General features: G+C 43.9%; 2 protein-coding genes across 3 annotated transcripts; one reads left to right on the top strand and one right to left on the bottom strand.

Annotated features, from left to right (window-relative positions):
- Positions 1-20302: 20302 nt before the first annotated feature.
- On the bottom strand, positions 20303-165058 carry NF2 (NF2, moesin-ezrin-radixin like (MERLIN) tumor suppressor). 2 transcript variants are annotated; one of them, XM_044275279.1, is made up of 18 exons: positions 164976-165058; positions 144187-144493; positions 141729-141854; positions 141518-141640; positions 141347-141430; positions 130708-130776; positions 129181-129263; positions 129024-129099; positions 128527-128661; positions 118064-118138; positions 114571-114684; positions 81241-81363; positions 78137-78354; positions 77486-77591; positions 61544-61677; positions 55673-55820; positions 54958-55004; positions 20303-23781 (listed from the first exon to the last, which is right to left on the bottom strand). In XM_044275279.1, the coding sequence occupies exons 2-17, from the start codon at positions 144298-144300 to the stop codon at positions 54981-54983; spliced, it is 1752 nt and encodes a 583-aa protein (XP_044131214.1). In that variant the 5' UTR covers positions 144301-144493; positions 164976-165058; the 3' UTR covers positions 20303-23781; positions 54958-54980. The 2 variants fall into 2 exon arrangements, with proteins under 2 accessions (XP_044131214.1, XP_044131213.1); XM_044275278.1 differs by lacking the exon at positions 54958-55004.
- Positions 165059-207175: 42117 nt separating this feature from the next.
- On the top strand, positions 207176-262209 carry NIPSNAP1 (nipsnap homolog 1). The gene is made up of 10 exons (XM_044275281.1): positions 207176-207333; positions 221340-221467; positions 223905-223950; positions 226221-226315; positions 226381-226451; positions 226654-226794; positions 232664-232695; positions 240720-240814; positions 258785-258868; positions 261940-262209. The coding sequence occupies exons 1-10, from the start codon at positions 207251-207253 to the stop codon at positions 262002-262004; spliced, it is 840 nt and encodes a 279-aa protein (XP_044131216.1). The 5' UTR covers positions 207176-207250; the 3' UTR covers positions 262005-262209.
- Positions 262210-275747: the final 13538 nt, after the last annotated feature.

Genomic DNA, 275747 nt, shown 5'->3' on the forward strand with positions numbered 1-275747 from the left:
TGTATTATTTTTTATTGATGAAAATTAATAAAACAAACAATTATAAAAAAAAATATATATATGACACTATATAACGATTATATAAACTGACTAGGGTCTCTGCTACACTGTACCATATTTTTCGCCCTATAAGACGCAATAAGCATGGACAAGACAAGTTAAAAACTGGTACAGCAGGAGAGAGGACCCTGCCCACCGGAGCTTACGATCTGCAAGGGATGGTGGATTAATCCAGGAGCAGAACGGAGGATAGATTGGAGGGGTGAAAGAGTGCTAGATGGGAGGCCACAGACAATAGTCTAGGTGGGAGATCATGAGGGCATGTTCAAGCATTTTTGCAGACTCCTGGTAGAGGTGACAGGTGGAAAGGGCTTGGGTGTGCACTTGGAAGGACAGAGCAGAATCATAGATTACCCCAAGGCAGTGGACTTGTGGGACTGAGGAGAGTGTGCAGCCATTGTCTGTTCGGGGGGATAAGTGAGATAGGGCAAAGATGATGAATTCTGTTTTATACATGTTACGTTTTAGAAAGCGAGAGGAGAAGAAAGAGGATATAGCACATAGACTATCTGTATTATATATATAAGCTAACTAACTATCTGTCTAATGTAATGACACAGTAAAGCACACAGCACAGCAATGACACTGCTCTCTTTCTCAGAACTGCAAAAAACTGCTGAAAATGTCTGTTGGGGAGGTTATAATATAGTAAGGGGGTAGGCAACTTTCCTATTGGTTGCTAGGGATGTTGCTGAGCTCAGACACAGATATTGCAGCCTTCTCATTGCCCACAAGCAAGAAGCAGGGAGGGATCATGGGTTCAGATGAAAAAAAATCTAGAATTTTTGCAAATACGAATATATAGGACTATATTCTAAATATTCGTAAATTCTCGAAGTGGTGATATTCGCGATTAAAATTCTCAATTTGAACTTTCGTGCCCAACAATAGTCGATGGTATCAAAGGTAGAGGACAGGTCGAGGAAGAGGAGGACAGAGCAATGTTGTTTGGCTTTGGCAGTTAGCAGGTCACAGGTGACTTTCAGAAGGTCAGTGAACCGGAGCATTAATTGACAGGAAATAGCACATTATCACTTACTAATAGTTATTGTTTTTTGTTTAATGTCCCATTTTCCTGCACTCCATTGCAGTCACGTGACAATTTCCGCTGTGTCGGTTCCCTATCCTGATGACATTTCATTGACACATGAGGCATGGTAAGCCTTGTATGGCTCTGCCCTGTCGACACACCAACAATAACCTTGCTTCTGAGGACTGTGTTCGGCTCATTCTCCTGGACCCTATAGATGTGATGTCAGCAATTATACTGTGTCTCAGGGTTGGATTTTTCCATACGGGCTTCAAGCAGGCTTAGACCTGTGATGTTTGAGCTGGGAGGGGAAGGAGAGGCACAGAACTGATGCTATAGAGACTCCCTGTGAGTCTTGTCCTGGGATGTGAACACAGGGTGCAGGTCATAGATTGCAATTATGCTGGAGGAGTCAACATGCACTCAGAATTTCATCATCTGACTTATAATGCAGTAGGATTAAATGCTGATCTTATTTAATTATTTTGTGTAACTGGAAAATCCATTTAACCATGGAACATGGTCCAAGGTTTCCTGAAACACAGCAGTAAGACCTGATAATTTACTGCACAAAATTCCAGTGGAAACAGAACACGGAAAATGTGAAAGAGGTCAAATGAGGTAGGAATAGATTTTTTGCATGAAAAAAAAATACATTTTAAAATGGCAGCTTTTTTTTTATAATCATATTTTTGTGGTGTTTTGTATTTAGCATAATTTTGTACAGGCACCACAAACCAAAGCATATTGGATGTTTACTGTATTACGAGGAAAATTTTTAAAGTCAGTTTTGCAGGATTCTGTGTTGCTCTAATTTGTGCCTAATTTGGTGCATCCTCGGTGCATTTGATACATTTGGTGCATCTTTCAGTCTAACCCTTCGGCCTTGAGATGTTACTCTACTTTCCATGCTGCTCTTTTACTGGATTAAGATTCAGACATTTTTAAATAGTCACAGTTGATATATCTTGCTTAAAGTGGTATAAGATTGGTGTTCCACATTGGTTTTAGGACATTTGGAGAGTTTTGCAATTTTTGCTTGCCATTTTTTAGAGAAAAAAAAAATCTCCAGATATTGCATGAAAGTCTATGGGAAAATGTTTTTTTTTTTTGTTATGCCATTTTTTTTGTTGGGGTTTTTTCTGCCCTTCGTTAAAAAAATGCATGTGCAATGTGTGTTGGTATTTTTAATGGTGTTTTTACAAGGCATTTTATTGTACAAATGTATTTTCACTGCTCGCTAATATTACAAGGGGTACATACTTTTCTACAAAATAAAAAAGCAAAACATGCAAAAAGCACAAGGTGGTAAAATACTACATCGACAATAAACACCTATAAAAAATGTGGTGAGTAATTTAGATGTTTTTAAAGCCTTTATTTAGCTCCCAAAAATACACAACACAAAACAGTGTATGGTAGTACACTAGAAATGGAAAAATGCTGCATAAAAAAGTCCAAAAACGCAGATCAGACACGGACCAAAATTCCAGTCATATGCATGAGGCCAACATGCCATGTAAAATGCCGTGGAAACATGGCTTTTTTAAGAAAACGAATGTTCCTGAATCTAGCCTTAGGTATGTTTTGCAGAGAAAGTATAATTCAGCTATCTCCATAGCTGCGGATGAGTTACTGATTTTGTGCTTTCCTCCTGGGATCACACAGCATATCTAAGCATCTTACTTCTGGGATGGCCCTGTGATTTTCCTGTAGTAAAAAGAAAGTCAAACACAAGAATTTTGTAAGAAGAAGCTATAAGGGTATAAAGGGGATACATAAATCAGACTAAATAATGTAACCCTTATTTGCAGGTCTTTAATCTGTGAACATATCTAAATAAAGGCAGGTTACATGCACTGTAATAATCTTCTCACCTAGTATATGATCCTGGTAATCTAACAGAAGGTCATAGGACTGTGAAATATCTGCATAGATTACATTAATATCTGAAAGGTTATCAGTCTTTCTAATGACACAGGCTATATTGACAGCAGAAGAGATGTGCTTACTCATGACAAGAGGTATTGTCCTATGGTGAGTGGCGAGGGTACATTAACCTTATTAATAGTGTCAGATAGCTGATAGGTAAAGTGCTGAACAAACAGAATATCTACAAAAGCATTATCAAACCACAAGCTGTTGTCACTTAAAGGGAAGGTCCACCTTGGAACATCATTGAACAGGTTATTGATACGCATAAGATACATCATGTATTTTTCACTGTCTCCAGGTTATTGCATCATTGACCATAATACACTAAGACACATAGTTTTTTTTTAAATCTGCAGCTGTAGTTTCCTGCAAAAGAACAGAGTACAGTAACTAGCGAAAAGAGGACTCTTAGGGTCCATTCACACGTCAGTATTTTTATTTTCCAGATTTCCATTCCATTTATTGGGGATCTGTGTTTCCGCAAAAACCTTCTGTTTTTACCAATAGTACATCCCCATCCGTTCCATTTTTCCACAAAAAAACGGAAGCAGGAATATATGTTGCTATGGTACAAATTTTTTTATTTTTAATTTTTCCTGGAAAACAGATCCGCAATTGCAGATTACATATTGATGCATTCTGCATGTCATCCGCATGTTCGTGGACCCATTGGCTACAATCGGACCACGGACCACATTTTTCAGACAATAGTAGGACAAGCTCTATTTTTTTTGTGGATCCGCATAACAGAACGGAATGGAACACCGGATGCGGATAGCACACTGAGTGCTGTCTGCATTTTTTGCAGGGCCATTGAAATGAATGGTCCGCATTCCGTTGCACAAATTTGCGGAACGGATGCGGATTACAAAATACTAACCTGTGAATGGACCCTAGGCTGGGTTCACACATTAGTTATTTGGTCAGTTATTTCCATCAGTGATTGTGAGCCAAAACCAAGAGTAAAGCCGACACAGAGATAAGGTGTAATGGAAAGATTTGCACATTTTCTGTGATTTTGACCCACACCTGGTTTTGGCTCACAATACGGGCTCATGCACACTGTCTGTCACGGATGAGGTATAGGAGGAAACACTAAACTGACAACAAGGAGGGAAAGGGAAAGCCACTAGGTCTCAACGCTAGGGACAGGAAAAGGTCACCTCCTACTAATCCTACTCCTGACTCCTAACCGTATGGGCACCCCTTGAAGGTAGAAATGCCCATACCCTGTAATCTGGGACCCTAGAGAGCCCTAAGAATATTGTCAGGGCTGAGGCAACCAATTCCTTCCCCAATGAAGGAACAGACGTCTCCCTGAGGCCTAGTAACAACAAGCAAGGAACAGAAAACAAAACACAAACTCGACACTTAACTTCTCTAGTGATGGACAAACCGGAACACCAGAGACGACCTCACACCAGCTCAGCCAAACCCAAATGAAGCTATCTACCGCACAGTCAGAAAGGTGGGGCAACACTAAATAGGGTAGAGTAATGAGGTTGCAAACACTGAATAAAGAGTAATCCAAAAGGCTGTTAGATTCCTCCACGCTCCGCCAGTCCCCTTGATCTCCTGACATCTGTCACAGAAGGGACTGTGACACTGTCTTAGCCACTTTTGAGGTCTGCAAATTGTGGATCCGCAAAACACGGAAATCGGCTGTGTGTATTACGCATTTTGCGTCCGGCCCATAATAGAACAGTCCTATCCTTGTCCGTAATACTGACAAAAATAGGACATGATCTATTTTTTGCGGTGGTGCTGCGGAACGGACATACGGATGCGGACAGTACATGGGTGAATGAAATGAATTCGACCCGCATTCGACCAGCACGGTTGTGTGCATGAGCCCTAACTGATGGAATAATTGGCCAAATAACTGAAGCGTAAACTCAGCCTCAGGGTGCCACCCATGCAAATTGCGGTCCCCAATGCATGTGCACCGTCAACTTGAATGGGTCCTCGATCTGTCATCACGGCAAAAAAATAGAATATGTCCTATTATTTTCCGCATTATGGACAAGGACAGGACTGTTCTATTAGGGCCAGCTGTCCTGTCTCGCAAAATAAGGAATGCACACGGACGCCAACCGTATTTTTTGCGGATCTATTTTTCTGCAGACCGCAAAATACATAGGGTCGTTATTAGGAGCTAAAACTAGGTCAAAAACACAAAACAGGTGCAGATCTTTCCATTATACCTTATCACTGTGTAGGCTTAACTAATGGTCTTGGCTCACAATAACGGATGAAATAACTGAAGTGTGAACTCAGCCTTCGGGCTCATGCACACAACCGTATGTATTTTGTGGTCTGCAAAACACGGATACGCAAAATATACGTATGATGTCCGTGTGCATTTCGTATTTTGTGGAATGGAACTACTGGCCCTCAATAGAACTGTACTATCCTTGTCCGTAAAGCGGACAATAATAGGACATGTGGCTGCTGTTGAGGTCCCATTTTATAGTGGCGGGGCACTTGGCGGGGGGGCAGAATTAAGGGGTGGGGACTGTGGAGTTCACTGTTAAAGGGGTGGGGTGCTGTAGAGGTCACTGTTATGGGGGATACTGTCAATATCTTTTATCGACACACAAACATCAAATGAAATAGATGAAATATACCCGTGCGAAGCTGGGTCCTTCTGCTAATATATATATATATATATATATATATATACACACACACACACACACACACACACACACATACAGGTTAACCATGTCCCCCCTTAGATATCTTTTTTCAAAGCTAAACAAATTCAGTTCATTTAATCTATGCTCATAATTAAGATCTTCCAGGCCATTTGTGAGTTAAGTTGCCATCATCTGTACTTTTTTTTTACTCCAGGGCATCTTTTCTATGGACTGGTGCCCAGAACTAACCGCGTATTCCAGTTGAGGCCGCACCAACGCTTTGTATAGTGGTAATATTACATCCCTCTCCCGCGAGTCCATACGTCTTTTAATACAAGACCACATTTTGTTGGCCTTAGAGGCAGCTGACTGGCATTGCATTCTGTTATTTAGTCTATGAGCTACTACTACACCCAGATCCTTCTCAACAAGTGACTCTCATAGTTTTACTTCCCCAAGGACATATTCTGCATACAGATTATTAGTCCACAGGTGCATAACTTTACATTTATCTATATTGAACCTCATTTGCCAAGTGGAGGCCCGAACAGTAAGTTTGTCCAAGCCAGCTTGTAACTTAACATCTTCCATAGACTGCAATGCATTACAAAGTTTGGTGTCATCTGCAAAAATAGAAACAGCACTATTAATCTCATCCTCTATGTTATTAATGAATAAGTTAAATAATAGCGGACCCAGCACAGAACCTTGGGTTACACCACTTATAACCGGGGACCATTCAGAGTATGAATCATTGACCACAACTCTTTGGATACGATCATGAAGCCAATTTTCAATCCAATTACAAATTATATTTTCTAAACCAATAGACCCATTAGTCGTCTGTGTGGACAGTATCGAACGCCTTTGCAAAGTCCAAAAACACAATATCTACAGCCTTTCCTTTGTCCAGGCTTCTACTCACCTCCTCTAAAAAACCAATCAGTTTAGTTTGACAGCTTCTGTTCTTAGTAAAACCATGTTGATTATCACTTATTATATTATTGACAGTTACATAATCCTGTATGTAGTCCCGTAGAAGGCCCTCAAACATTTTTCCCAAATCTGGATCTGAGGCCATTTTTTTTTCAGCATATTAAGGGCCATATCTACAGTCGGCCAGGTAAGTATGCTATTTGAGGTATTTACACCAGTGGCACCACCCTCATGAGATGCTCTCTCTTCTTTTGTAAATGCAGAGAAAAAAAAAACATTTAGGAGATCTGCCTTCGCTTGATCCCCAGTGATCAACACCCTGTTACCATCATTTAGGGACTATACATGTTCTGACCTTTGTTTGTTTGTGTTTATGTATTTGAAGAATGTTTTGGGGTTGTTCTTACTTTCTGTAGCCACCTGCATTTCATTGTGTATTTTCGCTGATTTTATAACCCCCTTACCCAATTTATTTACTTCTTTATACTTTTAAAGCTTACAGCTGACCCCTCAGATTTGCATTTCTTAAAGGCCCTCTTTTTGTCATTTATTGAACTTTTTACACTATTTGTAAGCCATGTGGGGTTTAATTTTTATAATGCTTGTACTTGTTACCTCTAGGAATGTATTTAACAATATACTTATCCAAGGTAGCTTTAAAGCACTCCCATTTAGCATTAGTGTCATTATGTGACGATAGTTGCTTCCAGTCTACGTTCTGAAGTGCAGCGCTCAACCCTGGGAAATTCGCCTTTTTGAAATAAAGAGTTTTTGCCCTACAGAGTTTGTTTTTTACAGTTTAGTTGGAATATAATTATACTGTGGTCACTGTTACCAAGGTTTTCATGGACAGTGACATTTCTCACAAGCTCTACATTGTTAGAAATTACTAGATCCAGAATAGCATCACCTCTAGTAGGATCTTCTCCAAACTGGCCCATAATATTATCCTGCAAAAAGCTCAGGAATTTTCTCGCTTTTGCAGTAGAGGCAGAACCATGTTCCCAATCTATGTTTGGATAGTTAAAATCTCCCATTATCACTACTGTACCAGCCTGTGCCGCCCGCTTCCATTTGCACATACAGTAGATCTTCTATCTCCTCAGTGATATTGGGGTGTCTATAGATCACACCAAGAATTATTTTTTTCCCCTCTGAAATTCCACCCACAAGGTTTCAACATCCTCACAACCTTCATCCACAATTGTTTCTTTCACACTTACTTTCATATCACTCCTGGCATACAAACATACACCACCACCACCTTTGCGTTTAGCCCTATTGTTTCTAAATAGTATAAAACCTTGAAGAGTCCAGCCATGTCTCAGCAACACCAACTACATCAATATGTTTCTTTAGTACTAAGGCCTCAAGCTCTCCCATTTTGCTTGCTAGACTTCTGGCATTTGTGAACGTCATCAATTTTTTTTAATGATCATTTTTCCTCCTTCAGAGTTGGTTTGCGGCTGACAGATCTCATTATCCACTTTTCTAATGCTCCCCCACCATTCTATTCTGACCCCTCTCTAACCTGTCTGCCTCAATATTTATAGCCATATCCCCCCCTCATCCCTAGTTTAAATGCATTGCCATCCCAGACAGAATTCTCTCCCCCAACACAGCAGAGGTACAAATTTGGAAAACAGTTTGTACCCCAGTGAAAAGTCAGCCTAGTGGCCTAGGAACCCAAACCCTTCTGCTCTACACCAAGACTTAAGCCATGCATTTACCTCTCTAAGCTCCAGCTGACGGCCCTGTGTAGCACATGGCACAGGCAGTATTCCAGAGGACACTACCTTGGAGGTCCTTCCCTTTAGCTTGGAGCCTAGTTCTTTAAAATTATCCTTAAGGACCTTCCACCTACCATTTATTTTGTCATTGGTACCAACATGGACCACGACATGTCGCGTCATTAGCTATTAAATAAAATGTATCTGTATAGCCCCATTCTTTTATTTCTTGTCCACCTCACTGAGGTAGCGGTACCATAATGGGGTACTTTTTTTTCGGGAAATAAGTTACTGTAATTACTAACACTGTTCCTCAAACTGTGAGGTGGGCCTCACTGACAAGACGACCATAGTTATTGGGTAAGGTGCAGTCACACAAGCAGAGTTGACATAAGTGATATTTATCCTGAAAAGGCCTTTTTTGCCCACAGTAATCTCTGGTTTAGCAACGTAATTGACTTTTCACTCCACATTTTAATGTTCTACTGGGTTCAGAAGATAAATAGAGATCATTTTTTTGTTTACTTAAGGATTTGACCATTGGTGTGTTAAGAAGTCCTGAGTGTACTTTCCATTATTTGCTTGTTTGAGCTCCAACCAGAAATTTGGATTAAAAAAAAGTCCTGTTCTCCGTTCTTCAGATCTTGACTGGAAGCAAAAGAAAGACAAAACATTAGCAACTGCACTAGACTGCAATGACTGATGAGGGGTTGGAACAGTCAATTAAATGGAAACAGCCACGTAATGTGTGTTACCTAAAGATTGTGTTCTTACAGGGAATGTGCCATCAGAAAAATGATCTAGTGTTTAAATAAAAATGATAAAGAGAACCTGTCACCATGATGATGCAATGTACACTGCACCATGTTATCTCCTTGAAGAGCGGGACCATTTTCATTTTGGTATTTTTGATTTTTCCTCCCCACATTCCTATAGCTATAACCTCTTAAATTTTCCATTCACATAGCCACATGAGGGCTTATTTTATTTATTTTTTGTGGGACAAGATGCATTCTTTAATGGCCCCATTTAATTTATCTTTTTTTTTAAAAATGGGAAAAAAAAACTGAGCTAAAATGAAAAAAAAATAAAATTCTGCTGAGGTTTTTTGGGCTTTGATATTACAACCCTCATTGTACGCTAAAAATGACATGATGTCCTTATTCTGCAGGTCAATACGATTACGGCGATATAACATCTATACAGTTTACAGAAAATAATCTTTTAAAAAAAAAAATCAAGGTTTTCTCTGCATCAGCCTTTGTTTGGAGGGGGGGGGGGGGGTGTGACAAGGTGACAAAAAAAAATGGTGAATCACGTTATTCAAATTTTATTTTTATTTTTTTCCATTATGGTGATCTGCCTGTGATGATAATGAGATGGCTCAGGACATAACAGGAAGTCACAACATATTATTAGGCCTAGTAGTTAGTGTGAAAACCAATCGTTTTTTTTAAATGCGGATAGTGACATGGAAAATTTAAACCAAAAATACAAAAAAAAAATGTTAACGTAGTTTTCGCCCTATAAGACGCACCGGTTTTTGCGGAGGAAAATAAGAAAAAAAATTTTTTTTTACCAAAAGGTGTGCTTTTCGTGGGTTTTGAACTAATGGTGGTCTGTGGAAGACACTATTATGGGATGATCTGTGGATGACGGAGTCACTGTACTCTAATACACCGAGCGCTGCCGAAAGTTGCTGGCCTCCAGCCCCTCCTCGCTGATCAGTGTTAGCAGAGTCAAAATTTCAGCATTCGCCCCCTAAGACGTTGGGGCATTTCCCCTCCACTTTTGGAGGAAAAAAGTGCGTCTTTATAGTGGCGAAAATACGTTAACCTAAAAATGTGTGTAAACAAGAGGTCATTTTCTAATGACACATACCCTTTAAGTAATAGCAGTGAGATATTATTCCTTGTACAAAGATGTTCTCAGTCTGCATTTAACTCTACTTGCGTGAATCCCAGATGATGACATGCTCTCAGGAATATTATTTGACTGTGTAATACCACATATCAATTTTTCTCTTCGTATGTTTGAGCTCATTAAGGATTCAATGGTAGAACATTCTCCTGTGATACAGGGAATCAAAAAAATCTATTTGTAAGAAACAAAGCAGGAAGGAGATTTTACATTCTGCCCAGCAGCCACAGAGGAATTGTTCCAGGACATAAATTAGATTAAATAAGGGCTATTTATATGGTGATGAGGGGACCCCGTTACTTCCAAATTAAGGATTGTGGCAGAGTAGGCAGTGAACGTCTCTCCTTCAAACCTCCCTCATACGCTTGCTTGCTCTCTCACTTTCTCCCTCTGCTGTAACTACATGTTCAGCCTGCAGATTAAATAACCGACAAATGTCCCCAAGAGGACATTTTAAGGTTAACTCCCTCCTACCCTGAATGAGGCATACATTTAAAGAAAAAGGAAAAAAAAAAACAATTTCAACAGGGAAAGAAACCGCAGTCTTAGAAGAACAGAAACAGCCTTCTGGATCCCCTGAGCCAGGCTGGTATAAAGCACCTAATTTCAACGTGCCATTGTCTAAACATACAATCAATTAGATTAGTTCTTCTGGTTTCCAAGCTATTGTATCACCATAAAGAAGCAGTACAAGCCACCAGTGATCACGTTTAATCTGAACACAGCATTTTATCATATTTGGTACATTATGCTGTCCATTCTTTTTTTTTTCATCATTGCATTTACTTTATTAATTTCTGTATAGATAATGAATGTTATTTGGAAGGAATCGCCCCTCAATGAATACACTTTGATAAATAATAAAATCTCTATTGCCTAAGGGTATCTATTGTTAACAGCCGTGCAATATTGCCCAGCGGCCATTAACAATGCAAACCAACGAATGGGTTAGTTAATTAGAGCCTGTTGTGGCTCGTACGGTCCCAGGCTATTCCACCGCAGCACAGCCATGTCGAAGCCACTCCATGTGGTCATACCCCAAGGGTCCTTTTAAATGGCCCAAATGTGGGGCAATAACAAGACCTGACTGAATAGCAATCTTTAAAAAGGTGTTCCTCAACTCCAGTCCTCAGGGACCACCTACCAGTCATGTTTTCAGGATTTCCTTAGTATTAAGCAGGTGATATAATTAGTGTCAACGCATCAGGACTTACCTCAGGTATTCATTTTGTGGGATATTCTCAAATCATGACCGATAGGTGGGCCCTGAGGACTAGGGTTGAGGGACACTGGTTTAAAGTGAAGGGCCTTCACACAGGCAGATGCAAAATGCATTGGAGGAGAACTATTAGTATAGTCGTTCATCCCCCATATGGGTTTAATATTGTTGGCAGCACATCCCCTGCTTAAACAGAGAAATATACTGCCAGCGAACTATAATGGATCTGTTCAGGATTTACGCATTTGTTGGCAGAAGATCCTAATGCACAGGGTTCAAAGGCTAAATACTGACCAAACACATTAATGTCCATGAACCCTCTCATTACAGGGCGATTGGTCAATTCTGTAATGTATCGGAAGCACCCCAATTTCAGCAATCCCGGTACCGACCGGTAAAAGCCAGTATACCACAAAAAAAAGTATGACATAGTGAGATAGCATAGCATGCTGCACTATACTGTAAGTCTTAGCATAAGGTATAGCAGCGTTTCAATTTTTTTTTGCATACATTTTAAAAAATCTGTTAATGTATAGCACTACAGTATGGCTAAATCATAGTGTGCAATAAGCCTACTGTGCGCTGTAACAAAAAATGTTGTGTTTAGAATCTGTCAACGGGCAGTAAAGCTGTTGCTGACTGATCTTATTATGCTTAACTTCAGTTTTCTTTACCTTAATATGCCCTGCAGCAAACATTCAAATCATCTGCTTAACATTAATATGTAATACTTACATTGGGTATTGTAATGAGCATTGCTACAGAGAGTAATAACTCCAGGCCTTGCATAACTTTACGTTCATTAAGCCCCAACAGGCTATGATAGGCTTTGAAGTCAAATGGAAATGTATAAATCCTCTATTTCAGGGAGACCACATGATGCATTATGCTCAGCTTCCATCTCGTAATGTTTGCTGAGGCCTGGGAGGAGCTTAGTTGTCAAATGACTGTAGGAATCCGCTGACACTTGCATAAGGGAAAAGTAACGCATATCTGCAATAAATCAGAGCAGATTCCTCTGCAGGCAGCTTGTCATTCCTGGTTAGGGTAAAATATTCAAGTTATTTTTGCTATATCTCACCATCTAGTCTAACTTACAGTCACTACCTATCTCACAGCAGGGAGGAAGTAAAGTGCTTTATCTACTCTGACCTACACTGAACACTGAAATGAATGGAACATTCATACAGCATAGTGCAGTAAATATTTAGAAGCATTTAAAAAAAAAAAAAAAAAAAAAAAAAAAAAATTATATATATATATATATATATATATATATATATATATATATATATATATACACACACACCGTATTTTTCGCTTTATAAGATGCACCTAGGTTTTTCTGGAGGAAATTAAGAAAAAAATTTTTTTTAACCAAATGGTGCGCTTTTGAAATAATGGGAGGTCTGTGGATAGCGGTTATAGGGGATCTGTGGAGGACACTTATAGGGGGATCTGTGGAGGACAGCGTTATAAGGGATCTGTGGAGGACAGTGTTATTGGGGGATCTGTGGTGGACAGTGTTATTGGGGGATCTGTGGAGGACAGAGTTCTAGGGGATCTATGGATGACTCTGTTATGGGGGGGATCTGACCACATTATATTGGGCCCCAGTTATAGCAGCCCAGCCATCACATATAAAGTTTATGCAGCAGCACCTAGCAGTGCTGCTTTGCTAAACTAGCAGTCATTGCTTATCTGCAGTACTCACTATGCACGCAGCGGGCAGGCTGGTAGCGCATGTCACAGGCCGGAGAGTGACAGGTAATGAAATAAACCACCTGGAGTTAACCGCTTAGTCGGAAAATAAATGGGAATTTTTATTTGGGAAAATTGATGAGTGTAAGAAATAGTAAAACTGTATTGTATAATTTTTTTTATCACTTTATGGTTTGTATGTTAACTTTATTCAAACATTATAGTATATGCCACTTTTATGTGAAGAGAATACAGGGAGAACTTGTGTTGTCCTAGAGGTTCTGTCCTAGATGCTATGGAGTGTGCAATTTTGTGTGATACTTGTATATGAGAGATGACAAGACAGACAGGCTGAGGCTACATCACATAGGAAAACATGGAAACCCTGCAGTGTGAGGGGACAGCTGTTCTGTGTCACAACTGCCCTCACACAATGCAGTGTGGTGAGACTCCGCCACCTCTGTCTCTGCAAAGCCAGGCATGATGGAAATGTAGGATTCATCAGGAAAACCTTATCTGAAAGCAAGAATGAATCAAGATGGCAGAAAAGCCACAAACTGCACATCAAATAAATCAGGTATACACAGAGCCTCGATCTTAAAAAAATAAAAATAAAATAATAATGGCCTATCCTGCACTATATAGGCAAATAAAAAAAACTCTGGAGTGCATCTTTAACAGCCTGCTGAAGATGTATAACGCAAATGTGAAACCAGCCTAAAATGGCTGTTAAAGTATAACTGTCATATTATTTTTTGGAGTATTGGATTGTGGTGATTAATATCTCCTTGGTGGCCCTATTTAAACTGTTCACTGTGTATTCAATTACCCCTTAATTCCACAGTTTTGTTCCCTGTACTGCCTACTTTTACTTAGGCTTAAAATAGTGTTGCTAGGCAGGTCCGTCTATGTGTTGAAGGACGGAGGATGCAGAAGCAGGCAGCCATGCAAGGTCAGATTACTGACAGCCAGGGACTGTAAGTAAATGATTAAAGCCAGGTCCTCCCCAGCAGCTGATAACAGTGCCTGGGCTGCGTGCACTTCTCCCTGTCCCTGCGCTTGGCAGACGCTCCCTCACTCAGCAGAGCTGGAGAATGCAGAGTTGGTGCAGCGCAGAGCAGGGAAAGGAGAACTGCCGTCTGCTCAGTGTATAAATGAAAGAAACATGTGCTAAGAGGACCCCTTTGTGCTGCAGGAGATTAACCCTTTAGGGGGAGGGCTCTGGTTACTGACACTTTTGGGGGGCTATTGTTACTGGCTAGTGAGGGCAGGCGGGATTAGCCTCAGGGTGAGGGCAGTGGTGGCCATCTTAACTGAATAGTGAGATTGCAGTTTTATGCAGACTGGTTGCTAAGGGCTGAATCTTATTAAATATGGGGTAAGTCAGTCTAATAGTAACTGATTCTGGAACATTATGTTATTAGTAACTACATATATGAAAATTGAAATTAGGGTCTAAGTGTGACAGTTATCCTTTAAATGTGAAAGAACTACAAATAAACTAGGAACATTTTGCAAGATCTAGGATCTGTCTTTTTTTTGTCCTTTTCTTTACTTTCATCATGTCTGGAGTTGCTGGAAGGGGGGGGGGGGGGGTGTAAATGGATTTAATTGATCTGTACAGGTTTTGCATCTATATGTCTGTTTTTCACTCCCTGCTTTCCTGGAGCCATAACTTTATTTTTACATTCACATAGACGTTTGTTTTTTGCAGGACAAGCTGTACTTTCTAATGGTACCATTTCATATGATGTAGTGGGAACCTGGTAAAATAGCAAATAAGCAATTCCACTATAGTTTTATGGGTTTCATTTTTATGGCATTCCAAGTGTCGTGAAACTGACCTGTTATTATTCTCTGCGTCAGTAATATACCACAATTAATGTTACATTTTTATAGTTTTTCTTGTATTTTAATACTTTAAAAAAAATTGAAAAAAAAATGTTTTTTCTTTGTATCACTGTGTTCTGACCCCCCTAATTTTTTTATATTTACTTGTGACCATGGCTGCACACCCGGGGCCCGAACGGCTTCCCTGTGCGGAGATTGGGGAAGCCGTTCATTCTTTGTAATAGCCTGGGTTTCTATGAGGAAACCCATGCTATTACAAAATGTAGTTCCCATGGAGGCCTTCAGGTGTCAGAGCTCCATACTAAAATAGTGAATCTCCCATACACTGCAATGGTAATTCATAAAAATAAAAGAAAAAGTTTTTAAAAATATAAAAAAATTAAAATACAACAAATCAAATCTTCTAATAATAATAATAAAAAAAAATATATAAATTAAGAAAAATAAAGATCATAGGCATCACCTTGTCCCAAAATGCATGTACTATTAAAATATAAATGTATTTATCCTGTATGGTAAACGCCGTAATGAAAGAAAATCAAAATGACAGATTCGCCATTTTTTGTCACTTTAGTTCCCCAAAATGGTATCATTGAAAATTACAGGTCACCCTGCAAGAAATAAGCCAAGACATTTTTTTTTCCTAAAGTTAATTTTTTATTCAGTATTAAAACAAAAGAAAAACTATACAAAGGTGGTATTGCCAAAATCGTAATGAACAAGAGAATGAAGGGAACAGGTCGGTTTTACTGCATGATGAAAGCCGTAAAAATTAAACCCATAAATCTGTGGTGGAATTACGTTATTTCCCCAATTCCACCCCATTTGGATTTCTTTCCAGCTTCACACAACAACGTATGCAGTATTAAATGGTTCCATTAGAAAAAACAACTTGTCCAACAAGTTGATTAGTGGGGGTCTGAGTCCTCAGACCCCCACTGATCGCTAGAATGAGGAGAGAGAAGGGTTCGCATAGCGTGCTCTCTATCCTGGCAGCAGGAGACCATCGAGATGGGCCCTTAGACTTTCTATTGAGTCTATCTCGCTTTCTCTCCTGCAGTGAGAAAAGAGAGCACGATATGCAATCCTTTCACTCTCCTTATTCTTGTAGAAATCCTGAACACAAGTGTTAATATCCTGCTGATCTTGTCCATCTAATGGTCCCTTTACACGGGATGATGATCTAACAGATTGTTGGGAAGGAAGCGATGATCTGTCCAATTGTAGGCCCTTCAGGCTAGTCCTGCAGACAAGACACAGCAGTAAGACTGCTGCTCTAGCCAGTTGTCTTATAGCCAGACACCTGACAGTAAGGCGGACATATATCGGTCTTAATTGTAATGAGACAAAACACAATCAAAGGAAAGCAGGAAATGAAGGGATGAATAGCTGGGATTTTATTTATTTTTATACTTTTTTGTGCACTGTGTTTAGTGTTTCTTTAAGCTTTAGACATGAACGGAGGAGAAATCAACATGTAGAGAAGGTGTTTTACATTGTTTTCTCATCTAGCCCACCAGGTTTTAATTGTGAAATGCTGGTAAAGGAATCTCCCACCATTAAACTATTTACAATTATAAATGTAACTTTTTGCAGACTATTCTGTGAACTGATTTCTTGAACATTGGTATATTTGTGTAGCTAGAGTATTGTAGACAGGTTTTTTTTTTTTTAACATTCTATACCAACTCAATAGTTTGCATCTTATATACTCTGCTGGCGATTTTATGTGATGTTAGAACTGTTACAAGATGCTCATCTGTTTTTGGAAACAATACCCAGATCTTTAATGTTTTATTATAACTACAGTACCAAATGAATAATTCCCTACTTTAAACCTAAGAGTAGTTGTATAGATACATAAAATATACATTTAATATCTTATACCAGATTTATGTGTCTCATACGACAGAACAAGCCTCTTCATGTAAAAAAAAAACAAAAAACCACACATTTCCATTATTTTTCTTTTTATTTAAAATCAACACTTTGTTTTAACAAAACAATACTGAAATACTCCCTACACCAGTCAAATAACCTCAAGACTGGGTAGGAAGACATACGGTATATATAAAATATACATATAAAAATACTGCAGTTTCATTTTTTTTTTATCCATCAGAGAAACCTGAATTAGGTCAGTACAATTTCATGGCAGCAGCCTCTCTTCAAACAACTCCCTCTGTTCTCTTCTCAGTCCCCCGCCTCACTTGCAATGTCACAGATTTAGAAAATGTTACTCATGCCAAATTGTATAAGGCTGGTGAAGAAAGAGAATTAACAGGACTTTGCAAACAAAAGATTCACCTGTCAGTCATGTGAGGGAACAAGGAATGGTACATTTAGACCCATTTCATCACACATTGGTATCACATCCTCACTCAACATACGGGTTGTCCCACAAACTGTGGTGGCATTGCCTGCAACCGCTGGAGCTGCAGTGGTACTGTAGTTGGGACTGAAGAAGACTGTAGTTGTATAGCTAGCTATGGGAGATAAAGCAGCAATAAAATAAGCTAAGAATACAAGATGTGGTCATACAAAAGAAGCATTTGTAACAGCACAACTAGAAAATATATGTTTGAGTCCAGAACTAGGGTTCTCAACAAAATAAACAAAACCGAAGCAGATAATAAAAACTGGGTGGTGGTTTCATTGCAGTTAAAGGGGTCATCTCACGCATCCTGCAATCCAGCACCAGTGGCTGTGCTTGCTCACTACAGAAAAAAATGCAGGCTTTTGTGCACTACCACGGTACTGGCTGGCAATTTCTCCAATGGTGTGCAAGCACGGCTACCGCTACTGGATTGCAGGGTGGTCGTAACCATGGAAACAAGCAGTGTATGAGGAGATGGAAAAATGAATCCAGCCAGGAAAGCAGGCAATATGGACAAACACATCACATTAGTAAGTGCCTTGTATTAACTTTCTCTACATAAATGGTATTTGCTGAAGTGATTAAGCCCAATATTGCGGAAACAAGGGTTTCCGCAATATTGGGTTTATCAGCTGTTTGAAGAGGCTGCGGCACTCCGGTGAGTTATGTGGGCTTCTCTCGGCCTCTCTGTGGCCTAGGTGCAGTTCAGTCCCATTCAAGTAAATGGCCATCACAGCCGCAATCCACAGCTGATCCATGGGGTGCTGGGGGTTGGATCCCCAATGAATGGTCATTATTGTTAAACACCTGGAAAAACCCCTTAAGGTATCAACATGTCTTTGTCCACAAATGGCCTTTTTATGTCTGTAGTCTGTAACCATTAATACCCATGTCTGTGTAAAAGACGTCTACACATAACAGGATATTGTCAGTCAAGACTATATGCAGTTACTTTATTTTTATTTTAGATGCATTCAATAAATACATTTGGTTACACAGACAACATATCCTTTAAGGCTGGCGTTGTGTCATATGAGCTTGGCTTACACAGGAAAACTGTATAATAAACCACCTAGTTTTCATATAATATCATTTTGTACAAACATTAAATACGTTAACTGTTAAACTTAATATTTCAACAGTAAAATGAATCTCAGAACTAACTGGAAACAGGAAATGAAAAACATTTGCTAGATATTTTCTAGCAGAACAGAGCAATCCCATATCAGTTGGAAGAAAAGCCATAAAGAACATGGCCTGCCACACTGTAAAGAGAAACCACCCCTCAAACTTTATTCGCCATAGTCAAACACAGAAAATAATGATTCCACCTTTCATTTTCCAAAAGAAATGTAAAAAAATGAAAGGTGGAATCTGATTGCTTGCTATGGGCAACTAAGGCTACTTTCACACTAGCGTTCGGGGCTCCGCTTGTGAGTTCCGTTCAAAGGCTCTCACAAGCGGCCCCGAACGGATCCGTCCAGCCCTAATGCATTCTGAGTGGATGCGGATCCGCTCAGAATGAATCAGTCTGGCACCGTTTGTCCTCCACTCCGCTCAGCAGGTGGACACCTGAACGCTGCTTGCAGCATTCGGGTGTCCGTCTGGCCGTGCGGAGGCAAACGGATCCGTCCAGACTTACAATGTAAGTCAATGGGGACGGATCCGTTTGAATATGACACACTATGGCTCAATTTTCAAACGGATCCGTCTCCCATTGACTTTCAATGTAAAGTCTGGACGGATCCGTCTGAGGCTACTTTGACACTTTGCATTATATTTTTAAAAAATTCTGACGGCTCCGTTCTGAACGGATCCACCGTCTGCATTATATGAGCGGATCCATCTCAGACGGATCCGCTCTGAACGCAAGTGTGAAAGTAGCCTAAGCCAGTTCTACTGTACACTAGTTTGATAAATGACCTCAATACTGTTTTCAGAGCTTTTACTATCAGAACTATAGTGAATATAAACTAGTGATGAGCGAATTGGTTCGTACTGCTACATTCAAATCCGATTCGTTCAAACTAATTTAACTGTGGTAGAGGCACTTTCCTCATCTGCCGGTAAACTGCATTATTCCCTATGGGATCAGATAAAAATGGCCTTGGGTCTTGATAGAAAATCTTATTTTTGCGCATGTGCCATTATTGTGAGTAGCTGAGCATGCCCGAATATACTCAATAACGAATCTGAACTCAGTATTGTGGCACATGCCACAATCAATTACAGATCCAGGTTCATCATTGAGTATCTTTGCGCATGCCCTGCTAATTACGGTAATGGAGCATGCGCGTGAATAAGATTTTCTGACTGCAAATGGAAAAATGCAATTTACCAGCGGTAAATTAGGCCTCATGCACACGACTGCTGTTCTGGTCCGCATCTGAGCAGCAGTTTTTGCGGCTCAGGTGCGGACCCATTAACTTCAATAGGGCCGCAAAAAGATGCGGACAGCACTCCGTGTGCTGTCCGCATCCATTGCTCCGTTCTGTGGCCCCGAAAAAATATATAACATGTCCTATTCTTGTCAGTTTTGTGGACAATAGGCATTTCTACAATGGGCCGCTTGTTCCATTCCGCAAATTGCGGAAGGCACACAGGCGGCTTCCGTGTTTTGCGGACCGCAAAAAACGGAACGGTCGTGTGCATGAGGCCTTAGGCCTTTTTCCGTTTTGCGGTCCGTCTTTTGCGTTCCATATAGGGAACCATTCATTTCAATGGTTCCGCAAAAAAAACGGAATGTGTTCCGTAGGCATTCCGTTTCCGTATTTCCGTTCCGTTGAAAGATAGAACATGTCCTATTATTGCCCGCAAATCACGGTCCGTGGTTCCATTCAAGTCAATGGGTCTGCAAAAAAAACGGACCACATACGGAAATGCATCCGTATGTCTTCCGTATCCGTTCCGTTTTTTGCGGAACCATCTATTGAAAATGTTATGCCCAGCCCAATTTTTTCAATGTAATTACTGTATACTGTAAATGCCATACGGAAAAACGGAACGGAACCACAACGGAAGCAAAAATACAGGAACAACGGATACGAGAAAAACGGACCGCAAAACACTGAAATGGACATACTGTAGTGTGAAAGAGGCCTTACTGTGATGAATGAAGTGGATTCGTATGTACCAATTTGCTCATCACTAATATGAACTCTTTTTGTGCCAGGCATTGCCAGTGTCCAGTAGGCGGAGCTTCACTGTGAAGTGAGCACTTGCAGGAGGTAACCTGACAGAATAAGCAGAATAAAAAGTCATATTTGCACTACTCCTGATAATAAAAGCTCTACAAAAAGGTAGCCCTGTAAAGCAGACCCTACCTAGCAATGTCAGCAGTTTTGCAAGGTCAAAACTTCTGTCAGGCTCACTTTAAAAGGGACAACATCAAGTTCATTGTTCATGTGACTGCTGCAGGCAATCACTGACTTCAGGTGCCATTATTGTACATGTGACCACTGAGGACAGTGATTGGCTGCAGCAGCCACGTGAATGAAGTATGGCAGTACCAGTGGGGACCGGAGCAGTGGAGACACAACAAGTGGTGGCCATTAGTTTTTCGGACAATTAAAAAAAATCTTGGGCAATCCTTTAAATTTGGTTCTGAATTGAATTATCAGGCACTGCAGCAGACTTTATTGCATATATAAATAAGAGTTAAAAACGCTGTCTGACTTTACAATGTACTGCACCAGCAGAGCAGTGAAAACTGACCAATTAAAATCAATGGGTTTATGCTAATGGTCGTTTTTTTTCCACTCAAGATCACAGGGCATGCTTTCAATAGCTTTTTTTACACACACAGGGCTCGCCTATTCAACTCAATTGGTCAGTGATAAAAAGAAATGAAGCATTCTGAAGAACAACCTGTTTGCCACTAACGATTGCTAGAAGATGCTGTCTCTTGGCATCCTAGCAAAAAAATGCAAGAACGTAACAGAATTGCAGAAAACACTGAAGCAAAACTAAGGGAAAACCATCAGTTTGCGCACATTTAAAATTATTTGTTAAATGTCTTAACATTCAGTGCAGAGCTTTAGATGGCTTTCGTACGAGCAGCACTTATGACCTATCCTATAGATAGATGCTAAGTGGCTGATCATAGGGTGACCCACCAATTATGAGAATGGGGCATAAGTTGGGCATACATACTGCTGCTCCGTTCAATGTCTATAGCACTTACAAAGCAAGCATATTACAGTACTCAGCTATCTGTTGTGATTGAAGGGGATACCAGTGATCAGACACTTCTGACCTATCCTGTGGATAGGTTTAAAGGCTATGTACATCTTTGGGGGCATTTTTTTAAATTTATTATTGCATTGTACTCATTTTCAGCAACCCAAAAAATTCTCAGTTGGTCTTTATTAAAAATTTTGAACCACTGTTTTTGTGCAGCTTTGAGTTTCTCTAGTAGCAGAATCTGAATTTTCACTCTGTTCAGTCAGACAGCTCAACTGACTGTTCCTCATCTCCGATCTCTCTAAACCCTACCGATAAGAATGTGGCTGAAATAAGTGTTTATGACCTTTAAGGGTTAATAGTTTACAAGCACAAAGTAAAAGTAAAATGTTCAATTCAGCTAGAAAAACTTAACCCTTTGTGAAAAAATGGCTCAATATTTTTAACAAGCAATTGAGAAAAATAATTTTAGCCCAAAATGAGTAGAAAGCAACCATAAAAATAAATTGCCCCCGAAGATGTACATAAAGTGTTAATTGTAGAAAAACCCTTAACAAGTTATTATATAATAATAAATGATAAATATAATAAAATAAAAAATTAATAAAGGGAATCTGTCAGCTCATTCTGACACTTTGCTCCCATAAACCAGCAGCAACATGCATTAAGGGGGACTCCTCTTTGAGTCCCCTCCATTTGAACACGGGAGTCATATCAATGGTTTGTTGGAGCACAGCGTCGGAATCCAAAGGAGTATAAAAATGAAAATGACATAACCAGACTCGGCACGGCTTGCATTATACTCTGTTTACATCGGTTTGGGTGTTTCGGAGCTGACAGATTCCCTTTAAAACATCAAAACTAGGGTAGAAGACTGATACAATTCAACATTAGGATACTAAGGACCGTCAGCAGTTCAGCAAGATACAGTCTCACTTTCTGTGCACTGGCAATATTTTTGATAAAAGATGTCAATCAAAACTTCAATATCTAAACTGCATGAAAGTTTCATTAGTGTAAAAAGGGACAGTGGTTTAGTGTCAGACAGCTTCTCATTGGCATTTCACTATTTTTGTCAGAAAAGGAAGAACTGGTCAGCCAGAACACCATAGCAATTCATATGACACAATCTGTCAAATGTTAGTAAAATAAAAGCTGACAGCAATTTCTATTACAATGGATATTTTCTTCTGTGTGTGTATAAGACTATGTTACCACATATTTAAAGGCAATCTCTCATCAGCGACCTCCCTATTAAAAATGTTGGCATAGACACAACTGCGGTTCACCTGATTAAAACGCTGTTTGGCTTTTGTTGATCCGCAGCTCTGTTCTTGAGTTATACTTTTTCTTAATATGCAAATTAGGCCTTTGGTGCAATGAGGGTGACTGTTGCTCCACTCCTTTCTGTGGTCAGCTCCTCCTTGGCTGCTTTGATTGACAGGACCAGACAGTGGCAAAGCAGCCAGGAAGGAGCAGAGCTTAGGTACAACAAGAGCAAAAGTGAAGCCCTCATTGCACCAAAAGCCTAATTTCCAGATTAAGAAAGAGAATCATAACTCGGGAATGGAGCCTCGGATCAACAAAAGAAGAACTGCAGCTATGTGTCTATGCAAACAGCAGGATATGAAGTTCCCTGGTGACAGATTCCCTTTAAGCCACCTGTTTACTGATGCAAAACTAGCTGCGTTGCTTCTTCTTCATGTCTTGCGCCTTTATCAAGGCGAGTATAGCAGAACATCAGAAAAACACATTCTAGACCATGGTGAACAGAAAGAGTATAAGGATGGGGAAGGGTATACATATACATGTAGTGGCAAGTATGAGTATATTGCATAATCCAAAATGAAAAACCCTTTGTTTTAAGTGTATAGAGAAATGCTATTAACACCACTTTATTTGAACTACTATATAATTGTAGACTGCAATACTTTCCATTATAAAAAAAAAAGGCATCGTTGTACCTTTTAGTGTTAACCTTTTAGTATGTGGTAATGCAATATATCACAGAGGAAGTTTACAAAATAAAATAAAAAAGCTGTTCCAACACATTTATGAAAATCCCTAGTTACAGGCGCGCCGATGCTTCGATGTGGCCCTTCCCATCATCTTGGAAGAACTTTCGACATTCGCAATGTACCAGCGATGGATTACAATTCTTCAAAGAAGGCTACTCTACATTGCGTACTCTGTAAGGTGAGCTGGAAGAGACAGAGAAAAAGCTGATGTTATAGAAGGAGGCGTTACAGCTACAATAATTCAGAACATGTACAACAACCACAGCAACTATGGACACTTTCCTTGTACTTTCTAAGAGATAGTAAAACAAAAAACACACATTTTGTTTGAGGTTTTCCAAACTGGTGCTAAGGAAAACTGGCTTAATTTCCTATCGCAACCAATCAGATTTTTCCTTTCATTTTTCCAAAGAAGCTGTGTGGGCAACTAAGCCAGTTTTCCTTAGCACCAGTTTTGATAAATGTCCCCCATGCCGGAGAACAGCTATGCTAAACCAGTTCTAGAACGGAAACTGGCAACACTCGATTGACCCTGCTGACTTTTATAGGGTCTGGGTTCTAGTATTTTTGACCGCCCAACAGATGCTACTAATGCTAGCATGAACATTTGTTCCAGTGCTGGCTGGAGCTCTGGTCTTTGTTTTCAGAGCTGCGGCAATTACGTCTTTGACTACTCTAGGGGATCACTACTGCCAGTCACAGGCCTCAGTCAGGTACGTCATTGCTCTAGCTTAGAAAACAAAGACTGCAAGAGTGGCAGCTGGAAGGGGACTGAGCAGGTTAGTAAGGCTTTTTTTTTCCTAAACATTCCCTGTTTTGGAAACATTGGGGGGAGGGGCATGTTATAGTGGAACCCCCACCAATTCCTGGAACAACCAATGCCAGGACAACAATACTGAGCAAAGCGCTGTACACTGCTATCTTCAGCAGTCCACAGAGGTGACTGGAAGGGCAGTCAGTGTACATCCCCAACTAGTTTTTAAATTCTTATCGGGTGTAAGGGGCTTGTGTTCTTCTAGGGGTCCCTGCATTTACCCCCTCCCCAAATCGAATAGTTCTTTTCTGTACTGTCTTACTGGAATACCACTTTAATCAACACAGACCTTTAGACCTAAAAAAAAAAAAAAAAGGAAAAAAAAAGGGCAGTCTCACCTTGAGTATGTAAGGTTTTTTTATTTTAATTCTCAACAGTCATTTAGGGGTCTGGAAAAAAACAAACCTGTTCCTGACACAGCAATTTTCTATTTATGTGTATTTGTTTTTCACTACCTGAGGCCATGACTTACGTTCAGAAACATGTGTCACACATCGGAAAGGAGCATGGCAGAAATTGAGTCTTTTTTTTGGAAACACAGTAATTTCTTTGGTATATGCTCAGAGGTAAAGTCTATTGAACATGTCTGCCACTGTGGAAGATTTGAAGGAAAACATCCAATGTGAAACTGCTTCTATTCCCCCCTATATGCTTGGTGACACGTTCAAGAACATGGAGTGCTGCGGCGAAAAATGTCTGGCTGAAAACGGAGACAACTTTCTGCATTGCATGTAATGCAATCAATTACACATATGTCAAGATATGTAGCGTATTATAATTTTTTTGTTCAGATTCAGACTGATTTATCATAACAGAGTTAAAACAGAATATTCAGGGCCTCTTTCATGTGAATCTACCTGTACTACATACTGGTGAGTTTTCCTGTCAGGCTGCTCAGCCATGATGGAATATCATAGGCAGGATCGCATCATTACCATCTATTGCAGAGCAATGTAGTGTGTACTGAGCCCATGCCCCCTCACCCCTTAGGCAGCTCGGCAAGTGGAAGCAACCAGTCCTGCTCACATCCTAGGACAGGTTGCTGGGGGAACCCCTTTAAACTGGATACCAATTAAAAGACAGTCTATGCTACCATAATTCCCCCCTAATGACCCTAGTATGATGTGTTTGTGCTCTATGTTCAGCTTACATGCCTGGAAAAGCTCCTGGGGTATATAGTAAATGTATCTGCTGGCCTCAATTTATATGACGGCGTCTGCCCACCATCAGACCTGTATGTGTTGGCATACCATTTTCTCAACTGTATATGTAAGAACTGCAGACTGTCATTTCATTACTGTCAATGAAGGCTATCTGAAGCCCCCACTACTCCCACCCCCTCCGTATACTGGGGGTATATTATATATATTTTTTTCAATGGGACCCTATGGGTGACAGATTCCACTGTCTGGCATTGTGTCACTAGCCTACATTGACACATTTATCACAAGCGTATACTGCCTAACACATACTTAAGCTTCGGTGAGATCGGCAATATTTCACTGACAACTCCTGTCCGGGGTAGTGCCCTGAATCTTATCCATCATCATTAATCCTCCCTTATCCAAGGCACACAATTTGTACACAAAACTGGCAGCTTGATTATATATAAATGATTTCCAAATCACGACAAAGATTTGTAGCAGACAACAGTGGCAACCACAAGCAAGTCGCCACTACTTTCTTAAAAAAAAAAAAAAAAAAACAGAACAAACAGTTAACAGACCTTGGGCCAATAATCTGCATTGCACTGAATAGTGATCTAGGAATGTTCTTTCATTTCTGGTTACTGCACTGTGCGCGGTAAAAAAATGATATCTCCCGCAATAAGTCGCATGCATGAAATGCAGCACTTCATCTTAATAAATGAAGACCAACGGAACCAAATGAATGACTGCCCATGTAAAAATGGATCAGTTGGGTCCCCCAGAGTGGGATTCTGTTCAAGTAATGCACAGTCCTGGGCTATGCTTGCTAGAGGAGGTTTTAAATCCCCAAGCCTGCTTGACTATAAATGATTAATGCAGCTTGACCAAGCTATAGACTTTACAAGGAGAGGTTATCCTTAGAAACTGACAGCCGGCAGCCCTGCGTGCGCTGTCCATTTACCAAGGCTTCCCCTAACCTCAATTAATCTTCACACATGCCAGGCAAAATCAATTCAGACTCCCCTATGACCTTCCCTGGTCAGGTATTAGAGAGTACTTCTGTCACCAGATTTTTATTCACACAGTAAGGTGGGCGGCAACAGCACTGAATGGATGGCAAGAGTACATGGAGGCTTGCATTCACAAGAGTGTTTGTGTATATATTACATACATACATACAGTGGGGAAAATACCACATGTATTTGATAAACTGCCAATTTAGCAAGTTTTCCCACCTACAAGGAAGTCACATTGTATGATTTTTACATAATTAATTTGCATTTTACTGCATGAAATAAGTATTTGATCACCTACCAAAAAGTCCGGTCTCCTAGCTGTATGAGGGCTTATTTTTTGCAGGACAAGTTGTACTTTCTAATGCCACCATTAATTATAGCATAAAATCTGGTGGAAAGCAATACCTCCACTGTTTTACGGGTTTTGCCCCCACAGCGTTTTGTTTACGGCCAAAAATGACCCATGCCCTTCATTCTCTGGGTCGGTAAGATTACAACGATACCCCATATGTATAGGTTCTTTATGTCCAAATAGTGTAAAAATAAATGTAAACTTTTTTTATCACCATATTCTGACCCCCGTAACCTTTTTATAATTATGTCTACTGAACTGTTTATGGGCTCATTTTTTGTGGCACAATCTGTACTTTTAATTGATACCATTTTGGAGTATGCGTGACTTTTTGATCACTTTTTTGGGGGGTAAGAGAAGCAATGAAAAAATGGCAAATCATCCATTTTGACCCTTTTTTCAGTTACGCCATTCACCATATTGGAATTTGTTTTTGTATTTTAATAGTATGGGTATTTTCGGTTACGGTGATACCCATGATGTTTATAGTTATTGTTATTTAGGTATTTATTTTTTAATTATATGGAAAGGGGGGTGATTCAAACTTTTATATTTTTTTTCTATATTTTAAAAAAATATATACAAATTTTTGTGATCATTATGTGCCTCATATATGAGCTTATTAATTTATATATTTTTTGGGTTTATCATTTATTATTAGCTTATTTTGTTCACTTCTTATCCTGGCCAAAATAAGAATTGCAGTTTGAATACTGTTAGCCTACTTAGTAAGGCTACCAGTATTGAGCGCAACTACATATGCCCAGATTAGACACCCGGGGCAAAAGGTAGAAAGCCTGGAAGCGTGAGTTTCTGGGTTTTTGCGCATTTAGGTGCCATGATCTCACTTGATCACGGCATTTAAAGCATTTAATTACCGCAATCGGCATTATTGCCGGTCACGATAATTAGCCGCAGGTCTGCCGGCCATGACGCCCGCTGCACGTGCGTCATGTTTACACATCGCACCAGCCTAAGGGTTAAGAAGCCCTCCTACTCTGTACTCATTACCTGTATTAATTGCACCTGTTCGAACTCGTTACCTGTATAAAAGACACCTGTCCAAACACTCAATCACAATTCAACCTCTCCACCATGGCCAAGACCAAAGAGCCGTCCAAGGACACAAAACTGGGATGGGCTACAGGTTAATAGGCAAGCAACTTGGCGAGAAGGCAACAATTAGAAAATGGAAGAAACACAAGATGACTGTAAATCTTCCTCGGTCTGGGGCTCCATGCAAGATCTCGACCCTTGGGTAAGGAGGATTCTGAAAAAGGTCAGGAATCAGCCCAGAACTACACAAGGGGACCTTGGTCAATGACCTGAAAAGAGCTGGGACCACAGTTTCAAAGATTACCGTTAGTAACACTACACCGTCATGGATTAAAATCCTGCAGGGCACACAAGGTCCCCTGCTCACACCAGCACATGTCCAGGCCTGTTTGAAATTCTCCAGTGACCATCTAGACTGTTTGAAATTCTCTAGTGACCATCTAGATGATCCAGAGGAGGCATAGGAGAAGGTCATGTGGTCAGGTGAGACCAAAATAGAACTCCACTTGCCGTGTTTGGAGGAAGAAACAGGATGAATACAACCCCAAGAACACTGTCCCAACCGTGAAGCATGGGGGTGGAAACATCATACTTTGGGGATGATCTTCTGCAAAGGAGGAAGGACGACTGTACCGTATTGAAGAGAGAAAAGATGGTACCATGTATTGCAAGATTTTGGCTGACAACATCCTTCCCTCAGTAGGGTCGTCCCTGGGTCTTCCAGAGTGGTTCCATAAGAAGCATTTCGAGGTCCTGGAGTGGCCTAGCCATTCTCTAGACCTGAACCCAAACGTAAATCTTTGGAGGGAGCTGAAACTCAATGTAGCCCAGCGATAAGCACGAAGCCTGAAAGATCTGAAGGAGATCTGTATGGAGGAGTGGGCCAAAATCCCTGCTGAAGTGTGTGCAAACTTGGTCAAGAACTACAGAAACGTCTGACCTCTATAATTGCAAACAAAGGTTTCTGTGCAAAATATAAAGTTCTGTTTTTCTATTGCTTCAAATACTTATTTCATGCAATAAAATGCTATTTAAAAATCATACAATGTGATTTTCAGGATTTTTTTTTTAGATTCTGTCTCTCACAGTTGAAGTGTACCTATAATACAAATTACACACCTCTCCATTCTTTGTAGGCGAGAAAGCTTGCAAAATTACCAGTGTATCAATCCTTATTTTCCCCACTGTAAATACACGCACATGTAAACACAGAATGATCCATCACAAGGATAGTTCATCAATATCAGGCTACATTCACACGTCCGTATGTGTTTTGTGGTCCGCAAATTGCAGATCAGCAAAAAAAAAAAATGGATGACGTTCCGTATGGCATCCTTTTTTTTTTTTGTGTGGATCCATTGTAATAATGCCTATCCTTGTAAGCAAAACAGACAAGAATAGGACATGTTCTATCTTTTTTTGCGGGGCTACGGAACGGACATACGGATGCAGATGGCACACGGTGTGCTGTACGCATTTTTTGCAGACCCGTTGAAATGAATGGGTCCGCATCCTATCCGCAAAAAAATAAAAACTGAACGGACACGGAAACAGAATATGTTCGTGTGCATGAGCCTTTAGATTGATGGAGGACCTATTCTTGGCAACCCAACCAATCAGACAATTAAAGGGGCCATGTGCTCCAGCAATTGCTGCATCCGCTTCATTGTTTACCAGTACAGCTCTGTTCTTTTATTAGTGGCTGTACCTGATTGCAGCTCTGTCTTTATTCACTTGCATGAAACCAGACAGTTCTGAGTTGCAATACCAGACACACAAACTAGTAAAATTACAGAGCTGCTGCTGATAAGCAATCAAAGTGGCGTGGCGCTTGCTGGAGCGCTGTGGACCTTAAAATTGGCTGAATGGCATGGATGAGGGGAGCAGAACCCCTACCGACTTGCTATCTATTTTTTAGTCCTGGTGAACCCATTTAAAACCACTGACAGGTAAAATAAATAAGACTACTTTGACACTAGCGTTTTTGCTGGATCCTGAATGATTTAGGCAGCAGTTCTTGAAGTCAATGTGTTAGGAACAGGAAAAATATGCAATCTAAGGTGTCAAAACACAAAGGGCATGGCTGCTTGCTGCATAGTCAGAGTGCCCATGCCATGACCACGTAGCAGTAGAAGAAGGTGGTCTAGTCATAAAATTTTCTTTAATGTTTTCCTTTACATCATGTGGACAGCTGGGAACGTCTGTACTTACCTGGGGAGTAGAGAGGACCAGGAAGAAGGCAAACTGGTGGAGGAGGGGTGATATTCTGCTAGGAAACTTTGGATCCTAGCATCCGCTTGCTGGTTAGTTTGACACATGCAACCTACCTAAAGTATTATATATATATATATATATTTTTTTTTTAAATAAAACTCATTTTATTGACACTGGTGCCATACAAGCGGACTTCATTTAGAAGAGGCAGACATACCAAGCATGGCAGTTCCGCTTTCTGCCGGACACTGCCCCTTAAATGAGAGTCTGGACCCAGGAATTTCATCAGAGGATGACGTCACTCACCCCTTCTTTCTTTGGCACCAGTCACAAACACTTAAACAGTGCCATATACAATTGCAAGAAAAAGTATGTGAACCCTTTGGAATGATATGGATTTCTGCACAAATTGGTCATAAAATGTAATCTGATCTTCATCTAAGTCACAACAATAGACAATCACAGTCTGCTTAAACTAATAACACACAAAGAATTAAATGCTACCATGTTTTTATTGAACACACCATGTAAACATTCACAGTGCAGGAGGAAAAAGTATGTGAACCCCTAGACTAATGACATCTCCAAGAGCTAATTGGAGTGAGGTGTCAGCCAACTGGAGTCCAATCAATGAGATGAGATTGGAGGTGTTGGTTACAGCTGCCCTGCCCTTAACAAAGACACCAGTTCTGGGTTTGCTTTTCACAAGAAGGATTGCCTGATGTGAATGATGCCTCGCACAAAAGAGCTCTCAGAAGACCTACTATTAAGAATTGTTGACTTGCATAAAGCTCGAAAGGGTTATAAAAGTATCTCCAAAAGCCTTGCTGTTCATCAGTCCACGGTAAGACAAATTGTCTATAAATGTAGAAAGTTCACCACTGCTGCTACTCTCCCTAGGAGTGGCCGTTCTGTAAAGATGACTGCAAGAGGACAGCGCAGACTGCTCAATGAGGTGAAGAAGAATCCTGGAGTGTCAGCTAAAGACTTACAAAAGTCTCTGGCATATGCTAACCTCCCTGTTAGCGAATTTACGATACGTAAAAACCCTAAACAAGAATGGATTTCATGGAAGAATACCACAGAGGAAGCCACTGCTGTCCCAAAAAAACATTGCTGCACATTTACAGTTTGCACAAGAGCATGTAGATGTTCCACAGCAGTACTGGCAAAATATTCTGTGGACCGATGAAACCAAAGTTGAGTTGTTTGGAAGAAACACACAACACTATGTGTGGAGAAAAAGAGGCACAGCACACCATCATCAAAACCTCATCCCAACTGTGAAGTATGGTGGTGGGGGCATCATGGTTTGGGGCTGCTATGCTGCGTCAGGGCCTGGACGGATTGCTATCATAGAAGGAAAATTGAATTCCCAAGTTTATCAAGACATTTTGCAGGAGAACTTCTGTCCACCAGCTGAAGCTCAACAGAAGATGGGTGTTGCAACAGGACAACGACCCAAAGCATAGAAGTAAATCAACAACAGAATGGCTTAAACAGAAGAAAATACACCTTCTGGAGTGGCTCAGTCAGAGTCCTGACCTCAACCCGACTGAGATGCTGTGGCATGACCTCAAGAAAGTGAGTCACACCAGACATCCCAAGAATATTACTGAACTGAAACCGTTCTGTAAAGAGGAATGGTCAAGAATTACTCCTGACCGTTGTGCAAGTCTGATCTGCAACTACAGGAAACATTTGGTTATTAGTTTAAGCAGACTGTGATTATCTATGGTTGTGACTTAGATGAAGATCAGATCACATTTTATGACCAATTTGTTACGATATCCATATCATTCCAAAGGGTTCACATACTTTTTCTTGCAACTGTATCTGGGACTAGGCTCCATTCTTGCAACACCTCATCTCATCTATAGTGCAGCATAGCCCTCATACTTAACTTAATTACATGTAAAACTTTATAGAAAGAGAACATAAAATAAGTAGCAGTTAATCTAAGGTTGCATTCCTTGAGTCTCTCCTCTCATACTAGGTTCAGATCACAGCCACATATGGGCATTTTGTATCTCTAGCATGTACTATAGGTTCATTAGTGCGTCACAATGTATATACCTCCCTGATGGCTATATTTTTATGTATACTCAGTTGACAAGCAGAACTTGATTATTTATTTTATTTTGTTGACTCCAATGTCTAATGAAGGCTATTTAGGCTGAAAACGTTTATATTAACAATTTCTTGAATAAATCTCATGCGTTTTGCAAATGACTTTTTGCATTGCAGTCTTTATATTACTGTACAGATAAAGCATGCTTAGTACATTTCAAGGTGTTACATTCAATTACACACAAGACGGTTATAAGCACAAAGTATGTGCATACATATTGTTAAGAATTCCAGAATTATCGTATTGTTACCAAAAATCTGAAATACAAGGACTGTAACCGTGAAAGAAGATCACAAACCCTTCACTTTTATAGGTGAATCAAAATTACAATAAGCAGTGGTGGCAACATTTAGATATATATCCATCACACAATCAGACCCATGTGCTTGATTGTGTGATGGAAGGATTCTTGTCACAAGACCACTCTTAAGCAAGCGGACCCAATTTCTAAGAGTTGGAAGACCTTCATTCTTCCAGTGTGGTGCTATGTGATTTCTGGCAAGGAATAAAGTTTCTCTTAAAAAGATTTGGGTATGGTATCGCCATACCCACATGTGGAATTATATACATAACAAAAAAGTGTGAAGCAACTGAAAATATGTCATATTCTAGGTTCTTCAAAGTAGCCACCTTTTGCTTTGATTACTGCTTTGCACACTCTTGGCATTCACCTGAAATGGTCTTCCAACAGTCTTGACGGAGTTCCCAGAGATGCTTAGCACTTGTTGGCCCTTTTGCCTTCACTCTGCGGTCCAGCTCACCCCAAACCATCTCGATTGGGTTCAGGTCCGGTGACTGTGGAGGCCAGGTCATCTGGCACAGCACCCCATCACTCTCCTTCATGGTCAAATAGCCCTTACACAGCCTGGAGGTGTGTTTGGGGTCATTGTCCTGTTGAAAAATAAATGATGGTCCAACTAAACGCAAACCGGATGGAATAGCATGCCGCTGCAAGATGCTGTGGTAGCCATGCTGGTTCAGTATGCCTTCAATTTTGAATAAATCCCCAACAGTGTCACCAGCAAAGCACCCCCACACCATCACACCTCCTCCTCCATGCTTCACGGTTGGAACCAGGCATGTAGAGTCCATCAGTTCACCTTTGCTGGGTCGCGCAAAGACACAGTGGTTGGAACCAAAGATCTCAAATTTGGACTCATCAGACCAAAGCACAGATTTCCACTGGTCTAAACATTCCTTGTGTTCTTTAGCCCAAACAAGTCTCTTCTGCTTGTTGCCTGTCCTTAGCAGTGGTTTCCATGAAGGCCTGATTCACACAGTCTCCTCTTAACAGTTGTTCTAGAGATGTGTCTGCTGCTAGAAGTCTGTGTGGCATTGACCTGGTCTTTAATCTGAGCTGCTGTTAACCTGCGATTTCTGAGGCTGGTGACTCGGATGAACTTATCCTCCGCAGAAGAGGTGACTCTTGGTCTTCCTTTCCTGGGGTAGTCCGCATGTGAGCCAGTTTCTTTGTAGCGCTTGATGGTTTTTGTGACTGCACTTGGGGACACTTTCAAAGTTTTCCCAATTTTTCGGACTGACTGACCTTCATTTCTTAAAGTAATGATGGCCACTCGTTTTCCTTTACTTAGCTGCTTTTTTCTTGCCATAATACAAATTCTAACAGTCTATTCAGTAGGACTATCAGCTGTGTATCCACCTGACTTCTCCACAACGCAACTGATGGTCCCAACCCCATTTATAAGGCAAGAAATAGCTGTTTCATCTGGAGGGGTAAAAAACCGCGTATATCACTGAAGAAATTACAACTGGCTAGAGAAGATGGCGGAGTTAAATCTCCCAAATATTCGGAGATATAACATAGCGAGCAATTTCAGACATAGTATAGACTGGATAACACAGTCGAGTCCCTAATCAAATTTTGACGTGGAATCGCAATTGGCTTACCCATGGTCATTAGCAGCCCTATTACACACGAAATTCGCAAATCTACCTCCATTGTTAAAAAAAAGTACCCTCATAAAAGATACAGACGGAACCTGGAAAGCGGTAAATAATGAATATGGCCTCTCCTTCTCTTTATCAAAGTACATGCCTCTTTGGGCCTATCCAGAATTTGATGAGGGGGGGCAGAATAGGCAATATACTGAATGGAAGGTCAGGGGGATCAGATTGGTGAGAGACATGGCATGAATCGGAAAATAGATATCTACCTCTACACGAGGTGTGTTCAAAGTATGGACTGACCACCAAATGTGGTGGTCAGTCTTACAGGTCATAAACTTCTTAAAAGATAGATTGAGGGACCTCTCACAGGAATTTCCGTCCAATCAATTTGATTCCCTGAAATTATCAGGTCATAACTGTCTCTCACTATCTGATTTTGCTCTTCGAAACTTCATTCCGGATAATGCATAGGGCAATATATGGTATCCACGACTCATATACATTAAATCAGGAAAGTAAGATAACACACTGCCCAAAAGATGGTGTAAGGAGACACTGAAGGTAAATTTGCCGTTATCAGCAGAAGTAATACTATTCCATAGCCATTCAGACAAACCATCATTGTCCCAAATGATACATCTGTGTCTCTTGGCTGCTAAGAGATGTCTGTTATATTACTGGTTGATGCCACATACGCCCAAAGTGTCAGATATTGTAGCACAAGTAAAAACATGTTTGAGAATGGAATTTATTATTGTAAAACAGACAAAAGAGAGCGGGATAATGAAATCCAGTCGCTAATGTCCCAATTTAGAAATACATCTTGGTTCTTAAAAGAACAATTGAAGGGTACATTAGGAAGATTAGACCAGTAAGAGAAAAAGGGTAGGAACCTGGATCGAATACGGAAGGTCAGGATGAATATAGGATTCAAGAGAAGAGAATGAAGGGCTAGGAGAACGAGATCAATAGGATACAAGACATTGGGGAGGAAAAAAAATGTAATTGAAATGTAATTGTATTTTCATGTGCTGAGAGTTGTACATTGCTACAGGTCATGATTCATGTTTCTTCACGCATTCTGTAACAATAACTCTGAATATATGTAATATTGGAGATTGTTGTACTGGCTTTTAGTTATGTTAAAACGAATAAAGTTGTGTTTAAAAAAAAAAAATGGACTAGGGGAATGTAACTCAGCCTGTAGTTGAAAAAAAAACAGGACATTTTATTGAAAAAGATTGCCCCACACATTGGATAGCTTAAGACATCCAAAATAAAGGGGATGAGTGGGTAATGGTGAAGAATTGTGCCAGAGGTGCATTTCAACATAATATGGGAGTAGTCCATTACCTTCCCGGTTTGTCTCCAAATTGAGTGGGCCAATTTATGATACAGTAATAATTTAGAAGGAGACATCTATGTGAGTAGCTCTAATAAACCCATTAAGTATGTACTATCAATTGCATGTGCTAAATAGTGGTCCAAATTAGGAAGATCAACATTAGGTATCCAAAAGTATGAAGGGTTATTGTGTGTCAAATTTTCAGAGTGCTGATCCTGGAAATAAAAGTCACTCATTTGCTTCTGCTGGTCCTTTCAGCACTAAGAGACCTGTCTGGCTCCTTAAAGGGGTTGTCCTATTAAAGATATTCTACAGTTTTCAAACCAGCACCTGGATCTGAATACTTTTGTAATCGCATGTACTTAAAAATATGGTATAGCCACTTAGTTATGCAATAAAATATATCTGTATAGCGCCACCTGCTGTTTTTTTTTTTTCTTATTTGTCCAACTCACTGAGACGGTCAGATTCATCCTTTAAATTTGGAAGTGACTGGAGATAATGACTTGTCCCTAGGGTCTATTTCTTTTAATCAAAATGCATTAGACTTTATTGATGATACTGGGGTTGGGCCCCAAGAATAATTTTCCAATGAACCCCCGTCCTGGTCATGTGCACTGCTGTGGCCAATCATTGGCCTCAGCGATTATGTGTCCCCAAGCTGCACATCATTGCTGGAAGACAGGCTGCTTGGGGACATGTCACTGCTGAGGCCAGTGTGGCATACGTGACCCTGCCCAAATTAGGGTTATTGCGATACCAAATTTTGATTCGATTTTGATACCATAAAAAATTATTGCTATACTCGATACCACGAGAAAAAATAAATAAAACAGCTCTATTAGGGTGAATAGGACTTCACACTCTCCCTGTGGTCCTGTGCATAGTACACACAGCAGCAGGAAGATTACCATGGCAGCCAGGGCTTCAGTAGTGTCCTGGCTGACGTGGTAACCGATCGGACTTCACTGCTGGGGTTCCGATCAGAACTGCCACTGCCACTAATGAGAAAGAGGGGAGGGGACCCTGTGTCCACTGCCACCAAGGATTATAAAACTGTGGGGGTTGGGGGCGCGCTGAGTCATCTATGTTTTTAGTACTGGGGCCGAGGGGGGGGGGGGGGGGGGGCACTGCGCCACCAATAAAGATAAGTAACCTTTTAATACAAATACAGGAGGCGGCTGCGGGTGGCAGAATCACATAGCAGTCACCGACCTCTATGACAGGGCGCTGCGATCCGCAGCAGTTAATTCCTCAGGTGAGGCACCTGAGGGGTTAACTGCCGCGGATCGCAGCGCCCTGTCAGAGGTTGGGTGCCAGCTATGTGTTTCTGCAGTCGGCACCCGCCTCCTGTATTCGTATTAATGACTCACTTATCTTCATTGGTGGCGCAGTGGCCCTCCCCTCCTCCGCCCCTATCTCTTCTCATTGGAGGCAGCGGCACAGGGGGGAGGGAGAGAGTGACTCCTTCTCCCCTGTGCTGTTGAAGAGAACATGGAGTGCGCTGTCAGCAACGTGCGCCATGTTCTCTGATACTACATTGCGCAGTAGCGCAGCCTAGTATCAGTAACTGTCAAATCAGATATCGAATCGGTACCATACAAAAGTATAGATTGGGTATTTATAATTCGATACCTGCTATAACCCTAGTCCAGATGTGTACAGGCCAGGGACCAGAAGGAGTGTACTAAACCATCAGCACTGGAATAGAGCAGGGTGCAAGTGAGTTATTTTTCTTTTCACTTTAGCATCAGCACTCTAGTGGCCAAATTGAAAAGTGACATAAAAGCAGGAAAAAACACTTTACGACAGCCCATCAACTATAAATGTCCTTGGGATGGTCGTTCTGGAACGTCCATTCAGAGATCACAGCTGCACGCTAATCGTGCAGTTGCTGCGCTGAGCTGTCAGTGATAGCAGGGCACCCCAGAGAGAAGGCAGGGACCGTTCCTGAATGTCCCTGACTTCTAGAGCACTGTGTACACAGATCAGAAAGCGATATGCCGCTTCCTGTCCCGACCTGGCGGACATGTGATCCCTGGGGCCGGGTGAGTGCAGGAGCTGTCGAGTCTTCCATAGACCACGATCAGCCCTGCACTATGGCTGTACAGCGCAGTATTATGCTGTACAGCCTATCTGGGGGGTGTATCTCCCCTGTAACTGGGGCTACTATGTCAGCCCCAGTTACAAGAGAAATCAATAGTTAAAAAAATATATATATGTTAAGTTACGGTAAATGTCCCCCAGAGGTCTTGTATGACCTTATGGGGGACAAAGTGTCAAATAAAAAAAAATGTAAATAAAAAAATAAAGTGAAAATAAAATTAAAGTTTCACATTAAAACAAAATTAAAAAATTTCCCCTTCCAATCAGTTATTTTAAAAATGTAAAAAAAAATTGAAGAAAAAAAGTATAATGACATATTTGGTATAACCGCGTCCACAACGACCGGCTCTATAATATCATCCTATGATCTACCCAATCAGGTGAACACTGTAAAAAAATAAACATTGCTCCAAAACATATGACATATTTGGTATCTTTGTGGTCACTTTTTGGGGGGTCTTTATTGTGGGGTTAACTCAGGGCCTCTTTTAAATGCAACACGGTGCCCAAAAACCATATGGCGCTCCTTGCCTTCTGTGGCCTGTCGTGTACCCAAACAACGGCATACGACCATATATGTGGTGTTTCTGCAAACTGCAGAATCAAGGTAATAAATATTGAGGTTTGTTTTGTTAACCCTTGATGTGTTCGAGGAAAAAATTCATTAAAATGGAAAACCTGCAAAAAAAAGTAACATTTTGACATTTTACCTCTATTTTGCTTTAATTCTAAAACCAGTTTTGAATAGTTTGAGGGGTGTCATTTCTAAAATGGGGTCATTTATGGGTTGGTTCTATTATGTAAGCCCCACAAAGTGCCTTCAGAACAGAACTGGTCCTGAAAACAATTTTCTTAAAAATCAAAAAAATTGCTTCTAAAATTCTAAACCATCTAGCACCCCGCCCGCCTCCCCTTGAAAATTCGTTGGTGTACAGTGGTATACCAGAGTGTCAGCACATTGCTGACACTCTGGTATAAATGGCTGACATCTGTGCATATGTCAGCCGTTTAAACCTTTCCATACCGCGGTCCGTACGGACCGCGGTATGGAAAAGGTTAACTGTCAGGGTCAAGGGGCTCCCTCCCTCTCCCATCGGGGGGCTTCTTTGCCTTTGCAGCCCCCAGACAGGATGGGGTGACAAAGGGAGGGAGCCCCCGTCCTTACCCTTCCCCGTCTGCGCAGTTCTGGCCACTACTGAGCAGACGGGGAAGGTTCCCATGGCAACAGGATGTCCTGCTGTCCATGATGCTAAAGGCATAGATCTGTTCAGACAAAGTGTAAGTAAAATACAGTACAAAACACTATATAGTGTACTGTACTGTATTATACAGACATCAGACCCACTGGATCTTCAAGATCCAAGTGGGTCTGGGTCAAAAAAATGTAAAAAAAAATGAAAAAAGTTAAGATAAAAAAAAAAACATTTATCACTGAATAAAAAAAATATAAAAAAAAATACACTACACATATTAGGTATCGCCGCATCCGTAACGACCTGATCTGTAAAACGGTCATGTTACTTTCCCCGCACGGTGAACGCCATAAAAATAAAAACTATGAGAAAATTGAAATTTTGCCCACCTTACTTCCCAAAAAAGATAATAAAAGTGATCAAAAAAGTCGCATGTACGCCAAAATAGTACCAATCAAACAGTCATCTCATCCCGCAAAAATCATACCCTACCCAAGATAATTGCCCAAAAACTGAAAAAACTATGGCTCTTAGACTATGGAAACACTAAGGCCTCTTTCACACGACAGTATGTCCATTTCAGTGTTTTGCGGTCCGTTTTTCACGGATCCGTTGTTCCGTTTTTTGCTTCCGTTGTGGTTCCGTTCCGTTGTTCCGTTCCGTTTTTCCGTATGGCAAATACAGTATACAGTAATTTCATATAAAAAATTGGGCTGGGCATAACATTTTCAATAGATGGTTCCGCAAAAAACGGAACGGATATGGAAGACATACGGATGCATTTCCGTATGCATTCCGTTTTTTTGCGGACCCATAGACTTTAATGGAGCCACGGAACGTGATTTGCGGCCAAATATAGGACATGTTCTATCTTTAAACGGAACGGAAAAACGGAAATACGGAAACGGAATGCACACGGAGTACATTTCGTTTTTTTTGCGGAACCATTGAAATGAATGGTTCCGTATACGGACCGTATACGGACCGCAAAAAACGGCCCGCAAAACGGAAAAAAAAAACGGTCGTGTGAAAGAGGCCTAAAACATGATTTTTTTTGTTTGAAAAATGAAATCATTGTGTAAAACTTACATAAATAAAAATAAAGTATACATATTAGGTATCGCCGCGTCCGTATCGACTGGCTCTATAAAAATATCACATGACCTAACCCCTCAGGTGACCACCGTAAAAAAATAAAAACCATGTGTAAAAAAAGTCATTTTTTGTCATCTTACGTCACAAAAAGTGTAATAGCAAGCGATCAAAAAGTCATATGCACCCCAAAATAGTGCCAATCAAACCGTCATCTCATCCCGCAAAAAATAAGACCCTACTCAAGATAATCACCCAAAAACTGAAAAAACTATGGCTCTTAGACTATGGAGACACTAAAACATTTTTCTGGTTTTAAAAATGAAGTCATTGTATAAAACTTACATAAATGAAAAAAATTGTATACATATTAGGTATCGCTGCGTCCGTGACAACCTGCTCTATAAAATTACCACATGATCTAACCTGTCAGATGAATGTTGTAAATTACAAAAAAAAAACGTGCCAAAAAAGCTATTTCTTGTTACCTTGCCGCAAAAAAAGTGTAATATAGAGCAACCAAAAATCATATGTACCCTAAACTAGTACCAACAATACTGCCACCCTATTCTGTAGTTTCTAAAATGGGGTCACTTTTTTGGAGTTTCTACTCTAGGGGTGCATCAGGGGGGCTTCAAATGGGACATGGTGTCAAAAAAAACCAGTCCAGCAAAATCTGCCTTCCAAAAACCGTATGGCATTCCTTTCCTTCTGCGCCCTGCCTTGTGCCCGTACAGCAGTTTACGACCACATATGGAGTGTTTCCGTAAACTACAGAATCAGGGCCATAAATAATGAGTTTTCTTTGGCTGTTAACCCTTGCTTTGTAACTGGGAAAAAAAAATATTAAAATGGAAAATCTGCCAAAAAAGAAATTTTGAAATTGTATCTCTATTTTCCATTAAATCTTGTACAACACCTAAACGGTTAAGGCTACTTTCACACTAGCGTTCGGGTTTCCGTTCGTGAGCTCCGTTTGAAGGAGCTCACGAGCGGACCCGAACGCAGCCGTCCAGCCCTGATGCAGTCTGAATGGAGGCGGATCCGCTCAGACTGCATCAGTCTGGCGGCGTTCAGCCTCCGCTCCGCTCGCCTCCGCACGGACAGGCGGACAGCTGAACGCTGCTTGCAGCGTTCGGGTGTCCGCCTGGCCGTTCGGAGGCGTGCGGATCCGTGCGGATCCGTCCAGACTTTCAATGTAAGTCAATGGGGACGGATCCGTTTGAAGATGCCACAATGTGGCTCAATCTTCAAGCGGATCCGTCCCCCATTGACTTTACATTGAAAGTCTGGACGGATCCGTCCCAGGCTATTTTCACACTTAGCTTTTTTTTGCTAATATAATGCAGACGGATCCGTTCTGAACGGAGCCTCCGTCTGCATTATTATGAGCGGATCCGTTCAGAACGGATCCGCCCGAACGCTAGTGTGAAAGTAGCCTAACAAAGTTTGTAAAATCAGTTTTGAATACCTTGAGGGGTGTAGTTTCTTAGATGGGGTCACTTTTATGGAGTTTCTACTCTATGGGTGCATCAGGGGGGCTTCAAATGGGACATGGTGTCAAAAAAACAGTCCAGCAAAATCTGGATTCCAAAAACCATACGGCGCACCTTTCCCTCTACGCCCTACTGTGTGCCCGTACAGTAGTTTACGGCCACATATGGGGCGTTTCTGTAAACGGCAAGTTTCAGGGCAATAAAGATACAGTCTTGTTTGGCTGTTAACCTTTGCTTTGTTAGTGGAAAAATGGGTTAAAATGGAAAATTAGGCAAAAAAATTAAATTCTCAAATTTCATCCCCATTTGCCAATAACTCTTGTGCAACACCTAAAGGGTTAACGAAGTTTGTAAAATCAGTTTTGAATACCTTGAGGGGTGTAGTTTATAGAATGGGGTCAAAATTTCAAGATTTGCTTTTAAACTTCTAAGCCTTGTCACATCCCCAAAAAATAAAATATCATTCCCAAAATAATTAAAACATGAAGTAGACATATGGGGAATGTTAAGTCATCACAATTTTTGGGGGTATTACTATGTATTACATAAGTAGAGAAACTGAAACTTAGAAATTTGCTAATTTTTCAAAATTTTGGGTAAATTAGGTATTTTATTATGCAATTTTTTTTATTTTTTTTACTTCATTTTACCAGTGTCATGAAGTACAATATGTGAAGAAAAAACAATCTCAGAATGGCCTGCATAAGTCAAAGTGTTTTAAAGTTATCAGCACTGGTCAGATTTGCAAAAAATGGCCAAGTCCTTAAGGTGAAATAGGGCTGAGTCCTTAAGGGGTTAATGAGGCATCACTATCAGTCTTAAAAGCAGAGATATTGAAATTTAGAAAACAGTGAATTTGTTCACATTTTCATTAAATTTTAGATTTTTTTTATAAATAAAGGTAAAACATATTGACTCAAATTTACCATTAACATGAAGTACAATGTGTCACGAGAAAACAGTCTCTGAATGGCTTGGATAAGCAAAAGCGTTCCAAAGGTATTACCACATAAAGTGACACGTCAGATTTTCTAAATTAGGCCTGTTCAGGAAAGGGTAAATAGCCCGGTCTGGAAGTGGTTAAGGTAAATACTTAAAAGGGTTTTCCAATATTTATTTTACTGATGACCTATCCTCTGAATAGGTCATCAGTATCTATTCGGTGGGGGGTCCAACACCCAGAACCCTGTTGATCAGCCTTTTTGAGAATGCACCAGTGTTCCTGTGAGCGCCGCAGCCTTCTCACAGCTCACCAAGCACAGTGTTGTACATTGTATAGCGGCTGTGCTTGGTATCGCGCTCGGCCCCATTCACTTCTATGGGACTGAGCTGCTCCTAGGCCAGTGATGGTGAACCTTTTAGAGACCGAGCGCCCAAACTGCAACCCTACAACCCACTTATTTATCACAAGTGCCAACACAGCAATTTAACCTGAGTACCAATATAGTGTATCTTCCATGTACTTTAACATTAGCTATAATAGCCTGCCTACATTCAGTGCGCTGCCTGTGCTGTTCATAGTGCGCTCTGCACTGATGAATGGCAGGAAAAGTCTAAAGGCATATTGGTACAACAGACTTTTTCCAGGGTGCGGTTGCCCACAAAGAGGGTTCCGAGTGCCGCCTCTGCTATATGTTTGCCACCAACGTCCTAGGCCATGTGATCAATGAACGTGTTGTCATTGGCTGTCATGCCCTGCTCAGGCTACGTGCGGAGGTCTGCCTGGTTAGCAGCGCGTGTGTAGCCTTTTTGTTTTGGAATTGAGCTATATCCGCCTCCCTTCAGGTGCACTAGGTGGGGTCGTTGGTTTGAGTTTAAATTACGCCCACTCCCAGTGTCCTGTGCGTGTTATAGCTTCTGTCTGGCTCAGGGGAAGGAAGGATTTGCTGTTCCTGCTCAGTAAAAGATAAGTTGGTTTTGTTTTCTTGTGGTTGTCTGTCTAGGCTGTTAGAGAGACGCCTGTCCCCTCCAGGTCCTGAGGGAACAGACTGCCTCTTTCCCCCTTTCACCATCTTAGGGATTCTAGGGAATCTTCAGCCTAGGCACGAGGACACATTATTCCCATCTTCAGGGTCTGAACGTGGGCAAAGAAGTCTAGGGAGAGCTGGTAGGGATTTGTCAGTAGGTGACCTCTATCCCCAGCTTCTTGCCTAGACACTTGTTTGTTTATTTCCTGTGTATCTTGTATCCTGTCTGCCGTGACACTGGCCTAGGAAAAGTAAAGAGGAGGCTGTGCTGCTCACAGGAGCGCCCCTGCATTCTCAAACAGCTGATTGGTGGAGTCGGTCAGATACTGATGACCTATCCAGAGGACAGGGTAGATCGTAAAAATCAGGTAATGCAGTACCACTTGAAATTTGTGGTCTCTGAAGGGTAGACAATTTCTATTTGGGCATAGAGTGGTCCTATATAAAGGGACAGAGTAAAGAATGAATGTTTTTAACTCCTCCCCCCTGTATGCATTTTGGGCGTTAGTCACCAAGCAATTTATTTCATTGTCACCTTCCAAAAGCTATAACTTTTTTATTTTTTCCACTAATGCAGCTGTATGAGGGCTTGTTTTTAGCTGGAAAAGTTGTAGTTTTTAATGGTACCATTTTGGGGTACACATAACTTACTGAATAACTTGCATTAACTCTTTCTGGGGGGATAGGAAAACTGAGGCGCAATTTGAAGATAGCACTGTCCCAATAGCAGAGCCAGTTGTGAAGCTAAGATGTGTAGACCCCCTGGCAGGTAGTACACTCCACTTCCATCCGCCTGTACTCTGTGGGTACCACCACAGGCCACAAACTTCAGGGAAATGACACGTGCCACATCTGTTTTTATAGGACACAGAAAGATTGAGATGCTAGGGCGGCGATCCATGCTTGGTCCTAAAGCCCACAGTTCTTTCACTATACAGCAAAGATTTTGAGCCTTACTTAAAATGCCCATTATTATCTAAACCAGATTGTTGCTTGCATCCTTTGATGTTTAAATCATGAACCACAATGAGACCAATTAAAGCAGCATGATTTTGCTACAGTAAAATACTTATTTACAAACTAATTGTCTAAAAACCTAATACCTAAATTACCGGGTTTATCCCATTCAGGCATTTATGGAATATCCACAAGATATGCTGTAGGTGCCCTCTGGGACCCGCTCTTATCACAAGAATGAGGCCCCGTTGTAAGGCACTGGGAATGGAGAAGCGGTCTCGCATGTGCGTCTCTCTCCATTGCAAGCTAAGACAGTCTTTGTGGGGCACCATGGTCCGGAGGATATGCCAAAAATGTCCAGATGGGAAAACCTCTTCAAATCTTCAAGGCCACAGCTCTTTTGCACAGATTGTTTTTGTCATTCTGAAAGCAGTAACTATGTCATCAGAAAACAGCTATGTTGACGGTTTTATTTTTTGCCAGACAAGCTGCATTATAAATGGCATTATTTGGGGTACATAGAGCTTGGTAATTAGCTTTTATTGACTCATCCTAGTTTTTTCTTTTTTTATGTTCTTACATTTTGCAGTGTTAAGCATAAGGTATAATTAACATATCTTCATGCTCAGGGTTAGTACAATTATTGGGATACCAAAATGATGTTTTATGCTTTACATTGCCAGTACAATAAAAAGTTTGTTGAAAACACTTTCTTCCCATTTTTGGGTCACTGCATTCCATGGCTCAGTTTTATTTTTCAGCTTACAGAGCTATATCAGGACTTCTGTTTGTGCTACAATCTTAGGCTACTTTCACACTAGCATCAGGGCTGGACAGAAGCGTTCGGGTCCGCTTGTGAGCCCCTTCAAACGGAGCTCACAAGCGGACAGCCGAACGCTAGTGTGAAAGTAGCCTTACTGATCACTTTTTTGTGAGGTGGGATGAACAAAAACCAGCAGTTCTGGTTATTTATTTTTTTACAGTCTTTACCTTCTGGGATAAATAGCACATTAACTCCTTCCTGACGCAGTGATTTTCAGTTTTCTTTTTTTACTCAGTCTTCCAGGAGCCATAACTTTTTAAATGTTTCCTGTATGAGAGCGTGCATTTTGTGGGCCAAGCAGTGCTTTCTAATGGCATCATTTACTATTGCATATGATGCAATGGAAAGCTGGAATAAAAAACTCTAAATGCGGTGGAATTGGAACACCCCCCATTACGCCATTGTTTTATCATGAATCATCTTGATTCTGTGGGTCAGTATGATAACAGTAATACCATTTTTTAGAGAATTTTGTGCTGGAGAGTTTATTTGTTAACATTTACCAGTGAACTATTTGATCGCACGGTGAGAAAACATTGCTATCTACAAAACACGGTTACATGCCTTACACATGCGCAGTTTTTCTCAGTGAATGCCGGCATCAGCGAGAAGAGGACAGCGATGTTAGGCTACTTTCACATCATCGTTTTTTGCGGATCCGTCATGGATCTGCAAAAACACTTCCGCTACAAGGGGGGGGGGGGGGGGGGGGGGGGGGAAATCGGTTTTCTATTGTGTCAGAGAAAATGGATCCGTCCCCATTAACTTACATTGTGTGTCAGGACGGATCAGTCTTGCTCCGCACCACATCACAGACAGAAAAACGCTGCTTGCAACGTTATTCTGTCCACGATGGGGAAGCAACCAAATGGAACGGAATGCATTTTGGTGCATTCTGTTTCTTTCAGCTCAGTTTTGTTCCAATTGACAATCCTATGACGTATTTCAATAGCGGAATTGAAAACGCTAGTGTGAAAGTAGCCTTAGCTAGTACAGTGAGTACTCCACAACAGCGGAATGTGCATATTCACATTAAGTGTAATGTACACAGCATTGGACTAACAGAATGGTTACTAGTAACTTAGGCAACTTTCACACTGGCGTTTCTGGGTCCGTCTGTAAGATCCGTTTCAAGGCTCTCACAAGCGGCCCCAAACGGATCAGTTTAGCCCCAATGCATTCTGAATGGATAATGATCCGTTCAGAATGCATCAGTTTGGCTCCGTTCTGCCTGAAGTCTATGGGCGGGAACGCGTGACAATACGCCCCAAAGAAGCTCCTGTACTTCTTGGGGAGTAGGGCGTTTTACAGCGCGTTCGTACGTGCTATAAAACGCTCAGGTGAGAACCATGCCCATAGGGAAACATAGTTTTTTGCCTGTTGAGCGTTTTACAGCGTAGGAACGTGCAGTAAAACGCTCAGGTGTGAACCTAGCCTTAGACTAACAGCCCTTGTATGCTTACAATGGGACTTTCTATCTCTATCAATTAATGCCTATTACCTTATCTCAAGGCGTACTGAAGTGATATATTCTGCAAGATACCATCATAAGGGACATAAGATAAAAAATCCAATATTAATCCACAGCCTTTATGTGGTGATGATATCACGGAATATTATATGAATTATCAGTAGAGATCATTTTATGATTTCTTTTTCTGCATGTACTGTATATTGTCAATTTTTATCCACATCTGAGAAGCAAAGCACCACTAAAAGCTAATGCAAGGAGATGTCTGGCTTACAAATGGGGTAGGTTCACGCTTGCATTTAATGGATTTGGCAGGCTGCTCAGGCAGAGAACGGCCTACCAGAGCTCACCGGATGCAGCCTAGCTGGATAATGCCTTTCACTATTGGTCCCCATTGACTATAATCCAAATGCTTTCCGGCACGAGTGCCAGTTTTCAGTCCGACAAAAACTGATGCATGTTACACCAAAGGCGTGATGTTTGTAGTCTATTTGCCATGCAGTAAGCTATATGTTAGACCAGTGTTTCCCAACCAGTGTGCCTCCAGCTGTTACAAAACTACAACTCCCAGCATGCCCGCACAGCCAAATGCTGTCCGGGCATGCTGGGAGTTGTAGTTTTGCAACAGCGGGGGCACACTGGTTGGGAAACACTGTGTTAGACTAGTCCACACATAGGGAACGCTGCAAAAATAAAAACCATAAAACTATGCCGCAGTGGTGTCTTTCTTTTTCCAATTACACTCTATTTTGAATTTTTTTCCAGCTTCCCATTGCATCATATGCAATATTAAATAGTGCAGAACAACTTGTCCTGCAAAAAACAACCCCTCATACCTCTATGTGAACAGAAAAATAAAGTTATGGCTCCACGATGGGAGGGAGTGAAAAAATGAAAACTCAGTGTCATGAAGAGGTTAAACTGGGGCATTTCAGTATGGCTAATAATTTATGCCTATCTTATACTTTGTGTATAAGGAAATATTTCCCCATTCTATTTGAAGCTTTTTTAAATAGATACATGCATTTACAATGAAGGTATTAGGTCTTTATACATTCATATGTAAACACGCCCTTTACAGTAGCTAAATTATGACCGCTCTAATTGGTCTCATTGCGGTTAAATAATTTAAACAAAGAGGGATACAAGCAACAATATAGCTGAGATACTGAGTAACGCTCCAAACCTCTGCAGTGCAGTGAAAGAACTGTACGCTTTAGGACCAAGCAATGCTCTCAGCATATATAAATGCAGAAGGGATACCACACCATCACTCCAAGCGTTTCTCCAAGCGGTGCTGGATTTGGTGGCCTGTGTTGTTGGCGTAATACTAACCACGCAGCCACACTAAAGGGTTTCATATGCTTTCATGAGGTAATAAAACAGGAATTGAGGTCACATATTGGAGAAATGTTGTCTATTGTATGAAATGACTGACATGTCCTCCATGGGCACCTCACGTTTACTTCACAGTGCAGGATATGAGCTTCATTTCCGGTAGCAGTGATGTCACTCAGCCACCCATGGACATGTAGAAATAAGTGGACGGCTGCTGGTTAATCTATTCTAGTTGTTGCCCTATGCAATATATTTATATGGGATTGTCCTACCATTACTTGATAGATAAAAATGTAACTATTACTCACCAACATGTTGTAAATGTGAAGCACCACCTCCACCGGATATGCTGCTGGGGGTTATTGTATTTTATTTGTATTGTATATAGTCCTATTTTACCATACATTCGGTTATCTCACTAGTACTAAGGCTACTTTCAGACTCGCGTTTGGTGCGGATGTGTCATGGATCTGCATAAACGCATCCGTTTAGATAATACAACCGCATGCATCTGTTCATAACAGATCCGTATTATCTTTAACATAACCAAAACGGATCCGTCTTGAACACCATTGACAGTCAATGGAGGACGGATCCGTTTTCTATTGTGCCATATTGTGTCAGTGAAAACGAATCTCACAAATGGAAAGCCAAAACGCCAGTGTGAAAGTAGCCTTAGTCAGAGCCCATAACCCAAAAATGCCCCTTTACTGTTCAGAGACTTCCTAGCGCCTGGATTCACACTGATGTTATCTTCTAAAGTCTTCAGTCTCTACATCCAACAATACACTGCACTCCCCGCATAGTCTTTATATAATAAATGAAGGCGGGTTGTCCCCGGCCAAACTAAATTTCTTATAATATAAACAGCTCGTTTTGCTATAATCCTGAATTCAGCCCAAGATGGTTTACCTCTCCATCACTTACTTTCTGGAGCATTTCATGTATTACAGGATGTTACATTAGCATCCAATCACAGGGATACCCCGATCTTTGCAACTAAGCACATCGTGGGAACGGTAAGCCAATTGTATCACACATTGAATGCATTACAGATGTATTATAAAGGAGCTGAAAATAAATATTTCAATGGTCAAACACAGACACAATACATATTTTAGACGGTGCTGAGCTCATGGCGGAGGCCCATGTGACAGAAATGTGGTTAAGGATTCTGAGTGGTTATCGCAGGCAGCTGGAGCACATACTAGATAGAACTCAGGGTTTCCGCTCTGGTGCACATCGCAATCTGAGCAGGGGAGGGGGATTCCCTTGGGGCGCCTCCGGCTGCCCCCATTCTCTCTGTCGGCCAGCTCGGCTCTCGCATCCAATTAAGAGTGAAGCAGGGCGGCTGGCTTCCCCTGGAATATGGGACGCCTCGTGTGTGAGAAGAGGAGGGCGGCATGATGAGACAGATTTGTGGCAGAGAGGGAAGCCCTGTGCAGAATGGGAAGGGAGATCACCGATTTACACTGCAGCTAAAAATACCGGTTCCAGAGCTATGTTTAACCCATGGATCCCCAAAATATGGGTGTCTGTATTTAAGGTGTTACATTCTCATGGAAAAGCACATGGACACAGGCTTCTCAAAAAGAGCCTTCAAATAGTCTTGTAATATTCCTACCTATTACACAGTAACATCATTCCTTAGGTACAGCTGTTGAAGAATGGTTTGTCACTGAAGTGTAATGTCTGGCTGGACCAGTCACAGTTTACAGTTACAGGGGTAACTGAAAGTATTGGCCAGTAGTTTGAGCTTGCCTATACCTGTAAGTTTGTAATATACTTTATTTACCTGTGAAGTTCCATTCACTATATCAGAACGCCAGGCACGTGATCCCATCTGCTGCACCAGATGCTCCTTCCGCTCACGTCCACGGCTCTGCTCTACAGGTGCTCTGTCTAATGCGTCTTAGAGTGTGTCATCAGCATCGTAATTTGCAAAGGCGGTCTTTAGATATTCCCAAACTCTATCCCTAATCACTGCTGCATCCGTGCCGTCTAGAGTAACGATAGCGCCGGATAGAGTGCATGCGCCAGAGCTTAGGGATGGATTTCGGGAATACCTAAAGACTGCCCATGGAAATTAGGATGCTGATGGTGTGCTCTGAGAATCTCTGGACCTGAAGACTGCAGAGCAGAGCCATGGATGTGACGTGGCTGGAAGGAGGTTCTGATGCAGGGGATGGGATCACGTGACTGGCATTCTGATAGAGTGGCCCAGCAATCATGGTCCATGTAATAGCACCCTTTGATTAATGAGCTTGCATATGCTAAAAGGTCTCCAAATGTATTGAAAAATTCTTAAAAGAGAACCTGTCACCATCGAAATGCAGTGTCTACAGGCAGCATGTTATAGAGCAGGAGGAGCTTAGCAGATTGATATACAGTTTTCAGAGAAACTATTCAGTATACATTAAAATCTCTGAACTTCGCATCCAAGTGGACAGTCTTATCAGTGATGAACGTCCTTCCTTGCACGAGTATACAATATACAGAGATAGCTGTCAATCACTGATAAGACTGCCCACATGTAGCACTCCAGATGGTCGCCAATGCGCCTTAAAATTTGCAGATTACGACAATACTTTTTAGCCTTGTCGCCATTTGCGACAGGGCTGCCGCTCTGTAGCTGAATATTATGCGGCGGGGCATGGGAGACAATAATTCCTTGCCCCGCCACTGATCACCTACGCTACAGGCCTGAGGTCTATTTGGTAGTGAAATCCCAGCGCAGGCGGGCACTGGGGGACATTAGTTGCCGGAAGGGGGGTACTGGTTTAAATTACTAGCCATAAGGGGGGCACTAGAGGACAGTATGGGGGGGGGGGGGGGGGGGGGGAATTACTACTGTGGAGCATATTTCTACCGTGGAGAAGTGGGGGAGTAATTATTATGTGTGGGGAAATTACTATATGGGGGCAGTGTGGGAGAAAGTTACTACGTGAGAGCAGTGAGGGGGAAGTAACTACTGTGCAGGCAGTGTGGGGGGAAATTACTGTGTGGACAGTGTGTGTGTGTGTGTGTGTGGGGGGGGGGAAATTACTATGTGAGGGCAGTGTGTGTGTTTGGGAAATTACTATGTGAGGGCAGTGTGGGGGGGATTAATCTAAGGTTTTATTATTACTGGGGGCACTCTAGGTGGCATTTATAATTGCTGTAGACACTGTAGGGACATTATTTCTAGTGGGGTCACTATTTTTCAGCAGTATAGTACCTGGGGCATTGGGGAGCACCACGGGCACAGTATTGGGAATGGCAGCAGGACTACATTGTTGGGGCACCAGTTGATGGGAAAAAAAAATAATCTAACGCGTCTGTAACAAACTCTGTAGAGACGAGATGCGGCTGAAAGAATTTGTCATGGAGGTCTGGGTCAAACGGAGGAGAAGAGGAAAGAGATTGTCTAAATGACAGGAGAAGTCACTGGATGTAATAGGTATGTGGTGCTGTATTCTGCTATTACTGTGACCCGCTTCTCATCGTCTCCAAGTCTTATTATAATTATATATATTTTTTCAATTTGGCGACTAAAAATTTTATTTGGCTCCTAAATTTTTTAGTTTAGGAGCCAATGGCTCCTGTTTATTTATTTATTTTTAGTCTGGAGCACTGCACTTGGCTATGCATGCCCCCAGAAGAAGGTTTCCACTGAAACGCGTGTCGGGGTGTGCGGTCTTCATGTGGAGATATCATTCTCATAAACGGTATGTGATCACTTATAGTTATATCCAGGCACTTGGCACTTTATTGACTAGTTGCCCATCCAATAGACTTACCTTAACATGCTCCTCTTTATGCCATACCTATTACTTATATCTCAGGGTTGTACTGCACTTCTTGATATTGATACATTTGTCATCCCATATTATATGTCTTTTTAACATGTATCTCAATAAAATTCATACTTTTGTAGCTAATTAGTCTCAGTGTTCGCCTATAGGTCTTTTTAAGTATAGAAAAAGCATGGTCATAAATGAATAAGATACAAGTACTGAATCATTAATTAATGAAATATAAATCAATCAGCTCCACTCCTCCTGCTCTATAACATGCTGCCTGCAGACTGCACTGCATTTATATGGCGACAGGACCTCTTTAAAGCTGTCAGGTCAATCTGTGTGTATGGATGGGATAAAGAAGGACTCATTGTTTCTCCTAGGTGTTCTGTCAAGATTTACTCTACTTTATACATTAAAATCCTGCATGTCTTATCAATGACAACAGCTATCTCTATATACACATAAGGCTGTCAGTCACCGATACTGCCCAAGTGACTTTTCAGCTTAGGGCAGCGATTTAAATTAATAAAATACAGATTATACTGAATCTTATCCCAGAAATATATAGCGTTCGCCTGCTCTATAACATGCTACCTGCAGATTGACTTAAGTTTCATGGTGATAGGTTAAGCAGACCTCCTGTCTGTGAAATAAAATAAATACATATTAAAAAAAAAAGGCTTTATTATATTTTTTAACGTGTTCATTGCCAAAAAATCCCTCCAACACCACACACATGTACAGGTTTAATAACTGGTATCAGTAATGGCTAACCTCCGGCACTCCAGCTCTGGTGAAACTACGACTCCCAGCATGCTCCATTCATTTCTATGGAGTTCTGAGAACAGCCAAGCAAGTGTGCATCTTGGGAGTTGTAGTTTTACCACAGCTGGAGTGCCGAAGGTTAGCCATCACTGAGTTAGACAATGAGTTTCCTAAAGTGCATAAAACACTCAATCCATCCACCCAGTTGGAATGAGTGTCTCTTGACTGTGTCAAACATCTTTCTAGGTAGTGGATGATTGGTACTGCAGCAATAATTCTTGTAACAGAACGGAATGCCCTGTAAAGGGAAAGACGCAGAACTGGGCACTTTCCTCCCTCCTACAGTCTGGGATGCTGCAGGTATTTGCATTAGACTGAGGGGTCCCTATAAACCTGACAGGACTGTTAATACTGGAAGTTCCTTTCATCACATTTACTTTAGGCAAGAAACCACAGGATTTGTAAAATAAAAAAATTAAAAAAAAACACAAACTTTAGTAAGTGCAGATTGTGCTGTACATACCAATCTAAAAATTTTTTTTTGAAATACACAAATTCTGCTCTTACAGGGGTGGTCCCATCTGGATAGGCCACGACTACATGTTTGCATAAAACTGAAATAAAAGTTAAGCATCTAGAAAAATTGCAAACTCTTCATGAGGAGCTAGGCATCAGTTCCTTAAAGGGAACTTGTCAGGTGAGTTCTGCTGTTCTATCTGACAGCAGGATATGAGGGAGAGAAGCAGTGTTCTCTTATAATAGGTGTATATGAATTGGAGCAAGATTTTTGAGTAAAAGCAGAGTCAATCTTGACAGGACTTCTAGGAAAGACAATGGGGAAGATTTATCAGGACCGGCATTCCCATACGCCAGTCTTGATCTCTGTGCACAAGGATAAGATGCTCCTAATTTATTAGGCAGATGCATCTCAATAAATTATTCTCATCTCTGGCACTCTGTGCACCAGAAACGCAGGTCCCTAACTGGTGTAGACGTGAGCTAAAACTTGTATGACTTTCAGGTGTAAGTTATAGTCAACCTGGTGGATCACACTAAGCCCCTCCCCTTTTGTAGCCACTTTAGAAAAGTGGTGACAAATTACGGTGCAAATGGCACCACACAATAGGACTCAATGTGTCCCGATTACCCTATACCCAAAGGATGATTGACAGCCTTCTGTGTACACACGCCGATACAGGGAGAGCAATCAATTATTCTGCGCAGGCAGTAATCAGGACTCTTACAGCCTCACATATGAGTCAGGAGTCATTCTGCTGTTTACTTAGGCCTGCTCCGAGTCATATAAACCTATATATCACAGAGCCTGGCTTCTTTTCCTTGTCCTATAGAGGGCAGCAGAAGTCATCTGACATGTTCATTTCCAAGAGGATCTGTCACCAGAGGTTGCACTACAAACTGCATACATTGTTAAGTAGATCTCTTAGACCTGATGAGACTGGTGTACTTACAATGGCTGCATTTTTCATTCAACTAAAAAATGAAAACGCTCAAGCTAGTAAAATACTCATTTAACTATCAGGTAGGAAAGCTTGCAAAAATGATTATCCAGCTATTTTCTAAGTAAGTACACCAGTCTCATCAGGTCTTAATTCTATAAAGTATGCAGCTAAGGCTACTTTCACACTAGCGTTCGATCAGATCCTTTCTGAACGGATCCGATCATAATAATGCAGACGGAGGCTCCGTTCAGAACGGATCCGTCTGCATTATTTTAGCATATAAAAGCTAAGTGTGAAAATAGCCTCGTACGGATCCGTCCAGACTTTCAATGTAAAGTCAATGGGGGACGGATCCGCCTGAAGATTGAGCCATATTGTGGCATCTTCAAACGGATCCGTCCCCATTGACTTACATTGTAAGTCTGGACGGATCCGCACGCCTCCGCACGGCCAGGCGGACACCCGAACGCTGCAAGCAGCGTTCAGCTGTCCGCCTGTCCGTGCGGAGGCGAGCGGAGCGGAGGCTGAACGCCGCCAGACTGATGCAGTCTGAGCGGATCCGCTCCATTCAGACTGCATCAGGGCTGGACGGCTGCGTTCGGGTCCGCTTGTGAGCTCCTTCAAACGGAGCTCACGAGCGGACCAGCGAACGCTAGTGTGAAAGGAGCCTAAAATTGTAAATTCTAGGGTGGCCTTCTAAGAGAGTTTTCACAGAAAATGAAAATGTCAGAACAAAATAAGTACAGAAAAGGATTAAACATTAAGTAAATTTAAAGTGTGGGATACTGTAACTTGGTTAGGGGAATGTTGAGCACTAATTTGGAATAAACAGCCCTTCATGCTGTAGGAGAGTTGCTCTCAAATACACACACGCAGGTTAGTTACACAAAGGTTAACATGACATGCACACGCACATACACAATACCTGGCACACACTATGCGTCACTCTCAGATGCAGACTGCTCTCCTTCCCTGACAGGAAAAAAACAAAAATGCCATCGCTTGTGAACATGATATTATGCAAGCAGATAAAACCAGCATGGCTGTCTCATACAGGCAAAAACAAAAATGAGTCATTCATTTCAGCTCTGGTCTTCCTTATGAATTCATTCCCATCTTCTATGACAGGTTCCTTGTGTGATAATTAAAAATTTAACAAAATTAACCATAACACAGCTTATGCTTTATAATAGAAGTGTGAGCACATCTGTCTGTCTAGGGATTTTCAAACTTGCCTGGTTTGGGAAAGAAATCGGATTTTATCCATGTTCCAAAGTCACTGTCTGCCCACACCTTTGGTCCATGTCTAAGAAAGTTGCAAGTGAACTTGACCAAGGTCTCTTGCAATTTTTTTCCAATGCATTAACACTGAGGTTTTATGGTGATCGAACGGTGACTTAATTTCATCACGTTTGTCTTTGCAGAAGGACACGTCAATCCATTTTGTGGCGTTAAATAATTAGGTTCCACTGACCTGATCTATAGCTGGTGCCCACATTGTAAGTGTGGAGTATTGGAGAAAAGTTCAAAAATTGTGAAAAATACTGAGAAATTTTTCAGAAATTTATAAAATCTGTTTTGCATGGTGCCAGCAGCCCTTCCCGTCACATAACTCCTAACTAACCCCCACTTTATCTCACCTTTTTGATTGTGTTCTGCTTGCTGCCTGCATTTTCATGCATTATATCCATTGCACTTTCACGTTCCTTCAATTTGAGGGATTCAATTTCCGTTTTCAGCTCATTCAGCTGTTCCTGTAAGTGCCGGCTTTTTTCCATGTACTCCACCCTGAGGAAAATCATATCCTTGCATGACAGGCTGCACATTAACATGGGAAACACTGTATAATAAGAACTTTTTAATTAAATTTCAATACGTCTATTATGGGGATACCTATGACTTCATTTTGCATTCATATTAATTTACCCGAGGTATAATTTATATAAAAATGTTAATTGAGTGAGTTAGATATGGTTGGGATACAGAATATATGTCCTAATTCCACAGGATAACGATGTACTTTTTTAGTGGTGCAAGAGATCTTCCAATTAGTGCAAAGGATAACCAATCATGCAGAAGGCTACTTTCACATCTGCGTTTTTGCTGGATCTGTCACGGATCAGCAAAAACGCTTCTGTCATGACAATACAACCGTTAGGAACGGATCTAGTAGTATTATCTCTAAAATAGCCTTGACGGATCCATCTTTAACACCATTGTAAGTCAATGGGGGACAGATCTATTTTCTTTTGTGCCAGAGAAAACGGATCTGTCTCCATTACCTTACATTGTGAATCATAACGGAGCATTCTTGCTCTGCATCCCAGGACGCACTCAAAAACGCTGCTTGCTGCATGGGAACGGAATACATTCTGGTGCACTCCGTTCCCTTCAGCTCAGTTTTGTCTCCATTGACAATCAATGGGGACAAAACTTAAGATGGATCTCAACAGCGGAAAGGGAAAGAGTAGGTGTGAACGTAGCCAAATACTGCTAATTTTCAACAAGGATACATTTTGACGCCTTCACCAGTGCTCTGCTCAACCAGATCTTAGGGTTTTATGGCAATCAATTCAAAGGAACTGTGAGATGTCTGGGTGTTATGTCCACTAGATAAGCGCTAAAATGTGTGACCATCTCGGCTGCCAACTAAAAATCTAACCATCAAACAATTGCTAATTATCTTTTGATTATGAGACTAAAATGTTTGGTTCCAACTAATGAAAATCTGTTCCATCATTCAAAGCAAATTGAGGTTTGATAATTTTTTCCATTGTCTTGAATGATTAAAAGGCCATATTTATTCTGTTATCAGACAAGAAAGTATATACAGACGTGGACAAAATTGTTGGTACCCTTTGGTCAATGAAAGAAAAAGTCACAATGGTCACAGAAATAACTTTAATCTGACAAAAGTAATAATAAATTAAAATTCTATAAATGTTAACCAATGAAAGTCAGACATTGTTTTTCAACCATGCTTCAACAGAATTATGTAAAAAAATAAACTCATGAAACAGGCATGGACAAAAATGATGGTACCCCTAGAAAACACAGAACATAATGTGACCAAAGGGACATGTTAATTCAAGGTGTGTCCACTAATTAGCATCACAGGTGTCTACAACCTTGTAATCAGCCATTGGGCCTATATATATGGCTCCAGGTAATCACTGTGTTGTTTGGTGATATGGTGTGTACCACACTCGACATGGACCAGAGGAAGCAAAGGAAAGAGCTGTCTCAAGAGATCAGAAAGAAAATTATAGACAAGCATGTTAAAGGTAAAGGCTATAAGACCATCTCCAAGCAACTAGATGTTCCTGTGAGTACAGTTGCACATATTATTCATAAGTTTAAGATCCATGGGACTGTAGCCAACCTCCCTGGACGTGGCCGCAGGAGGAAAATTGATGACAAATCTAAGAGACGGATAATCCGAATGGTAACAAAAGAGCCTAGAAAGACTTCTAAAGAGATTCAAGGTGAACTTCATGCTCAAGGAACATCAGTGTCAGATCGCACCATCCGTCGTTGTTTGAGCCAAAGTGGACTACATGGGAGACGACCAAGGAGGACACCATTGTTGAAAACGAATCATAAAAAAGCAAGACTGGAATATGCCAAACTACATGTTGACAAGCCACAAAGCTTCTGGGAGAATGTCCTGTGGACAGATGAGACAAAAATCGAAGTTTTTGCCAAGGCACATCAGCTGTATGTTCACAGACGAAAAAATGAAGCATATCAAGAAAAGAACACTGTCCCTACTGTGAAACATGGAGGAGGCTCTGTTATGTTCTGGGGCTGCTTTGCTGCGTCTGGCACAGGGTGTCTTGAATCTGTGCAGGGTACAATGAAATCTCAAGACTATCAAGGAATTCTAGAGAGAAATGTACTAGCCAGTGTCAGAAAGCTTGGTCTCAGTCGCAGGTCATGGGTCTTGCAACAGGACAATGACCCAAAACACACCGCTAAAAACACCCAAGAATGGCTAAGAGGAAAAAATTGGACTATTCTAAAGTGGCCTTCTATGAGCCCTGACCTCAATCCTATTGAGCATCTTTGGAAGGAGCTGAAACATGCAGTCTGGAAAAGGCACCCTTCAAACCGGACACAACTGGAGCAGTTTGCTCATGAGGAGTGGGCCAAAATACCTGCTGAGAGGTGCAGATGTCTCATTGACAGTTACAGGAAGCGTTTGATTGCAGTGATTGCCTCAAAAGGTTGCGCAACAAAATATTAAGTTAGGGGTACCATCATTTTTGTCCATGCCTGTTTCATGAGTTTATTTTTTTACATAATTCTGTTGAAGCATGGTTGAAAAACAATGTCTGACTTTCATTGGTTAACATTTATAGAATTTTAATTTATTATTACTTTTGTCAGATTAAAGTTATTTCTGTGACCATTGTGACTTTTTCTTTCATTGACCAAAGGGTACCAACAATTTTGTCCACGTCTGTATGCCAGAACGAACATGAACAAATACGCACAGCATGGAAAACCATTACACTCAATGTAAATATAAATATATATGATCATCCATTTAGGTTAAAAGCACACAATCATGATCACATGCAACCCGCACCATAGGTCATGCACATTATATTGTATGAGAATCTGAAATTCTCATGTACACGATGCAATTTTTTTCTGTGCAGGTTTTGACCTGAGGTGCGGATTTTCAAATCAGCAGCATTTCAATTTATTTAATTTTTACTAACCGGATGTTCTACATTCACTTCAATGGAGAAAGTAAAATCTGTATCAAATCCGCATGTAAATCCGGACCAATTGATGCGGATTGTCCGCATGGATTTTCCTGCGAACACTGCGGATTTAATTTTGGATTCTCTGCACATAAATCCTGAACGTGTGCATTTACTTTTAACAAGATTCACAACGTATCCTCAGATCTGATCCCAGCATCCCTCCAATAAGCTGTTGGAAGAGGCTGCAGTGCAACTGCAAAGGCATGTAGCCTTTGTGCAACTCACTCCCATTCAAGTGAAGGGAACTGAGCTGCAATACTAAACACAGCCACTGTGCTTAGTATACTATGACATCATCCGATACTAATGACCTGTCCTGAGGATAGTTCATGATATTAAATTCCAGAAAAAAACCTGTATCATTACAGTAAAAATGATAAAAAGTGCCACAATTTATGGCCATAGCTACACAGAGCTAATTGCTTACACTGCTCATCCTTGACAAATCAACATACTTAAAGGGTTTTTCTAAGATAATCTGCTGGGACATCCTTTGAAGATGCCAAAGTAGATTTTAATAGTGAGATAGTACTGCATGACCAACTCACCAGAAAATTTAAAGGGACTTTCGCTGCTAGAAAAGCATCTACTGTACATGTGTCTGAATGTATCAGAAGTAGAAATTCTTAAAGGGGTTTTCTGAGATTTTTTTTTTTTTACTGATGACCTATCCTCTGGACGTTGTGACAGGGATCCGATGGGTTCGGAAAGGGAGTCCTCTGTCTCCACAAACTCTGTGCATGCCGCGGTCAGCACTGACTGCGGCATACAAATGGTTAATGAGCTGGCATCGGTGTATTCACCAATGCCAGCATATACAACAGAGGCTCAGCTGTCAGGAACAGCCAGACCCCTGCAGGTGATTGAGCGGGAGCAGCTCATGCATCCGCCTGATCAGTGTACCGTACCTGTATGATGGCTGTCAAGACTACTGAGGGCAATATGGGGTGCCATTTATAATACTGTGGGTACTAGGGGGGCCATAAATTGGAATAAGAAAAGTCAATGAAATTCATCAGTTTTTAATGGTTGGTTTCAACATTGTGGGGGGTTAGCTCTTCTCCGGGGGTCATTCTCACAGGTTACTTCACCAGACACGGATATACTGTCCAAACTTTGCATTTATTGTGCAACACAATCACAACAAATACACCTGCCCGGCTGGGCTCTAACTAAACATAGGGTAGAATCCCTGACCCATAGAGTGCTGTTCAGACACGGTCATAACTTGCGGCTTTCTCAGCTAGCCCAGCAGCCTCCAGGCTGTAGCAAACGCAAGTCCCTTTGGGGGATTGTGATCCAGCAGTTCTCCCGACTTTGACCTTGTGGCCCTTGTACCGCAGGAGTCACTGCGTCCCCCAAATTCCAGGCTGTCACTTAGCCTCATGGTCCCTCAGCCTAGCCCGGCTGAGACCACACAGACAGAGCCTCCAGGCCTCTGTCTACAGGTAACACACTCCCCCCTTTCTGACACTCTGGGAGGTGCCTTATGCGAGGCTGATTACCTCCAGCTTGTCTCACCTGTGGTGGAACAGGGATGTGGACCACACTATCCACCCCTTCCTTGCCTCCAACCTGCGTGAGACCTGTCACTGTCTCACAACATCCATTAAAAAGTGAAAACGGCCATTACAAATAAATAGACGGCCAGAAAATGGATGCACACAATGATTCAAAATTGCTATGAAAAACTGTACCATTAAAGGGGTTGTCTGGTTTCATGATAGTGATGATCTACTTTCCTCAAGATAGGTTATCAATATTAGTTTGGTGGGGGTCAGACTCCCAGCTGTTTCGGGGATCCGCTGCATTCGTGCAAGCGCTGTGTCCTCTTCAATGTCTACCTGGAAGCTGTCTATCCCGTTTATATTATATAACATTTATATAATAAATAAATGTATGTATATTATTTTAAATAAAAGTTGTACAGCTCTCCTCAACATTTTAGTTTGCTGTCAGTCTTCTTTACATTCACAGGTTAGTCCTGCTCTCGGCTAAGAAGTGGATACCATTGTATCCAGTCTAGACAATGCCATTAACAAGCATAATCACCTGGTGGCCATAATAATAGCACTTATTCAGCGCCATACTTCTACCTACATAGAAATTACAGTTTGCTCAGGTCCTGTTAAATAAACTGTGGGGAAGATTTATCAAAACTGGTGTAGTTGTCCATAGCATTCAATCAGATTCCACCTTTCATGTGGAGAAATAAAAGGTAGAATCTGATTTGTTTCTATGGGCAACTAGGCCAATTTTCTGTTGCACCAGTTTTGATACATCTCCCACAGTATGTGCATGAGTAGTCATATCTCAAAATCCTCCAGAGTCATAAGAAATGTACAGCCCTGATAAACATACCCAGCATACAGATGTTGCAGCATGGCACTTCTACCTTGCAGTACTAGGGTCTTGGTTTAAAAGCTGTCCAAAAGCAACATCTCTGGGATTTTGTAGGATTTCTCTCGCTTGCAGGTGTTTCTATTGGGCAATTTGGCATCCGTTACACTCCATAATAAAATGATAACTAGTTTGTGATACAAACTGGTCCTAGTGTGTGTATGTTTGAGGTAGGGAAATTAGTTTGTGATCCCACTTGCATACACACAGTGATGACAATCGGTGTAGACAACTGCAGAATATGCTCGCCCTATATAAGTAACATGAAATAAAATTAAGCAGACAGAAACTAAAATCTACTTAAAAACACATACAAACAGGTAAGACAACTCTTACTTTTCCTTTTCAATTTCCATAGACAGGCGCTTCATATCTGTGTCCTTGAAATCATAGGGCAGGCTGTCACTGAGCATGCTGAAGCTTGGCACATCAACAGGGGGCACGGAGCTACTGGTAGTTCCTGCTGCTTGCTGGAAAAGTAATGACTTACGGTTAGAAAAATTGCATGTTTTAGAAAAGAACAAAATAAAGCAAGAAACTACACAAAAACTGCAACTCTGAAATCTTAAAGTGGTTGTCTAGCCAATATTTTAATTCATTTATTTTTTTAAAGGCACACAGTACTTAAAAAAAAATTAAATAAAAAATACGACTTAAAGAGACCTCATAGCCTGGCTATGAGCTGTGCGCTGCGATTGGCCAGTGCTGCAGCAAGGGACACGCCTCCTACAAAAAATCAGTCCAATACAACAGACGGAGCTGAGACACCGGAGTCTATACCGGGCGAACAGAGCGGCGCCCAGGCATACTAGTAAGTGCGCCGCTCTGCCCACAGATAGAGTTAGTTTTTAGTTTGTATACGAGTGAAAGGTCCTCTTTAAGGTTCAGGCACTGCCATGTGAGGACGCAACACTCAGAGCTCTCCTGCAACGCCGACAGTCTTAGCGCCAATACAGTGCGACTACCCAGCTAAATCCTCATTTGCCATGGGGAAGTACCACCTGGAGACTGTCCCCTTACTACATGGACCGCTATTTGTTGAGGAGCGGCCACAAATCCATCAGATCACAAGGATCTGCCACATCTCCCTCTTCCCGGCCCGACAAGATGGAGGAGAGTTCACCGCTATTGCTGCACGAAGACAGCTCTCAGGAACCCCTGATCTCGGTGGGAGGCCCGAAATAAATTGATTACAAGAGGCTGGCCATTGAAGTGGCGCTACGCATCTCCCCAGACATTAAGAGAACTCTGGAGACAATTTACAGTCCTACTTTACTGCACTACAGGAGGAGGTAGGACAAAACAGTTTAAAAGTGGACGAGTTGAAAGAGGTGCACTCCCTTCGATTTAAATCAGGAGACATGGAAGACACTTTACAGGCCTAACAATGCACCCTTGAACTCCTGCGCAATAAGGTCGAAGACCTGGAGAACAGGTCTGGCCGTAATAACCTAAGGGTAGTAGGCCTTCCTGAAATGATTAGGCCATCAGAGCTGCTAGACCTTTGCGAGTGGGAATTACCAGAAGCGCTGGGCCTTAAAGGGTTTCTGCACTTTGTTTAAACTGATGATCTATCCTCTGGATAGATCAGAATCTGTTCGGCGGAGGTCCGATACCCGGGACCCCCGCCGATCAGCTGTTTGAGAAGGCAGCAGGGCTAAGCTCTGTTCACTTGAATGGAGCTTAGCCCCGCCCAGGCAAGTTGATACTAGTCGTGACGTCACTGGGCCGACGGTAAACAGTGAGAAGGCCGGAGCGCCGCTTCCTTCTCAGAAAGCTGATCGGCGGGGGTCCCGGGTGTCGGACCCCCGCCGATCAGATGCTAATGATCTATCCAGAGGATAGATCATCAGTTTAAACAAAGTGCAGAACCCCTTTAACTTTTTTTGCAGTCTCGAATGGGCCCATAGAATTGGCCCAGATCCCTCACTGCTGCGGAACCCTGCTACCACTGGGTCCCCCCCCCCCCCCATCTCATAAAGAGAGACCCCGCCAAGTAATCTTAAAGGTACTGAATTTTAACGATAAAGTAGCCATACTGCGCAGTTTTCTGAGAAATCGACGTCCGATATTCAGCAGGGGCCATAAGGTCATGATCTATGAGGACTATTCCACAGAGGTGGCCAGGAAACACAAGAAAAATATTTGGTTTCAACTTCTTTACCCGGCTCTCCTCAAGGTTAACCTAGCCAAGGGGCCCTTCCTTGTTTGATAAACCAGGGGCGGCAGAGGAAGCGTTAAATTCTATACTCAAAATAGTTGACTCTGTCACCTCATCGCCGATACGATCCCCTTTGTGCTCCCAAATGAAGATCACGAGGCGACAACGGAGAAGTCGCTCGTTGAGAAGATCGACTGGTCGTTCCAGGAGCACCAGGAACATGGCTCCAGAGTCGCCTGACAGGTTCTCCCGTCGTTGATTTATCAATAGTAGAATGATTTTTACACTCAGGTCTTATAACGAGAGACTTGCCAGCATTCTACAAAGTTGTGGACTTTCAGTGTTCAGGCTTGGTTACCTCCTTTTGTTTAGGACTGGATAACCACTAATACTAGAGTATTGAGCATTAGCTGAGAAGTTTGCGGAAACTCTGCGTTGGTCGTGTATATGGTTTCTCAGCAAAGGACAACAAATCGGGTGTAATAACCTTGCTTCATAAAAATTTCCAAGGCACGGTACTAACTGAGACACATGACGAGGAAGTTAGATGGCATAGATTACTCTTGGAATATGAAGGTACCAAGTATAGTATACATAATGTTTATGCTCCCAATGGTGACAATAGATCTTACTTTGCCATCTGGAAAACTAGTTACATTTAGATGAGGTCCCCAATAGGATTGTGGGAGGTGACTTTAATACAGTAGCATCAACTCATGAAGATCGTCGTAGAGTGGACAGGGTAATGGGGCGATAATCCCCCAGGTGCCTCAGATGTCTCAACTCACTGGGAGACTGCAAAAACTGTGCTAAGAGGAAGGTTAATAGGATATATTAGTAACTTACGCAAAACAGTTTTGTTAGTGCAACACTGAGAAAAGCGTACACTAAATTCCTACAGACTGCTGCCAATGAAGATAGGGAAACCTGGTTACAGGCTAGAAGCGATTATGAGTTATGGGCAGATAGGAGAGAAGCCATGTACAGAACGTCTTTCCAGACAGATCTTTTTCGTTTTGGAAACCAATTTGGCTGTATGTTAGCGAATTTAGTGGAGTTTATAAAAGGACGGTCGGAAATAGCCAACATCAGAAGGGTATTGGCTACGCTGGATTGAGTCGGGCAGCGCCCCCAGCCAGGGAATGCTTTTGATACCATTAGATGAGACTGGTTGGGGGCGGTGCTGGACAGATTCCAGGTCTTTGGCAACATACGTACCTTTCTAAATGGTCTTTATACGACCTGAAGGCAAGAGTGCACACAGGAAACTTTTTCTGTCCCCTATCCTCCTCCTACAAAAGGGTACTAGGCAGGGGTGTCTATTGTCCCCACTGCTATTTGACCTCGATCTTGAACCCCTGACCAGACTCTTAGAAGATACGGATGTTTACTCTGGCATTAAGGTGGGCAAGAAGGAGGTCAAGCTGGCATTATTTGCGGTTGACCTGTTAATATTTATGGCTAACACTCAGCAAAATCTTACTCCTTTAATGGACCAACTAAATTGCTTCAGCTCCCTATTAGGTTATCGCATAAATTCCGTCAAAAGCAAAATTCTAGAATATAAACTAAAAATCTCCAATCCTTATGGTTGAGGAATGGCTTTGTCATTTCAGCAGTCAAACAACACATAACATACTTAGGATTGAAGATTGGCAAGCTCCCTAGCTCATTACAGATCTTGAACAAAACCTAGTGGATCCATGAGGTTTGGCATCTTGTCTACATTCTAACTTAGCTGCTCTACCTCCAGAGGTAAAAAAAAATAAAAAATCAGTGTTAATACGGGACACAAAAACTATTAGCATTTGGACTCCCTCACTCATTGTCCAAATGGATGCCGTTATAGAATCATCCAAGTTTTCCCCAGGGGGATACATGAAAGGTTCTCGGGTGACTGGGAATCAAGGGGCATAGTCAGGGCGGAGCATCTGATGCACATGGGGGAGAAACGATAGTTGTCACCAAGTGAACTGAAGGAAAAACGCCAATTAACGGATTCTCACTTTCTGCATATTATGCAGGTATTTGGATTCTGCAAACCTAAGATTAGAGATCTCTCTAAGGAAGCAATCACAAACTCCTTTGATGATGTTGTGGGTAGCTCTCCTCGTATGGTTTCGCTCTCAGATTTGTACAGAGTCATGTCCGGAAATTTCACAAAAGCTATATCCTTCAAACTTTTAAGCAAATAGGAACGAATCACGATGGATAATAAGATCCGGGACAAAATCCTAGAAGGCTGGGCGAAGGTTTGTTCCTGTGTCATAAATAAGAGGTGGCGAGAATCTAGGATTTAATTTCCCAGCATCTCCTAACTTCCCGGACCGCATTACCCATTGTCCTAAATGTAAAACGGTGGCCACTGATTTTTGGCGTGGAATATGATCCTGTCCCCAGGTCTCAAAATTTTGGGAAGGCCTGATAGTCTATATTAAGAAGCACTGGTCGATCTCCCTCCCCCTTGAACAACAAACGCTTTTGTTTCACTACATCCGTTTACCTGCACACAAAACATTTTTATCTTTCTTCACTCAATTATGCTGGTGGCTATGAGAGTCTTATTACATTACTGCTCTCTGATTGCATGCCGGATATCTCAGTGGTGGTCTCGCAATTGCGAATATTGCTCAAGTATGATCGAATTGAGGCAGAAAGGCATAGAGAAAGTTCAGCCGAGAAATTCTTCCGAAAATGGAAAGTCGTTCTTGTGGCACACTTCAGCGCCTATGAAATATCGGAAATAGTCAAGCCTTTCCGATATATTTCCTGGTACCTTGTTTCCTCTCTGAAGGGTAGTTTAGGGGCCCTTCAAGTGTAACATGCTTTGTGTGAGATGTCCCCATCCCCTCCCTTTTATTTTTCCCTTTGTTAAAGTATATTGTTAATTACAATATTTTGTTTATTTGTCATAGGGATTAGGGCTCTTTCACATCTGCGTTCTTTTCTTCCGGCATAGAGTTCCGTCGTCGGGGCTCTATGCCGGAAGAATCCTGATCAGTTTTATCCTAATGCATTCTGAATGGAGTGAAATCCGTTCAGGATGCATCAGGATGTCTTCAGTTCCGGAACGGAAAGTTTTTTGGCCAGAGAAAATACTGCAGCATGCTGCGCTTTTTGCTGCGGCCAAAAATCCTGAAGACTTGCCGCAAGGCCGGATCCGGAATTAATGCCCATTGAAAGGCATTGATCCGGATCCGGCCTTAAGCTAAACGTCGTTTCGACGCATTGCCGGATACGACATTTAGCTTTTTCTCAATGGTTACCATGGCTGCCGGGACGCTAAAGTCCTGGCAGCCATGGTAAAGTGTAGCGGGGAGCAGCATACTTACCGTCCGTGCGGCTTCCGGGGCGCTCCAGAGTGACGTCAGGGCGCCCCAAGCGCATGGATCACGTGATCGCATGGCACGTCATCCATGCACATGGGGCGCTCTGACGTCACTCTGGAGCGCCCCGGGAGCCGCGCGGACTGGAAGTATACCGCTCCCCCGCACCTACTATGGCAACCAGGACTTTAATAGCGTCCTGGCTGCCATAGTAACACTGAAAGCATTTTGAAGACGGATCCGTCTTCAAATGCTTTCAGTACACTTGCGTTTTTCCGGATCCCGCAAGTAATTCCGGCAAGTGGAGTACACGCCGGATACGGACAACGCAAGTGTGAAAGAAGCCTTAATGGAAGAGATGCTTGCAAGAATGTCATGACGTAACAATCAATATATCATATTTGACAGGTCCTCTATACTGAAGTAATGTTTAGGTCTTAGTCTAAAATTGAAATGTCCAAATAAAAAGAATTTAAAAACAATAATTTAAAAAATACGTAATTATACTCATAGTAACAGTTTGTAAGACTGAAATAAAGGCTTATGTACATATGTCCTGGTTTTCATAATCACTGATGGAAATCACTGACCGAAACACATGTGAATAAGTCTTTACTCTGTGTTTTACCATTTAGTATGTACCGGTGACTTGCATTTTTCCTTCCCATGTGCATAACCATTTGCCAGTGTTAAACCTCATCTGCCACTTCTCTGCCCAAGCCTCCATTCTATTCAGATCCCTCTGTAGTAGTATACTGACCTCTTCCGTGTTAATTACTTTACACAGTTTAGTGTCATCTGCAAAAATTTATATTTTACTATGCAAGCCTTCTACAAGATCATTAACAAATATATTGGAAAATAGGGCCCAATTCTGACCCCAGAGGTACCCCACTGGTGATCGTGACCCAATCTGAGTGTGTACCATTATTAACCACTCTCTGCTTTCTATCACTGAGCCAGTTACTTACCCACATAGACATTTTCTCCCAGTCCAAGCATTCTCATTTTATATACTATTTTATTATGTGGTACAGTGTCAAATGCTTTGGAGAAATCCAGATATACGACATCCATTGATTCACCCCGGCCAAGTCCAGAACTTACCTCCTCATAGAAACTGATTAAATTAGTGTAACATGACAGATCCCTTGTGAAGCCATGCTGATATGGAGTTATTTGCTTATTTTCAATGAGGTACTCTAAGATAGCATCTCTAAGAAACCTTTCAAACAGTTTACCCATGATAGATGTTATGCTTACAGGCCTATGGTTTCTGGACTCCGCTTTTGACCCCTTTTTTGAAAATTGACACCACATTTGCCACCAATTATCATTCCGGACGGAGTAAATGCTTTTTCAGCTGACTGTAGCAGTGACTTGCCTCAGCCTGTGTCGAGAGGCACCAGGAAGCAGAGACAATGTGGGTATACTAACAAAACTGTTGAGAGATAGGTGGAGATGAGTATGACTTGGATAGTTTTATTTTAAAGGGGTTGTCTCACTTCAGTAAGTGGCATTTATGATTTAGAGAAAGTTAATACAAGCCACTTACTAATATATTGTTATTATCTATATTGCTTCCTTCGCTGGCTGGATTCATTTTTCTATCACATTATACACTGCTCGTTTCCATGGTCACAGACCACCCTGCAATCCATCAGTGGTGGGTGTGCTTGCACAATATAGGAAAAAGCACTGGCCTATGTGCGCTCCCATGGTCCTGGCCACCAGGGAGGCTGATGCTTTTTCCTATAGCTTGCAAGCACGACCACCACTGACTGATTGTAGGGTGGTCTGTAATCATGGAAACGGGCAGTGTATAATGTGATAGAAAAATGAATCCAGCCAGCAAAGGAAGCAATATGGATAATAACAGTTTATTAGTAAGTGGCTTGTATTAACTTTCTCTACATGATAAATGCCACTTACTGAAGTGAGACAGCCCCTTTAAGTCACTCTGAGCCTTCTAAAAGATAGAATAAGAAATACGTGTTGGACAGCACTTTTACAATTATTTTCAGTTAGTAGTAGAGTAGGGCAGTGGTTTGACGGGCTATACTTATACTAGCTGGCTGTATATATGTGATAAACACTCCCACACACGTTTACACAATTCCAGAGATGGAGACAAGCGGAGGCCAAACATCGTATCTGCTTATCTCACGGTACAACAAAGGATTAAAGTTTGGGAGGGGAGAGTTCAAATGCCTGCAGACACACAAGACTGTCAGAAAACAGAAAACTCTGAACAGAATTAAAGAGAATCTGTTACCACATGTATGCTGCTCTATCTGACGGCAGCACAAAGTAGGGACAGGCACCCCAGATTTATTTGTGAATGTGCATTAGTTTTGTTAAAGGGAATCTGTCGCCAAATATATCTCAATCAACCCAGCTGCCCTGAGATGTGCGCTTGCCAGCTGAATTTAATAGCGTTGGTCACATATCGCTTTGTGACCACATTGATGAGACAGTCACTTTTTAATAATATGTAAATAGGCACCTCGCTGCACCTAAAGGCTCCACTGAGCCTCTTGCATGCCATGCCCCCACCACTTTGCCCGACAGGGCCAGGACGTGAAGATGTAATCGTACCTGGCCCCGAAGTCTCACGCCTGCAAGTGTTTGTCTTTAGGCACTTCAGTGTTTGGCCGGGACGCTTCTGTACTGTGCCGAATACTGATGGCAGTGTGCCTGACCCAGTCATTCAGAGTGGTGGGGATGTGGCAAGCAAGAGAGAGGGCAGAGCCTCTGGGTGGAATGGCACCGCCCTTGTTGCCCCTAGGGACTCATTTGCATATACTTAAAAAGCAGCTTTTTCAGCAATGCAGGCACATGGCGAGATGGGACCAACACCATTAAATTCAGATGACAAGCGTACATTTGTCAGGTCAGCTGGTTTTATGGAGATATATTTTCTTACATACATGTCTAGTAAAGACAATTCTGGAGGATCTTTTCATAGAATTCTGTGTTGTGCCATTCCTCTGTTATCTCTCCAAGAAATATGAATAAATTGACAACTGGGTGTTACCCGCCGGGGCTGTGTCACTGCGCAGTATGGCGCTGTCCACTTTAGCAGACACACCTTTTTAACAGGATAGCGGTTTAATAAAACTACTGCATATTTACAGATCTCTAAATTTATTGTTTCAAATGCAGAAAAGGGACATGGAACAGCGCATGTTAGTTGGTAAAGAGACATGTACATCTTTGCAGGCAATTTATTTCTATTGCTTAAAGCAATTACAATAAAAAAGCAATTGGCAAATTTTTCTATAATGAAAAATATTTGCAATTGCAGACAACGAACAAGCTCTGTGTATATAAATAAGCATATACCAAAATCCAAGAAGGAGAAGGGCATAGTATACACAGAAGAGGAAGAGAAGGCACTACTGCTTCAAAAATGACGCTGAGCCAGTGTCCATGCTCTAATCGGAGTAGCACCACAGGCAGGAAATTGTCGGGGCTGGGCTAAATGTCCGGCGCTGGCAATCTTGAGGCCGGTGGGTGCTTGTTCACCTATGGAGACGTCTTCTACAGGTGAAGTCCTTCGTTTGAATCAATTCACTCATCTCTACTTTATATACACTGGAGGAAGGGGTACAGTATCCACACCGAGGAGAAATGAGGGCAGACAGTATATATCTATATGGGTTAGAGGGCACAACTACTGTGTTCTATCCTCCTCTGTGTATATATTGCAAATAAACATACAAGTACTAGAGGGCACTGTATATAAACAGAGGAGGCGGGAGAGCACTATATATACACACACGGAAAGGAGGGGGGTTGCACGGTAATTGTGCCACCTCCTTCTCCACAGTGTAGATACTGGTTACCCTAATATTTTGAGTATATTATCTCTAAGCAAAGAAAACTAAGTACCTCTAACAGAACACCAGCAGTTGATGCAGCTCAGTAAGTGAAGTGCAGTAACGGCAGGTCAGCACAGGGTTCAGCAGACGCCAGAGCCGAAGACTAAGGCTCCATTCACACCTCCGCAATTCTGTGGAATGGAATTGCAGACCCATTCATTTCTATGGGGCCACACTATGTGCTGTCCGGATCCGGAATTGCGGATCTGCACTTCCGGGTCCGCAATTCCGTTCCTGAAAAAAATAGAACATGTCCTATTCTTGCCCGCAATTGCGGACAAGATTAGGCATTTTGTATTATAGTGTCGGCGATGTGCGGTCCGCAAAACGCGGAAAGCACATTGCCGGTGTGCGTGTTTTGCGGAACCGCAAAACACATACGGATGTGTGAATGGACCCTAACAGGCACAGTGCGTCTGCTGTTTTCTGGGAGTCGCAGCAGCAGGGCGAGTTACAAATGGCAACATGACTGTTAATCATATCGCCATGTTTAAATCCTTGGGCACATTTTTAATTAATCTTATCGCAATCTGGAGGTGAAGAAAAATCTGGGTTTTAAATGCCTCCTTTTGAATGGAATGTAGGTCAAGTGTGGGCACTGCCACTCCAAGCAAAAAATACATGACGCCCAAGAGAGCATGCTTGACCACATTATGCCACTGAAAAGTAAAGAGGACCTATCAACACAAATGCAGTGCAATCTGTAGGCAGAATGTTATAGCTCATGAGAAGCTGAGCAGATTGATGTATAGTTTTGTGGGAAAAGATTCACACCGAACTGCCTGCCCGATCCGGTAAAACGTATGCCAACTGATGGCATTAGTAAGACTGATCAGTCAAAAAAAATGCATTGAAATGCCAGATCCGTCTTTCCGGTGTCATCCGGCAAAATTGCATTTATTTTGTACACCACCTTTTTCGGTCTGCGCATGCGCAGACCGGAAGGAAGGATCTGGCATTCCGGTATTTTTACATTCCTATGGGGAAAAGAATGCCGGTACCGGCATTCAGGCAAGTCTTCAGTTTTTTTCTCCGGTACGGTTTTCTCTTTTGCCTGACCAAAATGACTGAACAGAAAACATCCTTAACGGATTACTCTCCATTCAGAATGCATGGGGATAATGCGTGATCAGTTCTTTTCTGGAATTGAGCCCTTCTGACAGAATTCGGTGCCGGAAAAGAAAAATGCTAGTGTGAAAGTACCCTAAGACATGTCATTTAGATTTCTGCTCTTTCTATATTTAAGGCTGCCCCCGTGTACATCTATCAGTGACTGATAGCTATCTCTGTATATACACTTACACAGAGAATACTATCAATCACTGATAACACCTTCCCTGTGTATAGCTATCAGTGACTGACAGCTATCTATGTATATACACTTACACAGAGAATACTATCAATCACTGATAACACCTTCCCTGTGTACAACTATCGGTGACTGACAGAGCAGATTGATAAATGGTTTTATGGGAAAAAGATTCAGTATATATATTTCACTCATTTAAATTACTGCTTATTCTGAGCTCAGAAGTCAAGGACGTGATCCTATCAGTGATTGACAGCTCTCTCAGTATACACAACCATACAGAAAAAGCTGTCAGTCACTGATAGGACCGCCTCCTTGACTTCAAAGACTAGAAAGGACACAGATATAAATGACTAAATTATAAGATATACTGAATATTTTGTTATAAAATTATATATCCATCCTCCTGCCATATAACATGCTGCCTGAAGCTCCAACACCACACTCAACATGGCAGATTCCCTTTAAGGGTGCCTCTCTGCTGTGCTAAAAGTCCAAACAGTAAGTTAAAGACTCTGGAAAGGAACTAAACCATTAATTAGATATACCGTATGTACAAATCTATCTTTCTAATCTAATCTAGTCTGTCAATCTTAGTTGCTAATATGGATTTTGGATGGATGTGTCCCTTTAACCTCTCATGATGAAAGTCACAGAATAAACCAGGCACAATGCCCTGAAGTGCCAAGTAGAGAGGGACTGGCAGAGGATGCAGGAGTAAGAATGCACAGAGTGGCTTGTGCCCGTCTTCGGTGCACTTAACTGCTCACTTGCATATGGATTAAAAATATGGTAAATTTTCTCCAGAATGAGCCAATGGATTGCTAAATGCAAGGTATCATTACATTAAGCGGAGCTGGCCATACAAGGCATTGTGCCTCGTTTACCAGCGACTTTCCTGGTGACAGATCACCTTTAGAGAAGAACAGCTTTCTTGTTTTCACACTTCTGATATTAATCTTGAAGTCAACAGGACCATGACGCTAGTGCTGCTAATATATATTTTTTTTATTCAGGGTCACTAACACTAGTTTTATCTGTGAATACAGTCAGGTCCATAAATATTGGGACATTGACACAATTCTAAAACTTTTGGCTCTATACACCACCACAATGGATTTGAAATGAAACTGTGCTTTAGGGTTCACCACAAGATGTAAACCATTGGTGAGCCTCAAAAACAGGAAGTCCAGATTAGAGTTTTCCAAACGACATCTAAAAAAGCCTTCACAGTTCTGGAACAACATCCTATGGACAGATGAGACCAAGATCAACTTGTACCAGAGTGATGGGAAGAGAAGAGTATGGAGAAGGAAAGGAACTGCGCATGATCCTAAGCATACCACCTCATCAGTGAAGCATGGTGGTGGTAGTGTCATGGCGTGGGCATGTATGGCTGCCAATGGAACTGGTTCTCTTGTATTTATTGATGATGTGACTGCTGACAAAAGCAGCTGGATGAATTCTGAAGTGTTTCGGGCAATATTATCTGCTCATATTCAGCCAAATGCTTCAGAACTCATTGGACAGCGCTTCACAGTGCAGATGGACAATGACCCGAAGCATACTGCAAAAGCAACCAAAGAGTTTTTTAAGGGAAAGAAGTGGAATGTTATGCAATGGCCAAGTCAATCACCTGACCTTAATCCGATTGAGCATGCATTTCACTTGCTGAAGACAAAACTGAGGGGAAAATGCCCCAAGACCAAGCAGGAACTGAAGACAGTTGCAGTAGAGGCCTGGCAGAACATCACCAGGGATGGAACCCAGCGTCTGGTGATGTCTATGCGTTCCAGACTTCAGGCTGTAATTGACTGCAAAGGATTTGCAACCAAGTATTAAAAAGTGAAAGTTTGATTTATAATTATTATTCTGTCCCATTACTTTTGCTCCCATAACAAGTGGGAGGCAGATATGCAAACAGTTGTAATTCCTACACCGTTCACCTGATTTGCATGTAAATACCCTCAAATTAAAGCTGACAGTCTGCAGTTAAAGCACATCTTGTTAGTTTCATTTCAAATTCAGAGCCAAAAATGCTAGAACTGTGTCGATGTCCCAATATTTATGGACCCAACTGTATCTAAATTGAAAACTTAACTTGCTACTCGACACTGGGAATGTATCTATTGAAGTGCACCCCTTCACTGTACCCACAACTGTCAGCAATGAAACCAAATAATGCTGAATTAATATTTTTTTAAACTACAAACACGTTTTTTTTGTAAAGATGAAAAATGCTGTTCAAAGAAAAGCAATTATGGGATGAGAAATGAAAATTTACTCTTTCTTTGCTTTTCCCTTTTGAACTGCACCTCGAGATCTGCCAGATGTAATGAACTGAAGGGATTCAATAAGCAGTCCTGCCAAACTCCTGACAACATCTAGTATATAATGAGGAACAAACATTTAAAGAGAATTCAAGCTTTTTTGATGACAGCCGAGTCCGAGTTGCTAGGAAAAAACTACTAAGCAGAATGTGCACCTCTGTCCGGTAAGGCCTGTGAGTGAATCTTCAAATAACAGCAGCAATAATTTGCTGAGTAGTTTCACACAGCAGGAGATCAATACAGTTTAAAAGCACATTTGTATTGGTGTCTTATTAAAGTGAAGTGTCTAGCTATCTCACACCTTGGCTTTTTTCTACCCAACCGAAGATCTTCATATACTGGACAGACAATGCAGCAAAAACCAATACTGAAAAGCCCAAGATGGGGGTAAGGCAGAGTTCTAATGACTAATGCCTTTAGGAGCCAGTAAGGCCACTACTTTTTTGATTTAAGGGGCTAGACATCAGCAGAAATCAAAAAAAAAAAAAAAAAGATAGTTTTAGTTGAATTTCTTACATCTCTCATTTCCAACATCAGTCTTCTAATTTACTAAAGCATATCCATAGGATATGTCTTATAGGGGTGGGCTAAGAAAATGGATTAGAAATACGGACTGGCACTCTAAATGTGTGGATAAATGCTATAATACTATCGTGCATAAAGTAATCACAATATTTAATAATTAAATTAAAAGCACAATAAAAATCACAATAAAAAAAAAACACAATAAAAATCACAATAACAATTAAATTAAAAGCAAATTTGAAAGTTATCCCTTATCCATAGGATAGGAGTAACTAACTGATCAGCGGGAGTCCGACACTGGGACCACCAGCGATCATGAAGATGGGGGTCCCGTTCACCTATTCTAATGGTGCAGCAGGTAGACTGTGCATCCTGTCGCTCAATTCATTCTCTATTGGATTTCAAGAGATAGACCAAATATGCAGCTATCTCCGGCAGTCCCACAGAGAATAAAGCAGTAGGGCACATGCACGACTTGCCGCTCCATTAGGATACGTGAATGAGACCCCTGTTCTTGGGAACAGTGGGGGTCCCAGCAGTTGGACTGCCGGGGATTAATGAGTTAACTTTATGGGATAACTTTGGATAGAGGGTAACTTTCAAACTTGACAAGATCTCTTGTCCAATCAGTGGCGATTCTGAGCTCCAATATCTTCTAAAACTGGGATAAAAAGGAAAGGGCTGGCGATAAGTGACAGAGTCTATAGGAGACATGGAAATGGTTCTAGAATAGCTAGGGAAACAGGACCACAACCAATTAGACATTTAAGGTGTATGTACCGAAAAGTAAATCTCTAGATCGCGCTTTTAAGGTTCCCTGTTAACTATCAGTGAACAATTATACAAACTTTCAGTATATACAGACGTGGACAAAATTGTTGGTACCCTTTGGTCAATGAAAGAAAAAGTCACAATGGTCACAGAAATAACTTTAATCTGACAAAAGTAATAATAAATTAAAATTCTATAAATGTTAACCAATGAAAGTCAGACATTGTTTTTCAACCATGCTTCAACAGAATTATGTAAAAAAATAAACTCATGAAACAGGCATGGACAAAAATGATGGTACCCCTAACTTAATATTTTGTTGCGCAACCTTTTGAGGCAATCACTGCAATCAAACGCTTCCTGTAACTGTCAATGAGACATCTGCACCTCTCAGCAGGTATTTTGGCCCACTCCTCATGAGCAAACTGCTCCAGTTGTGTCCGGTTTGAAGGGTGCCTTTTCCAGACTGCATGTTTCAGCTCCTTCCAAAGATGCTCAATAGGATTGAGGTCAGGGCTCATAGAAGGCCACTTTAGAATAGTCCAATTTTTTCCTCTTAGCCATTCTTGGGTGTTTTTAGCGGTGTGTTTTGGGTCATTGTCCTGTTGCAAGACCCATGACCTGCGACTGACACCAAGCTTTCTGACACTGGCTAGTACATTTCTCTCTAGAATTCCTTGATAGTCTTGAGATTTCATTGTACCCTGCACAGATTCAAGACACCCTGTGCCAGACGCAGCAAAGCAGCCCCAGAACATAACAGAGCCTCCTCCATGTTTCACAGTAGGGACAGTGTTCTTTTCTTGATATGCTTCATTTTTTCGTCTGTGAACATACAGCTGATGTGCCTTGGCAAAAACTTCGATTTTTGTCTCATCTGTCCACAGGACATTCTCCCAGAAGCTTTGTGGCTTGTCAACATGTAGTTTGGCATATTCCAGTCTTGCTTTTTTATGATTCGTTTTCAACAATGGTGTCCTCCTTGGTCGTCTCCCATGTAGTCCACTTTGGCTCAAACAACGACGGATGGTGCGATCTGACACTGATGTTCCTTGAGCATGAAGTTCACCTTGAATCTCTTTAGAAGTCTTTCTAGGCTCTTTTGTTACCATTCGGATTATCCGTCTCTTAGATTTGTCATCAATTTTCCTCCTGCGGCCACGTCCAGGGAGGTTGGCTACAGTCCCATGGATCTTAAACTTATGAATAATATGTGCAACTGTACTCACAGGAACATCTAGTTGCTTGGAGATGGTCTTATAGCCTTTACCTTTAACATGCTTGTCTATAATTTTCTTTCTGATCTCTTGAGACAGCTCTTTCCTTTGCTTCCTCTGGTCCATGTCGAGTGTGGTACACACCATATCACCAAACAACACAGTGATTACCTGGAGCCATATATATAGGCCCAATGGCTGATTACAAGGTTGTAGACACCTGTGATGCTAATTAGTGGACACACCTTGAATTAACATGTCCCTTTGGTCACATTATGTTCTGTGTTTTCTAGGGGTACCATCATTTTTGTCCATGCCTGTTTCATGAGTTTATTTTTTTACATAATTCTGTTGAAGCATGGTTGAAAAACAATGTCTGACTTTCATTGGTTAACATTTATAGAATTTTAATTTATTATTACTTTTGTCAGATTAAAGTTATTTCTGTGACCATTGTGACTTTTTCTTTCATTGACCAAAGGGTACCAACAATTTTGTCCACGTCTGTATATATATATGTTTTCACAAAACTTTTGAGAATCACCAATAATGAACAAATGGTTAGATAGAAAGGAAAAAAGGTTAATATTCTGAATAAGCTTGCTTCCTTGATATCCCAAGTGTAACATAACATCACTGGATCCAGTATGACTCCTGGTATCAGTATCAGCTATCTAGTAATCTTTACCACTTCACATGTGGGCGCCTTTACAAAGTGGAATGAGCTCAGATATAAGGCATTGGCCAAACCTCACCGTATAGGCTGTTTTGCTGGTAATTTCCAATAACTTTTGTTTGGCTCTACGCTCAGACTCCCGCGCCTCTTGTAAATCTTGCTTTAGTTGCTCTGCTTCTTTAGCTCTGAGACAGAGGAAGAATGATAAATAAAAGGATTATGACAATCTAGTCTTATAGAAGAACCTTGTTAAATGCTGTGCTGATTCTAAATGTCTTTACCTGAACCCCCTCACAGATATTATTACTTTGTACTACCCCTGCATTGATTTGTGCTTGGACTACGGAAGAAAGGGTGGAGGCCCTAATGTTAGAACTGGGGAAACAAGAAGGCCTAGATGTGACAAATGGGGAAAAGGAAGGGGAGCTTGCTGTGGTTTACATTATGCCTCTTATCTTTTCGGTCAGCTTTGAAAAGTGTCTCAAATGATCTTCCATTGGGTTGTTTGAACCCATCCCTGCTTTGAGTTTTTGCTAGCTCCTAAGCCTAGATAGGAATTATTTATGTCTAGGGTAAAGGGAACTTGTCACTTGCACTATGCTGCGCTCACTGAGGGAAGCATAGTGTACTACCATACCTGCTGATTTCAGTGGTCTGTCACTTCTGTGATGGCATCATTACATAAGTTAGAGTATTAAAAACATCACTTTTGGTTTACACATATATTTACCTTCGCTCAGATTCTTCTGCCATTTTTAGAGCCAGCATCTCCGTCTCCAGCACCTTCTGCTCCATGAGCCGCTTTTCCTCTTCACCGCGAATAGCTGTGGCTTTGATCCTTTGCATCTCCTGCTCGGCCTCAGCAGCTTTCTGGGCAAGTAGTTTAGCTTCCTCCTCTGTAATTTGGGCCTTTTCGGCTAGAAGGTCAGCTGTTTCTTCAGATCTCATCTAGAGAAGAGAATACATGATTAATGGTTACAATACCCGGTCTGCATGCGGATTGCCACGCAGCATGTGTATTCGCCATCTGAAACAATGTCAAGTACAGACCAGTAAGTACAAGTGTATCCCAGAAATTAGCAGTAGTCTGTATGCAGACCCCAAGGCTGGGCAGCACTGGGGTATCTGGAGTTCTACTGCATGTGTGTTAGTGGCTACCTATGTATTTGCAATGCCAAATAACACAAGTCCAGGGGCAGAATGGTATTTGCGACAAACGGCAAGCATTACTTAGGTCACTTTCAGACTGCCTGTTTTGCTCAGTTTTTTGCAACCCAAACTTAAAGAGGTACACAGAAGAAGTACAATTCTTTCCACAGGTACCAATGCAAAATGCTGACCAAAAAACCCAAGCATGAAAACAGCTTTAGGGTTTCTGTATACAGTATGTGCAGGTTTTGTGGAATTTTTGCCACAATTATTAGAAAAAAAATTACAGCAAAGTATATACAGGAGAAAGAGTCTCTAGCACATCTCCTGGGCGTTACTTATTTACTTATTAAGGCTACATTCACCATATGAATAAATCTGCATCAGTTTTGCAATTTTGTGGAATGGGTGTGCACCTATTCACTTCAATGAGGCCGCAAATGATGCGGACAGCACACCATATGCTGTCCGCATCTGTAGTTCCGTGCAGGCCCTTCAAAAAATAGAGCACGTGCTATTCTTGTCCGCAATTGCAGAGAAGAATAGGCATTTTCTATGATAGCGGTCCTCAAAACGCAGGAACGGAACGCACGGGGACGGAATCCGTGGTTTGCGAATCTGCAAAACACTACGTCATGTGAATGTAGCCTTAAAGTGTAACTGTCATTTTTATTTTATTTTTGCTAATATGTAGGGACAAAGAGGGAATTTTTTTAATATACTTTATTTGGAGAAATCGCACATTTATACTAGAAAACTTGGCCAGAAATGTCCCTTAGCAGCGCCCTCTTAAATGAGATTGGCTAAGGCACCATCTGTCTTCCTAATACAGTATAGTGCAGTATTAACTGGGAAGACGGGCCAGGCGCTGCTGGGCTTTTGCCTTCACTGCTCCCTCACATAGTGGACAGTAGATTAATATCTGTAGACTAATTATATATTTATTCTCCTTGCCATTTCTCACTGATCAGTGTGGCCAGCGCTGTCAGTGACGACTTCTCCTGTATCCCTGGCATGCTGAGTAATCAACCAGCCGCAAGGAGATATGTGCGAGTGAGCAGTAAGTGCTCAGTATTATCAATGCAGGTGGAAGATGTTCTACTGTATATAAGGACAGTTATAACTAGAGATGAGTGAATTTCCGGTTATGAAATTCGTTTGTGATTAGTTTACTGGTAAAAGGTAAATTGCATTATGGATGTGGTTACCATGGACCATAACGCAATTCTATGCTGGAATACATAACGGAATGCCTTTAGAATAGAAGTCAATGGGCTGCAAAACGGATACGTCCCATTACCGTTATGCAGGAGAGGACTCCCCTGCATAACAGAAACGTAACAGATCCGTTTTGCAGCCCATAGACTTCTATTATGACAAAATGAATAACGGTAATGGAATCCATAACGCAATTCACCTTTTACCAGTTAACGAAGCGTGAACTAATTTCAAAATATGAAATTTGCTCATCTCTAGTTACATAGTCCCTATACATAGAACCGCTTCCCCAATGGTACAGAGCAGACAGAGTAACTGCTCCTTCCCATTGAAGGGAATGGGACAGAGGAGCTGTCATTGTACTGCTCACTGCTGTGATTTAGACAGTGAGCAGGTAAACAGTGAAGAGAACACAGCATCATATAAGTGCTGCGTTCTCTTAAAACTGATTGGAAAGTGTTCCGGGAGTCTGACCCGCACGGATCCGATACTGATAACCTATTCTGAGGATAGGTCATCAATATAGGAAACTGGCCAACCATTTAAGTTAATTATAAAACCAGACAATTTCAAGGTTACAATTTGGTAAAAGCTACACAAAGCCATGCGCATGGCATCATCTGTCAAGCAAAGGGGATACGGTTTAAGGGTACATTCACACGACTGTATTTTTGGCTTTGCATTCATTCTGAAATTTTGCAGAACAGGTGCGGACCCATTCATTTCAATGGGGCCGCAAAAGATGCGGACAGAACACAATTGCTGTCCGCATCCGTAGATCCGTTCCGCGGCCCCGCAAAAAAGATGGAGCATGTCCTATCCTTGTCCGCAAGGACAAGAATAGGCATTTCTATCATAGGGCCGAGTACATTCAGACGGTCGGTATCAGTGTTTTGCGGATCCGCAATTTGCGGACCGCAAAACACATACGGTCGTCTGAATGTAGCCTAAGGCACATTTTCTCACACACATTAGGTCCTCTGCTACTATTGTACCGATAACTAAAAAAAAAAAAAGACCCATCTCCAATAAAAATAAAAAATAAATGGAAACTGTGCACCTTACATAAATCCTGCCAGTCACCGGAGTATTCTGACCCTTGAGTTCCCATGATATGCCCATCTTTATTTCAGCTGCCCTATATAATAGCATAAGATTTGCCAAGGGAGCGGCAAACATTTCTTCTTCAGAGGTAGTCATCTTCACCTCTCTAACAGTGTCCAATTGTCGCGGAGAGCATCAAGAATGGCTTTGTCCAGCGTGATCTTGCAAGATATTCCTTTACCGGTAACTTGCAAGATCAATGTGTAAAAAAAAAAATATTATCGGGACTAACGGATCCACGTGCACCCCCAAATAGATGCAGTGTACAGTACAGGTCACATTCATTTGGGTATATAAAAACACATAAAATACTGTGCATAATAGGAATGAGTTCTAAAATAATTTCAAATGTAATGCACTCACAAGAGCATCATTGGCCATCTGAGCCTCCTCCTTCAGCTGCAGCAATCTCCTCTCTAACTCATCCCGTGTTCGTTCAGCCTCTTCCCTCATTTGCTTTTCTCGTGCTAGTCTTTGGCGTTCCATCTGCAACAAAATCATAAAAAGGTTGAAAAGATCATTTAATACTGTAATTTGCTGAGTTCTTAAGTGGGTTTCATTGTACTTTCATTTTTAAAGACACTTAGATTAACTGTTACAGGAGGCAAAAGATATTTAGTATATTAAAGGGCTTGTCCGAGTTATAAGCAAACTCCCCCAGTACCTCCATACAGTGGTCGCAATAACGCCTATAGAAGTGTCACAGAAGCCTGTACAAGCAATTTTAGGCTTTACAAAAAGTCTCATGAGTATTTCTACGCATGAGACTTTCTTTGTTCTGGAAGTGCCAACCTGTCCAGTCCCTGCTGTCAGCAACATTAATTCTAGTGCGGGCAGCAAGAACTGAACAGATCTCACAGGCTGCGCTGATGCAGCACTCCGGATTATTATGAGAGCCCGGCACTGATTGACGCCAGGCTCCCGCTATAACGGCCAGCATTGGAGTCATTTCCTCTTGACTCCATAGATGCAGGGGTCAGTACAGTATTAGTGTGGACCCCAATCACCTGCCTCAGGAAGTGATTGGTCATTATCACAGTAATTTCAGGCGCATTGAGACTGGAGTACAATGTGGAGCACAGAGAGGACTGCAACAATATCGGAACAAGTCACAAGGGATGAGCAAGATAAGTATAAGCTCTGTTATATTTTTACAGCATTGGTAGCCCAAGGAAAAAAAAAATTGCACTAAAATATACCTTTAACCCCTTCAATCACTGTGACGTACCAGTACGTCACAGTGGTTAAGGGAATGTATGGAGCGTGCTGCTGTGGCTGTATCATACAGCAGGCACTGGCCGCAATGACGAGGAACGGCAATTGCACCGAAAACCGTCATTTAACCCCTCAGATCAACACAGATTGCGGCATCTGTGAGGCAATGCAGAGGTATGCAGCTCCCTCTGCCTTCCGATCGGAGCCCCGCAGTAAAATCGCGGGGCTCTGATTGTTTACCATGGCAGCCTGGATGCTTCTTAAGTTTACCAGGCCTGCCATGGTAAGCTCCCTGCTGCGCTGTGCACGAAGCACAGCTCAGTAGGGAGCGTGTGAAAATCCTATTCACCCTAATAGATTTTAGGGTAAATAGAACAAGGGATTAAAAGATCCCAGGGTCTAGCCCCCTAAGGGGGTTAAAAGTTATTACTGTAAAAGTTACAATAAAAAAAAAAAAAAACGAATTAAAAGTTTAAATTACCAATTTCTCAATTTACATATAAAAAATATATTAATAAAAAAAAAACATATCAGGTATCGCCGCATCCGAAAATGTCTGAACTATTAAAATATATTCTTAAAAATTCCTGTGCGGTGAACGCTGTAACAGAAAATAAATTAAAACCACACGATTCGCCACTTTTTAGACACCTTTGAAATCTGAGGCCCTGTTTTAGAGAAATCTGCAGCTAATTAAGTTTTTAGTGCATTTTATACAAAATCTGCATTTATGCTAATGAGGTGTTCAGTGCTTAGCCACTCAGGAACACAGCTTCACCACCGCCTTGCCCCCTTAGCCACTTCCCTCCCCTTGTGTGAGGGCCAGCCTTCCTCACCGTCTTTCTGCCTGGCCCTCTAATTAAGTTCAATGAGCGCATGTGCCATACATCTCATTCAGATTTCCCCAATGTTGGGATCTGAACTGCGCATATGCTGATTGAACATTCACCAGGTTATGTGCGGGACTACAAGGCCAGGTAGGAAGACAAAGAGGATGCCTGGCCCTGTCACTCAAAGGGAGGGGAGAGAAAAGGTGAAGCTGTGTTCTGAGGGGCTAAGCACTGAACACCTTATTAGCATAAATGCTGATTTTGTATAAAATGAGACAGTGGAATTCAACTGCATATGGGTCGTTTCAATCGGCAGTATGCCTGGTTTAATAGGGTTGATCACGCTGACAAATGTTCTTTAACGGGGTTATCCGACTTAAATAAATCTATTCTAATTGCTTTTATTGTAGACCAGTGAATGATTCTTAAAATCACTTTCATCACCTATCTATCACTATTTGGCCAGTTCAGTTCTGGGTCATGTGACCCCCGACGTCAGCAAGCCTGCTGATGACGTTTCGTTTACAGCCGTCTCCCTGCTTGAGGGAGTGGCCAGGCTCTGTAAACGAAACGTCAGAGCTCTGGTGCCCTCCCCCCTCCAGCTCTCCTCACACTGCCTCGGCTCTGGTATGCGATCGCTCATGTGCAGTACATACCAGAGCCGAGGTGATCTCTTCTCCAGCAGCAGGGTATGTTTGACTGTTTGTCCCTCCTGCATTCACTGGGGCTAGAGGTGGCAGTCATCATTATTCAGCTATATAAAATCCTTATCTGCCACCAATATATATATTTATCTAAGCAATATCCATATTGAATATATATTTGAATAATATAGATATTGCTTAGATACAGATAATGCTAATGATATTTTCACACTAGTGGCAGGACGTATCCGACAGGCTGTTCACCCTGTCGGATCCGCCCTGCCGCTATTTGCCCGTGCCGCTGGACGGATCCGTTATTGCAATTCATTTCTAGACGGATCCGCACCTGGATCCGTCTACAAATGCTGTCCGTTGTCACACTGATCGGCGGATCCAGCAGGCACGCAGCTCTGACGACGGAGCTGCCTTGCGGATCCGGCGTTGCAAAACAACTGAAGGACGGATCCGTCCTTCCGGTCTGCGCATGCACAAACCGGGAATACTGTGAAAAAGACTGACAGAGGGATGCATCCATCCGCATGACAAGCGGATAGACTGATCCGTTATTGCAATGCATTTCTAGACGGATCCGCAACTGGATCCGTCTACAAATGCTGTCAGTTGTCACACTGATCGGCGGATCCAGCAGGCACGCAGCTCCGACGATGGAGCTGCCTTGCGGATCCGTCCTTCCGGTCTGCACATGCACAAACCGGGAATACTGTGAAAAAGACTGACAGAGGGATCCGTCCATCCGCATGACAAGTGTGTATTTTTGATTTTTTTTGCAAAGTGCAGAGCAGGGTGAAGGAAAGGTCAGGTTGTTCACGCCCAGAAATATTCATGAGGCAGAGCTCAGGTATTGTTGTAACACGCCCCCTCGGCATTGTTTTTCAGCATGTAAACACAGCAATAACACAACCATGAAAAGGTGTACATATGGGTTTTAACTTTATGAAATCTAGCTTAACCAAATTATATGTATATCCTGATGGATTTTAAGTGTTTTTTTTTTTTTTGTTTTTTTTTTATTAACTCGGATAACCCCTTTAAGCACCAGCTCTGCAGTGCTCTCCAAATATCCTCCTTCACTAAAGAGTACCAATGCTAAGGTCAAAAATGTTTACTTTATTCTGCATCTGCACATCACCTCCTTGTGGAATAAATGGAGAACTACAGTACAACAGATGACACGGCAGTCTTACAGAAGACTGTTGAAAAAAAGCGAGTTGAAAGTGGATTGATGTTAGACTTGTATCCTAGCGAACTGGAGGGGGGGGGGGGGGTACTGATTAAATTTAAACTTGTAAACTGGTATTAAAATAAACTAGCATTTTGTATAAATGAACTGTATACACGCATTTATATGCATAAATAAAGTGCACCGTAATAAAGCATATAGGAAACATGCCCACTTATTAAGAAAATATTGTTAATTTCTGAATGTAGAGTCAGAGTCCTGACATGTATGAAAGAGGATGAGATCTGCACACCCTTGAATGATGGGTGCTCATAGAAGACATAGTCTGTCCGATATGTGGGTAGATCTATGGCACACCAGAATACTTTTTCAATGCTGCTTTAATTAGTAATCATATTCACATAATTTTGTACATTCTTTTATATCTAGATTTTAGAGTGGTCTTAACAGGCCAGAAAAAGCCCCCTGTAAAATCTGGATATAAAAGAATGTACAAAATGATGTAAATATAAATACTAATTAAAGCAGCATTGAAAAAGTATTCTGCTGTGCCATAGATCTACCTACATATCGGACAGTCCTGACATGTAGACTGTTAGAAAGTCAGATAAGTATTCAAAGTGGGATTAAAGAACGTATATATCACAGACCACTCACAAAAAGAGGTCCCTAGAGGGTGAAGCTCATGGGGATTTTGACAAAAACTAAATGAGAGGGTAAAAAAAACCAAAAATAGTCCCTGTACAGGGTCACCCTTATTGAGATAAAATGTATTTTATCTGACCAGAAATAGTAAAAGTTACAAGTGTGATCCATTAAAACTATCGGGCTACCACTATCACTCTATGTTATGTTATGGTGTACAGATCACGTCCATCATGAAATTCTGGTGGGGGTTGATCAACCAGTATTTTGGGGTGAATCTATAGGTATCTAGATTAACCAATATGTCCCAGGTTTAGTGGTCTCAGTGTACTCTGGTAGCAGGCTACTTTTTGTATTCTTCCGAAGTAACAGAGGAGTACTCGATTTTGTGAGTACTCGCTTTAGTCAGCAGTCATACATAAGTGTGGAGAGAGAGACCTCTTCAATTCACGAGGTCTCCCCTTACTCCTTCCATCCTTCCTTACACCCCTAAGCGGGGTCGATTCTGTAGGTCTGTTAGTTAGCAAGCACTAACTCGTGCCAGAGGTAAAATAGTGGTTCCCTGCCTAACAAAAGATGCCTGTGAGCAAACTCTCCCTATATGTTTCACTAGAGCAGTGGCTTCATCAGGGGAGCTTGGATTGTGCTAAGGGGAAGCTCAAGGCCCTGCCACATTTTATTGTGATCCTGCACACGCCTTATTTTTTTCCAGCCAATATTGAAGCCCCCCAGGGCCAGGGAACTAGTCTATGATACGAGTGTATATGTATGATCTGGACGTACCTTCTCAACCTTAGGGGAGTAAGAAAGGAGTAAGGGGAGACCTCAAGAGTGGAAAAGGTCTCAACAACTACAGGTCCTTCTAAAAAAAAATTGCATATTGTGATAAAGTTCATTATTTTCTGTAATGTACTGATAAACATTAGACTTTCATATATTTTAGATTCATTACACACAACTGAAGTAGTTCAAGCCTTTTATTGTTTCAATATTGATCATTTTGGCATATAGCACATGAAAACCCAAATTTCCTATCTAAAATAATTAGCATATTTCATCCGACCAGTAAAAGAAAAGTGTTTTTAATACAAAAAAAGTCAACCTTCAAATAATTATGTTCAGTTATGCACTCAATACTTGGTCGGGAATCCTTTTGCAGAAATGACTGCTTCAATGCGGCGTGGCATGGAGGCAATCAGCCTGTGGCACTGCTGAGGTGTTATGGAGGCCCAGGATGCTTCGATAGCGGCCTTAAGCTCATCCAGAGTGTTGGGTCTTGCGTCTCTCAACTTTCTCTTCCCAATATCCCACAGATTCTCTATGGGGTTCAGGTCAGGAGAGTTGGCAGGCCAATTGAGCACAGTAATACCATGGTCAGTAAACCATTTACCAGTGGTTTTGGCACTGTGAGCAGGTGCCAGGTCGTGCTGAAAAATGAAATCTTCATCTCCATAAAGCTTTTCAGCAGATGGAAGCATGAAGTGCTCCAAAATCTCCTGATAGCTAGCTGCATTGACCCTGCCCTTGATAAAACACAGTGGACCAACACCAGCAGCTGACATGGCACCCCAGACCATCACTGACTGTGGGTACTTGACACTGGACTTCAGGCATTTTGGCATGTCCCTCTCCCAGTCTTCCTCCAGACTCTGGCACCTTGATTTCCGAATGACATGCAAAATTTGCTTTCATCCGAAAAAAGTACTTTGGACCACTGAGCAACAGTCCAGTGCTGCTTCTCTGTAGCCCAGGTCAGGCGCTTCTGCCGCTGTTTCTGGTTCAAAAGTGGCTTGACCTGGGGAATGCGGCACCTGTAGCCCATTTCCTGCACACGCCTGTACACGGTGGCTCTGGATGTTTCTACTCCAGACTCAGTCCACTGCTTCCGCAGGTCCCCCAAGGTCTGGAATCGGTCCTTCTCCACAATCTTCCTCAGGGTCCGGTCACCTCTTCTCGTTGTGCAGCGTTTTCTGCCACACTTTTTCCTTCCCACAGACTTCCCACTGAGGTGCCTTGATACAGCACTCTGGGAACAGCCTATTCGTTCAGAAATTTCTTTCTGTGTCTTACCCTCTTGCTTGAGGGTGTCAATGATGGCCTTCTGGACAGCAGTCAGGTCGGCAGTCTTACCCATGATTGCGGTTTTGAGTAATGAACCAGGCTGGGAGTTTTTAAAAGCCTCAGGAATCTTTTGCAGGTGTTTAGAGTTAATTAGTTGATTCAGATGATTAGGTTAATAGCTCGTTTAGAGAACCTTTTCATGATATGCTAATTTTTTTAGATAGGAATTTTGGGTTTTCATGAGCTGTATGCCAAAATCATCAATATTAAAACAATAAAAGGCTTGAACTACTTCAGTTGTGTGTAATGAATCTAAAATATATGAAAGTCTAATGTTTATCAGTACATTACAGAAAATAATGAACTTTATCACAATATGCTAATTTTTTTAGAAGGACCTGTATGTATGACTGCTCATTAAAACATGTATTCACAAAATCGAGTACTCCTCTGCTACTTTGGAAGAATCCAAAAAGTAGCCTGCAGCCAGACTACGCTGAGACCACTAGCCTTGGACATATTGGTTAATCTAGATACCTACAGATTCACCACAAAATACTGGTGGGTCAACCCCCTCCCCTCACCAGAATTTCATGTGCACTTTGAGCCAACACCTCACTCCAATATCCTATCAGATGATAGACGTGATATGTACACCATAATATAGTGATAGTGATAGTGGTACTCCGATAGTTTTAATAGATCACACTTGTATTTTCTCTTAGCATAAATAGTAAAAGTTACATATTGTCTCAATAAGGGTGACCCTGTACAGCGACCATCACAGACCACCACTACTAAAACCGAACCTTTATTTAATAGATATAAAAATACCATGAGGTGCCTTAGGGTCCATTAACACGTCCGCAAGTGTTTTGTGGTCCGCAAATTGCGGATCCGCAAAACACAGGCACAGGCCATGTGCATTCCTCATTTTGCGGACAGCACATGGCCGGCACTTAAAATAGAAATGCCTTTTCTTGTCAGTGTCTGCGGACGAGAATAGGACATGTTCTATTTTTTGTGGAATGGAAGTGCGGATGCAGACAGCACACTGTGTGCTGTCCGCGTCTTTTCCGGCCCCAAAAATGAATAGGTCCACATTCGTTTCGTAACCTTGCGGAACGGATCCGGATCAATTTTGCGGACGTGTGAATGGACCCTAAAATTTATAATAGGACTTGTGCGTCTATTGACTACAAGGATTAATATCCCTATACCTGCCTATTATATAGGCCCTGTCTCAAAACCTAATAGCCGCCCCAATAGGGGCTATCCCGTGTCAGGAACCTCCCGATCACCCTGGTCTGTCCCTAGGACAGAGATAGAGATAGTCACCCAGACGTCAATTAGACAGTCATGATTGTTAGTATATACAGTTTTATAATCCAAAACGAATATTATTCCTCTTATCTAGAGTACACATGATCAGCCAAATCAAGATAAAAAAATATATAAAAATAATAAAGTCTCTATATTCACAAATCATTGGATTTCATTAATTCATTTGCCATTAATGTATCATTCATCAATGTCCCAACATGTTTCCATGTACCGAAGGCACTAGTTCATCAGCAGATATACTATAATGGAAGAATCTCCCATTATGGCTGCGAGACTGAAATTATAGAAAAGGGGGTGTACAAATGAGTCACATATGGCAAAAAATTCCAGTGTAGCTTTCAAATATAATGACCAATAATATGGTAATCTATTTTTCATTTATCATTATACAAAAATATATAATCCGCTTGATATATCAGTGGTAATGCCTCTATAGTTTGGCAGTATTTAAGCCCCCTGGAGTCAATGTTTATATTAAATATATACACTCACCTAAAGAATTATTAGGAACACCTGTTCTATTTCTCATTAATGCGATTATCTAGTCAACCAATCACATGGCAGTTGCTTCAATGCATGTAGGGTTGTGGTCCTGGTCAAGACAATCTCCTGAACTCCAAACTGAATTGTCAGAATGGGAAAGAAAGGTGATTTAATCAATTTTGAGCGTGGCATGGTTGTTGGTGCCAGACGGGCCGGTCTGAGTATTTCACAATCTGCTCAATTACTGGGATTTTCACGCACAACCATTTCTAGGGTTTACAAAGAATGTTGTGATAAGGGAAAAACATTCAGTATGCGGCAGTCCTGTGGGCGAAAATGCCTTGTTGATGCTAGAGGTCAGAGGAGAATGGGCCGACTGATTCAAGCTGATAGAAGAGCAACGTTGACTGAAATAACCACTCGTTACAACCGAGGTATGCACAACCTTGAGGCGGATGGGCTACAACAGCAGAAGACCCCACCGGGTACCACTCATCTCCACTACAAATAGGAAAAAGAGGCTACAATTTGCACAAGCTCTCCAAAATTGGACTGTTGAAGACTGGAAAAATGTTGCCTGGTCTGATGAGTCTCGATTTCTGTTGAGACATTCAAATGGTAGAGTCCGAATTTGGCGTAAACAGAATGAGAACATGTATCCATCATGCCTTGTTACCACTGTGCAGGCTGGTGGTGGTGGTGGTGTAATGGTGTGGGGGATGTTTTCTGGGCACACTTTAGGCCCCTTAGTGCCAATTGGCCTTCAATAAAATGCCACAGGCTACCTGAGCATTGTTTCTGACCATGTCCATCCTTTCATGACCACCATGTACCCATCCTCTGATGGCTACTTCCAGCAGGATAATGCACCATATCACAAAGCTCGAATCATTTCAAATTGGTTTCTTGAACATGACAATGAGTTCACTGTACTAAAATGGCCCCCACAGTCACCAGATCTCAACCCAATAGAGCATCTTTGGGATATGGTGGAACGGGAGCTTCGTGCCCTGGATGTGCATCCCTCAAATATCCATCAACTGCAAGATGCTATCCTATCAATATGGGCCAACATTTCTAAAGAATGCTATCAGCACCTTGTTGAATCAATGCCACGTAGAATTAAGGCAGTTCTGAAGGCAAAAGGGGGTCCAACACCGTTTTAGTATGGTGTTCCTAATAATTCTTTAGGTGAGTGTATATTCATGTTATTGGCTATCCCCCTGTTCAATATTATATTGCTATCTTATATTTGCAATTGACCCCCAGCAATTCCGGTTTGACTGGCCAGTTGGTCCCAGAGTACGTTACTTGCATTTAAGGTGGATCAATCACAAATCAACATGCTATCTGTAGTCCTGTGGAGGGCGTAGTGGCTACATAAAGTAAGGCCCATCCTAACAACCCACCGGGACACCAATATACCACACCTCCCTTCACAACAAGGAAGGGTATAAACTAAATTATCCTTTGATATTTCACTGGGATATTTAGGAAGACATCATTAGTGCTGGTCCATGGACCTGAGAATACCAGCTAACTGTAAGAATGCAGGGGCCTTGGCACTCTACTGAACTCTGTGTCCCTTAAGGTGTCCATACACATAAGTCTAAAGTTGTTCAAAACGGATGATTTCAACCAAATGAATGTTGAACTTTAACAACAAATTATCGTTTTAGTCATGCATGTGTTTTCCGCGTCTGTATGTCTGTTCCGCAAACTATAGAACATGTTCTATACGTGTCTGCAAAATGAAGTCAATAGGTCTGTAAAAATGTGAACGGCGCACAGACCGCTTCCGTATTCTGCAGATCTGTGGTTTGCGGACTGCAAAATCCTTACGGTCATATGCATGTGGCCTAAAGGGGTTTTCGGAGTTAGGCGCATGCACATGACCGTTGTTTTGGTCCGCATCCGACCCACAGTTTTTGCAGCTCAGATGCGGAAACCATTCACTTAAATGGGGCCGCAAAAAATGCGGGCAGCACTCAGTGTGCTGTCCGCATTCGTTGCTCCGTTCCGTGGCCCCACGAAAAAAATATAACCTGTCCGATTCTTGTCCGTTTTGAGGACATGAATAGGCAGTTATGTCAATGGCTGTCCGTGCCGTTCCGCAAATTGCTGAACGCACACGGACGCCATACGTGGTTTGCGGATCCGTAATTTGCGGACCGCAAGACACACAACGGTCGTGTGCATGTAGCCTTAATATAATACAAACTCAGGCAGTCCCTGTAAATGTGCTAAAAGAAAAAAAGAAAAGACACTGAATTCTTCCTGCTGCTCCCGGTATGTTTTGGTATGCACGGTGACCTGTGTATACGGAACATCAACTCTGCAGATGGGAAGACAACATCAGTAGTGGGGAAGCCCATAGTGCAGTGCTGGAAGAAGCTGTGGAGAAAAGGGGCAAGTATCTATTCTTCTCTTATTTTAGACCAATGACAGGGGCTAACTGAGTTTTTATTGAATTCAGAAAACCCCTTTAGGCCTCCTGCACACAACCGTAAGCATTCTGTGGTCCAGAAACCACAGATTCACGGAATACAGAAGTGGTCTGTGAGCCGTCCGCATTTTTACAGACCCACTGACTTTATTTTGCTAACTCTTTTTAAAGGTAATCTGTCGGCAGTTCTGACCAAGCAAAACTGCTAACAGTGATGGCTAGGGGTCAAGGAGAGCATGATACACATATGTTTTGTGAAGTAGTGCGACTACGACCTATTCTGCAATGTCCTGCTCCTGCAATTACACTTTAGACCAGGGGTGCACAACCTGCGGACCCCAGAGCCATGGTTTGCGGCCCCCGTCCTGCTGGGCAGAAACACAGCGATCAGCTGTGTTCCGGCCCGGAGCTGCACAATTGCAGGGTTCCAGTTCCTGCTCCTGTACTGTAGCAGGAGCAGGACGGGTCCCCGGCGGTCAGAGACAGCACTTCTGCCTTCTCCTTACACAGGTGAGCGGTGCTGTGCAGTTTAGACCCTGCGACCACGTCGCCGGGTGGCAGGGGCAGAGGACTGCAGACCCTCACCAGCTCTGGCCTGTACAAAGCCCCCCTCAGCAGGCTGGTTTTCCCTGTAACTGGGGATCCTTTGGACGCTCCAGTTACAGTGAAAATAGTGCAAAAAAAAAAAAAAAAAGCCTTTGTCCCCAAAAGGTATTGTATGGACCTTTTGGGGACAAATTATGTGGCAAAAATATGTTTATTAAAAGTAAAAAAAATAAAAAATATATAATAATAATAATAATTGAAAACACAAAAAAAAAAAAAAATACAAAGTAGAAGGAAACTATAAAAAGGAAAAAGTGCAAAATAAAATTACGTGGCAAATATATATTTTAAAAATAATAGTGATGATAAAAAAAAATACAAATAAAAAGGAAAATGTGCAAAATAAAAGACAGTGTCCCCCAAAGGTCTTTTTGTAGCAGAAATATAAAAAAAATAAGTTATAAAAAAAAAAAGAAAAATAGTAAAACTACATAAAAGAAAAAACCACCCACACTAACCAAAACTTTTACAATTATCACCCTATTCATGTAAAACTATACATATTGTATAATAAAACAATTCAATACATATAGGGAACTAATTACAATAGTTTGCATATATTTAAATAATGAGCTATAGTTTGAGTAAAATGACCAAAAAATAAAATGTAGTTTCCCGCTAATAAAACAAAAAAAAGATATATTTAAAAGCCGTGTGTTATGTAATAAAAAGCAGCAAAACTTATTTTGGTAGTCCCAAAGATAAAAAAAAACGCCTTTTCAAACCTGGTCACTAAATGGTTAACCAATAAGTGCTTTCCCGGCTAGTAAGGCCTCATACACATGACCGTACCTTTTCTTTTTGTCCGCAGGACACCAGCCATGTGTGTTCTGCATTTTGCAGAACGGAGTAACGGATGCGGACAGCACACGGAGTGCTGTCTGCATCTTTTGCGGCCCCTTTGAAGTGAATTGGTCCGCATCTAAGCCACATAAAAAAAAAATTTGATCAGATGCGGACTAAAACAATGGCCGTGCGTGTGAGCCTTCAGGGAAAAAGCTTACTGGTTATTGCAGGGCACCTACAGTATATCTGGGGGTGCAGAAGGTGGTAAGAAAAGTAGAAGTAAAGCACTCATTAGTGAATAGGAGGCAGGAAGGAAACCGCCACTTAACCATTTGGCTACCGGAGGTTTTTGCGTTTTCATTTTTCTTCCCTATTTTTATTGAGCCATAACTTTATTTTTCCGGTCACATAGCTGTATGAGGGCTTATTTATTGCGGGACAAGTTGTACTTCCTAATGCCACCATTAAATATGGCATAAAATGTTGTGGGAAGCAGTAACAAAATTCCAAATGGGATGGAATACATTTTTTTTTTTTTAAAAGCAGTCCCTCCACCCAAGCCCTTCATTCTCTGAGTCAGTAAGATTACAACGATACCACACATGTATAGGTTATTTATGTCTAAATAGTGTAAAAAATTATTATTTTTATATTATAATCATATATTTATTTTTTACACATCACCATATTCTGACCTCCTTAACTTTTTTATACTTATGTCTACTGAGCTGTTTAGGGGCTCATTTTTGGCAGAACAATCTGTACTTTTAATTGATACCATTGATACTTTTTTTGGGTAAGAGAAGCAATGAAAAAATGACAAATCTGCCATTTTGACCCTTTTTTCCGTTTACGCCATTCGCCGTATAGGATATTTTCCATTTTAATAGTATGGGCATTTTCGGTCGCAGTGATGCCCATGATGTTTATATTATGTTATTTAGATATTTATTTTTTTATTATACGGAAAGGGGGGTGATTTAAACTTTAATATATTTTTTATTTTTTTAATATTTAACATTTTTAATTTTATTTTTTCTGATCATTATGTGCCTCATATATGAGCTTATTACATTTATTTATTTATTTTATTTTGGTTTATCAGGAATTTATTCTTAGCTTATTTTGCTCACTTTTGCTCATTTCTTATCCTGGTCTGTCATCTGGTGGTCAAAATAAGAATTGCAGTTTGAATACTGTTAGCCTACCCAGTAAGGGTCTATTCACACATCCGCAATTCCGCTTCGCATTTTGCGGAACGTAACTGCGGACCCATTGATTTCTATGAGGCCGCATGATGAGCCCCTAAACAGCTCAGTAGACATAAGTATAAAAAAAGTTATGGGGGTCAGAATATGGTGATGTAAAAAATAAATATATGATTATAATATAATTAGCCGCAGGTCTCTACTGTATGAAACAGCAGAGATCTGCCAGCCATGACGCCCGCTGCACGTGCGAGCGGGCGTCATGTTTACACATCGCACCAGCACTGTACATGTACGGCGCTGGTAGCCTAATGGTTAAAAGAGTTTCCTAGTTAAAATGATTTTTAACAAGTTCCTGCAGCATAGTCCCTGAAATAGAAGATTCCTACTTTCTGCTCCATGCTGCTCTCGCTGTCTCCATCCTCCTGGCTCGGAGCATCTCTCCAGCAAATGACTGGCTTCAGCAGTGAAACGCTGCTAGTGGCTACATCACCACTGAAGCCAGTCATTAGGTGGATAAGTACATGTGACTATGCCCATATCAAACCAGATATAAAAACAGCGCCGGAACCAGAAGATGGAGACAGAGGGAGCAGGAAACTATGAATCTTCTGTTTCAGGCCCATGCTGCAGGAAATCTCTAAGCCCGTTACACGACACGATATTCAGGACAATTACTGGGAACAAGTGTTCATAGGAACGCTCATTCCTGATAACTGACCGGTATAATTGCGCCACTGATCAGCTGATAAACAAGGAGTCACTCGTTTGTCGTCTGATTTGCATACTTTATCAGGATGAAAGATGTACAATTGTTGTCAGCACATCTCACCATGTAATCAGGAATGTGCTACCGATAATCAATAGAAGTGAATAAGGGAGGAATGACAGTGGTAGTGATCATTCCTCCCCAGTAACTTTGCATTAGCCTGTGTAATAGGCTGATGCAAACAAGCGATGATTAACTTTTTTTTTGCGGCCTCTTGAAACAATGCGGCCCCCAGACCAAAAAAGGTTTTGCACCCCTTCACTGAGAAGTTTTCTCTGGACTAAGCTAATTATCAACCCCTCCCCCCAGCAGTTATCCTCTATACAGTGGATAAGCGATAAGTAGTTCTAACATGAATACCCCTTTAAAACTGGTCTCATATCAACCTTTCATGGCTGAGATGGGAATAGCTATAGTAAGTACTGGGATGGGGTGGCAGACTTGCACATACATGCATGCCGTTTCCTTAAACAGGCACTTTCATGGGTTTGTAGTAAGTGAGATAAATATCTGTACCTGCCGGGTACCCCCCCCCCCCCCCGCCTTGCTGCCACCCTGCCTGTTCTTTAAAATAGCGCTCCTGCTCCCCATTATGGCCCCCAGCAAATTCTGCACTCGGTATGCTAATACTGAGCATTGGAGCAATAGGGAGAAGACGCAGTCTTTCTCTGTGGGTGTCTCCTTCTCCCTGGCTGTGCCAGTCGCTAAGCCATTTTCATAACTCTGCCTCCCCTGGCTGGTGCTTACTGTGGTGGTTTCCATCTCAAACATGAAAGGCTCCTATACACATAAGTCAGATGTGGCAGAATAGGCCAATTATCTTACGCGCATATTTCTTCTCTTAACCACTTCAGCCCCGCTAGCTGAAACCCCCTTCATGACCAGAGCACTTTTTACACTTCGGCACTACACTACTTTCACCGTTTATCGCTCGGTCATGCAACTTACCACCCAAATGAATTTTACCTCCTTTTCTTCTCACTAATAGAGCTTTCATTTGGTGGTATTTTATTGCTGCTGACATGCTGGGTGAGAGAAATATCTTGGCAAAAGACAACTTTTCCAATTTTTTTATACAAAGTTGGCATTTGACCAAGATATTTTTCTCACCCAGCATGGGTATATGTAAAATGACACCCCAAAACACATTCCCCAACTTCTCCTGAGTACGGCGATACCAGATGTGTGACACTTTTTTGCTGCCAAGGTGGGCAAAGGGGCACATATTCCAAAGTGCACCTTTCGGATTTCGCAGGCCATTTTTTACACATTTTGATTGCAAGGTACTTCTCACACATTTGGGCCCCTAAATTGCCAGGGCAGTATAACTACGCCACAAGTGACCCCATTTTGGAAAGAAGACACCCCAAGGTATTCCGTGAGGGGCACGGCGAGTTCCTAGAATTTTTTATTTTTTGTCGCAAGTTAGTGGAATATGAGACTTTGTAAGGAAAAAAGAAAAAAAAAGAAAAATCATCATTTTCCGCTAACTTGTGACAAAAAATAAAAAATTCTAGGAACTCGCCGTGCCCCTCACGGAATACCTTGGGGTGTCTTCTTTCCAAAATGGGGTCACTTGTGGCGTAGTTATACTGCCCTGGCAATTTAGGGGCCCAAATGTGTGAGAAGTACCTTGCAATCAAAATCTGTAAAAAATGGCCTGTGAAATCCGAAAGGTGCACTTTGGAATATGTGCCCTTTGCCCACCTTGGCTGCAAAAAAGTGTCACACATCTGGTATCGCCGTACTCAGGAGAAGTTGGGCAATGTGTTTTGGGGTGTCATTTTACATATAACCATGCTGGGTGAGAGAAATATCTTGGCAAAAGATAACTTTTCCCATTTTTTTATACAAAGTTGGCATTTGACCAAGATATTTATCTCACCCAGCATGGGTATATGTAAAATGACACCCCAAAACACATTCCCCAACTTCTCCTGAGTACGGCGATACCACATGTGTGACACTTTTTTGCAGCCTAGATGCGCAAAGGTGCCCAAATTCCTTTTAGGAGGGCATTTTTAGACATTTGGATCCCAGACTTCTTCTCACACTTTTGGGCCCCTAAAAAGCCAGGGCAGTATAAATACCCCACATGTGACCCCACTTTGGAAAGAAGACACCCAAGGTATTCAATTAGGGGCCTGGCGAGTTCATAGAATTTTTTTTTTTTTTTTGCATAAGTTAGCGGATATTGATTTTTTTTGTTTTTTTCTCACAAAGTCTCACTTTCCGCTAACTTAGGACAAAAATTTCAATCTTTCATGGACTCAATATGCCCCTCACGGAATACCTTGGGGTGTCTTCTTTCCGAAATGGGGTCACATGTGGGGTATTTATACTGCCCTGGCTTTTTAGGGGCCCTAAAGCGTGAGAAGAAGTCTGGAATATAAATGTCTAAAAATGTTTACGCATTTGGATTCCGTGAGGGGTATGGCGAGTTCATGTGAGATTTTATTTTTTGACACAAGTTAGTGGAATATGAGACTTTGTAAGAAAAAACAAAAACAAAAACAAACAAAAAATTTCCGCTAACTTGGGCCAAAAAAATGTCTGAATGGAGCCTTACAGGGGGGGGGGGGGGGGGGTGATCAATGACAGGGGGGTGATCAATGACAGGGGGGTAATCACCCATATAGACTCCCGGATCACCCCCCTGTCATTGATCACCCCCCTGGTAAGGCTCCATTCAGACGTCCGTATGATTTTTACGGATCCATGGATCGGATCCGCAAAACACATGCGGACGTCTGAATGGAGCCTTACAGGGGGGTGATCAATGACAAGGGGGTGATCACCCATATAGACTCCCTGATCACCCCCCTGTCATTGATCACCCCCCTGTAAGGCTCCATTCAGACGTCCGTATGATTTTTACGGATCCATGGATACATGGATCGGATCCGCAAAACACATGCGGACATCTGAATGGAGCCTTACAGGGGGGTTATCAATGACAGGGGGTGATCAGGGTGATCACCCCCCTGTCACTGATCACCCCCCCTGTAAGGCTCCATTCAGACGTCCGTATGATTTTTACAAGTCCATGGATACATGGATCGGATCCGCAAAACACATGCGGACGTCTGAATGGAGCCTTACAGGGGAGTTATCAATGACAGGGGGTGATCAGGGTGATCACCCCCCCTGTCACTGATCACCCCCCCCGTAAGGCTCCATTCAGACGTCCGTATGATTTTTATGGATCCATGGATTCATGGATCGGATCCGCAAAACACATGCGGACGTCTGAATGGGGCCTTACAGGGGGGTGATCAATGACAGGGGGTGATCAGGGAGTGTATATAGGTGATCACCCGCCTGTCATTGATCACCCCCCTGTAAGGCTCCATTCAGACGTCCGCATGTGTTTTGCGGATCCGATCCATGTATCCATGGATCCGTAAAAATCATACGGACGTCTGAATGGAGCCTTACAGGGGGGTGATCAATGACAGGGGGGTGATCAATGACAGGGGGTGATCAGGGAGTGTATATAGGTGATCACCCGCCTGTCATTGATCACCCCCCTGTAAGGCTCCATTCAGACGTCCGCATGTGTTTTGCGGATCCGATCCATGTATCCATGGATCTGTAAAAATCATGCGGACGTCTGAATGGAGCCTTACAGGGGGGTGATCAATGACCGGGGGTGATCAGGGAGTGTATATGGGTGATCACCCGCCTGTCATTGATCCCCCCCCTGTAAGGCTCCATTCAGACGTCCGCATGTGTTTTGCGGATCCGATCCATGTATCCGTAAAAATCATACGGACGTCTGAACGGAGCCTGACAGGGGGGTTATCAATGACAGGGGGGTGATCAATGACAGGGGGGTGATCAGGGAGTTTATATGGGGTGATCATGGGTGATCAGGGGTTTATAAGGGGTTAATAAGTGACGGGGGGGGGTGTAGTGTAGTGTTTGGTGCGACTGTACTGAGCTACCTGAGTCCTCTGGTGGTCGATCCTAACAAAAGGGACCACCAGAGGACCAGGTAGCAGGTATATTAGACGCGGTTATCAAAACAGCGACTAATATACCTGTTAGGGGTTAAAAAATTCGGATCTCCAGCCTGCCAGCGAGCGATCGCCGCTGGCAGGCTGGAGATCCACTCGCTTACCTTCTGTTCCTGTGAGCGCGCGCGCCTGTGTGCGTTCACAGGAAATCCCGGCCCTCGCGAGATGACGCGTATATGCGTCGTTGAGCGCAGGGCTGCCGCCTCCGGACCGCACATCTGCGTTAGGCGGTCCGGAGGCGGTTAAAGGGGTTCTCCAGGAATTAAGAAAATGAAAATACTTAAAGGGAGTCTATCACCTAAAATGACCATTATACACCCCAAACATGATGATATCCATTACATTCCCCATTTTATAATCTTACCTTTGATATTGCTGTCCGTCGCCTATTCGCTCTTAAAAACACTTTTATTCCATATGCTAATCGGGTTCTGAAGGTGCCCAGGGGCGGCGTTTATGCGGCCGGTGCCCAGGCTCCACGGCGCTGTTCAAATCAAACCCCTCCCCTTTCACCCCTCTGGCCCGCCCTCGGTTCTTCAGATACCATCCTCCAGTCAATGAGCAATCCGGCGCCTGCGCCTGCGCCCTCCATTACTCACTAGGGCAGAGGCAGCAGAGCGTTTAATGCGCATGCGCCGGCCCGTACATCCCGATCTAGCCGGCGGAAGTAAACTGCCAAAATATCGGGATGTACGGGCCGGCGCATGCGCATTAAACGCTCTGCTGCCTCTGCCCTAGTGAGTAATGGAGGGCGCAGGCGCAGGCGCCGGATTGCTCATTGACTGGAGGATGGTATCTGAAGAACCGAGGGCGGGCCAGAGGGGTGAAAGGGGAGGGGTTTGATTTGAACAGCGCCGTGGAGCCTGGGCACCGGCCGCATAAACGCCGCCCCTGGGCACCTTCAGAACCCGATTAGCATATGGAATAAAAGTGTTTTTAAGAGCGAATAGGCGACGGACAGCAATATCAAAGGTAAGATTATAAAATGGGGAATGTAATGGATATCATCATGTTTGGGGTGTATAATGGTCATTTTAGGTGATAGACTCCCTTTAAAGGGAGTCTGTCACCTCCGTATGGCCATATACAGTTCTTACATGGCTCTGTAGCACACGCACCTATACAGGATTGTAACGGTACCTTTGTTCTTTTCTTTAGACTTGCACCAGCAGGAAAAACTAAGTTTAATTCATATGCAAATGAGCACTCGCAAGTGCCCAGAGGCGGCGTTCAGTCTGTAGGTGCCCAGGCTGCTCTGCCTTCTTTTCACTTTCTTTTCCTCCCCAGTCTCTGCCTTTGCCTGTCCTCCAAGTCTCTTGCCTCAATGATAGGTCCAGCCGAGGGCATGCACACTAGGTGAAGCGATGCAGTGCCCACAATGGGCATCACCGTGTGCATGCCCCAGCCTGGTGACGCAGCGCACAGGCGTGGGACCTTGGCCGGACCTAGCGATGACGTAAAGGACTTGGAGGGCGGGCAAAGGAAGAGGTTGGGGAGGAGTAAAGTGAAAAGAAGGCTGGGCAGCCTGGGCACCTACACACTGAACGCCGCCCCTGGGCACTTGCGAGTGCTAATTTGCATATGAATTCAACTTCGTTTTTCCTGCTTGTGCAAGTCTAAAGAAAAGAACAAAGGTACAGTTACAATCCTGTATAGGTGTGTGTGCTACAGAGCCATGTAAGCACTGTATATGGCCATACGGAGGTGACAGACTCCCTTTAATTATTACTTCATTATAAATATATTCCCAAATATCTTTCATTAGTTATGGTTAGAGTTTTCTAGGAAACAATCATTAGGAGAAATAAAATGGCTGTCGTCCTATTAGTACACACAAAACCTGTCCTAATCACACAGGAGAACAATCTATGCCTCTTGCACACGACCGTATGTATTTTGCGATCCACAAAAAACGGATCCGCAAAAAATACAGATATTCTTGTGCATTCCATATTTTGAGGAACGGAACAGCTGGCCCCTAATAGAAGTACTATCCTTGTCCGTAATGCGGACAATAATAGGAAATGTTCTATTTTTTGCGGAACAGAAACGGAATGCACACGGAGCACCTTCCGTTTTTTTGCAGACCCATTAAAATGAATGGTTCCGTATACAGTCTGCAAAAAAACGGAACGGAATGAAAATACGTTTGTGTGCAAGAGGCCTTACTTCACAACACTGAGCTAAAGAGCTGCCTCATCCTCCTCTCTGCTCGCCAGGGATTATGATCCTGAATACAGTTGAATATGATCTTCAGCGCATCTCTGTAGGAATGGAGTTCATTATGAGACAGCTGAATTACATGGAGGACACACAGAACAAACTGGTGATGTGGGGCTGTGGTAATGGAGACTGCATACAAGTGCTGCTGCTCATCAAATCGCATCCCCACCTCCTCTATGTACTTCAGCTGTCGCTTAACGAACTTCATTCCTACAGAGATTCAGCTGAAGATCTTATCATTTCTATTCAGGATCATAGGACAGAATAGGAGAGCAGACATTTTATTTCTCCTAATGATTGCTCTCTTCCAAAAAAAAAAGTCATTATAACTAATGAAAGGTGTTTGGGATTACATTTATAATAAAGTAATATTTAAGTAATTTCAGTTTTTTAATTCCTGGAGAACCCCTTTCAGCTGGCCATACGCTGTATGTCTGTTTCAAAAAGGCTTGTGTCTGACCCGAAATGTGTCACATATGTTCATACTGATAGGATATTAAAGTCAAAAATTGCATGGAAGCAAATACCGGTCTCTTTCACATTGGTGCTATATTTAGGATAGATCATCAATATCGGATTGCTAGGGGTCTGACTTCCAGCACCCCTGCCAAAATCAGCTGTTTTAGGGGCCATGGCACTCATGTTGCCTCCCCTGTAGCATTGGTGCAATGTAATTACCGCTGGTCATCCCATTAGTGAATGGAACACAGTGCAGGTAAACCTTGAAAAGGACGCCAGGCTCGCATGAGGGCCATGGCCCCTTGAAACAGCTGATCGTCAGGTGTGCAGGGAGTCTGACCAACGCCAATCTAATACTGATGACCTATCCTGAGGGGAGGTCAGCAATTTCTGTAGCCCAGACAACCCATTCAAGACCAAATCCAACTGCCTTATCCTTCTCTTCCCCGATATGCTGTTGAGGGGGAGTCGGGAGTGTGTTTGACATATATTAATCTAATGTCTATGGACAGCTTTACACTAATACACGAATTCAATAACAAAAATATTGAATACAAACATTTACATACAAATGCTAAAGATAATATATTAGGTGACTAGTAACATATGTCACGAGTTCACTCATCTCTTCAGACATACCAAGCTCTTGTGGTCTCAAACTACAATTTTAGGCCCCCTGCACACGAACGCGTGCTTCCCGTTGCCGCATTGCGGACCACATTTGCGGATCTGCAATACGCGGGTGCCGTTCCGTGGGCATTCCACATCACGGATGCGGACCAATTAACTTGAATGGGTCCACAAATCTGGAGATGCGGAATGGTGCGGAACGGAAGCACTACGGGGTTTCGCCCCGTACTTTCGTTCCGCAAAAATGATAGAACATGTCCTATCTTTTTGCGGAACGGCCGGATCGCGGACCCATTCACTTGGCTGCCCCACATTTTGCGGGCCACAGCACGACCACGGGGTGCACACGTTTGTGTGCAGGGGGCCTTAAAGAGACATATGGGAAGTAAAATATTTTCTGTCCCATTGCATCATCATCCTTTAGCAGCACTCATGTACTGATCTTGTTTTACTTTCATTTCATCCTCTGGGGCCATACTACAGATTAGTCCAATGAAAAGGTATCTCTACATCCTGTAAGAAATGTAACGCTAGTTTCTACAACTTGTACAACCATATATTTCCCATCTACTCTGCACAGTAAAGAACCAGTTCTAGAAATCATCCATGTAATGCAGTCTTACCAATCCCAATGTTTTTTTTGTGGTAGAAAATCTTTATTACTACTGTAATTAGTAAATACTGACCCCTTATGGACATGTTTGGAAGTGGAGAAAAACGCAGTAAAGCTTATCTGTATGCTAGTCAGGCAGTGGAATGGATGAGTGAGCGGGAGGAGACGAGTCGAAGGCTCAGGCCTGTTCGTTTGAATGCTAAGTACTGCAGAGGAGTCACACTGCAACAGCCCATTCTCTCCGATAGCATTAACATTCTTGTCCGGCTGCATCGACACTTAACTCAGCTGTCATCAAGGGATTGGGTAATTGCAGAGCACACTAAGATGCGGTATGCGAAAACGACTGGACCAACCGCCTGGCTGTGCATGTGTGATACTCTACCCTTAGCACAAAACAGAAGGGAGCAAGAGTCAAGTGAAAAGCTGAACAAACAGCCATAAAATTCCTGAATCGGACATAAGATTATATCCACTCTATACACGTGTAATAAACGGAAGCATGTTTAACAGTAAGGGTACTTTCACACTTGCGGTAGGACAGATCCGACAGGCTGTTCACCCTGTCGGATCCGTCCTTCCGCTATTTCGCCGTGCCGCCACTCCGTCCCCATTGACTATAAAGGGGACGGAGAGGAGCTCCGTCGCAGTACGGCAGTTCGCGGTGAGAGGCCGCCGGACTAAAAAGTCGGACATGCAGGACTTTTAGTCCGGCGGCCTTTCGCCGTGCACTGTCGTGCTTCGCCGGAACTCCACCCCCGTCCCCATTATAGTCAATGGGGACGGAGCGGCAGTCCGGCGGCATGGCAAAATAGCGGAAGGACGGATCCGACAAGGTGAACAGCCTGTCGGATCCGTCCTGCCGCAAGTGTGAAAGTACCCTTAGAGGCCTCTTTGAAGACATTCATTGGCGCTCACTCCGTACAGTATTCAAACAAAGTATTATGTGAATCGACTTCGGATGTTTCATCCAAAGTCGATTCGCTCATCCCTAGTAATCAATATCAGATAGGTGGGGGTCCGACACCCGGCACACCCGCCGATCAGCTGCATTTTTACCTGCTTACAACCGCAACTACAGCAGTGAGCAGGTATAATTACAACTATTGAAGTGAATGGGATGGCTCTGACTTTAAGTGAATAGGAAGTTGCCATCCCATTGAAATTAATGGGATGGTTTAGGCTACTTTCACACTCGCGTTTGGTGCAGATCCGTTATGGATCTGCACAGACAGATCCGCACCAATAATACAACTGCATGCATCCGTTCAGAACGGATCAGTTTGTATTATCTTTAACATTGCCAAAACAGATCCGTCTTGAACACCATTGAAAGTCAATGGGTGGAGGGGAGCGGATCCGTTTTCTATTGTGTCAGTAAAAACGGTTCCGTCCCCATTGACTTATATTGTATGTCAGGACGGATCCGTCTGGCTCTGCATCGTCAGGCGGACACCAAAATGCTGCAAGGAGGCGGAACGGAGACAAACTGATGCATTCTGAGCGGATCCTTTTTCCATTCAGAATGCATTAGGGCAAAACTGATCCGTTTTGGACGGCTTGTGAGAGCCCTGAACGGATCTCACAAAAGGAAAGCCAAAACGCCAGTGTGAAAGTAGCTTTAGTTGTAATTACACCTGCTCACTGCTGCAGTTGCGTCAGCAGGCAGGTAAACAATGAAGGGAAGGCAGCGCTAGTACGAGTGCTGCTTTCCCTTCAAACAGCTGATCGGCAGGGGTCCTGGGAGTTGGACCCCTGCCAATCTGATATTGATGACCTATTCTGTCAATTCTATTCTACCAATTTTGAAACCTGTTTTCATCCTATGTATTGTGAAAGTGAATGCCATGACACAGATTTTGCTGCAGTTTTTGCCACAGATCAGCAGCTAAATCTGAGTTGGATTTTTCAGGCCATGTCCATTGTGGGCGTACAATTTATAAGGGGGACAGGAGATCTCATTGATGTAAGCAGTATTCACTGATTGTATTGATTGTTATCACTGCCAACAAAATTCCATAACGACTTCTCCACTAATGGGAGCTCATATTTTGATATGGTATCATACAGATTTCCTAGTTTAACAGGTTCATCTTGTTTTGTCATATTTCCTTTAACCCCCATAAAGGGGTTTTCCAGGATTTTAATATTGATGACCTATCCTCAGTATAGGTCATCAATATGAGTTCAGCAGGTGGTCTGACACCTGGCACCCCCACCAATCAGCTGTATGAAGAGAAGGCCGCACTCCATGCGAGCCCAGCCTTCCCTTCATCGTTTACCTGCTCGCCGTTAACATCACAGAGGTGAACAGGTGTAATTACAAGCTGTCCCATTCACTTCAATGGGACAGTTTCTTCATATTCAAGTGTATACTATACAGCCATCATCAATATTACAATCCTGGAAAACACCTTTAAGGATGCAGACATTTTCCTTTTCTTTTTTTTCTCATTTAAATTTTTTTTACTCTCTGCCTTCCCAGGGCCAAGCTTGGTGCAGGAGAACAGTTCGGTCCCAGGAGAGCAGAGCAGACCGCTCAGATGCCATGGTCGCAATTGACCAAGTGGTTAGATTCCTAGATCAGCATAATTGCCAATCAAAGACTATGCCCCCGGATGGATGTCTGCTGTGTAAAACAGCAGGCACCCAGTGGCTACAGCGGCCGCTCAGCTCATGAGCAGGCGTCATCTGTAAACTCCCAACTTGAGCCATACAAGCAAAGGGGTTAAGCCTTGATGGTGCACTTCAGTGCAAAGATTATAATTACGTCCCGGTAATTGTTTTTTCCTCTAGGCTCCACAGCGGCACGGATTCACAAGAGGGTTACCCAGCCTCCCCCAGGGACAGGAAACAACGTGGAGATATTTAAATAGCCCCCTCCCCTTACCTACTCCAGTAAATAACCGACAAACTCTGATATGGATGCAACATAATGTTATTTATCTATTTTTCAAATAACAAAACAAAATACCCGAGTACGGCATCAAATTACCCTAATGCATAAATGTGTGGGGGGGGGGGAATTTCCCGTGCCACTGTGGAGACTAGAGGAAAAAACAATTATGGGTAACTAATTCACAGGAGGATTCACAGGAGGAATAACAGAGAAATTAATAACTAGGGTGGGACAACTGCAGATAACACCCTGCAAGCAATCAATAAGTCCCTATTTTTTAACACATCTAATTGATAATGACAAAAAAAAGTGGAAGGCGAAGATCAGGTAGCTGCTTGGCATATTTGTTCCAGAGAGACATCGGCTGACTCTTCCCAGGAAGCTGCGACTGAGCTTTTAGTTCTTTCGGAGGAATGACATATTTGAAGTAGTAGCAAAAAAGGATTGCCGATCTGATCCATCTTCCAATGGTTGTCTTGCTTGCCGCCTGTCCTCTATTTGGCCCAGCAAACTGAATAAAGAGTCTGTCTTCCTGAAAATTTCTGTTGCCTTAAGGTAAGCTAACACACATCTGTGAACATCCAGATTCTGAAAACGCCTTTCTTCCAGACAACCTTATGGAGAACTGTATGATGGCAATCAAACTTCTTGCAGACAGTGACATTTTGAGACAACCTTGGGTAAAAAAGAGGGTGAGTATTTCAACACTATCCTGTCATCTCTTACAGTTAGATAGGGAGGTCTACATGAAAACGGTTGTATTTCACCCACTCTTCTAGCTGTAGTAATTGCAACGAGGAAAATTGTTTTAAAGGACAACAATGTTAAAGGAATTTCAGATAACGGCTCAAATGGGGAATCGATTAAAATGGACAATACTAAATTTAGATCCCAAGGAGGGACTGTGGATCTGACTAAAGGTTCATACCTCCGTGCCCCTTTTACAAATCTTTTAACAAGATGTAAGTCTGCCAATTTTGTATCTAGAAAGGCACTTAGGGTTGAGATATGGACTTTAATGGTACTGACTTTTAAACCCTTATTTAGGCCCTCCTGCAGGAAATCTAAAATTACAGATACATCTAGGGCATCGGCAATTTTTAATCTATTTTTGGAAAATTTTTAAAACGTTTCCCAGACTCTATGGTAAATCTTTGATGCGATAGTAGAGATTACTGACTTCGAAAGACCTTTTTTCCCTCAACAACTCCCGCTCAGGTTCCAAGCTGCCAGACGTAGTTCTGCCGACCTCGGGTGTAAGACTGGACCCTGATGACGAAGGTCTGGGATAGGCAGCAGAATCCAGTAATCCCCTGCTGACATGTTCAATAGTAGGGGGAACCAAGATCTTCTTGGCCAGTATGGAGCTGACTAGGATTAGTTTGGACTTTTCTTGTAACACTTTTGACAGAATTTTTGGAATTGGAGCAAAAATGCGTACAGGATCTTGTTCGGCCAAGGATGGGAGAGTGCATCCACAAACAAAGGGGGGTCTCTGTAGGATAGGTAACAAAATTTCTCAGTTTGTTCTGCCACGTTGCAAACAGGTCTAGGTGTGGTATCGACCACCTCTTTGTTATCTGAAGGAAAACCTGTCGATTTAAACTCCATTCCTCTTGTCTTTTCCCCTTATATGGACTGCCGTAATTGACTGTATATTCTTTTCTGCCCATTGAAATTTTTTTCTTGATACCTTTGCCAAGGATGCACTTTTTGTACCTCCTTGTTTGTTCAGGTAGGTAACCGTAGTGATGTTGTCCGATAGGATTTTTACATTCCTTCCTTTTACTTCCCACACTGCTGATAACTCCCTTAGATCTGAGGAGGACAGGCTTAGATTTTTGCACCACATCCCTTGTACTACAGACAGGCCTGAATGAGCCCCCCAACCGGATCTGCTGGCGTCTGTTATTGGTCCCCATGACACTCCGTCGCATAGGTTTCTTTTGTCTAGCCACCATATTAAAAAGACTTTCACCTGTTGAGGGACTCCCTTTCTTTTCTAACGAGAATATGCTTTTGTCCCATATTTTTATTTTATTTTTAACATTAACGCATGTAGGACCCGAGAGTGTGTTTGTGCCCATTTTACTGCAGGAATTGAAGATGACATAAGGCCCAGTATCTTCACTACCCGAATAGCTACTTTTCTTTTGCTCCGAAAAATAGAAATTTCCTGGTTGACTTTTGACAGCTTTTCTACTGGGAGGAAAGTTTTCATAAAGATGCGAGTCCAACAACATGCCAAGAAAAATCGTCTTCTTTTCGGGATTAAGATCTGATTTTTCTAGATTTACCATCCAGCCTAGGTCTTTCAGATCCTGCTGTACTACGTTCAAGTAATTCTCAGATTTTTCTTTTGAATCTGCGGCAATGAGGAAATCGTCCAGATTAGGGATAACAAGCATCCCTTTCTGATGTAAACTTGCTACTACTTCTGACATAATTTTTGAGAAGACTCTGGAGGCTGCAGTTAGGCCGAAGGGAAGGACCTGAATTGAAAATGGGACACCTTTTTCCTCCGCTGAACCGCAAACCTTAGATATTTGTGATGACCGCTGCATATAAGGATATGCTAATATGCATCCTTCAGATCCAAGGTTGCCATACAAACGTCCTTTCTGCAAAGATTTATTGTAGACTTTATAGTTTCCATTTTGAAACGCTTGTACTGGATCTGACGATTTAGGCATTTTAAGTTTATAATTGCTCTGTGAGAGCAGTTTGGTTTTCTTACTAAGAAAATTGGGGAATAAAAACCTGACTTTTCTTCTCCAGGTGGAACAGGAACGATGGCTTTTTTCTGAAGCAGAATCATTAGTTGATTTAGGAGTACTGACTGATTGTTTAGCGCCTTTGTAATGCAAAACACATCTTGAGGAGGGGAGGAAAATTCTATCTTTAGACCTGACGATATTACATCTAATACCCAGGGGGATCTTGAGATTTTTTCCCAGGCAGGAAGATTTTTTTTTTTTTGCCTTCTTCCCACAGCTCTTCTGGCATCATTGATTGTTACGTTTTTGAGAGGAATTGGCTGGGTTAAAGAGAAATCCTCTACCCCTACCTCTACCTTTCTGCCCTCTTCCTGAAAAAGCCCTTTATTTCTGGTCCTGCCTGCCCCTTCTGGAAGAGTCAAAATTTAGTCTTTGATGAAAATTTTTGGGTTCTGACGGAAAACCTTTTTCCCATCTGTGGCTTTTTTAATGATGTCATCGAATACTCTGTCTCCCTCACAGGGGATTCCGCACAATTTATTTTTTGAGGCTGAATCCCCTGACCATGACCTCAGCCATACTGTTCTTCTAGTGGCATTGGAGAGGGCTGCAGATCTGGCTGCCAATTTTACAGTATTTACAGAGGAATCCGCCAGAAAGTTTGCTGCCTGTTTTAACATGGGCAAGGAAGCAATAATATCCTCCCTTGGGGTTCCTGACACTAAATGCTCCTCCATCTGATTAATGGCAGTATAAGTAGCTGCTACACTTGGTCTTAAAATGGCCATAGAGGCTTCCCAGGATCTACTTAAAAGGGTTTCACTTTTTTTGTCCATGGGGTCTTTTAGAAGACCCACATCCTCAAAAAGGGAGAACAGATTTTTTTTTTTTGTTATTTTTGCTACCGGAGCATCAACTTTTGGACATTTATCCCAAAGGAGGGTATCCTCCTCGGTAAATAGATACTCCCTTTTAAAAATTCTGGAGACCCCAGGTTTTTTTTCTGGGTCAGTCCATTCTTTATTAATAAATCTGGTAATATTAGAATGCAGGGGAAAAAACTATTTTCCTTTTTTCCCCCCAAGCCTCTAAACATAACGTCCTGGATGGATTTTTGTTGTTTAGAGTCTTCCAGATTTAAAGTTGCCCATAGGCTCCATTCACACGTTCATAATTCCGTTCCGTATTTTGCGGAACGGAATTGTGGACCCATTAATTTCTATGGGGCCTCGCGATGTGCGGCCCGGATCCGGACCCGCACTTTCGGGTCAGCAATTCCGATCCTGAAAAAAAAAGGACATGTCCTATTCTTGTCCGCAGTGATGTGCGGTCCGCAAAATGTGGAACGCACATTGCCGGTGTCCGTGTTTTGCGGATCCGCAAAACACACACAAATGTGTGAATGGACCCTTATTGTTTTTAAGAGAGAATCTGTCTCTTCAATGGAGCAAAGGGGACGACCAGACTCGTCTTTAGTGTCGGAACCCTTCATCAAAATCTTCCTCCTGCGGATCCATTTCAGAAGGGAGGTGACATGGAGGTGGAAGGTTTTTGAGATATGGACAACATTTTACAGTCCACAGCGCTGCTCACTTCCTCTTTGATAATGTTTCTGATATTATCCAGAAGGGAATATATTAAAAATGCATAATCAGAAGGAAGCAGCCTTTATCCATAAAGGAAAATACGGATATCCCTCACCCCTGGTGAGACAGAAATTTCTTGCCACCTCCAAGTGCAACACAGCTATAAAAATCATATTTAACCCCCCAGGAGAGGAGAGCTTACCGGGCTGAGTGCTTTGGTCAGGTCTGCAAACCTTCAATGCTGTCTGAGTCACCTGGAGTAGACCTCTTCCCAGTGCTTCTTTCTCCCAGGAAGGACGCTGGGAACCGATTCCCTCTTCTTTCTTAAAGTGCTCGTTGCCTAAGGGAAGTATCCAGTTACAGCGGTTCCTGAGATCTCGAGCCCACCGAAATCTCGTCTGCGCACACGTGACCCGCCCGTCCTATCGCAATACTATGCGCGGACGCTGGTCGGAGCTGCCTCCACTGGAGGAATTATGCCAGAGAAGCAGGAAGGGCAGCACCGCGAGCCCCGCGACCCTGTTCTCCGCCCCAACACAATCGGAAAGCTCCCAGAATCTTCAGCTGGGTGTCCAAGAAAAAAAAAAAATAACTCCTGCCGGCACATGCCCTTTGCAGAAGGATCTCCACACATCCCAGAGGGACAGGAAACAACTGGAGCAGGTAAGGGGAGGGGGCTATTTAAAGATCTCCACGTTGTTTCCTGTCCCTAGGGGAGGCTGGGTAACCTCCTGTAAATCTGTGCTGCTGTGGAGGCATTTGGAAAATAGTAAATACACACTGACTCTCCAGACACCACAGGTGTGGGATTCTCCAGATTCAAATGCATCTTATGTTAAGTGTGACATATTACACTTATTTAATTTTTATTTTACTTACATAAGTAGCACTGACATATTCCGAAGCACTTTAAAAACATTATCATTACTTGCTGTCCATTGTGGGGGTCAGAAGCTAAGTGAAAAGGGTTCTGCAGTTCTTTTAAACTGCTGATCTATCTGACACCAGGGGCCCCCACCGATCTGCGTACACCCTGTGTGATGGACGGCATAGCAAACCTCTATGCCGCCGCTTCTGGATTGCTTTCTGATACCGCTCCAGCAGTAATGTATACCATCCTACATGCCTCACTCTGTCATAGTCTTTATTAAAGTGGAGGGATTTCTTTGATTAAATACCCCCCACATACTTGCTGCACTGGTATACCTATTACAGTGGCAAGAGCTAGACTGACAGGAGCCACAACACTAAGCCCCGTGTCCCCTGACGATTTATGGGGTCTTAGCCTTAATAATGTGGATTTAAGTCAAGATATGCTATACTAAAGAAACGCGTCGGGACACGCTCACATATCATTAGACACGCACAGCAATTTGTGCGTACTTTATTTTTCTTTCAATCCCAATGATTTATGAGATATATACAATTTATTATAATTTTATCTCTACCTGCCTTGAGATAGAGGATTTTGCCCCTAGTCACCCTTTGTTAGGGTTACCTAGGGCTTCTGTATCAGGGCAAGGTTCCGGACGGGGCCACCCCTTGCGGGGCACAGACCCCGTGTTAGGTCACTAGGGCCGGATAGGTCAAGCAGGGAGGTACTAGGGTGAGTTTCTTCTCTGAGGCCACTCTAATACCAGACTATATGGATACCTCTGATGTCCTTCCTTGCCCCCCAAGTACATCGGATGAAGTACCCACCTGCTACATGTGACCACCTCCGGTTTTAACCCATAAACACGCGGTTACTAAGTGAGGCCCTCTTATAAACTGGTAAGAACTTTCTTTTTTTTATACGTTTGATCCATTGACTACTCTAAGGTTTTCAGACACTAGGGATCACGTGGTCCTTCTACTATAGGTCCTTGTGACATTTTCACTAGGCCTGGGAAGGGCGACACCTGTGTTGGTGTGCAGCACTACCTAAGCTGCGCAATACAAAAAAAAACCTCTCCTAGAGGTTATGTCTGTCTTCTTGTGTATTTTTCTGTTTGTAAGGGGTCTTTTACTCCCTACCTTGGTATAATAGACATAGTAAAAGTTAAGTTTTAAATTGTTACTGCTCCCCTTCTTTTCATATTGTGACATATTACACTTATTTAATTTTTATTTTACTTACATAAGTAGCACTGACATATTCCGAAGCGCTTTAAAAACATTATCATTACTTGCTGTCCATTGTGGGGCTCAGAAGCTAAGTTAAAAGGGTTCTGCAGTTCTTTTAAACTGCTGATCTATCTGACACCAGGGGCCCCCACCGATCTGCTGTTTGAGAAGGCATCGGCGCTGGCAGTATCGCTGCAGCCTTCTCGCTATTTACCGCAGGCCCAGTGACGTCACGACTAGTATCCCTGCCCTGGGCTAAGCTCTGTTCACTTAAATGGAGATTAGCCCCGTCCAGGCCAGTGATACTAGTCGTGATGTCACTGGGCCTACGGTAAAAAGCAAGAAGGTCGCAGCGCTACTGCCAGCTCTGCTGTCTTCTCAAACAGCTGATTGGCGGGGGGTCCTGGACCACCGCCAATCAGATGCTGATGATCTATCCAGGGGAGAACTGCAGAACCTCTTTAACTATCAGTATGTCTCTGGAGTTTGAGATGAAACCAGAGTAAAAAATAAATAAATAAATAAATAAATAAAAAAATCACAGAAAATGCACTTACACAATAGATGCAAACATATGTAGACTAAGCCCTCACTCTGATATGATAAAATCTGAGACTCTCAACCAATATGTTTTGATCAAAGAGCAGACCCTGCACATATAGTGTGCTACTTCTAGTTACGTCTGTGTGCATCAAGCAACCAATGAGAGGAGGAGCACGCACACCTATATGCCCAACTTCATAAGTAAGTTTAGCATACGACCTGCCTGACTGAGACCACCTTGGCGCTGGTACGCGGGCACAGATGTGTTTTGACCAAAATATAATGGCTGAGAGTCTCTGATTTTATCATATCAGAGTGAGGGCTTAGTCTATATATAATGTTAGTATCTATTGTGTTAGTGCATTATTTTCCATGATTTTTTCCTTATAAATGTTGCCATGTACATCCGCATACGCGTATTTAGTTATTATATTGTGCGGGATGTTTTGTATCTTTCTGTGATTTTTGATAAATTCATGTCTGTGAAGAAGTGGCACCTTCAAATGTTAATGCTTTCCTATTATCTGGGAAGTAGCATTCTTGTGCACTTTTTGCCCAACCTATGCTACATGCGACTTTGATTAGGTGGTACATATAGGTGTGCGTACTCCTCCTCTCATTGGTTGCTTGATGCATTTAGCGGTAACTAGGAGCAGCAAACTATGTGCAGAGTCTGCTCTCCTGAATGTAGATGCACAACGGCATAAGTAGGTTTAGCTGAGGTCCTCCTGACTGAGACCACCTTGGAGCGGGTAGGCGGGCACAGATGTGTTTTGATCAAAAGATATTGGCTGAGAGTCTCAGATTTTATCATATCAGAGTGAGGGCTTAGTCTATATATGAGGTTTGCATCTACTGTGTGCATTATCTTTCGTGATTTTTCCTTATAAATGTTGCCATGTACATCCGCATATTTAGTGATCATATCGTGCAGGACGTTTTGTATCTTTTTTCTGTGATTTTTTTGGAACATATAAACTTTACGTGGATGCTGCCCTCAATGCTAGACATTAAGCCACAGATCTGTGTATAAAATGTAATCCAGCACCAGATTTTGGACTCAAACAGGTCACTGCACGGATTCAAGGCTTGTTTATGTCATAGCAAGAAGCGATTTGAAGGTGCTGCCCTGAATCATTTATCAAAAACCTATATATTGATCTGATACTGTTTTAAAACATGCTACCTGCAGATTGCACTGCATTTCAAGGTGAAAGGTTGTCTTTAACTTGTCCAAGCAAGATCTCCAAGAAAGCAGAAGTGGTTTTCTACCACAAAGCAAGCAGAATGCTAAAAAATGCAAACACTACTGAATGTAGTAATGGGTGCCAAGAAGAGGGTGAGGTATAAAGGGAGAAACACATGACAGCAGGATCATACCATACAAATAAAGGTTGGCTATTTAGCCATTTTTTGCTTACAGTTCTCAAGGTATGGCTACGGTGGCTGACGGGTGAAAGGGCACATCAAATGTGTGAAACAGCGGCTGAAAGGGTGATGCTGGATTTACAAGAATACAGATCTAGAAATTGTGTTTTTTATTTTATTTTTTTCAAAATAACAACCCATCTGTATACTTTCGGTGGGGATGGAAAAATAAATTTTGGCTGGCCTAAAGAGAAGAAGAGTGTGTGTAAATGCAACTGAAGTGGAGGCTTACCTGTTTTCTGGCTTTCTCTTCCCGGGCCTGAGCCTTCATCTGCTGAACTTCAAGGGAGTCAGCTTTCCTTCTGCGCATGAACAAATCATGATTTCCAATACAAAGCTGTAAAATCTATATAAAAAAAAAAAAAAAAGGTTATTAAATATAACGTAATAGAGTCTGTAGAGCCCTGTGCCACAAAACAAACATTACAAAATACAGGTCTCAATCCCTATACCACTAGCTTTACACAAGACCTGTCAATAGTTTTACAAATTAAACACTTTCATCATTAGTTTTACAAATGAAATCCATGTATAATTCTTAACATCCACTGGCCCCTTAAAATTGGATTTTTGTATTTACCGTAAAATCCCTTTCTCGTTCAATGCATTGGGGGACACAGCACCATGGGTACATGCCCAGCTGCCACTAGAAAAAGAAAAGTGCTGGCTCCACCCAGGTGGGCTATACCATCTCCACAGACACTAGGCTAATCAGTTTGTACCAATAGAAGAAAAGAAAAAAAAAAAAAAAAAAAAAAAAAAAAAAAAAGCAAAGAACCAACATGTCCTGGACCAGGAAAGGAACGAGAACAGCAGCCCAGTGACAGAAAGAAAAATGCAGAGGGTGGGATCAGTTTTTACTGCAAGTACAAAAATCCAATTTTCTCGTTCATGGCATTGGGGGACACAGCACCATGGGACGTCCTAAAGCAGTCCCTGAAGGTAGGAAGAGAACAGTCATGCCAACGGTTGGGTGCCCAGGTGCAAGAGAACCATGTGACCCAACAGAACCAGTAAAGGCTATAGCATGAAATGGTAGAAGGGAAAAGCCAGGAAAAGGGCCGAGAGAGGCTCCTGAACCAGGAAAAGTCCCAAGAAAAAAAATTGTGGGACACCGCCAGGATCCCAAGGACAAGTGCCTGGGAGAAAATACCAGAAGCAAGGGCAAATACCCATCTCCACTCTGAATGGTCTCAGACCAAAGAAATGCCCTGCCGTGGGACAGAAATAAAAATAAAAAAGCAGCAAGACCTGCAAAAAACAGAGCAGCAAATGGTGCCAATATTCAAAAAGGGTCCAAAAACAGAGCCCCGAAACTATACCCATGATAGATGTTAAACTTACCAGCCTAAACTGTTTGAAAATTTTCTAAGAGATGCTATCCTGGAGTATCTCAAAGAAAATAAGCATACAACACAGTGTCAGCATGGCTTCATGAGGGATCAATCATGTCAAACTTGACCATGGTAAATCAATGTCATATATCTTGATTTCTTCAAAGCATTTGATACGGTACCACATAAAAGGTTAGTATATAAAATAAGAATGCTTTACGTTAAGAGCAGTGAGACTATGGAATTCTCTGCCAGAGGAGGTGGTGATGGTGAATTCACTAAAAGAGTTCAATTGGGGTCTGGATGTATTTCTGGAGTGTAATAATATTACAGGCTATAGCTACTGGAATTCTGGAGAGATCGTTAATCCAGGGAATTGATCTAAATGTAAGCCAGCTAGGAAGCTGCCTTGCATTTAGACTGGAGCTGGATCCACTGCCACATATAGGGGTTATTAAGACCTGCGTCTAAAAACGCCGGTCTTAATAAATGACCCTCTATGAGCAACCGAGTATCACCCGTGTAGTGGGGAGATTTATCTGTCAAAACTGATCCTATTTAAATAGACTTTATTTTAACAGTGATATCCGCACACTCCACCATTGCTTTTCTACGTCTCCCTGATTACAGGAGTGTTTTGTGACTTGTTCTGAGCTGTATGTGATCCGTGTATTTTCTTTTGATTTTACTGATGCAGGTTCCTGGCAGCTTTCCAAGGACAGCGCCGTACATCGTATAGTGGCAGTGTATGGTATTGAAGCTCAGCCCCATTGACTTGAATCGGGCTGATCTGCAAGCCACTCATCTAATGGTGATTATCTTTTCCAATGCCACCGAGCATGACGAATATGGTCCCCTGATGAACCTCTTAATTTCAAAGGGGGAAACACATCGGGAAGAAAAGCCATTTAATTTTTGCCTAGGATTACCACAGTCATTCTCAAGTCTCTTACCTAGACACTTAGGGCTTGTTCACACGACCGTGCCATTTTTGCGGTCCGCAAATTGCTGATCCGCAAAAAACGGATGCCGCCCGTGTGCCTTCTGCAATTTGGAACAGGAGGCCCATTATAGAAATGCCTATTCTTGTCCGCAAAACGGACAAGAATAGGACAGGACTCATAATTTTTGCAGGGCCACGGAACATAGCAACGGATGCAGACAGCACACAGAGTGCTGTCCGCATCTTTTGCGGACCCATTGAAATGAATGGTTCCGTATATGCGGAATGCCATATGCGGAACACATAAAACGTTTGTGTGAACGAGCCCTTAACCTTTAGTTCTACCAAGCTGTGGGATCATTAACATCAACACCTGGCAGTCTCCACTATTTGGAAATTTGGCAGGTAGGGATATCACAATAGGGAAGAGCCACCGAGAAGTGGGGCCGCCCCTTTCGGAGCGATCACTCCACTTGTAGGCAGGGCAAGCGTAGCCGGTAGGGATAGTTTCAATGCCTATAAGCGGACTTGTACACAGTTTGAATAAAAACAGTTAAATTTGTCCTGTCTCCATGAAATACAATCAAAACTCTTCCGGAGCAAAAAAGACCGACAAGACGGTATTCACCCTGTATCCACTGATCAAGGAGAAACCATTGTATATTTGGGGACTTGTACTCCTGTCGATGCAAATATTTGCCCTTGGTCAACAATACCGTGAGTAACCACATGGTGGTGATGCATCTACAACTTGATTTGATTACACTAATCCTAGGCAAAATTATCTATTTTAACAAAGGGGAAGAAAAGAAGCCCAGAGTACCAAAGAGATGATAATTACATAAAATGTTTTATTGTATCAAAAACATGATTAAAAACACACATACAAATGATGCCATGGGACAGGTTGGGGGGAGCAGGGGAAGGAAGAAAAACGCCACCCTGGATGGGCACACAGGTCACACAGTACATAATACAAAGGTATAATGACCAACTCATAGACCAGATGCAACGAGAAATGTATAAAAGGTAGTATAAGGTAAGTAAAAGTCAGTAAGAGAACCGGCCACAGCCGTAGTGCATAGTATGCTGACCAAAAAATGGATACAAAAAATTGTATGGGACCAGCAAAATAATGGGAAGAGCCAAGTGAGGAGTCTCAACATCGGCAGCACATATCCGTGGGAGGGAGACTATGACCTAAAACTTACCTAGAGTGGACCAAGTGTGGACAAGGAAACCAGGATGGCGCTACCCACACTTGGTCCACTCTAGGCAAGTTTTAGGTCATAGTCTCCCTCCCACGGATATGTGCTGCCGATGTTGAGACTCCTCACTTGGCTCTTCCCATACAATTTTTTTTTTTCAGGGAGTGTTTCTATAATCATTTAAACAGGAGTACAACCAAACATAATAAAAATATAAACCACTGACAAATAAGCTCTTACCAGCTTGTTTACTCGTAGCTTTGAGGAGTTAAATTTAAAGACATCAATCTTCTTATCTAGTGGTTTGATGGTAAACTGAAATAGAAAAAAAAATAGATATGTAGCCATATCTCTTACATGTAAAAACAAACCTATTACATGTTAGTTGTCACTTTGAGTCAAAGGATTATCCTGGAAAAGATATCCTTAGGATAGTCATTATCACATAAGAGGGGGTAAAAGTCCCAGTATTTCCGCAGATCAGCTGTTTCAGGGAGCCGCTGTGCTCACCGAAGCTCTGGTGAGCGATGAGGGCTTACAGCAGCTTCCCAGAGACAGTACTATACATCATATAGTGGCAGTGCTTGGTATTGCAGCTCCACCCCATCGACTTGAATGGGGCTGAGCAGCAACTAGGCCACATGACTGATGTACAGTGATGTCACTGGCCTAGGAAGAGGCTGTAGCGCTGAAGTCCTCTTCTAACATCTGATCGACAGAGGTCACAACCCACTGATCTGAAACTGATGACCTATCCTGAGGAGAAGTCATAAATATATTTTCGAGGATAACCCCTTTAACCTCTTCAGGACACATGATGTACCGATACGTCATGTGTATTTCCGATCCCTGCCGCCCGGTGATCGGAACAAGGTGCCTGCTCAAATCATTGGCTACCTGAGACAATCGCCCAAAAAATAAAAAAACTATGGCTCAGAATATGGAGACACTCAAACATCATTTTTTTGTTTTAAAAAAGCTGTTATTGTGTAAAACTTACATAAAAAAAAAAAAAAGTATACATATTAGGTATGGCACGTCCGTATTGTCCAGCTCTATAAAAATATCACATGACCTAACCCCTCAGATGAACATTATAAAAAAATAAAAACGGTGTAAAAAAAAAGAAAGCCATTTTTTGTCACCTTACATCACAAAAAGTGTAATAGCAAGCGATCAAAAATAGTGCCAATCAAACAGTCATTTTATCCCACAAAAATCATACCCTACCCAAGATAATCGCCCAAAAACTGAAAACTATGGCTCTCAGGCTATGGAAACACTAAAACATGATTTTTTTTGTTTAAAAAAATGAAATCATTATGTAAAACTTACATAAATAAAATAAAAAATAAATAAAAAAGTAAACATATTAGGTATCACCGCATCCGTGACAACCTGGTCTATAAAAATACCACATGATCTAACCTGTCAGATGAATGTTGTAGTTTCTGAAATGGGGTCACTTTTTTGGAGTTTCTACTCTAGGGGTGCATCGGGGGGCTTCAAATGGGACATGGTGTCAAAAAAACAGTCCAGCAAAATCTGCCTTCCAAAAACCGTATGGTATTCCTTTCCTTCTGTGCCATGCCGTGTGCCCGTACAGCAGTTTACAACCAAATGTGGGGTGTTTCTGTAAACTACAGAATCAGGGCCATAGATATTGAGTTTTGTTTGGCTGTTAACCTTTGCTTTGTAACTGGAAAAAATGGATTAAAATGGAAAAATTGCCCAAAAATTGAAATTCAGAAATTTCATCTCCATTTGCCAATAACTCTTGTGGAACACCTAAACTGTTAACAACGTTTGTAAAATCAGTTTTGAATACCTTAAGGGATGTAGTTTCTTAGATGGGGTCACTTTTATGGAGTTTCTACTCTAGGTGTGCATCAGGGGGGCTTCAAATGGGACATGGTGTAAAAAGAAAAAAAAAAGCAAAATCTGCCTTCCAAAAACCGTATGGCAATCATTTCCTTTTGCGCCCTGCCGTGTGCCCGTACAGCAGTTTACGACCACATATGGGGTGTTTCTGTAAACTACAGAATCAGGGCCATAAATATTGAGTTTTGTTTGGCTGTTAACCCTTGCTTTGTAACTGGAAAAAAAATATTAAAATTTAAAATCTGCCAAAAAAGTGAAGTTATGAAATTGTATCTCTATTTTCCATTAATTCTTGTGGAACACCTAAAGGGTCAACGACGTTTGAAAAATCCGTTTTGAATACCTTGAGGGGTGTAGTTACTAGAATGGGATGGTTTCTATTATGTAAGCCTCACAAAGTGACTTCCGACCTGAACTGGTCCTTAAAAAGTTGGTTTTTGAAAATTTCTGAGCAATTTCAAGATTTACTTCTAAACTTCTATGCCTTGTAACATCCCCCAAAAATAAAATGTCATTCCCAAAATGATCCTAACATGAAGTAGACATATGGGAAATGTAAAGTAATAACTATTTGTGTAGGTATTACTATGTATTATATAAGTAGAGAAATTGAAACTTTTTTACTCCATTTTACCAGTGTCATGAAGTAAAGTATGTGACGAAAAAATAATCTCAGAATGGCCTGGATAAGTCAAAGCGTTTTAAAGTTATCACCACTTAAAGTGACACTGGTCAGATTAGCAAAAAATGGCCTGGTCCTTAAGGTGAAATAAGGCTGTGTCCTTAAGGCGTTAATAAAGGAACACCAAGTTTCATGTTGCAGACATCATTCCTTCTTTCAATTTCAGAGCCAATAATGTGCAGTTTGCAACCTGCTCTTAGTTCTGGACTTCGCACAAGTGGAAGTGTGCAGGTTGCATGCTGCAGGTGAGGTCTCTGTCTAGGATACTGCTGTCTTCACTAGTACTCAAGTATCAGCACAGTGTCATGCTTGTCCTGATTACCCTTTCTACACCTCAACATTGATCTCTTTTGCCTACTGCTGAGAGAAAATGATGCTGAGGAGTATGCAATTCCAGCCTACTCCTACAGAGTTTGTGGGTTATCCGCTTTCTCTCCACACTATCACATAGTCTACAGTTGTAGTCCAAAAGAGACTGATACAAATTTTGGTTTCCACAAAATCTGCTGCTTCAGTTTTCAAGGTGGCATTTTGCAGTAACTAGATTCTTATGGAGAGAGATTTAGATGACTTGTAATTAATAGCAAAGTCATTCCTTGCTATGAAAACTAACAATCACAAAAAATTATTTCCCCTGTGTTTCAGCCCTGCCACAAAATAACCAGCTAACATTTTTTCAGTGATCTTCTCATTAGCTCAGGAGAAAGTGTTAACAATGAAAAGGCAGCTGATATTACTCTGCAATGCTGACTGAATTAGAAGAGCAGACTGATTGCTTCAAGAGTAGTGTTGAGCGAACTTGTGTTTTAAGTTCGGCAGTCTAAAGTTCGGGTTATCGAAGTATCCCGTTATGGATTCTGCTACCACGGACCATAACGGAATTTAGAATCCATAACGGGATACTTCGATAACCCGAATCTGAACTTTAGACGCCGAACTTAAAACACAAGTTCGCTCAACACTATTCACGAGTACAACCACACAGCGTGGCTGTGCTGCATTAGGCTGGGTTCACACCTGAGCGTTTTACAGCGCGTTCCTACGCGCTGTAAAACGCACAACAGGCAAGAACCAATGATTCCCTATGGGAATGGTTCTCACCTGAGCGTTTTACAGCGCGTACGATCGCGCTGTAAAACGCCCGACGCTCAAACAAGTGCTTGAGCTTTTTTTTGGGCGTTTGTCGCGCGTTCCCGCACATAGAAATTCGGGAACGCGCGACAATGTGTGAACGCCAGTCTCTGTATGCGCGATTGTAAACGCCCGTACAATCGCGCATACAGAGCGCTCGTTTCAGAACGCTCAGGTCTAAACCCAGCGTTAGTGTATCATTTGGCCGAAAGGGCTGCAGCGAGCTTTAATTAGGCCTCATGCATACGACCGTTGTGTGTTTTGCGGTCCGCAAACCGCGGATCCGCAAAACACGGATGGCGTCCGTGTGCGTTCCGCAATTTGCGGAACGGCAGGGACAGCCTTTAATATAACTGCCTATTCTTGTCCCTCAATGCTCAAAATAATGTGATATACACCTCAACTACAAAGTGTTATTCACAAGCTAAAACCTGTGGTCATGGCATCCAGCATGGCCTTCCTGTCGATTGGAATTAGTTCATTTCTACCTATTTTCCATAGAATAAAATCATATGTAAATATGACAAACCTATTATAAAGTAAAATAAAAATAAAAAAAGACCATATGTGAACACGCGATACACACTTTTTTTTTTTTACTTTTTGCACCCCAGCCAGCTGTACCTGTGGAAAAATCCACACTCACTTGCTCACAGTCGCTCCACTATGACTCCCTTCACTGGACTTCCGGACAGATGGGTCAAGTGCCTTGCTGCAGCCAATGAATGGCCTCAACTGTGTACCCAAGTGGCACGTGACAATTGGGGAACATCCCCGATTAGGCCAATCATTGGCTGCAGCAGTGCATGTGTCCCTATGCATCCGAAAGTTGTTAGATGGGTATAGGATGACCAGTGAAGACCGAAAATGAGCAGGAGTGACAGGGACCAGGTGAGTGTGGACTTTTACACAGGTATAGATGACTGGGGTGCAAATTATATATAAAAAATAAAAATAAATAAATAAAGCATTGTATTGTTGAAGCAATGGATTTTTTTCAATTTTCAAGTGTTGCACGTGTTCAAACAAAAATGCCATAAAAGGAGATTTTTGTGAAACTCACCTGTAAAATCTTTTTCTCGTCTTTTCCATTGGGGGACACAGACCATGGGTATAGCTTAGAGGTATTAGTAGGAGGGACACTATGCAAATGAAAGAGCTCCTCCTCCTCGGGCTATACCCCCAGACTCCACCAGGAGGAACTCAGGCGTTGCACAAGCAGTAGGAGAAGGAGCAAGAAAAAATCATGGAAACCATCGGACCAAGCCATAAGGTCCAACCAGAAACAGAAAAACTGAACTAAAGACCCCTCCTGCAACAGGAATAATGGGTGGGAGCTGTGTCCCCCAATGGAAAAGACGAGAAAAAGATTTTACAGGTGAGTTTCACAAAAATCTCCTTTTCTCGTGCTTTTTTCCATTGGGGGACACAGACCATGGGACGTCCAAAAGCAGTCCATGGGGTGGGAAAAAATATCAGCACCGCCAGGAGGAACGCCCCAACGGTCAAACAGGAACCACAGCCTGCAAAACCCTGCGGCCAAAGCCGCATCAGCCAAAGCCAGTGAATGCAACTGACAAAAATTTGCAAAGGTATGCAAGGACGACCAGGTGGCCGCCGTACACAGCTGAGACGCAGAGGCACGACTGCGTCTTGCCCAGGAAGCCCCCTCCGCCCCAATGGAGTGAGCGGCAATTCTAGCCGGGGGAACTCCACCACAAGCGTGACAAGCCGCGGAAAAAGCCAAGCAGATCCAGAGCGCCAAGAACGGCGGACGGAAGCAGTAGCCGCGAGACACACCTTCAGGACCCGTACAACATCCAGGGAATGCAGAGTGCGTTCCTTGGGGTTAGCCGGAGAAGGACAAAAGGAAGGCAGGACAAGATCCTCATCAAGGCGGAAGGGAGAGACCACCCTGGGCAAAAAGAAGGGGACTGGACGGAGCACAACTTAATCCTGGAGGAAAACCATTAAGGCTCCTGACAGGAAAGAGCGGCCAGCTTCGACACCAGTCTGACCTAAAAGCTCGTGATGGGACGTGAACTCACAGCCACTGCATAATAGCCCAGAACTTTAATCACTACGCTATGTAGCTGTATCAGAAGCTATGGTCACAAGGAAGTCCAGATGAGAACAGTCAGAGAGACCCTCCTCAAAGGCTCGAAGGGAGCCGACTGCAGAGCGCGCAGAACCAAATTGAGATCCCAAGGAGACAAAGGGGGAACATACGGGGAACCGAATGCGCCACCCCCGAAGAAAGGTCACCACCGGACCCTTAAGAGCAAGGGACCTCTGACGGCCCGTGCCGAAACCTGACCTTACAGGGAACTAAGCGACAGTCCCTGCACAAGCCCAGACTGAAGAAAAGACAGTACCATCAAGATGGAAAACCGAAGGGGAGGGAACCCCGAACCCTCAAAAAAGGATAGGAAGGCCATCCAGGTACGATGGTAAATCCGGGAGGAAGAAGACTTCCCCGGACTGATCATGGTCCTAACCACTGAATCCGAGAACCCCATCTTTATCAGGATGGCGGTTTCAACAGTCACGCCGGTAAACGAAGAGACCGCAAATTCCGGTGGAAGAACGGGCCCTGAGACAGTAAGTCCTGTCCGTCGGGAAGAGGCCATGGGGCGTCCGCCAGCAACCGAGCCACGTCCCAAAAACCACGCGCGGCGAGGCCACTCTGGGGTGATGAGAACGGTCGGAGTCCCTTCCGCCTCGAACTGGCGTAGACCCTTTGGTAGGAGAGGAAAACAGAGGAGGCTGAAGTCCTGCCACGGAGACACCTGCGCATCCATCCGTACGCCTCCGGACCTCGGGCGCGAGCCAGGACCACTGGGATCTTGTTGTTGAACCCGGACGCCATTAAGTCCACATCCGGACGGTCCCATCTGTGGCAGATTTCTTCGAACCCTTCTGGATGCAGAGACCACTCGCTTGGATCCACCGTGTTGTGGCTTAGAAAGTCCGCTGTCCAGTTGTCCATTCCTGGAATGCAAACTGCTGACAACACCGGAACGTGAGTCTCCGCCCACGTCAGAATTCACTTCACCTCCTGCATCACCATCCGGCTGCGGGTCCCGTCCTGATGGTCGATATAGGCCACGGCCGCGGCATTGCCCGTTTGAACCCGCACTGGGAGGCCCGCAAGGAGAGAGGTCCAATAGGAGAGAGAGAGCGGAAAAAATCGCCCTCAATTCCAGAAAGTTGATTGGAAGGCGAGACTCTGCCGCCGGCCAAATTCCTTGAACCGTGCGAGACTGGAAAACGCCCCCCCAACCCAGGATGCTGGCATCGGTGGCGGCGATCGCCCAGGAGAATGCGAGAAAGGAACTCCCCGACCTCAGGTTCTTTGGGAACAGCCACCAAGGGAGAACTGCCCGAACCCGCTGAAAGGTAAAGGATCTCCTGTTGCGCCAGGCGAGTGTGAAACTGGGCATATGGAAAGGCCTCGAAAGAGGCTACCATAAGACCCAGGACCTGCAAGTATTCCCGAATGGAGAGGCACGGGGAGCGCAGCAGATGCGACACTGCCCCCTGGACCTGGGAGGACTTGAAGGCTGGTAGAATACTTTGGCAGCCGAGGTGTCCAAAATCACCCTCCGGAAGGAGAGCCTCTGGGACGGGAAGAGGCAGGAGTTTGGGAAAGTTACCAGGCAGCCGAACCGTTCCAGGGTCTGAACAGTGATCCGGACGCTGTCTGTGGTCTGCGGTAGAGAGGGGGGCCTCTATCCGGATATCGTCCCGACAGGGCAGCAAAGGAATGCCCCTGGTACGAAGAAGCGCCATGAGCGGTCCAGGACCGTGGCAAGGACCCGCGGGGTGGTCGCCAACCCGAAGGAAGGGCGACAAACTGACAGTGTCGACCCATAATGGCGAAGCGCAGGAATCGATGGTGGGATTCCGCAATCGGGACATGTGATAGGCCTAGGAGCAGCAGGGCGGGCTGACTGGGCCCTCTAGTGCCGGGAAGGCTGGTGCAAAGGAAGGCCTCTTTGCGGGCGACCTGAGACCCCCGGCGGAGGAAGCAGGCGACGGCCTACCAGATGAGAAACGGCAAAAGGCATGCAGAGACGAACTCGTCCAGCTGATCCCCACAAAGCCTGGAAACCCCAAAGGGGAGATTAGCAAGGGAACGCTTGGTGGAGGCGTCAGCGTCCCACACCTTCAATCAGATCTCTTCGCGCTGAGTGACAGAGATGGCCAACCTGCGGGCAAAGAGGGAAACAATGTCCCTAGAAGCTTCGCAAAGAATGTTAGAAGCCTGAGACATCTGGAGAACCAACTCCAGTGTGTTAGTAGCCGCATCTCGTACCGCCAGTTCCTGGTGGTGGTGTTGTAACCACACCGAGAGAGCACTGGCTACCCCTGCTGAGTGAAAGGTAGGTCACAGGGACGCGCTGCCAGCGAAAAAAGGACCTGGAAGAGAGTCTATGCGTCTGTCTACAGCATCCTGGAAAGAGGAACTGACTAAGACAGGAAGGGCCACATAATTGGCTAATCCGGCCACCGGAGGATCCACCTTAGGGGGAGGAGACACCTCTCCTCGCCGTCAGCAGGGAAAGGAAAGTATATTCATGCGCTGGGTGGTCGAGAACCTTATTAAGACCACCCCAGGCCCTGGACATGACCGCGGAAAAATCCCTCATGGACCGGGAACATGGTAGTCTCCGACTGCCTGGACGGAAAAAGGGGGAACTCCTGACCAGTGGAAGGAGGAGAATCCCCTTGGAGAATAAAGGTGTCTCGGACAGTCACCACTAAGTCAGCCACCCTGGTGGAGAGCTTAGGCGAGGGGTCCCGCTCCATGACCTAATCAGAGCCGGAAATTCTCCTTCAGACTTGCGCTCCCTAAGGGAGGGGAGAGTCGCCCGAACGCGCCTCTAGACGAGGGGGGGGGGGGGGAGAGCCAGAGCCATCCGAGGAGGGATGCTGCTGCTCACGCTCCCTGTCAGTATTCGGGCGTCTTCTGTGGAAAAACACTTAGAGAGGTGGTTGGCGTCACAGGATTTGAAAATGCCCTATAGTCCAAAAAGGACGTGGCTTGTCCGAGCCGGATAATTCTCCTTCGGAGTACTCTCCCTAGGGAGGGGGAAGAGCAGTCCGCAAGCGCCACCGGCGAGGTGAGGGGGGTGGAGAGACAGAGACATCCGAGGTGGGATGCTGCCGCTCACGCTGCCTCTTCGTAGTCAGTCACCCACTGTGGGGACCACTGAGAGAGATGGAGTCGTTAGCGCCACAGGATTAAAGGACATGGTTGCCTTGGTGACTAAGACCAATTTAGCGGCCGCGCTGGACATGGCAGATGCCCAAGCGGGGACCGCAGGCCCCCAGGGACGTGGAGGAGGGGTGGAGGAGGGGGGTAAGGCAGGGATGCAGGTAATACTTATCTGCTCCTGCAGAACTTCTCCCTCGACTCCAGGACCAGCAGGGATGCACCTCTTCAGGCGTCTGACTCCTTGTCCAGGAGTGCAGTGTTCTGGTGGAGGGTGGCAGCAGGAGACCCAGTAGCTGGTGGGATACCGGAGCTGCAGGTCGAGCCCGGATCCACTTGTCTTCTTTGGGGGGCAATGGAGGCAGCCAGGCAGCGTCCAAGGACGGCAGCGGGCATTCCACGGGGGACCAGGAAGGCGCCATGCCGACCTGTGTCCCCATCTAGAATAATATAAACAATTTTTGAAGGCTGAAAGGGGCTTTGAACTCAGAAAGCCTGGACATGGGGCAACAGCAGCAGTACCACTGAGCTACCAGCTTGCCTGGCACAAAACGGAGTAGAGTGATGAGGAGCTGCACGGCCATGAGCAAACAGAGTCTCCGGTGTAAGGAGAGTCAGAGCGGCATGCCGAGGCTCCGCCTCCCCTAACGCGTCATTATGGCGCGAAAAAAAGCGCGCGAAACTAAGCGCGCGCACGAAAAATAAGCGCGCGCGCGAAAATATGGCGCGCGCGAAAATATGCGCGCGCGCGAAAATATGCGCGAGCGCGAAAATATGCGCGAAAATAAGCGCACCACGTGGAGGAGCGGCCTGCCGGCGGGCGCTGAGGGAGCGCAGCAGCCAAGGCCCGACGAGAGAAGCGCTGAAGCCCACAGTTTAAGGGGAAGAGATGCCAGTACTCCAGTGCCAAAATGAAGAAAGTGCCCCATCAGGATCCTTCTTCAAGCTCACCCAGGCAGCCACAGACAAATAGACACAGAGGGAGGGGGAGGGATTGTGCAACACTTATCTGCTCAGCATGCTCCCTCGATGTCCAGACCAGCAGGGATGCGCCTCTTCAGACTTCTGACTCCAATCCAGGAGAACAGTGCTCTGGAGGAGGGTAGGCAGCAGGCGTCCCAGCAGCTGGTGGGATGCCGGAGCTAACAGGTCGAGCCCGGATCCACTTATCTTCTTGGGGGGAAATGGAGGCAGCCAGGCAACGTCCCAAAGACGGCGGCGGGCACTCCACGGGGGACCAGGAAGGCGCCATGCCGACCTGTGTCCCCATCTAGAATAAAAATAACAAAAAGGAGTAGAATCAGAGAGTGTCAACCTCCTTCACCAGACACTAAGCAAAGACTGAGTTCCTCCTGGTGGAGTCTGGGGGTATAGCCCGAGGAGGAGGAGCTCTTTCATTTGCATAGTGTCCCTCCTACTAATACCTCTAAGCTATACCCATGGTCTGTGTCCCCCAATGGAAAAAAGCACGAGAAAATACATGTGACATGCAAAAAAATGCTGGTTATTTGGTTTTGATCTAATTTTTGAGTGAAGGGATCCTAAAAGTTAGGACACTGGTTAGAGAATTTATTTTTTAACAAAGAGCTTTTCCATTCTTTTCATATAACTGATATCTGTAAAGCACTCTATGATCACTGGGACTATAGTCTTTGCTATATGCCTGAAATGGCTCTAAATACAGTTGCAGCGACCAGGGTCCATTCATTTAAGATATTACCTTGGTTGTATACACTAAATGCAGGTAAACATGTAAAATAGACACCTTATGCTAACACGGTACTGCGTTACCTCCTTATCACTGTAAGAAATATTTCGAATTTCATTCCAAGGGAAGGAAGTTTTCGGGGTCAATCTGTTTTCGGGGTCATAAATATGGAGTCCCAAAGCATCAACTCCTAGCAACAGTTCAGTTCCTTTCTTGTTCTTGGTGTTGAAATAAAAAAGACATGGAAGAAAAAGAAATAGTCAAACTCAACGTAAAAAAAAAACTATGAGAAAACAATATATATTGAAACAAATTCAGATCCATTAGATCACTATTACATGGGACCAGCATATAATAAAATTCTGGGATAACACATATGATGTTATCAAAGTTTTTCCAAGGTTTTAACCGAGGATAGCTGTACATAGTCCCTTATTTACCCAAAGCTACTGGAAATCTAAAATCACAAGCGTTCCATGTAATACTTGGTCGACTCCAGATTACCAAAGCATGACCTGTTCTGGCACTTTTAAACTGAAACCGTCCCTAATAATTATCATAATTTCACAAGATTCCTTACCCGTATGAGAAAATAATTTACTCCATACATCTCCGTGTCTTGTGCTATTTTCAGGTATTCCATTTCGGCTTCATCTCTGAAAAACAGAATTGCATGCACGTAAGGAAACAGGAACAGTTGTAAAGACAAGCAGAGACAGCAGAAGACGCCAGCTTACCTAGTGCGCCCACGGTGTTCAGCATACCACGCAGTAATTCTCTCCTCCCACATTTCTGGAGTCATCTGATATAGGTTTATTACCTGATTAACACAAGTAAATAGCATCATAATATTCAAATAGGGGATTAGTCAGAATTATTCAACAGTATTTGTCTTACAAAGTCAAACCAAGTCCATGAATTCCACAACAGTTGTTCAGTAAACCAAAAGAGAATAGCCGACAGCAAACATGCAGGTGACGGACTACCCTCTTTAAGTTGCACTCTGCTGTCATAGGTTTGTTACATTAAAGAGGACCTGTCACCACTCCTGACCTGTTTTAATAGCTACATGCATCCCCTGTGTAATACCAATTCTGGGAGCATCTATTCTTATGTCTGTATGCTGTACCATTCCTTTATTATTTCTACGAGAAGTTATGAATGAATTGCTAGCAGTCTGCAGTCCCTGCAAAGTCTGACAATGGCAGCACTGATTGGATAGCGTCAGACTGTATAGGGACACACATCCAACTGGTTACCTCCCCTCTGTACCCTTACTGCAGACTGCTAGCAATTCATTCATACCTTCTAGCAGGAATACTAAAAGAATGGTACAACATACAGTCATAAGAATAGATGTTCCAGAATTGTTATTACTTTTGGGAATGCATGCAGCTATTAAAAAAGGCATGTCAGGAGAGATGGTAGATCCTCTTTAAGCCTCATGCAAACGATAATTTTGGTGCCTGTACGAACGACAGGATAACCGGATGAAAGAGCGTTTCGTTAGTTCATCGGATGACCTGCTGCAACTTCAAACAAGCAGATTGTTGGAAACAAACATTTGCAGGAATGTTCGTTCCCGATAATCTGCCCATGTAAATCCACCTTAAAGATTCATTTACACAAACTGATATTTTCAGGCAATTATTGGGATTGAACCAAATGTTCCCAATAATTGCCTGATCACTTGCACTGTATACTGCAATTGCTTGTTCCTATAGAAACTCATTGTGCCTGGGCAGCAGATCTCTGTTTAGATAGCATGATCTGCTGCCCAGAAACAAAGATTTTTGGTGCCAGAAGAACAATAGGATCACTGACACTTTTTACACAGTCCAATTATTGAGAAGGAGAGTTTCTAGAAATGCTCATCCCTGATAATCTGCCAGATTATCGCTCCATGTTAAAAAAAAGCTTTAGGCCACTTTCCTACGAGCGAGTTCCACGCATTGGACTTGAAGAGAGAGCTCCAGTGCTGACCTCCCAGCACTGACAGGGTCGCATTGCATTATATTGATTTATGATGCTATGTATTACTGCAGTACTGCTCCCACTGTAGTGAATGGGAGCCGTGGGGCAGTAGCCAGCTCCTTCCACATCACAGCAGACAAAGCTATGTAGTTCCAGTGCCAGAGCTACTAGGGAAGAGCTGATCGATGACAGGTCATCAACATAAAAAACCTGGACAACCCCATTCAAAACAAATACATTGGTTGTACTGAATATTAGTTCTACTTCTATTTCTTATAGATCTAGCTTACCCTTTTTGGAAGAAGCTCCTCCTCTGCCAGGAATCCACGTTTGTGTACAGATGCATCATAATCACCATACTAAAAAGAGAATGAATGAGGAGAATCAGTAAAGACAAGGAATAGGAGACCCTTATGATTTCTTAAGTTATTCTGCTAGACGGCAACGTTTTACATGACTTGCCTTTAATATCTTAATTGTTCTAATGTAGAGTGATATTCCCATCACACAGCGTGATGGTATATCGTTACATCATCACCTTGGGATTGGTGGGGGCTGACTACATCCTCTACCAAATACTGATAATAAAGGGACCACAGCCCTGTGCAGACAGATACAGCAAAGCTTCATAAACTTCAACAGTGCTTGCCTTTCTGGAAGTCTCCAAACGCATAAGGGTTGGCACAATTAAAGAAGTGCTCCTGCAATTTTTATTTATTTTTGCATAAAATGCTAACTCACCATTAATGTTCGAGTAGTGCATTTGTTTCATTCTAACTCAGTTCCATTTATACATTTTGAGCCTTTTCATTATGGGCAACTGTGTCATGTGATTCCCAGTCTGACCACCAGTCCAGACCTTGTTCTACTGTGTAAGTCCCTTCTGGCAGCTTTTGGACCCCCACCCCTCTCCAACAAGCTCCACCCTCCTTTCTCTGTATACCCCTCCATGTACAGAGTGCTGCTCATGATATCATTCCAGCCCCATCTAAGGGTCCAGGAGTGAGTTGTGAGTTCATTACAGCGATTAGCTGCAGAGTTCTAAAACGCCACTGTCTCACACTAACAGTCTATATACTATCTGTGAGTGGTACGTGCAGAATCTCCTGTGTGTTTCTACCAGATGCTGCTTAATGTTGCTCTCTCCTGCTTGTAAAAGAGGACGGAGAGAAACCTCTGACAAGCAGGAGAGACTAGTTAGCTGATGGTTAGTGAATAACAATAATATTCTATTTTGTCCGTTTTTACGGACTGACAGCCCCCATGCAATTGAATGGGAACATTTTTAACATCCATTTCTCAGAAAGGCATCAGTAAAAAAACGTCCATTTAAAACAGACCGTTCTGTGAATGTAGCCTTAGTGTGATGAAACTCTCTCCCCCCCCACCCCCTATACAAAGCCAGAGGCATGACGGAAAATGTAGACTGCAATAGGGGAACCACATCCGAGGGTTACCAAAATGGGAGACTACACACAAATTGCACATAATCTAAAATCTAAAGGCATCTGGCCAACACTGTTTCATGTAATAGGCAATGTAACAATATCAATGCTCTTCTATAACTTCTACATTATAAACAGCCTATTCAATATAGAGAAACCATACTTATCAGCAGTGCTTCTTTACAGGAACACTCCACTATGATATATATATTAATGCAGGGCCGGAGGGATATGACTAAGGAATTATCTTTGGCATTCTTTCATTGCCTGCATCGTGCACCTACCCCTCAATTCCAGCACTAGATACAACAGTGCATACATGATATAATGATGAATAAAGTGTTCAATTAAAGAGGACCTGTATCCCCTCCTGACATGTCTTTTTTGTCAAATTTAGTCATAAGAATACTAGTATTTACTAAAATCTACATTTCAGCAGAGCACACAGGTCTCCTTTATCCTCGAGTGTCAGTAGTCAAACCTCCTAGTGACAGCCAGTTCTTCATACAGGGAGTGCAGAATTATTAGGCAAATGAGTATTTTGACCACATCATCCTCTTTATGCATGTTGTCTTACTCCAAGCTGTATAGGCTCGAAAGCCTACTACCAATTAAGCATATTAGGTGATGTGCATCTCTGTAATGAGAAGGGGTGTGGTCTAATGACATCAACACCCTATATCAGGTGTGCATAATTATTAGGCAACTTCCTTTCCTTTGGCAAAATGGGTCAAAAGAAGGACTTGACAGGCTCAGAAAAGTCCAAAATAGTGAGATATCTTGCAGAGGGATGCAGCACTCTTAAAATTGCAAAGCTTCTGAAGCGTGATCATCGAACAATCAAGCGTTTCATTCAAAATAGTCAACAGGGTCGCACGAAGCGTGTGGAAAAACCAAGGTGCAAAATAACTGCCCATGAACTGAGAAAAGTCAAGCGTGCAGCTGCCAAGATGCCACTTGCCACCAGTTTGGCCATATTTCAGAGCTGCAACATCACTGGAGTGCCCAAAAGCACAAGGTGTGCAATACTCAGAGACGTGGCCAAGGTAAGAAAGGCTGAAAGACGACCACCACTGAACAAGACACACAAGCTGAAACGTCAAGACTGGGCCAAGAAATATCTCAAGACTGATTTTTCTAAGGTTTTATGGACTGATGAAATGAGAGTGAGTCTTGATGGGCCAGATGGATGGGCCCGTGGCTGGATTGGTAAAGGGCAGAGAGCTCCAGTCCGACTCAGACGCCAGCAAGGTGGAGGTGGAGTACTGGTTTGGGCTGGTATCATCAAAGATGAGCTTGTGGGGCCTTTTTGGGTTGAGGATGGAGTCAAGCTCAACTCCCAGTCCTACTGCCAGTTTCCGGAAGACACCTTCTTCAAGCAGTGGTACAGGAAGAAGTCTGCATCCTTCAAGAAAAACATGATTTTCATGCAGGACAATGCTCCATCACACGCGTCCAAGTACTCCACAGCTTGGCTGGCAAGAAAGGGTATAAAAGAAGAAAATCTAATGACATGGCCTCCTTGTTCACCTGATCTGAACCCCATTGAGAACCTGTGGTCCATCATCAAATGTGAGATTTACAAGGAGGGAAAACAGTACACCTCTCTGAACAGTGTCTGGGAGGCTGTGGTTGCTGCTGCACGCAATGTAAAACCAAAACACTGACAGAATCCATGGATGGCAGGCTTTTGAGTGTCCTTGCAAAGAAAGGTGGCTATATTGGTCACTGATTTGTTTTTGTTTTGTTTTTGAATGTCAGAAATGTATATTTGTGAATGTTGAGATGTTATATTGGTTTCACTGGTAAAAATAAATAATTGAAATGGGTATATATTTGTTTTGTGTTAAGTTGCCTAATAATTATGCACAGTAATAGTCACCTGCACACACAGATATCCCCCTAAAATAGCTAAAACTAAAAACAAACTAAAAACTACTTCCAAAAATATTCAGCTTTGATATTAATACGTTTTTTGGGTTCATTGAGAACATGGTTGTTGTTCAATAATAAAATTAATCCTCAAAAATACAACTTGCCTAATAATTCTGCACTCCCTGTAGGTGTAAACAACTAAGGCTACTTTCAAACTCACATTTTGTGCGGATCCGTCATGAACGGATCCGTTCAGATAATACGACCGTCTGCATCCATTCAGAATGGATCCGTTTGTATTATCTTTAACATGGCCAAGACGGATCCGTCTTGAACACCATTGAAAGTCAATGGAGGACAGATCAGTTTTCTATTGTGCCAGATTGTGGCATTGAAAACGGATCCGTCCCCGTTGACTTAGGGTCCATTCACACGTCCGTTGTTTGTTTCCTGATCTGTTCCGTTTTTTGCAGAACAGATCTGGACCCATTCATTTTCAATGGGTCCTGAAAAAAAACGGACAGCACAATGTCAGATTTTTTTTCAGGACCCATTGAAAATGAATGGGTCCAGATCTGGTCCAAATCTGTTCCGCAAAAAACGGAACAGATCAGGAAAGTAACAACGGACGTGTGAATGGACCCTTACATTGTGTGCCTGCAAACAGTGTTTTGGTGTCCGTCTCCAAAGTGGAATGGAGACAGAACGGAGGCAAACTGAAGCATTTTGAGCGGATCCTTTTCCGTTCAGAATGCATTAAAATGCTAAATGATCCATTTTAGACCGCTTGCGAGAGCCCTGAACGGATCTCACAAATGGAAAGCCAAAACGCCAGTGTGAAAGTAGACTAAAGTGTTGGAGATTCAACTGATAAATGCAGTGCAGCAATGCAATATGGAAGCTATACAGAAGTTAGCTCATAGACAATATTTCAGTAACCTGACATACTCTGCTGAATTTGATTGGTCAGGACCCTCATTGCAGCTCCAGTCTGTAGACTCATTGCACAAAGTAATATACAAAGATCAAGTCAAATTACGACACAATAATTGGTAATAAACACACTACAAGGGCAGTCTGACAATGTCAAATGGAAGTATCATCAAGAAGCTAGTCACTGAATAAGCTGCAAGCATAAGTATATTAGAGTATTGCTAAATAAGCGATTTTCAAATAGTTAGGTTAGTTTCACATTGGCGGCTCAGAGATCCGACCGTATGATCTGGCCGATTCAGGCATTTTTGCTGGAATGCGGCCCGATCTCCTCCCAGTTATACTTGATGGAGCCAGCAGGCATTCCATTTGCAACCGGCAGTGCCGATCCGCGGAATTTTAGCAGGCTGTTCTCTTGGAATCCATGTCACAGATGTAAAACCAGTCTTAGTAAATTGTAGCTTTGCTTCCAGTAGTTGTATATCTATATCAGTGTTTTCCAATCTGTGGCTCTCCGGCTGTTTCAAAACTACAACTCCTATCATGCTCTGATAACTGCAGGATGTCTGGGAATGATGGGAGTTATAGAAACATAGAATGTGTCGGCAGATAAGAACCATTTGGCCCATCTAGTCTGCCCAATATACTGAATACTATGAATAGCCCCTGGCCCTATCTTATATGAAGGATGGCCTTATGCCTATCCCATGCATGCTTAAACTCCTTCACTGTATTTGCAGCTACCACTTCTGCAGGAAGGCTATTCCATGCATCCACTACTCTCTCAATACTTCCTGATATTACTTTTAAACCTTTGCCCCTCTAATTTAAAACTATGTCCTCTTGTAGCAGTTTTTAAGTTATGGTATGTTTTTTTTTTTTGCAACAGCTGCAGAGTCACAGGTTGAGGAACACCGATCTATACAAATAAATGCAAAGCAGATTACTAACAATGCTTTCAGGTTTATAGGTTTAGTTTTTTTGGTGGTCTTTTTCTCACTTTAAGGCCTCATGCACACGACAGTTTTTTTTCACGGCCCGCAAAAACGGGGTCCGTGGGTCCGTGATCCGTGACCGTTTTTTCGTCCGTGGGTCTTCCTTGATTTTTGGAGGATCCACGGACATGAAAAAAAAGTCGTTTTGGTGTCCGCCTGGCCGTGCGGAGCCAAACGGATCCGTCCTGAATTACAATGCAAGTCAATGGGGACGGATCCGTTTGATGTTGACACAATATGGTACCATTTCAAACGGATCCGTCCCCATTGACTTTCAATGTAAAGTCTGGAGTTCTTTTATACCATCGGATTGGAGTTTTCTCCAATCCGCTGGTATATTTTAACTTGAAGCGTCCCCATCACCATGGGAACGCCTCTATGTTAGAATATACTGTCGGATATGAGCTACTTCGTGAACCTCAGATCCGACAGTATATTCTAACACAGAGGCGTTCCCATGGTGATGGGGACGCTTCAGGTTAGAATACACTACAAACTTTGTACAAGACTGCCCCCTGCTGCCTGGCAGCACCCGATCTCTTACTGGGGGATATGATAGCACAATTAACCCCTTTAGGTGCGGCACCTAAAGGGGTTAATTGTACTATCATATTCCCCTGTAAGAGATCAGGGCTGCCAGGCAGCAGGGGGCAGCCCCCCCCCCCTCCCCAGTTTGAATATCGTTGGTGGCACAGTGTGCCCCCACCATCGCCCCCCCCCCCTCCCTCCCTCCCTCTATTGTATTAAATCGTTGGTGGCACAGTGTGCCAACCACCATCGGCCCCCCTCCCTCCCTCTATTGTATTAAATCGTTGGTGGCACAGTGTGCCAACCACCATCGGCCCCCCTCCCTCCCTCTATTGTATTAAATCGTTGGTGGCACAGTGTGCCAACCACCATCGCCCCCCCCCCCCGCCCCTCCCTCTATAGCAGTAACATTGGTGGCAGTGTGCGGTCTCAACAGTAGAAGATTCATACTTACCTGCTTGCTGCTGCGATGTCTGTGTCCGGCCAGGAGCTCCTCCTACTGGTAAGTGAAAGGTCTGTGCGGCGCATTGCTAAAGAACTGTCACTTACCAGTAGGAGGAGCTCCCGGCCGTTCACAGACATCGCAGCAGCAAGCAGGTAAGTATGAATCTTCTACTGTTGAGACCGCACACTGCCACCAATGTTACTGCTATAGAGGGAGGGGGGGGGGCGATGGTGGTTGGCACACTGTGCCACCAACGATTTAATACAATAGAGTGAGGGAGGGGGGCCGATGGTGGTTGGCACACTGTGCCACCAACGATTTAATACAATAGAGGGAGGGAGGGAGGGGGGGGGGGCGATGGTGGGGGCACACTGTGCCACCAACGATATTCAAACTGGGGAGGGGGGGGGGGGTCTGCCCCCTGCTGCCTGGCAGCCCTGATCTCTTACAGGGGAATATGATAGTACAATTAACCCCTTTAGGTGCCGCACCTGAAGGGGTTAATTGTGCTATCATATCCCCCTGTAAGAGATCGGGTGCTGCCAGCAGGGGGCAGTCTTGTACACAGTTTGCAGTGTATTCTAACTAGAAGCGTCCCCATCACCATGGGAACGCTTCTGTGTTAGAATATACTGTCGGAAATGAGTTTTCACGAAGTGAAAACTTAGATCAGAAAAAGCTTTTATGCAGACGGATCTTCGGATCCGTCTGTATGAAAGCAACCTACGGCCACGGATCACGGACACGGATGCCAATCTTGTGTGCATCCGTGTTCTTTCACGGACCCATTGACTTGAATGGGTCCGTGAACCGTTGTCCGTCAAAAAAATAGGACAGGTCATATTTTTTTGACGGACAGGATACACGGATCACGGCCTCGGCTGCAAAACGGTGCATTTTCCGATTTTTCCACGGACCCATTGAAAGTCAATGGGTCCGCGAAAAAAAACGGAAAACGGCACAACGGCCACGGATGCACACAACGGTCGTGTGCATGAGGCCTTAAGCAGGCAATTTTTGAAGCATTTTTGTGGTAAAAACACAAGCAGTTTTTTTTTTGTTTTTTTTTTATTCATTACAGGCGTTTTTGTTCATTGAGTGTCTTCTTTTAAAAAATGCTGCATTCTGTAGCTTTTGGTGCACCTTCTCTATAGGATAAAAATGCCAGAAAGAAAACACTAGTGGTAAGATACATTGTGTGCAAAACAAGCCAAAAAGGGGCACAAAAAAGTGCCAAAAATCTCAGAGGCAAAACAGCTTATTCTGGCATTTGTTACTTCTATAAAAAAAAAACACCAGAGCCAAACTCTTGTTTGGATAAGGACCCTTAGACGGTTACTCCCCTCTCCTGCTCATCCTTAGGCCTCATGCACACGACAGTTTTTTTTCACGGTCCGCAAAAACGGGGTCCGTGGGTCCGTGATCCGTGACCGTTTTTTCGTCCGTGGGTCTTCCTTGATTTTTGGAGGATCCACGGACATGATGGCCGTGCGGAGCCAAACGGATCCGTCCTGAATTACAATGCAAGTCAATGGGGACAGATCCGTTTGACGTTGACACAATATGGTGCAATTGCAAACGGATCCGTCCCCATTGACTTTCAATGTAAAGTCAGGAGTCCCTTTACTTTCACACTTGCGTTCATATAATGCAGACTGTGGCTCCGTTCAGAGCGGATCCGTCTGCATTATATTGTTAAAACATTTCTAAGTGTGAAAGTAGCCTCAGACGGATCCGTCCAGACTTTACATTGAAAGTCAATGGGGGACGGATCCGTTTGAAAATTGAGCCACAGTGTGTCATCTTCAAATGGATCCGTCCCCATTGACTTACATTATAAGTCTGGACGAATCCGCTTGCCTCCGCACGGCCAGGCGGACACCCGAACATAACTTGAAGCGTCCCCATCACCATGGGAACGCCTCTATGTTAGAATATACTGTCGTATATGAGCTACATCGTGAAACTCATTTCCGACAGTATATTCTAACACAGAGGCGTTCCCATGGTGATGGGGACGCTTCTAGTTAGAATATACTACAAACTGTGTACATGACTGCCCCCTGCTGCCTGGCAGCACCCGATCTCTTACAGGGGGCCGTGATCAGCACAATTAACTCCTCAGGTGCCGCACCTGAAGGGGTTAATTGTACTATCATATCCCCCTGTAAGAGATCAGGGCTGCCAGTCAGCAGGGGGCAGACCCCCCCCCCCCAGTTTGAATATCGTTGGTGTCACAGTGTGCACCCACCATCGACCCCCCCCCCTCCCTCTATTGTAATAAATCGTTGGTGGCACAGTGTGCGCCCACCATCGCCCCCCCTCCCTCCCTCTATTGTAATAAATCGTTGGTGGCACAGTGTGCGCCCACCATCGCCCCCCCTCCCTCCCTCTATTGTAATAAATCGTTGGTGGCACAGTGTGCGCCCACCATCGCCCCCCCTCCCTCTACAGCAGTAACAACATTGGTGGCAGTGTGCGGCCTCCCACATCTCCCACACCCCCCCCCCGATCATTGGTGGCAGCATAGTTCAGATCGGAGTCCCAGTTTAATCGCTGGGGCTCCGATCGGTAACCATGGCAACCAGGAAGCTACTGCAGCCCTGGTTGCCATGGTTACTTAGCAATAGTACAATTGTAGAAGATTCATACTTACCTGCTTGCTGCTGCGATGTCTGTGACCGGCCGGGAGCTCCTCCTACTGGTAAGTGACAGTTCTTTAGCAATGCGCCGCACAGACCTGTCACTTACCAGTAGGAGGAGCTCCCGGCCGGACACAGACATCGCAGCAGCAAGCAGGTAACTGTGAATCTTCTACTATTGTACTATTGCTAAGTAACCATGGCAACCATGACTGCAGTAGCGTCCTGGTTGCCATGGTTACCGATCGGAGCCCCAGCGATTAAACTGGGACTCCGATCGGAACCACGCTGCCACCAATGATCGGGGCCGCACACTGCCACCAATGTTGTTACTGCTATAGAGGGAGGGGGGCCGATGGTGGGCGCACACTGTGCCACCAACGATTTATTACAATAGAGGGAGGGGGGGGGCGATGGTGGGCGCACACTGTGCCACCAACGATTTCTAACAATAGAGGGAGGAAGGGGGGGCCCGATGGGGGGCGCACACTGTGCCACCAACGATATTCAAACTGGGGAGGGGGGGTCGCACCTGAGGGGTTAATTGTGCTATCATATCCCCCTGTAAGAGATCGGGTGCTGCCAGGCAGCAGGGGGCAGTCTTGTACAAAGTTTGTAGTGTATTCTAACTAGAAGCGTCCCCATCACCATGGGAACGCTTCTGTGTCAGAATATACTGTCGGATATGAGTTTTCACGAAGTGAAAACTTAGATCTGAAAAAGCTTTTATGCAGACGGATCTTCGGATCCGTCTGTATGAAAGCAATCTACGGCCACGGATCACGGACACGGATGCCAATCTTGTGTGCATCCGTGTTCTTTCACGGACCCATTGACTTGAATGGGTCCGTGAACCGTTGTCCGTCAAAAAAATAGGACAGGTCATATTTTTTTGACGGACAGGATACACGGATCACGGCCTCGGCTGCAAAACGGTGCATTTTCCGATTTTTCCACTAACCCATTGAAAGTCAATGGGTCCGCGAAAAAAAACGGAAAACGGCAAACGGCCACGGATGCACACAACGGTCGTGTGCATGAGGCCTTAAAGGGGTTATCCAAGAGTATGAAAAGCTCCCCCATATGCCGAGCCGATGTCGGGGGGAGCAGCCAATGACAGGGGGGGGGGACGAGCCCCCCTAGCATTGTGGGTGACGCTAGGAAGGCTCGTCCCCGTCTGCCATTGACTGCTCCCCTCCGACACCAGATATTTTTATACGCGCACGGGGAGAAGCTGCAGTATATTCATTGTGAGAGGTTGGCATATGTTGGAGCTTTTTTTACTCTTGGACAACCCCTTTAACCCATCCCTTCCTCCTTCATCATGCAGTACTCATCTGCCTTGATTGACAGTTCAGGCAGGCGGCACTCTGATGACGTCAATGTGCAGGTTGTCTTAACATGCGTGCTTCTGATGATGCTATATGAAGTACACTTAGCAGCATCAGCCAAACTGGTCTGCAGCTCTATAGTACAACTCCAGTGTAGCTGCCTCTATAGAGTTGCAGAGGCGAAAAGACAGGAAGCTGCTCTGCATGCACACTCCAGCGATCCCGGCCATCAGACATAGAAAATGGTAAAGGGGTTGTTCACACCAGGTGGCCTTTTAGGCAACCACCTCCCCCAACGTGTCCAGACCTTAGTTACCTGATCCCCACCATACGTCAAGTGACACAGTGACATGATGCATGGGGACATATCACAGCTTCAGCCAGTCATTGGCTGCAGCGGTCACATGACCTGAACCAAACCAGATGCTGGCGTGGGGAGTCCTAAGAGCTGCAGTGGAACTGGGGGAGCAATGTAGCCTGAACCTAGCTGCAAGGATCATGATTTCCTCAACAGGTCTGGTCATGCTGAGGGGTTGGCTCCTATATCATGGTGATATGGCTATAAGCTTAGACAAAGAAATACAAACGAGAGTGGAGAGGAAACAGAAGGACAATGGGGCGCTTGAGAAAAGTGATTACTTGGGGAAAATTCATATTTTTACATTAGGTATTACAGGAAACAGAACTGACCAGATGGAAATACCCCAGAATGTGCAAGCTGAAGGGAAAACTCACCTTTGCTTGAACAGCATATGACGCTAGTAGCACAGAAGCTTCTGGTGGGCAGTATATTTTCTCTTCCAGTATCTGCTTTTTAACCTATTCAAAACACATGAGCGAGTAGAAGACTGAGAACTGCGAACATACATTATTATACAATTTTTTCTGTATCAATAAGATGCGTACCTGAAGGAAGAAGAGGTGCTGTGTAATATCCTGTACAAGCTCTTCCTCAACATTTTCTGGGTAAAATTTGGCTAAGAAATGGAAGGTGACCGGTTCTTCTTTTGGGACATCATGGTCCAATACCTTTAAGACAAAAAATGTACCTAAAAAATATGCAGGAACATAAACTGAAATCACTATGACCATATAAACACTGTTGTTTTCAGGTTACCTTTTTATCCATTTTCAACCATGCTATTGTGTCCTTAACGGTGTACTGAAGCCCAAAGAACCAGGTTTCACGAAGCCCTAAGGTACGACATACCAGGTCAAAAAGGTCTTTCCCTTTCCACTTCACCTAAAGGATAACAAATGCACATGAACATATTATTGCTAGCAATTTTCTAGGGAATTCCATTTCACTTTCGAATCATTCAATTTGGTGGGTGCTACTCTCACTGCCAATTATACTTGATGGCACTTAAACCATAATCTTTATAATAAAAAAATTGGCCAAGGACAGTTATTGGGTACCAAAATAAGGATGGGGGCAGGGATTGAATCCAAAACACATCCATGTTTGTAGCAGAAAAGGCTTGCAAAAAGCTGCTAGCATCTATTTCCCTGCATGAGTGTTACAAGCCCTTTTCTGACAGAATGTTACAGGGCATCTATCAGCAGATCTGCACCTATGACACTGGCTGACCTGTTATATGTGTGCTTGGCAGCTGAAGGCATCTGTGTAGGTCCCATGATCATATGTGCATGCAATGCTGAGAAAAATTATGTTTTAATATATGCAAATTAGCTTCTAGGAGCAACGGGGGCTTGCTGTTACACCTAGAGGCTCAGCTCTCTCTGCAACTGCTGTGCCCTCTGCACTTTAAATGACAGGGCCAGGTGTGATGACATTGACACTGCCTGGTCCCGTCAATCAGGCACAAATCTGCTGACAGATGCCTTTTAATGTAGTGCTAGGAAATTAGAGTTATTAAAACTAGAATAAAGGAAAGTGAAGGAGTTACCCACATGTGTATTAAAAGAGTTAATTTAGTGGTTCTTCCACTTTAAAGGGGTTTTCCGGGATTTTAACATTGATGATCTATCCTCGGGACAGGTCATCAATATCATATCAGCAGGGGTCTGACAACTGGCACTCCCACCGATCAGCTGGTTGATCGCCGTCGTAATCGCAGAGGTGAGCAGGTGTAATTACAAGCCGTCCCATTCACTTCCATGGGGCGGCTCATAGAAGTGAATGGGACGGCTTCCTGTAATTACACCTGCTAACGTTGATGGCGAGCTTGGTAAACAACCTGCCAATCTGTAGTGGTGTCAGATCCCCGCCATTCTGATCTTGATGACCTATCCTGAGGATAGGTCCTCAAAAATATCTCGGAGAATCCCGTTTATCAATAAGTGTCACAAAAAAATAAAATTTATCCTGCAAAAAACAAGAACCTAGGGTGAATGCAGATGACTGTATTTTGAGGTCCACAAAACACGGACACACAAAGTAAGGATGATGTCCGAGAGACGTCCATGATGCATCTGTTTTTTTTTTTTTGCAGACCCATTGACTTCCATGGGTCCGTGAACCGTATTTTACGGCCAAGTATAAGACAACTTTTACGAAACATACAGATGAGGAAAGCACATGGATCATCCATGTGCTTATTGCATCCATATGTCTGTTCCGCAAAAAGATAGAACTTGTCTTATACATGGCTGCTAAATCCAGTTCACAGACCCATTAAAGAGGACCTTTCACTTGTATAAGCTATGTGAACTGAGTATGCTGCCGTATAGAGCGGCGCCTGGGGATCTCACTGCACTTACTATTATTCCCGGGCGCCGCTCCGTTCTACAGTTATAGGCTCCGATACCTTTGCTTCTTAAGTTATAGTAGGCGGGTCTTGCCTTGTCCTGTGGGCGTCTCTTTCTTCTAGGCTGCAGCGCTGGCCAATCGCAGCGCAAAGCTCACAGCCTGGGAGGTTTTTTTCTCCCAGGCTGTGAGCTGCGATTGGTCAGCGCTACAGCCTAGGAGAAGGAGACGCCCACAGGACAAGGGAAGACCCGCCTACTATAACTTAAGAAGCAAAGGTACCGGAGCCTATAACGGGAGAATGGAGCGGCGCCCGGGGATAATAGTAAGTGCAGTGAGATCCCCGGGCGCCGCTCTATATGGCAGCATACTAAGTTCACATAGCTTATACAAGTGAAAGGTCCTCTTTAAAGTCAATGGGGCCGGGCTGCAAAAAAAAAAAAAAAAAACAGAAGCAACACAGACGTCATTCGTATTATGTGGACTCCAATATATATACGGTCATGTAAATGTACCCTTATTTATATGGATACATTAAAAAAAAAGGCGCTGGCTGATGGGCCAGCTTAAAGGTTATTTTACACAGGACGATTCTTCAGGCAATTATCGGGAACAAACCAAATATTCTCATTAATTGCTTGATCATTGGTGGAGGTGAAGCTGCATTCACATGCAGCAATCATCTCCTCTGTATGGGACAAGTGATCACTTGTCCCATACATTCAGTTGTTTCTGATCATTGGTCCATGTAAATGGAACTTAAGGCCGAGGCTACCACTAGACTTTTTTGTCACGATACGAAAGAATTGTTGTGAAATCTTTTTATTGGCTATATGATGCTGTTTATGAGCCAGCTTGCCCTTACCTCACAGTTGAATTCCATTTCCGCATCCATTGTAATGATTCTGACTGTGAATGTTTTAGGCTGTTTCCGCTTCAGAGAGCTGAAGCTCATTCTCGAAGCAATAGCCCCAGCCATGTGAAATCTCCTTCCTAAGTTCTTATTTAAATGAAACAACCCAACAAGAGGTCTCTTCAGTTATCTTATGGAACAAACAGTTTCTTCATCCATGCTTCTGATTGTTGCAGCAATGCTGGAATATTCTGCTCTTCTTCATGTCAGTAGTCTGCCCTGTAAAACATGGCAGCTGAGCAGGAGATCTCAAAATATTCTGGAAAAGAAAAAAAGGGAGTAGGAAAATAAATTGGAATTGCTCTTGAAATTCTGTGTAAATCATTCAGTATCACGTTTTCCATAATATCACTATAGATATTTATAGTTAAGGTACCAATATGACCGTAATAAAGCAGCTAAGTAGTGGTCATGGATGCTGCACCACAAAGCCTTAAAGGGCTTGTCTCATCTTAGAAACTCACTAGGATATGCCATCAATGTCAGATAGGTGCGGGTCCCAGGGTCAGCGGAGAGCAGCTGCGCATGCCTGACCACCCTCCATTAATTTCTATGGGACTGCCAAAAATACTTGAGTGATGGCTCGGCTATCTCTAGAACTCCCATAGAAATGGAGTGGCTGCGCGTATGGCTAACTGGTCGCTCCATTCATTTTGGGGGGCTCCACAGGGTGCAGGGTCCTTGTTCTCGTGATCTGTGGGGATGCCAGAAGTAGGACCACCACCAACCTAATAGTTATCCTCTATCCTGTGGATAGCGGATAACTTAACACAACTGGAATATTCTTTTAGGGGAGTGTGTCAGGGCTGGGGTTCCTATCCCTATGAAACTCCCGAATAACATTTGCAGCCGCAGGTATTAAAGACCGTTTAGAAGTACAGTGATCTGGTGACAGGATCGGGCACTCTCATAGTAGTAATTCACTGGAAGCATCCTGCTCTCTATGCTAAGGTCTATCTACATGCACTATATTGGGACAATTACACATTCCAGCTACTTGACCTTTCATCACATCCCATTCTAAATCCACAGGCATTAATAGCTAAAGCAGCTTCCTCTCTTCTACAACATTTTGGAGTGTGTCTGTGGGAATTTTTGCCCATTCATCCAGAAGAACATTTGGGAGGTCAGACACTGATGTTGGATGAGAGGTCCTGGCTCACAATCTCCGCTCTAATTCCTCCCAGTAAGATCAGGACTGAGCGGCCAGACAAGTTCTTCCATATTAAACTCCTCCGACCAAGCCTTATGGACCTTGCTTTGTGCACTGGGGCACAGTCATGCTGGAACAGACAAAGCCTGCCAGCAATGGAATAAAAGTACGATTTCATCAATAACCGTGGCACCGACAGAGAGGAGGAAGGTATTATGTTAAACTGCAGGATCATCTCTACCAGGCTATGTACCTGGTTTAACAGGGTTGATCCTGGTGACAGATCCGCTTCAATATTGATGACCTATCGCCACGACAGGTCATCAGTATCTGATCTGTAGGGGTCTAACACCTGGCACCCATCACAATCAGTGGTTTGAAGAGGAGGCAGTGCTCCATGTGAGCAATGCTTTCTGATCATTACACTGCACTTTGTCTCGGATAGCTACTTTCACATTAGCGTTTTTTGCGGATCCGTCATGGCGTCCCTTACAATAATACCACCGCATACTTCCGTCATGAACGGATCCAGTTGTATTATTGTCTTCTATAGCCATGATGGATCTGTCATGAACACCACTGAAAGTCAATAGGGGACGGATCTGTTTTCTATTGACTTAACGTCACCATTGACTTACATTGTGCGTCGGGATGGATCCATTTTGCTCCGCACACCACATCTGTCCAGGATGGGGGCGCAACAAAACAGAATGGAATGCATTTTGGAGCATTTCGTTCTGTTCAGTTTTGTCCCCATTGACAATGAATGGGGACAAAACTGAAGCGTTTCTTCGCTACTGAGATCCTATGACGGATCTCAATAGCGGAATTGAAAACGCTAATGTGAAAGTAGCCCACATAGAGTGAGTGCTTGGAATTACCCAATGGCATTGCTGCACAGAAGACGAGGCGTAGCGTAAGGACCAGGAAGCGGCACCTCCTTGTCTCACAGCTGATCGGCAAGGGTGCCGCGTGTTGGCCCCCACCGATTAAATATCGATGGCCTACTCTGACAATGGTCATAAATATTAACGGCTGGACAACCTCTTTAATCCCTTCCTGACAACCGCGTACACGTGCGGCGCAGTGGGAAGTAACTTTCCGACAGCCAGCGTGCAGGTATGGCACCCTGATTGGGCAGGGGCAGGAGCTGCGCCCACTCAATCAGCCACAAGGGCCTGGCTGTTACTTACAGTATATGATGGTACTGGTGAAGACAGATGCCGATGCATTAACCCTTTGTATGCCTCAGTCAACGCTGACTGCAGCATGCACTAATTTTGTGGAGGGAGAGGGCTGATGGCTGGGAAGGCAGCCTGATGCCTTCCACAGTCATTGGGGCTTGCCTTCTACGGAAGCCTGTGCGACACAGCCTCCTGGCTGGTCTCTTACATGTACTGTAATGCATTGTAGAGGAGATCAGACACCCAGATTTTAATGTCCCAAGTGGGACAAAAATAAAAAGTGTAAACAAGTTAAAAGAAAGTGTTAAAAAAAACAAGTAAAAAAAAATAAAAATAAAAAAAGTTCCCCTTTCTTTCATCGAGCCATATACAATATAGACAAATTAGGTATCGCTGCGTTAGCAATGACAAGCTCTACAAGAATATCACATGATCTACCATGTCAGATGAACGCCATAAAAAATAAATACGCAGCCAATTTTTTGGTCACTTTGGCTTACAAAAAGTGTAGTAGCGAGCGATCAAAAAGTACTATGTGCCCCACAAAGTTACCACCTTATTGCGCCAAAAAATTAGCCCCTACACAGGACAATTGATGAAAAAAAAAAAAAAAAAGGGCTCTCAGAAAATGGCATGGCAGAAAATGTAAGATTGTAAACAAAAATGTAAAAATAGACATAATTGGTATTGCTGCATCTGTAATGACCTGCTCTATAACATTTCTAACGGTCTACCCTTTCAGGTAAATGCTGTAAAAAAAATAAAAAAATAAATAAAATCGCCTTACAAAAAGCATAATACTGAGCAATCAAAAAGTACTATGTACCCCAAAGTGGTACAAATGAAAATGTTACTGGAATGCCCGACGGCCCCATTAACTACAATGGGGTCCAGTGGAGATCCAGCCACAACCTGGCAAATATGCCTAGAAATCGGTCAGACAGAAAGCGCTGCTTGCAGCATTCTACACCGGCACAGCCTGCTGGAAGGCTGTAGCGCACTCGTGAAAGTAGCCCTACTCCAGCAGCACAAAAATGCTCCCCAAACGGCCAAGGAATGACGAAAAATATTACACGAGTTATGTTAAGTTCCAAGACGTTGTCTCCAGTGCAGGCCACTGGCCTACGTCGCTGCACCATTTGTATGCTTTCTCATATAGTAGCCTGTGTCCTATGAGGATGAACAGCAGGGCAGAGAGCCATGAGCTCCCGTACCCCGCTGTAGTATTCAACCTTATCACCATCCCGAGAGCAACAATACAATTTAATTTGGGAGGACACCTATGGCCGCCAGCCATGTACATGGATGCTCCGAGCGTTAATTAAAGCTCAGAGCATCAGATCATTATGTACCTGGCTAATGGCAGCATTGCAAGGAGGTCTTGGGTGGCCCCATGAGCATGAGCCCACCGGGAAATTTCCCTGTAGGGTCTATGGCCAGTCCTTCTCTGCCTGTTCACATGCATTGTACAGTGCTGTCAGTGATGTTTGTGTGGACTGTTAAGCCACAAAATCTGCAACCCCGAAGCTGCATTAATTTATTTACATTCGCTTCATTAAAACTATTATGAATCCCAAGTTTTATTCTTTGTGGTCAAGTCGAGAAAATGAAGATTACTTATGGGTAATTGGATTTTCCTGAACCCACGACATCACAGTGAGAGAGGATGGATCCGCCCCCAAAGACAGGAAACCTGAGGTACAAAAAGGCGGAGACTCCTCTCTGCCTCCAGTATGACGTTTCCAAGGATTTGAGGAACTCCGCTGCGTAAGTTAGTTTGCAACACCTGTGAATAAACCACTAACTCCCAAAAAAAGAGGGAAGGGAAAAATAGGGGGGCCGTCGTGGGTTCAGGAAAATCCAAGTAAGTAATCTTCATTTTACCCCTCACCCACGACAGCACCACGAGAGAGAAAGAGCCAAGGAAACTTAGGGTGGGATAACCGCAGAAAGCACCTTAGATCCAAAAGACAAATCAGATGGAGAATTTAACTGCAACCGATAGTGATTAAAGAAAGTAGAAGGAGAAGACCAGACCGCTGCTCTACAGATATCTTCAATAGAAACTGCGGCTTTCTCAGCCCAAGATGTAGAGATAGCCCTGGTAGAGTGTGCATGGAGATTTTCAGGAGGCTCCTTCGCCGAAGATAAGTATGCCAGGGATATAGCAGAAGTAATCTATCGCACCACAGTCTTTTTGGAAGCTTGATGTCCTTTATTTCTCCCCTGAAAAAGAACAAATAACGAGGAGGACCTCCTCCAATCTTTACTCTCACTTAAATACTGAATAAGACATCTTCCTTTTCTGAAGACTGATTATCATAAAAGGAGGGAAGAATAATCTCCTGGGATTTATGAAATTTTGTGGCCACTTTTGGAATGAATGCAGGGTCAGGTTTAATGATGACTATCATGTAGAATGAAAGTGTAAGGTTGATTGATGGTGATCGCCTGAAGCTCACTAATTCTACGGGAAGATGGTAAGGCCACCAACAGACATAATTTAAGCGACAAGATTTTAATAGGGATCTGATGAATGGGCTCAAAGGGGGAAACTGTAAGAGCCTGCAGGACCAGATTTAAATCCCAAAGGGCTACCTTTGGGGAAACATTAAGAGAACATCTGGAAAGGGCTTTAAAAAAAAAAAAAATTATAATAACAATAAATAATAATAATAATCCAGGTATTGGAAGCTTCATTAAAGAGGGCCGATAAATCTGAAACCTGTATCTTTAAAGCGCTAGGAGAAAGACCCAACTCTAACCCTTTCTGAAGAAATTCTAGTAATTTATTTAAACGGGGGGGGGGGAAGAGACCGGAAGGTTATTAAACTGCAGATCTGCAAAGGACAAAAAAATTTGCCAGGCTCTAGCGTAAACTGACATAGTGACTACCTTCCTACTTTTTAAAAGGGTGTTAGTCAGATAAGTAGAAAAAAAACCTGTTTTTTAAAAGCTGCCTTTCAAGTTCCAAGCTGTCAGGTGGAGACTGTCCACCTGAGCATGGAATACCGAACCCTGAAAGAGAAGACCGCGAGTTGCTGGGATTACCCAAGGATCTGAAATCGACAATCTTATCAGCCACATGAACCATGGCCTTCTTGGCCAAAACGGGGCATTTAATATTATTCTCGACTGATCCTCCCTGACCTTCTTTAGCACGCGAGGAATTGGAGGAAAGACGTAGGCCAGATGAAAATCCCACCTGTGGAGAAAGGCATCCAGCCCACAGGGGGATCTCTCCGAAGACAGGTAAAAAAAAACTTTCCACTTTCCTGTGGCAAAAAGTTCTATACAAGGAAGACCGCAGATGTCTACTATCTGATTGAATATCCCGGAATCCAGACACCATTCCTCCTGGGAAATTAGATGACGGCTCAAAAAGTCTGCTTGAATATTTTCTTTCCCCTTGATGTGGACTGCTGAAATTGACCTGCATTTCTGTTCTACCATCTGGAAAATGGAACTGAGTATTAGCATCAAATCCTGACTCTTGGTCCACCCAGTGCTTGTTTATGTAAGACACTACCGTTGTATTGTCTGACATTATCCTCAAATCTTTGTCTATACACAATGGCAGGGTTCCTAGAATCGCATATTTCACCGCCATCAATTCTTTCATATTGGAAGAAGCTCTCTTTAGAGAGTTTCCTCCCAACACCCCTGCAAGGAACAATTCTGAATGTGGGCTCCCCAGCACCAGGGACTTGCGTCTGTTGTTAAAGGGACACTGACGGGCCCAAAAAGCATATTTAGGGGTATAAATGACAGTATAGGTCTTATAAAGGGTATTAGAATCATCTAAGTATCCCCCCTGTCCGCCTCATAAATACAGTAATCTGAAGTTTTATAACCTGCTTTCCTGGTGTTTAATCTGCCCAAGGGGCGGTGCTTCATATCAACTTACGCCCAGCCAGCCTCGCCACAACTGCCGTTTGAAGCGCCGCCCAGCTCATCAATATTCACTGAGCTGGGCGGCTACTCTGAAGCGCTGTACTAGTGTCCCCGGCCATCTTCAGCGCATGTGCCCGGCACCCTCACTGGCCGGGATCGCATCGCGCGTCTGCTTTATGCGCATGCGCTGAAGATGGCCGGGGACACTAGTACAGCGCTTCAGAGTAGCCGCCCAGCTCAGTGAATATTGATGAGCTGGGCGGCGCTTCAAACGGCAGTTGTGGCGAGGCTGGCTGGGCGCAAGTTGATATGGAGCACCGCCCCTCATAAATACAGATTACTGTATTTATGAGGTGGACAGGGGGCATACTTAGATGATTCTAATACCCTTTATAAGACCTATACTGTCATATATACCCCTAAATATGCTTTTTGGGCCTGTCAGTGTCCCTTTAAACAAACCAAATCCTTCTTTAACCATGGAAGTCCCTGGTTCAGATTGTCTGCTTCCAACCACCATCTAAGGTTGAGCAAGGTCTGGGTAGAGATCTTTATTTTCATTTCTATGAGTTTGGTTCCCCTTCTGCCAGGCCTCTAGAATCTCCCACTGAAGATCTCTTGCGTGAAACTGGGCCCATGTGACTGCTGGGATGCAGGAAGTTGAACTCCCCGGGATCGACATATCTTTTCTTAACGTAATTTGTGGATGATCTATTAAATTCTGTATTTTTTGCATTATGTTGACTATCTTCTCTTCAGGCAAAAAACAATTCTGGTCTCTGGAGTCCAAGATTAGCCCTAGGAACTGCTGGCGTTGAAGAGGTTCTGTCTTTGATCCATCCCAATTTCTTCAGGGTCTGAATTACCTCTTGAACTGCTATTCTGCAAGCCATCTCCGTTCCTGCTACAATTAGAAAATCGTCGAGATAGGGAATGAACAAAATATCCTTCTCCCAAATATGTGCCGACATCTCCGCCAGCACCTAGGTGAATACTCTTGGAGGCATCGCTAGACCAAAAGGAAGGGCTTGGAACTGCCAGTGATTCATTACCCCTCCTATCTCTATCCTTAGGTATTTCTGGTGTTCCTGATGGATTGGAACATTAAGGTAAGCATCCTTCAAGTCTAGTACGGTCATGAAACATTATGAAAATAATAAGTTTATTGTCGACCTGATAGTTTCCATTCTGAACTTTTTCTGCAAAAGGAACCGATTTAGTCTCTTCAAATTTATTATGGTTCTGAAAGAACCATCTGTTTTTTTTACTAAGAAAAGAGGAGATTAAAACCCCTTTCCTTCTTGACCCTCTGGTACTGGTGCCAAAACTTCCTTTCCTATTAAGCACAGAACTTCTGATACTATATCCTTCCTTCCTTTTGTGTTGATCTTGTAATTACGAATCTTGAAGGGGGAGTTGAACGAAATTCAATTTTTAATCCCTGACTCAAAGTGTCCAGAGACCAAGGAAGGACTGCTGGAAATTTTGGTCGATACAGGAAGAAACTCTTTCAGTCTTCCTTCTACATGGTCCCCGGCATCATTGCTGACCCGTTTTCTTCTCTCCTCTAACCTGCTTGTTTAAGAAGAAACCTCTTCCTCCTTCCCTTTGGGATCTAGCTTTGAAAGATCAGTCTTTATTTTCTTCTCTATTGGTCCGAAAGGAGCAAAAAGGGCGACGACTTTTCTCTAGAAAAAAAAAAACACTTTGTGCTGGAAACTTTTTCTGTCTGCTACTTTTTCCAGCAAATCGTCCAGTGCTGACCCAAATAAATATTCCCCTTCACAGGGTATTGCACATAACCTTTTCTTTGACTGGAGATCGCCACTCCAATTTTTTAACCATAATGCTCTGTGAGCAGAATGTTAATCCTGCCGCGCGAGCAGATAATCTTATAGCATCCGCAGAAGCGTCTGCCAAAAAATCCACCGCTTTTTTAATAGTCGGAAGACTGGCCAGCAGAGGTTGCGCTACATTTTTTCTGGAAGACTAAAAATACTCCTATTACTATTTTTGAGGAGTATTTTCAACCGATGAGGAGTACGAAAGTTACAGTAATTCAAATAGTTGAGGGTCACTGTTGCGCTGAGGTTTTATGAGGTTTGAAGGGTTTGTCCTGTTCTGGGGGTAATGTGGCTGATGGGGTTATGACTTATGAACAGACTGTGGCTGCTTCCTCTAATAACAGAACAGGCTGTCTCCGGTTGCTATAGGTAACAGCTGTACTGTATTGCTCAGTCCTCATGACGCACGTTGCCTGCACATTAGGAGCTGTATACTACAGATAAGGGCGGGAAACTGAAACGTTGTCGGTGACAACACTCACCATGCTGCCGGCCGCCACTTATGGGTAACCTGTGCGAAATGTGGCGTTACCGAACAGTTACTACTAGCAGGGCTGGTCCCTGACAGGGCGCACACCGCGGACGAGCACCGCTATAGCTCACATATCCATATGTGTTTATAGCCGGATTAGGCTCATACAGCATGTGAGGCTGAACAAGTTAAAACAAGGCGCTGCAGCAAGGCCACTTACCCCGCCAGTGACGATCGCGTGCACCTCCTTCCTTACTTCAGAGCGGAGTGCCATAAGCTCCGGCAGCCTGCTAAAACTGACCAATCACTAAGCTCCTTACTGTAAGGAGCTTTCTCATTGGTTGTTTCAGGCAGCAGCCACATCGCTGCCCGTGACGTTCACAGCGCTCACGGCACTGATGAATGGCAGGGAAAAGTCTAAGGCATATTGGTACGTCTTAGACTTTTTCCAGGGAGTAAAATGGCCTGAACAGGTGTCTATGACGCTTGTACAGGTGTTATTGCAACTTCTGCTGGCCAGTATATCCCCTATAGGACTTTTGTTTTGTAGCTGTTCTTCCAAATCAGACAACCATATTATAAGAGATCTTGCGGTGCATGTTGAGGCAATAGATGGCCTGAAGCAGAGGCTTCGCAAGCTCCTTTTAAGAATCCCTCAGCTTTTTTTATCTAAAGGATCTTTCAAAGAACCCATATCTTCAAACGGAAGGGATGACTTCTTCGCTTCTTTAGATATGGCGACATTTATTTTGGGAGCTTTGTCCCAATATGCGGCCATCTCATCTGAAAAGGGGAGTCAATGGAGAACATTCAAAACAAGGTCATGTTACCAGTGGGGTTCCACAGGGATCTGTACTGGGACCAATTTTGTTTAATATCTTCATAAGTGATATTGCAAAAGGCCTCGATGGTAAGGTTTGTCTTTTTGCTGATGACACAAAGATATGTAACAGGGTTGATGTTCCTGGAGGGAAACGCCAAATGGAAAAGGATTTAGGAAAACTAGAAGAATGGTCAGAACTCTGGCAACTGAAATTTAATGTGGATAAGTGCAAGATAATGCACCTGGGGCGTAAAAACCCAAGGGCAGAATATAGAATATTTGACACAGTCCTGACCGCAGTATCTGAGGAAAGGGATTTAGGAGTAATTATTTCAGAAGACTTAAAGGTGGGAAGACAATGTAATAGAGCAGCACGAAATGCCAGCAGAATGCTTGGATGTATAGGGAGAGGTATAAGCAGTAGAAAGAGTGAAGTGCTTATGCCGCTGTACAGAACACTGGTAAGACCTCACTTGGAGTATTGTGCGCAGTACTGGAGGCCATATCTCCAGAAGGATATAGATACTCTAGAGAGAGTTCAGAGAAGAGCTACTAAACTAGTACATGGATTGCAGGATAAAACTTACCAGGAAAGGTTAAAGGACCTTAATATGTATAGCTTGGAAGAAAGAAGAGACAGAGGGGATATGATAGAAACTTTTAAATACATAAAGGGAATCAACTCGGTAAAGGAGGAGAGCATTTTTAAAAGAAGAAAAACTACCACAAGAGGACACAGTTTTAAATTAGAGGGGCAAAGGTTTAAAAGTAATATAAGGAAGTATTACTTTACTGAGAGAGTAGTGGATGCATGGAATAACCTTCCTGCAGAAGTGGTAGCTGCAAATACAGTGAAGGAGTTTAAGCATGCATGGGACAGGCATAAGGCTATCCTTCATATAAGATAGGACCAGGGACTATTCATAGGATTCAGATATATTGGGCAGACTAGATGGGCCAAATGGTTCTTATCTGCCGACACATTCTATGTTTCTATTTCCTTTTTAGATTCTTTGAAATAAATACTCTTTTGTTCGGTTTACGCCATTCCTCCTCAATTAAAGCCGACATTTTTTATGAACTGGAAAGGATCTGACCTGTCTTGTTTGTAGTCCCCCAAACATAATATCCTGCACCGACTGACTCTGACATCCTCTATCCCCATTGTGGCTGTTATCGCCTTTAAAAGTTTATCAAGATCTTCAACTGGAAAAAAAAGCTCTTTTAATGTCATTCTCTTCGGAGTCAGAAGAAAGATGAAGCCCCCGTATCCAAGGATTGGATATCCTCAACCTCTTCTGAATCTGAGGAAAATTTTTTGACTCCTTCTACCTTATTTTTGGTTCTTTTGAAGTATCAGCTTTTTTAGAGGACAAAGATGCATTTATTTCTGCTTAAACAAAATGTTGTAGACAGTTATAAAAGGATGGCGAATCTTCTGCAAACGTCATATCAATACACTGTTGACATAATCTTTTCCCATTGTCAGACGCCAGGGGACATCTACACAAGGCACATTCCTTATGGTGTCTTTTAGATACAGTCTTCTTAGGTTTATCCTGCAACAAATATAAATCCACATCAAGAAGATGGACATGAATACATGGCTTAAGAAGCCTCTCACCACTCCTAGGTACCGAGGCCGGGATGGACACTGGTTCTTATGCTGTGTCCCTTCTTTCTTCCTCCATCGTGCCACCACGTTCACTAGACCACTCTATGTCCTCAGCATCCCCACAAAAGCGAATAATGCCGGCAGCTCACTTCTGAGATCAAGTGCATTTAAAAACACTCTGAGCCTCACTCTCAACCCAGAAGCAGTGATCACGTGAGCAGAGCCGAGGCAGACCCCCCCCCTTCCTCCCAATCTTCTGATTCCAGCCGCATGTGCGATGCTTACTGGTGCTTGTTATCGCACCGAAGCATCATGCCCCAAGTGCCATAGCGCCTCTGCAAGCCCCACCGCGCACACTGTGCCACACCAGAACTAGAGGAGGACGAACCTCAGTCTTCCACTCAAAGACAGGAAACCATACAGGAAACCATACTGGAGGCAGAGAGGAGTCTCCGCCTTTTTGTACCTCAGGTTTCTTGTCTTCGGGGGCGGATCCATCCTCTCTCGTGGTGCTGTCGTGGGTGAGGGGAAAAAATGGCTACGCATAATTTCCTTCTGGTAATACACCGCACTGAGCACAGTCTCCTGCGATCCCATAGACAGTATGGCCCTTCTCTATGAGGATCCTATTACTGGAGCTTTACAGCAGACGCTCCCACATGGTCCCTGGGAGCCTAGGACACAGAGCTTACACTCTGCCCCTCCTTAGGGATCATTCACACGGCCATAGGTGGGCCGTTCCGTGCATTGGGGACCGCAATTTGCAGTCCCCAATGCACGGGTAACCTCCATACGGCCACCGGGATGAATCCAGACCCATTCAACTTGAATGGGTCTGCATTCGTTCGTTCCGCAAAAAGATAGAACAAGTTTTATCTTTTTACGGAACGGAAGTACGGAACAGAATCCCAGAAAGCACTCCGTAGTTTTCCGTTCCGCATCTCCAGACCCATTGAATTGAATGAGTCTGCATCCGTGATGCAGAATGCACACGGAACGGTGCCCATGTATTGCAGATCCAGAAATGCTGTCTGCAATACATCAACGCGCAGGCTACGTTCGTGTGAACGAGCCCTTATTGTACAGGTCCTTCTAAAAAAAATTGCATATTGTGATAAAGTTCATTATTTTCTGTAATGTACTGATAAACATTAGACTTTCATATATTTTTGATTCATTACACACCAACTGAAGTAGTTCAAGCCTTTTATTGTTTTAATATTGACGATTTTGGAATACAGCTCATGAAAACCCAAATTTCCTATCTCAAAAAATTAGCATATTTCATCAGACCAATAAAAGAAAAGTGTTTTTAATACAAAAAAAAGTCAACATTCAAATAATTATGTTCAGTTATGCACTCAATACTTGGTCGGGAATCCTTTTGCAGAAATGACTGCTTCAATGCGGCGTGGCATGGAGGCAATCAGCCTGTGGCACTGCTGAGGTGTTATGGAGGCCCAGGATGCTTCCATAGCGGCCTTAAGCTCATCCAGAGTGTTGGGTCTTGCGTCTCTCAACTTTCTCTTCCCAATATCCCACAGATTCTCTATGGGGTTCAGGTCAGGAGAGTTGGCAGGCCAATTGAGCACAGTAATACCATGGTCAGTAAACCATTTACCAGTGGTTTTGGCACTGTGAGCAGGTGCCAGGTCGTGCTGAAAAATGAAATCTTCATCTCCATAAAGCTTTTCAGCAGATGGAAGCATGAAGTGCTCCAAAATCTCCTGATAGCTAGCTGCATTGACCCTGCCCTTGATAAAACACAGTGGACCAACACCAGCAGCTGACTGGCACCCCAGACCATCACTGACTGTGGGTACTTGACACTGGACTTCAGGCATTTTGGCATTTCCCTCTCCCCAGTCTTCCTCCAGACTCTGGCACCTTGATTTCCGAATGACATGCAAAATTTGCTTTCATCCGAAAAAAGTACTTTGGACCACTGAGCAACAGTCCAGTGCTGCTTCTCTGTAGCCCAGGTCAGGCGCTTCTGCCGCTGTTTCTGGTTCAAAAGTGGCTTGACCTGGGGAATGCGGCACCTGTAGCCCATTTCCTGCACACGCCTGTACACGGTGGCTCTGGATGTTTCTACTCCAGACTCAGTCCACTGCTTCCGCAGGTCCCCCAAGGTCTGGAATCGGTCCTTCTCCACAATCTTCCTCAGGGTCCGGTCGCCTCTTCTCGTTGTGCAGCGTTTTCTGCCACACTTTTTCCTTCCCACAGACTTCCCACTGAGGTGCCTTGATACAGCACTCTGGGAACAGCCTATTCGTTCAGAAATTTCTTTCTGTGTCTTACCCTCTTGCTTGAGGGTGTCAATGATGGCCTTCTGGACAGCAGTCAGGTCGGCAGTCTTACCCATGATTGCGGTTTTGAGTAATGAACCAGGCTGGGAGTTTTTAAAAGCCTCAGGAATCTTTTGCAGGTGTTTAGAGTTAATTAGTTGATTCAGATGATTAGGTTAATAGCTAGTTTAGAGAACCTTTTCATGATATGCTAATTTTTTGAGATAGGAATTTTGGGTTTTCATGAGCTGTATGCCAAAATCATCAATATTAAAACAATAAAAGGCTTGAACTACTTCAGTTGTGTGTAATGAATCTAAAATATATGAAAGTCTAATGTTTATCAGTACATTACAGAAAATAATGAACTTTATCACAATATGCTAATTTTTCCCATATCATCACCATGACGGCCACAAGGAGATTGACCCATGACCTCTGTGGGGGCAGGAAACAGAGAAGAGGTTAAATTGCCCCCTCCCACCACCGCACCTCAGTGTTCCTGTCCCCACTGTGGCCAGGGTCAGAGAAGAGTCTCCCTGCGGCAGCAGGGAGATGAAGATAGGATTTTGTTTTATTATTTTTTCGTTGTCTCCAGGGGCCTCCTGGTTACCTGAGGCTCGTCGGAGCTCCCCCAGTCCGCCGGCGGCCGCGTGCTCATGCTGGGCTGGGGGGTATCGGGAGGACTCGCTCCGGCTGGTCTGGAGCCTGCTCCCGGGCCGCAATCTTCCTCCTCCTCCTCCCCTGTGGGTCGGGCTGGTAGCGGCCGGCGTGTGCGCACGCCGACGTCGGTGACGTCACTTCCGGGTTCGGCCGCAACCCGGAAGTAAAAGCGCAGGAGCAGAGCAGTTTGAATAAAAGGCGGGAGCTGCCATAGGACGCTGATCTGAGGTCTGTGAGTACTGCAGCTGCATTTTACCTTACAGAAATGTCAGGTCCTGAGGTACAAACTGTTATGGAGCTGGATGCTCCCCCTCTGCCTCCTGTAAGTATCCCTCTGGGGATCCGCTTGTCTTATGGCACGATATTCTTTCTTTGTCAAAGCCTTATTTCTGATACCGCTATTTCCATATCTGTTTCAGGCTAAAGAGGCGAGCCTTCTCGCAAGCGTCCGCGTTCCAGGATTATTTCCTCCGGATCCGAGGACGCAGGCGATAAAGCTTCTACTTCCATGCAGTGGGAGGATGATCCATCTCTCTCTGAGGGGGAGATATACGAAAATAATAGGAAGTTTTATTTTTCCTCGGAGGAGATGAATGACTTGCTAAAGGCAGTCAGAGCAACAATGGGGATTGAAGAGACCCCTAGGTCCGTTTCTATTCAGGACGAAATGTTTGGGGGACTCAAGGTGAAAAAATCCAGGGTCTTCCCCATAAACGAACACATTAGACAAATGATTCTGGAGGAATGGTCAGAACCTGAGAAACGATTGGGGATTTCCAAAGAGTTTAAAAATCGATTATTATTCGACCCCTCTCAGTCTAAGCTGTTTGACGGGACCCCTAAAGTTGACGTGCAGGTGGCAAAGGTTAACAAAAAAACTGCCCTGCCGTTTGAGGATGCTGCCCAATTGAAGGACGCCATGGAGCGGAAGGCAGATGCCCTTTTAAGGAAAGCTTGGGAGGCCTCCATGTTTAACATCAAGACCAACATTGCGGCAACGTCGGTAGCCAGGTCTATGTACCTGTGGTTAGGGGAACTTGAGAACCACCCAAGCAGGAAGACCTCCAGGGAGGAAATCCTGAAGTCCATACCGCTACTCAAATCACCTACAGGGTTCCTGGCAGATGCATCTGCTGAGTCTATCAGATTCTGTGCTAGGGAGGCAGGGCTTTCCAATGCGGCTCGTCGGACTTTGTGGATGAAGTCCTGGTCGGGCGATAGAATCTCTAAGCTAAAGTTGATATCCATCCCCTTTTCAGGAGAATATGTATTCGGGCCGGTCCTAGACGAGATACTTGAGAAGGCGGCCGACAAGAAAAAGGGATTCCCAGAGGAAAGGTCCTTTAGGAAGAACCAGTCCTTTCGGTCCTACGGCGGACAGAACAAGTCTGTTAGAGGGAAAGGCAAGTCAGGCCGCTGGTCTTATCCCAAACGGGGTAGAGGAAAGGGCTTCCTTCTCAAGCCCCAATCCAAATCCGAGGACAAACAATGACGCCGTTGTAGGGGGGAGACTGAAGGATTTCCTGGGTCCATGGTCATTAACATCAAGAAATCCCTGGGCCCTGGACATCATTCAGCAAGGTTACAGGATCGAGTTCACCTCTCTCCCCCCTGCAAGATTCGTCATCACGAGGTTGCCTACCAGACTCTCCAACCTAAATATCTTTCAAGGAGTCCAGGACTTGGTGAAGAAGGGTGCTGTAATCCCGGTCCCCGCATCCCAGAGGGGTCAAGGGTACTATTCAACCCTATTCTTAGTAAGGAAAAAGGAAGGAGACTTCCGGACCATCATAAACTTAAAACAACTGAACAAGTTTATTCTTTACAGGATGTTCAAGATGGAGTCTCTCAAATCCTTAGTACCGTTGATAAAGCTAGGGGCATTTATGTGCTCGATCGACCTGAAAGACGCCTATCTGCACGTCCCCATTCACCCAGATCACCAGAGGTTTCTAAGATTTGCTATCCTAGACCCTTCCAATCGGATTCGTCATTTCCAGTTTATAGCACTGCCCTTCGGGATTTCAGCCGCTCCAAGGCTCTTCACCAAACTTGTGGTAGAGATGATAGCCCCTCTCAGACAGGACTCAAAAGATTTCCTGCTGTCGCACCTGGAAGTATTTCTGTCCCGCCTATCTCAACTAGGTTGGATAGTGAACGAACCCAAGTCAATGTTGGTTCCATCCCAGAAGGTGAGATTTCTGGGAGTTACTCTAGACTCCGTAATTCAGTCTACCTTTCTTCCGCAGAGCAAAATCCAGTCCCTGATAAACAAGGTGAGGCACTTCCAACGGGGGAAAAAATGCTCAGTGAGGGAAGCAATGAGCCTAATCGGCCTCCTAACCTCCTGTATACCCTCTGTCGAGTGGGCACAGGCTCACTGCCGTGTGATTCAGACCTGGCTATTGTCCCACTGGAACAAGAAGAAGGGTTCTCTGGACTCCAAGCTCCCAATCCCAGGATTAGTAAAGAGGTCCCTCTCATGGTGGACGAAGGAGAGGAATCTGTCCCAGGGAGTCCCATGGATCAGATCACCGTCTATTACCGTCTTCACGGACGCCAGCCAATCCGGTTGGGGAGCAAAAATCGACAGAGCCTATTTCCAAGGAACGTGGAAGCGTCTGATATCTGCTCAGTCTTCAAATTTCAGGGAGCTGTATGCAGTAAGAGAAGCCCTTCTCGCCGCCAAGCAATTGATAGGACTTTCACGTGCTGATTTCGTATCGGACAACGTGACTGTGGTCTCCTACCTAAAACACTAAGGGGGTACTCGATCAAGGAGACTCCAGAGTATCTCAGAGGAGATCTTCTCCTTTGCAGAAAATGAACTAAAGTCCATCTCAGCAATGCACCTGAAGGGATCCCTGAATCTAGAAGCGGACTTTTTGAGCAGACAGGTAGTAGATCATACAGAGTGGGCACTGAACCCAGAGGTCTTCAATATGCTAACCCAAAGATGGGGGCTTCCTACAATAGACCTGTTCGCATCAAGGAGAAATACGAAGGTGCAAACATTTTGCTCCCTAAATGCGGGGGACCATCCCTGGAGAGTAGACGCCTTCTCCCTAAAATGGTGCTGGGATCTAGGGTACGCATTCCCTCCATTGCCGCTCATCCCGAGGGTCATTCAGAAGATTCAGGAGGGGAGAACCACGGTAATATTGATCGCTCTGTTCTGGCCCAAGAGGAGTTGGTTCGCCCCTCTATTAAAGCTAGCAATAGACGAACCAGTGAGACTCCCACTCAGGGGGGACATCCTATACCAGGGTCCTTTGCTACATCCTCATCCGGAGTTCCTGAAGCTCACGGCTTGGATCCTGAGGTCTCCCTCTTAAGGTCTCAGGGCCTGTCAGACCAGGTTATAGCCACCCTGAGATGTTCTAGGAAAAAAGTCACTTCCGCGATATAACTGAAGATCTAGAAGAGATTCTGCTCATGGTCGGGCGAAGAGAATCCAAATTCTGTGGGGCCCAGTATCCAGAAAATTCTGGAATTTCTACAAAGGGGCCTGGACATGGGCCTTTCTCCATCCACCTTAAAGGTTCAAATTTCGGCATTGAGCGCCTTCTTTGATTCCGACCTAGCAGGCCATAGATGGATCAAACGATTCATTAGAGCTGCACGTAGACTGAGACCCACGCTTAGGTCCCGCAGCCCAACCTGGGACTTAAATTTAGTTCTCAACAATCTTATGTGTTCCCCATTTGAGCCGTTGGAGGATTGTTCAATTAAGTTGCTTTCATTCAAGACTGCCTTTCTTATAGCAATTACCTCTGCCAAGAGACTGGGAGAGATTCAGGCTCTCTCCATTAGGCCCCATGCACACGGCCGTTGTTCACAGCCGTGTGCGGGCCATGGAACCGCGGCCTGGATCCCTCCTGAGAGCAGGAGCGCACGGCGTCACTGGTTGCTATGACGCCGTGCGCTCCCTGCTGCCGGCACAGTACAGTAATACACTGGTACGATCTATACCAGTGTATTACTGTACTGTGCCGGCAGCAGGGGGCACACGGCGTCATAGCAACCAGTGACGCCGTGCGCTCCTGCTCTCAGGAGGGATCCAGGCCGCGGTTCCACGGCCCGCACACGGCTGTGAACAACGGCCGTGTGCATGGGGCCTTAGGGAACCATACCTTACCATCACTGAGGATAAGATTGTGCTTAAACTAGACCCAGGTTTCCTGCCAAAGGTGGCCTCAGACCGCAACAGAGGCCAGGAGATCCTACTTCCATCCTTCTTCAACAATCCCAGGGATCAGGAGGAAGAGAAATTTCATTTCCTTGACGTTAGGCGTACAGTCATTAGATACTTGGAAGCCACTAGGGACTTCAGGAAGTCTGACAGTCTGCTTGTCCAATTTGCTGGAAGGAATAAGGGATCCAGGGCCTCAAAATCCTCCATTGCAAGATGGATTAAGGACACTATTACCTTATGTTATAAGAACCAGAATCTGGATCCTCCTTCCAATATTAGAGCTCACTCTACCAGAGCTGTATCTACTACCTTTGCTGAAAGAGCAGGGGCCTCCCTGGATGATATATGCAGGGCCGCCTCCTGGTCTAGTATTCACACATTTGTGAAACATTACCGTTTGGACTTGTCTGGAACCTCTGGCCTCTCCTTTGGTCAGAAGGTTCTCCAGGCGGTTGCCCCCACCCATAAAAAATAATTTTATAACTCTCCTTGTGGCAGTCATGGTGATGATATGGGAAAACCGGAATTAGACTTACCGGTAATTCAGTTTCCATGAAATCACCATGACGGCCCATACATTCCCTCCCCTTCTTTTGTTGAAATTTTGTTTTTCACCGGTATTTTTCTGGTATGGTGTAATACTGGGAAATACTAGGACACTTCTGGCACTTGATATCTTTGGAACACTGAGGTGCGGTGGTGGGAGGGGGCAATTTAACCTCTTCTCTGTTTCCTGCCCCCACAGAGGTCATGGGTCAATCTCCTTGTGGCCGTCATGGCGATTTCATGGAAACTGAATTACCGGTAAGTCTAATTCCGTTTTTTTAGAAGGACCTGTATGAGCAGCCAGCATTATCAGGAAAAAAGTTCACAATGAAAGTATCATGAAGTGTGCCGCCTGCGCAGTTACATCAAGCATGAAATACCATGAAGCATATTTATGGATGCGTGTTTTCATTCCTTGTACAAGGTTATAAAGTGAGCAGTTTAAAGGTTCTACATCCGGGCACCATTTTATTCAAAATGATAAAGTTACTTTTTTAGTTAATTTCTCAGCATTATACATTAAACACAAATTTTTTTTTTCAGGCCAAACACTAAATCAAGTGCTTCTTACAGCTGCTAACACTTAAAAGTCAAAACGCAAACCACAGACCCCCTCTCCCACCATCAAGAACCCAGACCACTATCACCCTCCCCAATGCAAACCACCGCCACTCTCCCCCCAGCAACAACCCAGGCCACTCTCTACCGCCATCCACAACGCAGACCATCACAACTTTCTTCCTCCAGCCACAACGCAGACCACCGCCTCTCTCTCTCTACTGCCAGCCACAACGCAGACCACCGCCTCTCTCTCTCTACTGCCAGCCACAACGCAGACCACCGCCACTCTCTCTCTCTACTGCCAGTCACAACGCAGACCACCGCCACTCTCTCTCTCTACTGCCAGTCACAACGCAGACCACCGCCACTCTCTCTCTCTACTGCCAGCCACAACGCAAACCACCGCCTCTCTCTACTGCCAGCCACAACGCAAACCACTGCCACTCACTCACTCTCTCTACTGTCAGCCACAACGCAGACCACCGCCGCGCTCTCTCTACTGTCAGCCACAACGCAGACCACTGCCGCTCTCTCTCTACTGTCAGCCACAACGCAGACCACCGCCGCTCTCTCTCTACTGTCAGCCACAACGCAGACCACTGCCGCTCTCTCTCTACTGTCAGCCACAACGCAGACCACCGCCGCTCTCTCTCTACTGTCAGCCACAACGCAGACCACTGCCGCTCTCTCTCTACTGTCAGCCACAACGCAGACCACTGCCGCTCTCTCTCTACTGCCAGCCACAACGCAGACCACTGCCACTCTCTCTCTACTGTCAGCCACAACGCAGACCACTGCCGCTCTCTCTCTACTGTCAGCCACAACGCAGACCACTGCCGCTCTCTCTCTACTGTCAGCCACAACGCAGACCACTGCCGCTCTCTCTCTACTGCCAGCCACAACGCAGACCACTGCCACTCTCTCTCTACTGTCAGCCACAACGCAGACCACTGCCACTCTCTCTCTACTGTCAGCCACAACGCAGACCACTGCCACTCTTTCTCTACTGTCAGCCACAACGCAGACCACTGCCACTCTCTCTTGCCACCCACAACACAGACCACCAGTGTCACAATTCCTACCAAGACCAATGAACACCACTCATGTCCTGACCTTCCCAAACAACAAGGAGGGGTTCCCTTTCCCCTCAAAGCCATGTACTGCAGGACCCCTTGCCACATGGACACCACTGGCCCTTCAGGATACATACCAACTCTCCTCACTAAGGTACCAGCCACACTCACAGGGGGCAGCCCTCCTGAAACCACACAGACCACTGTCGCCTACGAAGCAGTAAGGTGGTCATCCCTTCCTTCCTCCGTACAGTCCGGTCACAGGGACCAGCACAGCACCTCCCCAACTCTACAATTAATTGTGAGCCCTCCACAGTACAGTAGGAGCCCAGCACTGCCCACAAACAACTACCGGGCCACGGGCACGACAGCCGTGAGAGGCGCGCGGACTCCCACACACAACGCCGTACATAGAACTTATTACACTTACATTCGTTCCGTAACGGTGTTTACCGGAAGCTGCGACAATATACAAGCAGGGCACAGCTCTGCCCAGCTGCCCGGAGCCCCGCCCATCAAACGTTACCAGCCAATCACACTTTGAAACATACGCCAATAGCTAAAGAGCTCTCATCTGCATTGCTCTTGCGCTAGAAGCGCTGTGATTGGCCCCCTGGAGTGGCGCTCATAGTCAAACTGTATGTGCGCTGATGAGTAGTGTGAACTGGGTGGAAGGAGGGCGCGTTAGAATGCTGGGTCTTGTCATCCAAATCTCCTCAGAGCTGGTGAAATGTGATCAAGTCCTGATAATGGGGGCAGGGATTATTTTGGACTCTTTTTCAGCAATCTTACTGGTTCCCAGTTAGCAGTTGCCAACCAAACGGGACTGCATATGGTGGATGTTTTTTCAGCAAGTCATCAACGCAGTATATTAAAGAGACGGCACTGGATGTGTTTATGTAGCTAGACCATCTAAGAGAGAGCTACAAAATCATTTACCTATGAAGCAACGATTTTGGAGTTATTTATATGTTTTCTGAATTTTATATAAATATATATTATATGGTATTTGATTTCTAACATGAATTGATGGTAATACTATCATGCTATATAAATGTGTGTACGAATCACCATCTATTAAGGGACATATTGAGACTAGATTTGGCTTTAACAGTTTTTTTTATAAATATATAATATACTTTATATATGAATTCATGCCACACCAGAGAATAGAGTGCCTTCCATATTATTATACATTAATCATTTTGTATTGGGACGTTAGAAGTTTAGAAGCAAATCTTAAATTTTTAAGAACATTTCCAAAACCCACTTTTTTAAGGACCAGTTCAGTCATGAAGTCGCTTTGTGGGGCTTAGGCCCCTTGCAGACGAGCGATAGGGATTAGGCTACTTTCACATTCGCGTTTGGTGCGGATCCGTCATGGATCTGCACAGGCGGATCCGTTCAGATAATACAACCGTCTGCATCCGTTCAGAACGGATGCGTTTGTATTATCTTTAACATAGGCAACACGGATCCGTCTTGAACACCACTGAAAGTCAATGGGAGACGGATCCGTTTTCTATTGTGTCATAGAAAACGAATCGGTCCCCATTGACTTACATTGTGTGCCAGAACGTCAGGCTGTGTGTCTCCGCTTCGTCAGGGGGACAGTAAAGAGCTGCAAGCAGCGTTTTGGTGTCCGTCTCTAAAGCAAAATGGAGTCTGAACGGAGCCAAACTGATGCATTCTGAGCGGATCCTTAACCATTCAGAATGCATTAGGGCAAAACTGATCCGTTCTGGACCATTTGTGAGATCCCTGAACGGATCTCACAAACGGAAAGCGAAAACACCAGTGTGAAAGTAGCCTTATGAATATTGTAAAAAAAAAAAAAAAACTGTGCCAAAACAGCTATTTTTTGGTTACCTTGCCTCACAAAAAACATAATATAGAGCAATTAAAAATCATATGTACCCCAAAATAGTACCAATAAAACTGGCACGTTATCCCCTAGTTTCCAAAATGGGGTCACTTTTTGGGAGTTTCTACTGTAGGGGTGCATCAGGGGGGGTTCGAATGGGACATGGTGTCTAAAAACCAGTTCAGCAAAATCTGCCTTCCAAAAACCATATTGCGCTCCTGTTCTGTGCTCTGCTGTGTGCCCTTACATCAGTTTACGACCACATATGGGGTGTTTCTGTAAAACGCAGAATTAGGGTAATAAATAAAGATTTTTGTTTGGCTGTTAACCCTCGATGTAATAAAAAAAATGGATTAAAATGGAAAATCTGCGGAAAAAGTGAAATTTAGAAATGTCATCTCCATATTCCTTTAATACCTGTGTGAAGTTGGCACCCCATGTTCTTAAATTTCAAAAATAAATACACCATTCGTTTGTGCTGCGTTTGTGCTGGTTTGTGCCGCAAAAATGAACGTTTGTGCCGGTTCGGTTCCTGAGATATTGCGCGTTAGATTTTTATGAAGCCCCGCCCATTTTCCACCCCATGTTCTTAAATTTCAAAAATAAATACACCATTCGTTTGTGCTGGTTTGTGCTGCAAAAATGAACGTCTGCGCCGCTTTGGTTTCCGAGATATTGCGCACTTGATTTGCTGAAACCCCGCCCACTTTCCACCCCATGTTTTAAAATTTCAAAAAGAAATACACCATTCGTTTGTGCTGCGTTTGTGCTGGTTTGTGCCACAAAAATGAACGTTTGTGCCGGTTCGGTTCCTGAGATATTGCGCGTTAAATTTTTATGAAGCCCCGCCCATTTTCCACCCCATGTTTTAAAATTTCAAAAAGAAATACACCATTCGTTTGTGCCGCAAAAATGAACGTTTGCGCCGCTTTGGTTTCCGAGATATTACGCGCTTGATATGCTGAAACCCCGCCCACTTTCCACCCCATGTTTTTAAATTTCAAAAAGAAATACACCATTCGTTTGTGCTGCGTTTGTGCTGGTTTGTGCAGCAAAAATGAACGTTTGCGCCGCTTTGGTTTCCGAGATATTGCCCACTGTGAAAATCTGGATTCCTGGTTGGCCTACAAAATCAGGAATCACTGGCTCAAAACGCTCTGGGGTATACCAGACAAGTTCACCGGTAGGGGGCTCTGGTGGACTTAACTGGTGGGCCGGAAAACTAGTACGAGCCCCAGAGCTTCTCGTACTAGTGTGGGCCACAGGGTCCCTAGCATGGCGGTCTCCTTGCTCCACCTGGCGGCGTCTCCGCCGCCTTGGGGTCTCATCATCATCGCTAGATGATGAGGAGGACGCGGATGACAAAAGGAAAGTGGGGTCATCCTCGTCCTCACTGGGGCTCTTGGACTCGGAGGCAAGCTGGGCATATGCCGCCTAGAACATTCGGCGGGCCATAGGGGAGTGTGTGTGTGTGATAAACATGATTTGGTGTGCGTGTGTGTGGGGGGACGGGTGTTCGGGAACTTACCCTAAACCTAACAGACAAAAAAATAAAAAAAGGCCCAAAAATGTGATAATTTTTTTAATTCAAACTCGCTTATCAACCGTCCGAAGTTGATCAGCGGTGGGGTGTGCGATGCGCTTACAGTGGCCGGACGCTAAGAGTCCCGGCCACAGTCAGCGTACGCAGAAAAAAAGATATATGCTTGTGCCCCAAAAAAAGTTGTGGGGGGGGGGCGGGAGGGGGTCAAGCTGCAGCACACCTGGGGGGTCTAGAGTCAGAGTTAAAAACATAGGGGGGAAAGTGGGAGGGGTTTCATCAAATCAAGCACGCAATATCTCGGAAACCAAAGCGGCGCAAACGTTCATTTTTCATTTTTGCAGCACAAACCAGCGCAAACGAATGGTGTATTTCTTTTTGAAATTTAAGAACATGGGGTGGAAAGTGGGCGGGGTTTCAGCAAATCAAGCGCAATATCTCAGAAACCAAAGCGGCGCAAACGTTCATTTTTGCGTCACAAACCAGCACAAACTAATGGTGCATTTCTTTTTGAAATTTAAGAACATGGGGTGGAAAGTGGGCGGGGTTTCAGCAAATCAAGCGCAATATCTCGAAAAAACCAAAGCGGCGCAAACGTTCATTTTTGCAGCACAAACGAATGGTGTATTTCTTTTTGAAATTTAAGAACACGGGGTGGAAAATGGGCGGGGCTTCATAAAAATCTAACGCGCAATATCTCAGGAACCGAACCGGCACAAACGTTCATTTTTGCGGCACAAACGAATGGTGTATTTCTTTTTGAAATTTAAAAACATGGGGTGGAAAGTGGGCGGGGTTTCAGCAAATCAAGTGCGCAATATCTTGGAAACCAAAGCGGCGCAAACGTTCATTTTTGCAGCACAAACGAATGGTGTATTTATTTTTGAAATTTAAGAACATGGGGTGGAAAATGGGCGGGGTTTCAGAAAACCGAGCGCAATATCTCGGAAACCAAAGCGGCGCAAACGTTCATTTTTGCAGCACAAACCAGCAAAAACGCAGCACAAACGAATGGTGTATTTATTTTTGAAATTTAAGAACATGGGGTGGAAAATGGGCGGGGCTTCATAAAAATCTAACGCGCCATATCTCAGGAACCGAACCGGCACAAACGTTCATTTTTGCGGCACAAACCAGCACAAACGCAGCACAAACGAATGGTGTATTTCTTTTTGAAATTTAAAAGCATGGGGTGGAAAGTGGGCGGGGTTTCAGCAAATCAAGTGCGCAATATCTCGGAAACCAAAGCGGCGCAGACGTTCATTTTTGCAGCACAAACCAGCACAAACGCAGCACAAACGAATGGTGTATTTATTTTTGAAATTTAAGAACATGGGGTGGAAAATGGGCGGGGTTTCAGAAAATCAAGTGCGCAATATCTCGGAAACCAAAACGGCGCAAACGTTCATTTTTGCAGCACAAACCAGCACAAACGCAGCACAAACGAATGGTGTATTTCTTTTTGAAATTTAAGAACATGGGGTGCCAACTTCACACAGGTTCCTTTAATTCTTGTGGAATACCTAAAGGGTTAACAAAGTTTGTAAAATCAGTTTTGAGTAACTTGAGGAGTGTAGTTTCTACAATGGGGTCATTTATGGGGGGTTTCCACTATATAGGCCCCACAAAGTGACTTCAGTCCTGAACTGCTCCTTAAAAAGTTGGTTTTGAACATTTTCTTAAACATTTTAAGAATTGCTTCTAGCCTTCTAACGTCCTAAAAAAATAAAATTACATTTACAAAGTGATGCCAACATAAAATAGACATGTGGAAAATGTTAAGTAATAAATATTTTATGAGGTACCACTTTTTGTTTTAAAAGCAGAGAAATTTTAATTTAAAAAAAATGCAAACTTTTATAAATTTTTGTAAATTTTTGATTATTTTATAAATAAAGGTGAAATATATGAACTAAAATTTACCACTGTCATGAAGTACAATGTGTCACGAGAAAATAGTCTCAGAATGGCTTGGATAAGGATCAGAAGCAGGACCGGACCGTCGGAGGAGGCAGGAGCAGCATCAGCGTGTAGGTAAGTATAATACCACCCCTAGAAAACGAGCTGGGCAATCTCCAGGACTACTCCCCCTAGACAGCGAGCATGCTGGGGGTTATAATGCTGAGCACCACAACTTCCTAGACAACGAGCATGCTGGGGGTTATAATACCGAGCACCACAACCCCCTCAGACAACAAGCATGCTGGGGGTTATAATACTGAGCACCACAACCCCCTCTGACAACGAGCATGTTGGGGGTTATAATACTTAGCACCACAACCCCCTAGACAATGAGCATGCTGGGGGTTATAATACTTTGCACCACAACCCCCTCAGACAATGAGCATGCTGGGGGTTATAATACTGAGCACCACAATTTCTTAGACAATGATCCTGCTGGGGGTTATAATACTTTGCACCACAACTCCCTCAGACAACGAGTATGTGTAGTGTCCCACTAGGTAGAAGTGGGCACTATACAAGGGTTAATTGGGTCACGTGTTACTTCTGCTCACAAGGGACAGTGATATTATATTCCTATGTGTATTTAATGTGTTTTTACATGTGTTGGTTCCCCTGTTAATGCTCAGCAGGCCTGGTTGGGTGTAGTTAGACATTCTAGACACTAGAGGGAGATAGGGAGCCCCTAGTATAAATGTCCAGGCCCAGACAGGGAGAGGTCAGGTCATAGTCAGGAGTCTGTGGAGACAGAAGTGAGAAGGCAGCAGCCAGAGATATGCTGAGGACCTCCTCCTGACATGCAGCTGGATATAGTAAAGGAAGACCGGCACTCACTGAATCTTGAAGAAAGGAAATCTTTATTGTCACATATCCAATAAAGATTTCCTTTCTTCAAGATTCAGTGAGTGCCGGTCTTCCTTTACTATATCCAGCTGCATGTCAGGAGGAGGCCCTCAGCATATCTCTGGCTGCTGCCTTCTCACTTCTGTCTCCACAGACTGAAATGAAACACGGCATTTAAATAACCCGCCAAGGCGGAAGTGACATCACATTACCATGGTAACAAAATCAACAAAAACAATCAGCCAATTGGAATATAAGGCAAGTGAAGAGAGTGGAAAAAAAGAAAAGATCCCAGCCGCAATCAATTAGCAATTCAGATAGTGAAAATTTCCTAATGGCAGTGGTAGGGTTAAATAAAGTTTCAAAGTTGTGCTGCTGCTGGGATATCTTCAGGTTTTCTAAAAGTAAAAAGGAAACAAATTATCTAATACATAGATTTGCAACAATGGTAAATGTTTTATATACAAAAAGAATGAAAGAAAACATTTGTAAATAGTAGAAAATATCTAGAGAGCTGAAGATTCACAAGAAACTGTGGAGGTCGTACTCCCGGTTCAAGCCTTTGGGCTCCAATGTTTGCAAAGTGTGAATCCAATAGGATTCGCGCTTCTTCAACATCTTAACCCTGTCACCACCTCTACGGGGTTGTGATACCTGTTCTATTATATGAAACCGCAGTTGCGATATATTGTGGTTACAAAGTTCAAAGTGATGAGGTATAGGTAAAAGCAGGTTCTTTTTCCGAATGGTAGACTTATGTTAATACTCTCCTTTGATCACACTGGAACAGTGTATGCAGCCTAGACAGGGAAAAGTGCCCTTTTTTGGTGTGGATAGAGTGGTTTGTCAGTTGTGTCATGTGAACACTGCCTATATCAGCCCGCACCACCATATCACATATATTCTTATTCCGTTTATAACAAATCAGCGGACGATTTTGGAATTCCTCCACAGAGGGGTAAGCCCTGGCTAGAATGTTCCAATGGTGATTAATAATTAATCTGCATTTGTGAATCCAAGGATGGAATTTTGAGATAAAGGGGATACAGGATTTTTTTATGGTTTTGTCAAACGGAAGGGTGGCTTTATTCCTTTCTCGATTGAGTAAGGAAATGGGGTAACCGCGGTGTCTAAACCTGTCACTCATTTCACCAAGGCGAGTTTCCTTGATACCAGCTTCAGAGACGATTCTACGAATCCTCTGAAACTGGGAATGGGGTGATGTCACGACCTTTGGTCATGGTCGTGACTTCTTGTGGCCGCATGCAGTTGCCTGCGGTCTAGGTGTGGTTGCCGCTGGCAACATTGGATATGTGGCAGCAGCGCTGCCTGAGCGGTGTTAGGCAGCTTGCTGCGGTAGGCATGCGGTTGCACCTGGCAACCTCTCCTTTAGGTGTGCCTTTTATTGGTGGGCACGGTGTGTTTGTTGTGTGTGGACACTGTTCCTTTAAGTTGCTGTCTTCCCTTCCCTTCTGTGGTGTTGGAAGGGTTAATTCCCTTCCCAGTGTGTCTGTGAGTCACTGGGTGTGTCTGATCGGTGGGTGGGGCCACTTGGCCTATAAAGCCTCAGTTCCTGGCTTGGTTCAGTAGGTTGCTCTCAGCCATGCTGGCTGGAGCAGCCTCCTGTTTCCACCATCTACCAGTGGGGACCATCCTTCTGGTCATAAAACCTCTGTCGGGAATTTCTATGTTTCACGGTGTTATTTAGGTGTGTGTGGGGTTTTATGTTAGTGCAGCTTATGGTCCAGGGTTACTGTGTGATGTCTGGTGTGTGCTGTGTCCGTTGTTGTCTTGTACTTACAGCACCTGCACATGGGATCCAGGGTTTGTTGTCTGTGGCAGGTGAGTGATGTGTTGGTCCCATTTGCCTGTCACTGCCATAAGTCTGTTATTGTATTCCCCTGTGTTGCTTGGCCGTTGAGACTCCTGCTCCTCCGTGTCTAGGAGGAGCAGGTCGTCTCACTCTGTCCCCTAGTACAGGGCCGACTTGAGGGCTCGTAGGGACTTTAAGGTTCCGGCGTATGAGTCCTCCTACCACCAAGGTCGGCTCATACAGACAGGAGACAGGGTCAGCGTTAGGGACGCAACAGGAGGTGACCTGCTCCCTAATTCTGTGGTCCTGGCCAAGTGGTAACCCTACCATCTCCTGGCACCGCACGGCTGGGGGTTTCCCCCACCGCCAGCCGTGACAGGTAATGCTTTTTTAAGAGTAGGGGGATGGTTGCTAGAATAGTGTAAAAGAGAATTTCTATCCGTACTCTTGATATGTAAATCAGTTACTAACAATCCATCTTGCCCTTTTATCACTACAGTATCAATAAAACTAATCCTGTTGTCATCATGGTGTAAAGTAAACTTCAGTTCACTCCACACTGAATTTAAGTATTCAGCAAACTCAAGAAGGGTTCCAATGCCGCCACGCCATACACAAAACACATCGTCAACAAATCTTCGCCAGAAGATGCAATGAAAATTGAACAAGTCATTAGGGTAAATATATTTGTCTTCGAACCATGACATATATGTGTTTGCGTACGGCGGTGCGGCATTAGAACCCATCGCGGTACCACAGCATTGTTTGTAAAATGTGTCTTGAAAAAGAAAGTAATTCTCATGCAGGATAATTTCCAATAAACCTAAGAAAAAGGTTTTATCACGTGCAGTATAGGTAGAGAGGGATAGTAGCCACTCAGCCGCACGTATGCCTTTAGAATGGGGTTATTTAAATGCCGTGTTTAATTTCTGTTTGTATCATATCCTATACATTTGAGAAAGGCTCCAGACGTGACTCGAAACGCGTCACGGATTATATGTGACAATAAAGATTTCCTTTCTTCAAGATTCAGTGAGTGCCGGTCTTCCTTTACTATATTTATGAGATCGTGATCTCGGACGCGAGCACCACGCTAATTGTTAACGGAGTGCCAGCTGATCATCATCTTCTTCATGCAGCTGGATAGTCCGGGCTTCTAGTTGCCCCAGGAGGCTAGTGAAGGAGTACAGCCTGCCTGGAGACCAGTAACCTTACAAGCACAGAAGAAGTAACCCCAGTAGTAGGAATGAACCTCCTGGGAGAAAACCTGCAGCTTCCCTCACAACAGGAACCGTACAACCAGCTCAGAGAAGTAAGCTGATGGGCAGAGGTACTATAAGATAGAAGCAAGGGTCAATACTGGAGGAAGAATAAATACCAAGGATTAGGGCTGCACGATATGGGAATTAGGGCCCTAAAAATTGCGATAACTGTATGCGATGAGATAATTTAAGGGAATTGTGCTAGAGGTCTATTTGCTTGGATTTTCAAGGCAAAAGCACACACAAATTACTGATAATGCTGAAATGTAGTTATGCTTAACTCAAGAACTGAAATGCACAGTGTTTTTCAAAATAAAACATCTTTTACTAAGGCCTCTTTCACACTTGCGTTGTCCGGATCCGGCGTGTACTCCACTTGCCGGAATTACTAGCCGGATCCGGAAAAACGCAAGTGTACTGAAAGCATTTGAAGACGGATCCGTCTTCAAAATACGTTCAGTGTTACTATGGCAGCCAGGACGCTATTAAAGTCCTTATTGCCATAGTAGTAGTGGGGAGCGGGGGAGCAGTATACTTACCGTCCGTGCGGCTCCCGGGGCGCTCCAGAATGACGTCAGAGCGCCCCATGCGCATGGATGACGTGCCATGCGATCACGTCACCCATGCGCTTGGGGCGCCCTGACGTCACTCTGGAGCGCCCCGGGAGCCACACGGACGGTAAGTATGCTGCTCCCCCGCTCCCCACTACACTTTACCATGGCTGCCAGGACTTTAGCGTCTCGGCAGCCATGGTAACTATTCAGAAAAAGCTCAACGTCGGATCCGGCAATGCGCCGAAACGACGTTTAGCTTAAGGCCGGATCCAGATCAATGCCTTTCAATGGGCATTAATTCCGGATCCGGCCTTGCGGCAAGTGTTCAGGATTTTTGGCCGGAGCAAAAAGCGCAGCATGCTGCGGTATTTTCTCCGGCCAAAAAACTTTCCGGTCCTGAACTGAAGACATCCTGATGCATCCTGAACGGATTTCTCTCCATTCAGAATGCATTAGGATAAAACTGATCAGGATTCTTCCGGCATAGAGCCCCGACGACGGAACTCTATGCCGGAAGAAAAGAACGCAGGTGTGAAAGAGCCCTAAATTAAATAACATATTTGCATTACTGCAAAAGTACAAAATACAAAACTTGCCATTTTCTTAATAGCACTGCCCAGCAGCCGCAACAGATAAATAAAATAGAATAAATAAAAGAACATTTGTTCATTAAAATAACGACTTGCCTCCAGCCCCTCCTCCCTCCCCGCACTGTAACTGATGTATCGCTGGCCGCGCTGTGCAGCATAGCAGCCGGCGATACATCCGTGTCAACCACGTAAAAAGTCAACCATCGCTTTAAAAGGCGCACTGCCATTTTCCCCCCACTTTTGGGGGGGAAAAAGTTTGTCTTATAAAGCGAAAAATATGGTAATATAATTGCAGCATTTTTGGGACAGCCAATTGGCGATTGCGATATGGCGATTAATTGCGATTGCTTTGGCGATATATTGTGCAGGCCTACCAAGGATTAACCCCTTAAGGACGCAGGGCGTACCGGTACGCCCTATTTCCCGAGTCCTTAAGGACTCAGGGTGTACCGGTACATCCTAACTTTACATCGGGATTCCGTCGCCCCATGGGTTAATCTGAACAGGATGCTGGCTAAAATCATTCAGCCGGCATCCTGTCACAACGACAGGGGGGGTCATGTGACCCCCCCCGTGTCGGCGATCGCAGCAAACCGCAGGTCAATTCAGATCTGCGGTTTGCTGCGCTTTTTGCAGTTTCTGATCCCCACGGTCCATGACCGCGGGGATCAGAAACTTTTGAGTGCCTAAAATAAAGATTTTTCACACACACCCCCCCCCCCCTGCACTTCTGCACGATTTTATGCCGGCGGAGGGTGGGGGCGTTGCGGGAGGCGGGATCGTGATCCCCCGCCCGCCTCCCCTTGAAAAATCGTTGGCTTCTAGTGGGTATACCAGGGTGTCAGCACATTGCTGATACCCTGGTATAAGCGGCTGACATCTGTGCAGATGTCAGCCGTTTAACCCTTTCCATACCGCGGTCCGTACGGACCGCGGCATGGAAAAGGTTAACTGTCATCGGTCAGGGAGCTCCCTCTCTCTCCATCGGGGGGCTGCTGTGCCTTTGCAGCCCCCCGATGGAGAGGGAGAGAGCCCCCCTCAGCCCTGTGCTTACCCTTCCCCGTCTGCGAAGTTGTGGCAGACGGGGAAGGTTCCCATGGCAACAGGACGCCTTCTCAGGCGTCCTGCTGTCCATGGTGCTGAACAGATCTATGCTAAAGGCATAGATCTGTTCAGACAAAGTGTAAGTAAAATACAGTACAGTACAATATATATTGTACTGGACTGAATTATACAGACATCAGACCCACTGGATCTTCAAGAACCAAGTGGGTCTGGGTCCAAAAAAATGTAAAACAAAGTGAAAAAAGTTAAGATAAAAAAAAACATTTATCGCTGAATAAAAGTTAAAAAAATAAAATATACTACACATATTAGGTATCGCCACGTCCGTAACGACCTGATCTATAAAACGGTCATGTTACTTTCCCCGCACGGTGAACGCCATAAAAAAAAAAAAACTATGAGAAAATTGAAATTTTTCCCACCTTACTTCGCCTAAAAAGGTAATAAAAGTGATCAAAAAAGTTGCATGTACGCTAAAATAGTACCAATCAAACCGTCATCTCATCCCGCAAAAAATGAGACCCTAAAAATAAAGTATACATATTAGGTATCGCCGCGTCCGTATCGACCGGCTCTATAAAAAATATCACATGACCTAACCCCTCAGGTGACCACCGTAAAAAATTAAAAAAATTAAAACGGTGTAAAAAAGCCATTTTTTGTCATCTTACGTCACAAAAAGTGTAATAGCAAGCGATCAAAAAGTAATATGCACCCTAAAATAGTGCCAATCAAACCGTCATCTCATCCCGCAAAAAATGAGACCCTACTCAAGATAATCGCCCAAAAACTGAAAAAACTATGGCTCTTAGACTATGGAGACACAAAAAATTTGGGGGGTTTTAAAAATGAAGTTATTGTATAAAACGTACATAAATAAAAAAAATTGTATACATATTAGGTATCGCCGCGTCCGTGACAACCTGCTCTATAAAATTACCACATGATCTAACCTGTCAGATGAATGTTGTAAATAACAAAAAAATAAAAAACATGCCAAAAAAGCTATTTCTTGTTACCTTGCCGCACAAAAAGTGTAATATAGAGCAACCAAAAATCATATGTACCCTAAACTAGTACCAACAAAGCTGCCACCCTATTCCGTACTTTCTAAAATGGGGTCACTTTTTTGGAGTTTCTACTCTAGGGGTGCAACAGGGGGGCTTCAAATGGGACATGGTGTCAAAAAAAACAGTCCAGCAAAATCTGCCTTCCAAAAACCGTATGGCATTCCTTTCCTTCTGCGCCCTGCCGTATGCCCGTACAGCAGTTTACGACCACATATGGGGTGTTGCTGTAAACTACAGAATCAGGGCCATAAATAATGAGTTTTGTTTGGCTGTTAACCCTTGCTTTGTAACTGGAAAAAAAATATTAAAATGGAAAATATGCCAAAAAAGTGAAATTCTGAAATTGTATCTTTATTTTCCATTAAATCTTCTGCAACACCTAAAGGGTTAACAAAGTTTGTAAAATCAGTTTTGAATACCTTGAGGGGTGTAGTTTCTTAGATGGGGTCACTTTCATGGAGTTTCTACTCTAGGGGTGCATCAGGGGGCTTCAAATGGGACATGGTGTCAAAAAAACAGTCCAGCAAAATCTGGCTTCCAAAAACCATACGGCGCACCTTTCACTCTACGCCCCGCTGTGTGGCCGTTTACGGCCACATATGGGGTGTTTCTGTAAACGGCAGAGTCAGGGCAATAAAGATACAGTCTTGTTTGGCTGTTAACCCTTGCTTTGTTAGTGGAAAAAATGGGTTAAAATGGAAAATTAGGCAAAAAAATGAAATTCTCAAATTTTATCCCCATTTGCCATTAATTCTTGTGCAACACCTAAAGGGTTAACGAAGTTTGTAAAATCAGTTTTGAATACCTTGAGGGGTGTAGTTTATAGAATGGGGTCATTTTTGGGCGGTTTCTATTATGTAAGCCTCGCAAAGTGACTCCAGACCTGTAGTGGTCCCTAAAAATTGGGTTTTTGTAAATTTCTGAAAAATTTCAAGATTTGCTTCTAAACTTCTAAGCCTTGTAACATCCCCAAAATATAAAATATAATTCCTAAAATAATTCAAACATGAAGTAGACATATGGGGAATGTTAAGTCATCACAATTTTTGGGGGTATTACTATGTATTACAGAAGTAGAGAAACTGAAACTTTGAAATTTGCCAACTTTTGGTAAATTAGGTATTTTATTATGCAATTTATTTTTATTTTTTTTACTTCATTTTACCAGTGTTATGAAGTACAATATGTGACGAAAAAAAACAATCTCTGAATGGCCTGGATAAGTCAAAGCGTTTTTAAGTTATCAGCACTTAAAGTGACACTGGTCAGATTTGCAAAAAATGGCCAAGTCCTTAAGGTGAAATAGGGCTGAGTCCTTAAGGGGTTAAAACCAGCATTTAGGCATCCGGGCCTTGGGATCCAGCCAGCTAGAATAGCTGAGGGGATAGTGCAGCCTAGTTCTGCGAAGCATTAACTGTATACCCTCCAAGTATCTTGCAAGATTTATACCTGCCATATAGTAAAGTAAACCTGCTTGTGAATTATATGATTCAAGGGACTGCATCATTATCATCTATGTGTATGTATAAAGTTGGACTGTTTTCCAAGTAAAGCAACGTTTGGTTCACCATACCAGCTGTGTACCTCAATTACTACTCCTAAAACTCGGTGTGCCACCGTTACAGGCACTGGCGTCACTATCCTTAAAGGGACCTTGCCTCAGGCACTCAAAATACCTGCAACATCCAGGGCACCTCATCCACAATCAGGTCTGGTCCCTACATCCAGAGTGTGCCCCAGAGGAACTTGTGTCTACCTCTCCTTCACTGTCGCATGCCTGCCCAGGGTTCTCCTCTGAAAAGTGAGTAACCCTCGATTGCCCATAACCGTGACCTCACTATCGCAATACCCTGCAGGTCTGGCGTGCTGCACATGCTGGGGGTTATAATATTGAGACCCACAACCCCCTCAGATGATGAACATGATGGGGGTGATTTTAGGTTAGTACTACCCCGGCCAACCCAGTCCAGAATGGGAGACATCATGGGCCACTGTGGGCAAAATTACTGTAGCTATTGCCGCTATGGGGGATCTCATATTAGTCTGGAGTTAAAAAATGTGGTCAATGTCCACCAATGAAGGTGTCTTTGTATAGTAATGGAATATATTGAATTTTCATTGTTATCTGTTTATTTTTTCTTAGATCGTATCTTGGATTACATCAGAATTGCAGAAGAGCATAAAAGAGTCACGTGGAAATTACTGATTAAAATGGTTAACGAGGGCAGTAGTTGGGGAGTATTTATTTCAATAAAGGTATTTCTAACATGGCTTTTATTTTGTGCACTTCCTTTCTTGCAGTGGTAGTAATGGGTGGATCTTTACAGACGCTCCCATAACTATGACTGGGTCTTATTGACAGCCAGCGTTTTTTTTTTCCACCACAGTGCCAACAGTAATCCCCCCTCAATTACCCTGGTTCCCAAAGCCCCAGGGGGGATGGGAAGAGCCATGTTGCCGTCAAGGGTGAAACCATTTTGTATGATGGTTCTGCTCTTGGGGCGGCTGCGGGCTGGTATTACTAGGCTAAAAAGGGGCAAAAAAACATGGACCGTCTCACCCTGATGATGGCAGCCCACAGCTGCTGGTTATGTGTTTTTTTTTTTGTTTTTTTTTTAAATGTTGGTGGAGATGAAGCACTGGGGTCTTCTATTTCATCATAACCAGCCATGGATTACCCAACTGATGAACCATCCTGCAAACCCGGATTGTTTGGACACTGGGGTAATGGAGGTGGGGTTTATTTCCGGCTGACCATTACACCAAATATTAGTCATGGTAGCGTCTGTTAGATATAGATGCCTCCGTTACTACCACTGCAAGAAATTGTACCAAACACAAAAAAGCCATTTGGGCAAAAAAAATACTTTATTGAAATCAACGCTTCACAACAACTACCTCCTCTTACAAATGTGTTTAATCCACCCCACGCAACTCTCACTTCTTAGCAAATTTGTTTTGCTACACTACAAGTTATATGGGGAAAATACACGGATATCAACATGTATATTACAATGATACAGGAGACAGGTTGTCCGTTTTTTTGGGAGGATTGGTCCAACCTTCCTGTGCGTTTAACCTCAAAAATAACACTTGTCCTAACACCCCTTTGAAAATAACTGACTGGGCTGATACTACTTCTTCCGTCCACCTAGCTCAATACTGCTTTTAGCCATGCCACCTGCCACACCCATGCACGCAAGCGCCCTGTGGCATAGTTTGTAATATTTCAACAACACAAAAAGGAATGCAGATATCTTGTGATAAAATGTAATTTTAACAGACCCTGGCATTCAGCATAATTTTGTCACAGTTTTAATCTATATCAACCAAACCTGGAGAAGAGTGTTATGAGCAGGACATATTGTCACATTGCCCCTCCCTGCCAATAAATTTAAAGTCCAATTATTGTTTGCTAACCATAACCAAAACCCTGCTATATTTAGTAAACAACTTTAATATTAAAATTAACCCGTAGAGGACCCACGCCGTACATGTACGGCGCAGATGTCCGTGACTTAAAGACCAGCGCAGTACATGTACGGCGCTGTGATCGGGCGGGTGCAGGACTGCCGCGGCAGGGGCCGGCAGTCACTGATAGCCAGACCCCTGCTGCATGCGCTGGCATCGGTGAAATCACAGATGTCAGCACATTAACCCTTGATGTGCCGTGGTCAGCGCTGTGACGGGGACCCAATGGCATGGAAGGCAGCGCAATGCCTTCCTTAGGTATCGTGGCTGCCTTCAGGGGGAGAGCTTGGATCTCACAGGCAGGAAGCTGTATGAGTAATACACACTGTACTACACTTACAGCCAATGCATTCCAATACAGAAGTATTGGAATGCATTGTAAAGGGGATCAGACCCCCAAAAGTTGAAGTCCCAGAGTGGGACAAAAAAATTTGGTTTCCCCCCCCCCCCCCTCCCAAAATGTAAGTTTCAAGTAAAAAAAAATACGGGAAAAAAATAAAATAACACATATTAGGTATCATGTCCGTATCGACCGGCTCTATAAAACTAACATGACCTAACCACTATTAACCTCGCTGAGGATATACATATTTATAATTGTGAATTCATGCAATGGGAGCATGTGCATTGACATAGGTACACTACCCCTTTAGTTCTACAGTTCACGAAATCTCTGATGTAATATTCCTTCCCTGTAGCAGAACATATATTTCTTTTAGGGGTGGGAAATGGCTGTGCACGAGACGGTCGTGTAGACTCCTCCCCTTTCGGAATGTGATGCTGGGACGTGGAGGGATCACACCTAGGAGATCCGGGTCCATCCTCAAGATGGGCCAGAATTCATTTAAGATATTTCTCATTTCTTTACTCGCTGTATCAAAAGTAGATATGATGCGAATCATACCAATGTCCTTCTCCTCCTTTTTATTTTTTGGGATGAGGCAATAGTGAGGATCCCCATAGGGATAGTGAGGTCCAGGGCCGGACTGGCCATAGGGCAGACCGGGCATTTGCCCGGTGGGCCGGGCCGCCTCAGGGGGGCCGCCTCAGGGCTCAAGTGGGTGTGCCGAGTATGCCCTAATCACACCCCTGTGCTCCGCCTCCAGCCAGCCCCGGCCGCACAGCTTAATAATCAACATGACTGTCTGATCAGGGCCAGACTGGCCATAGGGCGGGTCGGGCCGCCTCAGGGCTCGAGTGGGTGTGCCGGTATGGCCTAATCACACCCCTCCCTGTGCTCCGCCTCCTGCCAGCCCCGGCCGCACAGCTTAATCATCACACAAAGACACAGACATAGATACTGACTGTGAGTCCACCCCCACTGCTCCGCCTCCTGTGCTCCGCCTGTCCTCCTGTCCTCCGTGACTCCATCTTCCGGCGGCCGGCAGCGTAACGTCGCTCACTCCGACGTCACGCGCCTGCTCCGCCTTCATTAATAAAGTGGGAAGAGCATGCGCGTGCGGCGTTACGTAGTGAGTGACGTCACGTCACGTTACGCTGCGGCCGGCCGCCTAGTTTGAATGTTGAAGAGCGGGACTGGAGCCCCCAGCTTCTGCCTGCCCGCCCCAGTAGTGCCCAACTGGCTGTGGCTGCCGCCTGCCCATGCCCACTGACTGTCCAAGGCAGTAAGTTAGTGATAGATTATTAGATAGTAACTTATGTAAGTGAGCTATTGAGCTTCTAAATAAACTTGTGCAAAGTATATGAGTAGTTACTAACTACTCATATACTTTGCACAAGTTTATTTACAAGCTCAATAGCTCACTTACATAAGGAACAGCGGGGTCTGTCTTACAATAGGGAGGGACACTGTTATGGGGGGGGGGGGAGATATCTGTGGATCATGTGGATGATGACACATATATATAGCACAAGATGCTTGCGCTGCCATATATGTGTGTCATCCACAGATCCCCCCGGCCACCCATAACAGTGTCATCCACAGATGCCGCCATAACAGTGCCATGCAATCCACAGATATCCCCTTAACAGTCTATTAAGGGGATATCTGTGGATGACACTGTTATGGGGTGGGGTCTGTGGATGACGCACTGTTAATAACAGTGCATCATCCACAGATGCCCCCATAACTGTGTGTCATCCACTGATGCCCATAACACTTGAGTGTCCTCCACAGATGCCCATAACAGTGCGTCATCCACTGATGCCCCCATAATAGTGTCATCCACAGATGCCCCATTAATAGTATCATTCACAGATCCCCCATAACAGTACGTCATCCACAGATGCCCCCATAACTGTGTGTCATCCACTGATGCCCATAACAGTGTGTCATCCACAGGTCCCCCCATAACAGTGTGTCATCCACAGGTCCCCCATAACAGTGTGTCATCCACAGGTCCCCCATAACAGTGTGTCAGCCACAGGTCCCCCATAAGTGTGTCATACTGTCATCCACAGGTCCCCCATAACAGTGCGCCTGCGCACTGAGGAGAGACAGAAAGGAGGGCAAATAATCAGTGGAAGCAAGCAGAGGACGGCACAGCAGACGACTGAATAGCTTCTTTTGTAAGTAAATTGTTTTATTATAAATGTAGTTTAATGTTTTTGTCTTTTATTATACTCTGGCTTTTGCTTGGTTATGTATGATGCTTTTTGATAATATGTAAATGTAGTGGTGCTATAATGTGGACCCCAGGCCTCTCTGATGTCCTGCAGGCTGGGCTGGCGCTGTGGCAGCATACAGTCGGTCAGGCAGCAGAAGGGCTCTGGGGCTGTCATTGTGCTCTGGAACTTTTCCCTTCACAGCCACTGCTATCTCTCTCTCCTACAGTGCAGACTCTGCAAGAGGCTTTCCGTTTGCTCTCCGTCCTCTTAAAAGTCTATGGGAATCAAAACGGATCCATCTGGTTCCTGTTATGCAAGACGGAAAACAAAGTCCTGTCGACAGGGACCCAGACGGCTCCGTTATGCTTTCTCATAAACTTCTATTAGGACAGAGCAAAACGGAATGCCTTTTAGGGTCCATTCACACGTCCGTTGTTTCTTTCCTGATCTGTTCCGTTTCTTGCGGAACAGATCTGTACCAGATCTGTACCCATTCATTTTCAATTGGTCCTGAAAAAAAATCGGACAGCTCAATGTCTGATTTTTTTTCAGGACCCATTGAAAATTAATGGGTACAGAACTGGTCCAGATCTGTTCTGCAAAAAACGGAACAGATCAGGAAAGAAACAACGGGCGTGTGAATGGACCCTTAAAGGTTTCCGTTTTGCATTCCATCTGGCCATTCCGTTATATTCCGTTTGAAACGGAACCTATAACGGAATGGCATAACGCAGATGTAAACCCACCCTGTACGGAATAGGTGGTATTTGCCAGAGTTGCTGGAGAACTGTGAGTGCAATTTCGGGGGCACTGACCTGTACAGGGTGTGGAGGATGGGGAGGTTGAGATCCACTGAGGATATTATAAGACTTTTCTGTAGCTTCCTATATTGTTGCAAGATCTGTATGTTGGTTGTTGCAAAGCTTGTGTGTTGGCTGAAGCCTTCCTATCTTACTGGTGGCTGGCCCTGCGCCTCAATTGTGCTTCCGGGTTTGGCTCCGCCCCTAGACTGCAAGGGGGTGGGGCCTGTTGGAGGTCATGTGATTGGGCTGCTCAGTCAAAAATGCCCGGGCCTATTTTTTGTCCCAGTCCGGCCCTGGTGAGGTCCCTCGCGTTGTCCTCACACTCTTATTCTAACTTCCCCCTCAAGTAAGATTGAGACTATCAGGTCTTATATATGTTTGTATGTATCCTTGTTTGTTTGAAGTGGGTGGATCATTGATTATTTAATATTTAACATTAAAAGTTACGTTTTATTCATGCTTACTGTGATCCTTAACATGACCTAACCCCTCAGGTGAACACTGTAAAAAAAAACAACTGCTAAATAAACCATTTTTTGGTCACCTTACATTACTAAAAGTGCAACACCAAGCGATCAAAAAGGCGTATACCCCCAAAATAATACCAAACTAACCGTCACCTCATCCTGCAAAAAATGAGCATCTACCTAAGACAATCAGCCAAAAAATAAAAAAAAACTATGACTCAGAATATGGAGACACTACTGACACAATTACTGTTATTGTGTAAAACTTAAAACGGTATTCCCATCAGCAGTTTTCATACTTACCTGCGGCGTGCGCGACGTTCACTTCCTGGATTCGGCTTGGCGGGCTCAGTAAGCTTGATTGACATCTTCTCCCAGCCGGGCCGCGCGCTGTCTTCAATGTGCACGCCGCCGCGCATGCGCCATGGTGACTTATTCCAGGTCGGTTTAGTACAGAGCCGACGTGCGCGTTCGCGGCTCTGTGCTATACTGGCCAGGAAGAAGTCATCATGGCGCATGCGTGGCGACGTGCGTGTTCAGGACATTGTCCGGCCGGGAGAAAATCTTCAGTCTTCTGCACAAGCGCAGCCACAGGATTCGACAGGCGAGGTGAAAGACAACAATTAGGTAAGAGGGGACTTATTTTCTCAAAAAGGGTGGGAATTGGGTAATAAAATGTATTTACAAAAATGATCACTGTCAAATCATTAACAGATTTAACAGTGATCATTGTGATGGGAATACCCCTTTAAGTAAATGGGGGGGGGCGGAGCCTGGATGCTGAGGTGAATGGCCACGTGAAGCCTCCTCCAACCTGAGCGTCTATAAGCCATCTCACCAGCAGTGACCTGATCTAAAATGGTCAAATATGGCAGAGAAAAGGGGCCTGACCCACCGGGCACACCAAAACCGCAAAGAGGACAGCAGGACTTGGAGCGCTTTTTGAAGAAGAAAGACACTCAGGCACAAGGCATAAGCACCAAGATGGCAGCGGGCACAGAGGAAGGAGAGGAATCGGATGCGGAGAGCTTACAAGGAGATGAGACAGATGCACAGGACCGCTCACCAGTATCCAAATCCTTCTTAACTAAGGTACTGGGTCAAGCGTTAGAGTGGGCAATCAGACATCTCCTGTCTGAACTGTCGGACATTAAATGGGCAGCGGAAGCACTCTGGAAAGTGGCCATGGAGATTTTCTCTGATTTACTAGGCCAAGAAGCTGCCTCATCGATAATAATAGAGCGCATACACAGAGCGTTAAGGCCAGCCCTGAAACCCACTGAAAGACCCAGGAATGTAGTGTGCGGCATCCCGTCATTCGTGGACACTGCCCATATCCTTTCAACGGCCAGAGAGAAAGGTCATCTCACATATGCAGGAGCAGACATAGCCTTATATCAGGACATTGCAGCGTCCACTTTGGCAAAGCCCCGTATTATGAAGCCGCTTCTGGAGGCCCTAAGAGAACATAAAATGCCCTACTCATGGCTGTATCCTTTTGGCCTGTCCATACTTGAAAGTGGGAAAATAATTACCATCCATACTCCAGAGGATCTGGAAAAGAAACGTGGCCGGCCCTAGGCATTCAAACTCTGGACATACCTAGCTGGATGCCTGTGATACATCCACCTACACTACAGAAGCTGCCACGAGTGGAACCCTGGAAGAAGGTACGGGCAGCCAAGTCCGCTAAGACGACAAAAGTAGTGAGCAGATCAGCGTCTCCCCCAATCTGAGGATCTGTGATGTGGAAAAAGCTTGCTTTCCGTAGGAGATATGGATTCCTAACATATGTAACTGTCCCATGGGGAATGACCCAAGGAAGAGGACACAGTAGACGTAGTGCATTTATACAGGGGGGACTCTGATTTAAAGCTTATATGTGTCAAGAAGCAGTGAGTGGGTGCCACGTTGGCGCAAACTGAGCCCTCAAGGGATGTTCTGTTTGACCCATACTTGGGTATTGTATTTGACTTCGGCTTGACCCTTCCTTGTTTTAAAGTTAATATGCCCCTTGGGGAAGGTGTAATGTAGACCACTGGGTTTCTCCCCATTTTCCACCTTTACTGCTGGCATTGATAGTCACAGGTCACCTTTATAGTTCTTTATATAGATCTGGTTGAAACGCTCGGTTTTAGTGAGGTGGAGATTGAAAACCACCTACACCCCGTTCGCAGCTGTTGCTGGATTTTCTCTGCCCTAGCGGAAGCCTCTTCTTTTTTTTTGTGGGGGGGGTGGGCGGGGACCAGCACTAAGTTGATTCTGCAGTCTTAGGTTTATAAACCTCTTTCGATTGACAGTGTTTAAAATGGGTTTATTCCAGGGTAAGTGTCACGGATGGTGTAACAGAAAACAAGAAGTTACAAATAAGGATCCGACTGGCTTGATCCAAAACTAAGGAACAAAAGGGAGACCCCTATTTAAGCCCTGAAACTCTCCCTGTCTTCTCAGCCCATGCAAAGATCTCTGTGATAGAAAATTGCATGCCCTCGTGCCTCGACTGTATGACACCTGAACACCCTATAATAGTGAGGGGACACGACCACCGGCTCCCTACACTTAATACGGAGGGAGTCAGGGTCACCTAGGATCAAGCAAACAGGAAAACAATGAATTAATGAACAGACTTATCTGTAGAAGGATCAGTTGTAGCATCCAGCATGTACACACTCCAGGAAGTTGTATAAACCGCAAAGTGATGCAGTATGGGAGGGGATTTAAAGGGATGCAATCAGTGCAACTAGATGACAGCTGAGAGAGGGAAACGAGATGACAAAACGAAAGCAAAACAAAAGAACCTCAAGCAGGAGGTTCTGAAGAACGTCTGTCAGAGCTTCTCAGATGTCTGGCGGTGACGGTAAGTTAGCTCTGGACAAGATCGGCTATATCTGTAGAACAAATCACATCTACTAACAGAGGAAACTAGAGTCGGGATTACTGTTAGCTGTTGTTACTGTATTCATTTATCTTTTTGTCTGTCTTTGCTCTCTCCCTTACTACTTGACTACTTCCTAATTGCACTTTCCCTTTTACCGTATTATCTGAAAACCCTTGTCTTTCTAGACACTCGTTTTTCTTGATTGCTCAAGTGAGTTCAAAGTGACACGACACACCATGAGTGACCTTAAGATAACCTCTTTTAATGTGAGAGGGATAAATTCCCCTAACAAACGTAGCCAATTGATGATTTCCATACGTAAAATGCAATCTCATATAGTTTTTCTGCAGGAGACTAATCTTCGGCAAAAGAAAATGCCAAAGCTGCCAATGGTTTCATAGCACACATCCTACATCTGCTTCTAAGGGGGTATCGATTGCTATACATCATACAGTTCAGTTTGTACTGAAGCAACAGCTAATGGATGCTGAAGTTAGAATGTTGATTTTAAAGGGAGAAATAGCATCTCAGAAGTACACATTAGTTAATCTTTATGCCCCAAACACATCAACGGTACAGTGGCTGCTAAAAACCTTAGACACAATTAAACTATTCACTGAAGGCACCATAATATTAGGAGCCGACCTAAAATTGGTTTTAAGTCCTGTGCTAGACTCCTCTACTAATAAGTTACATATCGCCCCAAAAACAGCTTAGCAAACTACATGGGCGACTACAAGATCTCCATTTGGTGGACACCTGGAGATGTCTTAACCCGACAACAAAGGATTACACGTTCTTTTCCAATCCAGATAGATCTTATCAAAGACTGGATTATGTATTAACCTGCCTCTATCTTGCCTTTTCTCAGTGCCGCTGTAATAAGAAGTATCACCATCTCAGACCACGCTCCCTGCACTGTGTCTCTCACCCTTGCCTACAAGGGACTGGAATTGGAGACTCAACGAATCTCCATCTGAATAACAAGCAACACGCGGAACAGGTCGGATCGTAGTTAGAGATGTACTTTGAAAATAACTCTCCCGCACACAGCTCACACCCGATAATTTGGGAGGCTCACAAGGCCTACATTAGGAGTATATTTATCGCTCTGGGCACTAAAATTAGGAAAGAACAACAGAAAGCTCTAGACTCCCTTCTAGCACAGATAGCGACCGCAGAGAAATTAAATAAACAATCATCCAGTAGAGCCTTCCAGGGGGAACTTACAGAACTTAGACTCCAATTGCGTGAACTCTTGTCTCAGAAAATAGCTAAGCACATGTTGAACTTTCAGCATAAAATATATGCACACGGTAATAAAGGGGGGGAAGTTAATGTCCTCTCGTCTTAAAAAAAACAGAGATGTGACGTATATACCCAAAGTCAAGGGGTCGGATGGATCTGTTCACACGGAAACACCAGCAATTGCAAAAGCCTTCCAAAAATTCTATACAGAACTGTATAATCTTAATAAAAAAGAAACCCGGGACCAGAAGGAGTTAAGACAAACACGTATTCTGAAATCTTAAAATCTCTTAATTTGCCCACTACATCACCTGATGAAGCAAATTATCTATTCGAACCAATTACGCTGAAGTACGTCAGATAAGAAAATAGTTTTCCTCCGGGTAAAAGTCCAGGTCCGGATGGCGTCCCACTACTTATAAAAAGTTTTAAAAGATCCTTGTACCCAGATTTACAGAAGTGTGTAATACATTATTGCTGGGAGGTTCGCTTCCTAGACAAACACAGGAATTTTATGTGACACATACATAAGGAAGGCAAAGACCCGCAAAACTGTGGCAGCTATAGGCCAATTTCTCTGTTGAACTTGGATCTAAAGATTTGGGCAAAACTATTAGCGGCCAGATTAGGAAAAATATTACCCCCCCCAATAGGGTGTGAACAATCCAGTTTTGTTAAAGGTAGAGAAGGGAGGGATAATTAGTTTAGGATTTTCCATTCTATTCACTTGGCACGTACAAGAAAGATACCACTAGTCTTAGATGCTGAAAAGGCGTTGGATAGGGTGCATTGGTACTTCATGAGATTGACACTAAAAAAAATGTATCAAGTCGATACTTACCCTATACGAACAGCCACACGCTCGCTTGAAAGTAAATGGCACGCTCTCTCCGACGTTTGAAATTACAAACGGGACGAGACAGGGGTGCCCTCTTTCCCCTTCTCTGTTTATCCTGGTAGCAAAGACATTGATACAATCGATTAGACAGAATGGGGTAATCTCAGGTATTAAATATGGGGCGAGAGAACTGAAATGTACAGCTATTCTTAGTGACGGATGAGTGAGGGACTGGGACTTCTGGAGAAAAAGATAGAGGAATTTGGTGGTCTATCAGATTTTGAACTGTAAATTTTTATTAGCACTGGAAGATACAGAAAGGGAAATAAAGGGAGCACCAGAAAATGTACATTACGTACATTGACATTATATAAATCAACCAGGTACACAGAATTATAAGCAAAATCTTGAACTCTAAGCTATATCACATTAGACATAACAAAGTGATGGACATCAGACAGGACACAAGAGGAAAGAGGCGGGTGTGGTAAAGGGGGAGGAAGGCTTAGGGAAAGAGGCGGGTGTGGTAAAGGGGGAGGAAGGCTTAGGGGGGTGCCAGGTACGTATCCCAGGGCAACCAGATCTTTTGGAATTTTTCAACTGTATTATTAAGCGATGCCGTTAGGCCATCCATGGACCGAAACTCCCGCACCCTGGCCAGAAGCATGGTCTTCGTTGGGGAGGAAGTTTGTTTCCAAAATGTAGCAATTAAGGTTTTAGCAGCTGTGCAGAGCGAAAGGAACAATCAGCCTTGGGGGTGGGAGGTTGAGCAAATATACCTTTGGGTCTAGGGGTATTTGAATACCAAAAAGAGAGTGGGCCACATTGTTAACCTCATGCCAGGCCCCACGAGAAAGAGGTGATCCAAGGGCAGTTAGCCCATTTATCCATGTATGTGTGATGGGGGTCTCTCCCTCTGCGGATACGGCCAATAGGCGGTAACTGAGAGAGATCAGGCCCCTCGTCCCTGTGCCCCGTCGACACAAACGCTCAACCGCTAGGCGGAAGAGACCCAATGACGACCAGACATGGATCATGGGAGCACTCAGGCTGGAGGGAATTGCTGGGTTGAGAAGGAAAGAGGTCATGGAAGAATGCTGGGAAGCTAAAGCGCGCGTGGCAGGTGTCCCATATGTGTTTAGTAAAGGCCCTAAAAGGGTAGTGTAAGGGGTGACGGGGGCCTGCTGCCACAACAGGGTGTTCGGATGGGCCGGAGCCATCCAGAGTTTTTCAATCTCCACCCATTTGGTGTAAGCCTGTTGGAACGCCCAAAAAGGGATCACACGTAGATGGGAAGCCCAATAGTAATGGGTGATATTAGGGCTGTGTGCATGACCTTGCAGAGGATGCAATGGCGTTTACCTTGCCATATAAAATAAAAAAATTGCCTGTTGAAGGGTACGTAGTTCTGACAAGGGGACTCTAACTGGGAGGGTCTCAAAGTAATGCAATAGTTTTGGGAGGAGGGACATTTTCACCACTGCTACGTGGCCTAGTAGAGACATATATAAGGGCTTCCATTTTACAAGAAGGGAATTAATTTCTCGGAAGAGGGGAGAGAAGTGGTTAAAGTACAGTGAAGTGTATGTGGGGGTGATATGGACCCCTAAGTATTTCAGTTTGGTGTCGGACCATCGAAATTGCTTTGGAGTAGAGTTAGAACCTGGGCGGGAATAAGGACCGGTAGGGCCTCTGTCTTGGAAGCGTTAATCTTATAACCTGAGAGGTCACCATAGTGGGTTAGGGCCTTATGCAGATTAGGTAACGAGACGTGGGGGTTGGTTAAGGTGAGGAGGATGTCATCTGCGTACAGGGAAATCTTGAATTCCTTATCACGCACTTTAAGCCCGTGGGCGTCAGGATTCAATCGGATGTGGGCCACGAGAGGTTCGATGCATAGGGCAAATATAAGGGGCGAAAGCGGGCAGCCCTGACGAGTGCCATTGGAGACGTTGAACAGGGGTAGAGGAGCTAAGGGGTAGTTTAACTCGCGCCGTTGGAGCGGATATAAAGGTTGAGAATAGCGTGTAGAGAGTTTTAAACAAAAAAGACCAATCTAGCCGATCGAAAGCCTTTCTGCATCAAGGTTAAAAAAATCTGTGGGGGTCAAGGTGCGCGTTGCTACGTCAATTAAATTAACAACCCAAGGAAAGAGTTGAACAAGGCCAGGAGATGGGAGGAAAGCTCTGGGAGAAGCATTTTGTAGTATAGGTCTGTGTGAACCCATCAGGTCCTGGGGATTTGCCTGTTGGGGGGGCTTTGATCACTTCCCCTAGTTCTTCGGTTGATATGGGGACATTCAGGGAGGTTACCGCCTCAGGGGTAAGCTTGGGTAATTTACAAGAGGATAGATAACTTCAGATACGAAGTATAGGGTATGCATGTGTACTTTTGTCAGTGAGGTTATAAAGCTTAGAATAATAGTCGCGAAAACATTGGGCAATCGCATCAGGGTGATATCGGGGACAGCCAGCAGAGTCTTTCACTGCTTGTGGGGTGCGTTTGGTGACTGTATCTCGTAATTGACGGGCTAGTATAGTGTGTGCTTTATTACCTTTCTCATAAAATTTCTGCTTTGAGTAGAGCATCATACGTTCCACATTGTGCATTGCAATATTCTTTAATTTTGCTCGGGTCTCCACAAGGTCTCGGAGAAGGGAGAGGTTTGGCCTAAGGTTCAGTCGGGACTGAAGGGACTGTAGAGACTAAATTTTTGCTATGAGTTCCCAGACTCTAAGTATTCTGTTCTTTTTGAGTCGTGATGCCAATGCAATACATTAGGATGAGACTGAACCAGCATTTTCTCCAAAGAATGTGCGAATGTACCCTGCAATGTCCTCTCGGGTGACCGGCGATATAAATAGAGAATCAGTGCCAGTGGCAGGAGCGTTGTGGCTTAAGTTGGGAGGAAAGGGTGAGGGTATCGGGGAGTGATCCGACCAGGAGATAGGCCCGATGGAGACATCGCTCATCGGGCCTATTGAGGGTCATACCATTGCCCAAAAAATAGTCTATCCAGGTGTGCAATTTGTGAGGGGGGAGAGTAGAAAGTGAATGTTCTACCTGTGGGGTTGTCCACCCTCCATAGGTCATAGAGGGCGTATCTCCTGATCACAGCATGAAAATCCCGGGCCAGGCGTACCTGGGTCAAAGGTTGGGGGGGGGGGGCAGAGAGGAGGGACTGCCGGTCTGCGGTGATAGTCCTTGAAGTTTACCGAGGACCCGGCGCACAAACTGAAGCTGGGAGGTATTAGGGGCGTATACAGTACAAAGAGTGATAGGGCGACCCTGATATGATCCTTCTAAAATGACATAGCGGTCTGCTGGGTCTAAGTGGGAGGAGGTTATGGAAATGGGGCGGGCGGCCGATAATAGTATGGCTACACCTGCTTTTCTGCGACTATGGCTGGCTACGTAGGTATGTGGATAGTGGTTTAACCACTGAGGAAGGGGCCACTTAGAGCCCCGAAACGCGTTTGGTTTTGGACCCTCCTGCTCAACATAAAGACCACCGGTATTCACAGCTACAAATATTCTGAAAGGAAAAAACATAATCAGATCGCATAAGCCTGTGCCATTCGGAGAACCGGAAACACGTAAAGAAGCCACTGGCGCCAGTGAGAGAAATCTATATTCGCCAAAGCGGACACTATAGTCGAGACACCCTCGATATCTCAGTAAAATCATATACTACTAACCTCTGGTGAAATCGATACTCACGTGAGTAAGCAGTAGTGTCACGAGGGTATCGAGAACCACGCCTGACTCCGTTATACCCGGGGTCAGGAAGTCGCAGCGGTTGGCTGCACGCTCTATTTAAGATAGGGCTGTTTTCCTTATGGTAGCTTTCTGGGTTTGCTTTGCAAACCCTTTTGGCTCACTCAGGGATCCGTAGCTCCTTCTCCTCAGCTGTTCCTTGTCCAGCACTCCCAAACCTCCTTATATTCCTCTCTCACACTTCTCTGGTTGCCAGAGATAGAGCTTCCTGCCTGGACATCTATCCTGACCCACTGGAGCTGTGTTGCTGCGTTCTCTGACTGTTGATTCAGAACGCTACCCTCCGGATCCCTGTTGGACCTTGTGGACAGTTGTTGTCGTCCACCTGGGTGTTTGTGTTTGTCTGTGTTTGTCTGTCCTCTCCCTGGTGTTTCCCTCTTAGTGCAGTGGTGAGGACTAGCGATCCCACCGGCCCATTCACTATCTAGGGCTCATTTCAGGGAAAGCCAGGGTTTAGGCACGTGACCGCCGCACGGGTGAGGAACCCGTCTAGGGACGTCAGGGCAGTCAGGTGCCAGCCGCAAGGTGAGTTAGGGGTCACCACCTTTCCCTCTCCCTTAGGCAGGGCTTTCCCTGTTTTCCTCCCTGTGCGTGACGCCGGTCATTACATTATCTCTGGCAACCAGAGAAGTGTGAGAGAGGAATATAAGGAGGTTTGGGAGTGCTGGACAAGGAACAGCTGAGGAGAAGGAGCTACGGATCCCTGAGTGAGCCAAAAGGGTTTGCAAAGCAAACCCAGAAAGCTACCATAAGGAAAACAGCCCTATCTTAAATAGAGCGTGCAGCCAACCGCTGCGACTTCCTGACCCCGGGTATAACGGAGTCAGGCGTGGTTCTCGATACCCTCGTGACAAGTAGTGGGGGATCTGGTTTAATCACCACGCGGACTATCCACTGGATTCCGCCCATATCGATCTGGCTCGTGAGTAGAAACACTGTATAGAGGTGAATTAAGCATTTGTGATGGGGGCATAATCGACTTATTAGTTTGAATCGAACAATACTATTTTACTCTACAATTGAAAGACATAGTTTCGATTTGTCGATGGATATAGCACAAACTGCATAGACAAATTCAAAATCAATTACGAACATTTATTGTCGCTGCAAATATATGCGATTATTTCTACGAACATTATTAAATATTTATGTGAAATTTCTGCATATTGGATCGAAAACTACTACTTATCCTCAGAGATCAGGTTCTACTGGAGAACCTACGTTTTTACTTCACAATTGTATTGTATATTGTATATTTATTGTCTATCACTTTTTAGTCTGGCCAGACTTGTCACACATATAATTATTATTTTAAGATTTATGGACGTGACCAAACAAGTCACGTCCCAGGAGGGGGGGGGGGGGGACCTAAACAGTACCAGCAGGTCAAAAACAATAATAATAAAATACCAGACGTGAGCAACACACGGCTGTAACACCACCATCACGTAATTCCGGGCCCTGAGCAAAATATGATTATATTAAGGGCCCTAAAGTAAAGATGAAACAAACAATAAATGATCAGGTACAGAGGAGGGTCCCTCAGTGATGGGGAGTGGCTCCCATGATTTCTAGGGACACCAGTCTGGATGCAGGAGGTGTTCTTCTAGGATCAGCAGACCCCACAACGGGTGAAGGTAGTCAGCGTCGCTTGGGTCCACTTGTATCCTGCCAAACCAGAGGAGTAGACCGGGGGAGGTGATGAGCTCCCAGTCAGATAGGTTAGGTACTGGTATGTCCAGCGCAGCACAAAAGGGATCAAGGTTAGCATGAGTGCGCAAGATCACTGTGCGGCCATTCATTCGGGCGTTTAAGGCGAAAGGAAACCCCCAAAGGCGAAGGTGTCGACGCTTTTGCAGCGTGATCCATGACAGGTCTTGAAAAAGCTGAACCCCGGCCCCATGAACGTCCAGGATTCGAGAGTTTCTGACTTTCGCCATTATCGCCTCTTTCCGGGTGGAAATGTCCCTGGGATGGGGGTTGGACACTTTGGGTCGAAGGGCTCTGTGGCCTCTGTCCAACTTAGTAGTGCGGGATGGGGGATCCTTCATAATTTTGTTGAAGAGCTCGTCCATGATTCCCTGTATTTCCTCCTCCCCTACGGATTCTGGGAGGCCACGGACCCTGATGTTATTCCTCCGTCCACGGTTATCTAGGTCTTCTACATGATGCTGTAACTCGCAGAGACCTGCATTCTGTGAGGACACCAAGGTATGGAGTTGGAACACATAAGACCATGTAGATTCGTGTTCCTTCTCAAGGGATTCCACCCGGGCGGCAATAGAGTGCAGATCGCGTCTGACCGCTGAGATTTCGGAGTGGCATGTGGCGGTGACCTCATTGACCAGGGCTTGGAAGTCCCCTTTAGTGGGCAGTACACATGGGAGGGGCCGCTGGGGGATTCGTGGCTAGAATGCAGAGAATGGGTCGGGGTAGGTGCAGCATACCGCAGCATGGAGGGGATAGCTCCTATGTCGTCCTCCAGTTGCAGGGAGGAAAGGGTGACAGAGGGCACTGCCGAGGTGATATGTGCCTCCGGAGGTCCCCTTCTGTTGGGGAAAAGAGCTGGGGGTCAGGGTGTTTGCGGGGGCTCCCCGGACTCCTCCGGCTCAGCATGTGCGGGCGCAATCTTGAATGCTGAAAATCCTTGCTGGGCCCAGGTCGCAGGTGGCGTTGAAGAGGCCCTAGGCTGGGAAGCCTGTTCGGGCCCCGCATCCAGCTCAGTCGTCCGGTCTGGGGGGATCGTGGTCCCCTGGGGTCCTGGCAGGAGAAGAGGCAGTGCGCTCCGGTTGGAGCGCAGGACGAAGTCCTGAAGGGCGCCCGGCCGTGGGAAGTCTGCTGGGGGTAGGGCCCCTTGTGAGGGCTTCTTGGGTAGTTTTTTACCCATAAGAAGGGCGATGTGGCAGGCTCAGGATGGCTGAAGTCGCAGCTTGGTGGCGGAGCTCAGCGCTCACACGTCCTGCTCCATGCGCTGCTAGGCCACGCCCCCCGGTCTATCAAATTTTAAAGTAAACTCAACTAAATCAGAGGTTCTGAACATCACTCTACCTCAGACACAGGTAGCTGAGTTAAAAGCTTTATCTCCTTTTCACTGGTCCTCAGGACCTATAAAATATCTCGGGATACAAATCCCAAGTGGTCTAGATGACTTATATAAATACAACTACTGTCCCCTGTTAGAAACTATAAAGCAGCTTCTGCAAAAATATAATATGCCATTCCTGTCATGGATGGGCAGGAAGAATGTCCTATTACCTAAAATTCTATACACCCTACAAATGGTACCCATACACCTTTCGTTAACGTTCTTTCAAGACATTAAAAAGATGTTTAATAGTTACCTGTGGAACAGAAAACGAGCTTGTATACCCTATAAAATCATTACTAGACACAGGGAGAAAGGGGGATTGGGTTTACCTGATTTGGCCAAGTATTACAAGGCGATACAACTTAATAGGTGGTTAGAATTAGTAGAGCCTAAGAGACAATCGGATGTTAAAGAAATATGTGAATATAGCACAGGCCCTATGTTCCAAAGCATTATGTGGCTACCGAACAAAACTTTACACAAAGTAAAAGAACTAGATGCCATACTAAAGGGCTTATGTGAAACTTGGAAGACTCTGGGTGAAGTCTTGGCTCCCCCTACTATCACCACTTATGCCAGGGAATCTAATACCAGATATTCTAGGACTCACGAAGACGGGTTTGCCTGAAGTAAGGTCAGCCTTCTTACAAGTTAGAACAAAAGACCTGTTAGCAGACACAGAGAAATATTTGAGAGGGGAGATTCCTGAATCCATACGGCAGTCCCGACATTCTTTCTGATAGGAGCCCATATACGTGCTGTGTGAGGCAGAGCAAAAACAGAGTTTATATCTCAGAGACCTCTGACAGACTTTGAGAAACTGGTAACCACGCCATTACTGAAACAAAGGAAAGTCTCTGCACTTTACTCACTCATAGGAGACCAGGGGGAGAGTTTAAAACCGCCATATTTGGTGGAATAGGAAAAGAAACTGAAGATAGTATTGACTGAGCAGGAAACAAAAAGAATTCTGGCATCCTTGCACGGTTATTTGCAATGTATTCGTTTCCAGGAGAACCATTTCAAACTCCTGTCCAGGTGGTATAAAACACCAGAATTCCTTTTTAAAAGATGATTGGCCCCTACACAGCGGTGCTGGAGATGTGAGGGAGAGGTGGGATCATTGTCACATATCTGGTGGAATTGCTCTTTGATAGCTCCCTTCTGGAGAGGGATTGAGGAAGAAATCAAAAAGCTTACTTAAAAAGAATTTAAGATTACCCTAGAGATGATAGTTCTATCTAAATCATCTAGTCAGTACTCTCCCTTAAAAATAAACATAGTGACCCATTTACTTGCTGCAGCCAAAACTCTCATTCCACTCCACTGGTTGAAAATCCCCCCCCACAACAGCGGAGTGGAGGACTGAAGTAAATGAAACATGACAATTTGAAAAGAGGACTAGTTGGCTCAACAGAAATCACGAAGGGTTTGTAAAAGTGTGGCAGAAATGGAAATCACAAGCTGCACTGTGAGAACTTTGGAAATACAAGGGATTAGATGTGTCTGAGAGAGCAAGATATCTTTATTCATGGTTTTCTTTTCCTTTCTTTTTTTATTTACTATTTGTTTATATGTTTCCGATATTGGCTAGTTGAGACATGATCTGATGGTTTAAATCTTGAGGGTGGTATTTAGAAATATGTATAAGGATCACACAACCATATGCTTTTCAAAATCTTATGTACCACTGCCATCTGTTTTAACATATAAAAATATGCTTTGTAAAAAACAAAAAAATCCTAAATAAAGAATTTATTTTAAAAAAGTAACTAAATTTAAAAAAGTATACGTATTAGGTATTGCCGCGTCTGTAACAACCTGCTCTATAAAAATACCACATGACCTAACCCCTCAGATGACCACCGTGAAAAAAATAAAATAAAAACTGTGTCAAAAAAGACTTTTTTTTTTTGGTCACCTCACATCACAAAAAGTGTAATAGCAAGCAATCAAAAAGTCATATGTTTTTTGTTGTTTCCCTACCCCGACCGCCACTGGTTGGAGCCGGGGCCCGAGGTACCCTCCCCCCCTTTCCCCACAAATCCAGACTGGACCATGACAAATCATTTGGGAATATGTGGCCACTCGTTAAGTAGGATTGCCCTGTTATCTATCACAGCCACCTGTAATGAAGCTTGCACCTTAATCTCCACAAGATGGGTAAAAGAATGATTCTCATCTAGCCCTGCTTCATGTGCAGGTTGGCTGCCGTTGCTCTTATATTTCCTTCACTCGACTTATACCACCATTATGTGTGTTGATGTATGCTTACTGTTTTTTTTTATTATTATTATTTTTTCTTCTTATGTTTACTACAAAACTGTCTTCCCTCACCCCCCCCCCCCTTTTGCCCTTTATAAAGACCACTACAAGAATCCCCCCAGGTTGGATTATGACGATCCTTTTATAAACGTATGATGACTCGCCACCAAAAAACCATCCCATCATACAACCCTCCTGCTCATGAGGCCTCAAAAACTACAAGATGAGTAGAAAGAAGTTCTTCCTTGGTTATATTGCTTGTCTGTAATATTAAGATGATGCTTGCATACTGTTAGTCAGGACAGATTGTTGTCTTTGCTCTTCTATAACCCCCATTCTTTTAAAAACTCAGCTACTTTATGAGTTGATTTATGTTGATACTCATATCGGTGTGGATATTCAACTCATAGATTTCTCTAACATCAAAACCTTTTAACCCCACTTTTTCCTTCTTCCTTTGTCCCCTACCTCATCCTTCCCACTACCATACCCACCCTTTTCTCTCACCCATCTAGGTGATTGTTGCTGATCTCTTCTCCACTCTCTGGTATAAATGGAGTGCATTTTCAGCATATTTAACGTAAAGGGTCTAAACTCCCCCAACAAAAGGAGTCACATAATCACGCTACTCAAGAAATTGAAATCTCACATCATCTTCCTGCAAGAAACACACTTTAAAACGAAATGCATTCTGAAGATGCCCAAATCGCCATTTTCGCAATGGTTCCATAACTGCAATACCTCCTCGGCCACCAAAGGAGTAGCAATAGCCATACACAACTCAATCCCTTTCACATTCATAAAACAACATACTGACTCAGAAGGTCGTCTGCTCCTAGTGAAAAGGGGAATTGGCTCACAGATATATACTTTTGCTAACTTCTATGCCCCTAACAAGGGACAAATCTCCTGGCTGCTCAAAGCGTTAGACGCGCTCTACCTCTTCACAGAGGGCACAGTCCTCCTAGGCACAGATCTCAATGTCACACTGGATCCAACAGTGGATTCCTCCACATGCAAATCACACATATCACTCAAAGAACTAGGGAAACTCTCAAGCAAACTACACGACTTACAACTAGTAGATACCTGGAGATTATGTAATCCATTGATGAGAGATTACTCTTTTCAGTCCATACCTAATAACTCTTTCCAACGCCTAGACTATATTTTCACCTCTAGAACAGCTCTTCCCCTTCTCTCAACGGCTCAAATAGGCAATATTACGATATCGGACCATGCGCCCTGCTCGGTCACAATTGTTTTGTCACAAATCCCACGAGGTGAATGGATCTGGAGACTAAACGAAACGCTACTTGGCACAGAGAAAGATCAGGCACATATTAGAAAGCATCTACAAGAATTCTTCCAGAATAATGAGTCCAAACATACCCCCCCCCCCCCCAGCGTTGTTGTGGGAGTCGCATAAAGCATACATTAGGGGTGTACTAATTGAATTGGGCTCTAGGACATAGAAAGAGAGGCAGAAGGTAATAAATGACTTCCTGGAACAGATAGCCAAAATAGAAAGTTCCATCAAGCTTTCTTACTCTCAGGAAAAGCAAGTAAACTTAGCAGCAATCAGGCAGCACCTTAAACATGTACTAGACCTACGCCATGCCAAACAACATCTCTTTTTCAAACACAAGTTGTATGCGCATGGGGACAGAGGAGGAAAGTTCATGTCCTCCCTGATTAAAAAGTCAAGGGAAAGAACATTCATTAAAAAGATCAAGGGGAATCAGGGACAACAGTACACACAGACAGAAGACATAGCTAGAGCTTTCCACTCATTTTACACAGAACTCTATAACCTCCAGTCAAACCCCTCCCCTCCCCTCACTTCAGACATCGATTTCGACTTTTCTAGATACCCTAGACTTACCCTCAATATCTGAGTCTGAGGCGGACAGTCTTTTGGCGCCGGTTACATTAACAGAAATGCAAACCATCATTAACAGATTTCCACCAGGGAAGAGTCCTGGTCCAGATGGACTCCCGCTTCTGTATTATAAAAAATTTGGTGAAGTGTTGTCACACCAACTTGTGTCTTTGTGCAACTCGTTGCTACAAGGAGGTAGGTTGTACCCCTAGACGCTAAAGGGCCACATCACATTCATTCACAAAACGGGAAAAGACCCCCAGTCATGTGGGAGTTACCGACCCATTTCGCTTTTGAATTTGGACTTCAAAATTTGGGCCAAGCTGATAGCTAGACGCATCGCCCCCTTACTCCCGAAACTTATAGGTAGCGAACAGGCCGGATTTATTCAGGGAAGAGAAGGAAGGGATAACTCGTGCAGATTATTTCATGCCATGCATATAGCACATAAGCGCAACATGCCGTTAGCATTACTAGGGGTCTACGCGGAGAAGGCCTTCGACCGCGTAAATTGGGCCTTTAGGGAAGCCACACTTACGGTAATAAATTTAATTTTCCCCCTAGCTTCATAACAGCTATCCTCTCACTCTAAACAAAACTTTCAGCGAGAATAAAAATAAACGGTACACTATCCCCTCCTTTGCGATCACAAACGGGACAAGACAGGGGTGCCCCCTGTCCCCATCCCTTTTTATCCTGGTAGTAGAAACAGTACTACAGAACATACGGCAGAACAAATCCCTCAAGGGATTTACCATAGGCCATATACAACTCAAATGCCTAGCCTTTGCAGACGACCTCTTATTCCTTATCGCAAACCCGATCTGCTGATCTCCCGATCCTCACCAAAATGCTAAATGATTATGGCATTATGTCCAATTTTAAAGTAAACATATCGAAGTCTGAGATTCTTAACATCACTGTCCCCTCCAAAGAACTTCACCTAGCAAAATCATCGTCTCACTTCCCATGGGTTTCCTCTTCACTGAAGTATCTAGGTATACAAATCCCAAACAAGCTATCAGACCTATATACCATGAATTTCTCCCTTCTGATTTTAGAAGTCAAACAACTTTTGCAGGAGTATGATTTCCCCTTTATCTCCTGGATAGGCCGCAAGAACCTGCAAGTTAAAGCATATATACGGTAACACCTAAAATATTATATACCTTGGCAATGGTCCCAATGTACCTACCAACGAGCTTCTTTAGCTCTATCAGAGCTCTCTTCTCCAAATACTTGTGGAAGGGTCGTAGGCCTAGGTTGCCATACACTCTCCTAATGAAACGAAGAGAACATGGAGGAATAGGTCTCCCAGACATAGCATTTCATCTCCATTAGGGCTCATGCCCACGAGCTTAAGCGCTCAGTGCCCTTGCTGCGGACCGCAAATTGCGGTCCGCAATGCACGGGCACGATTGTGGGGCAGCCGCATGCGCATCGCTGACCCATTCACGGTCCGCACCGCAAAAAAGTAGTGCATGCACAATTTTTTTGTGGAACGGAAGGACGGAACAGAACACCATGGAAGCATGGGGACACCATGGTAGTACTTCCGTTCCGTGGTTCCGTTCCGCATCTGCAGATTTGAAGACTCATTCAAGTGTATGGGTCCACATCTGTGATGTGGAATGCACACGGCTGGTGCCCCGTGTATTGCTGTATGTGGGCCGCAATACAGCCACGGCCGTGGGCATGAGCCCTTACTCTGCAGTGCAACAGATCAAATGTGTCAAATTTTTTCCCATATCTTTACAATTAAGTAACTATCACTCAATCTTTACGCAGAGCATTACATGTTTCGCTTGACCGTTCCACCTTGTTCTGCATAACACTATTTGCTTGCGCCAACATGGTCGTATTAGAAAGTGCTATTCTGACATCTTATGTAAGAATAACAAATGTTTGGTTGAATTCATTGTTTAAAACATTTCAAACAATCACGGCTCAATCATTTAGCAGGTCAGTTCTACCTGTGCATACTAATCCTATCTACTATGTGCCAATACCACAACTATGTGGATGCAGCACAACACGTCTTTCAATCTATAAGGAAGGGCTAATTTGATAAATAAATAAGCGTAAAAAATTTGATGTATCCCACACAAGTGTCATTTTGTAGAACATGTATCGTAAGCTAAATCGATTCATTTTATAATACAAATTACAACAAAAGGTTTTAAAAATGTTTGAGATTTATTTGGCCAAAAAGAACAATAAAAATTTGTAATATCGAAATTGAGAAATCAAAATTTTGAAAATGTACACTGCATATTAACTAGATTACTCCATGGCCAGATACTCTGCTGGCTTTTCTCTGCCCCAGCCTGCTCGTTGTCAGAGGGGGTTGTGGTGTTCAGTATTATAACCCCCAGCATGCTCGTTGTCAGAGGGGGTTGTGGTGCTCAGTATTATAATCCCCAGCATGCTCATTGTCAGAGGGGGTTGTGGTGTTCAGTATTATAACCCCCAGCATGCTCGTTGTCAGAGGGGGTTGTGGTGCTCACTATTAAAACCCCCAGCGTGTTCGTTATCAGAGGGGGTTGTGGTGCTCAGTATTATAACCCCCAGCATGCTCGTTGTCAGAGGGGGTTGTGGTGTTCAGTATTATAACCCCCAGCATGCTCGTTGTCAGAGGGGGTTGTGGTGTTCAGTATTATAACCCCCAGCATGCTCATTGTCAGAGGGGGTTGTGGTGTTCAGTATTATAACCCCCAGCATGCTCGTTGTCAGAGGGGGTTGTGGTGCTCAGTATTATAACCCCCAGCATGCTCATTGTCAGAGGGGGTTGTGGTGTTCAGTATTATAACCCCCAGCATGCTCGTTGTCAGAGGGGGTTGTGGTGCTCACTATTATAACCCCCAGCATGCTCGTTATCAGAGGGGGTTGTGGTGCTCAGTATTATAACCCCCAGCATGCTCGTTGTCAGAGGGGATTGTGGTGCTCAGTATTATAACCCTCAGCATCCTCGTTGTCCGAGTGGGTTGTGGTGCTAAGTATTATAACCCCCAGCATGCTCGTTGTCTAGGGGGTTGTGGTGCTCACTATTATAACCCCCAGAATGCTCGTTGACTAGGGGGAGTATTCCTGGTGACTGCCCAGCTCGTTTTCTAGGGGTGATATTATACTTGACTACACGCTGATGCTGCTCCTGCCTCCTCCGACGGTCCAGTCCTGCTCCTCTGATGCTCTCTGTCCATGCTTCCAAGATGGCGCCCGCCCAGGAAGTACTAGATGCTCAAGTTCTCGTGAATCCCGTGAGAACTTGAGCTCCTTCTACCTGGCTGAAGGATCGTGCTCTGATTGGATCGCGCTCACAGCCAGGGAGAAGGAGGCGCCCACTGAGAAACTCAGTCTCCTCCTCTCTGTACCGATGCCTCTCATTATAATAAAAGGCACCAAAAACAACAGGGGCCACTGTGGAGGAAAGGGAAGGGGGGGGGGGCAGACCTTTTAAAAACAAAACAAAAAAAAACAAGCAATGGCAAGAGTGGGGGCAGCCCTATAAGGTAACTACATAAGTAGACATTTACTTAACTGATGAAAGGTCCTCTTTGAAAGCAATCAAAAAGCTGTCTGTTATAGTCTGTTAAGTGGTAAAAAAATAAAAATGTATTCAATAAAATAAATCCCATAACGACCCAGACTACATAAATATCATGTAAATTATCCCCTACCGTGAACGCCGTAAAAAAAAAAAAAAAGACAGAATTGCTCATTTATTCTTAGTTGCCACTGAAAAAAACTTAATAACAAGCGATCAAAAAGCGCCATTTACTCAAAAATGATACCAACGAAAAATACAAGTCGTTCCGCAAAAATCAAGCCCTCACACAACTCCATAGAAAGAAAAAGAAAAAAAAAGTTATGGGTCTTGGGAAGCGGCAATACAAAAAAAAAGGGGTTTTATTGCAAAAACGTATTTGGCATCAATGTAATCGTATTGGCCCAAAGAATAAAGATATTATGTTATTTATACCAAATAATGAACGCCGTAAAATTTATAACGTAAAAACGCAGTGGCAGTATTGCTGTTTTTCCCATCTCCCTCCCAGAAAGAGTTAATAAAAGTTAATCAGAAAGTTATGCGTTCCCAAAATGGCGCCATTAAAACCCCTTAAGGACCCTGGGATTTTCCATTTTTATGAGGGCTGTTGTACTTTCTAATGGCACCATTTACGGTTGCATACCATGTAGTAGGGAGCGAGAAAAAAATTCCAAATGGGGTGGAATTGGGAAAAAACGCAATTCTGATAAAGGTTTTTATTTTTTACACTGTACACTATGCGGTAAAATTGACCTGTTATCCTTATTCTCCAGGTCAGTACGGTTCCAACGATACCAACCAGGGTCCATTCACACATCCGTGTGTGTTTTGCCGATCCGCAAAACATGGACACCGGCAATGTGCGTTCCGCATTTTGCGGACCGGACATTGCTGGCACTAATAGAACATGCCTATTCTTGTCTGCGGTTGCAGACAAGAATAGGGCATGTTCTATTTTTTTTTTCGGGAATGGAAATGCGGACCCGGAAGTGAGGGTCCGCATTTCCGAATTGGGGCCGCACATAGAAATGAATGTGTCCGCAATTCCGTTCCGCAAAATGCGCAGCGGAATTGCGGATGTGTGAATGGTGCCTAATACTGAAAAAAAATTAAAACCTTTGAGAAAAAAAAAAAAAATTTTTTCCATAACCATATTCTGACCCCTATAAATCTCTATAACTTTTTTTGTAGCTATGTGTATGGGGCTGTGTGAGGGCTCATTTTTTGTGGGACGATCTGTTCTTTTTAGTGATACCAATTTTAAAGGGCTTCTGTCACCCCACTAAACCTTATTTTTTTTTTTTTTTGCTTACTTATAATCCCTACACTGCGATTTGTGGCTACATGATCAAATTAATCATTTTGGTCCTGTAGATTTAGTTTATAACAAGCTTTTAAAATATGCTAATTACCTTGCTACCAGCAAGTAGGGCGGCTACTTGCTGGTAGCAGCCGCATCCTCCGATCGTAAAGACGCCCCCTCCTCATTGTGATTGACAGGGCCAGGGAACGGGATCGTTCTCTGCTGGCCCTGCCTGTTTGCATTTAAAATCTTGCGCCTGCGCCGCGGCCGTACCTGTCTTCAATTGGCGCAGGCGCACTGAGAGGCGGCCGCTCCCTCGGCCGCTCTATCCTCAATGCGCCTGCGCCGATGACGTCACATCTACACCCGGCGCAGGCGCATTGAGGATGGAGCGGCCGCCTCTCAGTGCGCCTGCGCCAATTGAAGACAGGTACAGCCGCGGTGCAGGCGCAAGATTTTAAATGCAAACAGGCAGGGCCAGCAGAGAACGATCCCGTTCCCAGGCCCTGTCAATCAAAATGTGGAGGGGGCGTCTTTACGATCGGAGGATGCGGCTGCTACCAGCAAGTAGCCGCCCTACTTGCTGGTAGCAAGGTAATTAGCATATTTTAAAAGCTTGTTTTAAACTAAATCTACAGGACCAAAATGATTAATTTGATCATGTAGCCATAAATCGCAGTGTAGGGATTATAAGTAAGCAAAAAAAATATATATAGGTTTAGTGGGGTGACAGAAGCCCTTTAAGTGTGTGGAACTTTTTGATCACTTTTTGTTAAAAAATTATTGGGTAGTTGAAGTGACAAAAAATGGCAAATTGGCAGTTTTTTATGTTTTTTTCCCGCTACGCAATTTGCCGTATGCCATTAGTATTGTTATATTTTAATAGTATAGGGATTTTCGCACGCGGCGATGCTCTTTATTTTAAGGAAAGGGGGGTGATTTGAACTTTTAGCTTTTATATTTGTAAAAACTTTGGGTGACAATAACTGGCAATCATTCGATTGCCCATAGTATTCAGTGATGGCTAAATAGCCATCATTGAAGACTTCATTTGCACTATATCAATAGAAGCCTGACACCTAGTGGCCTGTATTGATATATACATCTGATTGACCTGGCTTTGGTCAATTAGCGCAAGGTAACAGATTCCCCGTTCTCAGCCGGGGAAAGCTGTTACCGGACCAGAAGCGCGCGACTTCCCGTTACGGTCTGCGCAGATTCTGTGGTCACATTTGACCACGGCATCTGAAGGGTAAGATGTATGCCATCAGCCTTATGGCTGATGGCATACATGTGCCGCAGGTCTCTGCTATTTAAAATAGAAACCCTGCGGCTAAGGCGGCCAACCGCACGTGCGAGCGGGCGCCATATTTAGGGATTGGACCCATGACGTACAGCTACGTCATGGGTCCTTAAAGGGTTAAAAACTACAACTTGTCCCTCAAAAAACAAGCCCTCCTAAAGCTATATGGACAGGAAAAAAAAAAAAAAAAGTTATAGCTCTTGGAACGTGACGATGAAAAAAGGAAGAAAAACGCTTGGTCAGTAAGGCCCAAAACAAGCTGGTCACTAAGGGGTTAAGGAGCAAAGAGGGACAAAGGGACTTGGGTCAAAATGAGGGACTGTCCCTCCAAAAAAAGGGACACTGGTCTGGTGTAAGATGGTGCGATTTTGGTACTATATGGCGCAGTACAATATTATGTGGGATGAATATGGCAGTATTATGTGGACAGCGTATGAAAGTACTATTTAGATCCTGTATGGAGGCAGAAATGTATCTGTATGCTGTAACAGCCCAAGTGTCCGTTTGCCCAGGGCCCCATTACTTTTCAGTCATACAAACATAAATCTACTATACAGACATTCCCGATGCCAGGGTAAGGTGGCGCGCACGGGCACGCGCGGATTACCTTGTGCACATGCGCAGTGAGGCTCGGGGACGCGGTTAGTGGGCGAGCACGCACTGGAACCCACCTGAGCTCCCACCTTTCATGTGTCACCGGGAACATGCTGTCACGAATATCTGTCGTCCCGCGGCTGAGCCGCTGCTACGGGCTCCGGGGAGAATGCGTGGCCGAGCTGACTCGCGGGTAAGGCGGACTGTTCTGCGGGGCGTCCTGCTGCCATGGGTGGAGCAGGGGGTCACTTCTACACCCCGTCCCGAGCGTGCGGAGAGGCATTAACCCTTTGCATGCCCAGGACTTTACAGAAACTTGGATGAACACGAAATATTAACGCAACCTAACCGTCAGTGTGTGACCTTGGACCTGCCAGGTGTATGGTAGACATCCTCATTATGGGGATTAGCGGCTTTAATTAAACTTGAGTGTAAATGGGCTGATCAGATAGTCCTTGTGATTTTGGTTGTGTGAGACTGAATGGGTCTAAAATCTGCAAGTGTGCGCCCAGGTTTATGGATTTATTTTCCATACGATCACAATCGCTACTTTTGGAGTGCACATTGGGGCATACTGCCAACTGGTGCAACAGTATGCCGTAACGCAGCGCACCGTGAGCTATGACCGGCTCCTGTGCTTATATCCATTGTTCTAAATCAGGGGTGCACAACCTGCGGCCCTTGATGACATTCTGTGCCCCCAACCATCCTGTAACAGACATGTATGTCTTGTGGCTGCTCACATGTATTTCTCCCATTTAGATGGTAGTCCTGGAAGTGTAACCAGACATTTATAGTATATAATGTATGTATTAGGCTACTTTCACACTGGCGTTTCTGGGTCCGCCTGTGAGATCCATTTCATGGCTCTCACAAGCGGCCCCAAATGGATCAGTTTGGCCCCAATGCATTCTGAATAGATGCGGATCCATTCAGAATGCATCAGTTTGGCTCCGTTCCACCTCCATTCCGCTCTGGAGGCCGACACCGAAACGCTGCTTGCTGAGTTTTGGTGTCGGCCTCCAGAGCGGAATGGAGATGGAACGGAGCCAAACTGATGCATTCTGAATGGATCCGCATCTATTCAGAATGCATTGGGGCCAAACTGATCCGTTTGGGGCCGCTTGTGAGAGCCATAAACGGATCTGTCCTGACCTACAATGAAAGTCTTTGGGGACGGATCCGTTTACATTGACACAATATTGGTGCAATTGTAAACGGATCCGTCCCCTATTGACTTTCAATGTAAAGTCAGGACGGATCAGTTTTGACTTCACTTAGACTTAGACTTTTTTTTGACTAAGTGTTTGCAGACGGATCCGTAGTGAACAGATACCATCGTTTGCATTTATAGGTGCGGATCCGTCTGTGCAGATACCAGACGGATCCGCACCTAGCGCAGATGTGAAAGTAGCCTAATATGTACATAAATTACAGTATTTCAGTTAATGCCTTTCTAAATTTTATTTTTGGCCCTTGTCGTTGGTTCAGTCTGACAATGTGGCCCCCAACTAGAAAATGATGTGCATCTCTGTTCTAAATCATAGGACCAGGAAGTGCTTGACAGTCGCCATTGACTATACGGGCCCCTTCACACAAAGTGCTGGACAGTCACCATTGACTATACGGGCCCCTTCACACAAAGTGCTGGACAGTCACCATTGACTATACGGGCCCCTTCACACAAAGTGCTGGACAGTCACCATTGACTATACGGGCCCCTTCACACGCTGCAGATTTTGTTGCAGAAACGAGAAATGGAACTGATGGAAATTTCTGCAACAAATCTGTAGCATGTGAAGGGGCCCGTATAGGCTCTGCCGGCTTTTCTCTACTAGTAAGGGTCCATTCACGCGATCGTAAATCTGAGTCTGCATGCGTTCCGTAACTTTGCGGGTGCGGACCCATTCATTTGAATGGAGCCACAAAAGATGCGGACAGCACACAGTGCTGTTTGTGCAGATCCATGACGGATCCACACCAAACTTGAGTGTAAAAGTAGCCTTAGTTAGGATGGGTCATCAGTATCTGATTGGTGGGGGTCTATTATGGAAATTTTTCTTCTATCTTTTTATTTAATAATTATTAGCCCCCTTAGGGACTAGAACCCTTGTCCTATTCACCCTACTAGAGCTTTATTTGGGTGAATAGGACTTCACACGCTCCCTACTTGGAGATTATCATGGCAGCCGGGGCTTTAGTAGTGTCCTGGTTGCCATGGTAACTGTCCTGGATGCCATGGCTCTGATCGGAAGCTGCCAAAGTGATACATGATGGGGTTAATGTGAGGCACAGGTCCAACTGTCCCCCCCCCCCCCCCCATGTGCCTCATAATAACCCTATCAAGTATCCATATCCTTGCATAATGGGCAACATGGGGTTAATGCATGAGCTACACGAACAGTCACTTGCTATTGGCACAGTCTTAGGAATTTTGACTTCTAATCCAAGTGCCTCATATTAATAAGTGGCCTGTTTTCTGTAACTCACATTAACCCCATGTTGCCTATTATGTGAGATGGTACTTTGGGGGTCACTTACTATTAATGTGAGGCGCATGGGGTCCAGTCCAAAAGCATGTGCCCAGCCTGACATTAAAAATAAGTGACCCCCATCATGTTTAAAATGTGCCAGTGGCAAGATTGGGGTTAATGAGTCACAATAACCCCAATCTTACTGGCTGCCTGATGTTTTCTGCCTGCCTTTATTTTGAGGCAGGCTAATTACTTGCACTGTGTGTGGGTGGGGTACCTGCTATGCGCAGTGCACTAATGCACACTGACTCCGGGGCCCGGGCTGACGCTGAGGAGCACAGGACAGGGCACTCAGGAGGGGGCTGACGCTGAGGAGCACAGGACAGGACACTCAGGAGGGGGCTGACGCTGAGGAGCACAGGACAGGACACTCAGGAGGGCGTTCCGGGAAAATGTGCGGGTGCGTTACGGGAACACACGCGATTTTTCTGCGCGAGTGCAAAACATTGTAATGCGTTTTGCACTCGCGTGAAAAAAATTGCGCATGTTTGGTACCCGAACTTCTTCACAGAAGTTCGGGCTTGGGATCGGTGTTCTGTAGATTGTATTATTTTCCCTTATAACATGGTTATAAGGGAAAATAATAGCATTCTGAATACAGAATGCATAGTAAAATAGCGCTGGAGGGGTTAAAAAAATAAAATAAATGATTTAACTCACCTTAGCCCGGCATCTCCTTCTGTCTCCTTTGCTGAACAGGACCTGGGGTGAGCATTCATTACATGAACAGGACCTGTGATGACGTCACTCCGGTCATCACATGGTCCGTCACATGATCTTTTACCATGGTGATGGATCATGTGACGGACCATGTGATGACCGGAGTGACGTCATCACAGGTCCTGTTCATGTAATGAATGCTCACCCCAGGTCCTGTTCAGCAAAGGAGACAGAAGGAGATGCCGGGCTAAGCGAACAAGTGGACTAAGGTGAGTTAAAGCATTTATTTTATTTTTTTAACCCCTCCAGCGCTATTTGACTATGCATTCTGTATTCAGAATGCTATTATTTTTCCTTATAACCATGTTATAAGGGAAAATAATTGCTTGCGGATGCTTGTGATTTTCACGCAACCCTATTCACTTCTATGGGGCCTGCGTTGCGTGGATTATTGCACCGCAACGCACAAAGAAGAGCATGCTGCGATTTTCACGCAACGCATAAGTGATGCGTGAAAATCACCGCTCATGTGAACAGCCCCATAGAAAGTAATGGGTCGGTATTCAGTGCGGGTGCAATGCGTTCAACTCGCGCATCGCATCCGCGCAGAATACTCGCCCGTGTTAAAGGGGCCTTAGGGCCGCACTTACTCTTCTGTCACTTTTCCGATTCTACAAAACCGGCTATGGTTACATGAACGCCAGACGGGCTGCAGAGTCTTCCTCTGTTGCGACCAGGTGTCGTCCTGTTCAGCGGCATAATGTAGATATAGATAAACACACATCAGAGGAAGAGGTCGCAGTCAGTCCAGCCATCGTGATCCCACCAGGGGTCTCAGAATTGGCAGAGCAGTGGAAGGCTAAATACCGCTTAGGCCACATTCACACTACCACGGGACGCCCGGGCCTGTTTTGCAGGCTGTTATGCAGAAGCCTTTCCATGTGCTTCCAGGTCCGTGTCTCCACTCCGCCAAAGCTAGGACATGTCCTATCTTCTTCCACATCTTGCAGATCGCTGACCCATTGAAGTCAATGGGTCTGCTCTGCACCTAGATGTGGAGTACTCTCAGCCGGTCCCTGTGTTGTGCGGTCTGCAAAACGGGCACGGCTATCCTACGGTTGTGTGAATGTGGCCTTAAAGTGTCTTCACTCCACAGGTTAGCTGAAAGAGACTTCTTCGATACAAGCCTGGAGACGTTTTACGCCGGTCTCAGTTTCCCCCTTGTGCTGCCGTAAGGTTAGTGTAATTTCTGACGAGGAGCGCGCCTTGTCATAAATAACGCGCCCCTCCGTCGGTCATTGTGCCAGGCATAATACTGACTCCAGGCCCTGACTGTAGTTGTTTTTTGCCAACATTTACGCCTAATAGTAAATTTGCCAGGGCTGATGTTCCGGACCCTGGCACGCCTCTACCACTCCCAAGTATCGGACACGGTGTACATTTGCGTCAAAATATGTTCATATGGACATTAAAAAAAGAGGCAAAACTGGTCTTGTGACCATGTTACACGTATTATGTGCAGATTTTCTTGTAAAAGTCCATAGTGTAATACAGTGCCAGCTAAGTAGATGAGGTTTTCAATATAGTGTGTACAGGACTTTGATCTGTGGTGCGGATCTTCCGTGCAGTACCATTTACAATGCAATGGATGAGGTCTGGGGCAAATCCACATCAAAGTCCTCAAGTAATACCAGCAGATTTGGTGCGAAAACGATGCAGACTACACGGCCGTGTGCAAGTACCCTTAGGTTCTTCTGCTCGCATTTCATGAGGAAAAGCCACAGCGTAATACAGTACCAGCAAAGTGAATGAGATTTCACAAATTCCATGTACACTTAGCTTTTTTTCTTAGGTGCAGAAATCGACATTGTTTGACCTAGAAAATTTGCTTGTTTGTGTGATACCGCACCTTGTCTATAGTGGTTTCCCCATAGACTTCAATGAGGTTGTTAACATCAACAGAAACGCATACTACAGCAATGGTAAATAGCACTGATTTAGGCCTCATGCACACGAACGTTGTTTGTTTCCGTTTAGTTTAGTTTTTTCCGGATAGCATGCGGACCCGTTCATTTCAATGGGTCTACAAAAACTGCGGACAGCACACCGTGTGCTGTCCGCATCAATGTGTCCGTTCCGTAGCCCTGCAAAAAAAAAATAAATTTAACGTGTCCTATTCTTGTCTGTTTTAGGAATTGTTACAATGGATCCACCAAAAAATAAATAAAAACAGATGGCATACGGATGTCATTTTTTTATTTGTATTTTTATTTATTTTTTCGCATACACAATTTGCGGACTGCAAAACACATACGGTTTTGGTGCAGATTTATTGCACACAAATCTGCAGTGTGTACAGACACCTTAAGGCCACCTGTTTTTCCACGCGGAAGATGCGCAGCATAGAATAGTACGAGTAAAGTGTTTGAGATTGCACAAATGTTAACTCTCATACACTTTGCTGGTATTGTAGTACGCTGCCGATTTTATGCACGCTAAGAAACCAAGTATAATCCGCACGGTGTGCAGGCATCCTTAGGAAAACATCTGAGCGCCATTCTTTTTCATGCAAATGAAACAAAAAATGAAGATACTGGTATACATTAATATGCTGCATTGACACGCAGATCAAAGACTTCTTACTGGTGTTTTCTCCTGCTGGTGTAATGCAGGGCGAGGGGACGTGCCCACTATTGCTCCATCAATTTACAGCAGCTAGCAGTGATGACCGGTCAAGTTGTGCCCCCTCACAAGTGTGCACTGTGTGAGGCAGGGGTGAGGGGGGTAAAGGTTGTGTTTGTTTCGTAGACCGGGAGCAATTAACCTTTTGCTCTGTGGAGCCTGTAAACAGGATTATCCAGCATCCTGTCCCTCTGCTCTCGTTCTTTGGTTCTGTATCCTGAAGATTACAGAGCTGAGGTCTGAGAGGAGCACTTTCTGAGAAGCCCCCTCCAAGGTGGTGGAGATAGTCATAATTGCAATTGTTACAATGGTTTTATTTGTATCTATATTTTCATTCTCTGCTTTGGATAATCCTGATTTGTTACAGTGGTTCCTTTTAAAGGCGTTTTCTCATCTTGGACAATCGGGGCATATCGCTAGGATATGTCCCCATTGTCTTATAGGTGCGGCTCCCACCGCTGGGATCCGCACGTATATCGAGAACAGATCCCCGAAAGTGAAGGAGAGTGCGCTGCGCATGCGCAGCCGCTCTCCATTTATTTCTATGGGGCCGCCAAAAATAGCAGAGCGCTGGCTTGGCCATTGCCGTCTGCCCCATAGAAATGAATGAGAGAATGGGCCGCGCATGCGCAGCACGCTCCCATTCACTTCTATGGGAGAGACGGGGATTAGGCGCTTGGTGGTGGACGGACCCCGGGAAATCTGGGGTCCTCCAGCCACAGCGTTCCCCGCTTCGTTCTCGATACCCCAATTGTCTGATAGGTATATTTCCTAGTGATATGCCCTAATTGTCTAAGATGGGAATACCCCTTTAAGGCTAGGTCTACACGACGACATTTGTTGCGCGACATTTTGTTGCACCAATATTGCCCGACAATTTTTATAACGGCAGTCTATGGTGTCGCACTGCAACATGCGACATGCTGCGACTGCGACGCGACAGTCGCAGAAAATCCATTCGAGATGGATTTTTCTGCGACTGTCGCGTCGCAGTCGCAGCATGTCGCGTGTTGCAGTGCGACACCATAGACCGCCATTATAAAAATTGTCGCGCGACATTAGTGCAACAAAATGTTGCGCGACAACTGTTGCACGACTTTTTGTCGCGCGACAAATGTCGTCGTGTAGACCTAGCCTTAGTCTCAAAGTTTCTCCTGCGGCCCTCGATATCATTCTCTGCGGCCTACAACCATTTGGTAACAGACATGTTGTCTATGTCTTGTTGGTGCTCGCATGTATCTTTCATGTGTTCTTCCATCAGATGGGAGTCCTGGAAATGTAACTAGACAGTAATAGTATAATACTATATACTATTTGTTCAATATGCCATAAATACAGTATTTCAGTTGTTAATACTCTAAGCTTTATTTCCAGTCCTTGGGAATGCTTCAGTCTGACAATGTGGCCCCCAACCAAAAAAGTTATGCACCCCTGCCCTTGTGGGACCCCAGCGGTCATTTGTAATCTAGGGGGAAAACCTGGCAATAAGGGTTCTCCTACAACACCACTAGAGGGGAAATTGAAGGAGTTTTTCCCCCCTGATGATCTATCTATATACTGAGTTGTTTCCAGTACCAGCTCATTGACTGGGGCAAGGCCACTTGGCATTTGCCACCATGGTGTGACTTCTTTAATGAAGACTGCGGCCATTTTTAATCCAAATTGATAATTTGTCAGTATTTAAGTTGCCCAATGTGACACCAGGAAGCTTGGGTCCCATTCAAATGGGAACTGAGGTGCAGCACCCTGGCATGGCCATTACAGTGTACAGAGCTGTCTGCCTCCAGTTTCCATACGCCATAGCAGCCTGAAACAGCTGATTGATAGAGGTGACACGTATAGTAGCCCCACCAATTTGACATCGATGTCTTATCTATAGACTGGAGAACCCTTTAAGAAGAATAGACGGACCTACAGTAGATTGACTAATCCTATAGATGGTGTAAGCTTAGACTACTTTCACACTCGCGTTTTGGCTTTCCGTTTCTGAGATCCGTTCAGGGCTCTCACAAGCGGTCCAAAACGGATCAGTTTTGCCCTAATGCATTCTGAATGGAAAAAGATCCGCTCAGAATGTATCAGTTTGCCTCCGTTCCGTCTCCATTTCGTTTTGGAGGCGGACACCAAAACGCTGCCTGCAGCGTTTTGCTGTCCTCCTGACGAAGCGGAGCCAAACGTATCCGTCCTGGCACATAATGTAAGTCAATGGGGACGGATCCATTTTCTCTGACACAATCTGGCACAATAGAAAACTGATCCGTCCTGGCACACAATGTAAGTCAAGGGGGACAGAAGACATAATACAACTGGATACGTTCATTACGGATGCAGGCGGTTGTATTATTGTAACGGAAGTGTTTTTGCAGATCCATGACGGATCCACAAAGAACGCTAGTTTGAAAGTAGCCTAAGGCCCCATGCACACAGCCGCTGGGCAGCCGTATTGCGGCACGCAAACGGTGAGTTGGCAATCCACGGCCACCGGCTGTGTGCATCACAGATAGGGGCCCATTCACTTGAATGGATCTGCAATTCCGGAGATACGGAACACCGGAAGCACTACGGAGTGCTTCCATGGTGGTTCTTTCCGTTGTTCCGCACCGCAAATTAAATATGACATGTCATATTTTTTTCTGATGCAGACAGACCATGGACCCATTCAAGTTGAATGGGTCCTACCCACTGCACGGATGTTGAAATTGCGGTCCCCAATGCACAGAACGGCCGTGTGCATGAGGCCTTAGACAGGTTGCCTAGATTTATCGTAGTGCCTCGGGCTGGATGATAAATCTGGTGCCAGAGTAGAAACCTTTCTCTGACTCTATACCAACTATTGGTTGGCTTACTTTCAGATAGACTTTTACGACGAAATTGTGAAATAGCCATAACAACCGGTCATATTATAGCTTTAAGAGGGGTGGATTTTGTTGTATGTTCTGCGCAGCATGGCGGCTCAGTGGTTAGCGCTGAGGTCCTAGATTCCAATCTAACCAAGGACAACATCTGCATGGAGTTTGTGTGGGTTTCCTCTCACAGCCCAAAGACCTGACAGTCAGTGACAACATAAGGCTGGTTTCACATCTGCTCTATGTATTTCCGTTCTTCTGCTCAGTTATAGAAGCAGAAGAAAGAAAATAACGGAAGTGCTGGATTTGGAATATAACAGAAGCAAACGTAGCCTAACAGACCTCGTTGACTATAATGGGGTCCGTTAGGTTTACTTTCAGGAGAACATTTTTCACACGCAGGATAAAGCACTGCAGAATATGTCAGTAAGTCAAATAAATAATAATCCACATGAAAAGTGCCTCTCCCATTGTTTTCAGTGGAAAACCTTCATATTGATGACCTATCCTTCCGATTGGTCATCAATATGAGATCGGCGGGGCCCGACTGTTGGCATCCCGGCTGATCAGCTGTTCAGGAGCTATTGTGTAGTGGATGGGGCTGGTGACTGCATTAATTTCAGTGGGAGCATTGCCAGATCTACACAGCGTCGTCCACCACATAGTCCATTGCTGGAATCTAATGTTAATGACCTATCCTAAGGATAGGCCATCAAATCCCTATCTCAAGTGTTACATGGCGGAGGCTGTGGTTTTCGTGCTCTGCATTGCAAAGGGGAGAGGAGATCCCAGCATAACTTCACACGCTGCAGATTTCAAATCCGCGCTGCTAGTCAATTTATGCTGCAGATTTTTTTACGCCGCCTGTGGATGCCATTTTTCCGAAAATCTACTTTGCCAATGCTGTACAATGCTGCTGATTTTCTGCGCCATCCACCCTTATGACTGTACGGTATATTGTGCTTGAAGTGAGTTCTGAAGGCATAACATGTGAGGGAAAAAAAGACCCATTTTCTCTATATCTGGCCAGCCCTGAGGGAATATTAACTAGCAAAAGCAATTTAACCCAAATTGTGGTGCCTTTTTTATTTATTTATTTTAAACCTAGGAATTATTGATGATTACTGTTGTCCAGTATTGTTCTGGCCTGCTAACAGATCTTCACTTAAAGGGGTATTCCCATCACAGACAATGGTGGCATATCGCTAGGGTATGCTCCCATTGTCTGATAGGTGCGGGTCCCAGAGGTCCCCGAGAATGGAGTAAGGAGAGTGGTGGATGGAGGACCCCAGGTTTCCCGGGGTCCGGCCACCACCTAGCGCTTTCTCCCATACAAGTGAATTGGAGCGCACCGCGCATACCTGGCCCTCGCTCCCATTCATTTCTATGGGGCCAACAGAAATAGCTGAGCCAGCACTCGGCTATTTTCGGCGGCCCCGTTGAAATGAATGGAGGGCGGCTGCGCATGCACAGTGCACTCTCCACTACTTTCCCCGCTCTGTTCTTCGTGTAGATACAGGTCCCAGAGGAGGGACCCGTACCTATCAGACAGTGGGGGCATATCCTAGCAAAAACCCTTTAAAGAGAACCTGTCTCCTCTCCTGACATGTCTGTTTTACAAACTACCTGCATTTCCCATGTGCTAACAATTCTGGAGCATCTATAATGTACAATTTTTTTTTTATTATTCCTGCTAGAAGTTATAAATAAATTGCTAGCAGTTTCCAACGAAGGTCCAGATGGGTGTTACAAGTTGGAGGTGTGCCTCTGCACCATCTGACATTGGCAGCACTGATTGGATGGTGCCAGACTGTGCAGGGATACTCTGCCCAACTAGTTATACTCCTCTGGACCTTCACTGCAAACTGCTAATAATTCCATACATTTCTAGCAGGAATAATAGCAGAATAGTACAACATGGAGTCATAAGATGCTCCGGAATGATGACGTGGAATGCGAGTATTTGTCAGGAGAGGTGACAGGTCCTCTTAAACTGGGATTGACTGGTATGGTGATGGTACAGTACGGATGTAGACTAACAAAAGAATACTGGTGGTGAAGCGCTAAGAAACTAATGAAAGAACGCACGGTTTGCCACATTTGACCCCCCGCCTTCTGTTTTAGGATGTAGATCGTGTACAGACTGACAGGCCATTAGAGGTGCTTTTCCTCTCTGACTGGCTTAGTGGAATCTAGTGACTGAGCTTTATTTTTGGCATTGCTTGTGAAGAAGTTGTAAATAAGAGGACAGACAGGACTTGTGTACTTACCAACACTTACTCTGCCCTCCAGAATGCCCCCAACCACGAATGGCCTCTTCTAGGTGGGGCTTGCATAAGACCCATCCATTTTCACTTTGTCCTTGCAGCATCTCATCCAGTTACGTGACGTCACATGATTCCATCTCTCTGTATGTGACTTTGTGTATGTCCTGAAGCTTTCAGATCGATGGGGTTCCGGCACCCCCGCCGATGAGATGGCGTGCAGTGTGCATGTGCGGTCTCCTTTTTTATTTATTTTTTATTTTTTTTATTGCGCCCCACCACATTGTTTTCAACCGTAAATGGTGCCGTTAGAAAGTGACTCTTGTCCTGCAAAAAACAAGCACTCCTATAGCTATGTGAATGTAAAAATAAAAAAACTTATGGTTTTTGGGAGGTCTGGGACAAAAAAATGGGAAAATAACCCGGTCTTGAAAGGGTTAAGCCATAGTATGCAAAATGTGTTTCATGTTCATCTTGGTGGCAGTTGACTACCAGAAATAAAGGTTGATGCAAAGATCCTTCAAATAGGTCAAAAAGGCGTATGCCCCCCCCCCCCCCCCCCCGAAAATAGTACCAAACAGTCACCTCATCCCGCACAAAATGAGCCCCTACATAAAACAATCGGGCAAAAAATAAAAAATAAACTGTAGCTCTCAGAATATGGAAACAATAAAACATTTTTTTTTTTCAAAAATGCTTTTTATTGTGTTAAGTGAAAAGAAAAAAAAAGTAGACATATTAGGTATCGCCATGTCTGTAACAACCAGGTCTATTACAATATCAAATGACCTAACCCCTCAGGTGAACACCGTAAACAAATAAAAACTGTGTCAACAAAGCCATTTTTGTCACCTTGCATCACAAAAAGTGTAATACCAAGCGATCAAAAAGTTATACACACCCCAAAATCATACCAATCAAACCGTCATCTCATCACGCAGAAAATGAGACCCTACCTAAGACAATCTCCAAATAATAAAATAAAAATATGGCGCTCAGAACATGGAGACACTAAAAAATCTTATTTTTTTTTTCAAAAATGCTTTATGTAAAGCTGAAACAAACACAAAAAAAGTCATATTTGGTATTGTGATGTCTGTAACAACCTGCTCTCTAAAAATAGCACATGATCTAACCTGTCAGAAGAACACTGTAAAAAACAAAAAATAAAAACTGTGCCAAAACAGCTATTTTTCATTACCTTACCTCATAAAAAGTGTAATATAGAGCAACCAAACATCTTATGTACCCTAAAATAGTACCAACAAAACTTCCACCTTATCCCATAGTTTCCAAAATGGGGACACTTTTTTGGCGTTTCTACTCTAGGGATGCATCGATGTCTTCAAATGTGACATGGCAACTTAAAATTATCCCAGTGAAATCTGCCCTCCAAAAACCACATGGCATTCCTTTCCTTCTGCGCCCTGCCGTGTCCCCGTACAGCAGTTTACGATCACAAATGGGGTGTTTCTGTAAACTACAGAATCGTGGTAATAATAAATATTGAGTTTTGTTTGGCTGTTAACCCTTGCTTTGTTAGCAGAAAAAAAATGGATTAAAAAAAAAAGTGATTCTGAAATTTTATCTACTTGGATAAGTAAAAGCGTTTTAAAGTTGTCACCACATAAAGTGACATATACCAGATTAGCAAAAAATGGCCTGGTCCTTAAGGTGAAAAATGGCAGGTTCCTGAAGAGGTTAAAGGGGTTGTCCCAGAAGACTAGTCTACAGTTTTCAAACCAACACTTGGATCTGAACACTTTTGTTATTGCATGTAATTCAAAATTTCGTATAGCTGCTGAGTTATTCAATAAAATCTGTGTAGCGCCACCTGCTGTTTGCTCTTTCTAATTTATTTTTTCTGCTCACTGAGATGGAAGCACATGCTCAGTTCCATCCTTCATCTGACACCAGCTGTAGCAGACAGGGCACGCCCTATGAGTAAGGACACACCCCTAAGCTGCAGAGCAATGAATGGGGAGATACCTCGATCCATGCGATGTACAGGGCTGGTTCTAGCTTTTGTTAGAAAGAGACTGTTATGTACTATATGATATCGGATTTTCATTTTTTACATTAAAGGGGTTGTCTCACTTCAGCAAATTATATTTCTCATGTATAGAAAGTTAATACAAGGCACTTACTAATGTATTGTGATTGTTCATATTGCTTCCTTTGCTGGCTGGATTCGCTTTTCCATCATATTATATACTGCTTGTATGCAGGGATTACCTTGCAATCCAGCAGTGGTGGTCGTTCTTGCACACTATAGGAAAAGGTGTCAGCCTTCCTTGTGGCCGGTACCATGGCAGTGCATAGGCCGGCGCTTTTTCCTGTAGTGTGCAAGTATGACTACTGCTGCTGGATTGCAGGGTGGTCATAACTCCTGGATACGAGCAGAGTATAATGTTATGGAAAAATCAATCCTGCCAGCAAAGGAAGCAATATGGATAATAACAATACATTAGTAAGTGCCTTGTATTAACTTTGGTCCCACTACAAAAAAGGGGTACTTTCTTTTTTTTTTTCCCAGGTTCACTTTAAGTTCCCAGTCCGTCCCTGCACACAACTCAATACCATGCCATATGGCGGTACTTATTATTCAGCTACTTTCACACAGTCAGCATCTGTAAGCTAAATCTAGCAGTGGGTCCAGAACAGAGGAGGCACAAACCTTTCCATTACTTTCTCTGTAGGTTCCCATCCTGGTTGTGGCCTACAAATACTGATGTAAAATACTGCCCGTGAAGTGGCTTATCCCTGTATCCTGTCAGTGATCTGCTGTAAAAACCACCAGACTGTACTTTGTTACCCATTAACTTTCCAATAAAAATGATAGGATGACTTTTGGACTGTAAAAGTGAAAGGCGTTGTATGCGGCGGTGTCACAACTCTTTCTCAATCACACCTTTAGCATTAAACTGTATATTACCAAGGTACTGGTTGCCAACAAATAGAGTTGTTGTTAAAGTTAAAATCCACATTTGGAGTCACTATTAAAGGGGTTAATTTATTTTTTTGGTCAGGATAAGTCATCAATATCAGATTGGCGGGGGTCCTACTGTTGGCTTGAAGAGAACGCAGCACTCGCCGTTGACATTGCAGCTCCTCCCTCCCATTCACTTTAAGCAACTTATGGTCCTGTTGTTGCTGCCTTTTGTTCAGCAGACACTTAACAGCATATCCATATTTCCGTTCTTTTCCCACTAGGTATTCGTCTGACTCTAAAGAGAGCAGCTGGCTTCAGTCCCTTTTTGTACGGAAGGTGGATCCACGCAAAGATGCACATTCAACTTTGCTGTCTAAGAAGGAGACCAGTGGCCTGTACAAAATTCAATGTAAGCGAGCAGTTTCTGCGAGTTGTCTGCTGTAGAGAATGAAGTAGTGTACAGCGGACACACATTGATTTCTGTGTGCAACGTGTTTAAGTGGACCTGTTATTTTCAATGGGTGTTGTGTGTTTTTTTAGGATTGTCCAAGTCAGACAAACCTTTTTAAGTGATTTGTTTGGGGATTAAGATGACACAAGTTAATAAAAAGATGTGTGTGTGTGTGTGTGTGTGTGTGTGTGTATATACAGTATGCAGTATATAGATATAGAAATTTCGGATTGCTGGCAAAACTCGTCAGGCAGATATGTAAATGATTACAGGTATGGTCTGATTAGACACTAGGTCTTTCCACAAGGGGCATAAAAGTGCTTCCCCTGATGCCCTATAAAAAGGCTCTCAGAGGTTACTTTTGGGTAGTGTACATCATGGTCACAGATAGTTGACTGCTCGACATGGCTCTATGACGAACCCAAAGAAATTTTGCCCAGTTGACAGACTTTAAGAGGGGACGCATCATTGGACTAAGAGAAGCAGGATGGTCGTTCTGATGAACTGGCGGTCATCTTGGCTGTTCTGACCTACATGAGGGCATGCACGCAAGGTGAACAGCCTCCGGACGGCTCAGACAGACCACCAGTTGAGAGGATTGTAACATCTCCCCATGTAGAACGATCAGTGACTGACAGCTATCTATGTATATACCCTCACACAGGGAATGCTATCACTGATGACACCTCCCCCGTGTACACTTAAAAATAGCAGATATATAAATGATGCATTTTACAGATTTTTTTCCCCATAAAACCGTATATCAATCTGCTCAGCTCCTCCTGCTCTATAACCTGCTGCCTGCAGATTACACTGCATTTTGTGGTGACAGGTCCTCTTTAAAATTTAGTTGGATGATCTGAAACATGTACAGCAAAATGTGACAAATCAGCATATATAGAAGAAATTGAGTGAGAGCAGGGGTGGATTGGAAACATAAAGTGACCTTGAAAAGTATCTAAAAGTTGCCTAATTTAGTAGGTGTCTCCAAATTGACAAACAAGGGTAAGGGCACTTTCACACTAGCGTTATTCTTTTCCGGCATTGAGTTCTGTCATAGGGGCTCAATACCGGAAAAGAACTGATCACTTTCTTCCCCATGCATTCTGAATGGAGAGAAATCCGTTCAGGATGCATCAGGATGTCTTCAGTTCAGTCACTGAACGGCGTTTTGGACGGAGGAAATACTGCAGCTTGCTGCTGTGTTCTCTCCGTCCAAAATTCTGGATCAGTTGCCGGGATTAATTTAATTTGAAATGTATTAGTGCCGGGTCTGGTATTAAAAATACCATGCGCAGACCGGTAAAAATGTAAAAAAAAATTGAAACTGATCCGTTTGTCCTATAGAGAGAGAACTGCTGGACTACTAGATATCTAGGAGCACTAAGAAGGGGCATTCCTTTTGGGGAGCACTAAGGGGCCATTAATCATACTGGGGGGTACTGTGGGGACCATTTTATGTCAAGGGACCTGGGAACACCATGGGGGGCATTATGTACATTGTGAGAACACTACAGGGGTTGGGATGTTAAAAACCCCATAGTGAATGGCCATTAAAAACGGCCATAAAAACAGATACATGGCCAGAAAATGGATGCAGACACTGATGCAAACTAATGGCCATGTGATCAGACAATTGCAAGAAGATGATGATCAGCACTGGTCTCTGGAGACAATGATGCGCGTTGTGTGTATTTCTGTATACTAGAGATGTGGTCGGCCACGTGAGGGCATGACTTGCTTGGTCCACCGGGATTTTCCCAGTGCAGTCAGTGAGCTGTAATACAGATAATAGTACATAGTCAGCACAATATTGTGGGTAATTTTTTGCAGCGTGCAAAAAAATATAGATAACTCTGTGTTCATTGCTGTACAAAGAAATATTTTGCATATACTATTTCATGGGCAACATTGCCTCAAGGAGGCACTAATGTGCGGATACCACTTAGGCTACTTTCACACTTGCGTTCAGAGCGGATCCGCTCATATAATGCAGACGGTGGATCCGTTCAGAACGGATCCGTCTGCATTATATTGTCAAAAAATGTCTAAGTGTGAAATTAGCCTGAACGGATCCGTCCAGACTTTTACATTGAAAGTCAATGGGGGACGGATCCGTTTGAAGATTGAGCCATAGTGTGACATCTTCAAACGGATCCGTCCCCATTGACTTACATTGTAAGTCTGGACGGATCCGCACGGCCAGGCGGATACCCGAACGCTAGTGTGAAAGTAGCCTTAGCCATAGTATGCGATGGTTCCTGTCTCCATGCCTCGCAGCGAGTCATTTTTGTGGCTCCCAAAACGCAGCTAGCTGTCGACCCCTGTTCTTCTATGTAATATTATAAAACAAAACTACTTTTAATGGAAGTTTTATATTTTTTTTTCACTGCAGTCCATAACGTGAAGCCAGAATGCCTGGATGCTTATAACAAATTGACGTGAGTACCATCTATGTAAGTGGGCTGGATCACTGTGATTGAAAAGACAGTTCTGTGTATTTATGTTACGGAAAACGATACAATTATGCAAATTGATTTTCTATCACATGCTATAAACTGACAATACATTATTTCTACTCTATTTTTTGGGGTATTGTACCTTTTACCATTTCATTCTGTCAGTCCTCACTTCATAAAAAAAAAAAAATAGTATATATTTTTTCATGAAAAATCTTTTTTAAGGGGTTGCCTCATTAGAGAGAAACCGATATAGAAAGCGGACATCTTGTTGATCACCTGATTGCCATGGGTCCCACTCCTGGCACCCCTGGTTAACAGCGGATTTTACTGGGAGAAGCAACTGCCATCCAAGCATTTCCTTTGGCCATTACAGGGGAAATATAGTATTATATTGTGACCATGCCAATGAATGGACATCTATGTCATACCAAGATGACTGGAGTATGCCAGAATACTACCAGTAGTATATTAGTAGAGAGGGGGACTCTCTCTGTATGCTCTATAGGAACTGTCTTCATGAGAAAACCTTTTTTAATTTAAAATTTGTATGTGCTGTTTTACTGTGGATTCACAAATAAATAGGCTTAAAGAATGGCTAAGTGAATAAATGATTTACTGAATAATAGCAGTGATAAGACGGATAGAGCACCAGTTTTATTAAAGCATATAACGTAAAGAAACAGTCACGTCTCTCAGGTCAGATCCTGATGAGCTCTCGTTGCTCGCCAATGCTCAAGATGGTGGATAACAAAGAAATGTGTGTTCAAAAGATGTCTTATTTAGAGGTTACCCTCTGTGACCTGTAAAGAAAGAGTATTTATATACTGTGGCTAATAGCCAGAGTAGAGAGGTCTTGGAGTGACTCAGTAAGGTCCTGGTAGGTTGCCACAGGTATCTGGAGCAGTGCAAACCACAGCTGATGGAGAATGCATGGGGGAGGATCCATAGAGAACACAATGATCAAGGTGGTTCCACAGATTCTCAATTGGGGTTTATGTCTGGGGAACTAGTGCGCCTGGTTAGTATTTGGAAGTCTAGATTATGCTCTTCAAATGAATGTCGGACCTTTCTAGCCATGTTGGATTTCTTGCTGGAGGATCCCATCCACAGTTTCCACCTCGCTAATTGCCAATTTGTCCACTCACGATACAATTTCACCACAGCAACACATAAACGGTTCATAGAAATACTGCCAACCCTTGACTGAAATGACAAAAATCATCACAACTCTGATGAATCGCCCCTTTTACCCATGACCGCAATCAATATGCAGACAACCTATCGCACAAGTTATATACCCACCAAGCCAGCTCACGAAATGTGACTCTGTATAAGCTATGTGCTGCCGAAGTCAAAAGTAGGAAGTAATCCTAATAATGTGACTTTTTAACTGTATACTCTTATGGGGTCATCTATTAAGTCCAGCGTTTTAGACACCAGTCTTTATACTCCTGCGCTGGCGCTTTATGTGCCTAAGTTATGTAGAAGTGCCAGCCTCTACATAACTTGGGCGCATTCAGCGCCTAACAGCCCTAAATCTTTAGATGGTTTTCTATGCCAAAAACTGACAAAGAAATGATAAATTAGATGGGCCTGCCCTATTCTCTGCCCATGCCTTTTTTTTTTTTATTATTATTTTTTTTTATTTATTTATTTATTTTTACAACCGGTGTATGTGGCATGGAAGGGTTGTTTGCTTGTTCATGCTGAGAAAATTGAAGTTTTAATATATGCAAATGAGCCTTTTGGAGTAATGGGGGCGTTGCCTTTACACCTAGAGGCTCTGCTCTCTCTGCAACTGCCGCGTCCTCTACACTTTGACAGGGCCAGGCGTTATGATGTTTTCACTGCCTGGCCCTGTCAATTAAAGTAGAGTGGGCATGGCAGTTGCCCCCGTTGGTCCTAGATGCTCATTTGCATATATTAAAACCATTCTTCTCAGCAATGCGGGCACATATGATCATGGGACCAACACAGATGTCTTCAGCTGCCAAGTGCACATGTAACAGGTCAGCCAGTGTCATAGGTACAAATCTGCTGACAGATGCCCTTTGAAATGGTGGCCATATGTATGAAATAAATTGTTCAGTCAGTGGCTATTCTTCTTAACTCTGCCATAATCATGTTTATTTAAATGAAGCCAATAACCTAATGGGGCTTATTGAAAGGGAGGTTTTCATGAGACAACCCCTTTAATTTATGTGACTGTTGTCTAATACACGTTACTTGTCTCTTCTATATGTATGTAGAGAGGAAGTGCTGCCTAAACTGCACCAGGACCCAGATTACCCATGTGATTTGGTGGGCAATTGGAATACGTGGTATGGGGAACAAGACCAAGCAGGTAGGTACAGACTTGTTGGGAGGGTATTTGCACAGTTACTGGTTAAATGCTGGTTTTCATTTCAGTTCATCTCTGGCGATTCTCTGGGGGATATCCTGCACTCATGGACTGTATGAATAAGTTGAAAAATAACAAGGTAATGAGCAAAGACAATGTAACGCAATCCTCTAGTAGACAAACTATATCTATGGTCCGTAGCCTTCATTTGACGCTTACTTTATAACCAGTCTTTTTTTTTTCTTCTACCTTTCTTCCACCACAATGTTGTTGTCTATAGTTCCCCATGAAGAAAAATACATGGCTTCTGCTAATGCAGCTTATTCCACCTTCCTCTGCAGGAATACCTGGCTTTCCGTGAAGAACGTAGTCACATGCTACTGTCGCGGCGAAACCAACTGCTTCTGGAGTTCAGTTTTTGGAATGAGCCAACACCTCGTAAAGGTCCTAATATCTATGAATTGCGTACATATAGATTGAAGGTCTGTTCAAAGACATTGTTTCTTATTACTCTACTGATATGTACGGATTGTGAAGTCTTTTGGTTACCTATTCAAATTTGTATTTTTTTTAAGAGTAACTAAATTTTTATTTTTTTTTTTTAACATGTCCCTAATATGCCAGGATTAGCTGAGCGACGCGGGCTTCTGCCAGCTTTGCTAAGCTAAAAGCTGAAATGCAGGACTCTTAGCTTAGCGAAGCAGGCGCAGGCAGGAGCCCGCTCAGCTAATCCTGGCATATTACAGGGTACCCATGCGCTATTCCAGGGGGACACAGGCAGGAGCAGCAATATGCGCTGTGGCCCCATTCATAAAATGTGTTCTCCATATTTATAAGGGAAAATAATAGCATTCTTAATACAGAATGCTTAGTAAATTAGGGATTGAGGGGTTAAAAAATTTAAAATTTAATAAGCATTCTGTATTAAAAATCCTATTATTTTCCCTTATAAATATGTTATAAGGGAAAATAATAAAATCTGTACACCTCCAAACCCGAACTTCTGTTAAGAAGTCCGGGTTTCGGTCTGGGTACCAAACATGCCAATTTTTCTCACGCGTGTGCAAAACGCATTAAAACGCTTTGCACTCGCATGGAAAAATCACGCATTTTCCTGCAACGCCTGTGTGAAAGAGGCCTTCACGAGATCTGGGGGCCCTTCCATTTTTTGGCAGACAGCTGAGGTAATGTGGGAGCTTGGCATTTCGTGAAAGCAGTTGCACATAAATATAGTGTTAATATAGTCTTTGAAATGGGACCATGTAATACCACAGTACTCCAGAGAGAAGTTTTGGTTGCAATATGCTGACCATGTCACAGTCTATACAGCAAACCTGACAGGTAGCTGCCGGAGATTTCTGCTTATTGCGCCTAGTGTGAAACTTATACAGTGAAATATTTTCTTCTCATCCGTATCATTGGGGGACACAGTCTTGACCTTAGGTATAGCTGTTGCCACTAGGAGGCAACACTAAACAAAAAAAGTGTTAGCTCCTCCTCTCAGCTTTATCCCTCCTGCAGACACTGAGCTAATCCGTTTTAGCTTAGTGCCCGTAGGAGGCAGACCTCCCTGCTTTGCAGGTCTGCAGAATTTTTTTAGTTTCATTCTTTAACATTTTTCTCTTATTCTTTCCTTTAGCTGGTCTGATGGCAGTCTCCAAGCTGCCTGCATTCCCACCCAGGAGACGGGAGACCAGGGGGTCACCCAAAACCCCTGCTCCTTCCCGTGCTCCAGAGGAAAAGGAGGACCAGTGGTTCCTGTAAAAACCTCTGTCTCCTGCCAGCATTCGCATCACTACGGCTGTCTACCGCAAGTCCCCTCTGTTTCCGGTGTAGCGTCCCACACCAAGGGGCCGCACACCGAAGGTGGTGATCTGGCTGGAGCCAGGGGGGCAGAAAACGCCTTCTCTCAGTCCCTAAGGCCCCCATTCCTCCTCCAAGTTTTTTCATGTGAATATCCCCCATGGAGGCCCACTTGCCTCCACCTGATGCCTCAGTTTCGGCAGGTGTCCCTTGCCCAGGAGGGGGGAGACTTCTGCTTATTCCCAGACTTTCCCTATTGGCTCAGTGTGTTTATTAGGTTGTTTCCTAAGATTAATGCCCTAGTAATCTGGTGATTAAGCTGCAGGTGCATTTGGAAGCTAAGCAGGATGTGTTGTTGATGAGAGTCCAACCTGATGTAGTAATTACTCTAGCCCCACCAGCTGCCAATAAGCTCCGCCCCTGCCTTCTGCTTAACACCTTCTTTTCCTCGGTGTTACTGTGCTGAGGAAAGCGCTTCTGGGCTCTCTGATGAGGCTTGCCGTGCTCGTTATTAGTACAGATGGATGTGGGTGCAGTTAGAATTGAGCTGTGTGTATTAAAAAGTCTATATAATTATATATTATTAACCCTTGGAGCTATTTGGTCTCTCTGAGCCTAGTTTCCATGCTATTCTGTAGGCAGAATTTCTCTACCCTACTGCTGGATACATACGTCCTATAGCGTAGGCGGAATCCTGCCGCTAGTAATTGCACTGGATACCGTACTGCCTGTAGCATTACCCTCCTTCCACAAAATGCAGAGTAACTGCACTTCCAATGGATACTGTACATTCTGTAGCATTACCCTCCTTCCATAAAAAAGGCGGAGTAATTGCTTTTGCACTGAATACCGTGCAGTTTATAGCATCACCCTCCTTTTTATAGGTGGAGTAATTGCACTTACATTGGATGCTTTACTGCCTGTTGCATTATGCTCCTTTCATAGGCTGAGTAATTTGCATTTGCATTGGATACCATATAGTCGGTAGCGTTACACTTCCTCCTTAGGCGGAGTACTTGCACTTCTATTGGGTACTGTATAGCCTGTACCATTACCCTTCTTCCATAGACAGGGTAATAGCACTTCCATAAGGTACCGTACAGTCCGTTCCATTATTCTATTTCCATAGGGGAGTAGCGCCACTAGCTCTATTTGCAATTCCAGTGGGTGCCGTTCGGCCGTATGGGCAGATGACTGCACTATAGGGAATAAAAGTACCTGACAGCCAGCGCCTCAGAAACCCCATACATATAAGGCCTGGAGGATCTATTGCACCTGGTGCTGGCAGAACATGAGCACAGTGCCATCTGTGATAAGGAAATGTAAGCACCAGGCTATAATGTACTGTATAGCCTGTACCATTACCCTTCTTCCATAGACAGGGTAATAGCACTTCCATAGGGTACCGTACAGTCCGTTCCATTATTCTATTTCCATAGGGGAGTAGCGCCACTAGCTCTATTTGCAATTCCAGTTCGGCCGGTAGCATTACCCTCCTTTTTTAAAGGACTAAGTGTTTTGACATTTCTTAGGCAGAGTATTGGCACCTTCGGTGGGCTCCTGTACAACAGGTAGCATTGTTCTCCTTCCATAGGCGGACTATTTACACCACCACAGAAGTCCTGTAGTACTACCCTCCTTCCATGGCGGAGTAGTTGCACTATCACTGGATCCTATGCTTACGCTAGCGTTCCTCTCCTTCCGTAATAGGAGTATTTGCACTTACTCCGTATACTGTACATTTTGTGGTATTACCCTCTTTGTATAGAGTGGTTGCTCTACCACTGCTTCCTATACATTGGGCGGGTAACTGCACTTCCGCTGGGTACCATACGTCCTGTTGCATTACCACCTCCGCAGGCGGAGTAATTGCACTAATACTGGTTGTCACCTGTCCTTTCGGTTTTCCCCCTTCGATAGGTGGATTAGTGGCACCACAATTGCATACTGTAGATCTGGTAGCATTGCCCTCCTTCTATTGGTGGAGTAGTTGCACAACCAGTAGTGCTTACACTACCTGTGGATTGTGTCGGGTTTTCTTCTTCAGTCAGCGGAGTGATGCTCTATCGCATTTTCCGTCTTTCTTAGGTGGGACGGTAGCTGACAGGCTGTGGACTCAACACTGATCGACATCCATTCTCTGTCAGTAGGTAGAACAGATGCGCTGCTTGTCATTTTTCTTGCTCCTCAAGTGGAGGATGGCGCTAGCACCATATTCTGGGTGTTTACTGCTGTTTGGCTTCATTCTCAGTGGGAGCCTCTCCTCTGGTCCTGGAAACTAACGTTGGGCTATGGCCTCCCCCTATGAGGCAGCCTTGCGCTGGCCATAGATTTGATGGCTACTCTCGTTCCGTGCCCCTATTGTGTGACTCCATTCCAGGGGGAGTATTTCTGTTCATAGTCCCCCTTCTAGGGGGGAAACCTTCTCGCTAGTTGTAGCTGTGATTGTGCCTACATCACAGATGGCACTGTGCTCATGTTCTGCCAGCACCAGGTGCGATAGATCCTCCAGGCCTTATATGTATGGGGTTTCTGAGGCGCTGGCTGTCAGGTACTCTTATTCCCTATAGTGCGGTCATCTGCCCATACCAGGACAGGTTTCAGCTGGTGGGTTTGCTCACTTCTCATAGGTATTAGTACGGCTTTCGGTGCATGGTATAACCTGCCGATTTCTAGGGCGCGGGCTTCGAGCCTTTACAGGTAGTGCATTGCCTCTACCTTCTACTACGGTGACAGCATCAGCATTGCCTCAGTGTGGTTTTCGGGTATGCACTTATTCAGTTTGCATATGTGTATTGTTTGCATGGCTCCCCTTCCCGGGTAGAGCGGTTGTACTTTCCTTGTTGTCACCCCTAGATGCTGGTTCCCTACTGAGCCGCATCAGCCTTTTCTACTTCTCCCCTTTCGCAGGGCGAGTAGTTGAACTTTCTACACATACGGTTACTGCCTGCTCGGCTAGTGTTCATAGCCATTGGGGGCTCGCATGCCCCCTTACTGCTGTGGGGTGCCTGCGCCTGTGGTGTTGGTCCAGGTTCTCTAGCCCTGACTTGTTCGTCATGGTCCCGCTGGAGTGTTCTTTTCTTCTGGCAGTCCGGTATGGTGTGTGGGACCTTTGCATCTTCTGACACTTCTCTGGGGCGTAGAGTTTTTTTGCAGAAAGCGGTCATCGGATTGGCAGGATGTGTCTTCTTCGTTTTTAACCCACCCTGGGGACTGCTCTGGAACGTCCCAAGGTCAAGACTGTGTCCCCCAATTATACGGATGAGAACTAGATTTTTTTTTACTTGGCATAAAATCTGTTTCTCTTCTGTTCATTGGGGGGACACAGGTCCCACCCTGTATGTACATTACTGGTTCTCTTAGATGGGTCCTTCTGGTTCTTCAGGATGACCCATCTCCGGTTTTCTTCCTCTTTTTATTATTTGCTGTTTGCTTCTCCTGACTGCTCCTACTGCTTTTGTACAAACTGATTAGCTCAGTGTCTGCAGAAGGGATATAGCTGAGAGGAGGAGCTAACACTTTTTTTGCTTAGTGTTGCCTCCTAGTGGCAATAGCTATACCCAAGGTCAAGACTGTCCCCCCCCCCCCCCCCCCAATAAACAGAAGAGAAACAGATTTTACGGCAAGTACAAAAAATCTAGTTTTCATGACCTCCCAAAATTGCAGTGGCCTTCAAAGGGGTTTGTCCTCTCAAGGTAGAGGCCAAGGTCTGTCAGGCCATGATCTGTTCTAAATGGAGGATGGTCCTCTCAAAATGGTATCCTTTTGGAGAGGTTTCTGAGTTCTTTTTTTAAGATTCATCTTATAATTATAGTCAAATAAAAACAGTAAAATAAATTTTATATATATTTATTTATTTATTTATTTATTGTGGGGAGCACGCATGCATGCTTTATTTTTTCCGTGTTTACTGATATCAATTACGTCCATTATAGTCTATGGGTCCATGAAAACCACAGATGCCATCCGTGTTGCATCTGTGTTTCACGGATCATTAAGAAGAGATGCTTTGAAAATTATTTTTCAGCTGTTCAGTGTCGGTGAAACACGGATGCAATACGGACAGCAAATAATGGACACACGGACCCAACACGGATGCTTTACTGACCACCTGCTCACGGATTTGAGCACTGACACGGACGTGTGAATGAGGCTTTATTGAAAGAATTGTGCCTCTTCTGTGTTTTGGACCCACTCCTGGTTTTGCTTTTAAACACAGATGCAAAATAGTGTCCACAATATGTAAGTTTGAAAGAGGCCTTAGGCTCTGCTTGGGTCAGACGTTTAGCCACGAACATGAATGTTCGTGTGCAACACATCCACGAGTGTAAAGTCCTAGGTGGCATTTTCACAATGTGCCAGTTGTCTACTATCAAAAAGCATATGGCTTTAGGGGTTTTAATATGATTTTTTGAATCGTATGTCTTAAAGTTATGTATGAAATGTCAATAATAATCAACAAAGTTTAACTATAACCTACGGTACTTTGATCGCACGCTGTCATTTTGTCATTTTGAGATTATACTAATGTGATGTATTTACTTCCAGCCGGGAACAATGATTGAATGGGGAAATAATTGGTAAGTATGCCATCCTATGATGTAAAGTTTGTTTTTTCTTTAACTGGAATTCTAGATTTCACTGCGTACCTTGTCCTAGAAACCAAGCAGAAAAATGTTTTTCATGTTTTGAGAGGGAAAAAATATCTTGAAGTATATAGCAATAAACATATTGTGGAGTACAAATACATGTACAGAATTATAGGAAAGACACGGCATTATCATACCCATGAGGGAGCATAAAAGTTGTCTAGGATTTGTATATCTATCAAGAAGCTCAAATGAGGTGCCTCATCTAGACAACCATCAACAGATCCCTGTGCTTCTGGGAGCTGAAACCCCTGGCAGTCAGCAGAATCTGCAGGGAAATGAACATATATGTACAGCCCTGATTCCCAAAAAGTTGGAACGTTGTGTAAAATGAAAATAAACAGAATGTCATGATTTCTAAATCGCAGACCCATGTTTTATTCACATTTTCTAATTTTATGAAAAAAATTACTCATTTATAACTTGATGTCAGCAAAGCATCTCAAAGTTGGGATAAGGCCATGTACAACAACTGTGAATTGAAGAGACCAATTGCTGGAGTTTTGGGAGAGGAACGTTGTCCCATTTTTGTTTGATTCTTGCTGCTCAACAGTCCTGGGTCTTTTCATGAATTATTTTAGTTTCATGACCTGCCAAATGTTTTCTATTGATGAAAGCACCCGGACTCCTTTTTTTATTTATTTTTTAAGCCATGCTGGTGTGATGCATGCAGTATGTGGTGTATCATCGTCTTGCCTTCCATGAAATACTTTGTCTGGATGGGAGCATATGCTTTTCTAAAACCTCTATATACCGTTAAGCATTAACAGTGCCTTTCCAGATGTGTCAGCTGCCTACGCCATGGGCACTAATGTAACCCCATACCATCAGAGATGCAGGCTTTTGAACTGTGTGCTAATAAAAAGCTAGAAGGTCCCTCTCCTCTTGAGTCTGCAGTACATGGCATCTATGGTTTCCAAAAAGAATTTCAACTTTTGATTCATCTGTCCACAGAAATGTTTTCCATTTTGCTTCAGTCTGCATTAAATGAGCTTTACCCCACAGAAGATGGCAGTGTTTTTGGAATATATTGACATATGATTTCTTCTTTGCATTGATACAGGTTTAACTTCCATTTATGAATTGCACAGCAAACTGTGTTCACAGACAATGATATCTATAAGTGTTCTTGAGCCCATGCAATGATTTTTAGTACAGAATCATGCGTGCATTTAACGCAGTGCCACCTGAGGGCCCGTAGATCACAAGCATCCAATATTAACAATCTGCTTTGTCCTTTGCACACATGGATTTCTCCAGATTCTCTGAATCTTTTGATATCATGTACTGTAGATGGTTTGATATTCAAAGTCTTACAATTTTACGTTGAGGAGCATTTTTTCTGAAATTGTTCTATAATTTTTAGTTGCAGGTTTTTTACAGATTGATGACCCTCTGCCCATCTTTGCTTCTGAGAGACTCTGCCTCTGTATTGCGCTGTTCTCATACACCGGCATGCCACTTATTTGCAAATTGGTCCTCCAGCCATTTTTTTAATTGTTTATTTTAATAATTTTTCGCCAGTGAAAAAGTAGTACAGATACAATGTCACATTGCACATCCACAGGAAATATTACAAGTACAATGTTATAATGCATAACATCAACAACAAAGTTACACATTGGTACATCAAGCATAAATTCATAGGGGTAAATAAAAAAATAAAAAAGAGGGGGAAAACAGATAAACTAAAGTTCAGTGCCTCCAGCTGTCTTTTATTAGGAAAACATACTTTTCTAGCCTTTTTTTTATTGCTCCTGTCCTAACTTTGAGATGCGTTGCTGCCATCAAGTTCTAAAAGCATTACTTTTTTCCATGAAATGGTAAAATGTTACTTTTAACATCTGATATGTGTTCTGTGATCTATATTTTACTAACAATAGGTCTATGAGATTTGCAAAGCATTGCATTCTGTCTTAACATTTTAGACAGCATCTCAAAGTTTTTTGCAATTTGTATTGTATTACACAGTACCCTTTTGAAATGGGGACCATGTAATGCTATAGTACTTCAGAGAGGGGCATGCCCATTGCAGTGTCTCTTCTCTAGCGCCTGGGACAAAAAAAAGGTATGGTTTTATTCTGCATGATCTTTAAGGACAAATACAAATGAGGGCTTGTTTTTTGCAGGACAATGTTTTTTTTTTTTTTTTTTCCATCAATGTATCCATATTGGATTGTTTTGTTGCTGGATTGGATATCCCAAAGCATTATAGCCTATCCGTATAAGGCCTCATGCACACGACCGTTGTGTGGATCCGTGGCCGTTGTGCCGTTTTCCGTTTTTTTTTTGCGGACCCATTGACTTTCAATGGGTCCGTGGAAAAATCGGAAACTGCACCGTTTGGCAGCCGCATCCGTGATCCGTTTTTCCTGGCCGTGAAAAAAATATGACCTGTCCTATTTTTTTCACGGCCAACGGTTCACGGACCCATTCAAGTCAATGGGTCCGTGAAAATCACGGATGCACACAAGATTGTCATCCGTGTCCGTGATCCGTGTCCGTGATCCGTGTCCGTTTTTTCCTATCATTTCAATGGCAAACTTGACTTAGATTTTTTTTTCATTTTTCATGTCCTTGGATCCTCCAAAAAACAAGGAAGACCCACGGACGAAAAAACGGTCACGGATCACGGACCTACGGACCCCGTTTTTGCGGACCGTGAAAAAATACTGTCGTGTGCATGAGGCCTAAGACTGACAAACATGGGGCCTTTGACTGTGGCATATAGCTGGTTAAACAGGTATGAATGGCGTTATCTCTGATCCTGGCTGTTACAGCAGGAGCCCAGCTTCAGTCAATGCTGGTGTTCTTCAGTGCTGTATAGCAAAGACGGAATCAATATCGACTGAAATGCAATTAATAAAGCGCATTAGACTAGTCACTGAGCCCTAACTCCTAGGCTGAATAAAAAATAAATATATATATATATATATATATATATATATATATATATATATATATATATATATATATATATATATATATATATATAAAATCTGCTCCAGGATGACACATCCATATGTGCTGTTGCTAGAAGGCTTGCTGTGTTTCCTAGCACAATCTCAAGAACTTGGAGACAGTATCAGGACATGGGCTGTTACACCAAAACAACTGGACAGGGCTGTTGAAGGTCCTCTGGAGCACTGCCAAAGCCCTACAAAATGGCCTCCAGCAGGCTACTGGTCTACCTTTTTCTGACCAAACTAAGAGACACAGAGGGTGATATGAGGGCCTGATGATCTGACATGGGGCCTGTGCTCTTAGCCCAGCACAGTGCAACTTGATTGGCATTCAATGAGAACACCAAATTGGCAGGTCTACCATTGGTGCCTCATTGTCTTCACAGATAAGAGCATGTTTACACTGAGCACGTCACAGATGTGAAAAAGTTTTTAAACACCGTGCTGAATGTTATGCTTCCTGTATCATCATCAGCCAGCCTGACCACTTTGGCAGTGAATCAGTGATGGCCTTGGGAGGCATATCCTTGGAAGGTTACGCAAACCTCCACGTGATAGACAATAACATCCTAACTGCTGTTTGGTACCGGGATGAAACCCTTTGAGCTATTGTCAGACTTTATCTAGTGCAGTGGAGCCCGAGTGTGTAGGTAGTTATTGGATTACAAAGGCATTGATGACATTAACAGACCCTACTGTTTCCCAAACCTGAATACAATTGAGAACCTCTGAGATCTTCTGTATTATTGCAAAAACTCACTGAAAAAAGTGGCCTAAACGGGTGAAAATGCTCCAAACCCAGACACTGTAGTGTGTCTATAACCGGGTGAGCAATTTCTTCGCATGCGGCAGACAGCGGAAATCCCCAGCAAAAAAATGTGTACAATGGAAGATGCCGGAGCGGACCGCATGCACCACAAGAACATCTTGCACAAAATGATACATTGTGCAGATGAAAAAATATACATGCACAAATCACTGCAAAAAATGCACCAAAATGATACGCAACTGACAATACTAGCCAATTCCTCAGGCCGGTGTTAAAAGCTGAGAACTTTGCCAATATCTTCCAGTCAGGAACATATCGGAGCCCCTCATGCACCACGTCACGGTGTCTCAGCATGCATGGGGTCCTACCCCTAACCTGCCCATGGTGTGTGAACAGGGTCTGAACAGTGCAATTAACTCACAGCCAGACTCACATGCCTCCATAGTGGTATCACCAATGCACTGTGAGGTAGAATAAAGCTGTGAGCCGCACCCACAACAGACCATGTGACACTACCAGGTGCAAAAGAACGTTACCAACAATATAAAGTGGCACATTCCATACACACAAGGACAAAAACTCACTGGCCTAAACGGGTGAAAATACTCCAAACCCAGACACTGTGGCATGTCTATAACCGGGTGAGCAATTCCTCTGCATGCGGTCCACTGACAACGGCAACCCCCAGCAAAAAATGCGTACAATGGAGGATGCCGGAGCGGACCGCATGCACAACAAGAACATCTTACACAAAATGATACATTGTGCAGATGAAAAAATATACATACACAATTCGGTGCTGTATTATTGCATCAAGCACTGCCAAGTAATGCCACAGACTGTCCTGGAGCTCACTGATGCCCTGGTCTAGGAGGAGATCCCCCAAGGACACCATCCACTGTCTCATGTGGAACATGCCCAGACATTATCGGAAGGGCATACAGGCACATGGCGGCCATCCTACCGAGTCATATTATGAGTGGTTGTGATTAAAAATTCACGAAAATAGGATCGACCAGTGATAAGAATATTTTACCTTGATTTGGAGTGAATTGGAATCCAGCCCTCATTAAGTTAATGATTTTGGTTTCCATTGACTGTTAGGGCTGTTTCACACGAGCGGATGCCGTGCGTGGCATCCGCTCCGTGAAAGAGTGCCAAGACCCGATGCGGACTGCAGAGGCACGGAGCAGTAACATGACTGATAATGCTCCGTGCCTCTCTGTGATCTCTTTACTACGAAATCGCAGTGACAACTGTGATTTCGTAGTAAAGAGGTCACAGAGAGGCACGGAGCATTATCAGTCATGTTAATGCTCCGTGCCTCTTCAGTCCGCATCGGGTTTTGGCACTCTTTCACGGAGCGGATGCCACGCACGGCATCTGCTCGTGTGAAACAGCCCTTAATACATCAGTTTGTTCTCAACGAATTACACAGTTTAGATTAGATTTTCAACCTAAATATTTTTTTTTCATCAAGATCCATTGTGTGATTTAAGTGTTCCCTTAAGTTTTTTGAGCACGGTATATACAGTTGCAAGAAAAAGTATGTGAACCCTTTGGAATGATATGGATTTCTGCACAAATTGGTCATAAAATCTCATCTTCATCTAAGTCGCAACAATAGACAATCACAGTCTGCTTAAACTAATAACACAAATAATTAAATGTTGCCATGTTTTTATTGAACACACAATGTAAACATTCACAGTGCAGGTGGAAAAAGTATGTGAACCCCTAGACTAATGAAATCTCCAAGAGCTAATTGGAGTGAGGTGTCAGCCAACTGGAGTCCAATCAATGAGATGAGATTGGAGGTGTTGGTTACAGCTGCCCTGCCCTATAAAAAACACACACCAGTTCTGGGTTTGCTTTTCACAAGAAGCATTGCCTGATGTGAATGATGCCTCGCACAAAAGAGCTCTCAGAAGACCTACGATTAAGAATTGTTGACTTGCATAAAGCTGGAAAGAGTTATAAAAGTATCTCCAAAAGCCTTGCTGTTCATCAGTCCACGGTAAGACAAATTTTCTATAAATGGAGAAAGTTCAGCACTGCTGCTACTCTCCCTAGGAGTGGCCATCCTGTAAAGATGACTGCAAGAGCACAGCGCAGACTGCTCAATGAGGTGAAGAAGAATCCTAGAGTGTAAGCTAAAGACTTACAAAAGTCTCTGGCATATGCTAACATCCCTGTTAGCGAATCTACGATACGTAAAACACTAAACAAGAATGGATTTCATGGGAGGGTACCACAGAGGAAGCCACTGCTGTCCAAAAAAAACATTGCTGCACATTTACAGTTTGCACAAGAGCACCTGGATGTTCCACAGCAGTACTGGCAAAATATTCTGTGGACAGATGAAACCAAAGTTGAGTTGTTTGGAAGAAACACACAACACTATGTGTGGAGAAAGTGAGGCACAGCACACCAACATCAAAACCTCATCCCAACTGTGAAGCATGGTGGTGGGAGCATCATGGTTTGGGGCTGCTTTGCTGCGTCAGGGCCTGGACAGATTGCTATCATCAAAGGAAAAATGAATTCCTAAGTTTATCGAGACATTTTGCAGGAGAACTTAAGGCCATCTGTCCACCAGCTGAAGCTTAACAGAAGATGGGTGCTGCAACAGGACAACGACCCAAAGCATGGAAGTAAATCAACAACAGAATGGCTTAAACAGAAGTAAATACGCCTTCTGGAGTGGCCCAGTCAGAGTCCTGACCTCAACCCGATTGAGATGCTGTGGCATGACCTCAAGAAAGCGCTTCACACCAGACATCCCAAGAATATTGCTGAACTGAAACAGTTCTGTAAAGAGGAATGGTCAAGAATTACTCCTGACCGTTGTGAACGTCTGATCTGCAACTACAGGAAACGTTTGGTTGAAGTTATTGCTGCCAAAGGAGGTTTAACCAGTTATTAAATCCAAGGGTTCACATACTTTTTCCACCTGCACTGTGAATGTTTACATGGTGTGTTCATTAAAAACATGGTAACATTTAATTATTTGTGTGTTATTAGTTTAAGCAGACTGTGATTGTCTATTGTTGTGGCTTAGATGATCAGATCACATTTTATGATCAATTTGTGCAGAAATCCATATCATTCCAAAGGGCTCACATACTTTTTCTTGCAACTGTAACTAGTGTTATAATATAAATAGTGGCAGTCACAAATATTGTACCGCTGCATTACTGGTACTATATTCTCACTGTGCTGCTAGGTTACTGTTGCAATTTTGCTATTACTGATTTACAGAGAGGTACCATAATACCAGTAATATGGCAGCACAATTAGGCTCCATTCACACGTCCGCAAAATGGGTCTGCATCCTTTCCGCAATTTTGCGGAAAGGGTGCGGACCCATTCATTCTCTATGGGGACGGAATGTGCTGTCCGCATCCACATTTGCGGATCCGCACTTCCGCATCCGTAAAAAAATAGAACATGTCCTATTGTTGTCCGCAATTGCGGACAAGAACAGGCATATTCTATTATGTCGGCAATGTGCGGTCCGCAAAATGCGGAACGCACATTGCCGCTTTCCGTGTTTTGCGGATCCGTGTCTCCGCAAAACACATTGCGGACGTGTGAATGGAGCCTTAGATGCACTGATCTTATTGTGCTGTGTAGTTACTGGTGCTAATATGCACAGTGACTGTGTTGGTTGGTTGTTTGTTTGTTTTTTATGTTTTTTTTTTTTTTTTTTTTTTCAAACTAAAGGTCAATCACGGGTGGCTAAGTGGGGTTGTTGGAGGAAGTGTGCTGCTGCCCATGACTGATACAGAGCTCATAACGAAGTGACCGATATATTCTCTAATTACTCCTAATAGCCAAGCTGCATAGTTTGGGACATGTCCGCTCTGTTACTGTAACAAAGTTATGCTGCCTTAGCATATTTAATTATGACATGGGGTTTCCAGCAGATACATTGCCAGTAGCACGTTTGCTGGAAATGGCTTTTAAGTCTTTTTTTTTTTTTTTTTTTTTTTAATAAATGGGTTGTCCCCTTAAGACAGCATATCCCTTATCTACAGAAGAGAGGATGTGTCTGATTGGCATGCGTCTGACCTCATGGGCCAGTCAAAAAAATAGAGTGGCTGTCATGCACGCTTCTGCTTTATTCAGCTCTATGGGGCTGCTGTAGATTGCTTTGCTTTGACTCATTATTGGTAGCAGGAGGTCCTTCTTCACATAACAGTTTATATTGTTGCATTTAGGGCCCGTGCAATCAAGTATCGCCAAGAGAATCAGGAAGCTGTGGGAGGATTTTTTTCTCAGATTGGAGAGCTGTATGTAGTGCATCACCTGTGGGGTAAGGATTTTGAGACTCTGTAAGCAGATTTTTGTTTAAAATGCACTGCTTAAAAATATTATAATGTATCTTTTGTAGTAGTCTGGGATAATTTGTTTTCAGATACAGAGCATCAAATCCCCAATATAGTTAAATTATAATTAAAAAAATATATATAAAAAAAAAAATATATATATATATATATATATATATATATATATATATATATATATATATATATATATATATATATATATATAATATCTCACCAGTGGCCATTTGAATGCAGACCGTTAGTTTAAATCCATGGCCATGCTGAGAAACGACCAAAATTCCATCTGCAAAAAATGCCATCGGAACAGGCCCTGAAAGGATTGTTCAAGACAGAAAAACATGGCTACATGCTTCCAGAAATGGCACCGATCATCCATAGATTTTGTGCAGTATTGCAGTTCAGCCTCATTCCCTTCAGTAGAGCTGATTTGCAAATACCAGACACAACTCATGGACCGGAGTGGCACTGTTTTTGGAAGAAAACAGCCAATTCCTCTAATGAGAACTGCTTTGGCCATAACTGGTATTGGGAGGTAGACACTTCCAACTAAAATAAAGATATTTGCTATATCAATTGGCAAAAACTATATGATTGAATTTTTTTAATGTAAATTTAATTGGCTGTCTCACCATAGACAAAGGACTAAGAAAACTGTGCTTGTGCCTCTAGGCTTCTTACCGGCATACTCTGTGGCCAATGAGGATGCTGGTAATTGGTTTCAATGCGCTAAAGAGGCTGAGGGCATTGAAGCTGCAATTCTTATTTTGGCCAGGTGGCAGGCCAACATAAGAAATGACCAATAGTCAGTAATAAATTCATTTAAAAATCCATGATTGTTCCAAAAAATAAATAAATTAGATTTTCTACGCTCAAATACAAGCTTCAAAATAATAAAAAAATAATAATTTAAAAAATCTTAAATATGTAAAAATTAAAGAAAAATTTAGTTTAAATTGTTTAAATTGATAAATAAATAAAAAATATAAACATCATGGGTATCACTGCGACCGAAAACGCCCGTACTATTGAAATATAAAAGAAAAATTCGAATACAGTCAATGGCGTAATGGAAAAAAAGGTCAAAATGGCCAATTTGCCATTTTTTCATTGCTTCTCTTACCCAAAAAAATTAATGTAATAAAATGTGATCAAAGTCACACACACTCGAAAATGATATCAATAAAAACTACAGATTGTTCCGCAAAAAATAAGCCCCTCACACAGCTCAGTAGATAACTCAAAAAAAAGTTATGGGGTCAGAATATAATGATGTAAAAAAAAAAAATGTTTTTTCAAAGCTTACATTTATTTTGACACTATTTAGACATAAAGAAACATTTTACATATGGGGATTGTTGTAATCGTACTGACCCAGAGAATCAAGGGCATGGGTCAGTTTTTCTGCACGCGGAATGAAAAACTGTGGAGGAATTTATTTATTTTTTTCAATTCCACTCCATTTCTATGCCATAATTAATGGTGGCATTAGAAAGTAAACTTTTCCTGCAAAAAATAAGCCCTCATACAGCTATGTGAACGGAAATATAAAAACGTTATGGCTTGAAGATCGGGGAAGAAAAATTAAAACTGAAAAACCTCCAGTATCCGAACGGTTAAAGAGGTTTTCTTAGCCACTGTCAAAAAAATAAAAAAATAAATCACTCAGAATGGTTTAAAATAATAGAAGTAATATTCACCTCCCTGATTTTCACACCCTTCCGTTCCAACGTTCCTGGATTCTTTCAACATGGAAATGTTCAGTAGATAAGTGACTGTGTGTGCATTATGGTGGAGAGTGGTAGAAGACAGAGATATGTGTGAATATCGAGAGATTAAAAGGGGTTATGCAAGTTTGAAAACCCCCCCCCCTCTAGAATGCCTGACCCCGCACATGCTTATCGGGTCCCCGATGCTGGTTTCCTCACCGGTATAAATAAACTTCCGTGCTGGCCAGGGGTGTAGCTAAAAGCTCATGGGCCCTGGTGCAAGAGTTCAGCTTGGGCCCCCATCCCTCAGTGCTTGTTGGCAAGGGGCAGGGGAGCACATATCCTTCCTGCTGCCTGAGGCAAACATGGAAAGGGCACCCCCTCATGCCAAATTCTTTACCTAGCCCCTTCCCTCCAGCCAGAGGTGTAAATTGACCAGTATGCACTTTCTGTAATGCCAGTGTCTTATGTGGCACAAGGGTCTTTGGGCCCCCTCAGGCTCCTGGGCCCGGTAGCGACTGCTACCTCTGCACCCCCTATAGCTACGCCCCTGGTGCTGGCAGAGGGGGAAAACCACTTTTAAGGTTCCTGCAAAGATGTGCTAGTTTATAGGCTGTGGGCACAGCTGAAGGGGGAAAGGAATAGAATAAGTAAGTAAATTGTGTTCAGAAGGATAGGTTAGATGGGGAACAGAGGCAGATGAAGATGAGATTTAGTGTGCTTGTTCGTCATTGTAGGTGGCTGTAGAGGACTGTTGTGAGGGGATAAAGGTGGAAGTTAGTGATGGCAGTTTGGAGACAGTTACTGTATCTTTCACTATGTAAGATGCACTCCCCCAAAGTGTGGGGGATAATTACAGTGCATGCATCTTTTATAAAGCAAACACTAGTAAGCGCTTCCGTAATGGAAGCCCTCACTCGTATGCAGGAGACGCCGGCAATGGTGAGTGATGCGCTTTAAGCACTCCCTGTACTCACCCCTCCCTGGTCTTCTCCGGGCCTGTTCTGACTGTGTAGGCACGCACTATGATCTGACGCGGCAGTGCAGAGCGGACCAGAGAAGACCAGGGATCGTGACTGCAGGAGAGAACGCCAGACCTACAGAGTAGCGTCAGGGCAGGAGAGGTACGTTTCTGACAGGGAGGTCTAACATGGAGGTCTGATGGGGGTCTCATATGGGGGTCCGATATGGGGAGTCTGATTTGAGTTCTGATGAAAAATATTATTTTTCCCATTTCCTTCTCTAAAACCTAGGTGTGTCTTATAGAGCGAAAGATACGGTAAATGGCATGTGTCAGTGTTTAGGTTGAAGTGACCTATGATGGTATTGGAGATGTCATTTAAAAGGAAGTGTAGGGAGTCAGGTAGTGAAGTGGTCGATAAAGGTGGTGGCAAGGCCAGGTGATTGGTAGATGATGGCTGTTTGGAGGATAGAGGTAAAATAGATGCAGACTGGTGGTACGTCAAAAGAAGCGAGGTTGAGGAAGGAAAAGGGTGGACGTGGGTTGAAGAAGCAGCTATCTGATAGGAGAAGACCGATATCTCCACGCTGTGGTACAGCATGTTAGCCAGGTTTCTGTTTGTTCCAGCAAAGATAGGTTGTGAGAAATAAATAAGTTGTGGAGGCTGTAAAGTTTGTTGTGGAGAGAGAGAGAGGTCATGTGCGAGTAGTATAGGGCATGAGGTGCTTATGTGTGTTTAGAGAGGAAAGTTTTTAATGTCTACAAGTAGATCAATGGAGCATTTGAGGCGAGAGGGTAAAGGAGAGAGATGAGTAATTCTCTGCTGGATGTAGGGCTAGGGAGTGGTAATTGCGATTGGAAACTAAACATTTCCGCTTCTATCTGGAAATGTTTCTATCATGTGGTTGTCTAATGCAGGCTTTACTTTACATTTATCTTCTGTTCACTTCTGGTTTAATTTGCCAGATCAGCAGCAGAAGCTTAGCTATGTGACAATACTGGGATCTGCAGGATCAGCAGTTTAACCCTTCATATGCAGTGGTTAGTAGCGACGAGGCATCTAAGCCTGTTGTCCCTAAGCTTCCACCCTCCCTGCTCAACATGATGCCTATTACTTTCTGGTAGTAAATAGTAAAACATAAGCTAAAGACGTGCACAATAAAGTTAACTGCACTGTAAACCCTGTAAAAACAAAACCCTAAAAAAAAAAAACCTCAATCATGGAATGACAGCATGTTATAGATCAGGAGGATCTATAAAAAAAAACGAATGACCTACATATGGATCCATTGTAACAATGCCTATCCTTATCCGCAAAACAGACAAGAATAGGACATGTTTTATTTGTTTTGCGGGGCTACGGAAAGAACATACGGATGCGGAATGCACCTGGTGTGCTGTCCGCATTTTTTGCAGACCCATTGAAATTAATGGGTCTGTATCCTATCCACAAAAAAAAAACGGAACGGACACGGAAACAAAATATGTTTGTGTGAATGTAGCCTTGTTATTTGTACATATGGTTGTCTGATTTTTCTGAGCTCACTGATACATCTCATCAATGACTGACAGCTATCTCAATAGATACACATTTGAGGGCCTATTAGATTGGACCATTTGAGGGCCAGTTATTAGAAACAAGCGTTTGGATAATTGGCCTGTATAATCGTACTGCTGATCAGCCAGTAAAGGCTTTTGACAGCTGATTTGCATCTGTCAGGATGAAAGTTACACAATTATCAGCAAATCTCGGGGATATGCATCCAATAATCAATAGCACAGAATGAGGGAGGAACAACTGTGGTAGCAATCATTCCTCCCACATTCACTTTACATTGGCTTGTGAAATGTGTTGATCAGTGAAAACGTTGATCCCACTCAATTGCATCGGCCTGCCCGAACATCGCACAGTGTATTAGGGCATTTACACATAGAATGCCATCAGTCTTGAGCTCCGAAAGAGCAGAGAGTTAAATGTATAAAATTCCAAGTTTAATTGATTCCTTTCCTTCAAAACAATGTATCAATTTGCACAATTTCTGGCTGTTCTGTCTTAAGAGGTTCTCTTTAACCACTTCAGCCCCGCTAGGTGAAACCCCCTTCATGACCAGAGCACTTTTTACACTTCGGCACTACACTACTTTCACCGTTTATCGCTCGGTCATGCAACTTACCATACAAATGAATTTTACCTCCTTTTCTTCTCACTAATAGAGCTTTCATTTGGTGGTATTTCATTGCTGCTGGCATTTTTACTTTTTTTGTTATTAATCAAAATGTAACGATTTTTTTGCAAAAAAATGTCATTTTTCACTTTCAGCTGTAAAATTTTGCAAAAAAAACGACATCCACTTCTGGTTCCGGCGCGCGCATGGCAAGCCGCTAGTGAGAAGCGCTCCGCTCGGCCGGCCCGAATTCAGCGAAATCGCCGCATACCGGGGCTGAGACTAGCCCCCAATACCCCCGGGAACATCGAGGGGCTTCACATGGAAAAGTTTGTGGTCCGGGGCGGCTCGCAGAGGGAAGTTCCGACACTACCCCCGACGGGAGACGAACTGAAAGCTAGGGGCAAGATGGCGCCGGTGTCCGAGAAGCGTCACAGGCTCACCCGCTCGACTTCCCAGTCCACACAGAGAAGTACCGAAGCGTCCGGGTCGGAGGACGAAGATGGAGATTGTGGCCTCCTGCTGAAAGGTGATATAACCTCCTCGTGTAAATCTATGGCCATAGAAGTAGCTAAGCTCCTGGCCCCGGACATTAAAGCCTCCGCTAGAGGCCACAGTTGCGACGGCGTTGAAACAGCTGCAGTCTGAGGTGGCACAGCATACCTCTCAGATCACAGAGGTACAGCACAGAGTGGTGCAGGTCGAAGAAGATCTGGAGAAAGCACAAAGTAATATCGCTGACCTCCTGCGTAGTAACCAGTTCTTAAAGGAAAAGATAGATGATTTAGAGAACCGCTCCAGGAGGAGCAATTTGCGGATCATTGGGTTACCTGAGTCGATCCCTCCGAATCACTTGGCGGACATATGTGAGGAGGAAATACCGCAGGCATTGGGGCTGAGGGGCACGTGTGTGGTGGAGAGAGCGCATCGCCTGGGTCCGCCTTTACCGGCGGGGTCGCGCTCTAACAACGCTAGACCGAGGGCGACGATTGTGAAATACTTGAATTATGCGGCCAAGGAGGCCATACTGGCGAAGTTCAGACGTAAAGAGCAACCCCTAATGATCAGGGGTAACAGGATCCTCCTTTTCAGCGACTACTCCGCTGAGGTGGCGAGGCGAAGAAAGGAGTTCACTCCGCTCTGCTCAGCGCTGGCTAAGCACAAGATCAAATTCGCTCTACTATACCCTGCCACCCTGAGGATCTTCCGTCCGGATGGGTCGATTGATACTTATCACTCGCCAGGGGAGGCAAGAGAAGCGTTGGAGATGGACCCTCTATATTCGGACATGTTCATGTCCTTGTCCCAAAGATCCACGGCATCATCCAGGGGAAGAGGAGCAAGACAGAGCCCGGGCAGATCTATGGCACGTGCAGCGGGAGCTGATCTGCGGGAAGCTGAAAATGTGTGACTGTAATCGCCTCTAAGCAGAGACTTTACCTGTGGCAGGATCCCTGGCGTGACACGTGAGAGATCAACGGACCTGCTGTTATGTTGAATTTGGGTTGTAGTTGTCTGTGAAACTCAAGGCATAGGGCTGGAGGGTGGGGCATGGTGGGAGAAGGATTGGGATGCGGTTGGATTTTAGTGGTGACAACAGCTACGCGGTAGAATGCGCGAAAAAAGCGAAGTCTAGAAAATGTATGTTATTGTTGGGGGGGTGGGGGGCGGTTGGGAGGGAGGGAGGGGTTGGGGAGGGAGTTATTACTGATTTGAGACACAGTGTAAGGCTGATACCGGTGCCTCTTATATGTATTACAGGATCGTTTGCTCTACGGGGGTCCTCCTGCAGTGTCCTTTTCAGTGAGTCACCGACATGAAAGTTGCAACATGGAATGTTAAGGGCCTTCGCTCCCCCACCAAACGTATGGCAGTGCTCCGCTACCTTAAAAAACTGGGCGTTGACATTGCATTCCTGCAGGAGACCCACTTGGAGGAAGCAGATTTTGACAGGATGCGAAAATTATGGGTGGGCCGAGTAGTGGGGTCACCCTCCGTGGGAAGGAAGGCGGGTACTTTAGTGCTTTTTCATAAACGGTTGCGTTTTGATGTACTGTCTGCGACAGCTGACACACTGGGGAGATGGTTTCGTTTGGAGTTAAACTCGCCAGTGGGTCAGTTAGTGGTCCACAATGTTTACGCCCCTAATGGCTCCCAGGCAGCGTTTTACGAGACCCTAGAAGGGGACATTATCTCAGAGCACTCACAGCTGCTGCTGGTAGCGGGCGACTTTAATAGGGTACATAGTGAAAAGGAGGACAGAAAGCGGGGGACATTTGCAAACGCTAATAAACGGCAGAGAAGTCAGACGCTGCTTCCGCTACTGCAAAATACGGGGCTGCATGACACATGGCGGTACTACCATCCGGAAGACCGCGAGTATACCCATTTCTCTCATGCCCAGGGGTCATGGTCCAGGATTGACTACCTATTAGCGTCAACAGTCTTGTTGTCTAAAGTGAAAAAGGTGGAAATTGCCGATCTGTTAATCTCGGACCATGCCCCAGTGGTTATGGAGCTCAGGGACGCAGTCCCTAGGGGACAGGATTTTATCTGGCGGATGCCGCAACATCTGTTAAGAGATAAGGAGTTCACTGACAAAGTAAAAGGATGGTGGTGGGAGTATGCACAGGATAATGCGGAGCATGCGGCCAATCAGCGCTTATTCTGGGACGCGGCTAAGGCGGTACTGAGGGGTCGGATTATGTCGTATACAGTAGGGAAGAAACGCGAGGCGAGAGAGCGGTATGACCAAGCCACGAGGGAGGTGCGGGAAGCCTATACCAGATTTTTGCAGAATCCCACAAACCCCAACAAATTGGCCTGGGTGACGGCTAAACACAACTTCGATTATTGCCAGGAAACGAGGGAAAAATGGACAGGGGACTATCAGAAGGCGAAATTTTTTCGCTTCGGTAATAAGGCGGGTCGTTTGTTAGCCAATTTAACACGCCCCTTCACTGCACAATCTATGCTGCATCCTCTGAAAGATAGAACAGGAAGGTTATGCACCCAACCGAAAGAGATGGTAGATATCCTGGGAGAATTTTATCAGGCCCTCTATTCTAGGGATCCGTTTGATCCTGCGGAAGCTAGGAGTATTCTGGATAAAATTGACTTGCCACGATTACCGGAGGAACGGTTAGAGGCCTTAAATGGGGAAATTACGGAAGAGGAAGTTGGGGCGACCATAAAATCCCTTTCGAATTGTAAGGCGCCGGGTCCAGACGGATATCCTGCGGAATTTTATAAGTCAATGAACCAAGAATTGGTCCCAACCCTGACCAAATTGTTTAATAGCGTTATGCTGGGGGGGAGCCTGCCTGATTCGGGCAAGATGGCATATATTAAGGTCCTCCCGAAACCGGGGAGGGACTTGAACCTGCCGAGTGCGTATAGGCCTATTTCTTTGATAAACCAGGATGTCAAGATCCTGTCCAAACTCTTAGCCACCAGGTTGGCGCAATGTGTACCTGAACTGATTGGCCCGCATCAAGTGGGGTTCATGAAGGGGAGGTCGGCGGTTACGAATATTCGCAAAGTATTAGCTAGTCTGCATGCGAGTGGGGAGGTGAAAACAGCACCATGTCCGGCGTTGCTTGCGATTGATGCCGAAAAGGCTTTTGACAATGTCAACTGGCAATGGCTGGACATGGTGCTGGACAGGTTCAACGTCAAGGGTCATTTTAGGAATTACCTAGGGGCGCTGTATGAGGTTCCTCAGGCGAGAGTAAACATACCCGGCTTCCTATCCAGGTCTATAGTACTGGGCAAGGGAACCCGTCAGGGCTGCCCCTGTCTCCGTTGCTCTTTAATTTGGCGATGGAACCTTTGGCGAGGTGGCTGACTCATTCGGATTTATTTGACGGAATCAGAATAGGGGTAAGGTGCTGAAAGTTAGCTGTTTTGCGGACGACATCCTGCTGTATATGGGGGCTCCAGAGGCCCAGTTGGGGAAGGTGTTGGAGGCATTAAGCGCTTATGGGAAAGTAACGGGTTATAGGGTCAATGTAGACAAAAGTCAACTATTGTTTTTAGGGCGAACACCGCAATTGGGGGCCTGCACGATGAGTGGGGTGGAGATTCGGAAAGATTATATAACTTATCTGGGCATCAAGATCGGTCGCACCCCGAGCTCGCTGTATACCCTGAACTATCCCCCTCTTTTCTTGAAAATAGAATCTGAGTTAGAAAGGTGGCGGGATCTGCCCTTGTCTCTCTGTGGTAGAGCCCACTTAATTAAGATGATGAGCTTCCCGAAATTGCTTTACCCGCTTCAAATGATACCTCTGCTACTGAAACATGTGGATGTGGTGAGGATGCGGCGGGCATTTAACCGCTTCCTGTGGAAGACCAAACGACCGCGTATCGCCTATGCCAAGCTGACTATGCTACGGGATGAAGGGGGGTTGCAGCTTCCTGATATCCGCCACTATAATCTGGCGGCGCTGTTTAGGCACGCGCGAGATTGGGTATGGGATACTGCTTTCTACTCGGCGACTTGGCTCGAGAAAGAACTTGCTGGCAGGGAAAATTTAGAGGCTCTACTGCATTCCAGGCTCAGGGACATCCCGGCGTCGATTAAGCAAGCCGTTTTGTTAAGGGATACCATAGTGGCGTGGAAGGCCATTAGAAAGATTTACGGGCTCCCGTGTTACATTTCTCCTAGAATGCCGCTGTGGTCACTCCCGGCCTTCCCCCAGGGCAGGGAGAATGCTCTGTTTCAAGTATGGAGGAACAAAAACATCGTGAAACTTAGTGATCTATTGTTGGAAAACACGGTCCAATGGTTGTCGTGGGACCAGCTTAAAAGAAAGTATGACATGCCAGACGCACAGTATCTTCCTTACCAGCAGATCAGGAGTTATTGTAAAACTCAGGCGAGTTCCTTGGGAGATGTGGAGAACCTGGCCTGGTTTGCGGGTCTGTTGGGCAATAGTGGTTCCCACTTGTCCCTGTCGGAACTGCACAGTAGGCTTCACAACATTCAAACGATAGGGCTGGTGAAAGGGGCGTACAAGCTTTGGGAGAGGGAATTGCTGGATCAGAATATCGCAAAAAAAATGAGAGTGGGGTTTGAATTGGTAAGGCGGGCCACATATAATGAACAGTGGAGAGAATCGCAGCTGAGACTCATGCATAGGGCAACATATGCCTTCAACCTGTCTTATCGTGACGCCCCTGCTCATTATTTGCGGAACTGCCCCAAGTGCAATCTCCAAAGTGCCGGATTGTTACATGCCATGTGGGAGTGCCCGAAAGTGAGACCCTTGTGGCAGAAATCAATAGACACAATAAAGGAGTTCTGGGGGGAAACGGTGGGATTGACACCTCAACAGTGTATTTTCCATTATATACCCTTGAATCAGAATGAGGAAATGGGTACAGTAGTCACCAAAGGAGGGGTACATCTTATGTTGATGTCTGTGAAGAAAACTCTTTTGAGACATTGGTTGGAAGAGTCAGTGCCGTCTTGGGAGGAGGTATTGGGCACGATGAAGGCTGTCCTTTATCTGGAAAGACTTGAGGTGGAGCAAGATAAGGAACGTATGATTGAAAAGTTTGTTAAAAAATGGAGGTGCTTCATTGAGAAGTTGTTGTCACGGGGGGAAATTGAGGAGCTTATGCGCCCGTTCAAGCTGACCAAATGGTACCTGGAAGCGCAATTGGCTAATAAGTTGGGATTACTGGAGGCTTAAACCGGAAAGTATGTGATAAGATAGGCTTTTTCATGTAAGGCAATCAAATCAGTGTTTTTGGGGTTGGGGGGATGGGGGGGGTTCAGGGATGGGGGGGGGGGGTTCAGGGATGGGGAGGGGAGGGGAGAAAAGTTAAAATGAGTGGAATGGAAAAATGTTGTGAGACGATCAATGTTTCTTGCTTGTGCAATGTATCTTACTTCTTTGGACATCAACGTCTGTATGATATGTATTGTCTGCATTTTTCCACTTCAATAAAAAGAAGTTTAAAAAAAAAAAAAAACGACATCCATATATAAATTTTTCGCCAAATTTATTGTTCTACATGTCTTTGATAAAAAAAAAATGTTTTGGGCAAAAAAAAAATGGTTTGGGGTAAAAGTTATAGCAAAAAGTGTCACACATACTGAGTAAAATCCGCGTTTTTTTCTTACAAAGTCTCATATTCCACTAACTTGCGACAAAAAATAAAAAATTCTAGGAACTCACCATGCCCCTCACAGAATACCTTGGGGTGTCTTCTTTCCAAAATGGGGTCACTTGTGGGGTAGTTATACTGCCCTGGCAATTTAGGGGCCCAAATGTGTGAGAAGAACTTTGCAATCAAAATGTGTAAAAAATGACCGGTGAAATCCAAAAGGTGCACTTTGGAATATGTGCCCCTTTGCCCACCTTGGCAGCAAAAAAGTGTCACACATCTGGTATCGCCGTACTCAGGAAAAGTTGGGGAATGTGTTTTGGGGTGTCATTTTACATATACCCATGCTGGGTGAGAAAAATATCTTGGTCAAATGCCAACTTTGTATAAAAAAATGGGAAAAGTTGTCTTTTGCCAAGATATTTCTCTCATCCAGCATGGGTATATGTAAAATGACACCCCAAAACACATTCCCCAACTTCTCCTGAGTACGGCGATACCAGATGTGTCGCACTTTTTTGCTGCCAAGGTGGGCAAAGGGGCACATATTCCAAAGTGCACCTTTTGGATTTCACCGGTCATTTTTTACACATTTTGATTGCAAAGTTCTTCTCACACATTTGGGCCCCTAAATTGCCAGGGCAGTATAACTACGCCACAAGTGACCCCATTTTGGAAAGAAGACACCCCAAGGTATTCTGTGAGGGGCATGGCGAGTTCCTAGAATTTTTTATTTTTTGTCGCAAGTTAGTGGAATATGAGACTTTGTAAGGAAAAAAGAAAAAAAAAGAAAAATCATCATTTTCCGCTAACTTGTAAAAAAAAATTAAAAATTCTAGGAACTCGCCGTGCCCCTCACGGAATACCTTGGGGTGTCTTCTTTCCAAAATGGGGTCACTTGTGGCGTAGTTATACTGCCCTGGCAATTTAGGGGCCCAAATGTGTAAGAAGTACCTTGCAATCAAAATGTGTAAAAAATGGCCTGCGAAATCCGAAAGGTGCACTTTGGAATATGTGCCCCTTTGCCCACCTTGGCTGCAAAAAAGTGTCACACATGTGGTATCGCCGTACTTCAGGAGAAGTTGGGCAATGTGTTTTGGGGGGTCATTTTACATATACCCATGCTGGGTGAGAGAAATATCTTGGCAAAAGACAACTTTTCCCATTTTTTTATACAAAGTTGGCATTTGACCAAGATATTTTTCTCACCCAGCATGGGTATATGTAAAATGACACCCCAAAACACATTCCCCAACTTCTCCTGAGTACGGCGATACCACATGTGTGACACTTTTTTGCAGCCTAGATGCGCAAAGGGGCCCAAATTCTTTTTAGGAGGGCATTTTTAGACATTTGGATCCCAGACTTCTTCTCACACTTTCGGGCCCCTAAAAAGCCAGGGCAGTATAAATACCCCACATGTGACCCCACTTTGGAAAGAAGACACCCCAAGGTATTCAATGAGGGGCATGGCGAGTTCCTAGAATTATTATTTTTTTTGCATAAGTTAGCGGATATTGATTTTTATTTTTTATTTTTTTCTCACAAAGTCTCACTTTCCGCTAACTTAGGACAAAAATTTCAATCTTTCATGGACTCAATATGCCCCTCACGGAATACCTTGGGGTGTCTTCTTTCCGAAATGGGGTCACATGTGGGGTATTTATACTGCCCTGGCTTTTTAGGTGCCCTAAAGCGTGAGAAGAAGTCTGGAATATAAATGTCTAAAAATGTTTACGCATTTGGATTCCGTGAGGGGTATGGTGCGTCCATGTGAGATTTTATTTTTTTGACACAAGTTAGTGGAATATGAGACTTTGTAAGAAAAAACAAAAACAAACAAAAAATTTCCGCTAACTTGTGCCAAAAAAAATGTCTGAATGGAGCCTTACCAGGGGGGGGGGGGGGGGGTGGTGATCAATGACAGGGGGTGATCAGGGAGTGTATATGGGTGATCACCCGCCTGTCATTGATCACCCCCCTGTAAGGCTCCATTCAGACGTCCGCATGATTTTTACGGATCCATGGATACATGGATCGGATCCACAAAACGCATGCGGACGTCTGAATGGAGCCTTACAGGGGGGTTATCAATGACAGGGGATGATCAGGGTGATCAGTGTGATCACCCCCCTGTCAATGATCACCCCTCCTGTAAGGCTCCATTCAGACGTCCGCATGATTTTTACGGATCCATGGATACATGGATCGGATCCACAAAACACATGCGGACGTCTGAATGGAGCCTTACAGGGGGGTTATCAATGACAGGGGGTGATCAGGGTGATCACCCCCCTGTCACTGATCACCCCCCTGTCACTGATCACCCCTCCTGTAAGGCTCCATTCAGACATCCGCATGATTTTTTACGGATCCATGGATACATGGATCGGATCCACAAAACGCATGCGGACGTCTGAATGGAGCCTTACAGGGGGGTTATCAATGACAGGGGGTGATCAGGGTGATCACCCCCCTGTCACTGATCACCCCTCCTGTAAGGCTCCATTCAGACATCCGCATGATTTTTTACGGATCCATGGATACATGGATCGGATCCACAAAACGCATGCGGACGTCTGAATGGAGCCTTACAGGGGGGTTATCAATGACAGGGGATGATCAGGGTGATCACCCCCCTGTCAATGATCACCCCTCCTGTAAGGCTCCATTCAGACGTCCGCATGTGTTTTGCGGATCCGATCCATGTATCCATGGATCCGTAAAAATCATGCGGACGTCTGAATGGAGCCTTACAGGGGGGTGATCAATGACAGGGGGGTGATCAATGACAGGGGGTGATCAGGGAGTGTATATGGGTGATCACCCGCCTGTCATTGATCACCCCCCTGTAAGGCTCCATTCAGACGTCCGTATGCTTTTTGCGGATCCGATCCATGTATCCGTGGATCCGTAAAAATCATACGGACGTCTGAACGGAGCCTGACAGGGGGGTGATCAATGACAGGGGGGTGATCAATGACAGGGGGGTGATCAATGACAGGGGGGTGATCAATGACAGGGGGGTGATCAATGACAGGGGGGTGATCAATGACAGGGGGGTGATCAATGACAGGGGGGTGATCAATGACAGGGGGGTGATCAATGACAGGGGGGTGATCAATGACAGGGGGGTGATCAATGACAGGGGGGGGGGGGGTGTAGTGTAGTGTGGTGTTTGGTGCGACTGTACTGACCTACCTGAGTCCTCTGGTGGTCGATCCTAACAAAAGGGACCACCAGAGGACCAGGTAGGAGGTATATTAGACGCTGTTATGAAAACAGCGTCTAATATACCTGTTAGGGGTTAAAAAATTCGGATCTCCAGCCTGCCAGCGAGCGATCGCCGCTGGCAGGCTGGAGATCCACTCGCTTACCTTCCGTTCCTGTGAGCGCGCGCGCTCACAGGAAATCTCGCGTCTCGCGAGAAGACGCGTATATGCGTCCAGGAGGAATAAAGCAACCACCTCCCGGACGCATATATGCGTACAGCGGTCGGGAGGTGGTTAAAGGGGGTGCCAATGCCACTAACTTAACAAAATAATGCACCCCAGGTGCCTAAAGTGGGCCTGAAAAAAAAAAATGTACAAGTAGTGTAAGGTTGTAGGTAGTTCTGAAGGCGGGGCCAACACAAGTAGGTGGGGTCAGCATGGCGGAACAACGTACTGCCCCAGGAACACTAATTAGCAGCACTATGTGTTGCCCCATTGTGATGGCCAGTGCCAGCTGCAACTTTCAGTCCTCCTCCTCCAGGTGTCCCTAATTAAGATATGGAGGAGTGGGCTGAGGCTCATTTTCTTAATTCTGCCCAGACTGCCATGGTGACTTTTTTCAGCCCCATCTTGCTTCTGCAGAGTTTGCTACACACATCTTACATTTCTCAAATCTTCATCACCCTTCCACTATCTCCCCATATTGGTACCCCAACAGTGTCATCCTGATGCCGCCTTCAGTACTGTGCCTGCTCCCTAAATGCTATACTGCAGAAATAAGTGTCATACGGATAGTCTGCCTGAAAATATTAGTACCAATAATTGTGCAGAGTGCCTTCAACAATTCTCCCTAATAGTCTCCTCAGTAATAAAAGTGCCCCAGTAATAATAATGCAGCCCCTAGTGCCCCAGGTAATAAGGTAATAATAAATGCCTCCTAGAATTCCCTGAGTATTGTGCCTTGTTGTGCCCCAGTAATCCCACCCCAAGTGGCAGAGGAAACTTAAAAAAAAACGGAACCCCCCCCCCCCCCCAAATCTCATCTTTAGGCTCCATTCACACGTCTGCAATTGTGGTCTGCATCCGTTCTGCAATTGTGCGGAACAGGTGCGGACCCATTCATTCTCTATGGGGACGGAATGGATGCTGGCAGCACCGATCTTCCAGTCCGTGGCTCTGGAAAAAAATAGAACATGTCCTATTCTTGTCCGTAATTGCGGACAAGAATAAGCATTTCTATGGGGGTGCCGGCCGGGTGTATTGTGGATCCGCAATACACTACGGACGTGTGAATGGACCCTAAGGCCCCTTTCACACGGGCGAGTTTGAGGTGAGGTGAGCGCATTGCACCCGCACTGAACCCGAACCCATTCATTTTTATGGGGCTGTGCACATGAGTGGTGATTTTCACGCATCACTTGTGCGTTGCATGAAAATCGCAGCAAGCTTTATGTTGTGCGTTTTTCACGTAACGCAGGCCCCATAGAAGTGAATGGGGCTGCGTGAAAATCGCAAGCATCTGCAAGCGACTGCGGATGCGGTGCGATTTTCACACACGGTTGCTAGACTATAGGGATGGGGACCTGATCTTTATTATTTTCCCTTGTAACATGGTTATAAGGGAAAATAATAGCATTCTTAATACAGAATGCTTAGTAAATTAGGGATGGAGGGGTTAAAAAATAAATTAAACTCGCCTCATCCACTTGTTCACGCGGCCTTGCTTGTCTTCTTTCTTCTTCTTTGATGACCTGGGAGGAAAAGGACCTTTGGTGACGTCACTGCGCTCATCACATGGCCCATCACCATGGTGATGAGCACAGTGACATCACCCAAGGTTGTTTTCCTCCCAGGTCTTCAAAGAAGAAGAAAGAAGACAAGCCGGGCCGCGCCAACCCTCATTTACTTAGCGTTCTGTATTCAGAATGCTATTATTTTCCCTTATAACCATGTTATAAGGGAAAATAATAAAATGTACACAACACCGATCCTGAACTTCTGAAGAAGTCTGGGTTCGGGTCTGGGTACCAAACATGCCGATTTTTATCACGCGGATGCAAAATGCATTAAAACGCTTTGAACTCGAGCGGAAAAATTTAGCATTTTCCCGCAACGCCCGTGTGAAAGAGGCCTAACGCCTGTTCCACGCTGCTGTCTGTGGTGGCCTGAGATGCCTGTGCCCAAGGCGCAGGCAGTTGCAATAACATCATCATGCCACCTACATCTCAACACAGGTGGTCACGATTATGTCATTGTCATCTGCACAATGATGTCATCACTTCACACTGTTTATATGCTACCTAATAGGCTTCTGGCCTATGAGGGTGAATGGCCATTGTCTCCCATGCCCTTCAGCAGTATTCAACTGTATCGCTCTCCTGAGGACGACGACACAGTTGAATTCCAGGGGAACCTGCGGCCGCCTGCTAGGTATACAACCACCTGACACTCTTGGCGTTAATTGATACTGGGAGCATCAGGTAAATATGTACCCAGCCAACAGCTATCAGGAGAGCTCGGCTGGCACCATTAGCCCACCAGGAAGTTTTCCAGTAGGGTCTATGTCCTGTCCGATCTGAATGATCCCATAATCCCCTGTTACTCTCCTGCCATTCCCAGCACTGAAGCTCTAGTCCTCCCTGCTGTTTTTGTGTACAAGGCTGCAGTGGTGACATAGTTAAGCCTCATGCACACTACTGTTGTGTGTTTTGCACGGATGGCATCTGTGTGCGTTCCGCAATTTGCGGAACGGCACGGACAGCCATTAATATAACTGCCTATTCTTGTCTGCAAAACGGAACGGAGCAACGGATTTGGACACTGTCCGCCGGACAACACAGTGTGCTGTCCGCATCTTTTGTGGCCCCATTGAAGTGAATGGGTCCGCATCCGAGCCACCAAAACTGCTGCTTGGATGCTGTGCAAAACAACGGTCGTGTGCATGATTGCTGCGGCCTCATTATTTTAAGACATTTACCCTGGGTTCACACCTGAGCATTCTGAAAGGAGCGCTCTGTATGAGCGATTGTACTGGCGTTTGCAATCGCGCATACAGAGACAAGCGAACGCCCATTGTCGCGCGTTCCCGAATGTCTATGTACGGGAACGCGCGACAAAACGCCCCAAAGAAGCTCATGTACTTTTTTGAGCGTAGGGTGTTTTACAGCGCGATCGTACGCGCTGTAAAACGCCCAGGTGTGAACCATTCCCATAGGGAATCATTGGTTTCTCCTTGTTGAGCGTTTTACAGCGCGTAGGAAAGCGCTGAAAAAAGCTCAGGTGTGAACCCAGTGTTAGTGGAATCCGGGAAGTTTTAGTCTCATGTCGACGTTACTAAGACTGGATGAGACTAAGCCCTGGCCACCTTAGTAATGGTGAGATGAAAAAACCCCTTTAAATGTCCCTCAAAATGATGCCAACTCATCTTGCAAAAAAAATTAAGAAAATAAAACAAGCCTTAATAAGGCTGTCGACAGGAAAATTAATTAAAGAGCTATGGCTCTTGGGATTTGAGGCTAGAAAGACGCTTGGTCACTAATGCACTAAGGCTGCCAGCATCCACATCACAAAATTCGGGTAGTCTGTGACCAAATGCATGCGATTTTGGGCATGCATTTTTCACAGGTACTGCATATAAGGATCTAACAGCACTGTAAAGTTTTGTTTTCCCCCTTAGACATACTCAGGATATGTCTTTGTCACTTTAAATGTTGCATACATGTTATCCAATTAATAAGTTATTTCTGAATGTCCTAATTATTGGTATTTTTGTCAGCTTACAAAGATCTACAGTCCAGAGAAGAAACTAGGAAATCGGCATGGACTAAAAGAGGCTGGGATGAAAATGTCTATTATACAGGTATTTTAAGGCAGTATTATTGCACATTCTCCTTTTCTAATCTTGAAATGCCACTTTAATATATTATTTGCTCCAGTTTTTAATCAATATATAAACTAGGGCACCATACACCTTCTTTTTTTTTTTTTTTTTTTTTTATTCGTATGAGTTCCAAGTATTGCTCATATCAGTCTTGTGTAACTCATGAGTAGGCTAAATGAATCAGGTTAAACATGGCGTTTTTTGACTGGCAATCCATTTGCCACTGGATTATCTGATATAAAAGTGCAGGTTCACTCGACACCTACAGCTCACTCCAGGGAATGTATCATCAAAAAACTGTTATTTAAACCATATTTTTAGGGAAAACATATTTTTTTAAATGTTGCAAGTGTTTTTAGTTTTTTTTTTCCATGCCACTATCTATAAAAAAAAAAAAAAAAACTGCCTAAAAGAGTTTACTACTGCTTTTCATAGACCAGTGACGTCACGTTCATCATTTACGCGGCCCAGCCATGTTAGCCAGCTACAGACCCATTCTTCCCAAATGCCAGCCACGGCCCCATTCTTCCCAAATGCCAGCCACGGCCCCATTCTTCCCAAATGCCAGCCACGGCCCCATTCTTCCCAAATGCCAGCCACGGCCCCATTCTTCCCAAATGCCAGCCACGGCCCCATTCTTCCCAAATGCCAGCCACGGCCCCATTCTTCCCAAATGCCAGCCACGGCCCCATTCTTCCCAAATGCCAGCCACGGCCCCATTCTTCCCAAATGCCAGCCACGGCCCCATTCTTCCCAAATGCCAGCCACGGCCCCATTCTTCCCAAATGCCAGCCACGGCCCCATTCTTCCCAAATGCCAGCCACGGCCCCATTCTTCCCAAATGCCAGCCTCCTTCCCAGCAACATGCCTGCACTGAATACACATCTCATGCTGTAATACACCATTATGTGTATTGACGTTATGGTGGTGTGTATTGCAGTGGAGCGGGTATGTATTCTGCTTGCATGTGTGGAATACACACCCGCGGCACAGTAATAAACCTCTCCATAACAGCAATACACACAACTGTGTAATGCACAGTAAACACTGCTATATTAGAGAGAGGGTTGGCTCCCGTCCTATACTCTTTTAAGGCAATCTATAGAGCTGTTGTTCCCAGCTTGAAATGCCCCGATAAAATGAATAAAAAAGATGCAATCAGAAAAAGTTAATAAAAGTAAAAAATAATTTCTTTTAATCAGTAATTAAAACAAAATAGTGACACAATTCCTTTAACTGGTTCCATATTTAGACCTGATTAGTTAAGGTTTTGCAAGATATTTTAAAAACTGGAGAGAGACCAGTAATAAAAACCTTACTTACTGCTCCTGCGTCGGCGCTCCAATCCCTGCTAGCGCTGGTGCAAGAGCCGCAGGTCATTTAGAGACTAACGGGGTCTCTTAGACGCCGGTTTTAATAAGCCCCTGCGCTGGCGGTGGATTTGCCGAAGTTATGTAGAGAAGCCGGCTACTCTACATAACTTCGCCAGATTCAAAACTGCCTCTAAATCTACGTCAGATTCCTTGCTGGCGTACATTTAGAGCATTTTCTATGCCTAAACAGGCATAGAAAATAATGACTGAGACGGGTCTGCTGGCCCATCTGTGCCACGCCCACTTTTTTTTTTTGACCTGGCATGAGTAAGGAAAGGTCACAATCTGCGCCAGAAATACGCCTAATATAGACTTATTTCTGTTAGTAAATAACCCTGTAAGTTTATTCCCCCCCAGCCCTAGCTGAGAGCCACCTGTCCCATATGGCCGCAAATTTGGCTTCACAGTTCCTTTTTAGATATACCCCCCTTTCTAGGCGTAATATGTCGGTCATTCTATTAAAGAATTCTGCTAGCGAAGGGGGTTGAGGACGGATCCGGTATCTGGCTATCAATTTACAAGCTTGAAATAATATAATAGACGTTGCACCCCAAGGGCACATTTCCCGATCTCCAGTGATCATCACCCCCAAAAGAAAAGCTCTAGGAGTGGCTGGTATTTCCACCCGATATGCGTCCTTAATATTTTGTGGCACCCCTGCCCAGAAGCTTGATAGCTACTCACATTCCCAGAACATATGTAGTAGCGATGCTGGTCCCCTCCCACACCACGGTCAGGAATCATTCAGTCTAGCCCCTATTTTGAACAGAAAGGACTGGGTTCTTTATACCCTATGAATCAACAACAATTGAGATTTTTATTTATTTTTTTACTTATTTTTTAAATATATTTTTGGGCACATTTTTCCTTATCATATGAAATGAGGAAAGGAAATGGCAGAAGCAGTAATAAACCACTTCTGTCTTCTCTTCAGGGTACCCGGGACCCGACCTGCTCCTTCTAGATTGCTAGAGCCTTATTCCTGCTTCGGATTAAAGCCCAGCACTAGGCGCCATACACGTATAGTGTTTGGTCTTTATGGAGTTAAACTCCCCTTTCATGTAGCCAGCACTCTGCTGTTTTCAGAAGTACCATAGCAGTGAATAGAGAAATGTTGTCCATTCATGGCAGGGGCCTGTTATTATCAGACATTTATGGGGATGGGATAAGGAGTTGTCCGAGTTAAGTCAAAACTTAGGCAGCAGTGGTAAATTGACCATCCACCTTTTGTACTCCTCCAGTCCTGCACCACTGACGTCAACTTCGTTATTTTGCAACCAATCGCTGTCCTCAGCAGTGCACAGGATGTCACTGCTGAGGCCAGCAATTGGCTGGCATGGTGTATGCGGAACTTCACTGCTGCAGCCAGGAAAAACTACCAAAAAAAAGCAGTGGGGAGGACCAGCGCAGAATGCTGGATTTGGCAGGGGGGAAAAAGTGGTTAGTATCATTTCTGTTTTTTCGCCACTGCCCAAGTTTTTATTTATCTTAGACAACCCTTTCATCTTTACAGTTCTATGTGATAATTTGTACTGTGCACATGGCTAGATTATGTCAAATTTTTTTTAGATTCAAATGAGGGGGGGGGATCATTAAACAATTTGTATATCTTCCCTAACGTATTGGGATGGCTTTCTCATGACAAACTATTTGCTGCTTTTCTCTGTTTCCTTGCAGTACCTCTTGTGCGGAGCATGGAGTCTCGTATCATGATTCCTTTAAAGATCTCTCCTCTTCAATGAGGCAACTGTCATCTCTTCAACGAAACCATTCCCATTTTTGAGCTGTTGATAGATTCTGCTCCTTGACCAAAAATATATACACCCATAGGCCTCATGCACAGGACCGTTGTGTGTTTTGCGGTCCGCAAACTGCGGATCTGCAAAACACGGATGGCATCCGTGTGCGTTCTGCAATTTTGCGGAACGGCACAGACAGCGTTTAACAACTGCCTATTCTTGTCTGCAAAGCGCAGACAAGAATAGGACATGTTATATTTTTTGGGCGGACCACGGAACGGAGCAACGGATGCGGACAGCACACAGAGTGCTGTCCGCATCTTTTGCGGCCCTATTGAAGTGAATGGGTCCACACCCGAGCCGCAAAAACTGCAGCTCGGATGCGGACCAAAACAACGGCCGTGTGCATGAGGCCATAAGGGAAGATCTTGATCATGTTTAGCAAGATTAGGCAAATGGTACTTTAGGTGTGGCATAACCATCTCAAAATCTGTGACTTGGTACACACAATGCGTTCAGATCTCTGTACTATCAGAATAAAAGTGAGCTTTTATTTTACGTGTAAGAGGGTGGTGTTAAGTGAGTGAGTATAGGTTTGTAGTCCCCTTCTGGGCTGCAACATATAGAATTCGGCAATGCTAAGGAAAGGTGAACTTAAACTTTAAAAATCCCAGAACACACCAGACAGTATATTAGTAAATTGTTCTCAGGGAAGTTTGCATTTACCACTTTTCTATAAGTATGTGCTATTACACAAAAGCAGAGTGTATGGACAGATAGCACCAGAATACATTCATACCCTTTAAGCTGCTGCTATTGTCCTCACTTGAAATGTTCTGCCCATTGTAATACAATGTAAATAATTCAATAAATCTCAGCTGAGTATATGTGTTGTCCATGCCTCTGTCTTCTGTGGTATGTTCAAGCTATTCTGCTTGTGCTATTTGTATAGTACTGATGCCGAGAAGGCAGTATTAATTTATTGGCGGCAAAAGCTAGATAGCTGTCATGCAGGATTCACTAGTACTAAAAGCAATGATGCTTATGTTTGATTATTTAGGGTTTAATTTAGACTTTTAGATCATGCAGAACAGTTGACATCAGTAAGGCTTTCATCCACATTCGTATTAGGACATTCCGATACTCTGTTCCAGCAGAGGAGCAGAGTACCAAAATTGCCATATCTGGCATAGCCAGACACTGTCCCCACTGCACTCACAGACTTCAGGCTCTTCCGCCCGGGTCCTAACTGGATGTGTGCTCTTCTTTTTCTGTTTGTCTGCATTTACTACTATGCAACTGAACAGGAAAAGAAGAGCACACATCCAGTCGGGACCCAGGTGGAAGAGCATGCATCCTGTGTGAGTGCAGTGGGGATCGCAGCCTCAGTGGAGCAAGGTGTAGGTGAGTATTAACTAAACTGTTTGTCTGGGAAGGGGGGGGGGGGGGGTTCCCACTAGGCTGAAGAAAGCATAGGTTTCTTTTTTTTTAATCAGATAATTTTTATTTTTTTTATCATCAATTGACTTTCAGATCAAATATCCAAGCATCAAAAAGACATCAGTTACAAAGGATAAACGTAGAAAATATCACTCATGCATAGTGTACACAATGCATATCTTATGACTGTAAGACATCACAAGCGACAGTTTCCAAGATTAACTAGGAATTGTACAATAAACCTAGTCCCATACCCATCCTTTTTTTATCAACAAACATCCCTATAAACTCACCCCCCCCCCCCCCTTCCCTCCCAAACCTTCCAAGAGCAGGACATCGTTTCAATAGGAGCATTACTACCTCATAATTTTTTTTTTTTTTTTTTTTCTCCCCTTCATATCGGCACCGTTCCAATGGTTTTAATACTTATTAAAAGCAATGAATTCAAAGTAACCATACTTCTATACAGTTATGGTACTCGGCCCACGGTCTCATATCCCCAGCTGTCACCAGCAAACACATACCATATATTCCACCAGCCAAAAACTGTTTCTCCCCGCGATCACATTCAAAAACGCACTGCTGAATTACACACAGTTATTCTCACTGATCAGCTTTACCGGGTACCCAGTATACGCCTCGTTAATGCTAACCAAGGACTACAGCATCCCGAACTATCTATCCAACTGCCCCAAATAGCCTCAAATTTGGTCAGGCATTTCCTTTTCTGATACATGCCCCTCTCAAGGCGAACTACCATATTCAATCTAGCAACATACTCCGAGACCTCTGGGGGTATCTCCTGTATCCATTTTGCTGCAATAGTCTTCCTTGCCTGATACAACATCCTCTCTATTCCAGTAACTACTGTAGATTGCAAATTATCCTCTGGTAGTATTCCAAGAACACAAATTTTCGGATCCATCTAAAAATTTAGTATTATACACCTTATTAACAAGATGTAGTATTGGGTTCCGACACGTCTCCAAAGGATGTTTCCGACAGCGTCCCCTCTGTGCTGGCGTTGTGAATCGTCTCAGGGTTCGCTTCTCCATATTTTCTGTCAATGTGACAAAATCAGGCACTTCTGGGACTCAATTCACAGGGCTATATTGTCCGTTTTCCCTTTCACTATTCCGAATTCGCCAGGTTTTTTCTTACTGCTCCACTCGGATTTGCCCATGAGCTTACTCCGACGCTCCTGTTTGCGTCATATGGTCATTGCGGCTAGGTCTTGCGTCCCGATGAAGTGGAAATCCTCTGTTCCACCATCCACTGAAATGTGGATTCAAAAAGTGGAAGAGATCCGGAGAATGGAGGAACTAACGGCATCCTTGAAGTGCAACAACAAAACTTTTGTTACGACTTCGACCCCTTGGTTCACCTTCCAAGATTCAACAGAGTATCAATCTTTGCTTACCTGAAGTGTCCCTTGCGCTTAACCTGTCTATTCAGTCTTCTTTCACTGGATTTATCCCCCCCCCCCCCCACTTGTGTGATGTGTCTTTTCCTTCTGTCAGTCTTGTTGCTGTTATTGCTATCTTGATAAGAATACTGCTGTTATTGGTATCTTGATAAGAATACATTGTGATTAGCCACTTTTAGAGAGTAGTTTTTCTTTGTCTGCCATGATCAATATTATTTTGTTCAGTCACTATCATGGTTATCATATGCTATGTATATTCAGATTCTATTGTCAGAATATTAATATGTTACTCATGTTAGTATGCCGGACTGGTTTCGGCTGTGCCATTTTGTGATATGTGATTTAACATGTTACAAGCATTATTATACTCTTGAAACTTATAAATAAAGAATTAAAAAATAAAATAAAAAATGTAGTATTGCTTTCCAGTAGGAGGTCAATGAAGGGCATGACCACAACATATGTAGGAGATCAGCTTCAGCGCTACCACATTTCGGGCAATCGGGACTGTCCCTGCACCCTACTTTATGCAGGAATACCGGAGTCCTATATACTCTATGCACTAGGTACAGCTGAGAGAGACGTGCAGCCTCGCTAAGAGATGAAGTGGGAGTAAGCGCTACTACCTCTGACCATTGTTCATCTGTAAGCTCACCCAAATCTCTTTCCCATTGCTGCCTGCTTTTTAGCGGATGTCCTTTGAGAAAATCCTCCAGTAAGGCCTGATACATCACGGAGATTGCCCCTTTCACCGATCCAGCAGCCACCACTGTGTTCAGTGCATGATTAGATGCAAACACTATTGGAGCCACTTTAGCTTGAGCATCCAATGCATGTCTGAGCTGTAAGTATCTATAGAACTGCGAGGAAGGAAGCCCAAACTCCGAGCATAGCTGTTGATATTGTTTTAATACCCCACCCGAGAAGATATGGCTCAAATTCCATATTCCCTTATCATTCAATCTACAAAATCCAGCCAGACCTTCCAACTCTTGTAGTGCTGGGTTCCTCCAAATAGGCGAGATATTAACATATCCCTCTAGTCCTAAGATATGCCTGGTTTTACTCCAAACCTTCCTCATGAGCACTAATATTGGGATACGCCCTACATCTTCCTTCACCCTACCTTCAATGGCTGTCAACGGGGGAGACCTATTTGATGCCCATTCCATCAATTGCCCACTCTTCACGCCTGGGCTACCCAACACTCCCCAACCTTTGAAATGCTGCAATTGGGCCGATAAGAAATAAAGCAGAGGATTGGGCAGAGCAAGTCCCCCTGCATCTTTGTTCCTCTGTAGTGTTTCATATTTTATCCTCCCCCTATTACTTTTCCACAGAAAAAAATGAAACAATCGTAAGATTTTGTGAAAATAGTGCACGGGAATCCAGATAGGAGAATTGTGCAGGACATAGAGCAATTGCGGCATAAGGATCATTTTTAACAAGTTACCCCTTCCTATCACTGACAAAGGCAATTTATGCCATATTGTGATCTTAATTTTAAATTTCTCCAACAAGGGTAAGAGGTTATTAGTAATATATTCTGCAGGATTCATTGACACTGTTACCCCAAGATACTTAAAGGATTGCACCACCTTAAGTTCGGAGAAAGCAGCAGCGCGTGACGGTATCTGAGAGGATACTGGGAGAATCACCGACTTATCCCAGTTTATAAGTAATCCAGACTGGTCGCCAAACTGAGATACCACAGATATTATAGAATCCATATACTTCTCCAGATCATTCACATATATCAACGTATCATCCGCATATAACGATACTCGCTCCTCAGTAGAGCCCCTCAGTAACCCTCCCACCGAAGAAGTAGAACGCAGGAGACAAGCCAAGGGTTCGATGGCTATCGCAAATAATAACGGGGACAGCAGACAGCCTTGTCTTGTCCCCCTCTCTAAAGCAATGGTTGACGATAAATGTCCATTGACTCTTATTCTAGCTCTGGGTTCACAGTATAAAAGTTTAACCCACTTCATAAAGCCGATTCCAAAGCCCATGCATAGGTTTCTTAAAAGCCTGGAGAACCCCTTGAACTTTTTGGGACTCATGGAACTAGCTGAAATGGCCCCATAGATATGAATGGAGCTGCAGAGTGCATGCATGACCACCTCTTTCTTCAAACAGGGGAGAACTAGCCCCCGTTCCCATGATTGGTGGGAATCAGTGTTCAGACCCACGCCAATCACTTATCCCAAATCCTGTGGATAGGAGATAAGTTGTCTTAAGCCTCACTCACACGTCAGTGTTTTGGTCAGTGATTTCCATCAGTGACTGAGCCAAAACCAGGATTGGAGCCTCCACAGACATAAGATGTAAGGGAAAGATCTGCTCCTGTTCTGTGTTTTAGAGCCGTACTTGGTTTGGGCTCAAAATTACTGATGGAAGTCACTGACCAAAAAACTGACACATAAATGAAGCTTTAATGGGAGAGCCCCTTTTAAAGTGACCATATGGTGGTCAGATACCAGATGTACTCAGACCGCCTACAGAGTAGTATTATGCTGCAGACTATGCAAGAAGTACAGCACATACAGTTCAGAAGAGGTGACGGCTCCTCTGTGAATCCAGTGACTCACAGGTGGTGTCCTCTGATTAAAGACTTTCTAGTTACTTTTCTTTTCCATCTGGCCCAGTCTGCCATGAGCACTTCTGACAAAAAGATTTCTGACTTTCAAGAAATCTTTAGCCCCTTGCTTCTGCAGCCATCCAAAGCCTCTACAGCAAAACAAATACATTGCAGTATGGTACATCATAGAGCCATAAGAATAGATGCTCCAGAAGAGTTATTACTTTTGTCTATGTCTAGAGAGGTGACAGGCTCTCTATAACGTTTCCTATTTGATGATGTTGTTTGGCACAAGATTCACCTCTATAAATGAAGGGGTGATGTATTATGGAAATAAGAGCTGGTTCTTGAAGCACATCGGTTTAGGGCTCATGCACACAACCGTAGCCTGTTTTGTGGTCTGTAATTTGCAGATCTGCAAAACACGGATACTGGTTGTGTGCGTTCCATGTTTTAGGGAACGTCCGGCCCATAATAGAACAGTCCAATCCTTGTCTATAATAGTCGTGTGCATGAGCCCTTAATTGGAGATCTGTGGAGTGTTCTGTCTTACACCATGTTACAAATTCCTCAGAAAACTTCACTTTCACTGGGCAGTGCGTGAAATTGCCCCTAATGCATATATTTGGGGGGTTCATCTAATCACTGGTAGTGTTTTGTTTTGTTTTTGGAAAATAATAATAATTCCAAATGCCACATCCAATAGTAATTGTACAAGTATAAAAGTGTCTGCCACGGGATTAGTGGCAGGCACACTCTGGTATATGGTAGAAGTCACAGCACTGTTAATATATTATTTTGATATTAACAATGATTATGAGCTGCTCCAATCAGTCACACTGACAGGATCAGAGACAGGAAAGCTGGTTAAAGGGAACCTGTCACCTGTACTGTGCTGTGCTCACTTTTGAGCTGGCAGCCACTGCGTTTATAGTATTGACATGCCGAACCCTTCCGCGCATGCCCGTGCTGCGAGGGAGATGAGTCCATTGAGACTTGTTGGCTCAAATCGGTGAGTCTGTCAATAATCTATGTTGCACTCAGTGAGTGCACCATAGATAAAGGTGAGAGGTCCCCTTTAGTCTCAAATATCATTTATTTTAGGTAGGAAAAATTACAGTACAAAGGTACATTACAGAATAATACTGCATCATAGATCATTATCCATATGTATTATCAGAGTAAATCAAATAATAATAAAATAAAAAAAAGGGAGAAATAAACAACTCGGATCAATCAGTATCAGAGGTAAGTAGGTACAATGAGGTGTCATACAATTGTAAATAGAAGCATTACAGTGTGAAGGTATATCTGAGGTCCACAGAAAAAGTGGATGACAACCATGGGTCCCAGACCTTTTCAAAGAGAGAGGTCCCCTTTAAACTAGCCTATTGTGACATTGTCTCTTGAGATTGGTTTGTTAAGCTGGGGTAATTGCAGAGATTGCCGGTCAGTACCAAAGCTGACTGGTTCCTGACCAGCCATCAGGACATGTCCATTAAACTGTCATGCCATTTGAGGACAATGGAAGTTCAATTGTCTCACATACAGTCCTGATCAAAAGTTTAAGACCACTTGAAAAATGGCAAAAAATCCTATTTAGCATGGCTGGATCTTAACAAGGTTCCAAGTAGAGCTTCAACATGCAACAAGAAGAAATGGGAGTGAGACAAAACATTTTTTGAGCATTCAATTTAATAAAAACAACGAATAAACTGAAACAGGCTGTTTCTCAGCTGATCAAAAGTTTAGGACCACATGCCTTTAAAAGGCCAAATCTGTGCAAAGATGTGGATTCATTGTCATTTTCTGTCAGGTAGTCACACGTTGTGATGGCGAAGGCAAAAAAAACCTCCCTTTTTGAACGTGGTCGGGTTGTTGAACTGCATAAGCAGGGTCTCTCACAGCGCGCGCCATCGCTGCTGAGGTGGGACGCAGAAAGACAGTCATTTTGTTCTATAACCCCTGAGGGTTATGGAACAAAAAAGTCAAGTGGAAGACCCAAAAAAATTCATGAGCACTGAGCCGGAGGATCCAATTGGCTGTCCGTCAAGACACTGGACGATCCTCGACCCAAATTAAGGCTCTTACTGGTGCTGACTGCAGCCCCATAACCATCAGACGGCATCTGAGACTGAAGGGCTTCAAAAACAAAAAACGTCTTCAAAGACTTAGTCTCCTTGAACGCCACAGAACTGCTCGTTTGGACTTTGGACTTTGCAAGAGAGCACCAAACATGGGACATTCAAAGGTGGAAGAAAGTTTTATTCTCAGATGAGAAAAAATTTAACCTTGATGGTCCTGATGGTTTCCAACGTTACTGGCATGACAAGCAGATCCCACCTGAGATGTTTTCTACACGCCATAATGGTCTGGGGTGCTTTTTCCTTCAGTGGAACAATAGAGCTTCAGGAAGTGCAGGGGCGTGAAACGGCCGCTGGCTATGTCCAGATGTTGCAGAGAGCATTCCTAATGACTGAGGGCCCTCGTCTGTGTGGTAACGACTGGGTTTTTCAACAGGACAACGCTACAGTAAACAATGCCCGCAGGACAAGGGACTTCTTCCAGGAGAATAACATCACTCTTTTGGCCCATCCTGCGTGTTCCCCTGATCTAAATCCAATTGAGAACCTTTGAGAATGGATGGCTAGGGAAGTTTACAAAAATGGACAACAGTTCCAGACAGTAGATGGCCTTCGTGCGGCCGTCTTCACCACTTGGAGAAATTTTCCCACTCACCTCATGGAAACGCTTGCATCAAGCATGCCGAAACAAATTTTGGAAGTGATAAACAATAACGGCGGAGCTACTCATTACTGAGTTAATGTTTGGAAGTTGGATTTTTTTTTTTTTTGGGGGGGGGGGGGGGTTATTTTTATTTTATTTTTTGGGAGGTGTGGTCCTAAACTTTTGATCAGCTGAAAAACAGTCCGTTTCAGTTTATTCGTTTTCATTAAATTGAAAGCTCAAAAAATGTTTTGTCTCACTCCCATTTCTTCTTGTTGAAGCTCTACTTGGAATCTTGTCAAGATCCAGCCATGCTAAATATGATCAGGACTGTATATTACATATGTTAGGATGCGCAAAAGCGCTGCATTCCCCTGTGTTCTTGTAGTTAATATTGTGTCAAGGTGTTAAATACTGTGGAGATCCGTAATCTGCTGCTTGATATACAATGACTTCTTTATTAACTTCTTTTGAGGTGTCAAATGTAGACATTCCCATTAGAAGTCAGGGCAGTAGGCTAAAAATGCCTTCACACGCTGTGGATTTTGATGCAGAAATTCCTGCAACTAAAAATGAGTTCCATTCATTTCAATGGGAGGCAAGCACATGGATTTGGCCCTGATGATTATAGGCCATGAGTCGTTCTTCAGCAACCAGGAGGAGGAAACTTCTAGGGTATCGTGACAGAAGGACTGCCCTTCCCCTGGGCTGTGAAGAAAATGGCATGTGCTATATAAAGGTAGGCTGATGCAGAAGATAACTAACTAGTTCTGTGAATAGATCTAACTGCGGGACATCCGATAAATGCCATGTCCATTGGTGGAAACAGAAACCGAACCTGGAATCTGCCTCTGCTTGCTGAAGCGTCATTTGATTTTTAACATGGTGGCCACGATGACGCTGACTTGTAGCAGTGTCATCACCTATAGCCAGATCCAATATTCACTGTCTGAACACAGTGAGATTGCTGGGAAATGGTTAACTGCTGAAACATTAAATATAACTCTACATGGGAGAGGGTACTTTTGCGCTGCCACTCTTCTAAAGCCTAGGTGTCTGGAGTTGCCCTAGGGGTAATCCCGGGGGACGCAGCTGGGTTCCGAACGTGAGCCCTGCCTGGACTACACACTGTTGATGCGAGTATAAACGCCAATGAATTAGGATCCGCGCTGTGTCACAGACACGTCCCTAAAATGTTAAAGCTAGTAAGACCTATTAATACAGGTTGGTATGTAACAATATCAACATACAGCGATCTCGCCTGGAGTGTAGCGCTGCAGGCTGCTTCCAATGTCTGTCTCTTATCCGACAGTGTTCTTTCCTAAAAGATCTTCTGCCTTCTATCTTTTTAAAGGGGTTGTCCAGGTTCAGAGCTGAACCTGGACAGCCCTCCATTTTCACCCCGGCAGCCCCCCTGACATGAGCATCGGAGCAGTTCATGCTCCGATGCTCTCCTTTGCCCTGCGCTAAATCGCGCAGGGCAAAGGCATTTTTCAGAGTTCCGGTGACGTACCGGGCTCTCCATGGGGCTCACAGGAACCCCGGTGACGTCACCGGCACTGATGGGCGGGATTTGGCTCTGCCCTAGCCAGTAAAACGGCTAGGGCAGAGCTAAAGCCCGCCCCTCAGAGCCGGTGATGTCACCGAACACACTGCTGGGCGGAAGTTACCGCCCGGCAGTGTGTTATTAAAAACAAAAGAGCCTGTGCCCTGCGCGATCTAGCGCAGGGCACTGGAGCGCATCGGAGCATGAGATGCTCCGATGCTAGGCTCAGGGGGGCTGCCGGGGTGAAAATAAGGGTATGTCCGGGTTCAGCTCTGAACCCGGACAACCCCTTTGAGCCTTGTAATTGTTAGAATCCTCTGTTCTTTCGCCTCCCCTCCTCAACACACGCCGCTCCGGCCGGTAGCTGGCTTGGGAGTAGGGAAGCTTGAAAAAAAAAAAAAACAGGTCCCAGAACAAATCCTGTGTGACGTCACACCTCTAGGTACAGGTACCTCAGGGGGGGAAAAAAAAAGACCATCCTGGATGCAAACCGCAGCATTCTTCCTGTCATGAGGTGGGGACGGATCTGTTTTCTCTGCCACAATAGAAAACGGATCTTGGCAATGTTAAAGATAATACAACTGGATCCGTTCATAACGAATGCAGATGGTTGTATTATCAGTAATTATCCCTGCTGGATCCAGCAAAAACACTAGAGTGAAAGTAGCCTAACCCTGTCCAGCACCAGGGCATGCAATGCATTCAGAAAGTCATCCGAGCCTTTCACTTTTTTCAAATTTTGCTATGTTGTGGCCTTGTGCTAATATATATATAATTCCCTTCATTCTGCACACAATACCCCATAATGAGTGAAACCAGAATGTTAGAAATTTTAGCTAATTTATTCAAAATGAAAAACTAAAATCTTGCAGTATTCAGACCCTTTACTCAGTGTTTGGCAGTGATTACAGCCTCCTTGGGTATGATGCCACAAGGTTTGTACACCTGGGTTTGGTGTTTTTTTGCCATTTTTCTCGCAGATCCTCTCATGCTCTGTCAGGTTGGATAGGGACTGTCTGTGGACCGCCATTTTTAGGTCTCTCCAAAGATGTTCGGCCCCTTGCAGATGAGCATGTGCTGATGAGGTCCAGATGCGTTGCGAATGCGTTCAGTGAAAACTGCACGATTTTCGCAGTCAATCATTTTTGTCTGCGATCTCGTTCAGTTTTTATCACGCGGGCGCAATGCGATTTAATACATTTTGCATGCACGTGATAAAAAAACTGAAGGTATACAAACATCTCCTATCAATCATCTGTTAAAAATGCATCGCATCTGCACTTGCTTGCGGATGCAATTTTCATTCAGGCCCATTCACTTCTATGGGGCCAGTGTTGCGTGAAAATTGCAGAATATAGAACATGCTGCGATTTTCACACAATGCACAAGTGATGCATGAAAACCAACGCTCATGCACACAGACCCATTGAAATTAATGGGTTCGGATTCCGTGTGGGCGCAATGCGTTTGCATCACGCATTGCACCCGCACGGAATACCCGAGCCTGTGAAAGGGGCCTAAGGCTGAATTCAGACATCATGGAACACGGTCTGTGAGATACCGAACTGGCATCCTGCTTAGTGCAGTAGTGCATGGCGTCATAGGTTGCTATGACGCTGTGCGCTTCGTGCTGCCGCTGCTGTACAGTAATACACTGGTATAGATCATCTGAGTGTATTACGGTACAGCGGCAGCACAAAGTGCCCAGCGTCATAGCAACCAATGATGCTGTGCGCTCCTGCACTAAGCAGGATTCCAGTCCGGTATCTCACGGACCGCGTTCCACGGATGTGTGAATTCAGCCTAAGTCAAGGATCTGGCTGGGCCACTTAAGGACATTCACAGAGTTTTCCCTAAGCCTCTCCAGCGTTGTCTTGGCCGTGTGCTTAGCATCATTGTCTTGTTGGAAGTTGAACCTGAGGTTCAGAGAACACTGGATAAAGTTTAAATTAAGAATATCTATGTACTTTGTTCTGTTCAGCTTTTCCTCAACCCTGACTAGTCTCCCTGTCCAGGCCCCTGAAAAACACCCCCATAGCATGAGGCTTACACCACCATGCTTCATTGTAGGGATGGTTTAGGGAAGCGCGTGGTTTCCTCCATGACCAAGGAGCGGATGGGGAGCAGTCAGCCCCGGGTGCCAGATGCAATGAGCGCTTCCATTAATATAGATCAGTGGTGCACAACCTTTTCTGGTTGGGGGCCACATTGTCAGCCTACACCAATTCCAAGGGCCGAAAATAAAACTTAAAGGGGTATTACCAACTGAAATACTGTATTTTTGGCATATTGAACATACAGTATATTCTATAAATGTTTAGTTACAGTTCCAGGACTCCCATCTAATAGGAGAATACATGAAAGATACATGTAAAAAGCCAAAAGGAATAGACATACATGTCTTTTACCAGATGTTTGGGGGCCGCACAGAATGGTATCGAGGGCCGCATGTGGCGCACCCCTGATATAGATACAGCAACAACATCTTAATTGCTTGGAGCCGCAACACATGGTGATGAGTACTGATATTCATGAGCACCCGTCTCTGCCCACCTGCTGCTGATTTCAATAGGAGAAAAAAAAAGGGGGCGTGGCCGGATGCCGGGAGAAGAGGTTGCATAGTGCCTGAGCTCTGGCTGTGGACTTCCGTTAGCGGCACAAAGCATATAAAATAGAAGCGATTCCTCTCTTACTTACCTGCCCCAGGACGGACCTTGTTCCCGCAGCTCCGCCGATGATGACTAGAGGGAAGAAAAAGGGAGCGCAGCCACAGAAGATGACGGCGTTCTTCCACCCAGCCTCAGGGTCCTCACAAAATGGCGCCGATTCGCGCCACACAGAAGGAGAGTTCCGTTCCTCCTCTACAGCGATAAGCGATCAGCGATCTTCTGGGTCTCCCTCTTCAACAGGATCCAGTCCTCCAGCTTCACAAGAGCCTAAAAAACAAAAGAGGGTGAGTGAGCAACAGCCATACAGCCCTCCCCTTGATACTTACACTGCTTCACCAGGCACAGACCCTGGATTAACAGTAGCTACAATGCAGGGCATGCTGGCAGATCTAAAAAGATCTATTCATGGCGACTTTAAAGAGACAATATCTGTCATACATGCAGACATAGTCGCTATAGGAGAAAGAACCGCACATTTAGATTAAAAAAATGGAGGACTTTGTTACAGCGCACAACTCGCTAGTAGATAATCATAATGTGGTTGAAGAAGACATAGCAGCCATTAAACTTAAAATTGCTGATCTGGAGGATCGCTCCAGAAGAAACAACATTAGATTCAGAAACATCCCTGAGAGCGTCACAGACTCCCAGCTACAAGAATTTATTTCAGACCTTATAGTGTCATATTTACCAGATACCCCAGGGTCCGAGCTAATTATTGACCTGGTACATCGGGTTCCTAAACCCAAAGATTTACCAGCCTCTATTCCCAGGGACGTCCTAGCCAGGATTCACTTTTACCATCTAAAAGACTCCCTGATGAGAGAAGCTCAAAAAAAGAGGAAAGACATCCCTGAAAGATTCTGTAATGTCCTCTTATTCACCGACCTCTCGCCAGCGACACTGAGCAGGAGACGTGATTTCCAAATCTATACCAAAGCACTAAGGGATAATAATATCCCCTACAAATGGGGTTTTCCTGTCAAGCTGATAGTGAGATATCAAAATTCCTCAACTGTTCTAGTTTCTCCTCAGGATGCATCAGAATCCTTTTCCAAATGGAACATTACTGTGCCACTGGAGGGCGCCAAAGACAAAGTTATGAACTCTTCTTCTAGCAAGTCTTCTTCTGACAGAAACCATCTTAGCCTAACACCAGAGTGGACCAAAGTAGGAAGGAACCCTCCGTGATTTCCATTCTGGACAGTAACTAAAATACCTTATGTTTACTCCCATGTTGTACTAAGTTTACGGGGTTCCACACCCTGCTGCTCTACCTCTCAGAACACATATTCCATCTAAGTGTTCATATTCCCTAATCCATTGTTTCTATTACGCCTCTTACACGAAGTGA

The sequence above is a fragment of the Bufo gargarizans genome, chromosome 1 (genome assembly GCF_014858855.1).
Source record: "Bufo gargarizans isolate SCDJY-AF-19 chromosome 1, ASM1485885v1, whole genome shotgun sequence".
Taxonomy (NCBI): Eukaryota; Metazoa; Chordata; class Amphibia; order Anura; family Bufonidae; genus Bufo; species Bufo gargarizans.

Excerpts from the sequence above, each read along its gene's own strand:
- NIPSNAP1 (XM_044275281.1), top strand. The coding sequence starts at position 207,251 with ATGCTGTCACGAATATCTGTCGTCCCGCGGCTGAGCCGCTGCTACGGG. Across the intron at positions 207,334-221,339 it reads GTGGCCGAGCTGACTCGCGG|GTATTCGTCTGACTCTAAAG; the intron begins GTAAGGCGGACT and ends TTTTCCCACTAG. Across the intron at positions 223,951-226,220 it reads GATGCTTATAACAAATTGAC|AGAGGAAGTGCTGCCTAAAC; the intron begins GTGAGTACCATC and ends ATATGTATGTAG.
- NF2 (XM_044275278.1), bottom strand. The coding sequence starts at position 144,300 with ATGGCTGGGGCTATTGCTTCGAGAATGAGCTTCAGCTCTCTGAAGCGG. Across the intron at positions 141,431-141,517 it reads AGCACCTCTTCTTCCTTCAG|GTTAAAAAGCAGATACTGGA; the intron begins GTACGCATCTTA and ends TGTTTTGAATAG. Across the intron at positions 118,139-128,526 it reads TTTCTTACAGTGATAAGGAG|TTTACCATCAAACCACTAGA; the intron begins GTAACGCAGTAC and ends TTTCTATTTCAG.